General features: G+C 40.6%; 8 protein-coding genes across 12 annotated transcripts; 6 read left to right on the top strand and 2 right to left on the bottom strand.

Moving 5' to 3' along the window:
- The first annotated feature begins 13,369 nt into the window (after positions 1–13,369).
- On the top strand, positions 13,370–46,985 carry col2a1a (collagen, type II, alpha 1a). Its single transcript, XM_060932078.1, is given in 55 exon segments — positions 13,370–13,712; positions 17,121–17,330; positions 19,225–19,241; positions 19,441–19,473; positions 19,881–19,913; positions 20,217–20,270; positions 20,417–20,524; positions 20,737–20,814; positions 21,766–21,810; positions 22,709–22,762; positions 22,962–23,015; positions 23,120–23,173; positions 23,336–23,389; positions 23,529–23,554; positions 23,556–23,577; positions 24,408–24,452; positions 24,570–24,623; positions 24,827–24,871; positions 24,983–25,036; positions 25,181–25,279; positions 25,795–25,839; positions 26,165–26,263; positions 26,361–26,414; positions 26,616–26,723; positions 26,851–26,904; positions 27,030–27,128; positions 27,296–27,349; positions 27,697–27,795; positions 27,905–27,958; positions 28,049–28,102; positions 28,999–29,052; positions 29,226–29,279; positions 29,396–29,440; positions 29,589–29,687; positions 30,681–30,788; positions 30,905–30,958; positions 31,060–31,113; positions 31,227–31,280; positions 31,401–31,454; positions 32,713–32,820; positions 33,749–33,802; positions 33,972–34,025; positions 34,783–34,944; positions 35,070–35,177; positions 35,554–35,661; positions 39,010–39,063; positions 39,206–39,313; positions 41,185–41,238; positions 41,356–41,463; positions 41,575–41,628; positions 41,747–41,854; positions 42,004–42,292; positions 42,559–42,746; positions 43,669–43,911; positions 45,543–46,985. Coding segments are annotated over 55 exon segments (4,476 nt in total). The 5' UTR covers positions 13,370–13,618; the 3' UTR covers positions 45,690–46,985.
- A 5,357-nt stretch (positions 46,986–52,342) lies between these two features.
- cry3a (cryptochrome circadian regulator 3a) lies at positions 52,343–84,509 on the top strand. Of its 2 annotated transcripts, none has more exons than XM_060932076.1 (13): positions 52,343–52,483; positions 56,634–56,805; positions 65,637–65,745; positions 65,891–66,033; positions 66,883–67,067; positions 69,115–69,203; positions 69,345–69,485; positions 70,084–70,395; positions 72,551–72,702; positions 74,741–74,943; positions 75,696–75,788; positions 79,624–79,743; positions 82,497–84,509. In XM_060932076.1, exons 2-13 carry the CDS (start codon positions 56,648–56,650, stop codon positions 82,664–82,666), a joined length of 1,875 nt encoding a protein of 624 aa, XP_060788059.1. In that variant the 5' UTR covers positions 52,343–52,483; positions 56,634–56,647; the 3' UTR covers positions 82,667–84,509. The 2 variants fall into 2 exon arrangements, with proteins under 2 accessions (XP_060788059.1, XP_060788060.1); XM_060932077.1 differs by having other exon boundaries at positions 56,592–56,805.
- Positions 84,510–93,094: 8,585 nt separating this feature from the next.
- Positions 93,095–94,917, bottom strand: gpr37l1b (G protein-coupled receptor 37 like 1b). The gene is made up of 2 exons (XM_060932075.1): positions 94,234–94,917; positions 93,095–93,928 (listed from the first exon to the last, which is right to left on the bottom strand). Exons 1-2 carry the CDS (start codon positions 94,915–94,917, stop codon positions 93,095–93,097), a joined length of 1,518 nt encoding a protein of 505 aa, XP_060788058.1.
- Positions 94,918–105,296: 10,379 nt separating this feature from the next.
- itpr3 (inositol 1,4,5-trisphosphate receptor, type 3) lies at positions 105,297–190,715 on the top strand. The gene is made up of 58 exons (XM_060932074.1): positions 105,297–105,721; positions 110,573–110,643; positions 112,467–112,588; positions 112,739–112,825; positions 115,014–115,172; positions 115,380–115,478; positions 115,754–115,837; positions 116,050–116,196; positions 116,463–116,558; positions 116,652–116,696; positions 126,630–126,769; positions 126,900–126,999; positions 127,162–127,322; positions 128,769–128,910; positions 130,077–130,238; positions 130,482–130,654; positions 146,066–146,185; positions 146,355–146,537; positions 146,730–146,981; positions 148,819–148,963; positions 149,100–149,244; positions 151,459–151,655; positions 151,734–151,854; positions 154,014–154,068; positions 154,179–154,344; positions 154,479–154,787; positions 154,912–154,992; positions 155,071–155,190; positions 159,505–159,627; positions 159,776–159,976; positions 163,202–163,453; positions 165,326–165,451; positions 165,603–165,728; positions 169,182–169,302; positions 169,479–169,660; positions 169,759–169,907; positions 170,127–170,235; positions 171,401–171,488; positions 172,117–172,292; positions 172,396–172,558; positions 173,803–173,987; positions 174,115–174,315; positions 174,449–174,559; positions 174,789–174,884; positions 174,974–175,075; positions 175,162–175,248; positions 175,330–175,440; positions 175,578–175,770; positions 177,801–177,920; positions 179,548–179,720; positions 181,721–181,885; positions 182,034–182,223; positions 186,386–186,457; positions 186,570–186,688; positions 186,808–186,973; positions 187,184–187,344; positions 187,510–187,671; positions 188,355–190,715. Exons 1-58 carry the CDS (start codon positions 105,630–105,632, stop codon positions 188,451–188,453), a joined length of 8,103 nt encoding a protein of 2,700 aa, XP_060788057.1. The 5' UTR covers positions 105,297–105,629; the 3' UTR covers positions 188,454–190,715.
- Positions 190,716–194,508: 3,793 nt separating this feature from the next.
- alas2 (aminolevulinate, delta-, synthase 2) lies at positions 194,509–208,408 on the top strand. 4 transcript variants are annotated; one of them, XM_060932071.1, is made up of 12 exons: positions 195,219–195,300; positions 196,311–196,462; positions 200,198–200,374; positions 202,265–202,450; positions 202,633–202,710; positions 202,817–203,039; positions 203,209–203,393; positions 203,807–203,986; positions 204,500–204,664; positions 204,759–205,027; positions 207,648–207,810; positions 207,994–208,408. In XM_060932071.1, exons 3-12 carry the CDS (start codon positions 200,209–200,211, stop codon positions 208,155–208,157), a joined length of 1,779 nt encoding a protein of 592 aa, XP_060788054.1. In that variant the 5' UTR covers positions 195,219–195,300; positions 196,311–196,462; positions 200,198–200,208; the 3' UTR covers positions 208,158–208,408. The 4 variants fall into 4 exon arrangements, with proteins under 4 accessions (XP_060788053.1, XP_060788052.1, XP_060788054.1 ...); XM_060932073.1 differs by having other exon boundaries at positions 196,311–196,488; XM_060932070.1 differs by lacking the exon at positions 196,311–196,462 and having other exon boundaries at positions 194,509–195,300; positions 200,198–200,359.
- A 2,833-nt stretch (positions 208,409–211,241) lies between these two features.
- Positions 211,242–214,822, bottom strand: LOC132892565 (chymotrypsin-like elastase family member 2A). The gene is made up of 8 exons (XM_060930847.1): positions 214,783–214,822; positions 214,546–214,634; positions 214,339–214,436; positions 212,463–212,585; positions 212,039–212,175; positions 211,706–211,851; positions 211,400–211,552; positions 211,242–211,288 (listed from the first exon to the last, which is right to left on the bottom strand). Exons 1-8 carry the CDS (start codon positions 214,820–214,822, stop codon positions 211,271–211,273), a joined length of 804 nt encoding a protein of 267 aa, XP_060786830.1. The 3' UTR covers positions 211,242–211,270.
- Positions 214,823–215,386: 564 nt separating this feature from the next.
- Positions 215,387–223,795, top strand: LOC132893542 (chymotrypsin-like elastase family member 2A). Its single transcript, XM_060932733.1, has 8 exons — positions 215,387–215,423; positions 216,521–216,609; positions 216,754–216,851; positions 217,026–217,151; positions 217,287–217,423; positions 219,755–219,900; positions 222,499–222,651; positions 223,778–223,795. Exons 1-8 carry the CDS (start codon positions 215,387–215,389, stop codon positions 223,793–223,795), a joined length of 804 nt encoding a protein of 267 aa, XP_060788716.1.
- Positions 223,796–247,535: 23,740 nt separating this feature from the next.
- On the top strand, positions 247,536–285,628 carry fhad1 (forkhead-associated (FHA) phosphopeptide binding domain 1). Its single transcript, XM_060932732.1, has 29 exons — positions 247,536–247,631; positions 249,933–250,139; positions 250,425–250,599; positions 250,765–250,859; positions 253,027–253,254; positions 253,441–253,564; positions 254,057–254,187; positions 254,284–254,361; positions 254,443–254,547; positions 255,879–255,986; positions 256,083–256,151; positions 256,225–256,377; positions 257,838–258,033; positions 258,131–258,201; positions 258,290–258,382; positions 263,776–263,865; positions 268,153–268,407; positions 268,528–268,639; positions 271,090–271,183; positions 273,166–273,272; positions 274,282–274,441; positions 274,563–274,638; positions 278,502–278,652; positions 279,296–279,408; positions 279,604–279,699; positions 280,495–280,721; positions 280,879–281,032; positions 283,983–284,063; positions 285,226–285,628. The coding sequence occupies exons 1-29, from the start codon at positions 247,536–247,538 to the stop codon at positions 285,391–285,393; spliced, it is 3,813 nt and encodes a 1,270-aa protein (XP_060788715.1). The 3' UTR covers positions 285,394–285,628.
- The last annotated feature ends 2,730 nt before the right edge of the window (positions 285,629–288,358 follow it).

Raw genomic sequence — 288,358 nt, 5'->3', positions numbered from 1 at the left:
GTGCACGTGGCACCAGGACACCTTAGGTCGGAGGTCAATGATAGACTTTGTAGTCGTTTCATCTGATCTCCGGCCCTATGTCTTGGACACTCGGGTGAAGAGAGGGGCTGAGCTGTCAACTGATCACCACCTGGTGGTGAGTTGGATCCGCTGGCGGAGGAGGAAGCTGGACAGACCTGGCAGGCCCAAACGTATGGTGAGGGTCTGCTGGGAACGTCTGGCCGAGCACTCTGTCGGGGAGGTCTTTAACTCCCACCTCCGGGAGAGCTTTTCCCAGCTTCCGAGGGAGGCGGGGGACATTGAGTCTGAGTGGACCATGTTCTCTACCTCCATTGTGGACGCAGCTGTTCAGAGCTGTGGCCGCAAGGTCTCCGGTGCCTGTCGTGGCGGCAATCCCCGAACCCGGTGGTGGACACCAGAAGTAAGGGATGCCGTCAAGCTGAAGAAGGAGTCCTATCGGGCCATGTTAACCTCCAGGACTCCCGAGGCAGCTGACGGGTATCGGCAGGCCAGGCGTGCTGCAGCTCGGGCAGTTGCGGAGGCAAAAACTCGGAACTGGGAGGAGTTCGGGGAGGCCATGGAGAAGGACTATTGGTCGGCCTCGAAGAAATTCTGGCAAACCGTCCGGCGCCTCAGGAGGGGGAAGCAGTACTCTGCCAACACTGTTTACAGTGCGGGTGGGGAGCTGTTGACCTCGACTGGGGACATTGTCGGGCGGTGGAAGGAATACTTTGAGGATCTCCTCAATCCCACCGTCATGTCTTCCACTGAGGAGACTGAGGCTGATGACTCAGAGGTGGACTCGTCCATTACCCAAGCCGAAGTCACTGAGGTGGTTTGCAAGCTCCTCGGTGGCAAGGCACCGGGGGTGGATGAGATCCGCCCTGAGTATCTCAAGTCTCTGGATGTTGTGGGGCTGTCTTGGTTGACACGCCTCTGCAACATCGCGTGGCGGTCAGGGACAGTGCCTCTGGAGTGGCAGACTGGGGTGGTGGTCCCTCTTTTTAAGAAAGGGGACCGGAGAGTGTGCCCCAATTATAGGGGAATCACACTTCTCAGCCTCCCAGGGAAGGTTTACTCCAGGGTACTGGAGAGGAGAATTCGACCAATAGTCGAACCTCGGATCCAGGAGGAACAATGCGGTTTTCGTCCTGGTCGCGGAACACTGGACCAGCTCTATACCCTTCATAGGGTGCTTGAGGGTTCATGGGAGTTTGCCCAACCAGTCCACATGTGCTTTGTGGATCTGGAGAAGGCATTCGACCGTGTCCCCCGTAGTATTCTGTGGGGGGTGCTTCGGGAGTATGGGGTTCGGGGCTCTTTGCTAAGGGCTGTCCGGTCCCTGTACGAACGGAGCAGGAGTCTGGTTCGCATTGCCGGCAGTAAGTCAGACCTGTTCCCAGTGCATGTTGGACTCCGGCAGGGCTGCCCTTTGTCACCGGTTCTGTTCATAATTTTTATGGACAGAATTTCTAGGCGCAGCCAGGGGCCAGAAGGAATCCTGTTTGGGAACCACAGGATTTCATCTCTGCTTTTTGCGGATGATGTTGTCCTGTTGGCTTCTTCAAACCAGGACCTTCAGCATGCACTGGGGCGGTTTGCAGTCGAGTGTGAAGCGGCTGGGATGAGAATCAGCACCTCCAAGTCCGAGGCCATGGTTCTCGACCGGAAAAGGGTGGCTTGCCCTCTCCAGGTTGGTGGAGAAGTTCTGCCTCAAGTGGAGGAGTTTAAGTATCTCGGGATCTTGTTCACGAGTGAGGGAAGGATGGAGCGTGAGATCGACAGGCGGATCGGTGCAGCCTCCGCAGTGATGCGGTCGCTTTACCGGTCCGTTGTGGTGAAGAAGGAGCTGAGCCAAAAGGCGAAGCTCTCAATTTACCGGTCGATCTACGTTCCGACTCTCACCTATGGTCATGAGCTTTGGGTAATGACCGAAAGGACAAGATCGCGGATACAAGCGGCCGAAATGAGTTTCCTTCGCAGGGTGGCTGGGCGCTCCCTTAGAGATAGGGTGAGAAGCACAGTCACTCGGGAGGAGCTCGGAGTAGAGCCGCTGCTGCTCCACATCGAGAGGAATCAGCTGAGGTGGCTCGGGCATCTTTTTCGGATGCCTCCTGGACGCCTCCCTGGGGAGGTGTTCCAGGCATGTCCCCCCGGGAGGAGGCCCCGGGGAAGACCCAGGACACGCTGGAGGGACTATGTCTCTCGGCTGGCCTGGGAACGCCTCGGTGTTCTTCCCGAGGAGCTGGCCGAGGTGTCTGGGGAAAGGGAAGTTTGGGCTTCCCTGCTTAGACTGCTGCCTCCGCGACCCGGTCCCGGATAAAGCGGAAGAAGACGAGGTTTCACAAGCAAATACATGACTGATATCACACCGACTTTATGATTACATTTATAATTATCATGAATGTGTACTCTATGATGTGTACTCTATGAGCGCTCTGGAGCGAGTCACTTCCAAGATGGCCGCGCAGACCGCATGGTTACTATTTTTAGCATCATGTCGGAGCACTCTATAGCTCTACGTACCTTTATCTTATGTCGTTTCTCAACACATGTTCTGACAGTTGGACTGTCTTTGGAGGAGTCGCCTTGTCCCAGGCGACTGCTGGATCCGGCATAGCTACTAGTAGACCCCCTCCGGAATACTGTAGGCACTGCTGATGGTAGCAACACACGTTTGTGCTGAACTGAACACCCAAGAGATTCTTTTAAGCTGGGAAGGGTGTCAAAACAATCCAAATCGAAGTGTTCAGAGCACAGGACGGATGTTGGTGAGGGCTCCCACTTGTCACGAGTGCGCCTGACTTGCTTCACCCACTTCGCATGCAGCTTGGGATCTCTGGGAAACTTGAATAAACTTACCCCATCCTTGTGGGTTTTGGAGCAAAAGCCGGCAACACAACGCGAAGGCATAATAACTATATATATATATATATTATAATAATGTATAATAATAATACTAATAATGATAAACTGAACACCTCTCACATCAACAACAAACTGGTAAGTTAGGAGGAAGATTCTTTCGCTGACGTCATATAGCCCCTCCTCCTCTTTCGTCTCCTGGGTACTGCAGCTCCGTCAAATTTGCCCAAATAGCCGCATTTTTTATCATAACTTGTAAAATAGGCACCTTCGTGAATTAATATATGGATCATCGGGAATTACTTTTTATGTTATAAAACATCGCCAAAAATGTCAAAAACGTGTCATCAGCCCTTTAACAGGTGCCATAACTATCACAGTAAACAATCAATGATATTTTAGCTTAGTATATACTCAGAATCTTTCTGCTATATTGAACTAAAATACATAAAGTTTGCACTCAGAAATTCAGGTGCCAGAGTGTTTTCCTTGTCAGGGCGGCACGGTGGTGCAGTGGTTAGCACTGTCGCCTCACAGCAAGAAGGTTCTAGGTTTGAGCCCAGTGGCCGGCAGGGGCCTTACTGTATGGAGTTTGCATGTTCTCCCCGTGTCTGCATGGAGGACCAGGGGCTTCGGTTTCCCCGACAGTCCAAAGACATGCAGTACGGTAACTGGCTACTTTGAATTGTCCATATGTGTGTGTGTGTGTGTGTGTGTGTGTGTGTGTGTGTGTGTGTGTGTGTGTGTGTGTGTGTGTGTGTGTGAGACTGGTTGTTTTCCAAGCCTGGAAATGGGAGAGTTGCAGCAGGAAGGGCATCCAGCATAAAACTATGCTCCAATTAAAATGTCACATGGATCAATAGAGTCCACATGGCAGTACCCTGACCTGGCAACGGTGCTGGACAAGAGAGAAGAAGAAGAAGAAGAATATATACTCAGAATCTTTCTGCTATATTGAACTAAAATACACAAAGTTTGCACTCAGAAATTCAGGTGCCAGAATGTTTGCCTTGTCAGGGTGGGACGGTGGTGCAGTGGTTAGCACTGTCGCCTCACAGCAAGAAGGTTCTGGGCTTGAGCCCAGTGGCCAGGAAAATGGGAGGGTTGTGGCAGGAAGGGCATCTGGTGTAAAACTATGCTCCAATTAATATGACGTGGATCAATAGGGTCCACATGGCAGTGACCCCACGTACATAAGTGGGACAAACTGGGAGAAGTAAGTGTTTTCCTTGTCACAGGTTCATTCCATCATGACTGCCTCATTTGTACCTTTAGTATGTATCACTCCAGGATTTTTTTAAACTGAGCCCTATTTTCCCATCTCTTTGGGTACAAATATTTACTCGGGACAAAAATGATTGAAATCGATAACCAGCAACTATAAAACAGCTATACAATGTAATTCTACTGACAGGCTCATAATGTTATTATAAGTGTCTGACAACATAGAAAAGATGCCTACAGAGATACACCTGGGCCTGTTTACCTCAATACCTGTAAAGAAACTGTAGAAAATGACTGTTTCTACAGTCATTGCTTTACCTTTCACTTCTTCCAGTCTCTGATACAGTGCCCCATTCAGTGCCTGTAGTCGATTACTGTAGGGGGCTGTTTTCTGATGTTTACAAAAGGAGAAGCCACACAGAATTTGTGAAGAAGTCTATTTCCAAAGTAATGCCTGAACATTTAGCTGAATTTGACAAAATGAATGAGTGTCTGACAACATGGAAAGGATCCCTTTTGTAAAGGGTGTCAGAGACCAGAAATAGCGAAAGGTAAAGCGATGACTGTAGAAACAGTCATTTTCTAGTTTCTTTACAGGTATTGAGGTAAACAGACACCGATGTATCTCTAGGGATCCTTTCCATGTTGTCAGACACTTTATGAGTTAACATTATCAGCCTGTCAGTGGCCAAAACAAGTGATTTACATGGTTTCCCTGAAGAATTACATTGTATTGCCATTTTGTGGTTGCCGGTTATAGTGCTTCAACTCAATACTGGAACAATTTCAACCCTAGTAAATATTTGCACCCAAAGAGATAGAACAATAGGACACAGGTTTAAAAATCCCAAGGTTTTCCTTTAAATCTCTCTTCATGTAAAGCTTTGGTACATCAGTGGTCTGTAATGTCCTATTCATGTTTTCAGGTGAAAGATACACAATATGGCCAAAAGTATGTGGGCACCTGACCATCACACTCAGATGTGGGCCTTCACCAAACTGTTGCTACAAAATTGGAAGCATGCAATTTTACAAGCTATCTTTGGATGCTGGAACTCTGGGTCCTAACCTAAACCTTTGAACCTAAAGAGTTCAAAAAATCACTGAAAGCCCAATATTGCCATGACAGCATAAGTGAACTCCATAAAGACATGGCTTACCACGGTTGGTGTAGAAGAACTTGAATGTTGTGAACAGACCACTGACCTCAACCCCACTGAACACCTTTGAGATGAATTGATACACCGTCTACATACCGTACCAGGCCTCCTCACTCGACAACACTGCCTGATCTTACTAATGAGTGAGCAGAACAGGGCCCTGACCTCAACACCACTGAAGACTTTTGCGATGGATTGCAATGCTGGCTGTGCACCAGACCTCCTCACCTGACACCAGTGCCTGACTTGTCGAATGCTTAATGCTTGAATGGGCACAAATCCTCACAGCCACATTCCAGAATCAAGGGGGAAAACTTCCCAGAAGAGTGGAGGTTATTTATAACAGCAAACAGGGGACTATCTCTGGAATGGGATGTTCAACAAGCACATATGGTTGTGATGATAAGGCATCCACAAATCTTTAGCTATATAATGACTATATTTAAGGTACAAAAGTTGTTGATATTAATGATATCTCCCTAACAACAAGGAAAATACAGTTTGATACCTTTATTTCTGAGAATGTACAATCAGACAGCACTTGGACACACTTGGTCACAGCACACACATCGATCACACTGGGCTCAGCTGTGTTTGTTTTGCCACATTGATGGCATAGCTGAGACTATTTGTAATGATGCAAGAACATCCATAGTCATCTGTGGAAATGTTGAGTGTTGTGACTACAAATTTGAGTACTGATGACACTGTGACCTATTAGACGATGTATGGGGCAAAGTGGACGATAACACTGTTCCAGCACATTCACAGTTGTCTGTGTTTGGGATAAACAATTTTCAGCTTCATGAGAAGAGCAGCTGATGAAGCTGTTTTTCCTAGGCTTGGAGCTCCAGGTTTAGCTTATCAGGTTTGCCTTCACCCATTCAGCCATACTACATTATAAATATTGCTCGCAGAGAATGATATGTTTCAGAAACGCACATCAGGTTACCCGAGGAGCTCAAATCCCTAGGAACTCAGCCATGGAGGAGGCACAGGGGATTGCCCTTATTGAGCTCTACTGAATTCTCAGTTCAAAGACAGTATATCATAAAGCTGTGGATCAAAATTGGATTACTCATATATGTTGGTATGCTTCAAGTTCATATTGAATTATCCATCTGTTTTTTTAATCGTGAATCAAGGGAATAGGTGCTGCTACCCATGCTATAACTGACCCGATTCTTTTTCATACAATAGTGAGTACTCTTTATATTTTTATGCTGTGAGCGCCCCCTGGTGGACATGAATGTAACTGCAAGGTGTAGCTGCTTGATGTATTGGGTAATCTGCCAAGTTTTCATGAAGTACTTATTGACCGTTTTGATCAGAGGTCACTTGCTTATTATGCTTCATTAGGAAACGAGCAGATGAATGATGAAAAGTTGATATGCATTTAGAATGATTAGTTATATACCTGTAATATGAAAGCCTAATATGAGAATAATAATTTTCATATAGCAAGGTGCCTGAATCTCTTTGTCTGTTGTCAAAGCCCAAGTCAGATATGATCTTACACTCTATGAAACCTAAAGGGGGCGCACTGCACCCACTGACATCCATAGACACAGCAGTAGATTCACAGTAACACAGTGTGGGTAGGGCAAGTCATGCGGATAAACCTCACCTCTCTAAAGTCAAATACCAGTGAAGACCTTTCAGTACCATTCAGTATAATGTCAGTGTCCTCATATAAAGCCACAGTTGGTCTGGTTACTTAAGCAGAAGAGAAGGATCTTGCCTTCGGACAAGAACTAGTTGGAATCTCTGAGAGCTCCTGTGTTAGCAAAGGCACCAAGACTGGTGCACAACCCCCTACACAGGATTAGTTAAAAGCATGTTGGTTCTTCACACCCTGAAGTTATTCCTCTCATCTCTTCACTCTAGCTGGTAGTTACTGAGTGGTATTGGGTGGAGAGTATCTTTCCACCAAATCCCTTGGTCACAATATACCTCCTTATTATCAGATCAAACACAGGGTTCTTCCTTGTCATGTCCGCTACTGGTGGCACACACAGACACTCTCACACACACTCATGCACACATCCTGACCCATACCCTACCAATACATCTTGAGAACTAAAATGTTTTTCATTCCTTCTCTATGCCCATGAATGCTGGCTTTGTCTTGCTACACCATCTTAAACCCCCTTCTCTGACTCCATCTTCCTTACCATTGCCTCACCCTGCTCGTTATGATCTCTCCCAGAACCCAGGCTTTTGGGGGTTTTTACAGTCATTTTTTACAAAGTCTACTGAAAGGTTAAATCATTAAAAACAATCTCAAATGCAATATTAATACTGTATCTTACAGGTAAACGTGTAATTGAGCAACTTAATTACAGGTGACACTAATAATGCTGCATGTATTTCACAGCTAAATGACTGACACAGTGGTACTTGAAAGTTCGTGAACCCTTTAGAATGTTCTATATTTCTGCATAAATATGACCTAAAACGTCATCAGATTTTCACACAAGTCCTAAAAGTAAATAAAGAGAAGCCAGTTAAACAAATGAGACAAAAATATTATACTTGGTCATTTATTTATTGAGGAAAATTATCCAATATTATATATCTGTGAGTGGCAAAAGTATGTGAACCTTTGCTTTCAGTATCTGGTGTGACCCCCTTGTGCAGCAATAACTGCAACTAAACGTTTCCGGTAACTGTTGATTAGTCCTGCACACCGGCTTGGAGGAATTTTAGCCCATTCCTCTGTACAGAACAGCTTCAACTCTGGGATGTTGGTGGGTTTCCTCACATGAACTGCTCACTTCAGGTCCTTCCACAACATTTCAATTGGATTAAGGTCAGGACTTTGACTTGGCCATTCCAAAACATTAACTTTATTCTTCCTTAACCATTCTTTGGTAGAACGACTTGTGTGCTTAGGGTCATTGTCTTGCTGTATGACCCACCTTCTCTTGAGATTCAGTTCATGGACAGGTGTCCTGACATTTTCCTTTAGAATTGGCTGGTATAATTCAGAATTCATTGTTCCATCAACAATGGCAAGCCGTCCTGGCCCAGATGCAGCAAAACAGGCCCAAACCATGATACTACCACCACCACCATGTTTCACAGATGGGATAAGGTTTTTATGCTGGAATGCAGTGTTTTCCTTTCTCCAAACATAATGCTTCTCATTTAAACCAAAAAGTTCTATTTTGGTCTCATCCGTCCACAAAACATTTCTCCAATAGCCTTCTGGCTTGTCCATGTGATCTTTAGTAAACTGCAGACAAGCAGCAACGTTCTTTTTGGAGAGCAGTGGCTTTCTCCTTGCAACCCTGCCATGCACAGCATTGTTGTTCAGTGTTCTCCTGATGATGGACTCATGAACATTAACATTAGCCAATGTGAGAGAGGCCTTCAGTTGCTTAGAAGTTACCCTGGGGTCCTTTGTGACCTCGCTGACTGTTACACGCCTTGCTCTTGGAGTGATCTTTGTTGGAGGGTAACAATGGTCTTGAATTTCCTCCATTTGTACACAATCTGTCTGACTGTGGATTGGTGGTCCAAACTCTTTAGAGATGGTTTTGTAACTTTTTCCAGCCTGATGAGCATCAACAACACTTTTTCTGAGGTCCTCAGCAATCTCCTTTGCTCATGCCATGATACATTTCCACAACATGTGTTGTGAAGATCAGACTTTGATAGATCCCTGTTCTTTAAATAAAACAGGGTGCCCACTCACACCTGATTGTCATCCCATTGATTGAAAACACCTGACTCTAGTTTCACCTTCAAATTAACTGCTAATCCTAGAGGTTCACATACTTTTGCCACTCACAGATATGTAATATTGGATCATTTTCCTCAATAAATAAATGACCAAGTATAATATTTTTGTCTCATTTGTTTAACTGGGTTCTCTTTATCTACTTTTAGGACTTGTATGAAAATCTGATGATGTTTTAGGTCATATTTATGCAGAAATATAGAAAATTCTAAAGGGTTCACAAACTTTCAAGCACCACTGTATAATGAATATACATGCATGAAGCAAATTTATATTGACTGCATTCTGACAAGACTACAGCTTTGTGGTTTTCTGGATTCTTAAATTATTTTAATCACTAAGTGGGGGTCAGTTTCTCATGGGAGGTCACAGGGCTTACCCTCACTCTCAAATGCCTGCCAAAGAGCTGCTAAGAATGCATGGTCCTAGTGAACTGTTTGCTTTGTTTTGTCTAAGTAATCATTACGTGTTTGTGTGTGAGTGAGACCGTGAATATGTGAATTTGTGTGGGCTTGACATTCCAAAGTATCTCTTTCTAGCGCAGTACTTTGTTTATTTTTATTTTCTATTTCAGACATTCTGTATCCTAAGAAATCTAGTATTTTACGCAGTTCATGTTTTGTCAAAGCAAAAATAGAAATGTTGTTGGACACGTAAAATCTCTCCCCCACAACCCTACATTAGTGCAATGGCTTTTATAAGTCAGATGAGAAAGATCAGGATTGAGGAAATCTCTGTTTTCATACTAGCAAATGAATATCAAAACCTAGTGCTTATTACAACCTAATCAACTTCAAAAGAACAACATTCACCTTGTCTTCCACATGAAAACACACCAAAAGCAATGTCAACAAACGTTATTCTCATTTCTTTCTATCATATAAAATATGGCTTTGCACAACATACAGCTAAATACAATTAGATTGTCAATAAAGGTATTCAGTTGAATAGTCCAGATAGATGTCCTGCTGTGATGGGAAATGTCTCTTGGAAAATCTGTTCAATTGTGTCAATATCCCGAGTCTAGTCCTGAAGGATAGTGTTTGTACAGAGTGGTATGTCAGTATGCTTTTAGACTTGAATCATCCATTTAAAATTGTTTATATAAAGCCTTAATTACGAACCATATTGCACAAACCATGTTGCCCATCTCATTATAGACAATAGATTTTCATGATCTAGTGTCTATTTCTAATTTCACAGACCTTTACAGATGTACTTTTGAAAAAAGCTAATTAACCTTTGAGTGTGGGTACCAGGTATGGGGAGGCCTTTTCTTAGCACCACTCTGGTCAGTGGGTTGGTGCTGAGCCGAGCCCTCATGCCAACTTCGTCCCCTACTGAAACCCAGTCACCCTACACACCCCTGGAGCCTCGCCGTGGTCTTGCAGCCATCATCTCCTCCTTCTATCCTTCTACCTTTACTCCTTTCCTCACCCGCCCTCCACCTACACCCGTGGCTCCGTGCTCCCCCACTGCCCAGCTCACTCTCACATTCCTCAGGCCTTCACACAGAGCCGCATTGTGTGTGTGTAGGACAGAGTACACAGTCAGTACTCACTACACACACACACACACACACACACACACACACACACACACACACACACACACACACATCTAGATATATCAACACACACACACACACACACACGTTCTTGTAGGACTGTATATAAAGACACACATTAATGGGTTCAACCAAACACAGACACACAAGCAAACACAAACACACACTTTAGATGCTCATCTACAGCCACAGGATGTCTCATACAGAGGCCGGAATTCCAACAGCCTTGTTCCTGGTCTTTTCATCCTCGGCCCGCTTTTGCTGTCTTTATTTTGATCCCCTGATCCCTTGAGCACCACAGTTCTCTATGTCTTTCCCACAGAATGATAAATGATATGGCTGTGTTTTATTGTTACTGGACCGAGAAAAGGGACTCTCAGAAGAACAGAGCAAATTTGCACGTGTTTATGAAATATTCATTGATTATAAATACCCTACAAATATCAGCTGGAAAAACCTAGACATAAGTAGTTCATTCATGAAGCGGAGGGTCCAGACCTACAGTCCCACTTACATTCACTGTACTTACTGAATAATATGCCTTTAGATGAATAACTGAGTTATATGCCAAGAGTTAAATATATTTTCAAGTGTTAAGAACAGATATGGAATCAAACGTTACCCTGAATCAAATCTGTGTTCAGTAGCTGCAGTATTTGTTAACCAACCAGCGAAAGCAAAACTCTTTAAATGTTCTGTGGAACCTGTTGGATTCTATAATTACACCAGTGGTCAGGCTGTAAACATGCTGACCTATCTGAGGGTCCGTTGGCTTTTGACCTCATATATATATATATATATATATATATATATATATATATATATATATATATATAAAATTGTGTGCCAGTAAAGAAATGCTGTAGACCAAAAATGGCTTAAAAATAACGAAATGAAACGTTTCAACATAAAAAAAAATACTATAAACAGCAGTAAGCCATCATACATGAAACAAAGTCAATATTTGGTATGAGACAACCCTTTGCTTAAAAAAAAATAGTCGTCTCAGGTACAATTACAGTTTTATAAGGAAATGAGCTGTAGGTTTTACTGAGCATCTTGCAGAAGCAGCCACAGTTCTTCTGGACACTTTGATTGTCACACTTGCTTCTTAATTTTGCACCAAAACCCAGTAGCCTTCATTATGTTTTCTTTTTTAATCTGAAAAGTCATCTCTTGTGTAACATGCTGCTCAGATACAAACTTTTCCCCCCTGTAACATTTAATTTTGTGCTGGAAAACGAATGTTTGGAACTCTAAAATATTTTTCTACTGACTTGATAATGTAGAAGTCATAAAATAGTAATCTATAACAAAGTTTGTATGAAAAAAATATAGGGTGCCGAAGATTTTTTCACTGTACTGTTTACTTGCAGTCTGTCTGTCTCTGAACGTACAAAAATCTTTGAAAGAAGGTTTTTATAATAAAGTTAATAACCTGCGCCTGCATAATGCACCCTATGAGCTGGAATTGTGGGTCTGTGTCCCACCTGGGTGGCTTCTTTGTAGAACCTTCTTGAGCCCGGGCTAGAAAAGTATTTAACTGAGCTGGCAGCAAAGCTAATGTTTTGTGTGTGTAAACAAGATTAAGACTTCACACTCCATTTAGCTGTCACAGGACAAAATCCACCTGTCTGCAAGGATTCTCAAAATATAGTGCTGTTAACAAAGTTACTAAAGAGCTCTCTAATCCCCAAAGGGCAAATCTTTATGGCTTATTTTTTTTTGGATGCATGAATACATGACTAATTCAAAGGCCAAAAAGAGTACAGTGAAAGACTGCAATCCTTATTACATGCCACAACTTTTGGAGTCCTTTAAATGTAATTCTCCTCTTTGTTTCCATGGTACTTCAGACTGTAAAGAACCTGAAGAAACAAACCATTCAGAATGAAATGAAGCCTTTCACTGTTAGTGCTGTAACATTTTATGGCAAGGACTGAGGCATTCTTACGATTAATGAAACTGGACAGGGCACAAACATCATTTCCAAATCCAAATAATTCATTCATTTTGGATGTAAATCTTTTGTACTAAAATGTAAGGTCCATGCAGAGATGCAGGATACAGAGGTCAATGAAAATGTCAGATTAGGATGCCTCATGGTGTGCTACAGTAGTATAGTGACCAAAAGTGTTCATTAGTGACTTTGCTCTGTGACTTCCATCCATCCTCTGTAGCCGCTTATCCTGTTCTGCAGGCAAGCTGGAGCCTATCCCAGCTGACTATGGGCGAGATAGGTTATCGCAGGGCTGACACAGAGACAAACAACCAGTCACAGTCACGGTCAATTTAGAGCCACCAATTAGCCTGACCTTTGGACTGTAGGGGAAACCGGAGCACCCGGAGGAAACCCACGCCACGCAGACAGCATGCAAACTCCACAGAGAAAGGCCTTTGCCGGCCACTGGGCTCGAACCCAGGACCTTCTTGCTGTGAGGTGACAGTGCTAACCACTACACCACCTGCTCTGTAGTATAGGGGTCATACATATACTGTAGCTAGTCATACAGTGATCGCTTCACATTCTGCCCTGGAAGTGTCTGAGAGAGAAAACGGACAGCTTGAAGTAGTTTTTAGATCAAGTTCAATAATTATTAGAATCCAATAAACGTGGTGTTAAAGGCTGAAGAGTATGTCAGTGTGCTTGAAGGAACGGGAACGGATGGAGGGATGAAGGAAGGGAGGGAGGATGGCTGACGGTGAAAATGTGCTGGGACAGAGGTGGCCGGATTTTTTTTTTTTTTTTTGGGATGGGGTGTGTTTTGGGGCGGTCGATCAGGCTCGTGTTTCAGCGGCCGTGGGGGGTCGGGGCTGGCCCGGATTTTTGGAGTATACTGAGATTCATAACTGCACCGGTGGACATAAAACCGCGGAGCTCGGGCTGACGCGGTGGGTGCTGTCTGCGCACAGGGGCCTGGCGTCGGATCCCCCAAAATACACACACTCACCATTCATCAAAAAGCCAACACACTCCCTGCGATCCACTGCAGCTGCAGCTTCGCCGATCTCGGCGAAATCTTTCACCCTGAGGAGCTGCATGTCTAACTTTTAGACATGTTCAGATTTGTGGACTCACGGACTGTCCTGCTACTTGTAGCGACACAATGTATTTTGCTAGCCGTTGTCAGATGTCAACAGGAGGATGACCGTAAGTTGGACCTTTTTTGTTTTGTTTTCACTGAAACCCTCATTTTCCCTGGTAGTAAATGCCTTTGGTGTTACCGTGGCGATAGGAGGGGGCAAGTTTGTGCAGGTTCAAAGATATCTGACTCGCTCTCTCTTTTTTTTCCTCACACGGATTGCGGATTTGTGTCCTTTTCTATGCAATTTGAACCGATTTGACCGCTCTGAGATGTTATAGCAGTTGTTTATGTGGTCAAAAACAAAAGTTAAAATACGAATTCCATCGGCTTGAGATGCAAATTGTAGCCGTGCGCTTTGTAATTGAAAACCTTGAGTGGGATTCAGGCTCGCGGATATCGCGAGAACTCGGCAAAGCACAGCAACTCTCACGTAAATTCCTAAATACCAAACAGTCCTCCTCTCTATTGGACATATAGTGCGCTATATAAGGGACCAGTCTGGCAAACCCTATGTGGTGCACAGAGTATTTGAGAATCACACAACTGTATTTCTACCTTAAAGAGATTCTCACCTCACCTTACCTTGCCTGGAGCTGACCAGCAAGTCAATGAAAGTTTTTCCAGACGAATACCATAGACTGCAGCCATAGCCAACGAGTTATATAATAGTGTGACTTTAAACATTAAAAGGTTTGGTTTTGGTATGCATGGTACTTTTATTATACCACATGGAGAGACTGTTGTGCCACTTGTCTATTATGTGAATGTTATTGTTCAGTGCAGTTGTGTGATTTGTAGGCTAGTGCTGCTCTACAGGGAAGAACTTTTCTTCAAAGAAAGGTTCGAGTAACCTACAGGATTCTGCCTTTTGTTCCTCTAGAGGGATCCATTAGTTTCACAAAAATTCCTATTTAAAAAATCCCCCCAATCCTTTTCTAAATAAGAGTATAGGTAAAAGAATAATTTCTTGAATTGTGTTATTATAACTACAGAATTCCTGACATATCAAATAACTAGGTAGGAGCAGAGAGTGTATTCATGCTGTGCTTTTATCCATCCATCCATCCATCCATCCATCCATTATCTGTAGCCGCTTATCCTGTCCAACAGGGTCGCAGGCAAGCTGGAGCCTACCCAGCTGACTATGGGTGAGAGGCGGGGTACACCCTGGACAAGTCGCCAGGTCATCGCAGGGCTGACACATAGACACAGGCAACCATTCACATTCACACCTACGGTCAATTTAGAGCCACCAATTAGCCTAACCTTTGGACTGTGGGGGAAACCGGAGCACCCGGAGGAAACCCACGTGGACAGCATGCAAACTCCACACAGAAAGGCCCTCATCGGCCGCTGGGCTCGAACCCAGGACCTTCTTGCTGTGAGGCGACAGTACTAACCACTACACCACCGTGCTGCCCTGTGCTCTTATATCATAGCATATTGGAGAATCCTATAGGCTACTCTGATAACGATTACCACACATTACAATTATACCGTGCCCTAGAGATACTGTGCAGCACCACTTGCCACTGGTGTCAAAATTAAAACTAAGTATTTTCTCAGTTGACGCTAACTCAGCATGCAAGGATGCACACCTGTGTGTGTATCAGCATGTGAAAGACAGAATAAGACCGGCAGTGCATCCCAGGAAAGCTCAAATAGTGCTCTATCAGCAAATGTTCAAAAGGGTTTGGTTTATTTGTTCAGTGTTGGGGCATAGTTCACAGGGTCTGAGATTGATGGGTTTGGCAAAAGGTGACCAGTGGAATGTTGTCCAAGGGGACCAAAGCCATGAAGGACACCATCAGACTACCACCAGGGTAGGAATCCGACAGGACCAGGGAAGGATTCAGACTGGCAGGTTCAAAGGGCCATGAAAACCACCTGAAGTGAGACTGAAAGATGGACAAGTTTAAAGGGTATGATGTAGACTGTGTTGTGTATATCTTCTGTGCTTTTCCTTTCAGGGATAAGGATTGATGGGCAGAACTGCTGAGGGTTTTCCTCTGCCTCATCTTCACTCTGCCTTGTGTTCAGTTACTTACTGTCGCCCTAAGCAAATCAGACAAGAATGTTAATTACAGAAGCAGGTTGAGTTGAACACATGTAAGCTATACAGACAAATGTAGGCGCACCTAAAGAATTTTATCGAGTGACATGTTGATTTTGTGGTTTAGACAACTACACTTGGTCCATTCACTTCTATGTTTCTCTGGGAGTTTCAAACACCCCTACTGCACAAATAGATCAAGCACAAACGCCCATGTGTATGTATATGTGTGTACATTTGTTTGAGGCCTGCCCTGTCTGACCCACTGAGGTGTGTTTGCACTACACTGGTGAGACCATTAGATCCAGATGGAGATTGTGAGTATGATGTGTTTGCTTAAGGCACCAGTCTGTCAATGCAGCCCTGTGTGTGAGAAAGGCCCATTCATGCCAGGTTTGGTGGATGCAGGATTTGGTTTCACTCAGAATCAGTTTACAAAAGCCCATATTTTACATACACACACACACATATATATATATATATATATATATATATATATATATATATATATATATATATATATGAGAGAGAGAGACAGACAGACAGACAAGAGTGTTTTACTGGTAAATACACCACTCGTATTTTTCATACGAACTACATCTGGGACATTGAGTAATATATTCTCCATATCTCCCCTACAAGGAAATCGATGAATGGTTTTGATTAAATTGCACAGTTTTTGTTTGTGAATGTCTGTATAATAAAAAGAAAAATACTTGAAGATATGAAGTTTATCTTCTCTTGTTAAAAAACTCGTATTTATCATATGAAATACATCCTGGACCAGAGTGACATATTTTCCAACATCTTCACTTGTGAGGATATCGATGATGTCACTTCCAATGCTTTCTTGCTGACGACGCACATTATCAAAGTAGTGAACCGGTTCAAAATGAAAATTATTTTGATTAATTTGCATTTTTTTTTTGGTGGATGCGTCTATATAATTTAAAGAACATTACATGGTGACGTGAAGATATGAAGGTTATCTTCTCATGTTGAAAAGTATTTCACTCTTTCACTTCACTTACTCGTGAAATGTACATTCACCACTGGAAGATAAAGTTAATATCTTTGTGCCACCTTGTAATATCATTATTTATAAATAAATAATACACATATACACACACCTTTTAGTTTTACAGTAACTATATATTTTCTGCAATGTTTTCAGTCATGAGCCATAATTTTCAGAAGTTTCATGGATCTGAAGTGCATTGTTTAATGGCTGTGGTATGACTGACACATTATAATGAGGATTCATAAGCATTGTGATCAGATGATATTTATTTGCATGAGACACTGGAAGAAAAGTATTGATACTACAGCTTGTAGTTTCTATGAGGGCATGTGTCCTGTGTTCACCTGTATCTTACCCCCACACCTCTCCTCTTTGTTGGCCCCCTGGCGGTGGCCGCAGAGGAGGACTTAGGCGGCTGCATCCAAGATGGCCAGCATTTCGAGGATCGCGCAGTGTGGAAGCCAGAAGCGTGTCGAGTCTGTGTGTGTGACTCGGGGTCAGTGCTGTGTGATGAGGTCATCTGCGAGGAGCTGAGGGATTGCAGCAATCCCATCATTCCACCCGGAGAGTGCTGCCCCATCTGCCCTGCTGACCAAGGCCTGACTAGCGGTCTGCTTTCTCACACACCTTTCCCTGCTCACTACACCTGTTTCACACACTCCCTGCTGTTTGTTTTGTGTTCTGATATTGTCACATGGAACCATGCTCCACCCAGACTCTTAAGTGGGAGGGGTTAAGGTTAGATGACAATTGAGTTTGGAATTCAAAACTTAACAGTCCTAGGGCGAAAAAAAATAAAAGAAGCACTTCTGAGTTTTATGTTTTATACATTAAAACATTAAGTCAAGAGCGATAATGAATGTTTTTCAGCTTTATTCACTTAGTTAACTGTACACTTATTAATAGTGTTTCTTTGCCATTTGTTTTTGCTGTCCTGATAATCTCAGAGTGAAGCTGGTTTGCATTTGGGTTTATTCTGAAATCAAAACTGCCAATTATGTTTTTTTTTTTTTTGGCCTGCTAATCCAGTACATATATAAATGTAGGATTACAATTTTAGGCACCAGAAACAGCCAGACCACATGTATTATCCATCCATCCATTATCTGTTGCCACTTATCCTGTTCTACAGGGTCGCAGGCAAGCTGGAGCTTATCCCAGCTGACTATGGGTGAGACGCGGGGTACACCCTGGACAAGTCGCCAGGTTATCGTAGGGCTGACACCACATGTATTAGTTGTAGTATTTTTATATTTCCCAGTATGCTACTTCGTTTAAAGTGGTTTTATTGCATTTTGACCACAGAACCCCATCAGGCACAAATGCTGCCTCTAGCAGTTGTTTGAACAACTAAAATGTTGCATGAAATAAATTTTCTAAGATATATTTGAAATGAAGTCTCATTTTGTATTTTATAAATGTAGACAAGCCAGAAATTGGATTCTATGGTCATGGACTATGCTGAGAAAATAGCAGAAAAAAAATAATTTGAACAGTAAATATAAAATGTTTGCTTAGGCCTTATCCTGATATTTGCCTTGGTCACTTGCTCTTCTGGCTGTTTAAAGGAAAGGGTCTGGAAAACCCTTTTCATCAGACAGTTGAAATCAGAGGCCAGTGTTACTGTATCAGATCAATTATTTATCAGACGAGAAAACAAGAAGTCACTTCAGTTGATTGCAATACTAAGTGCAATACTTAGTGACGAATACTAACCAAATGCAATAGTAAGTGATTCAGTCAAGCAGATTGAGATGTTCTTTATTATTACTTAAAAAAAACCCACTTCACAATGTTGACATAAAACTGAGAAGTGTTATTCTGCACAACTAGTTGTGCTTTTGAATTTCTTAACATTAATTAAAGTGGTGCATGAAAAGGCTTTGGAATTTTCATATGATAAAATATGAAACTTCCATTTACACTTAGATCAACACATTTTGTGTGAAACACAATGCATTTTGATTAACCATTCCAGCAAACACTCATTCTTTATTGATCTGCTATTATTGCCAAAGTGGTTCAAGACATGTTTAATTGCTGTTGCTAGACATGTATGTTAACTGAACCACTGCTGCTGCTTCCTCCCTTCCTTTAAAACACTAACTCAGCAGTATGGGTTCAGAGCATGATGTGGTGGTGGTGCACTAATTAGCGGTGTTGTCCAGTTTTAAGCCCCTGTTTAGTTTCATCCAGGAACTACTGTTGATTGGTTTTGTCAGTGAGCGGAGGTCATTAAGAGCTGGGGTTTTCTAATCACTCCTATTTTTAAGAGGTGTTCTTTTGAGTTCTCCACTGTTCTTATAATTTTAACTAATTACGCTGTCACATTATTTTTGTGACCCTTGGATGAACTATGAAAGGTGTCATTTTTCAAACTTTAGTATCCAGAATACAGTAGATGTTCATATTAATATTGTTGTTAATGTCCATAAATGCTGTGTTAATTTTTTTTAATGTTATCTCTCCCACCCCAATCTCTCATTCTGTCACTGCACTATAGAGACCTTTGGTGTAAAGGTGAGTGCAATGGTTATTTTTCCAGATCATAAAATCACATGATAAAGTGTTAGAAATAAATCAGACAGTCATTTGATATACATCATGATGAATAAATTTATTGCACACTTTAATATGAACTTCATACATCACACTGCTCTGGTTGTACTTTTGTATTTTTATCATTCAAACTCTGATCTAAACCTCTCATTCATTAAAGGGACAAAAAGGAGAACCTGGCGATATTGCAAATGTAAGTTAATTTATTAAATTTGGCATATATACCTGCTATTATTGTAAAATGTTGTGTCTTTATTTTGAGGTTCACTTGAATTTTATGAACACTGATAAAGGGATAAAATTTCCTTGGACTGACATGAAATTTGTATTTAGAAATGTGCACCGTTTTATCAGTGATTTTCTCATGCAGAATTGTAATATAATGTAATATATTGTCAGTATGTTGCTGAATAATTATTATAGAATAAGCTTTACCTTCCATATATTACATTTTCCATTGAGTATTGTAGCACAAGTCGAAAGAATAATAATAATAATAATAATAATAATAATAATAATAATAATAATAATAATAATGTCATTAGCATTTAATTGTATCAAGATGGGCTTTAATGATTTTTATTGTTTGTGTTTCTTTAGGTTCTAGGACCAAGAGGACCGGCTGGCCCCATGGTGAGACATTTCAAAGGATTTTAATTCAGCTATTTATGTAATGAATGCTGCCAGTGTTAATGTGCAGTCGAAATATCACCACCAGGGGGCTCTGCAAACTACAATGTGTTTGCCTAGAATAACAGGGTTTTGTTGTTGTTGTTGTTGTTGTTGTTTGTTCCTGTGACTCTTTTTTTGTTACTGTGACTCTTAGTATAGACATATTTAGTTTCTTTCACATCTCTAAATAAAATTAAATAAAAGATTTTGGTGTAACTGAAGTTTTTTTTTTAATGTTTAACCTTATCTTCTCTACTATTTCAGGGCCCGCCTGGAGAGCAGGGACCACGTGGAGAAAGAGGCCCTAAGGGTGAGAAGGTAAGGCAGCTTACATTTTTGACATTTTTTTTCTTCTACACCTGAGAGGCAAAGTAATGAATCAGGCATAACACTCAGTGGGATCTTGTCATGTGGAAGGGATTGTGCTAATCGTTTGTCTTTTCTTTTCTTCCTTTTCTCATCAGGGAAGTCCAGGCCCCAGAGGAAGAGATGGCGAGCCCGGTACTCCAGGCAACCCTGGACCTCCCGGACCTCCCGGACCACCAGGCCCAAACCCACCTGGACTTGGAGGAGTGAGTTTTTCTCTCCTCTCCTCTCCTCTCCTCTCCTCTCCTCTCCTCTCCTCTCCTCTCCTCTTATCCTATCCTCTGTGTTATTGTAATAGAAATAAATTGTTATTCTTGCATTTCATCTTAACTTTGTGTTCTTCTCTCTCTCTCTCTTTTTCTGTCTGTGTGTGTGTGTGTGTGTGTGTGTGTGTGCACGCGCGCGCGTGCGTGTGCAGAACTTTGCAGCTCAGATGACTGGAGGTTTTGATGAGAAAGCAGGAGCAGTTAACTTGGGTGTAATGCAAGGCCCAATGGTGAGAGACAAGGCTTAACATAAATATAAACACATCTAATATTATCAGCTTTCACTGTTTTATGAGATGCTGCCAATAAGACAAACTATGTGAATGTCGTAGACTAAAGATTCAATAAGACCCTCTTGGCAGATTTTTCAAAGACAAATACGCTTCTGATTAATTGACTTAATTAATTGGGATGGAATTAACTGAAATGACTTTGCACCATTTTCTGTTAGACCATTTTGATTAGATCTTATTTCCTAACATAGCATTGTACACTGTACAATGCATAAAAAACTTTTAAAACCATATTCAATATACAGGACTAAGTCTGGCCCAGCTGCACCCTCTACCGTTGAGCAAAGAGTTTCCACAATTCACCTGCCACTAGTTAAGCAAGCTCTTTTGGACATGAACTCATCTCATCTCATCTCATTATCTCTAGCCGCTTTATCCTTCTACAGGGTCGCAGGCAAGCTGGAGCCTATCCCAGCTGACTACGGGCGAAAGGCGGGGTACACCCTGGACAAGTCGCCAGGTCATCACAGGGCTGACACATAGACACAGACAACCATTCACACTCACATTCACACCTACGGTCAATTTAGAGTCACCAGTTAACCTAACCTGCATGTCTTTGGACTGTGGGGGAAACCGGAGCACCCGGAGGAAACCCACGCAGACACAGGGAGAACATGCAAACTCCACACAGAAAGGCCCTCGCCGGCCCCGGGGCTCGAACCCAGGACCTTCTTGCTGTGAGGCGACAGCGCTAACCACTACACCACCGTGCCGCCCGGACATGAACTCAAAACCAACAAATTATTATCGTAGTACTGGCTGCAAATTCCAAATGATCGGGCAATAACAGTGCATTTTAAATGGTATTTTCTTTCAAAATCCTTTAACATTATATTAATTGTATTTATGAAATTATACACTGATTAAAATGTGTATATTTTGTAGGGCCCCATGGGTCCCCGTGGTCCTCCTGGCCCCACCGGAGCACCTGTAAGTATACAGATACATTAACTCACTATAATTTCCACACTTATTTATAACATGGAATGGTTACAGTGTTTGAATAAGTAAACAGCAACAGATGTTACATACTAATAATGGCACAGATCTTAAACAGTGCAAATACTGGGGATAATATTGAGATATTTAACAGTTATTCCACAAAATTGAGTTGTACATGAGCTGATAGTCGAAGAGGCGTGTAGCACCGAGTTGGCTATAAGCCACGTATGACGAGATTGAGTGGAATAACTGTTTTATTCTATCCTCATTCACTGGATTTTGAGAAACAGAACATTTTTATTTTTATTTTTTGCAAATTCGATAAATAAAAACTTTATACAAAACGTCAGACAAAATCATTTCCGCTTAGAATGTAAACAAACCAGCAAAATGACAGTAGCAATTTGTGAAAAATGCTATAATAATAATTCTTGGAAAAGAAACGTTCTTACCATCAAATACTTTCATTCCATATTTTGTTGCTTTTTTTGTATTTTAGGGGGTTTTGTTTTCGTGTAGAGTTTTTATTTCGTCCTCGGTTGGTTCAGCAACATGCTCCGCCATTTTGTTTTTCTCTACTCACGGTATATGGGCTGATAGCATAGTAGTAGAGTAGCCAATCAGAGCACATGATTGCTCATATCCAGTGAATGTGGACAGAATAAATAAATATAAAACAGTGAAGGATTACATAAAACATTAAAGTTCACTTGGAAAGAGAATAAGTAGGTTAGGAAGCCTGATGGTGGGGGGGAAACTGTCCTTTAGGGAACTGAGATACATGTATGTGTGTGTGTGTGTGTGTGTGTGTGTGTGTGTGTGTGTGTGTGTGTATGACTCATAATGTGCATCTCATAATGACACACTCTGATCTGTTCAAATCTAGGGTCCACAAGGTTTCCAAGGCAGCCCAGGAGAAGCTGGCGAACCCGGACCTGCTGTGAGTATCACGAATGACCTCCTTTCATCTGACAATGCCAGACTGCACACATTAAGCTGAGACACACACACACACACACACACACACACACACACACACACACACACACACACACACACACACACATCCAACATTGTATTTTCCTTCTTGTCCTTTTATTTTTTTTAATGTAAGTTCCCATTATTGTTTATTCCATCAGGGCCCTATGGGACCTCGTGGCCCACCTGGATCACCTGGAAAATCAGGAAGTGATGTGAGTAATCTATTCGTAATCTCATGAATGACATTTAAGCAGCTGATACTCATTCCTGGTGTGAAGGTGAGTGTCTCACCATGCTTGCACCTGTTCTTCTCTAGGGTGAGAATGGCAAACCTGGTAAGCCTGGTGACCGTGGACCCCCTGGACCTCAGGTAAAAACCATCCTACAACATTTGTCCCATGTATCATGTTGTTCGCATGTATTTTTTGACATCTCTATTCTGTGAAGTAGGATTTGTAAAGGACAAGTTGTTGTTGTTGTTGTTGTTTTTAGTTTAAATCTATGTATGTGTGTGTGTTTGTTTGTTAAACAGGGAGCTCGTGGATTCCCTGGAACCCCTGGACTTCCTGGCCTCAAGGGACACAGAGTATGTTGTAAAAAATTTTTTGTCAGATTTGCTATATATTTACGGTTTTGCAATCTGAGTGTCTTAATTGTAACTCAGTGTTTGTGCCTATGTTGTATATAAAACAGTATGTTAAACTGATATCTATTTGTATTTGTAGGGACACCCAGGTCTTGATGGCACCAAAGACTGGAGCTGCTGGAGCTAAGGTACAAAATCACAGTGTCCTTCAGATCACTCTGTACAAATCACATCCTGCCAGGACAAAGCAAAGTGCTTTACCATATACATTAAATGTGTGTATTGACAGATGGTCTGTCTGTCAGGGTTTGTCATACTTTTTGTAGCCAGGGATCCCATTAATTATAAAATAAATTTCACACACCCCGCCAGTACAGATTTACTTCATAAACATTATTTGAATGTGTACAATAATATTTGGTCTATTTATTAGCGCCATGGAGCTTTCCATTCTGGAAATGTCCACAGACAGAACACATTAGTCCCAAGTTAATGTCATTTTATAGGCCTACTTGTTTTTGAGTTATTGAGGTTTGGATTAAACCCGTTTAATTAAAAAGGACCAATATGACATGCTAATAACGACAAGAACTCAATAATAAGCATAATAAAATTGAAAAATGTGGGTTGTGATTTCCACAGATGTAACAAAAATAATTGAATAAAAAAAATCACAGACTCCTGTGGATCTTCAGACGTCCACATTAGGAACCACTGTTGTAGATGACCTTAAAAGGAACACACATATAGACTGCACATGTTCTTACACACATTCTCTAATATAGTGATGCACATATTTCCAGATATGTAACAACTTTTTCATACCCTTAAATGAAACCTAGCCAACAGTGCAGACTAAATGTACTTACTCATATTTACACTCTATCTCTTCCATTAATGCAACCTTTTCTACATATCAGTATATGTATATGAAACACAAATATTCTCATTCTATTTTTCTAGATATATAAAGCAAAACGGTCTTAAGCACTTATCTTTCTACACTCCTTTCCCACAGGGTGAGTCAGGTGCACCTGGTGAGAATGGCGCCCCTGGGCCAATGGTGAGTTGGTTATGTTGTATTATGTTATAAACCTGTCCTAGTGACCTAGTACTTAATATAACACAGTATAGTCTATACAGCTAATGTTTACGTCTGGACCCTGTTTTTCTGTCTTAGGGCCCTCGTGGTCTTCCTGGTGAGAGAGGACGCCCTGGACCTTCTGGAGCTGCTGTGAGTGATTGGTTACATTAATTTTATGGTGATCCATACCATGTAAATAAAATAAATGGCTGCTAGAAAAATGCCTTGTCACAGGTGTATTATAAGAATTGTTTGAGTAGTTGAATGATTGCGCAAGTGTGGTTCATTAAATGGGATTTTGGTCTAAATGTTGTTAGTCCTGCTTGACTTACTCTCATTCCATGTCTCTGCAGGGTGCGCGTGGTAATGATGGTCTTCCTGGGCCTGCTGGTCCTCCTGTAAGTACTGCCTCTCTCACTGACAAGCCTTAACATCATTTGAGCTGAGCAATAAGCTTTGCTTTTTCATATTATATTAACTCTGAGTGCTTTGATGACTTTGTTACACAGGGTCCTGTTGGTCCTGCTGGTGCCCCAGGTTTCCCAGGAGCCCCTGGTTCCAAGGTAGGTCATACCTGTCAGTCACATGACTGAAATTAGCTCTGCTTTAAAAAAAAATATTTATGCTTAATAGGTTGGCAGTTCTTACACAATGTAGTTTAGAAAGAGCCTAACAATAATTTATGTCTACTAAACTTCATTTTACAGGGTGAGGCCGGACCTACTGGCGCTCGTGGAGCTGAGGGAGCCCAAGGACCCCGTGGAGAGGCTGGCACTCCAGGTTCTCCTGGACCTGCTGGAGCCGCTGTACGAAAAATATATGATTCCAATACTCATGCAATATCTAAAACTAATTTTCTTCTCCTGGCCCAAACCTGTACATGCAGTGTTCTACAGTTCAAAATTTGTGGATATACATCACATTCGGTTTGATTTAGGAAACGTTCAGTGGATCTGCACATATTTAATAAGGATAACAGTTGTACGCAAGCTTTGCTGAAGTTTGACAACACAGAGATCAGCCACAAGCACATGAATTCTATACTAAAAACAAAGTAATGTCCTGTTATTCAAACCTTTTCAACTGATTCCATAACACAAGCTACAAAAATGCATCCAAAATAGAGCTTACCTGTCTACTTTAACATCACTCACTCAAGCATATTGCTGTATGTTCATTGCTACAGACAGATTTGTGCAGCATTACAGACAAACTTTGTAAACATTTACTGAATAATCAGAGCTATAAATGGTACACTTCAATTTTTCAAAATCTCAGTAGTTTGATTATGAACACTAAGCATCATTTTTGTGCTTTTTAGGGTAACCCTGGTACTGATGGTATTCCTGGAGCCAAAGGATCTGCTGTGAGTTTTTTTTCTTTCTTTCTTTTTCTTTTTTCTTCTGCCATGTCTTCACTACATGTTATGTAATTTCAATAAAAATAGCTACAGTTAAAGTAAATCCTTTTACTGTGCACTTAAGTGAAGTAGACACCAACAGGGTACACTATAATGAATTAGACTCAGTAGGCAGTGTAAGAATTCATTTGATTTTTGAGTTTCATCAACATTTCACATTAGCAAGGCTGATTATAACTGAAAATAACATGCTGATTTCAGATTAAACATAACAGAATGTTGTTGACTGTTCAAGAAAAGACTCCACTCTTAATTATGTGTTCCTCTGCAGGGTGCCCCTGGTATTGCTGGTGCCCCAGGTTTCCCAGGACCTCGTGGCCCACCTGGACCTCAGGGAGCCACTGGACCTCTTGGGCCCAAGGGCCAGAGTGTAATTATTCATAATTTTAATCTAGATGTCTTTTGGACCTTTCATTTGTATCAGTTTTGTGTATTAATGGATCAGTGCATCTTGTGTATTTTAACAGGGAGACCCTGGTATCCCAGGATTTAAGGGAGAGGCTGGACCAAAAGGAGAGAGGGTAAGCCATATGCCATGATTATTAGAATTATCATATTTGCCATCTCTACTGTCATCATCATTATTACAGTAGAACCATTATTTTAGTGTAATAATTAAATATAAGTTTTGTAAATGTTTAGGAGTCTGTTAATGTCCATTGAATACTTTTTATGATCAGGACAGTTATATTTTACTTAACAATCTTGGTGTATATTCACAGGGTGTTTCAGGACCTCAGGGTGCCCCAGGCCCAATTGGTGAGGAGGGTAAGAGAGGACCTAGAGGAGAGCCCGGTGCTGCTGGCCCTCTTGGACCTCCAGGAGAGAGAGTGAGTCTGATAATCTTTCTTAACAGTGCATTGCTGCTCATGCATGTGGCCATGTCTTAGAAAAGGTTTAAATTTCTTCAAATCCACATAAATAAGAATGTAAAATACCTCTATTTCTCCTCACTAGGGAGCTCCAGGTAACCGTGGATTCCCTGGTCAGGATGGTCTTCCAGGCGCTAAAGTGGGTGAAAATAACACATCCACTTTTCACACCAGAAGTCACCAGCATTAGTATCACTGCTGGTAACTTTATATACTTTATTCTCAGACACTTGGATGCTAATCAGTTCTCTGGGGTTTTAACAGGGTGCTCCTGGTGATCGTGGTGTTCCTGGATCGTCTGGACCAAAAGGTGCTACTGGAGATCCTGGTCGTCCTGGCGAGTCTGGTCTTCCTGGAGCAAGAGTAAGTACTGTAGCTCAATCCAAAATGTGTTTAGTGAATCTTTCTTAACAAAGCAGACTGCTTTGGTAATGTTATCTTGAGTGTATCCTTGCTTAATCATTTGCCTTTGGCATACATATTAAATGATTGTATTCTTGGTCTTCCCCCCACTTTCTTGCATATCATAGGGTCTCACTGGTCGTCCAGGAGATGCTGGACCTCAAGGAAAAGTTGGCCCATCCGTGAGTATCCCACCATTTCAATGCAACAGCATCTTTCCTTATTTACCCATTATACCCATGATATTGACTTGTACAATCAGTACTCTGATGCAAAGGAAATCCTCTTTGGTGGGAACATTTCATGCATAAATAACAAACAACCCGATTACACCAGGATTTTAATTTCATAAATCTGCCTTTTTGGCAACATTCTTAAAACCACACAAATAAACTGACTTGAATTAAATTATATAGCTTAAGACTTGCACAAATATTATTTCTGCTAAAATGATATTATTTGGATACATGAAAGGAATAAGTGGTATGTGGGAATTTATTTATTTATTTATTTATTTTATCTCATATAGGGTGCTCCTGGTGAGGACGGTCGTCCTGGTCCCCCTGGGCCTCAGGGAACTCGTGGACAGCCTGGTGTGATGGGATTCCCAGGACCCAAGGGAGCCAATGTAAGAGAACCATAAACCCTCAAAACAGTTATCTCTGTGATTAGATCATCTTTCTGGAGATCAATCTGTATCCTGTCTCATGGCATGCATATGTGTCTTCCTCATTTAGGGTGAGCCTGGCAAACCTGGAGAGAAAGGACTTGTTGGCAGCCCTGGTCTCCGAGTAAGTCATCTTTATTTAAATACAGTGACATATTGCGCTTAATTAAAGAATATCCCGTAATAAATGGACCCTGTTTCTGTCTGTCTTCAGGGTTTGCCTGGTAAAGATGGTGAGACTGGAGCTGCTGGTCCTCCTGGCCCTGCTGTGAGTTCTGTTTTATATGATGGATTATGATTGATTATTAAATTTTTTCGATTAAACCTGTGTTTATACAGAAAAAAAATCCACCTGACCTTATTTTCTATAATTGCTATATTTTACAGTGCATCTTTAAATATGTTTTAAAATTCAGATGCTGAAGATAAAATAAGCTTATATTAACTGAGCTAATTTCCTTGAGAAAATGTGACCCTTTAATAAAGTAGTAAAGAGTTCGCTATGACCAGCATCATCCATGGACTGGGACAAATATTATTGTAATACTGTATTTTTAATTAGCTTGGAAATGACAAGGCATTAGTACTATTAATTAACAGTTATTCCACTCAATCTCGTTGTACATGAGCTGATAGCTGACGAGGCACATAGCGCCAAGTTGGCTAAAAGCCATGTACGACGAGATTGAGTGGAATAACTGTTTTATTCTATCTACATTCACTAGATTTTGAGAAACAGAGCATTTTTATTTTTACCTTTTGCAAATTCAATAAATAAAAACTTTATACAAAACGTCCGACAAAATAATTTCCGCTTAGAATGTAAACAAACCAGCAAAATGACAGTAGTGATTTGTGAAAAATGCTACAATAATAATTCTTGAAAAATAAAAAAAAGATACATTCTTACAATCAAATACTTTTATTCCATATTTTGTTGCTTTTTTGTATTTTGGTTTTTTTTGTTTGAGTAGAGCTTTTATTTCATCCTCGGTTGGTTCAGCAACATGCTCTGCCATTTTGTTTTTCTCTACTCACGGTGTATGGGCTGATAGCCTAGTAGTTGAGTAGCTAATCAGAGCGCACGATTGCTCGTATCCAGTGAATGTGGATAGAATAATAAAATATATACTATATAATAACCCTGGTAAATTGTCATTTCAGGGACCTGCTGGAGAGAGAGGTGAACAAGGACAGCTTGGCCCTCCTGGCTTCCAGGTACAATAACCGCATTTTACAGAGAAACTCATAATGAAATGTACTGATCATAATGCACTAGATGAACCACCTCTTGTGGTGCATTTATTCTTATTTACATGTTTGAAAAAATATGAAAAAGTGACTGCTTCTAGTTACTGTTTTGCAATTGCTCAAATTTAACTCTTTTGTAGGGTCTTCCTGGACCTGCTGGACCACCAGGAGAGGGTGGCAAACCAGGTGACCAGGTGAGAAGGACTTTAGACTCTGATCATCCTCCCTCAATTGCTCCACCCTGATGATAGCAATACTCATTTTGAGTATTATAACCCCAGCATTTCTTTCTCTTTTTGGCTTTTTACAGGGTGTTCCTGGAGAGGGTGGTGCCCCTGGTGCAGTTGGACCAAGAGTGAGTTTCTCTCAGCACCAATATTTAAAGTCCTACATTACATAGACTGTCAGCAAATATAATAAAAGTGGATCAGTACAGTAAAATCCATATTTGTATCAGTTTTACCTTTTAGGGAGATAACGCTTTCTGTCTATGTCTTTGTCAGGGTGAGCGTGGTTTCCCTGGTGAGAGAGGAAGTGCTGGACCCCAGGGGCTTCAGGGACCCAGAGGACTTCCTGGAACTCCTGGAACTGATGGACCCAAGGTGAGATCTTTGATATCGCATTTGAATTTATCTGCAACTCAGCATCTTGCTGATGATATAATTTAAACTTTAATGTCTCCTACAATATTTCCTGTCAAGATTGCTGTACCTACTGATAGTACAACGTATTTATGCTTAGGTTCTATGGCTCAATAGACATACCAGTATAAAAGTACTGTTTTAGGGTAGATTTAATTTGCTTATCTCGTATTCTGAACAGTAAACTCTTCTGTAAAATGAGTTAATTCAGCACCAACGCATTTATAGATCATGTCATATGCATTCCTACTTTGATTTAAAAATTATTTGTATATATGGCTCCTCAACTCTTCTTTGGATGATTATCAGGTTAACAGTTCTAGTCAGTTCCAAAGGAATTCTATTTGGTATTTTATTATAAGAGGGAAATCCTATGTTGTGGCAGCACGGTGGTGTAGTGGTTAGCGCTGTCGCCTCACAGCAAGAAGGTCCTGGGTTCGAGCCCCGGGGCCGGCGAGGGCCTTTCTGTGTGGAGTTTGCATGTTCTCCCCGTGTCCGCGTGGGTTTCCTCCGGGTGCTCCGGTTTCCCCCACAGTCCAAAGACATGCAGGTTAGGTTAACTGGTGACTCTAAATTGACCGTAGGTGTGAGTGTGAATGGTTGTCTGTGTCTATGTGTCAGCCCTGTGATGACCTGGCGACTTGTCCAGGGTGTACCCCGCCTTTCGCCCGTAGTCAGCTGGGATAAGCTCCAGCTTGCCTGCGACCCTGTAGAAGGATAAAGCGGCTAGAGGAGATGAGATGAGATCCTATGTTGTAGGCTTCATCTAGGGGTTCCCCCACATGGACTAACCAAGGAACCCTTTAAAGTTTTAGATGGAACTTTTTTGTGTTATATTCCAGGACAAAATTGTTGATATGAAGTCATATAAAATTTTTCCCCTAACATGGTCATTCTATTTGTCTATTAGTTCTGGTCAGTAGTTTTTCCTCATGTTGTATTATTGTATTGTAGGGTGCAATAGGTCCGGCTGGTGCTGCTGGTGCCCTGGGTCCTCCTGGTCTGCAGGGTATGCCTGGTGAGAGAGGTCCTGCTGGTATTTCTGGACCTAAGGGTGACAGAGTAAGTACACCTAACCTTAATTGTAGAACTCTTTGAATGTCATTTTACTTCACTATAAGCCATAGTTCCTTTGGAGTAGTTATGTTGCCTGACATGAACAATCTCGCCTTTTTCAGGGTGACTCTGGAGAGAAAGGACCTGAGGGAGCTTCTGGCAAAGATGGTGCAAGAGTGAGTGCTAAAATATATCACATATTGATGCCTTTCATCTTATCATCAAGTTCATTTTCAAATTATATTCTCAAATATGTTATTCTTGCATCTGTCTATAGGGTTTGACTGGCCCTATTGGTCCACCTGGTCCTTCTGGTCCCAATGGAGCTAAGGTGAGAATCTGAGAGTCGTTCTCAGCCATTGATGCTTTCTATATGTTTTTTATTTGCTTATAAAAATTGTGTTTAATCTTATATAATATCTATGATCTGTCTTTTGTTCAAAGGGTGAAACTGGTGCTATTGGCCCAACTGGAGCTGCTGGAGCTCGTGGCGCTCCTGTAAGTCGTTCTGTGTTATTTTTTTCTGAGATCTGTGCAAGTCTCAAGTACAGGTTTCTGTTGTCTCCTTACAATCAATTCTATTTCTTCTCTTCATAAACTTTTTTCTTTTCTCTCAAGGGTGACCGTGGTGAGGTTGGACCTCCTGGCCCTGCTGGTTTTGCTGGACCCCCTGTGAGTAGGGCTACAGTTGTCAGCAGCATGAATAAATATGGGTGCTGAATCATTGCAGCTTCATTAGAAAATGGATTTCCTCCAATAAGCAGTGATAATTGATTCATTATACATCACAACTTAGTAAATCAGTCTTACGTAATTGGACACAGATCAGTGTTACATAACTGAAAGGAAATGATGAAAATTGTAAATGAATATTACTCACTGAAGTTCATTGAGCACAAATAATTACAAAGTGGATTTCTACCAATAAGCAATGATAACTAATCCGTAATCATCATAGTTCAAATATCATGAATGTTTTGGCAGTATACTGTAGTGAATTGTGGAGAGGTTGTCAAGAGATTGGGAACTAGATATAAATGGCTATGTGAGGGAGGGTCCATGTTCTCAGTGTCATTTTGAAGTGCAGTATATATTAATAGCTGCACTAGTTTTAGATAGACCTAAATCTGAATTGCTCTGAAAAAAATCAATAGCAGGCCCAAAACACATTGTACAGATTTTTGTAAAAAAAAATACAGCTTGGGGCGGCACGGTGGTGTAGTGGTTAGCGCTGTCGCCTCACAGCAAGAAGGTCCTGGGTTCGAGCCCCGTGGCCGGCAAGGGCCTTTCTGTGTGGAGTTTGCATGTTCTCCCCGTGTCCGCGTGGGTTTCCTCCGGGTGCTCCGGTTTCCCCCACAGTCCAAAGACATGCAGGTTAGGTTAACTGGTGACTCTAAATTGACCGTAGGTGTGAATGTGAGTGTGAATGGTTGTCTGTGTCTATGTGTCAGCCCTGTGATGACCTGGCGACTTGTCCAGGGTGTACCCTGCCTTTCACCCATAGTCAGCTGGGATAGGCTCCAGCTTGCCTGTGACCCTGTAGAAGGATAAAGCGGCTAGAGATAATGAGATGAGATGAGATGAGAAATACAGCTTGAGTTTGTGTCATTTTACAACACCACCTTCAGTAATAGTGACAACAGTATTGCTAGTTTGAGCAGGATGAACAACCTTAGTTACTGGTACAGTTATCACAATAGCCATTTCCGATATAACCGTGCACTGCATTATGACCAACCAACATGTTGACTCCATCAATCACTTTAATGGCCAAATTATGAGTCTAAATACAGCTTCATATTTAGCCTTAAATTTTGAAATCAGTAGTGACATTATCTTAATGACTAAACTTTCATTTGATTTAGCATAATTAAATATGACTGTAATTCTGAATCAGCACATTTACTGTAAATATCCTGTTCGTTACCAGGGTGCTGATGGCCAGCCTGGAGTTAAAGGAGAGCAGGGAGAGGCAGGCCAGAAAGGAGACGCTGGATCCGCTGGACCTCAAGGACCCTCTGGAGCACCTGGTCCAGTTGTAAGTAATGTTTTACCAAACATCCACTTAGATATTATTAGATCTTTGCTTGATTTCAAGGGGAACTGAAGGCAAATTTTTTATTACCAAAATTATATTTATCTCATTTTAGTAAATATAGGAATGCATTTTGATAGCTATATTGTCACTGCTATAGCAAGTTATGAGTGTTTGAAATATGCTATGTAATATATCAGTCCATATGTCAAAGCAATGGCCGCAAAAGAGATTCGTTGAGACCTGTGCGAGACATCATAGGACAGAAGTAAAACATACAGTGGAAATCAAAGTGACCAACATCTGCCCACGTTGTCAAAAGACGCGCGCGCCCTCTTTCGAATACTGATGTAATCAGATGGAAGTTTTGTTTGTTTTGATAGCAGTCAGGAAAGTTTGAAAAAAGTAGACAGTAATCATTATTTAAACTCGTTTTTGTGCAATATTTCATTTGGAAAACAGTTTTCAAAATGGCGGCACTGACACCTGGCTGACTCTTCACGTTTTGAAGTCTCGCACAAGTCTTGTGAAGATCGCGCGGATAAGCGACACCTGCCATGGACCAAACGAACTAAATTCAACATGGCTAAAAACCGAATAGGCCGATAAGTATAATATTTAATTGTCATTAGTTGCCAATACAAGTCACGATATAAGGTTACTAAAACCAAAAACGTAATTGAATAACACATTAACTAAGAAATAAAGCAAGTTTAAAAATGACTTCAGTTCCCCTTTAATAAGCAATGCTCTACCTAGCTCCATTCATGTTTTCAACAGAATGTGATTCACTTAGGGTGGTAATATAATATAATAGGGTGATAATCAGTACATTAATGCACACTTACTTGATTTCAGGGCCCAACTGGTGTGGTAATATAATATAATAGGGTGATAATCAGTACATTAATGCACACTTACTTGATTTCAGGGCCCAACTGGTGTCTCTGGACCTAAAGGAGCTCGTGGAGCACAGGGAGCCCCGGTGAGTCATTGTTTTAATTATTCAGATCAATGTATTATACAAATCTTGTGGCTGTGTTCATTTAGCTGTTTTCTAGCCTTGACAATGATCACGTTCTATAGAAGAATGAATCTGAAGTGGTAGATTAATTGTGTATGTTTTAGAGTTAACATGAAGTTCTTTATTCCAGGGTGCTACTGGTTTCCCAGGCGCTGCTGGAAGAGTTGGACCACCTGGTCCGAATGTAAGGCACTGATTAATACACACAAATTTTGGTTTACCAGTGATGACGTAATTGGATAGTGAGAATGTTTAAAAGTCTGTGATGGTACTCATGCCATGAAAGATCACGCGTTATGTATTGTTTAATGCAACGTTGTAATTTAGGAATTATTTGCCATAAAACCTTTGTTGCAAAGACCCATTACTTAAAGGGGAAAAAATTCAATTCCATTTGTAGCAGTACAAAATCACATTTGGGTTATTTTGTTTGGATTATAAACCAACACTCCTTAAAGGTTTTTGTATTTTTATTTGTTTCCTCTTCAGTTTTCAAGTTAGTTGCATTATAAACAGCATGTTCAATTTTGACCAATCATACATATTTTTAAAATCCTATACCGTTTATAAATCTGGTCATTTAGCACCAGTTTGAGTATATCATTAAGAGTTGTAACCCATATGGATGCGTCTCAGTAGCAGTAATGATTAGTGCTTGTTGAGCTTCATTTTGAGGTCCATTTAACACTCCCAATGCTAAAAAATGATATAAAACACCACATATCTATTTGAAATTAGGGTATTTTTTATTAACTGTTAAACTTGGGTCTCAAAATGGACCAAAATAGGCACAAACCTCTGGGGGTGAATAAAAATCATATATGGACATGATCTTTGAAACACTATAGTTCATAGTAGGCTGATACTTTTTAGGCATTTTGCTCTCCTTACTATACTCTACTTTTTTAAACTCTTCTTGTCTTTGACTATTCCTCTTTTAGGGTAACCCTGGTCCTGCTGGCCCTGCTGGTCCTGCTGGTAAAGATGGTCCTAAGGGAGTGCGTGGTGATGCTGGTCCCTCAGGAAGACCAGGAGATGTTGGACTGCGTGGACCTCCTGGACCCCCTGGAGAGAAGGGAGAGGCTGGAGAGGATGGCCGTTCTGTAAGGCTCCAACTTCCATCATTCCAGTGTTCCACTAACAGATCATCTGTCACTACAGATAACTCATCAGAATGCATAATTAATTATTCCCTTGTGTTTTTCTTTTTCTCTTGATCCATAATTAGGGTCTTGTTGGTCCTCCTGGTCCTGCAGGTTTAGCTGGTCAGCGTGGTATTGTTGGTCTGCCTGGTCAGCGTGGTGAGAGAGGTTTCCCTGGCCTTCCAGGACCTGCTGTGAGTATAAAATCACTATATCACCTTGTCTTGATCAGAACATACAGAGAAACAGACATACAAAGAGCTAGAGCTTTTCATTGAAATAGAAATTTCAAGAGTATCAAAAGCACTGCCATTTTAATTTGCCTGACCAGATTTTGATTTATATATTGGTCATTATTCATCCACAATCTGATGCGGATCATTAGCATATATCAAACCTTAAGTCTGTTTTTAACACTGTTTATTATAAATAATTGCAGGGTTGGTTTTTTTAAATGGTTCGATTTCCATTCGTAAAGAACTACAAAGATAAACAAATAGGATGAAATCCTGATGAATTGGTATATTATGTGTTTAAAGTCTACATGCTTTACTTTTTTATCTATTACAGGGTGAGCCTGGCAAACAAGGTGGTCCTGGTTCTGGTGGTGAACGTGGCCCCCCTGGCCCTGTTGGACCCCCTGGGTTGACTGGACCTGCTGGAGAAACTGGGCGCGAGGTAAAGTTATGACTAAAGTACACAACACTGAACTTGATTTAAGCAAAATTTCCCTAGAATAATGTGCTTCACATCTCTAATACCAAAGGATCACAATTGGTGTAAACAGAGCAACTAGAATGACCAGTATTAGGATTACAGATAATAGAGTTGATCCTAAAGCAATAATTTGGTCAAAATATTACATTTAAATCAATTTCCCCTCACCCCAAATGTAAATGATCATATTTTCGCTGATCTAACTTGGTGCTTTGGTCTTCTACTGGAGCTACAAGGCTAGTATGTAGCCAACAAATAAAGACATCAAGTTTCGCGTTTAGTTTAAGCATCATGAATACCTAAATTATCACACATTTTCTCCAGAGAATGTCTAAATGATAAAATTGCTGCATAAAACATTAAAATAGCAGAATTTCTGTACATCTAAAATAAATAAATAAATAAATGAAACTATATTATCATCCAAATCATTTTGTATATCTGGATAATTGTAAAGGCGGTACGATGGTGTAGTGGTTAGCACTGTCGCCTCACAGCAAGAAGGTCCTGGGTTCGAGCCCAGCGGCCGACAAGGGCCTTTCTGCATGGAGTTTGCATGTTCTCCCCGTGTCTGCATGGGTTTCCTCCGGGAAGTTCAAAGACATGCAGATTAGGCTAATTGGTGGCTCTAAATTGACCGTAGGTGTGAGTGTGAATGGATGTTTGTCTCTATGTGTCAGCCCTGCGATGATCTGGCGACTTGTCCAGGGTGTACCCCACCTCTCACCCATAGTTAGCTGGGATAGGCTCCAGCTTGCCTGCGACCCTGTACAGGATAAGTGGCTACAGATAATGGATGGATGGATAATTGTAAAATTCTTCCTTCAAACATTAGGTCACACATCTTACCTGCGTCTACTCAGTTATGCTCAATTGTTATTCCAGCTAAGATGGCTGCTGCTACTATTGATTTTAGGTATCCTGCGTAGTTTTGTCACAAGTCTTTGTGAGTTTACTAAATGACACAGTTTGGGGGTATTACAGAAAGTTCGATAAAATCCAAGCTTATGTGAAATATTCACACGAGTGACTCCAGATTCAGTCTGTTTCAGTAACAAATTCCAGCTGCAACCAACTGATTCAAGTCTGCCTGTGGTAATAAAGATTCTTTGTGAATGCACAAAATATAAAGCCCTGCCAATCAGCTGCAGAAGCAGCAAAATGTCAGGTAAAGCCCACATAGAGCAAGCATTTTTTTCATCACTGATGAGCTGAAATTCCTCACTAAACCCATTCAACACAAACTAAACCATTTACAAAACTAATAAAAACTACTTAAACACAAGACACCCTACTTTTATGAGCAGACAATAACCGAGTGACCCAAGAGAGGTAAATGATTTGTAATTAGATCAAATTAAGTTTCTATTTTTGCACAAGTTTTCACTGAAATTATGAATAGAGAAGCAGTGTGCACAGAAAGAAGCACACAGAGGCCATTGTTAAATATAACTATATATTTCAGAATGACAAGTGCAAGACAACATGAATACTTTTATGAAAATGAAAATGCAGAACCCAAGTGCATTGCATTCTTAAGGAACCACAAGGTATGCTTCAGGAAAAGTGATTAAGGGCATACTTGAGTGCAAGGCAAAGCTTCCCAATTTCATTAAAGCAAAGTTACTAACCCTGATCCTGGAGTACCCCGATTCTTGCGCATTTTACTCATTCCCCCCATTGGATGGTTGATCATGAAATAACCTTTCTGGTACGATGCTTTATTTAACTGACATTGAACCCATTTAAAGGAACAGTCCACCGTATTTCCATAATGAAATATGCTCTTATCTGAATTGAGACGAGCTGCTCCGTACCTATCCGAGCTTTGCGCGACCTCCCAGTCAGTCAGACGCAGTCAGACGCGCTGTCACTCCTGTTAGCAATGTAGCTAGGCTCAGTATGGCCAACAGTATTTTTTGGGGCTGTAGTTAGATGCGACCAAACTCTTCCGCGTTTTTCCTGTTTACATAGGTTTATATGACCAGTGATATGAAACAAGTTCAGTTACACAAATTGAAATGTAGCGATTTTCTATGCTATGGAAAGTCCGCACTATAATGACAGGCGTACTAACACCTTCTGCGCGCTTCGGCAGCGCATTGATATCTGAGCTCCGTATCAATGCGCTGCCGAAGCGCGCAGAAGGTGTTAGTACGCCTGTCATTATAGTGCGGACTTTCCATAGCATAGAAAATCGCTACGTTTCAATTTGTGTAACTGAACTTGTTTCATATCACTGGTCATATAAACCTATGTAAACAGGAAAAACGCGGAAGAGTTTGGTCGCATCTAACTACAGCCCCAAAAAATACCGTTGGCCATACTGAGCCTAGCTACATTGCTAACAGGAGTGACAGCGCGTCTGACTGCGTCTGACTGACTGGGAGGTCGCGCAAAGCTCGGATAGGTACGGAGCAGCTCGTCTCAATTCAGATAAGAGCATATTTCATTATGGAAATACGGTGGACTGTTCCTTTAAATCACCTGAATGAAATTAAGTTTCTGGCCTAGTGGTTTTTATATCTTATCAGTATCCTAATTTATTAAATAAGTTTATTCCTAATATCTTGTTAGGCTGCACAATGCATAATGTAATATGATATGCCAGCTAGCAGCTGTCTATTGGACAGGACAGTGGCAGAACATTGGAGCTATGATGTCAAGCGACCAATAGATTTGATCAAACTAAGCTAAGCTTCAGCAGTAACCTGACATGGAACTGGTTGATTCAAAAGCATATGTTGCCAAATTAACTGAGCTGCGCTTAAGATTAGCTTTAGTTGTGGAAAAGCTGAATGGCTCATGAAAATTATCCAGCCTTATTAAAATAAGAGTTAGTGCACACTTATAATATGCTCCTGATTTGAAATAAATGGTTAATGACTTAGAGAGGCTGCATTTGAAACAGAAGGTTGCTGCCTTGTTGCCTTGCTGCTGTAATAGACAGGTGTCTCATAAGCCAGGACTTTTAACTGAAGGCATCTTCTAAGGACGTTCATTTGGAACAATATTTTAGGATAGCATTTACAGTAATGTGTGGTATCAGTACGCTGTGTAACTAAACCTAAACTATAGAGTTAGCTAGTTGGCTAAGAGATGCCTCACAAATCACATCAAACAAATTTATTTGGTTACGGGAGTTATAAGATAGTTCAAAGTTTATTTCTTGGTAACGTTTAAAAATCTAAGTGAAAAAAGCCCCAAAACATATATTTGTATACGAGACACTTTTCTGAACTTGATGCTGTTTGGGTGACTCCTGAGGAAGACAATACTGAATGTATTTTTGTATCTCTTTGTCTTTAGGGTAATCCTGGATCTGATGGTCCTCCTGGCAGAGATGGTGCTCCTGGTGTGAAAGTAAGGACACAAACAAATACATCGACCTACCTATTGTACATATTGCAAGCTTTTTTGAGTCAGAGAAATAGATCATAATTTTATAGTTGTACTATAAACTTAGACAATCAGCAAGCTAAAAGCAAGTGTGTATCTCCTGCAGGGTGAACGTGGTAACACTGGTCCTATTGGTGCTCCTGGTGCTCCTGGTGCCACTGGTTCTCCTGGTCCCGTTGGTCCTGTCGGCAAACAGGGAGACAGAGGAGAAGCTGTGAGTACTGCAGCCACAAGAATAAGAGATACCTTATTTATCAGGCGGTCATGATACCACAGCTTAAAATGAACTTTGAACTCAAAAGCCAATCAACATTTTCACGAACCGAAACATTTCCAGGAACCTATGTATAGCTTACATTTATAAAAATGAATGAGCAAAACAAATTAATTTACAAAATGGAATTATGAGTGGGGTGGCACGGTGGTGTAGTGGTTAGCACTGTCGCCTCACAGCAAGAAGGTCCGGGTTCGAGCCCTGTGGCCGATGAGGGCCTTTCTGTGAGGAGTTTGCATGTTCTCCCCGTGTCCGCGTGGGTTTCCTCCGGATGCTCTGGTTTCCCCCACAGTCCAAAGACATGCAGGTTAGGTTAACTGGTGACTCTAAATTGACCGTAGGTGTGAATGTGAGTGTGAATGGTTGTCTGTGTCTATGTGTCGGCCCTGTGATGATCTGGTGACTTGTCCAGGGTGTACCCCGCCTTTCGCCCGTAGTCAGCTGGGATAGGCTCCAGCTCGCCTGCGACCCTGTAGAACAGGATAAAGCAGCTAGAGATAATGAGATGAGATGAGAAATGGAATTATCAATCCTTCTAATCGGGATGATAAACAACCTCAAGTGTGCGAACTTCATAATTCAGGTGACAGAATAATGATAAACATTATCTTGTTAGCTGGGTCTGCTAGAAGTGTATGATGATTTTACTTTACTTTTCTTCATGATTTTCTTCTTTGCGCTCTTTTAGATTATTTGTATTTTCTGTTCGGTTTGCCCTGATCTTTCCACATCATCCAATAGCAGTATAGAAATTACAGTTTAAATGAGTGTCAATTTTTAAGCCCTAGATAACACCATTATTTTCCTAACACAAAGAGACAAACTGAATGGCCCTTAAGGGTTCTAGATTTAAACTCTTTTCTAAGAGCATGCTGGTAATGCTATAATATGGGAATTAAGCTAGACTTCAAAACAGCAAAAAATCTGTGCAAGCCCCTTTGGGATCTTTGACAGAACTATTGTACAGAGCTTTTAATAAGAAACACAAAGAGCTATACTTGGCATAAAGTGGTTGTAATGCACTGTTGCATGCATGCTACCAGTCAAAAGTTAGGACACCCTTACTCATTCATAGGTTTTTCTGTATTTTGACTATTTTCTACGTGGTAGAACAATACTGAAGACATCAAAATTATGAAATAACATATGGTACATATATGAAATTATGTGGTAAACAAAAAAGTGTTGAAAAAACAAGAAATGTTTCATAATTTAAATTCTTCAAACTACCCAGCTTGATGACGCTTTGCACACTGTTGGCATTATCTTAACTAGCTTCATGAGGTAGTCACCTGGAATACTTTGCAATTAACAGGTGCCTCGTCAAAAGTTAATTAGTGGAACTTCTTGTTTTCTTAATGCGTTTGAGATCAAACAGTAAATAGTAAATTATAATAATACAGTAAATAGCCCTATTCCACAACTGTAGTAATCCATATTATGTCAAGAATTGCTCAACTAAGTAAAGACAAACGACATCCATCATTACTTTAAGACATTAAGCACCTTTTAATTAATAAAAATAAAGAAAAGACATTTAATTAGAAGGTGTCCAAACTTTTGACTGGTACTGCACAAATGTTAATGCTTACACAATTTTCATAATATGGTAAGGACTTTTAGCCGTCAGTGGTATGATGCTAAGGTTCTTCACCTACAAACCAAATTTTTTTCTAATGTTTTAATATTTCCATCCAAAAAGTCCTTTGTAAAAGAGAGCAACACTGGTTTTTTTTGTTAAATGTTTGACAAACATTTTATGCCATGGCCTGTACTCATAATATTAATGGTAATCCATTTCCTTTCTATAGGGATCACAAGGACCTGCTGGACCTCCTGGACCTGCTGGAGCAAGAGGCATGGCTGTAAGTTGAGTGTTGTCATGATTATAAATGATATTTGTTAGATCTGGCAGGCAGTGTTTCCATAGTAATTCTCTATGTCAATTTATATTGAGCATCTTCATATTCTTTCTGCTCTAGGGACCCCAAGGTCCCCGTGGAGACAAAGGAGAGGCTGGTGAGGCTGGAGAAAGAGGACAGAAGGGACACAGAGGATTCACCGGTCTTCAGGGTCTTCCTGGACCTCCTGTGAGTTCATTCATTCATTTTTCTTGTCTACAGTGGGTCCCTCTCAACACTGATAAAACAAAGTTTGACATGGTGTCTTAACTAATGTTTGTGTTTGCGTTTGTCATACAGGGTGCTCCTGGTGACCAGGGTGCTCCTGGTCCTGCTGGACCTAGTGGAGCTAAGGTGAGAATCTCAAATTAGTATTCTCAGCTGTCAAGATGCTTCTGAACATATTACTAGTGTGTTATTGTTATGAGACCTGGAAAGTTGAATGTTGAAGTTGTTAATTTCTCCTATGTAGGGACCCCCTGGACCTCTTGGTCCAGCTGGAAAGGATGGTGCAAATGGTATCCCTGGACCCATTGGACCCCCTGGCCCTCGTGGACGCTCTGGAGAAACTGGCCCAGCTGTGAGTATAAACTTAATAACCCTTAAAAATTTGTCTTAAAAGGTGGTGTCCAGAGAGGAAGTATCTACCGGATCTCCTTTACTGTGTCCTGACCAGGTACATGTACATATTTGATTATGTTCTACTTCCTTTATGGCTTCTGTCTTTAGGGTCCTCCTGGTAATCCTGGACCCCCTGGTCCTCCTGGTCCTCCAGGCCCTGGCATCGATATGTCTGCCTTTGCTGGGCTGGGTCAGACTGAGAAGGGCCCTGATCCCCTGCGTTACATGCGTGCTGACGAGGCCTCCAACAATCTGAGACAGCATGATGTAGAGGTTGATGCCACGCTGAAATCCATTAACAGCCAGATTGAGGATATCCGCAGCCCTGACGGATCTCGCAAGAACCCTGCTCGCTCCTGCCGTGACCTGAAACTCTGCCACCCTGAATGGAAGAGCGGTAAGAATAAAATAAGAACCAAAGAAAAGGGATTGAAAGAGTAAAGATGGTGGTGGACAATGATGGATAACATACAAATTACAACTCAAGTGTACAGTGAGGTTAATATAGAGATAATATGAAGCATCCACTTTGAGATACACCAAAAGGCCATAGCCCAGACAAACATTCAGTTAAAATTTCTCAGACCAGGCTTATACATGTGAGGACATAACTGACTGCTGCACTAGCAAATTTATCACGATTATTTTGACTTTTGTCCATAGGTGAATACTGGGTGGATCCTAACCTTGGCTGCACTGCTGATGCCATCAAGGTCTTCTGCAACATGGAGACTGGAGAAACATGTGTGAAGCCCACTACAAGCAGTATCCCACGCAAGAACTGGTGGAGCGCCAAGAGCAAAGCGCAGAAGCACATATGGTTCGGCGAGAACATGGGTGGTGGCTTCCATGTGAGTAACACATTTGAGTCCACAAAAATATTAATGCAGCTTTTTGTTCAAAAAGTTATATGCCATAGCAGAATGGATATAACTGATCAATTCATTTCCTGTCAAAATGGCCAGAAGTTTCCTGTGCTGCAGTGAAGTTTGAGTGAAATCTTTAAATGCAATTTTCTCCCTTTTTACCTTCAAGAATAATCAGGATAGAACTTTGCTAGTGATTTTGTATGCAAACATGATGATGATGATGATGCCCTTTATTGTCACTAGTCACATGTACCATCGAAATTAGCCGTCAACTTGTCCGTACATATACAACATACAATTGACATAGGGTAGACAGGACAGGAAGACAGGGATAAAGATAAAAAGGAAACACAACATGAGGAGAGATAAGGAAAAAAAAGAACACCCCCCCACTATGCTCCTGTCAGGAGTACAGTGTGGGAACATTTAAAAAAACATAAAAATAGAAACATAGTTCAGTTCAGAAAAGTCCCTCCACTTCCCTCTACAAGGCTATCGACTAATCAAGGACACAATAACCATCAAGCTTTCCACACCTAACAATTGAGGTGGTGCAGATTTTTTTTGTTAAAATACTGTGGAAGTTGACCATAAGTTGATATTTACTATTTAGGACTCATTCTCATCCTATGTGGGCATGAATGACAAAAGCTTCTGAGCTTTTGTGTAAATGCCAAACTGGAACACAGCGTTTCTTCCTGTGACTCTTTATGGTTCTGAATTTTCTTTGCTGCAAGTGCTGAAACAGCTTCCAGTTTAGTAAGCACTGACAGAGGCAGGAAATGTTGAAGAGAAAAAAAGACAGGGTGGCATTAGTCGCATACTTTTCTGCCTTTTTTCAAAATATGATCTTTCTAGAAGTAACGATAACAACACACTTTCATTCTCTCTGTCTCTGATACAGTTCAGCTATGGTCAGAAGGTCCCGACTCCAAATGTGGCCAGCATTCAGATGAACTTCCTGAGATTGCTATCTAGCGAGGCCTCTCAGAGTATCACCTACTACTGCAAGAACAGCGTGGCCTACATGGATGAGGCCACCGGCAACCTGAAGAAGGCTCTTCTGCTGCAGGGCTCCAACGATGTGGAAATCAGAGCAGAGGGTAACAGCCGATTCACATACAGCGTGTTGGAGGATGGCTGCAAGGTGAGATTCATCACCCTCATACATAAGCAGATAATGCATCACAAACTGATTTCAGTATCATATATTTAACAGTTATTCCACAAAATTGAGTTGTACATGAGCTGATAGCCGAGTTGGCTATAAGCCATGTACGACGAGATTGAGTGGAATAACTGTTTTATTCTATCCACATTCACTGGATTTTGAGAAACAGAGCATTTTTATTTTTATTTTTTGTAAAGTCGATAAATAAAAAACTTTATACAAAACGTCTGACAAAATCATTTATAATAATAATAATAATAATAATAATAATAATAATAATAATAATAATAATAATTTCAATTTATATAGCGCCTTTCACAAACCCAAGGACGCTTTACAAAAGAGTTACCACCAAAAAAAAAAATTAGGAAGAATAGTGTGAGGTAAAGAGAAAAGTTTTCAAGTTGGCTTTGAAGGACGAGAGTGTGGAACAGTCACGAAGCGATTGTGGTAACGAATTCCAAGTTTAGGAGCAGCAACACTAAATGATCTGCCACCCATAGATGCCAATTTAAAACAAGGAACAGTCAGAAGTCCACAGACAGAAGATCTGAGGGAGTGGGAGGGACAGTACAAATGAATTAACTCACAGAGATAGGAAGGAGCGAAACCATGAAGAGCTTTATAGGTTAACAGCAAAATTTTGTATTTGATCCGGGAGATAACTGGCAACCAATGCAGTTGCTGTAAAACAGGAGTGATGTGAGCAGTGCGCTTGGTGAGTGTGAGGATTCTTGCTGCTGAGTTTTGAATGTACTGCAGGCGATTGAGCAATGTGGCAGGGAGACCATAAAAGAGAGAATTGCAATAGTCAAGACGAGAAAAAATAAATGCATTGACCAACATATTGGCATCAGTTTCCAAAAGAAAAGGGCGGAGACAAGCAATATTGCGGAGGTGAAAGAAAGCATTCTTAGTAATTAGTTTAAAATGGGGTTCAGACGTAAGGGTGGAGTCAAAGATAACTCCAAGGTTTTTTATAACTTGGGAAGGATAAATAGACACACCATCAACATCAATAGTAAAACTGGAGAAGTTCAGAACCTGTCTTTTGGTACCTACTAATAGAACCTCCGTTTTGCCAGCATTAAGTTTAAGGCAGTTCTTATGCAGCCATTGCTTAAGGTCAGTGATGCAAGACCTTAGCAGCTGAACAGAGGCTATGGAAGGAGTGATAGTGATGTAGATTTGAATATCATCAGCATAACAATGAAAGTTAAGGCCACGGTTACGAATAATTTCCACTTCGAATGTTAACAAACCGGTGAAATGACAGTAGCAACTATAATAATAATTCTTGAAAAATAAAAAAAGATGTGTTCTTACCATTAAATACTTTTATTCCATATTTTGTTGCTTTTTTTTGGTATTTTTTGGGGTTTTGTTTTTGAGTTTTTATTTCATCCTCGGTTGGTTCAGCAACATGTTTCGCCATTTTGTTTTTCTCTCCTCATGGTATATGAGCTGATATCCTAATAGTAGAGTAGCCAATCAGAGCGTGCGATTGCTCATATCCAGTGAATGTGGACAGAATAATACTGATTATGATTCATAGTAACTTTGTAGCAGTGACTAAAATGACTTGACCTGACTACTCTGTTTTACAGAAACACACAGGCCAGTGGGGTAAGACTGTGATTGAGTACAAAACTCAGAAGACATCTAGACTGCCCATCGTGGACATTGCTCCTTTGGACATCGGTGGAGCTAATCAGGAGTTTGGAGTGGACATTGGATCAGTCTGTTTCTTGTAAAACAAAACAAATGTGGGACACAATATAAGACATGGAAAGATATAAATGATAAGCAATAGCTCCATGAAGAAGCATTACACTCTCCAAATAAAGAAATATGGAAGTAAAGGAAAAGGAAACCAAATTGAAAATTGATGAATGGTTTTGTCTCTAACACACAAAAGTTGTGCATTTAGTGCCCTGGAGACCAGCACTAAGCAGCACTGCCCCATGAGTCTCTCCCTCTGAAATCCAGCCATGTTTCCCCTCAAAGCGTCTTTCTTTCTGATGGGAGCTGAGACGAGGAAGTAACGAGCAAGCAAGACTAAATGAGTAAAGATGGAAAGTACAGAAACATGGCTAGATGTCATCACATTCGGCAGGTGGGAGTGGTGATTTAGAGCTGGGTGCATTTTGGCTGTATACAACAGAAGCCCCTCCCACTAAGACCATCTTGAACCACACCCAGTTCCACTCAGCCCCTCCCACTGCTTTCTGACCGTGACTCAGTAAAAACATCACATTCTGCTAGGTATTGTGAAATGTTAAAACTGGGGAGGGTGGGAGTTCATATTTACTGTGTATAATAAAGTAAAATCCTGGTTCAGTTGTTGTAAAAATCTGTTCTGCAACAGCTAGATCTATATATTTTCACAATTATATGTGTTTGCGCGAGAGAGAGTGTGTACCCGTGCACACCAAAAAAATTTGGGGGGGAAGTGCAGTTTTTAGTTTTCCTTTCTTTTTTTATAGTGTACTTCAGTATTTTCCCCTTGACTGCCCATTTAGGAAGTGCTGTCCCTTTACCAAAAAAGCAAAAGTAAAATAAATTTGGACGATATTTCTGGTTTTGTTCATTTGTATTATCTTTTTTTTTTTAAAGCTACCTCACAATAATAAAAAAAAAAAAAACTAAGTAATAATCTTGATGTGAAGTCATCATAAGTAGCTCTGGAGGATCTAAGACAAGGGTTCATGCTTGATCCAATCCATCTTCAGAAGGTGCTATTAGTTTAAATCTGTCCGTAATTATTCCCTAAATTGCCACATCCTCTCTCTACTAGCCTCACCCGACACATACAGCCTGCTCTGACACTGCAGAATGATCAGAATGTTGAACAGGAAGGAGGGGCTCCTCTGAGAGTAACAGAGTATCCCGAGCAGGATGTGTGTATTTGTGTGAGGGTGTGTATATTTTTGTTATAATTAATATTATTATGATCACTCTTGTTTGTTTTCTTTTTTTTTCATCCTGGTTTTGTTACGATTTTAATTAATGTAAATTGGAAATAAAGGAAAAAACAAGGAACGGTGAAATCAGATTTTAATTGAGTTTTTATTCAATTAAGAATTTAACACTGAGCAAATTTTATATAAATTGTAATAGGAGTATGTGTTTTAAAGAAGCATTTGTGTGTGTGTGTGTGTGTGTGTGTGTGTGTGTGTGTGTGTGTGTGTGTGTGTGTGTGTGTGTGTGTGTAGTGTTTTTTGTTGTCTGTGTGGACAGAGATGGGAATATCTTTTGACCTTTGACTGATCCTCACATGAGAATTTTTTTTTTTGCATTTATTATTATTATTACAAAATTTTTCATTTAAAATACTAAAATAGCCAAAGGATTTCCTCTTGGGTTAGATTTAGGCACAGACAAATCATTAATTAACTGTGTTAATAACAGTGTGTGTGTGTGTGTGTGTGTGTGTGTGTGTGTGTGTGTGTGTGTGTGTGTGTGTTTTAAGATGCAAAAACATTAACATTTAAAAATATATATATATTATAGTTGGCTACAACAGGTTACACTGTAATTTTTTCTTCACTGTGCAAGAAAATTTTAATTTCCAAGTCTGATACCACACATTCACTTCATAAGGAAGATGACTAATCCACACGGAATCTAGTGGGCTGTATCCACCTCTGCCTGCCTCTTACATCAACCCTGTAGGTGGTTGTGTCATCCTATAATCTGTAATAAATACTGTGGGTGTCGAACATGCATAACAGCCTGGACTCCCACATGGGATCACTGACCGACCTCAGTCTGACAATGAAGGCAGAAGTCCAGTATCCTCCCCAGAAGACTGTCTGTTTCTACTTCTGTCTGTTTCTAGTAACCCACTTCACTTGCCCTGTGAATTTACTGCACTAGTCTGTGTCACTGCCTTGTCAAAATTAAAGGCAATCTAAGGCATTCAAAACTAAAGTACATTGATTTGAACTGACAAATGTTCAAGATCGAGAGCAGTTTCCTGCTTCCTGACATCTAACATGTAACTTGGCCTCTTCCACAGCAATGATTGCACCTGTCCATGTCATCCTACAAGGTGTTGATATGTTCTGAAGGTCATTTATTAAAACAAGAAGAGACATACAGCTATTTAGGAAGCCATTTACAGTATGCACACTTTTTAATCCAGACAAATACAGGCAGCTAAACATAAATTGATTAGCACTTTATTATAAATGTCTTTATGTGAATAAATGTGTGTGTGTGTGTGTGTGTGTGTGTGTGTGTGTGTGTGTGTGTGTTGAGTTCTCCGTGCCAAAACTGAACATGACCATACAGTTTGTTATCAGAGAAAGGTGCAAAAGCCAGCATCTGTGATGGTATGGGGCCATCAGTGCCCATGGCATTGGTGAGTTGTATGTGTGAACGTACCATTAACGCATTGGCATATATTGGGATTTTAGAGAGACACCTGCTGCCGTCAAGGTGACTTCTCTTCCTAGGAAGTCCATGCTTATTTGAGCAGGACAATGCCAGGCCTCATTCTGCACGGACTACAACAGCGTGGCTTCATAGACACAGAATGTTTGTGCTTGACTGGCCTGCTGCCAGTCAAGACCTGTCTCCTATTGAGAATATATGGCACATTCTGAAGAGGAGAATAATATATAAGGTAGGGTTGTAGTACTTGAGTCCGACTCGTGCCCTAATTTTAAGGACTTGTGACTTGACTTGGACTTGAGCACTGATGACTTGGACTCGGACTCAGACTCATGCCTTAATTGCATTCAGACTCATAAATTGGAGACAAGGATTCAGATTTTTTCTTTATTTTTTGCAACATGCCATAATAATTTGGCATAATATATATTATATCTACATTAATTTTTATACTAATTTTGTGCAAGAGAATGCACATTCACCTGTTCATACATCATGTTCAGGAACAAACTAACATTAATAGCACTAAAATGCCTGGAGAAAATGCCCCTGGGATTGCTTGCTTTGTTTACACAGACTTCTCGTGGAGTGGGAAGAAATGCACTGTGATGTGTTCCATATGTAGAAGAACGATTGAGTAGACAACGGGGACTCAAAATGTTCTTTAATAACTTGGATTTGACTCGGACTTAAATACTGGGGACTCAAGACTGAACTCGGACTCGAGGTTTAGTGACTCGACTACAACACTCACATATGGACAAATAAATATATATATGGACAAAAATTCCAACTGCAAAACTGCAACAGTTCATATCCTCAGATCCCATACGATTAAAAAGTGTTATTAAAAGGAAAGGTGATGTCATACAATAGTAATAATGCCCCGTCCCAACTTTTTTTTGAGTGTGCTGCAGGCATTAAATTCTAACTTCGTTTATATTTACAAAATACAATTAAGTTGGTCAGTAAAACTATTGAAAAGCTTTTCTTTGAACTTTTGTCAGTTAAATAAAGGTTGACATGAATTAACAAAACAGATTTTTGTTTTTACTGCATTTTGGAAAATATCCCAACTTTTCTGGAAATGGGGTTTGTATATAATACTCCAACTCATGGTCCAGAAGGGACCAGCTCCAGAGAAAAACACATTTCTGAAAAGGTATGCTGTAGGTAATAATCTCTCTCTCTATATATATATATATACATTTTCAGTAACCATGTTCACCCTCAAGATGGTAGCAATAGTAGCTAATTCACCGACTGGGATGTATTTGGTGCATGGTCAATCAGGAGAACCCACAGGAACAATGGGAGAATATACAGAGTGTAACCTGAGCTCAGGACCAAACCAGGGACTCTGGAGCTGTAAGACACTGCGATCTGCTGCACCACCTGTTTGGCCAAGACAGACCCCTTGTTCTGTGGGGCTGCAATTGGATGCATTTGGCTTCCTCAGCCTCCAGCTCAGCACCATCCAAACAGTAAAAATGCAGGTACTGTTGTATTGACCATTGGTAATCAGGAAACATATCTGCACATCTATCTATCTATCTATCTATCTATCTATCTATCTATCTATCTATCTATCTATCTACAGTGGTGCTAGAAAGTTTGTGAACCCTTTATGATTTTCTATATTTCTGCATAAATATGACCGAAAACATCATCAGATTTTCACACAAAAGTCCTAAAAGTAGATAAAGAGAACCCAGTTAAACAAATAAGACAAAAATATTATACTTGGTCATTTATTTATTGAGAAAAATGATCCAATATTACATATCTGTGAGTTGCAAAAGTATGTGAACCTCCAGGATTAGCAGTTAATTTGAAGGTGAAATTAGATTCAGGTGTTTTCAATCAATGGGATGACAATCAGGTGTGAGTGGGCACCCTGTTTTATTTAAAGAACAGGGATCTATCAAAGTCTGATCTTCACAACACATGTTTGTGGAAGTGTATTATGGCACGAACAAAGGAGATTTCTGAGGACCTCAGAAAAAGCGTTGTTGATGCTCATCAGGCTGGAAAAGGTTACAAAATCATCTCTAAAGAGTTTGGACTCCACCAATCCACAGTCAGACAGATTGTGTACAGAAGGATGAAATTCAAGACCATTGTTACCCTCCCCAGGAGTGGTCAGCCAACAAAGATTACTGCAAGAGCAAGGCGTGTGATAGTCGGCAAGGTCACAAAGGACCCCAGAGTATCTTCTATGCAACTGAAGGCCTTTCTCACATTGGCTAATGTTAATGTTCATGAATCCACCGTCAGGAGAACACTGAACAACAATGGTGTGCATGGCAGGGTTGCAAGGAGAAAGCCACTGCTCTCCAGAAAGAACATTGCTGCTCATCTGCATTTTGCTCAAGATCATGTGGACAAGCCAGAAGGCTATTGGAAAAATATTTTGTGGACAGATGAGACAAAAATATAACTTTTTGGTTTAAATGAGAAGCGTTATGTTTGGAGAAAGGAAAACACTGCATTCCAGCATAAGAACCTTATCTCATCTGTGAAACATGGTGGTGGTAGTATCATGGTTTGGGCCTGTTTTGCGGCATCTGGGCCAGGACGGCTTGCCATCATTGATGGAACAATGACTTCTGAATTATACCAGCCAATTCTAAAGGAAAATGTCAGGACATCTGTCCATGAACTGAATCTCAAGAGAAGGTGGGTCATGCAGCAAGACAATGACCCTAAACACACAAGTCGTTCTACCAAAGAATGGTTAAAGAAGAATAAAGTTAATGTTTTGGAATGGCCAAGTCAAAGTCTTGACCTTAATCCAATCGAAATGTTGTGGAAAGACCTGAAGTGAGCAGTTCATGTGAGGAAACCCACCAACATCCCAGAGTTGAAGCTGTTCTGTACGGAGGAATGGACTCAGGACTGATCAACAGTTACCGGAAACGTTTAGTTGCAGTTTTTGCTGCACAAGGGGGTCACACCAGATACTGAAAGCAAAGGTTCACATACTTTTGCCACTCACAGATATGTAATATTGGATCATTTTCCTCAGTAAATAAATGACCAAGTATAATATTTTTGTCTCATTTGTTTAACTGGGTTCTCTTTATTTACATAGGACTTGTGTGAAAATCTGATGATGTTTTAGGTCCTATTTATGCAGAAATATAGAACATTCTGAAGGGTTCACGAACTTTCAACCACCACTGTGTCTATCTAAACCTCATTAGGAAACTTTTCACAAACTGAGCCTATATTTAACTCAGAGATTTTCTCGTTAGTCAGACTATCCCTCAACTCTCAACCTAGCTTGTAGCTTAGCAGTGGCTTGTTGTTGTTGTTTAACTTCAGTAAATATTGATCATGATGCAGGACCATCACCAGAGCTCATAGTTTACAGTGAAAACCTGTTTTAAATCTCATTGTTTTCCCAGAGTATTACACTCTCATCATCGAGACAGAATACAGAAATTAATAGGGCTAAATACAAAGATTAACAAAAAGAAAAAGAAAACAAATCAATAAATAAGTTTGTTATTGTATTTGTTATTTATTGCATTGTTTAATTTTATTTTTGTATTCATATGTCTCTGTGTGTCTTTATACCACCAAATACGCTAGGTCAAATGAAAAAAAAAATACATAGATGAATGAATGAATGAATGAATGAATGAATGAATGAATTTTGCTATTACTGACAGCACAATCCTAGCAACCTTAACTATTATTAATCATGCTTTATTCTGTAGCAGAGCTTTATATACAATAGTCCAGAATAGACCTAGGTTGTACTTCATATAGGCTCTGGAATGTTCTACACAATCCAGACCTTAGTTTACTGACATCGAAAATAACAAGCTACTGTTTTTGTCTCAGCTGCCATATCAGTCAGTTCTATCGATTCATAAGACTCCACGCTTCCTAAACGTGAGGCTGACTTTGTCACGTGACTTTGTTTCGGCCAATCACAAGGGCCGCTGCTTTCACAGGGAACTCGACACACACACACAGACTCTGTGCTGCTGAGCTCGAGACGGAGCAGAACGCGTATCTGTGTGTCTGGTTTGGTTGGTGCGCAGCGGCAAGGGCACGACCGGCGACGTTTCGAGCAGAGCGTCCGAAAATATCGTGAAAAGAGATGGTCTTTTCTTCAGGACCGACATAACATTTAAAGGTAACGTGTCTGCTGCAGTCGTTTCTTTTCCATTATGTGCTAAAATGCTATAAATGAAAAGTGCGCTGTCGGAGTTACATAACTCGCGCGGCGGTGACCCAATTTCATTCCTGTTTCTGTCTCAAAGTTTTCTAGTAATAGCTTCCGAATATGTCCATACGTTTCATTAAGGAATAGTCGAGTAACAGTGTCGAGGTTTTGTTATATTTGGATGACTCGTACGCGTGTGAATCAGTGTTTACTGACGGAGTGTGTTCAGTTTCTCCCAGTTTGCATTGACCTCATTTCCACTCTGTAAGATGTTCAGGACCCTGGCTCTGAGTCTTCATCATCTCACACATCATTTTACTTTCCTCACACTAGCTCTCAAAAGGACCGAAAATGATTACCAGGAGCCAAACGGTTCTCGAACGTTTTTCACTTTTTTTTATTAATTAATTAATTTATTTATAACCTGGTGTTGTGTAAGACGTTGGCTAAGCTGCATCATGTTATTTAGGGATAGTGGTGACTCAATGGGCTTTGGGTTACTGATCAGCCCCAGCACCACCTAACTGCTGCCCATGGGCAAGACCCTTAACCCTATCCTATAGCTCTGCTTACCCACATAGAAGTGGGATTAAGGTGTAGAAGACTGAGGCCAATAGAATAATAATAGAAGACTTTTAACAATAGACATTGTTGCAAAACAGCTTTACAGAATTTCCATCCATCCATCCATTATCTCTAGCCGCTTATACTGTCCAACAGGGTCGCAAGCGGGCGGCACGGTGGTGTAGTGGTTAGCGCTGTCGCCTCACAGCAAGAAGGTCCAGGTTCGAGCCCCGTGGCCGGCGAGGGCCTTTCTGTGCGGAGTTTGCATGTTCTCCCCGTGTCCGCGTGGGTTTCCTCCGGGTGCTCCGGTTTCCCCCACAGTCCAAAGACATGCAGGTTAGGTTAACTGGTGACTCTAAATTGACCGTAGGTGTGAATGTGAGTGTGAATGGTTGTCTGTGTCTATGTGTCGGCCCTGTGATGACCTGGCGACTTGTCCAGGGTGTACCCCGCCTTTCGCCCGTAGTCAGCTGGGATAGGCTCCAGCTTGCCTGCGACCCTGTAGAACAGGATAAAGCGGCTAGAGATAATGAGATGAGATGAGATTATTTATTATACTGCTGTGGCTGTTTTCTCCAGCTTGCCTGCGACCCTCATCTCATTATCTCTAGCCGCTTTATCCTTCTGCAAGGTCGCAGGCAAGCTGGAGCCTATCCCAGCTGACTACAGGCGAAAGGCGGGGTACACCCTGGACAAGTCGCCAGGTTATCGCAGAGCTGACACATAGACACAGACAACCATTCACATTCACACCTACGGTCAATTTAGAGTCACCAATTAGCCTAACCTTTGGACTGTGGGGGAAACTGGAGTACCTGGAGGAAACCCACACAGACACGGGGAGAGCATGCAAACTCCACACAGAAAGGCCCTCGTCGGCCGCTCGGCTCGAACCCAGGACCTTCTTGCTGGGCACGGTGGTGTAGTGGTTAGCACGGTTGCCTCACAGTAAGAAGGTTACGGGTTCGAGCCGAGCGGCCGACGAGGGCCTTTCTGTGTGGAGTTTGCATGTTCTCCCTGTGTCTGCGTGGGTTTCCTCCGGGTGCTCCGGTTTCCCCCAGAGTCCAAAGACATGCAGTTAGGTTGACGTGGGGTGGCCTTGGGCTGAGGTGCCCTTGAGCAAGGTACCGAACCCCTGACTGCTCCCTGGGCGCTCTAGGCTGCCCACTGCTCTGGGTGTGTGTGCATGTGTTCACTGCTTCAGATGGGTTAAATGCAGAGGATGAATTTCACTGTGCTTGAAGTGTGCATGTGACGAATAAAGGTTTCTTCTTGCTGTGAGGTGACAGTGCTAACCACTACACCACCATGCCGCCCCTTTACGGAATTTGAATGACTTAAAGCATGAGCTAATTTTATCCCTAATCTATCCCCAATGAGCAAGCCTGTGGCAATGATGGCAAGGAAAAACTCCCTCAGATGACATGAGGAAGAAACCTTGAGAGGAACCAGACTCAAAAGGGAACCCATTCTCATTTGGGCAACAACAGACAACATGACCATAACATTAACAGTTTTAACATGAAGTCAGTTTCGTTGATGTTATAACTCTTCATTGATGGAAACTTCAGTGCAAAACTGTTCCTGACAACTGCAGTCCTAAAGTTAGCAAGTCAACTGTAGTCCTCAGCCATAAAAGCATTACTGTAAGTGTCCAGAGCATCTTCCAAGTGTGACTTTCAACTGTCCATATGGGGCCATCCTCCACACGAGCGATGTGATGAGACTCCAGCCAGACGTAGGGCATCAGGATGGATCAGGCAGGTTCCGAGGAGTAGAAGAGGTCAGCATCTCGATCTCAGGATTGACATGTAACTCAGATTTGGGGGGGAGAAGAGAGAGAGAGAAAACAGTTGTCTGTTTTCCTGGACTTTTTAAAACTTCTCTTAGCTACTTCATTGTATAAATCAGTCTTATGCTGAACAGTAAATACTGTTTGAAGAGCAGGCTGAAGGAGAGACGGGGTAGGAAATGGTGTTTATGTTTCATGCTAAAATCAGGCATTAAGGTGAATGATGAATTACAGATGTTGGCACGCAGAGACTATAGAATAACGAGTTCTTGTAACTTTTTAACAAATACGTCCTTTCATTAAGAATAGTAACATGTTTCTGCATCTGTGAAGACTTGTCCTTGCTTTTAATTATAATAATGCTGCATGCACTCTCTTCTCAGACAAGTTTTTTTTCTCTACCAGGCGATTGCACATCGCTTAAAATCATAAAATCTGAGCTTTGTTGCAGTGTAACAGAGTGTTTAAGCACATGTTCACAACCTTGGTTCTGGAGCACTCACTGTTCTGCATATTTTAATGTTTAGCCTACTCTAACACACCCATTTCAAGTAAGGAATGGCTGATAATTACCTGAGTAAGTGGAACAGGTTTGTTAGAGGAGGGAAAATACTGAAAAAAGCAGGACAGAGAGTACTCTGAGACCACGGTTGGGAACCTGTGTGTTCGAGTTTGAATGGTGATGAACAGTAAATTGTGACAAAATAGCTTTTGGAATCCCGCTTGAAGTTCATGCCAGCATTTACATCACTAATGCGTCAGCACTCTGAATCAGATGCAGCCAAGAAAACTGAACGTCACTGATGGAGAATTCTTGCAGATAGCACAGATGGACAGGATGTACTGTATGCCAGAATCTGAGCAGTCAGTCCCCAGTCATGAAGGAAAAGAGTATTTTGGAAAGCAGATAACTATTCTAGGCTCAGTGGTCATAGGCAGATATTTATGGTAGTAAAAACTTAATAAGCGTACATTTTGTTGTTGTTGAAAACCTCTCATCTAACTGGTTATAAATAGAGAAACTGATGCTCATTGGTATTGGTTGTGTACTGTTTAGCATGATTTATCCTGAAATCTGTGATATTTTTGTATAATGATGTACATTATGCATAATACGTATAACGTACATGTTATAAGAAGCATTATATATTTTATACATAATGTATAATGATGTATTTTTAAACCTGTGATCATAGTGATTTGATCAAATTGCAATGCAAATAATTTATTTATTTAATGTTTTCTTAAAGGTGTTGTGGTGTGGGTTTTATTTTATTTTATTTTTTTACATATTTGAATTTGGGGGCGGCACGGTGGTGTAGTGGTTAGCGCTGTCGCCTCACAGAAAGAAGGTCCGGGTTCGAGCCCCGTGGCCGGTGAGGGCCTTTCTGTGCGGAGTTTGCATGTTCTCCTCGTGTCCGCGTGGGTTTCCTCCGGGTGCTCCGGTTTCCCCCACAGTCCAAAGACATGCAGGTTAGGTTAACTGGTGACTCTAAATTGACCGTAGGTGTGAATGTGAGTGTGAATGGTTGTCTGTGTCTATGTGTCAGCCCTGTGATGACCTGGCGACTTGTCCAGGGTGTACCCCGCCTTTCGCCCGTAGTCAGCTGGGATAGGCTCCAGCTTGCCTGCGACCCTGTAGAACAGGATAAAGCGGCTAGAGATAATGAGATGAGATATTTGAATTTGGCCTATGAGTAATGAGCCGATCCTCTTTCATAGGTTTGCTAACAGACTGTTTTCCTGTTTCTTCATCATGTAAAGCTGACATACTGAACATGGCCCCAAATTCCATCCACTGGTTTCGGAAGGGCCTGCGTCTGCATGACAACCCTGCACTTCAGGAGGCAGTGCGGGGTGCAGGCACCATCCGCTGTGTTTACTTCCTGGACCCCTGGTTTGCTGGGTCCTCCAACCTTGGGGTCAACAGGTGGAGGTGAGTGGGTTTTTGGGTTTTGTTATGTACTACTGATGGTTAAGTTAGCAGTGAATCTGAAGTATTATGCATGCTCCCTGTAGCATAAATTTATGTTTCTAAATCTTGCAAAATAAACCACATAGTTGTAGTTGTCCATGTCTGTGAAGTACTTGCTGAGTCTGTCTATCTATCTATCTATCTATCTATCTATCTATCTATCTATCTATCTATCTATCTATCTATCTATCTATCTATCTATCTATCTATCTATCTATCTATTATTATTATTATTATTATTATAAAAATAAGTAATTGTATTCTATATGATCATTTATGTGCTTGGTTCACAAAAACAGGGAAATGTTATCACTAAAGTATCACTTAACAAATAATCTTGAATAACAAAGGGTTCTCATTATTACCTTAACCTGAAATGTGAGTAACCATTGACCTAATACAAACTATACTTGGAATATAAGTACTTTTTGTATGAGACCATGGCATGCTAATTGCACACATTAGTTGTATTGTCACCTGAGGAATTCTACCATACTGACCAGTTTTTAATTAACTACCTACATTACTAAGTTGTACAAGGTGTGCTTCATGCAGTATACAGATAGCAGTAGTATACTACTATAGCATTATTATATATGCTCATACATATTAAATGAATACATTCAAGGCAACACAGTGCTTTGTTTAAGTCAGTGCACTAATTACTCTTCGGTTTCACTTAACTGCATTCTGACTTTATTTATTTATTTTCATAGTAAAGCGAAATGAACATTGATCTAAAACAAGATACCTTCTCCCAGACCTGATGCTGTCACACTGATCATTTCTATATTGTGTCATTTTAAATATAGCAGCACATAGCAGTTCAACCACACTGGGGATCGTTGCTTTGTTAGCATGATTGCTGATTCTCATGAGAAAGTAGGCCAACTAAGAGATTAACAGATGCTGAAAGTGGAGTCAGCCCAAATTGGAAGCAGTCTGTCACAGATCATGTCATTAATCTTCGCTAATTTACTGAATGGAAAATGTTAGTCTGCTTTAAACAGCAGTTCACCAGATTATCACATTAAAAGTAATGTACACGTGAGTGCACCTGTTCTCATTAGCTGCATGTGTATTTATAATATCCCCAGTCCTGGTTGAATATTTGTTGCATGAAGGCAAGTATTATGTCTATTCAATCTAATGTGCTGCAACCTAAACATGAACAGTCTATGAACCTGTTAACACTGAAGCCTTCAGTATAAACTAATAATTAAGGTGTTTGTCATAATATGCAGGTAAGTCAAATGAGAACATTATTTTCTTTTTTTAATTTGCATTGTTTACTGCAAATAGGTGTCGCAAAATTGTATCCGGCTTAAAGTAGCAGTAGAAGGGGCCTTTGAAAACAATGGCCCGATAGTACTTTTAACTTTTTCACTACAATTTAATGCATCGTTTTTCTAATGTATGCACTTATACGGTTTTCTTTTGACTCCTGCTTATGTAACTGTTCCTGTAATGCATGATGTACACAGTAAATGCTTAAACCTCAGAAGTCTCATGGGCAGATTTAATTTATGGAGTGTTTCAAATAAGAGTGCCACTTTTTTAATGAATAAAATGACTGCAGTATATCCTGTCTAATGGACTATGATTCTTCAGTGAGTCTACCGTGTCAGTAGGTCTTAGTGATGAATACGGTTTGACCCGTTTTCATCATGTTTAATGTGTATAAGCAACAGGCTTCACATAAAATCACTTCTGAAAACAGTGAAAAAAAAGAATATATAGATGTCACCCTTTATATAGTTATCATGCCTGTTGAATAGCAAGAAGTGTGACGGTGTGATGCCTTAGTATCACCTGCAGGAATATGAGACCAGTCAGACAAGAATGACTTTTAGTGTCAGAACGTTGCGATTATTCTGTCCCCCCCCCTTTTTTTTTTTTAAAACTTCAGTGCCCATGAGTTTGTCATTGTAACTTTAAAAAAATATCCTGCTGCACACCCTATGTAGTGGTAGACTATCACATGACCCAGAGAAATCGATGCCGGAAACGAGATATTTTCTTTCTTTTGGAAGGTATAGGAAGCGCTATTGTAGTTGAAAGCAGGTCACTAGGCTAATTTCATGCCCTCCAGTGGCTGCATGCTTACGTGTTCATATGTAGGGCAGGGCAGTTATATAAGTGATGTATGACTGAGCAAAGCGTCGAAAAATGGGAGTTTTCAGCAACCCATTCAGAGGACACACACTGTAGGTCAAACAAATTAATGAGTTTATATAATGTATTTATTAGTAATATTTAAGCAGTTGACTGATTCATGCTATTTTCTAATACTCATTGATTTTGTAAATCAGTGCATGCTTTTGTGAATGAAGCTCAGAAAATAAGTGTGGGCTTTTTTTTTCTTTTTTTCCCTTTCTTTTTAAGCAGTCTATCAGGGAGTTGTATAATGGAAACATGGCAGGGCGGGGGGAGTTTTCTATGTGGAGCATGGGCAGCTTTGCTGTCTGGCCCCTAATCACGGCTTTGCCGGCGGTCCATCTGACTTTGGGCTCAGTCTGAACACTTTAGCCAGAGCACAGACACATGTGGGAGATTAACCAGGCCATGTCTTGACACCAACCAAATGAATTGGAGCACGTGTTTACTTAAACTTAGTTAAATGTAAAAAAAAAACCTTATTGTTTGGTTGCTGATTCTGGCCTTTTATTTGTTTTGTTGGTTTCACAATTACAATCACGCCCCCCCAACACACCTACAGTTTGGTCCAAAAGTCTGAGACTTTATTGAATATATAGATTTATTTTTTTTATTTAAAAGTGGAAATAAACAGAAGGCTTTATAATTTTATGTATGGAGTAATTGAATTATACACTCACCGGCCACTTTAATAGGAACTTGTTCTTGGTTCTAAAATTCCTGTTCTTGGCTAGCAGGAGTGGGAACCCAGTGTGGTCTTCTGCTGTTGCACGCTGAGATGCTTTTCTGCTCACCATGGTTGTAAAGAATTGCTATGAGTTGCTGTATACTTCCTGGCAGCTTGAACCAATCTGGCCATTTTCTTCTGACCTCTCTTATCAACAAGACGTTTCCACACAGAACTGTCACTCACTTAATTTTTTTTTCACCATTCTGTGTAAACCTGAGAGACTGTTGTGTGTGAAAACCCCAGATCAGCAGTTTCTGAAATACTCAAACCAGTCCATCTGGCACCAACACCCATGCCACAGTGAAAGTCACAGAGATCACGATTTTTCCCATTCTGATGTTTGAAGTGAACATTACCTGAAGCTCTTGATTTATATCTGCATGATTTTATGCATTGTCGTGCTGTTAAAGGATTGGCTGTTTGATAACTGCATAAAAAAGCAGATGTATGGGTGTTCCTAATAAAGTGGCTGGCGAGTGTATTTTTATAATTGAAAGCGACAAAAGTAAATGTTCAATATCATGAACATTTAATATCCACGATTGTGCCCAATTTTAGGCCTTTATTTAAATGTAAGCAAATTTGCGATATCTTTGACCCTTTTAACTGCTTTGTACAAAAGGTCAGATTTTCTTCATGCCTAATCTCTTCTACTCAATCATGTGTTCAGACAGCACTCCGATGAATTTGATCTGAAATGGATCATCAGGCTTGTGGAGTCCATCCCAGTTTGAATGGATCATTAATGCAAAAAAAAAAAGGGGGGGGATGTATGAAATAATAAGAAACCCTGAAATTCATGTACAGTTGTGGTCAGAAGTTTACATACACTTCTCATTGACATGAATGTCACGGCAATATTGAGCTTTCAGTGATTTCTTTGAACTTTTTTTTTTTTACCCTGGGGGAGAATGATTGTACAACAAACATCTGTAATAGAATAAAAAGATTTTGCTGCGCATGTTTTATTTTGGATTTTCTGAAATCTGTCTATCTAAATAGTGTTGAGGGTGATGGGATCACACACTTCACAGGTGGAAGCTGTCACCTAATGATGTTAAGATCTTTTACATGAGCTTCAGAGTCGGTGTACACAAACAGTTGTTTGAACCATAAATATCTTTAAACCTGTTCACGTCCAGATGGGCAGTTTGTGAAGAAAGCTGTGAATAGCTATAAGATAAGACCATAGCTTACTTAGGAATGGGAGCTGTTTATAGAAAAGCTTTAGGATTTAAATCCTGCAGAAGTACAGTGTTGCACGTGCAGTCAGGTTTAGAAATGCCCTGAATAGTCTGCTGGTCAATCTTTCTCAACTTTTTCCTGATTTATGCAGGCAGTACATGTATTTGACGCTAGAGGGTAGTGTGGTTACATGATCAATGCATTTCTACTACTAGGCCTATAACTGTGGCTTAACAAGGACTGCTAAAGTGCGACTGCATAGTCGGAAGGCGTAGTTGTGCAGGATACAGGGCCAGATTAGCCTGGCTTGTTTGGGGGGGGGAGCAGTAAAAATGTCTGGGTGGATGGGTGTCCTTTGTAATCATGCTTGCTGCTAATATTATTTTTGGAGAATTTTTTTGGAACACACACTCCCTGCCATGTGTTTTGTTTAAAATTTCTCCATAGCCATCCATAAGGACAGTGGGATAGTGTTCCTCTAGTTCAGTGGTTCTCAACCGGGGGGGGGGGGGGGGCGCGCCCCCCTGGTGGGGCACGGAGGTACTCCAGGGGGGTCGCGAGTAGGCTTCATGTATGGAGGAAAAAAAAAATCTGGGGCTAACAGGCTATAGTAGCTAAGCAGATGCAACACATTTACCCATGTCAAAATGCAGGACATTGGACTATTACATACAAATCAATACTATTATAAAATCTATCATCAATCTATCATAAAATCTTGTGTGTAGGTTATTTTAAGCCCGTGACGCGAACATGATGCAACGTCACGTGAGTGAGTCTGCATACCGTGGCCACCGTGTGAGTGCTTGCCACACACACACTAGTCTGGTTTCTTGCCGAGTTAACTCGTGCCGACTCTCGCTAGTCTACTATCATCAATCCATCGATACAGCGCAAAACCCAAACAGTCTTTTTAAAGACTACTACCCCACACTGTATTTTTGCTTTCCCCATTTCAGCTCTACCCAAATAATTTGTTGTTTTTGTTGTTTTCTTACTGCTAGTCTACTATGGATAATGCTACTACTGCTGCTACTGCTACTACTACTACTACTACTAATAATAATAATAATAATCTAGCCCAGGGCTAGCTATCTATCTATCTATCTATCTATCTATCTATCTATCTATCTATCTATCTATCTATCTATCTATCTATCTATCTATCTATCTATCTATCTATCTATCTATCGGTCGATATAAGGTGCTGTAGGTCGGGTGGCATCACTGCGGGTGAGTGTGTTGGGGGGGGGCAGGGCGAGAAGAGGGGCCCCCAACTGCAATGAACCAGCTTTGGTGGGGCCCAGGTTGCAAAAGGTTGAGAACCCCTGCTCTAGTTCAATACTATTTGGTAGACATGTAAATATAATTAATTAATTGGATGGCTGGATACTTTATTCATCCTGAAGGAAATTTAGACATCCAGGAGCTTGGTATGACATACACAATAAAAACAACAAAACGCAAAACCCACAATGAAAATGAACCTATCGAAGGTAATTGGACTATGCAAAAACTTAGTATACTGAGACTTGAACTACAGTGGTGCTTGAAAGTTTGTGAGCCTTTTAGAATGTTCTATATTTCAGCATAAATACGACCTAAAACATCATCAGATTTTCACACAAGTCCTAAAAGTAGATAAAGAGAAGCCAGTTAAACAAATGAGACAAAAATATTATACTTGGTCATTTATTTATTGAGGAAAATGATCCAAGATTACATATCTGTGAGTGGCAAAAGTATGTGAACCTTTGCTTTCAGTATCTTGTGTGACCCCCTTGTGCAGCAATAACTGCAACTAAACGTTTCCGGTAACTGTTGATCAGTCCTGAGTCCATTCCTCCGATCAGGACTTTGACTTGGCCATTCCAAAACATTAACTTTATTCTTCTTTAACCATTCTTTGGTAGAACGACTTGTGTGCTTAGGGTCGTTGTCTTGCTGCATGACCCACCTTCTCTTGAGATTCAGTTCATGGACAGGTGTCCTGACATTGTCCTTTAGAATTCGCTGGTATAATTCAGAATTCATTGTTCCATCAACAATGGCAAGCCGTCCTGGCCCAGATGCAGCAAAACAGGCCCAAACCATGATACTACCACCACCGTGTTTCACAGATGAGATAAGGTTCTTATGCTGGAATGCAGTGTTTTCCTTTCTCCAAACATAATGCTTCTCATTTAAATCAAAAAGTTCTATTTTGGTCTCATCTGTCCACAAAATATTTTTCCAGTAGCCTTCTGGCTTGTCCACGTGATCTTTAGCAAACTGCAGATGAGCAGCAATGTTCTTTTTGGAGAGCAGTGGCTTTCTCTGCAACCCTGCCATGCACAGCATTGTTGTTCAGTGTTCTCCTGATGGTGGATTCATGAACATTAACATTAGCCAATGTGAGAAAGGCCTTCAGTTGCTTAGAAGTTACCCTGGGGTCCTTTTGTGACCTTGCCGACTATCACACGCCTTGCTCTTGGGGTGATCTTTGTTGGTCGACCACTCCTGGGGAGGGTAACAATGGTCTTGAATTTCCTCCATTTGTATATTTGTACTCCATTTCAATCTGTCTGACTGTGGATTGGTGGAGTCCAAACTCTTTAGAGATGGTTTTGTAACCTTTTCCAGCCTGATGAGCCTCAACAACGCTTTTTCTGAGGTCCTCAGAAATCTCCTTTGTTCGTGCCATGATACACTTCCACAAACGTGTTGTGAAGATCAGACTTTGATAGATCCCTGTTCTTTAAATAAAACAGGGTGCCCACTCACACCTGATTGTCATCCCACTGATTGAAAACACCTGACTCTAATTTCACCTTCAAATTAACTGCTAATCCTAGAGGTTCACATACTTTTGCGACTCACAGATATGTAATATTGGATCATTTTTCTCAATAAATAAATGACCAAGTATAATATTTTTGTCTTATTTGTTTAACTGGGTTCTCTTTATCTACTTTTAGGACTTTTGTGTGAAAATCTGATGATGTTTTCGGTCATATTTATACAGAAATATATAGAAAATTCTAAAGGGTTCGCAAACTTTTCAAGCACCACTGTATAAGATCCTGTACTTATGGAGGTTGTGGATTCTGTAGATAAATAATTCAACAGTGCAAGACAATTGTGCATTGACAGTAAATGACTATACACTCAATTAGAAATAAGCTGTAGGAAGTAACTGCACTATACATAAATATAGCGTATTAAGGACATGAACTACATGGTCCAGTGCATATTGAGGTTGTTTATGTTGTAGCTAAATAATTTGACAGTGCAAAATGTTTGTGTAATAGTAATTACTTGTGTGACTTGGGTACAAAGTAAGTGGGACTAATGTAGGCAGTGAAATGGAGTAAAAGCAGAGCATCAGGCACAGTACCGAATTTCCCGCTAGTTAGTTGGGAAGAGTGGAAGAGCCTAATTGCTCTAGGGACAAAAGACCTTCGAAGTCTGTCCATTGAGCAGCTCTGTAACAGCAGTCTCCCACTGAACATACGCCTCTGTTTCATTATGGTGCTGTACAGTGGGTGACTGTCATTGTTCATGACGGTAGTTTTCACAGGGTCCTTCTCTCTGTCACCGCCACCAGGCAGTCCATGTCCATGCAGAGCACAGAGCCAGCTCGCCTGACCAGCTTGTCTAGCCACATAGCGTCTCTTTTCTTCATATTGCCTCCCCAGCATGCTACATAAGAATGTATATAAAAGTGCACTGGCAACCACAGACTGATTTGACATCTGCAGGAGCTTTCTACAGATATTAAAGAAACCTAGCAGGGACTCCTCAAGAAACAGAGCCGGTTCTTCCCCATACTATATACCAAGAAGACACCCACAGCAACTTGTGCATCAATAATGCAGTAGCTCAGATTTTAGCAAGAAAACAGCCACAGCAGTATAATAAATAATCTCATCTCATCTCATTATCTCTAGCCGCTTTATCCTGTTCTACAGGGTCGCAGGCAAGCTGGAGCCTATCCCAGCTGACTACGGGCGAAAGGCGGGGTACACCCTGGACAAGTCGCCAGGTCATCACAGGGCCGACACATAGACACAGACAACCATTCACACTCACATTCACACCTACCGTCAATTTAGAGTCACCAGTTAACCTAACCTGCATGTCTTTGGACTGTAGGGGAAACCGGAGCACCCGGAGGAAACCCACACGGACACGGGGAGAACATGCAAACTCCGCACAGAAAGGCCCTCGCCGGCCATGGGGCTCGAACCCGGACCTTCTTGCTGTGAGGCGACAGCGCTAACCACTACACCACCGTGCCACCCCATAATAAATAATAATAAGTTTAATTTTTACAATGTCTTTCTCACACCCAAGGTCACTTAAAGGTGATAGGAAATGACATGATTTATCATGGTTTATTATTATTTTTTTAACTTTGCACACAACTGCTAAGTCTACACATCCCTACTAAAATTATAGGTTTCTGTTAAGTAAAAAAAAGAAAAGAAAGAAACCAAAATAAATTTGTTTAACATAGTGTCTGAATACTTTTTTCCCCTCTGTTTATTTTTTTAGATGTATCTTTTCATACACTTATGAATACATACTTCAGATTTATAAGTGCATTATAATTATATAATATATAAAATGTTATTATAAAATGCATTAACATTTGTGGTTTATAAAATTGCCAATATTTATTCAGAATGGAAGATAATTTGTTCCAGACCAAACTCTGTGATATTTTTTTTTCCTCTAGATTTCTCCTTCAGTGCCTAGATGATCTTGACTCCAGTCTCCGGAAGCTTAATTCACGCCTTTTTGTTATCCGAGGTCAACCAGCCAATGTTTTCCCACGATTATTTAAGGTGAAATTCATTCAATTTACCAGCCTCTCATATTAAGACACTACTCTAGGAACTAGAACTAGGGAATTTTCTTAAAGTTAAAAACAGGTGGAAAGCTCTTTGAATTTTCTTTTGAGGCCTTCCTTTTTGTTTTTTATCCCTTCAGGAGTGGGAAATATCCAGGTTGACTTTTGAGTATGACTCAGAACCTTTTGGGAAGGAGCGAGATGCTGCCATTAAGAAGCTTGCAATGGAGGCTGGGGTGGAAGTCATTGTCAAGATCTCACATACCCTTTACAATCTGGACAAGTATGAACTGCTTTAATCTCTTGTGTTTTATATATAGAGAGGATATTATATGATTGTGCAAAGATATGAAGTTTATTTTCGAGTGGTGAATGTATATTTCATGAGTGAAATACGTTTCAACACGAGAAGATAAACTTCATATATTTGTGCCACCGTGTTATGTTCTTTATATCATATGGACACATCCACAAAAAATATGCAAGTTAACCAAAATAATTTTAATTTTGAATTGGTTCGCCATTTTGACAGCGCACGTTGCGGGGAAAACACTGGGAGTGATGTCATCAGAGTTAAATATCGGAAAATATGTTCCTCAGATCCGCGATGTATTTCATATGAAAAATGTGAATTTTTCAACACGAGAAGATAAACTTCATATCTTCAAGCCAACATGTGATTTTTCTTTTTATTATATAGACACGCTCACAAATAAAAAGCACCCGAATTTATCAAAATAATTCATCGATATCCTCATGAGTGACATACAGAGATTTGTCATGGTTGCCATTCTCGATGTCCCGGGTGTAGCTTGTATGAAAAATACAAGTGGCATATTTCCCAGCAAAACACTTGTATACGTATAATGTAATGTAAAATAAGATGCCTCAAAGTAAATATACAGTTGCAATATTGTCCCTTAATTCAGCAGTATTTCAGTAAAATTCAGAATTTTAAAGGTCTTTTTAGTGGTACTGTGGCATATGGCAGCGCTTTCATGCTGATTACCAGAAGTTTGATTAATTTAGTTAATTATTTGCTTACTGAAAATTTTGAACATTCCCACTTTACAAACTGCCACTAAGGTGTAAGCAAAAATTTATTTGCTTTTTCACTCTTTGTTCCTACCAGAATAATTGAGTTGAATGGCAGTCAGCCACCCCTCACCTACAAGCGTTTCCAGACTCTGATCAGTCGTATGGACCCACCAGAGATGCCTGTGGAAACCCTGTCTAGCACCCTTATGGGCTGTTGTGTCACGCCTGTATCGGAAGACCATGGGGACAAGTATGGTGTGCCTTCTCTTGAAGAACTAGGTGAGACGCCTGTGGTTTGTTTGTTTGTTTGTTTGTTTGTTTGTTTGTTTTAGATTTTAAAAATTTTTCACATTTCTTTGTGAAATTAACAGCAGGCCTAAAATTCTCCTTTGCAATGGTGTTAATTATTTTTCCCAAGTGTAATAAGAAATTCTATTTTGTATTATGGAAAAAACTGGACATTAAATGGATCTGAAACAAGATGGGCCAAGCCTAGAAGCCCATCATCGACTGCATACAGAAAACAAAACTCAAAAACACCAGAAAAAAGATCAAGAATGTATTAAATACATGGTCATATTCAGAATCGTTTTTTAACAAGATTTAGTGTTTAAAAATTTCAAGAACAAAAAAAAAGGGTTCACCCTAGAACTGCACTGAGACGATTGCCTCTCACAGTGATATCAGTGTGACAGTATTAACCTTGTAAAATCTGGTGAAGGTGCATGATAACTTCCAAGTAGCAACAGAGCAGACTTTCTGATGTGGCACATCTCTAAATAAGACCCATGATGGAATGATGCTCCTCATACGGTGACATTACAGTAGGGCATAAGGTCCACTTCTGACTAAAGTGATGTTCACCAGCCAAAAGGATAACTTCTGCTTAGAAATGTCTTACCCCCATAGCAAATAAACAGCTGGTGCAGGGATTAAATAACACTGCAAGATCTCATCTCATCTCATTATCTCTAGCCGCTTTATCCTTCTACAGGGTCGCAGGCAAGCTGGAGCCTATCCCAGCTGACTACAGGCGAAAGGCGGGGTACACCCTGGACAAGTTGCCAGGTCATCACAGGGCTGACACATAGACACAGACAACCATTCACACTCACATTCACACCTACGGTCAATTTAGAGTCACCAGTTAACCTAACCTGCATGTCTTTGGACTGTGGGGGAAACCGGAGCACCTGGAGGAAACCCACGCGGACACGGGGAGAACATGCAAACTCCACACAGAAAGGCCCTCACCGGCCCCGGGGCTCGAACCCAGGACCTTCTTGCTGTGAGGCGACAGCGCTAACCACTACACCACCGTGCCGCCACACTGCAAGATGTGCAGGAAAACATTTCTGCATTCCTAGCCTCATTAAAGGGTTAATACACTGACTCCCAAAATTAGGTGATATGATCTTAGGTCATATGAACGTCAGTGGACACAAGGCAAGCTTATTGCCAAACCAAGCAACTGACACTAACAATCTGACATGAAGTGATTGCTAGCAGTAAGGCAGTTACTAAAGTTGACTTCAAGTCAACTTAACAGGCTTAGGCTTATACGGTAAGGTTGAACATAAAACGGCAATCTCGCAAGGGACTTCTAGGGAACATGGCAGATTCCTTTAGAAAAGTAGTTAATAAGATTTTGGACAAACAAACAAACCTCAGGGAGATGCCATCCATGGTACTGTTGTGTGCTGTTAAAACTGCCACATGCATTCAGAATAGGTGGAGACTTTCTGATTTTCAGCAATGCCTGAAGAAAGGTCAAAGTCCTAGGAACTGGAAAATGCATATGGTCCAGCTGATGAGGTGAACGCCATTCAGGAACAGTTGCCACCTGAGGGTATACATGGCCCATGTGCTAGAGAATCTTGCATTCGGAAGCATTTCCAGAACTGTTAAATTACAGACCAGTGTTGTCAGGAGCCAACCGCACAAACGTGGACATCCTGGTAACAAATAACAGCTCTCACCCTCTATCTGGAATAGCACGTCCACTCAAGGAGTAAGTGGACAGAATGTTCTGATAACCAGTGAAGGCAGCAGCAGGAATCAGAATCTTGCCAACCATCTCGAGGGCACAAGTCATGTATCTGTGCTCTAGTTGCTGAATCCAGCACTGAGTGTAAAGAATCAACTGTAGAGCTCTCACTGTTGTATAGACACCATTCCCCTAAGTTAATGTGCAGTGCTTTTAACAAAAAAAAAGTTATAAATTTTACATCATTTGCATCAGTCAGTGGTCAGATAACACCAGGTATTATTGCCCCTATTGTCTTATATCTGTATGTAGGTTCTAATTATTTCATGTTTGCTATAGGGTTTGACACAGAAGGACTACCCTCTGCTGTGTGGCCAGGCGGGGAGACGGAAGCACTAACGAGGATTGAGAGACACTTAGAGAGAAAGGTACAAGCCTACGTTTAGAGTGGGAAGCCTTGACTTAAGCAGTTGAATACGAGTTGAAATTTAGAAGAACATTTACTACTATATTGGTTAAATATATTACCTTCATGTCACTGTTAGATTTATTTCTTCCCTCTATTCCAGGCTTGGGTGGCTAACTTTGAGAGGCCAAGGATGAATGCCAACTCCCTACTGGCCAGCCCCACAGGCCTGAGCCCTTATCTTCGCTTTGGCTGCCTATCCTGCCGCCTTTTCTATTTCAAACTCACAGATCTCTACAGAAAGGTTACCACCCCACACCTTTTCTATGTTTAGAAACAAACAGGATGGAAGTTTTGTATATTAAACACTAGTATCATCCATCCATCCATCCATCCATCCATCCGTCCATTATCTGTAGCCACTTATCCTGTTCTACAGGGTCGCAGGCAAGCTGGAGCCTATCCCAGCTGACTATGGGTCAGAGGCAGAGGCAATGTGGACAGGTCACCAGGTCATCGCAGGGCTGACACAGAGATACTCACATTCACACCTACAGTCAATTTAGAGCCACCAATTAGCCTAACCTGCATGTCTTTGGACTGTGGGGGAAACCGGAGCACCCGGAGGAAACCCATGCAGACACGGGGAGAACATGCAAACTCCACACAGAAAGGCCCTCACCGGCCGCTGGGCTCGAACCCAGAACCTTTTTGCTGTGAGGCGACAGTGCTAACCACTACACCACTAGTATCATTTATTTTGTTATTTGGTATAGGCATGAATTATGAAGTTTGTTTGGCGTTTTTAACCGTACATTACACTCAACCTTGCCTATTAATAGAAACATGGAATACAGTTATGTTTAGGATTCAAATATATCAATTACTTCTTTTTCCTCTAGGTAAAGAAGACCAATACCCCTCCTCTCTCCCTCTATGGCCAGTTGCTGTGGCGAGAATTTTTTTACACTGCTGCCACCACCAACCCACGTTTTGACAAGATGGAGGGCAACCCCATCTGTGTGCGCATTCCGTGGGATAAGAACCCAGAGGCACTGGCCAAATGGGCTGAGGCTAAGACTGGTTTCCCATGGATTGATGCCATCATGACTCAGCTGAGGCAGGAGGGCTGGATCCATCACTTGGCTCGTCATGCTGTGGCTTGCTTCCTCACCCGAGGAGACCTGTGGATCAGTTGGGAGGAGGGCATGAAGGTGCTTTGCGTATTCATGGAACTATACTCACTGACCACTTTAATAGGAATGCCTGTACATCTGCTCATTTATGCAGTTATCCAATCGGTTAATTATGTGTCTGTGGCACAATGCATAAAATCTTGCAAATACAGGTCAAGTTAATGTTAAGCTTTAGTTAATATTCACATCAAACATCAGAATGGAGGAAAAACTGTAAGCTCTGTGACTTTAACCATGGCATGGTTGTTGGTACCACAAGGGCTGGTTTGAGTATTTCATAAATGTTTGATCTCCTGGGATTTTCACATACAAGATTCTCAAGAGTTTCCACAGAATGGTGTGAAAAACAAAACAACATTGAGTGAGCAGAGGGTCTACAGACCAAAACAGCAAGTTGATGAGAGAGATCAGAGGAGAATGACCAGACTGATTTGAGCAGATAGGAAGTCTATAGAAACTCAAATAAGCACTCTTTACAGTCGTGGTGAGCAGAAAAACATTTCAGAATGCACAACATATCAAATTTTGAGGTAGATGGGAACCAACAGCAGAGGACCACAACAGATTCCACTCCTATCAGTCAAGAACACGAATTTGAGACTAGCATGGGCACAGACTCACTGAAACTGGACAGTTGAAGACTGAAAAAATACCAGGTGGTAAGGTTATTTATATTTTTTAACAGTGCAGTATTGGTGGGCCTGTGCCTGTGATGGCATCACATTATTGTTCTTGGCTGGCAGGAGTGGAACCCAGTGTGATGGTGTGTCATGTCCCCCCCCCCAAAACCAGCCCATCTGGTACCAACATCAATACCATAATCAGAGTTCACACTTTTTCTTCATTTTGATGTTTGATGTGAACATTACCTGAAGCTCTTGACCTGTATCTGCATAATATTTTTTGCATTGTGCTGCTTCCACATGATTGACTGATTAGATAACTGCAAGAATGTGCGGGTGTACATTTGTTCCTAATAAAGTGGCTGGTGAGTGTATGCTTCAATAAATGGAATAAGGGGAAATTTGTTGAATGTATAGAACTAAATTTCTGGTATCTGAATGTCTGATGTTCACCCAAAAAGACAATATTGTCCAAAAGTCTGAGTTTACTGCCAAGACGGTAAAATTTTCCATGAATATGTTAATATATGATGAAATAAAAGATGTTAGTAATTCTAATTCAGTTTATTATTTAAAACCAAAAATTTTTTTAGCTGTTTTATGAAAGTCATCGTATGAACCATATGGAAACTTTTTAAATAGTAACTTTGTAGACTACTATGGCAGTACAGCAGGTAGAGCTGCCATTTTACAGGTTTGGGATCCAGGGTTTGATACTGAGCTTAGGTTATTTTCTGTGCAGATTTCTTCATGGTTGCATGGGTTTCTTCTGGTTACTCTGATTTATTTTTTTAATAATCACTGGTGTAATTATACTAAAACAGTTATCTACCTAGGGGCGGCACGGTGGTGTAGTGGTTAGTGCTGTTGCCTCACAGCAAGAAGGTCCGGGTTCGAGCCCCGTGGCTGGCGAGGGCCTTTCTGTGCGGAGTTTGCATGTTCTCCCCGTGTCCACGTGGGTTTCCTCCGGGTGCTCCGGTTTCCCCCACAGTCCAAAGACATGCAGGTTAGGTTAACTGGTGACTCTAAATTGACCGTAGGTGTGAATGTGAGTGTGAATGGTTGTCTGTGTCTATGTGTCAGCCCTGTGATGACCTGGTGACTTGTCCAGGGTGTACCCCGCCTTTCGCCCGTAGTCAGCTGGGATAGGCTCCAGCTTGCCTGCGACCCTGTAGAAGGATAAAGCGGCTAGAGATAATGAGATGAGATGAGATGAGATGAGATGAGATGAGATGAGATGAGATGAGATGAGATGAGTTATCTACCTCAGGCTCAGTGCATATCATTGAATAATAACTGAGATGTTGTCTTGGTTATTATTCACCAATGTTCACCTTGTCTTCGGTGAATCATTGTTAAATATTGAGATGGGCAGATACTGAATTACAAATAGTACTTGGTGGTGGGCACAGACTTGTACCCTGCTGTAAGTGTAACATATTAGTGCAGTACTGTCACTGTCATTATTCTCTGAAGTGTTTGGTTGTTAGATATATACATGAGTTTCTTGCTGCATTTAGCTATTCTATAATGATAGCTGTGATCAACAGGTTTTTGAGGAACTTCTATTGGATGCAGACTGGAGTGTGAATGCAGGCAGCTGGATGTGGCTCTCCTGCAGTTCATTCTTTCAGCAGTTCTTCCACTGCTACTGTCCAGTAGGGTTTGGTCGGCGCACTGACCCTAATGGGGACTTCATTAGGTTGGTACTCTTACCCATACACTGCTAGGTAGTAAGTAACATTAACAGCTTCAAGTGAACAGTTTTAAATCCAGACTTACCATTAGTATTGTGTCTCATGAGAAGTGTGTTACTGCAGTTGAAAAATCCTTATTTAGAGATAAAGAAAAGGAAATAAGTAGGCTTGAGGTCAGCAGTTTTCAGAAGCAGAGGTAAGTGAGTTTATTTAAGGAGTTAAAAATAGTTAGTTATAGGGCATATAGAGCTCTGAGCTTTTTATATAGCCTGTAGCTTTTTCTCTTATTCTGTTAGTTTTAGGTAAGAGAGTTTAAATTATGGATATACTTCTCTACTGTCTGTGACTTTACTCTCCTGTTTTCTTACTTTTGCTAACATAATTATTTTTATTTTAATTTCTTCAGCAAATACATTGTGTCATTAACATAATAGCTTGGTCTATTTGTGATGTGTTTATTTGTTGTCTTCTCGGGGACTGGGTGAAAGGTTCAGTTATTCCTTTCCCCTTTTTAAATTGTGGTTGATTGCTTTTAAGACAAAAGCCATTCTTAGCCTAAGCATTCGGAATCCTGTTAGCTGTGATTCTGGTTGAAGCTTGATGCTTTTTCTCTGGGCAATACAGTAGCCTGTTCTTTAGCTCGGTAGCATCTCGTTTCATCAAAAGGGATTTTAACCACTTGGTAAGGAAATACTAAGCCCAACCTGTATTTAATGCATAAAGAGCTCCAATGCATTTCCCAGAGGGCATGATGGGAGGTGGGGTCCAAAGCCAGGGATAACAACACTCCTATCTAGCTTTGGGCAACTCCTCTTTAACAGACTCTTTATGAAATGGTTAGTGGTGCTCTTGGTGTTAAATGCAGCCCTGCTTGTGCAAGAGAACAATAACAATGCAGTGTTTTTTTGTTTTGTTTTGTTTTTTCTTGGCCTAAACGCCAAGTGAACTTGCTGATGGTATAGTTTATGCTCACATGCTGTTTGAACAGCCAGCTCCTATAAATTCTTAGTTCAGGTGCATGTAGTGGCCTTCCCCAAAACACTCACTGCCCAGTGTAAATATTTATGGTTCTGTTCATTTTGATCACTTGACCAGGCAGGATATAAATGTTCCTGGCGAAAGGGTTATGGTCCCTTTTGGCAAAACGAGGGGGCCACCCAGCAGCTGAGGACAGTATACTGTGTTGCTCGTTTGACAGCTAGCAAGTTTCTCTGCCTTGGCTTGGGATCACTGTCGTCTCAAAAGCGATCAGTAGCAGTGTGAGGGGCAGGGAGTGAACCTGAACCTCTTACTCAACCCTGAGTTTCAGTTGGGCAGAGTGGGTGGGTTAGGAGCGGGGAGGTGCTTGCTTGGATGGATCTGGCGGAAACTAAGAGGGTGGGAAGGGTTGGTCACTGCCTCTGCTTTCTAACGCGTGTTATAGTAGGAATCTCCGTAGTGTCTCAGCACAGGCAGAAACTGTTGGTTTAGACTGCGTCCACCTGTCCGCAAGTGTTGTGGTGACCTCGACCACCTTCTGTCCAGACTCTGGTAAGGTGGAACTTGTAGGTAGGTGGCCTTTCTCTGTCCTGGGACCAGAAGAAAAACTTCCACACGTTTTGAATTCAAATGAGGCTCTATTGATGTCCTTTGTACTCTTGGCTGGTTCCTTATAGTGGCGTGGTGACATGTGAATTAATATTATAACATGACAATGATCATCTGTAACTCAGCCACACTGTGTGCACAAAATGTACTTAAAGCAACAGTGTTTGCCTTAATTGTCCAAAATCAGCACTTTATTTATTTTTTCAGTACTGCAAACGTATTTATTTCTAGTTTTAAAAGACCGTTGTGTGTTGAATTTAGTCCATTTTCTGCATCTGTTCCTGTGTAGGAATGAATGCTCTGGTATTTGAAGTCCATGATTTGAGAAGCCCTTGCAATATTGCATATTAATACTAAATCCATCTTTTCTGTAATGGGAACCTGATAACCACCACACACAGCCTCTCCTGTATATATGATGAGACTCTGCGGTTTAATCTCTCCTTGTCCTTCCAGACGCTATTTACCTGTTCTTCGAGGTTTTCCGGCCAAGTATATCTACGATCCATGGAATGCCCCAGATTCAGTGCAGACTGCAGCAAAGTGCATCATTGGAGTTCATTACCCAAAGCCGATGGTGAACCATGCGGAGGCCAGTCGCCTTAACATCGAGAGGATGAAACAGATCTACCAGCAACTCTCCCGCTATAGAGGATTAGGTAAGATCTTGGTTGTTGGTGTCAGTAACTTATATTCAGTGACAGATGAAGCGTTTTGCAAAAAACTCAGAATGTCTAATAAAATTAAATGTAGGTTTTTCTGCATTGTTCAGGTTGTAAACATATTTAGTGTGATGCAAGCAAACTATTCAGTTAATCACTAGCCAAAGTTTAAGTACACAGCTTCAGGTTGTATGCACAAAAGACCTTAGTCACTGACTTGGCCAAGCACACTGGTACAAATAGTTGCTACAACAGCTGTAATTACTGCTGCTTTTTTAAATTTACGCAAAAGTATGCAAGTTGCGCTTCTGCTAGACCTGTTTGACTTCACAACGTTGCATAATGATTTATTCCACAAAGTCTAGTTCATGATTTGACAAACTTGATTTCTGTGTGTATGCAGTAACCTACCTAGACTTTTATTTTAAATTTTATACAAATTTAATTTGCTTTCACTGTACTACTGCAGATTAAACATTTTAATATATTTGTATTGAACAACACTTTTTGACTAATCAACACCATATGGCATACTGTATCACAGAACTGATGGTGGCCTTTGCCATTTAAAAGTATTCCCTGTGTGAGAGAGAGGCTTATAAACCTAAAAGATTTGTCAGATTTGGCCTGGACAGTATTGTTTGGATAAGTTGGCAAAAATTGGAAATCAACATTTAATGTTTATTATTGTTATTATTATCGTTCAGTTTAATAATGGACAGCTTGACATCTGTTCTTCATTTATGCAGGACTTCTAGCTTCAGTGCCATCTACGCACAATGGGAACGGGAATGGGATGGTCTACTCTCCAGGAGAACAGCAGTTTGGGACCAACACACCAGGTGATGATCAATGTTTTTTATATTCCTTGAAGTTCCCTCTACATAATGTGCTGATTGGTTGCATGGTGATTCCTATTTACTCATGAATATTTTTACTACCAGTGAGATACAGTTGTATACAATTGTAAGATTGGGCAGTCCTGGCCAAATTGCATATTTTTTATTTTTGAAGTGAAAAGAAATAAACACAACCTCTGAAGCAGGCTATTTTAAATATTAATGCACAGTTACTTTAAATCTATGATGAACTTAAAAAAAAAAGTAATTGTGGTGTGTGTAAACATTTGGACACCCTACCAAGGCAGTACTTGTAACACCAGCACTGGCAGATATCACAGCTTGCAGATGCTTTTTGTAGCTGGCTAGCAGTCTTTCTATTCTTGGTGAACAAATTTTCACCCACCCTTCCTTGCAGAAGGTTTCTAGTTCTGAGACATTCTTGGGCCATCTTGCATGCACAACATGTTGATGATCTGTGTATATATTTTAAATGATGTTCAAGTCAGGGGACTGTGAGTTCCTTTCCAAAAACTTCAGCTTGTGATTTGCAAATCTGATAGCTGGGTTTGCCATATGCTTTTCAAGCGGAATAATTACATTTGTGGGTAAATTCAGAAGAAGCCTTTATTTTTATCACGTGCACTTAAGCATAGCAAAATTCCTCCTCTGCATTTAACTCAACTGAAGCGGTGAAAAAACACGCGCACACACACACACACACACACACACACACACACACACACACACACACACACACAGAGCAGTGTGCAGAATAAATAAATACATTTGTGTGTAAATTTATATGGATCTGTGATGCCTGCATGTTTCAGTTTTTGGATGTAATATGATCTGTTGGTATAATATATAAAATTTTAATCGTTTCAGAGAGATTGTACTGACTGCAGTTGTCTCGATTTTCATTATTAACTGTCACAGCTGTTTCTTTCCCCAGAAATATTGGCGGCCACTGCGTGGAAAAAAAAAATCTCTGACATTAGTGAAAGACCTCTATAGACCCTTTTCAGTCACGTGACCTTTGTAAACGCGACCACCATTTTGGACATGTAGCGGACTTCGGCTCGAATTGGTTTGAATGCGAGGAAGGCGACAAACGGAGAACATACAAGAAAAAGGAGCGAGATGCAGAAAACACCTTCGCTATCCAGCGACGTAGGGCATTTACAGGGCGAGCAGAGGGAGAAATAACAACAGTAACGACACATTAGCAACGCCGTACAGAAATAACGGTTTATGGCACAGACCCTTTCGGTTCTTGCTCATCTAGCTGCTACAATGACTGCTTAGACTGCAATAATAATACCTAACACACATTTAAGTATCCGTCGTAAAGACGTGAAACTCATTGAGTGACGAGTGTGTTCATTGATAAGCTAACACAATCTAAAAGTAGACATACCATCACACTGCCCTGGCGCTGTTTCCCTTCTATGGTTTGTGCACTCACTATTTGCCATTACTTTCTCCAACCGTTGTTACAGATTACAGGGAACGGCCTGGATTTAAGAGACAAATACATGTTCCTCTTATTTTGAACACTTATTTGTAGGCAGTGCTTAATTTGTAAAGTGGGAGGTCCCGGAGCGCAGAGGATGAGCGGCTCCGGTGCGGAAAAAAAGAGGGGGGCGCAGCGCTGCGCTTCTGGGCATGTTTTGTAATAACACTGCAAATTAAGTTCATCTGCAGATATTTTGTGGATGTCGTTTCATAAGAGAAATCACCAACAAGACAGATATTAAAATCAGACATTAACACTAAATAAACTTGCATTTTTTTTATTTAATTATTTGTTTTTGTTTTTTTTTGTTACATAGTCAAAAGAGGTGTCGGATCACCGGATCCAGTGTAAATAGCTGCCGGAGCCAACGCCCGAGGTTCCGGAGCGCGCTCCGGCTTGCTCCCCCTCAAATTAAGCGCTGTTTGTAGGACACTGCCTCTGATCTGTCCTACAGTCTACCAACAGCAAAGGAACACAACGCTAGCTAATGTCGTTAGCTAATAGCTACTACAGAAGAACAAAGAGGTTACAATGGGTTATTTTAGCCTATTTGGTTACACACTCGCCGCCACAGAATGTTAACAGCAATGTAATGCCTTTTCTGGCTAATTTTATTCGTCTTACCTCCAACAAAGTGGTCACTACACAAGCGTTGGTATGCCGCTATCCATCTTCTCCGTCGGTCAGCATCTACCGGGATCCGATAAAATGATAACCCTTGCCTTGTTTGTTGATGGTTACTACATCCAGGTACACAACAATATAGTGGCATGATGGAAGTCTTGCTGAAAATAAACACTTTCTTTGCTGCCGTTCCTCAATGTTGGCTGTGGTAAACTACTGGTAGTACATGTCCAAAATGGCGGCCGCGTTTGTCGTGACGTCACGTGAAAAGGGTCTATATCAAAATTTCAGTAGAACCAATATGCGTAATACTGTATAGCAGCGGCTTCCACCAGTGTTTTTATTTCTTTTAGAGCTTTTGTTGAAATGTAGGACTTTAAGTGGTTCTGGTCAAACTAGGGAGCTTACCATGGTTTTCTAAATGCAGTCATTTGAGGGTTTACTGCATATCACAAAGAAATAGATGCTTTGTGGGATATGCATACTGAATCTTATCTTGTAAAGAGAAAACATTTTCCCAGTTGGGTGTATGCAGTTCTTAATTAGCTAATTATCTAAGAAGCTGTTTTAGCCAGTTAGTAACTATTACATAACCTCAAAATTAATAAGGCCTAATGGACATACACTGTTAATAAACTGTTGATTGATCCAATGCTTAATGGAGTTATAAAATATTTGAAGAAGCACCGCACACACCATAGACATTCCGCCTACTTTCACAGGTCTAGTTATTGTGATGGGAAAGCCACACATGTACTTGGGCAGGATATAGATAATGCAGAGTTCACATTTGTTGCTGATGCATGGCTAGCCGTGCTGTTTGGTAGAGAAGTACAGTTAGATAATCTCATTCCTGCTTTCAAGTCTTATGAGGAACACACCTCAGAGCTTTACCACCTTGAGCATAGCCTACATAAATTTCAACACTATCTCCATCGTCTTATCTGACAGGCAAGAGAGAAAATTGTACATAACAGTCATTCCTTGCACTCATTTTATAATCCAGATCAATTTGGAAATACGTCTCACATCTAATTCTGTCCTCTTCAGAAAACATCACTACCACTTCTTCCAAGTAACTTAAGTAACATGGAAGGGCGAAAGCCAAGGCCATCTGACTGACCCTGAGTTAACTTACTTTTAAAGCTCCCCACCGGATCCCTTTATACCTCGCACTGTCAAATGGTCTTGAGACCCTATTGTTCAAAGAATAACACCGTTACTGTAGATAGACATGCAGGTTCTGGATATCAGAAAGACTCACAAGATACAGCTTAACTTTTTTTTGTCTAAAAAAAAAAAAGAAGCATATAGAACCTACTCAGAACTCCAGCCCACGCTAAGAGTTTTCCTCATTTATAGTTTGTCACCACCTGTAATATTCTGAAGAAGAGGTCTCACAAAATGTTTATGAAATAACTGAAATTTAGGAGAAAGGTAATTCCTGAATTCCCACCTACTTCCTGTTCCTAATTTCCAAAGAAAATTTTATCTTTCTTCTCTTTACAGCACCACAATCACTATCACTGCCCTTCATTATTATCTTGATCACTCTAATTATCAATTTAAGGTCTGATCTGCGTATATGTATATGAATTTGAGAAAAGAAGTCTACAGATACAAGAGAAGAAATACTTATCAGTTCTTTTCTTTCAATTCTAAGTACTTACCTTTTTGGAATTTGCACTGTGACAGCACCAGCAATGTCAGGCAGCTCGGTTGCCAGTGGTAACCGCAGTGGAAGTATTCTGCTGAACTTTGACAGTGAGGAGCACCAGGGACCAAGCAGAATGCAGCAGCAGCAACAAAAGCTAGGTGAGACTGAAAGTTCTTCACTTTGAAATGTCTTGTTATAGTAATGATACATTCCAAACTAAATGGTATCATAATGGGACAATACACTCACTGAGCACTTTATTAGGAACACTAGGTAGGGCCTCCACACGCTCTCAAAACAGCCTCAATTCTTTGTGGCATGGATTCCACAAGATATTGGAAACATTCCTTTGAGATTTTGGTCCATATGGACATGATTACATCACGCAGTTAAACAGATTTTTCAGGTGCGCTTTCATGCAGTGAATCTCCCGTTCTGCCACATCCCAAAGGTGTTTTATTGGATTAAGATCCAGTGACCGAGAAGGCCAGTAAAGTCAAGCTATGCCACTGAAGAACTTTGAAGACATTGTCATATTCTTGACATCAGTTTGAGATGACTTTTGCTTTGTGACATGGTGCATTATCATGCTAGAAGTAGCTATTAAGAGGTAAATTGTGGCTGTGAAGGGATGCACACAGTCACCAACAATACTCAATTAGTCTGTGGCATTCAAGCTATGATCGATACCAGTCCAGAGTGCTCCAAGAAAACATTCCCCACACCACGAGCCTTGACTGTTGACACAAGGCAGGTTGGATCCATGGATTCATGCTGCTCGCGTAAAATTCTGACCCTCCCATCTGTGTGCCTCAGCAGAAAATGAGATTCATCAAACCAGGCTACGTTTTTTCCAGTCTTCAACTGTCTGGTATTAGTGAAGGTGTAAAGTGACTTTTTTTGTTCCTTGTTCTTTTATTGGGATATCCTCAAATACTCAACTCTGTGTATGCTATTGCCAATGGCAATCAAGTCTACTGTTCCAAAATCTTTTATGACATAAAGGCTGATTGATCAGCTGCTATTTATCACACATATATTCAAGCACGGGCGGCACGGTGGTGTAGTGGTTAGTGCTGTCGCCTCACAGCAAGAAGGTCCTGGGTTCGAGCCCCGGGGCCGGCGAGGGCCTTTCTGTGTGGAGTTTGCATGTTCTCCCCGTGTCCGCGTGGGTTTCCTCCAGGTGCTCCGGTTTCCCCCACAGTCCAAAGACATGCAGGTTAGGTTAACTGGTGACTCTAAATTGACCGTAGGTGTGAATGTGAGTGTGAATGGTTGTCTGTGTCTATGTGTCGGCCCTGTGATGATCTGGTGACTTGTCCAGGGTGTACCCCGCCTTTCGCCTGTAGTCAGCTGGGATAGGCTCCAGCTCGCCTGCGACCCTGTAGAAGGATAAAGCGGCTAGAGATAATGAGATGAGATGAGATGAGAATATTCAAGCACAGACTTCAGCACACAGTGAAATTCCTCCTCTGCATTTAACCAATATGAAGCAGTGAACACACAAATGAGCAATGAGCACACACACACATACCCGGAGCAGTGGGCAGCTATGCCACAGTGCCTGGGGAGTAGTTGTGGGTTAGGTGCCTTGCTCAAGGGCACTTCAGCCCAACCTCAGGCCATGGCTGCCCCATGTTAACCTAACCTCATGTCTTTGAACTGTGGGGGAAACCAGAGCTCTCAGAAGAAACCCACGCAGACACAGGGAGAACATGCAAACTCCACACAAAAAGGCTGCTGTTGGCCACTGGGCTCAAACCCAGAACCTTCTTGCTGTGAGGCAACAGTGCTAACCACTACACCACCGTGCTGACTTGGAGTGTAGAAAAGTTTGATTATCATCTGAAGCAAGAAAAAAAAAAGTACTTTGACCAATATCAAAAGTCAAATCAATATTTTAATGCTATCCCATCCATATATTTGTATACTTTTTTTTTTCAGTGGAATAAAATTTCATTCTACGGGCTCATGATGCATGAACAAAAGCATGCTCACAAGGATTACATGAAGTGCAAATACAGTGAAGTACAATACATACTGTACACAGGAAAGTACAATATAATAGATGCACTGGATAGTGCACTACACAGTACACACTACCCAGGTAAAAGGTCCAGAATATACTGGGTAAAGATTACAAAAACTATGAAACTTAACTATCAAACAATAAATAACAACAAAATGGGAAGAAAATAGTAACCTCTAAAATAAAATAAGAAGCCATGAGAAGGCATGTGTTTACAATGATTTTATCATGAGTAAGGACATTTTATATGGATGTTTATTATTGTTTTAGAACTACAGTTTTAAACTTTTAAAAAATCAGTTATTGAGATGGGGGCGGCACGGTGGTGTAGTGGTTAGCGCTGTCGCCTCACAGCAAGAAGGTCCTGGGTTCAAGCCCCGGGGCCGGCGAGGGCCTTTCTGTGCGGAGTTTGCATGTTCTCCCCGTGTCCGCGTGGGTTTCCTCCGGGTGCTCCGGTTTCCCCCACAGTCCAAAGACATGCAGGTTAGGTTAACTGGTGACTCTAAATTGACTGTAGGTGTGAATGTGAGTGTGAATGGTTGTCTGTGTCTATGTGTCAGCCCTGTGATGACCTGGCGACTTGTCCAGGGTGTACCCCGCCTTTCGCCCATAGTCAGCTGGGATAGGCTCCAGCTTGCCTGCGACCCTGTAGAAGGATAAAGCGGCTAGAGATAATGAGATGAGATGAGTTATTGAGATGATTAAAGGTCTGTAAATAATGAGAATTTTACAGCTTCCAACACAGGTCAGCCAATCAGATTTTAGAACCAAAACTGTTCCTGTTTTAGAACACAGCACTGTAACTTATTTTGTTCTTAGTACACACCTACTTTTCTGTTTACTCTGTTTTCATCAGTGACCACCTTCTCTTTTCTGTTTCAGGATGTGTGCTTCACATAGCAGGACGTGTCACATGTAAGAGGGAACGAGAATCGGAACGAGACGCTGAAGGAGACGACATGCTCTCCACTTCTCCCAAACTACAGCGACAAATAGCAGCAATCACTTCTGTTCATGGCACCGATGGCAACCAACGTGGTACACTAAACTGAACATAACATGAGCTAATAAGAATTTAACATCAGAGTTTCTCATAATGAGCCACACCCATATGACATGTCTGTACCAACTGTATTCTTTGCCATTTGTTTCTCAGAAGAGCTAGATGGACATATCAAACTGAAGTGAACATAGAAGGAAGCACTGGTTTTAATATGAATACTTTTTCTTTGTTTGTTGTTGCAGTAATAGGGAATTGGATTACTGGGCCATATGGGTTAGAATTAATATCCTGAATGGTCAGATATAAAGAAGGTGAATAGAGGTGAAACTGAAAACTGGTCCTTTCCTTTTCAAAACAGTTACTGTATATATTTATTTTTTTTGTTGTTGGCAACAGTTTTGTCATTTAATGCCGGTAAATGCTACTTTTTTCCAGGAAAAAAGCTGCTACTGGCACTGTAGTATTTTGTAAATTTGGAAACCTTTTATATCAAGAAGAATATAAAAGACATCGGATCTTTGCAGCAGCCAGTGTATGAGTATTTATATGCATTAGAGTCTTACTAACACATGGTAACTACAATTGATTGCAAAAGTTTGCATACCCCGACTTCTAAATGATGAAACCAATAATATGATTTTTTTGCATTGCTATTAATAGTGAAGTATTTCAGAATGTAATGTAAATGTGGTATTCTTATTTGTTATTGTTATTTCTGTTCTTCCGTTTGCCACTAAGAACTTTTTCAGGATGTTTGAATCACTCACAAAAAAAGTATTTTTTAAAAGAATATTTTTCCAGTCTTTGGACATGTTTTTGTGTTTCTAATTTTTACTACTAATAACGGTGTCACTCAACACTCTGACTTTTTTTACACAGTTCACCAGCTCTGTAAAAGTTAGTATTTTCAGTTTTAGGTCTTTTTTGTTTGATTGTTTGTTTGTTTTTCCTTTCTGACTCTTGACTACTTGAGAACTTTAGAGCCTGACTGAACTCTTCTTGGCATAAATAAGACCTGAACAAAGGCACATAAAAATAAATCAAAGCATGTCACTGGGGATACAGACCTTTGAACTTGCTAATAAAGATAACAGAAACTTGATTGCTATAATGCCATGTTATAAAAGGCATTCAGTTGGACAGCATGAAAAAGCAGGAAGTCATGTTCTGTAAACAGAGGTAAAGTTTATGTTTCACCCACAAAACAAGAGGGATGCTAACTTTTGCATTCAAATGTATATTGAACAATGTTTTCACATTTTTAAAGCCACATTATGCTTTTTTTTTGTTTTTTTGTTGCTTTTTTTTTGTAAGAGAGTCAGTACTTAGTAATGCTGTTTTATTTTATGTCAGGTTCTATTGAAGGCAAGGAAAAGTCCTTGACACTAGTATGGTAAATAATGTAAATTTGTTTATAGATTCTCATGGTGACATTATTTAAATTAGAAAAATAGTTTGTTAGGAATGTTTTTGGAATATCAATGTCTTTTTATTTAGGATTAACTGAACATCAAAAGATTATAGAGTGCTTCGTAGTACAGTGTTTTTTTTTTTTTATGAATAGAACTCCTGGTCCGACCTCAGCCAGCAAATGCCTAAAACACAACAAACGACAGTTAAAGAATGGCAGTAACTGGAGTTGATGTTCATACCAGCTATTCATCATAATACAGATGCATAAAATGTGCTTTTAATGCCATATGTACTTCTAGTTTTATAGTTGTGCATGAACACCCCCTCCCCTTTTTTATACTAAGAAAATTCATTACTGTAAATCAGCTCCAAGTGAAAATATGTGGAGGCATTCAAAAGGTGAACATGTTTATTTTCCTCCTGCTGATAATTTGTTTAGTTCTCAAAAGTACTCGAGGTTTGAGCCAGAATTGGGGGGGGGGGGGGGGGGGGGTTGTTTTTTTATTTTCCTTTTTCTTGTTCTCATTAATCAATTGACTGGATCTCAAAAGCCAAGCTTTTTTTTTTTTTTTCGCTTTTACACTAAGTTGTGATCCATTAAATCACAAACGTGAAGCATCATATATTCAGTAGCAGTATTTTTGTCAGGGAGGTGATGAGATTTTTTTTCCTCTTTATATTTTAATATCACAGAAGGTGTAAAACCCAATATTATGTTACAGCTGTTTCCAAAAGTTTTTTTTTTTTGCACATACCAAAATAATTGAGTAGGAATCACAAAAATGTCTTTGTAAAAAATAATAATTAAAAAAAAACAGAACAAAACTTTCAGTGAGAGCAAATGATTTTATGATTAAAGTATACTTTTTTTAAAATACTCTGTGCATAATTTGGCATTGTGCTTAAGTGATCCATGTATCTAACTGCTACTGTTTTTTGTTGTTGTTTTGCTGGTCACATGACCAACATCAGTCTGTTATATCTGCATAAATGTTTACAGCATCACCAGTCCAGATGCCCAGTAAGATTTCTTTCTCTGTAACATGTAAATATCGGCCATAAACTTTATTCCTATGTGTGCAGTGATTAATCAATGGTAATTGATGCATAATTTGTGTTTGTGATGTTCTTTTGAATGTTGAGAGTGCTTTTTAACTCTGATTCCTGTGTTCTGTTGTTATCTGTATTTGTTACTGCAAAATGTCTTTTCCCTCGACATGGATTTGTTTTGTTCATTTTATTTCCTTTCTGTGAAATGTTTCATTTGACACTTTCTACCTATCCTCCAGTCTTTAAAAAGTCCTTGTGCAAAATGAGATTGAAGACTGAAGTAAAGTGTCGAACCATTTTGTTGTGGTTGTTGTGTATTCTGTTGAATCTTTCTGGTTTATCTTCAGTAACCACTTTATCCTGGTCAGTCAGAGTGAATCTGGCTCCTATCCTGGAATGCTGGGCGCACAGCAGGAATACACCCTGGATGAGATGCCAGTCAGCTGCAAAGCTCTATAAACACACATCCACACACCCGTTCAGGTTTGAATCAGTTTAATATACACTACCGTTCAAAAGTTTGGGGTCACTTTGAAATTTCCTTATTTTTGAAAGAAAAGCACTGTTCTTTTCAATGAAGATCACTTTAAACTAATCAGAAATACACTCTATACATTGCTAATGTGGTAAATGACTATTCTAGCTAAATTCTACTAAATGTCTGGTTTTTGGTGCAATATCTACATAGGTGGGCGGCACGGTGGTGTAGTGGTTAGCGCTGTCGCCTCACAGCAAGAAGGTCCGGGTTCGAGCCCTGTGGCCGGCGAGGGCCTTTCTGTGTGGAGTTTGCATGTTCTCCCCGTGTCCGCATGGGTTTCCTCCGGGTGCTCCGGTTTTCCCCACAGTCCAAAGACATGCAGGTTAGGTTAACTGGTGACTCTAAATTGACCATAGGTGTGAATGTGGGTGTGAATGGTTGTCTGTATCTATGTGTCAGCCCTGTGATGACCTGGTGACTTGTCCAGGGTGTACCCCGCCTTTCGCCCGTAGTCAGCTGGGATAGGCTCCAGTTTGCCTGCGACCCTGTAGAAGGATAAAGCGGCTAGAGATAATGAGATGAGATCTACATAGATGTATAGAGGCCCATTTCCAGCAACTCTCACTCCAGTGTTCTAATGGTACAATGTGTTTGCTCATTGCCTCAGAAGGCTAATGGATGATTAGAAAACCCTTGTACAATCACGTTAGCACAGCTGAAAACAGTTGAGCTCTTTAGAGAAGCTATAAAACTGACCTTCCTTTGAGCAGATTGAGTTTCTGGAGCATCACATTTGTGGGGTCGATTAAATGCTCAAAATGGCCGGAAAAATGTCTTGACTATATTTTCTATTCATTTTACAACTTATGGTGGTAAATAAAAGTGTGACTTTTCATGGAAAACACAAAATTGTCTGGGTGACCCCAAACTTTTGAACGGTAGTGTACTCCATCGATCCACACAGAACACCATGTGAAACTTCACACAGAGAGTAACCTGAGCTCAGATTTAAACGGGCTCCTGGAACTGTGAGGTGTCAATGCCCCTTACAAATTTTAGAATGAATTAAAAAAAATCTTAAAGGATGAATGCAGCAGTTTTCAGAAGGTAATGAAAGTCTATTAGGGTCATAAATTTTAGTTCACTTCGCTTCCAGTCTGAGAAAAATGGTGTCAACGTGCTGCAACAAAGATTAGTGCACCAGCTAAAGCTCCTCTCTAGTAAATGTTTGCTGCTTTGTTAAATACCCTTTTTCATATTCAATGAAAATGTTGCATTAAATAACTGATGACGCTTGGGGGCGCTGTTGATGTTTAAAAAAATTAACATTTATTTTACAAGGGCAGCACCAAGCAGGTTTCCTGCAGAGAAGATTTTATGTATTTTAGATCGTTACTGAGATCAATTGATGTAGAAATATTAAACAAAAGAAATGGTGTTAGAATAGTGCAATATAGGCAACTGCTAAAGAGTGGATTAAAAGAATACAAACCAAACTTTGGAAATGGCAACATGGCAATGCATATATTAAGTATGTAAATCTTTCTTGACGAGATTTTAGAACTATTTTTGTGTTCTCCTCTGTACCAGTATACAGCATACTATGGTAACCTGACAAAGTGAATATGAGCGCAAGGCGAGTGAGAAATCTACATCCACAGCTCTTCTCTGTTCTCTCTTGCTGGCTTGGCAAGGATATTGTGAGTGGGCTGAGTTTTTAGACCCTCAAAAAGGATAGAAATGGGGCCGCCTGTACTTTTTCCCTGACCTCGCCTCCCCAACCCTTGTTTCAGTCACTACAGGCCTTGAATACAAAATTTTGCCAACAAGTGCAATGGAAAAAACCCCACCTTTTTTCCTACTCTTGCTGGCATCACCAATCTGTGAATCAGAATGAAACTCACTTGAGTTTCCTGTCTTCTGAATAAACAGTGGTCCAGGACCCTGATTTGTATGTTAACATACTTCTGAGGGGCCAAATCCGGTTGCCATAGCGTCGCTCTCATCCGTCTCCCCCTCTCACAACCTCTACTCTTCAAACTTGGTGAAACAAAACAAACATTGTCCTCTTAACAAGGCGAGGGGAGACAGTGCTTTATGTGAAACTGAAGGACATTCAGGTCATATTAGCGCTCATTCACTGAGCCTAGCCTGAAGATGAGATTGAGCACATTCACACAAACACACAACACTTCCTATGATTTTGAAGACTTCTAAGCTTAAAATTCAGCCCAACAAGAGGTCATCTTGCTCAAATGCACTTTACTGAACATAGTGATGAATGAACGAACCCAATGAGTGAAAATATTTTCAACACGAGAAAATAAACTTCATATCTTCATGCCACCATGTAATGTTCTTTATATTATATGGACACATCCACAAAAAATATGCAAGCTAATCAAAAGAATTTAAATTTTGAACCAGTTCACCATTTTGACAACATGCGTCAAGTCAGCCAAAAAACCCTAAAGAAGAAGAAAAAGAACACCCTAAAAAAAAAATATGGAATAAAAATATTTGATGGTAAGAACATATCTTTTTTTTTCAAGAATTATTATTATAGCATTTTTCACAAATTGCTACTGTCATTTCACCGATTTGTTTACATTCGAAGCGGAAATTATTTTGTCAGATGTTTTGTGTAAAGTTTTTATTTATCGACTTTGCAAAAAATAAAAATGCTCTGTTTCTCAAAATCCAGTGAATGTGGATAGAATAACAGTTATTCCACTCAATCTCATCGCACGTGGCTTATAGCCAACTTGCCGCTACGCGCCTTATCAGCTAATCTAGCCTACGACTCGATTTCATAGAATAACTGTTTATATATATATATATATATATATATATATATATATATATACACACACACATACACACACACACACACACATTATATATACACACACAGGGTGTCCCAAAAGTCTCCATACATAGAGGAAATTAACAATTTTTAGCTAAATGTAAATATATTTCCAAAACATCCTGTATACGATTTCCATTTTTTGTAAACACACAGAGGCTTTTCTCCCACTCACGATGAATTTGTGTTAACATCTGGCATTATTCATATAGTTGCACATTGAATGCATTCCATTAAATGACCTTTGTGCTGTAGCCATGAGAATGATTTCAATACATTCTTCTTTCATTAAAGGCCTTCTTAACGGCTGTCTGTGTGTATGTATGTATGCACACACACACACACACACACACACACACACACACATATATATATATATATATATATATATATATATATATATACAGCACAAAGGTCATTTAATGGAATGCATTCAATGTGCAACTATATGAATAATGCCAGATGTTAACACGAATTCATCGTGAGTGGGAGAAAAGCCTCTGTGTGTTTACAAAAAATGGAAATCGTATACAGAATGTTTTGGAAATATATATATATATATATATATATATATATATATATATATATATATATATATATATATATATATAGCTACAACCCCGATTCCAAAAAAGTTGGGACAAAGTACAAATTGTAAATAAAAACGGAATGCAATAATTTACAAATCTCAAAAACTGATATTGTATTCACAATAGAACACAGACAACATATCAAATGTCAAAAGTGAGACATTTTGAAATTTCATGCCAAATATTGGCTCATTTGAAATTTCATGACAGCAACACATCTCAAAAAAGTTGGGACAGGGGCAATAAGAGGCTGGAAAAGTTAAAGGTACAAAAAAGGAACAACTGGAGGACCAAATTGCAACTCATTAGGTCAATTGGCAATAGGTCATTAACATGACTGGGTATAAAAAGAGCATCTTGGAGTGGCAGCGGCTCTCAGAAGTAAAGATGGGAAGAGGATCACCAATCCCCCTAATTCTGCGCCGACAAATAGTGGAGCAATATCAGAAAGGAGTTTGACAGTGTAAAATTGCAAAGAGTTTGAACATATCATCATCTACAGTGCATATCATCATCAAAAGATTCAGAGAATCTGGAAGAATCTCTGTGCGTAAGGGTCAAGGCCGGAAAACCATACTGGGTGCCCGTGATCTTCGGGCCCTTAGACGGCACTGCCTCACATACAGGCATGCTTCTGTATTGGAAATCACAAAATGGGCTCAGGAATATTTCCAGAGAACATTATCTGTGAACACAATTCACCGTGCCATCCGCCGTTGCCAGCTAAAACTCTATAGTTCAAAGAAGAAGCCGTATCTAAACGTGATCCAGAAGTGCAGACGTCTTCTCTGCCCCAAGGCTCATTTAAAATGGACTGTGGCAAAGTGGAAAACTGTTCTGTGGTCAGACGAATCAAAATTTGAAGTTCTTTATGGAAATCAGGGACACCGTGTCATTCGGACTAAAGAGGAGAAGGACGACCCAAGTTGTTATCAGCGCTCAGTTCAGAAGCCTGCATCTCTGATGGTACGGGGTTGCATTAGTGCGTGTGGCATGGGCAGCTTACACATCTGGAAAGACACCATCAATGCTGAAAGGTATATCCAGGTTCTAGAGCAACATATGCTCCCATCCAGACGACGTCTCTTTCAGGGAAGACCTTGCATTTTCCAACATGACAATGCCAAACCACATACTGCATCAATTACAGCATCATGGCTGCGTAGAAGAAGGGTCCGGGTACTGAACTGGCCAGGCTGCAGTCCAGATCTTTCACCCATAGAAAACATTTGGTGCATCATAAAATGGAAGATACGACAAAAAAGACCTAAGACAGTTGAGCAACTAGAATCCTACATTAGACAAGAATGGGTTAACATTCCTATCCCTAAACTTGAGCAACTTGTCTCCTCAGTCCCCAGACGTTTACAGACTGTTGTAAAGAGAAAAGGGGATGTCTCACAGTGGTAAACATGGCCTTGTCCCAACTTTTTTGAGATGTGGTGTTGTCATGAAATTTAAAATCACCTAATTTTTCTCTTTAAATGATACATTTCCTCAGTTTAAACATTTGATATGTCATCTATGTTCTATTCTGAATAAAATATGGAATTTTGAAACTTCCACATCATTGCATTCCATTTTTATTTACAATTTGTACTTTGTCCCAACTTTTTTGGAATCGGGGTTGTAAAAGTGTTAATTTCCTTTGACTTTTGAGACACCCTTTATATACTGAGTGTGTGCGTGTGTGTGTGTTTGTTTATATGTATACAAACACACACACACAGTGTACATAAACTGTGCATATATACACACGCAATGTAATTTCATGTATACAATATATTTAAAATATAAGATCTACACTTTACTTCAAAAAGGGGTTGGTTGTTGATGGTGAATGGTTTTACCTTTCTAAAATAATTCTAATTGAAACCCTTGTGTGAACAGGAACCCTTCTTTTCTAATGGTGTAATTTTAATTGGTTCGCCTTTTTTGGGACATGATATTTTAAGGGTTCCCAGAGAAAGAGAGAGAAAAAAAAACTTGAATTTTTTTCTAAGGGTTAGTTTTCATTCATTCATGCACTTTAGTACCTGGGATATACCTTAGATGGGATGCCAGTCCATTGTAGGGAACCTATACACATACAAACTCATTCATAGGCTCATTCATACCTCGGGGAAATTCATACCTCATATAGCCAATCCACATCCGAGCTTGTTTTTGAAATGAAAGTCTTTTGTTGTAATGTTTTTTCATAAGATCATGACAGATTCTGTGTAATTTCATAGTTTTGACCATATCTTGTTTACTATTCCAAAATTTCTAGATTTAACCTTTAAAAAAGTGCATCTGTGCCAAAGTTTTGACGAGTACTGTAATCAGTCACATATCATCATTCTCATCATCATTATGATTATTCATTTATTCAGAACGTTAGAAACGCTTTTCTGATTTGGGCTCAAGTTTCATTATAGGGAACAGAGATTAGTCTGTTCCTTCTCAGTCATTAGTGCCAATAGAGCTCCATCTGTAAAGCTCCAACTCTCTAATGAGGCTGCTCATTCTCTTTTTCATCTTTCCAATCCCTGACAGCTACTGAACACAGGCCAAGGCTAGGAGTCTAAGGAGGTCAACCTGTACAAAACCTCTTTACAGGGACAGGCATGTCTCTCTCTGTAACAAATAATTCTTTCTGCTGGATAATTAGACAATTTTTTATTTTATTACACATGTAGAATAATCTATAGTCCTGTCTTGTGGTTAATGTGCTGGTTTGTAGTGAGATAGTCTATAAAACTAATTGTTCAAAGTAATTTGCACACTTGATTTAACAGTCAAACATGAAAGCATACAAACATCATGCTATTAACAGATCAGCTCTGGTTCCTGTGACAACCAAGAAAGGTGGGAAAATCCAAGGGTTTTGTGTTCACTATTAGCCAGTCTGAAATGCATGTGAATTTTTGGTGGTCTCTTGGCAACTCGGCTGTAGTCTGGACATTGATATTCAGTGGAAGCCTCCATCTTCTTTTCAGAACAATGAAAACCTTATGGGAAAGAAGAAACCAACCAAGCCTGTGTAGACAAAACTCGTCGCTTCAACAGACATACGAAGATTCAAAACAAACTCCTGCTAGTTACACATTCTGCTGCACACTTGCTTAGGTTCTGATTACATTTCATACACTGAAAAAAAAAAGAACCTCACAGATCATGGTTGAATCTGTGTAGGTAAAGCACTTGTTCATTCAACAACTTTGTTCAATTAAAATTTAGTAATTAACTCTGAAAGGCATTTTCAGTTGCTTTTTGTGCTAATTGAAACTTCACATTAAAAAAAACAAAATGGTACCATCAACACTTTCAGTGTCTGTGTTTCTTAAGTTTATTTACAGTCTAATAAAACAATACAGTGCTTGTACAATATTTTATAATAATTAAGAGTATGCAAACTAGTCAAGCTGTTACATAAAAATAAAACTATGGCATTAATTATTAACCAGCACTATTTGTTACGTAAACAACCCCACGTCTCAAAAAAAAGAGCATCTTGAAAATATATACCTATCTGAACAAATAATTTGTATATGAATTATTTAGTGCTTGTCAGGTATCTAAAATGTTGAAACCCATCACTAAATATGGACCTACTCATAAAAGTCACAAGTTTTTATACAAATCTGACAGTGTGACAGAGCCATATGTGCTAACATTCTATAGAGACTTGACATGATCCCCTGATGACAGAAGGTGTTAATGAATTAAATTACAAAACCTAAATCTATCTTGAGAGAATATTACAGTAACTTTACATTTATGACAAAATGGTGCAATATGTTTTGATTAGTCGAGCTAAGAATTTAAATTTGTGCATGAAGTGGGTTCTGCCTGTAATTGACCACTTATACTGATTGTTTAAACATGTTGAATGCTTCCTCCTTTTAAAAGAAGCTTCAGAGCCGCAAAGGGACAACTTCTAGCACCACCTAAGAACTCAGTGAATTTTCCCATCAGACAGTGAGCCTGGGGGGAAAAAATGTCATGGTCACTAATACGAGATGCAATGAAAGTGGACGTGAGAAATAATTCAGGGTCATCTTGTGACCTTATTACTTCAAAGCAAAGTCTGATGACTCAGCTGCCAATAGACAAAATGGTTGTGCTGTCCTTGGCTTTGTCAAAGAAAATAGATGAGGACATCTCATGCTTGCTTTCAGCAATGTTTTGGGAGGAAGAGGAGGTGCTGGGTTGGCATTCCTCACAACAGCAGCAGCAGCAGTCCATAAACGCCTGGCCCAGAGTCTTACACAGACACAGCAAGAGCACTGGCGTCACAGATGACTTAAAGAATAGGAAAAACTGATTTATCAGAGTGAGGAGAGCCAAGACATCCTTGGATGGCTGTATAGAAGCATATGTCAGAGTAAGGTTGCATACGTTCTCAGGCAGCGCACACACCCCATAAACCACGGCCAGTGCCATGACGGTGCAGTTCAGTTGCCGTTCAATCTGCTGTGCATGTTGAAGTTTCTGCTTTGTGGATGGAGAACGGTCTTCGGTCCGCTTGCCAGAGCTTCCACTATCGTTGGAGACATGGCAGGTGGCCAGCTGACAGAGCAAAGTGAAGACCACAGGCAGGCAGAAGTAACAGCCAAAGTACCACCAGATGCGAGTGTCATGGTAGTTGATGATCAGAGAGTAAATGGACTCTGGGAGGTTTGGGTATGGGCTCATGATGCACACATCCATCTGGACACCCAGAGAAGGGGATTTGACTTGTTGCAGCTGCCAGATGAGTAGCTCTGGGGCTGCCAAAACCATGGAACCAATCCACACCACTGCCAATTTGGTCAGGACGGACTGGCAACGCTCCACTCGCCGGGCCTTTGGGAGGGAGCTGGTGGCTGCATGAAAACGGTCGATACCAAGTGCACACAGACTGAAGGATGTCACACCTAGAGATGTTACCTGCATATGTACATAAAAAAGTTAAAAGATGTCAATATATTACCTCAATAATGTATTCTCTTATGTCTTATTTTTTTTTGGGGGGGGATAAAGCAGTGATTATAAAGTAAACCAACCAATTATTAATGACCAATAATTTTGTCCTATTTTCTATATTTGTTCATATATATTTCTCTCAAATCGCAGAGAGACTTGCTTTAAACATTACATGGTAAAGATACTATATAAACACTGTATTTTCATCTTATTTCTTACAGTTTAGAAATTAAACTTGTCATTATTTCTAATCTGGGACTCAGACCCACCTCCACGTAGGGTATAACCCTGCAAGAAAAATCCCCCAGTAGCCGTTTGTGGGTGAGTTCATTAAACACCACCACAGGCAGGCAGAAACACAGGACCAGGAAGTCCCAGAAAGCCAGGCTGGCCAGGATGTAGTTCCATGCACTCCTCATGAAGTAGTTATGCCACACGATGCACATGACTGCCAGATTACCCACAATCCCTACAGCAAACACTACAAGGGCCAGAAACAGGATCCCATAGGCACTGTAGGAGCTGGTTGTTACTGGGAACAGAGGGTTGTAGATCCTTGTGATGTCTTGTTCTGTGGTATTGTTTTTAGTGGGGATTCCACCAGTGCTGCCATCTTTGTTGACACTAGATGCCAGACTCAAACTGGGTAGGTCTGACTGAGATGTTGGAGTTGGGTGAGTTCCAGAAAACTCTTCAGATGGTGTGTGCACAGAACCGCCATCTGCATCCTCCATATATTCTGCTTTTGACATCTCCATATGGAATTCATCTTGATCAAAGTCACTAACTCCAACATCCCCAAAGATCTTTTTTTGAGCAAAAAGCTCTTGAGCTTCTTGCTGGTTCCATGGAGATGTTCCACTCTTCCCCTCGGTTTTTGATCCGGAAGCACAGACACCCAAAAACATGACTAGGGTCAGTACATAAATCAATCTCAAACTGCCCTTCTCCATCTTCAAAAAAAAAAAGGGTTCAACTAGTTTCCAAACTGGGTGATTGCAGTTCACACTGAAGCTGTAGAGTACGAAATAAAGGGCAGAATGTAGACCCAATGTAACCAAAGCCTGAGATCCCTCATGCCAAAGACCATTTAGGTTCTGCAGTCTTGTCTGCCAGAACTCAGCTCTCTTTGCACATCCATGGAAGGCTGGTCTTTTTCATTACTGTTTGGCAGAGGAACGCCTCCACGCCTCCTTTCTGTTGCAAAGAATCAGTAGAATAAGGCCCTCTGCTGGTAAAAGTAATACATCTGAACTTAACTTTTTGTATGTACCACAAAATAGTAGTAACCAAATTGGTTATTTAATATTGACACTTCATTGGTCATTTGAAGGCAACAGCAGGGGGCAGAGCTTTGCCTTACAAGCCCCTACAGTTGTGGAACAGCCCTACAAAGTAGTGTTCGGGACTCAGACACGGTCTCAGTGTTTAAGTTTAAGCTGAAAACATATTTGTTTAGTCAAGCATTTTGTAATTTTTTTCCTTAGGAAAAGGCACAGATCTGGAGGGTTCATGGGTGTAGATTGTTTTGGTAAACTGGGATGCCCCTTCTCTCCCCTCTCATGTGTTGACTCAGGTTTGTTGATGGTGCCCTCATGTCTGTTACCTTCTGTCTCTCCCTTTTAGTTATGCTGTCATAGCTAGTATTGCCGGAGTCCCTGCTTGCACTCTGCGCACAATGTACATTTTCTCTAACCAGTAACATGACAAGAGCATACCTAATAACCTGTTCTTGTTCTCTTTCTGCTCCCTTTCTCAGGCCCCCCAACCCCTTGCTCATATGCTACTCCTGAAATACCAGTGAATTACTCCTTCTGCTTTCTGGACCTGCCTGATCCATCCTGGTGCCCTACTTCTGTTTGGAGTTCTCATCACATGAAACCTACTCGCTGCTGCTGAGAATAGCTCCACAAGGACAGCCAAAAGATCACCATAAGATTACTGTGGATGGTACCACATAGAAACCATAAAGATAGTTGTGGATGTTCTTCCTTGGATAGCCTAAGGATTGCAGTTGCTAAATTTTACACTGAAGTCTCCATCATTGAACAGTTAATAACTTCAACTCAGTAGACTTTATGTTAAAACTATAATGAATTTCAAACTGACTCTGATGCTCACACTCATAATTTGCTCATAAGATCCTAAGTTCCTGTGTATACAATTGTACTTTCTGACTATATTGTATACAGTAATAGAAGGTACTAATAACTTACCATGACAATATACCATTTCATACATCAGATTTTAGCAGAACATTTGCAATGTATTACATGTTTTTAGTATTATGTGTGATTTCACAGTACACCATTAGTGATAGGCTGGAACTAGTTATAGGAGTGGGGTCCTTCAATGTAGTTACTGTGGTTTGTCAGAAGAGGGCAGTGTCTTCATCTTAATAAATGAACTAATTTACACAAAGACGTGGGCAATACTATTAATTAATCCACTGACTGGCCAGTTTGTGCTCCATTCAAAATGTTCTAGCTTTTGGCAGAAAGTGAAAGTAATGGCATACTGCACTACTGATTTTTGAATCATTTTTTTGTGAACAATTTTTACATTTTAATTAATTTTTAATGTTCTGGTCCAGGGATTTGTCCTACTTTTACATTCCTACATTTAACTAGCATTTATGACTATACACACTTTATGTAAATTGATTACAACAAAATTGCTTTAGTTTAGACAAAATATTCACAGTGGTCTGTAACAATGAAACATATTAAACATTAAAGATGGCTAATACGGTGGCATGGTGGCTGTCACCTCACAGCAAGAAGGTCCTGGGTTCGAGCCAGGCGGTTGGCGAGGGCCTTTCCATGTGGAGTTTGCATGTTCTCCCCGTGTCTGCGTGGGTTTCCTCCAGGTGCTCCGGTTTCCCCCACAGTCCAAAGACATGCAGGTTAGGTTAACTGGTGACTCTAAATTGACTGTAGGGTGTGAATGGTTGTCTGTGTCTATGTGTCAGCCCTGTGATGACCTGGCGACTTGTCCAGGGTGTACCCTGCCTTTCGCCCGTAGTCAGCTGGGATAGGCTCCAGCTTGCCTGCGACCCTGTAGAACAGGATAAAACGGCTACAGATAATGAGATGAGATGAGATGAGATGGGAATACGGTGGCACGGTGGCTGTCGCCTCACAGCAAGAAGGTCCTGGGTTTGAGCCCAGCGGTTGGCGAGGGCCTTTCTGTGTGGAGTTTGCATGTTCTCTCCGTGTCTGCGTGGGTTTCCTCCGGGTGCTCCGGTTTCTCCCACAGTCCAAAGACATGCAGGTTAGGCTAATTGGTGGCTCTAAATTGACTGTAGGTGTGAATGTGAGTGTGAATTATTGTTTGTCTCTATGTGTCAGCCCTGCAATGACTTGGTGATTTGTCCAGGGTGTACCCCGCCTCTCGCCCATAGTCAGCTGGGATAGGCTCCAGCTTGCCTGCGACCCTGTAGAACAGGATAAGTGGCTACAGATAATGGATGGATGGATGGATGGATGGATGGATGGATGGATAATACACATAGGTTTACGTAAATGTCTTTCTGCAGTGGTGTGTTTGCCAAGAAAGTGTGTCAACACTATCTACCAACACTATATATCCTGCTCTTAGATTTTTTTAGTATACAGTCCAAGGGCTATTTACTGTATGATGATCCCAAACACATTAAGAAGGCAATAAATTCTACTAATTAACTTTTGACAAGGCACACTGATTAAATTGACAAGCATTCCTGGTGACTATTTCATGAAGCAAGAATTACAAAAAGAGAGAGAGAGAGAGAGAGAGAGAGAGAGAGAGAGAGAGAGAGAGAGAGATTCAGCTTCAAGTACATTAAAATTTTACTTTCAGAATTTTGCCATTCTGAAGATCTTGTTTTTAATGACATCTTAGGGGTTAGGAACAATATTTGTTACACCATTACATAAAATTTACAACCAGTACAGTTTTTGAAAAGGTAGTCTAACCAGGGCACACCTTTAGTAAGAGACTATTTAATTGGTCAAAGACTTGTTAGAAGAATTAAAGTACTCATTAGGCTTATTTCCAGTCAACAAACCGATAAGTAAATAATAGTTTAATCCACCTACTAGATGCTTAAAAGAATATTGCTGACTTTTTGACTAAAACCAAGGCAACCTGCCAAGACTACTGTTTATGAAGAAGGCTGGGCCCTCTTTGACGCCTGGCTGTGTCAATAAGGATACTTTACTCTGTGTGTAAAACTAAAAGCTGTAGGATCTTTAGATCCTGCACACATACTGGTACACCAAATACACATACACACATGTGCACACGTGCTCACACACACACACACACACACACACACACACACACACTTAGCACTGTATTACTCATAAAAAAAGAGCCTTCTCCAACTAATTGCTCTTATCATAATTTTAGACAGTCTTTCTTTCTTTCTTTCTTTCTTTCTTTCTTTCTTTCTTTCTTTCTTTCTTTGTCATAAATATATCTGCTCTATATATCTGCTTAATCTAGCATTTTATCACAGTTAAATTTAATGAACATAGTGTGAAAAGTTGTACATAATTCAAGTGAGTCCGTGAATAGGAAATGAGCTGCAGGTTTTAATACTCAGGGCTGACAGAGTACGAGGAGTGCATTGGCGGGATTTTTTTTTTGCTAAACACAAGCCTCACTCCTAGGAGTTACTTCTGATGTGACAGAATTGAGCATTGAATGTCACCGTTGGAGCTTGGTTATCAGGGTATCGTTGAGTGAACTCATCTTCAGAAGATGGCTTGGAACATTCTCAGTAGGGACCTATGAGTGTCCTTTAGATTGTAATCTTCTCAGTCCACCAGATACCGGAGTTCATGTAGGCTCTTGCATCATAAGCCAGGGATACATCAACCATGATTGCAGGTGGTGGCATTTCTTAGGGGACAGTATGTTGCAGGGGTTGATATGGACACATATATTGGGCCCTTCTAATGTACTCCAGGTTATGATGGGCCAGCTTGATGGCTAGGAGATCCTGGTTATCCACATCGTAATTCCTCTCAGCCCTAGAAAGCTGATTAGAGAAATAAGTGAAGGGGTTTACCTTGGTCAGGACTCCTTAACTTTGCAAGATTCAGGTGTACAAGAAAAAGGTCAGTAACGGATCCAGCTGCCAGAGAACATTTGATCCAGACATTGTCTCCGTGTGGCCCTTGTGACCTACAGTATGTATGAGCTCATCCAGACTGTAGGAATACACCAAGATATCTCATCTCATTATCTCTAGCCACTTTATCCTGTTCTACAGGGTCGCAGGCAAGCTGGAGCCTGGAATACACCAAGATATAATCAATGAAATCCACTACAAACCTGTGGAGCATGTCATTGAGTACCTCACTAATAAATGACTGGAAAAAAGTAGGGGCATTGCCCGACCATGTGGCATCAGATCATATTTATAGTTCCCTAGTGGCTGTCCCTTCATTGTACACACTCCCCAGTGGTCTACCACCCAGTGCCTGAATGTGGCAGAGTGAAGAGCATGGCCTCCAAGGGATCTTACTGACTTGGACCAAATGTGAGTACTAGAAAAATATATAACAACCTCATCCAAGCTCATCTGAATTTTGATTAGATAAGTTAGTTATATCATTTGTGAAGATACTTCCCAATTGATTGTAAGGACCAGGTATCTAGAACCCCCACAGTAAAGACACAAGCGCTCACATACATAGTTCGAATTACGGGGGGTACTGGGGGGTACTATACCCCCCAATGAAGACCCAGTACCCCCCAAAGAGACAAAAATATAGTTTTTTTTTTTTTTTTTTTTGGGGGGGGGGGGGGGGGGGGGGGTCCCGATATTTTTTCTGATTTTGTGAAAAGGAATATATAATTCAAACCAACTCCCATTCGGCATTCTTATTGTAGGAACATTTTAATGTAAATTGATTTCAGACAGGCACCCCTATTGTGGACCGTACCATTTTTAGTCACCGCAGCGCTAGAACGCGCTAGAGCAGGGGTTCTCAAAGTGTGGGAGAGTCAGCCCCCCCGTAGAGAGCAAATAAACAACAGCGCCCCCCCTCCCCCCAATGTTTGTTGTTGCTATACTTAATGTTCCATTCGTATTTAAAAAAAAAAGGTTGTTGTACACATTTTTTTTCTTTTACACATTTTAAACATCTGTGCTTTTTGAAAACATCTTTTTTTACACATTTAAAACATATGAGCTTTATTAAAACATCTTTTTTTTTTTTTACACATTTTAAGCATCTGTGCTTTTTGAAAACCTCTTTTTTACACATTTTAAACATCTGTGCTTTTAGAAAACCTCTTTTTTTTTTTTTTTTTACACATTTTAAACATCTGTGCTTTTTTTAAACATCTTGTTTTACACATTTTAAACATCTCATAGCATCATTAGCTAGCACCTCTTGGCAGACAACACACTGTGGCAGTGGAGCATCTTCAGATCCAGTCCATGAAAATCAAAACTTTAAATAATCATGGTCATACTTCCTTCTTTGTTTGCTTGGCCCAGACTCTGTCTCCTCACTCACTGTAGCTTTAGGTGCCAAAAATCGATCCATTTTGTCTCTGGCAAAGGCTAGCTGAAGTTCGCTAAATGTCCGCAATAGTAACTTATTCTGGTTTATTTTTCCTCATGTTGCGCCCCCCTGAAGAACTCTGGCGCCCCCTAGGGGAGACACGCCCCACACTTTGAAAAGCCCTGCGCCAGAAGCAACAGCTTCTAGTCCACACTGTATTCAGTTGATTCATCAGATACAGTCCATGGGTTTGCAGCAGTTTATACAGTCTATGGTTTGCAGCAGAAGACGTGCATTGGTAATGTTAGTTGCTAACCAACTTTTAGCCTGTTGAAAATGTGTTATTTTACAACTTTCATTTATTAAAGTGATTTGTTCTTTCAGCTCATGTCACATCTTTATACGTTGAATTACTTACCCACTGAGGCCAGAAGGCTACAGTGGACGGACGTTAACGTTAGTTACCAACGTTAGTTAGCAAGATAAGCTAAGTCTCTATTTAAATCAAGCTTATTACAGTGTGGTATAGAAACGATTCTCATTTCAAAGGAGAAGAACTCCATATGTTTCCATTCTCATTTTATCATGAATAAATTGTGCCCTTCTGAAATTCATTTGGCACATAGGCCCATCCTGTGTGTGTGATTAGGCACAAGAAGTTCTGGTGTAGGCCTAGCTAAGCCTATGTAAAATTACAATCAGAACCTCTGGGGACTGGGGGCAACATAAAAAGAGCAAGGTAGTAGGCTAGCCTAGGCAAAATAGTACATGGATGTTTTCTATTGTTTTTACTTACATTCCTTTTGTATTATTTTTAAGATAGTCATAGTTTCATCTGAGTACCCTGTTTGAGTTTATTCACAGAGACAGTAGGCCAAACATGAGGAAAAGAAAAGGGCCAGACATCAGGCATTTTTTTGGTGCTAAAAGAGTAAGTAGTAAATATTAGCACTAAGATCTACAGACAATTACAGTACAAGTGTAGGTGCAGTTAGGTTTTATACACTGTTCATGTGAATAAAGAAAATGGGTTCCCAGCAGACAGGAGAGGCACAGCAGGACGAAAGAGAGCAAGACATTCAGCAGGACTGTTCTGCATGTGTGTATATACTGTATGTGACTCATTTGTAGTGTTGATACCCAGTTTGTTCTGACAAAGAAGGTTATCAGGTTGTACTGCTGTTTTTCTTCTGTGGTACAGTAGTACTGTATGGTTTGTCATGCTTCTTAATGACATTAAAAATTATTGTTCAGAGTTATTGTGTTGAGTTACTGACACCGACTTCCATAGATGAGACGGGACAGGACCGGGGGGCGATTGATATGATAGTGGACCATGATGGCAGTGGACCCCCCAATTATGGTGGGGTAATTCGCACTCTGCTCACATATCCTTCTGGCATGTTCAGGATTCAGAAGTTATTCATTCTGATAAAAAATAAATGGTTTAGGGATAGGGGATCAACAGATAAGCTCTGTTTGGACCTCTTCCTAGAGGCAATGTTCAGAACTGATTTATTCAGTCCACTCTGGCTCATCAAGGTGGTGGTCAGGAAAAAAATTGTTGAGGCATGTTGGGACATGGTGTTACAATTACTTTCAAGTTCTATTCAATTACATGACTTAACCATCCATCCATCCGGGGGCACCGCTAGAAATTTTGGGCCCTATGAAACCCGACTTCTACATGATGATGTCAATCTATTGACGGTTCACCATCAATTCTGCTTCTACTGTGCGCAGCTAACATTAGTGCTGGATTAGAAAGCAACAAACCTAACACAGTGTCATGCTCTGGCTCTGCCTACACAAGAGTGTACCATGTAATGAATAGGGAGGGGGTGAAATATAAAGACTTTTATATTTTATCTCATCTCTCATTATCTCTAGCCGCTTTATCCTGTTCTACAGGGTCGCAGGCAAGCTGGATCCTATCCCAGCTGATACGGGTGAAAGGTGGGGTACACCCTGGACAAGTCGCCAGGTCATCACAGGGCTGACACATAGACACAGACAACCATTCACACTCACATTCACACCTACGGTCAATTTAGAGTCACCAGTTAACCTAACCTGCATGTCTTTGGACTGTGGGGGAAACCGGAGCAAAGCCACGCAGACACGGGGAGAACATGCAAACTCCGCACAGAAAGGCCCTCGCCGGCCACGGGGCTCGAACCCAGACCTTCTTGCTGTGAGGCGACAGCGCTAACCACTACACCACCATGCCGCCCCTAACTTACACATGATAATAATATTAATATTGTCCTCTGAGGGCCCTCTGTCAATGCTGAGCCCTTAGAATCATTCTAACTCCCCCCAACGGTGCCCCTGCATCCATCCATCCATTAATTATACTGCTTATCCATCAGGGGTTGCAGCAGAAGCTGGAGCCAATCCCAAATGACTTCAGGCAAGAGGCAGGGTACACCCTGGGCAAGTCGCCAGTTTATTGCAGGACAAACAACCATTCACACTCACAACTAGCCAGTATAAATATAGCCAGTTGACCTAATCTGCATGCCTTTGGACTATGGGAGGAAACCGGATCACGTGGAGAAAGCCCACACAGGCAGAGGGAGAACATGCAAACTCCACACAGAAAGGCCCCGGTCACCATTCGAACTCAGAACCTTCTTGCTGTGAGGCAACAGTGCAAACCACTGCACCACTGTGCTGCCACGTGAGTGAACCAATTAAACTCTATTCAGAGAAACAAGGATGGATTTCCTTTTTAAGATCCTGTTGGATGTAAACACTACAATGCTGAACTCATTCAATGCCTCTCATTTATAAAATGAAGCACAGAGGATCGCGAGAAGTAAAAGGATTGAGATAATATAATCTCAGGCAGGAACTCTACATAAACTTGCTTTTAAATCACTACACTCTTAGGCTTGGTGACTTGTTTTGACTATGAATTTGCTTGTCAACTGATTTGAATATATTTAAACTCAGGTGGGTTTTAGGGCAGGCCTCTCACACAGGTGTCATTTTGCATTTCACCCTCACTTTTCTTGACTATGTAGAACATAGAGATTGGATGATTTTTAATTGAAAATATGGTGCTTTCTCAGGATATTAACAGTAGCACAGCAATCTCCTTAAGAAATAACAACAAACTGCATTGAAAACTTTATTTAAAAAAAAAACCCGAGTAATTTGCAGAAATTATTCAGTGACATGAGGAAAGAGATTAAGTGACACCAAATAACTGCATTATATGTTGCAGCTGACCTTGTTTTCAAGCATACAGTATATACAGCAGTTTGAGAGTCTATGCCACCACACACTTAGCTGTGAACCAAAGGAGCTTTTTGTGAATAACCACAACTTCAGTTGACCCAGCCTGCACAGGAACTTTAAATTCTCTGCAGTGTGCTGTGCAGAAAGCATACTATGTCACTATAAATGACATTTTAAGATCAGGAGAAAGCCCCCAGTTGCCCTAATTCAGTATGAGCGGTTCTATAATTGGACTTTCCATTGTATTGCACTTTATAGTCCTGTGAGTTTTAACAGGAAGTCTAGAATAATAGAACATGGGTTCCTTCTGTGACTTTATGGTGCACTCTGATGAAATGGACTTCATGAATTTATGCAAAATCATGTAAAAACTGTGCATCTCAGCACCCAGCATTCAGTTAGAAATGGACCATCATTTTCAGCCTATGTGACAGCATAGTGTAGGAGCACTAGTAGGGTGCATTGTGTATTCTTGTTTAACTTTGCTGGTGTACTGTGCAGGTATGCAGTTAGAAACAACAGCTATCCTCTACACATGTTAATTTATTTGAGTTAATAAATATGCTGTTGGCGGCACGGTGGTGTAGTGGTTAGTGCTGTCGCCTCACAGCAAGAAGGTCCAGGTTCGAGCCCTGTGGCCGGCGAAGGCCTTTCTGTGTGGAGTTTGCATGTTCTCCCCATGTCTGCGTGGGTTTCCTCCGGGTGCTCTGGTTTCCCCCACAGTCCAAAGACATGCAGGTTAGGTTAACTGGTGACTCTAAATTGACTGTAGGTGTGAGTGTGAATGGTTGTCTGTGTCTATGTGTCAGCCCTGTGATGACCTGGCGACTTGTCCAGGGTGTACCCCGCCTTTCGCCCGTAGTAAGCTGGGATAGGCTCCAGCTTGCCTGCGACCCTGTAGAACAGGATAAAGTGGCTAGAGATAATGAGATGAGATGAGAAATATGCTGTTGGCGGCACGGTGGTGTAGTGGTTAGCGCTGTCACCTCACAGCAAGAAGGTCCGGGTTCGAGCCCCGTGACCAGCGAAGGCCTTTCTGTGTGGAGTTTGCATGTTCTCCCCGTGTCCGCGTGGGTTTCCTCCGGGTGCTCCGGTTTCCCCCACAGTCCAAAGACATGCAGGTTAGGTTAACTGGTGACTCTAAATTGACCGTAGGTGTGAATGTGAGTGTGAATGGTTGTCTGTGTCTATGTGTCAGCCTTGTGATGACCTGGCGACTTGTCCAGGGTGTACCCCGCCTTTCGCCCGTAGTCAGCTGGGATAGGCTCCAGCTTGCCTGCGACCCTGTAGAAGGATAAAGCGGCTAGAGATAATGAGATGAGATGAGATGAGATGAGATGAGAATTGCTGTTGGAGGGTTATTTTTATTTGGTGGCCTGTTTGAGGATCCATCAGTATGGAGGATGAGAGCAGGATATTACATTACAAACTCATAATTATGCATAGCTGAGTGGATTTTTTTTTCTGCACACGTCTAATTTTTGCGAAGACTCTGCGGTCACATCCATTTTCTTGTCCCTCGAACCCCCACCCATCATGTGTGCATTGAGCGTGTTTTGACTTGCACTTGCTTCCTGGTTGAGATCAATAAGGCGGAGTAGCACTAAAGCACAGACTTTCTCTGAGTCCTTTAAGCCGCTTTTGTTAGGACGGTTTTTGTTTGTTTGTTTTTTCCTCAACATTTGCATGGACCTCACTTTACAATGTTTGTTCGATAAACTTTGAGCAATGGATTTGACAGACCGCGCGCGGGGATCTACAGTGCTATCAGGAAGAGTTTTAAAGACCTAAGGAGTGTGTGAAGCGACTCAAGAAATTACTGCAGCTCGCGCACACTTCATTCTTCTTCTTATTTTTTTTTTAAATTCTTCTTCTTATTTCTACTCAGTGCATCGCTCTTTTAACACCAATACAATATGTCGGATTCTATGTCAAGTTTCTTGCACATAGGAGACATCGTGTCTCTCTATGCAGAAGGTACTGTTAATGGCTTTATAAGCACCTTGGGGTAAGTGGCTTCAACTTTTTCCTACCTTGTTTCATTCAAATTCTATGAAAAATTCAAAATAAAGTCTAGTTGATTGTGATGATCTCTAATCAGCTGTATTTGATATAAACTAGTAGCTATTGCTGCTCAGATGTGTGAGCTACCTGTTGTGAGAAGTAACTTTCTTGAACTTAAACATTGCTCTGTTTCCACACTGCCTCTCAGAATGGCAATCATGTTCGACCATTATTGAAAAAGAAACCCTCTGTTTTAGAGTCCTAGACTGAATTTCCTTTCGAAGAACCCTGTAGGATTTATTCAGGCTGCTGCTTGTGATAAAGTAGGCTACTATTGTTTCCATTTGGGTCTGTCAAAAGCTTGGATTTTTAGTTGACATCTTCGTTTTGGACAGAGCAGCCTGTGATTAGTTTGCGACTAGATGTGCCTGTCATTGTTGTCGAAAAAATACAGAAGAGAAAGTTGGTTTTAGGAAAAGTCCTGACGGGAACGCCTCTCGTATCTTCATCCGTCCATCCATCATCTATACTGCTTATCTGTCAGGGTTGTGGGTGAAGGGTGGAGCCAATCCCAGATGATTTTGGGCAAGAGGTGGGGTATACCCTGGGCAGGTCACCAGTCTATTGCAGGGCTAATATAGAGGCGAACAACCATTCATACTCACACCCACACGTATCGGCAATTTCGATTAGTCAGTTTACCAAATCCACATGCCTTTTGGACTGCAGAAGGAAACCAGAGCACCTGGAGGAAACCCTGCAGGCACAGGGAGAACATGCAAATTCCACAGAGAAAGGCCCCAGCCAGCCACCAGTTTCGAACTCAGACCTTTGTTGCTGTGAGGCGGCAGTGCTAACCACTGTGCTGCCCCATGACCAAACCAGTTAGGCTCAATGCACCACCATGCCGTCCTCTCATATCTTCAGAAACTAGCCCTAACCCCAGATTCCGCCATCACTTTGAGGGAAGCTTTGAAGATTCTATGTAGAAACCAACAACAGAGACTTTTCAGGGCTCTATGTTAACTTTGAGACATGATTGCCCATTCGGGCAACCATTTGTAGAAATCTGGTTGCCCGAACTCAGAACATGGTTGCCCAAATATTACATACTTTTTTCCTTTGAATATGCCACAAACACATATGCTTACAAGACAATGTTCACTCGCATGCTCTACTAATGCCTCTTAAAAGCTTATTTTGTTGATTTTCTTATCCTTCTTTGTGTTCTCTTGGTTTCTGGGTTCAATTATATCGTTGTTGTTGTACCTGGTATGTGTAACTGACTGCCAGTGTTTCTTTAAGGAATCCTTCCTAAATGTGGAACAGCCTTTCACTAGGGATGAGCCACTATCAGCCAGGGCAGGGTACTTCAGGCATATGGAGCAAATCAGTTTCCCTTGGGCAGCAGTGTCATTATTATTATTCCTATCAGCATGATCAGTATCAGTTGAATGGCTGGTACTAGCTCTGGGCTCATCTGATTCAACATCCAAATTGGGATCATCTTTGGAGAGTTTGCTGGGTGGCCCAGGTTCATTCTCAGGTTTGACCAACTTCAATCCAGGAAACTCTGAATACCAGCTGGGAATAACAGTTCTTTGCCTTTTCACCTCATGCAGTTTCTTTGAATCCACTGATGAGCTTGATTGAGTTTTCTTTTTCTTCTCTTCCTTGTCTTTGTTTATTTTAAAACCAAATTTCTCCAAACCAGACATAATGCCAAAGTTTGTGACTTTAATGTTTATTTTATTTTTTTATTTATTATTCAACCTTCTCAGGCGCTGTCTGTATCAACAAGCATTGACACTAACGCCCTGTGCGAGTAATGCGGTAATTAGTCATGTAGTGAAGGACATACTGTACCAATAGAACACTGAATATGCACTACGCACTAATTATTAGCAATGGGAAACTGCATTGCGAGCCCGCGATGTGCAACTGTGAATTCCGCTAGTTGTTGAACATCCCGTAATGATAACATGGACGCGGCCTTTCCGAGTCAAACAATCCCAAATCATGATGGAATTTCATCATAATATGAATGAATAAACATTGTTTTTCACGCAAGTTGACATATTTGGGTAGTTGCCCGATCGGGCAAGCATTTGTGAGAGTCTGGTTGTCCGAATCTATTGAATGGTTGCCCTGGGCAATCGGGCTACTGTTAATGTCAAGCCCTGCTTTTCTTGGGGGGAAAAAATGCTTGTACACAGCCATTGTCCAGAAGGAAACAAGTTGGAATTTAAGCCTTAGATGATTATTTGTACATTAATCCATTATTAGCTGATACAATAGAGACTTAACCAGTTTCATATGGATAGTAATAACAGGTTATTAACAACAATACTCAATTAATTTGTTATTCAAATGCTTTTAAAGCCCCCAAGTGACTTGAGGGCTGAAAAGCACATCGTTGGCTATAATCCACTGCCTTTCCCTTCTTCATGTTCAGACTTCTGTTGTCCTGTGCTCAAAGGGAAAGACCTTTGTTGATTTTTGACCCAGCCTTGTTATTGAGCAGCTGAAAACTAGCCCAAAGGGAAAACTGATAATCAGCTAATAATGCCATAAATAGTGAGTCATTTCCTTGCAGAGACTGAGCTTTGAGCAACCACTCATCATGCATGTCAGTATTAGAATTTATAGATTCTAACAGACATTGATTTTTTTCTTATTCTGAGAGTTACTTCACTGCATATTGTTAAGTGTAACAGCGAGTTTCACAAGTACAGACATGGACAAATTTGTTGGTACCCTTCCATGAAAAAAAGAACCCACAACTATCACTGAAATAACTTGAAAGTGGCAAAAGTTAATGACGTCCGTCATTTTTTATTCCATGTTTAACACACATCAGACTTTGCTTTTGATATTTGATTCAACTGAATATTTTACATAACAAAACAAATGAAAATGGCATGGACAAGAATGATCGTACCCTTAACTTAATGTTTTGTTGCACAACCTGTAGCAGCAAGCACTGCTAACAAGCGATCTCTGTAGCTCTGCATGTGCCAACAGATAGTTTGGCCTCTTCTTCTTGAGCAAACTGCCGTAGCTGTCTCAGGTTTGGAGGGCGCCTTCTCCACACTGCATGTTTCAGCTCTTTCCAGAGATGTTCGAAAGGATTCAGCTCAGGGCTCATAGAAGGCCACTTCAGAATAGTCCAATGTTTTGTTCTTCGCCATTCTTGGGTGCTTTTAGCTGTGTGTTTTGGGTCTTTATCCTGCTGGAGAACCCATGACCTGTGACTGAGCTGGAGCTTTCTGACATTGGGTAGTATGTTTTGCTCCAGAATGCTTTGATAGTGTTGAGATTTCATTGTGCCCTGCACAGATTCAAGGCACCTCGTACCAGACATAGCAAAGCAGCCCAAAATCATAACCAAGCCTCCTCTGTGTTTCACAGAAGGTATGGTGTTTGTTTCTTTGAAAGCTTCATTTTTTCTTCTGTGGACATAGAGCTGATGTGACTTGAAAATAAGCTTGAGTTTTGTCTCGTCCGTCCAAAGGACATGCTCCCAGAAGCATTGTGGCTTGTCAGTATGCATTTTAGCAAATTCTAGTCTGGCATTTTAAAAGTTTTTCTTTCAACAATGGAGTCCTCCTGGGTCTTCTTCCATTGAGCCCACAGTCATTCAAAAAGTGATGGATGTACCTTGACCTTGGAGTTCAACGCTTATCTCTTTGGAAGTTGTCTTTGGCTCTTTGTCTATCGTTGGCACTATCCTTCTGTTCAGTGTGTGATGGATTTGCCTCTTGCAGTCACATTCAGGAAGGTTGGTTACAGTCCCATGGAACATAAACTTCTTAATAATATTTACAACTGTAGTCACAGGATCATCAAGCTACTTGGAGATGGTCTTATAGCCTTTGCCTTTAACATGCTTGTCAATAATTTTCTTTTTGATCTCCTCCAACAAATCTCTCCTTTTCTTTCTCTGGTCCATGTTCAATGTGGTGCACACGATGATACCAAATAGCAGAGTGATGACCTTTCTCCATTTAAATAAACTGAATGACTGAGTACAAGATTGAAGACACGTGTGATACTAATCAAGGTTAAACAATTAGTTTTAAATATCACTATAATCAGTTCATCCATTATCCATAATCTCTTATCCTGTGCAGGGTTGTGGGCAAGCTGGAGCCTGTCCCAGCTGACTATGGGCGAGAAGCAGGGTACACCCTTGACAAGTTGCCAAATCATCGCAGGGCTGACACATAGAGACAAACAATCATTCACACTCACATTCACACCTACGGTTAACTTAGAGCCACCAATTAGCCTAACCTGCATGTCTTTGGACTGTGGGGGAAACCGGAGCACCCGGAGGAAACCCACACAGACACAGGGAGAACATGCAAACCCACTGGGCTTGAACCCAGAACCGTCTTGCTGTGAGGCGACAGCGCTAACCACTACACCACCGTGCCGCCATCACTATAATCTAGTTATTTATAATCTTTTCTAGGTGTACCAACAAATCTGTCCAGGCTATTTTAGAATATCTTTGTACAATAAACAATAAATCGCTTCTTTTTACACTTTTTTTTTTTTTTTTGCTTTACTTTATGACATACCAAAGGCATGCAAGTATACCTGAGAAAATTGCTTTTAATTTAATTAATTTCCAGGAGGGATACAGCATTGTTTCAGTGATCTGTAAAAGTACCAACAAATTTGTCCACATCTGTACATTTGGCATTTTTATGCATATATGGATCATATATTAAAACCACAACAGGCCAAAAGAGAAGTGTTTTTGGAAAGAGATAACAATAATCTTGAAGTAATTGAAATGGGTATTCCCTTGGAAAAGTCAGATGATTCTTGTACTTTGCATGCACAGGTTGGTAGATGACCGCTGTGTTGTGGAACCCCTAGGTGGAGACCTGGATAACCCTCCCAAGAAGTTTAGAGGTATTGTAGGATTTTTTCTTCACTGTTGCTGCATAATAATTTTTATTCATATTTTACAACTGTGTAAAGCTAAATGTTAAATAAAGCACTTACTGAAGTGTGGTCATGTGCTCAGACAGCCTACATTTCCTTTACTGCTAGTTGTTAGGTGCTAAAAGGATAAGCAATGCAGCGGTCTAAACCCAACGCATATAACCTCTAACCACAGTTTTGCCAGTGTCTCAGTACAGTATGTACAGAAACCCTGAAACATGTCTGCTTTAGTCAGTCACATTGCAACAAGACCCTTACAGCAATAAAGACTTCATCTGAAAATACAGAATTCTCATGCTTGTGCATATTAATTATCCTATTTATTGCAGGTTAGTTTACACCCATATCTATTTCTTATACTTCATTTGCTTTTTCATACATAGTCTAACTTTGCCTGTGAAGTATTTTATACGTGCACTTACCAAGACAAATTCTTTGTGTGTAATATAGTCTTGGTAAATAAAATTAGCCATGATTTTTTTTTTCTTAATCAGTGCATTGTTTTTACTCAGGACAGCAGATGATGCCTGATTGAAAGACCTTAAACCCTTTCCGCCACTTTTTTAGAATTATGTTTATTGCTTTACTTTTCTCTTTCAATTAAGGGAATAAATACAAGATGACGGTACATCAGAGATTAATAAAAAGGGTGACTGAGAACACCACATTATATAGCGCACAAGTAAGAGACAACACAAAACTTCAGTTATCGTATCTGATTAACTTCATCATCCACAATTTCTAGATCTTCCATGTATTCAATGAATTCTTAGTTAAATTAAACCTGTGTATTCTCAGGTTGTACGTAGGACAGTGTGACTCTGTTTTAAAACCATGTGTCACCTGTGGAGGTTCAGCTGATTTCAGTAGTACAGATAGATGTTTCTTGGCTGCCGTCAAGATTATCTTTTTAAGCAGATTTACCCCACGTGTAGATTGCAATACTGAGTCAAACATAATTCCTACTCAAACGTAACATGATTACCATATTACTGAGGTCCATAAACTTTATTTGATATTTCTATAGTTTGATCAGAATAAAGTTAAATTCTCTTACATTTTATTGGCCCTAGGTGTGTTATTTCCTATTGTAATCTTTTAATATTAATGTCAATACCATCACGTTATTGTAAATATCTAATAAATACACATGTGTTCGGTGTTTCCCCTACGTTTATTGGTGGTGGTGGGGGTGCACTGTATGAGGATGGTCACCTGCAGGACCCCTCCCTGCGGCTCCTATTACAGAGCATTTGGACCTGAACAAACAGTTGAATGAATATTTAAGTCTTCACATTTATTTTAGAACAATAATTAGAACAATTTTTACAATAGAACTGCAGGAAATATAATCCTAAGGGAAATACTGATGTTATTGTTTGGCAGAAATATTCCATTCATGTCTCTTTTGTAATTAATATCAAAACAATCATAAGGGTCACCAGCTTACTTTCTGTACATCCCACCTTGTCTGGTATAATGGTTCATTCTGCATTTATTTCCTTTTGTTATTCCTCCAACTTATTTATTTTTACTGATTAAACATTGATCTTAAATTTCTAGCAGTAAAGGCTGTCGTCCACAGTTACACAATGTTAGTATTCTTTCACAATCTCGGCAGTGAATCATGCAATACCTGGAAAAAAAATTTGTGAGATGCTTATCAGAATAGGGCATTTTGATGAAAGATCACAAGCAGTTAAAATGCACATACCTCAGGTAATGATTGATGCCCAGGGAACATGTTCAAGTAAAAACTAAAATGTCCATTAATAATTCCTTTTTGGCAGACTGCTTGTTCAAGGTTTATCCAATGAATCGCTATTCTGCCCAGAAGCAATACTGGAAAACAAAGCAGGCTAAACATGAGAAAGACAAGATCGGGGACCTTGTACTTCTTCAAAAACTGCAGGTGAGACTAAGATGAACAGTATTAAATCTGCATGTTATTTGAACGTCATATCCACAATGTTCCAAGCTTTAACACAGACAGAATGCAACTAAGAGTAAATGTTATCCAGCATTTCAATCCACACATACACACACATTTTTTTTCTTTCAGCATGCATCCAATCTGGAACAAAAGCAGAACGAAGCAGAGAATAAAAAGGTCCATGGTGATGTAGTTAAGTATGGCAGCATTATTCAGGTAGGGGCTATTGTGATTTCTTAAAACTGTGATAGGAAATGACAAGGTTGTTATTTCAGTACACAGTAATATTAATGTTATAATATTAATATGCTTTTTTCATGGCTACATACAGTTTTGTGTTCCCTCACTGGGAGTTTGTGGTGCCAGGTATCTCGATTCCAGTAAGATAGTTGATGAACTGTAATACCTGAAAAGAAAAACTATTTGAGAAAACCACACCCTTGCATTACCGTAACACATTAAAGTGCCGTTTATTAACATGATTTAATTTTTTCGCGGTTCGATTTCCATCAAATCCTGCACTCTGATTGGCTGGTGAACGGGTCCGTATCCTACGGTACGGACCCCGGTTACGGACCTCTGGTGACTCGCTCGTTCACAACAACAACAAACATAGTAGCAATTTTTGTCAACATTTATTTTCGCATTTCTCAGGAGAATAGCATTAATTTTACAGCATGGATAGCGATAAAGATAGTCTTCACAGCGAAAGCGAGTTTTACTACCCCGAGGAAGACAAAATAAAAGAAAACATTTCAGGAGAAAGCTAAAAACCTGTAACTGTTGCTAACGCCGAGCAAAAACATGGCTGAATCCTGAATGACTCAATTTTGTATAAATAGGGGACTACATAGGTGGCAAAATGTATTTTTTTCCTGCCATGGAAGTGCACTTGTATACCAAGGAGGAAGCCATTTTCATTACAGCCGTGAATGAGGATTCAAAATAGCATTAATTTTACATCATGGAGAGTGATAACGACAGTGTTCACAGCGAAAGCAAGTTTTACTACATTGAGGAAGACAAAATAAAAGAAAACATTTCAGGAGAAAGCTAAAAACCTGTAACTTGCTAACGCCGAGCAAAAACATGGCTGAATCCTGAATGACTCAATTTTGTATAAATAGGGGACTACATAGGCAGCAAAATGTAGTTTTTTTTTCCTGCCATGGAAGTGCACTTGTATACTGAGGAGGAAGCAATTTGCATTACAGCTGTGAATGAGGATTCAAAATGGCGGCTCGGCTCGGTTTTCCCTTTTGGGCGCTGTTGTTTTCTGTTAGAATTTGGTAAAGAAAAAAAAAATTATTTACCAGCTTAAGGTCGGTCCATATGGTGAAATACTGTGACCTCGGCCTTGAGTACTGACCTCGGCCCAGCGGGCCTCAGTCAGTACTTTCAAGACCTCGGTCACGGTATTTCACGATACGGACCTCCCAGCTGATAAATAACATATATGTACTTTCAATTCAGAACTCGAATTTATTTATTTATTTATTTATTTATTTATTTTTTGCCTTTGTATATTTAAGCAAACAATGTCAGCTTCAAACGCCCAGTGCTTAAAAGACTTGGGTGGGAAGCATGTCTTGTAGTTTGCCAGGACTTGACAATGGGAATGTGGAAAGTGAATGAGATAATGTTTTATGCCACGTTATGAAACACACAACCAAAGTGTTTAAACTTTAGAGAGCAGTAAAATGGAGGGACATTTCCTTAGTGTTAGTCAAGACAGTTACTGATATGAGTGGCTATGCGTACAGTATAGGAAACGGGACTTTTCCCTGATATAGCAGTGTTGCTTAAAATAAGTTCCTACAGAGTTTAAAGAAAAATTGCCACTCGGGTTATTATAAAAATAGTTTTGAAAATGCATTTCATGTGCTTGCAACAGTTTGGAGAAGCATAGAATTTCATAATACTGATTTTGGAAGAAGTATAACTGTTTAGGGGGAAAAATATGGCTATTCATTTATCATAGTAAGACTCATAACATGAAGGTTCTGTATGAGGAATTTCCTGTAAACACTTTCGGAATGCACATCATATTTCAGTTAATTAACATTATTAGTAAAAATATAATAAGAAAATAAAGTTTTCATAGACAGTCTGAAAAGTTTTTTAAAAAATATCAGCATGTCACCAGTTTATCTGTTGACTCAAATTCTCTAACTGCAGAGACAGTACCACTGAAGGTTGGTACCACAAAGGTGTTAGTAAGTTGTCTTATTATGCACTCCCACCACACCGTAACGTTTCGCAATAAAATTCTGTCCCTTTTAGATTATGTCCCTGATATTGGTGATTTGCGATTTAGAGAAATATTTACGAATATCTTAAGTTTTTACTCAGTACTGTCCCACACTGCTTCTGTACTATTGTCATTTTGTGTGTTTTCTGTTAGCTATTACACATGAAGAGCAATAAATATCTGACGGTTAACAAGCGCCTGCCGGCTCTGCTGGAGAAAAATGCCATGCGAGTCACTCTGGATGGTACGGGTAACGAAGGATCCTGGCTGTTTATTCAGCCTTTCTGGAAGCTCAGGGCTGACGGAGACAATGTAATTTACTTTAACACACACACACACACACACACACACACACACACACACACACACACACACACACACACATAAATAAATAAATACTACCATTTAAAAATGTTTTGGGTGTAGATGTATGAATCCATTTGTATTTGGCTACTTGTGTGGCTAGTGATAAAGAAATCCTGCGTTGTTTTTATAAATGTATGAATTTGAAATCCTCAGGTGGTGGTCGGCGACAAAGTCATTCTGAACTCCGTTAATGCAGGACAGCCTCTCCACGCCAGCAACTATGAGCTCGCCGACCACCCTGGATGCAAAGAGGTGTTGTTTTTATTTAAACCCTTTTGGAAGTGATATTCATTTTAAAGCATAATAGTCCATATATAAAATGTATGTATTTATAAGAGTGAGGGATGTGTGTCTGCATTTGTCAATGGGCCTTGCGAGTTGTAGGAGTTAACTAATGATTTTGAAGAACATAAACTGCTCACATTTTGAATTCAAATGTAATAATAGGAGAATATGCTTTAAGGATCTAACAGAAAAGTTGATGAGTCACCCAAATGCCTACATCACTGTGAGTCTGCCCCTTTTAGATCAACTCTGTAAATGGCAACACTAGCTGGAAGATCAGCCTGTTCATGATGTACAATGATCACAGAGATGAAGTTCTTAAAGGAGTAAGTTTACTCAGCTTTCCGTCACATCTATACAGATATCTTTCACTCCTTGCTCTGTTGCTTCATTTGAATGATTGTAGTGAAGTACATGATCTGAGCTTTTGTTTTATCCTCTGTGTACACATTATTGTATTCTCCCATGAGTTTACTTCTAGTGTGTCTGCCAGTGTAGCGTAATGCACAATCGGAGGTTTTCTTCTTTTCTCTTGTAGGGTGATGTAGTCCGACTTTTCCATGCTGAACAAGAGAAGTTTTTGACCTGCGATGACTACAAGTCCAAGCTGTACGTCTTCCTGCGTACAACACTGCGTCAGTCTGCTACATCAGCCACCAGTTCTAATGCATTATGGGAAGTGGAGGTACAGTAAGAGATTATACAAATAAGATGCAGTAAATTAGTGTAAAAGTTGCTCATAATGGTTGCTAACAAAATAAGTACAGGTTCAATGGTTTTAGCACAATTCTTGCAAAGACTGTATGTACTTAGTCTGACGTGTGTTAAACGATCTGGTATACGTAGAGGTGTGTTTTACTTTTCTTCCACAGTTTAATTCCGAATTTATTTTATGATCATATTCACATAAATTTTTGTTAATGTCTGTTAATTCCTGGGTACTCTTGGTAGGTGGTACATCATGACCCGTGTCGAGGAGGAGCAGGTCACTGGAACAGTCTGTACCGTTTCAAACATCTGGCCACAGGCCAGTACCTTGCAGCAGAGGTAAAGTAACTCATTTAAAATGTGAAGTCCATTTTTAAAGGTCAATGGTGTTTATAAATGGCTTCTTAAATTGTTTTCTTTTTTCTCTAACAGGAAAACCCAGGCTACAAAGGGGACATACCTGAAGTACAGCCAGCGGTACGTAGGTTGGAGTTATACGGTAATGCACTTACCGTGCTTAATGCTTGCTTCAAGTTTATGCTCCTTTTCTGTGTGCTCTAGGGTCATAGGCAAGCATAATTTAGTGGTATAGCACTGGTATGTTATGAATTTGGTTGAGGATAAGCCAAATTTTTGTCTTGCTATTTTTCATTATCAGAAATGAAAGCACCTTCTCAGATATGAATGAAGCCTTGTAACAGTGGGTGTGACATTCAAAATCAGTTGGTGGAATGCCATTTGCCTCTTTTTACGTGCAAGTTTTTTTTGTCGGCTTAAAAGTGCTGTACATTTCTTACACCTGGTTTTATGGCTATACATTATTTTTGTCATCCTGCTCTAATATATGGGGCAGCACAGTGGTGCAGTGGTTTGCACTGTCGCCTCACAGCAAGAAGGTTCTGGGTTCGAGTGCAGTAGCCAATGAGGGCCTTTCTGTGTGGAGTTTGCATGTTCTCCCCATGTCTGCATGGGTTTCCTCCGGGTGTTCTGGTTTCCCCTACAGGGAAATGCAGTTAGGTTAACTGGCTACTCTAAATTGCCCATAAGTGTGAATGTGTGTGAGTGCGCAGAAAGGAACTGGCCACCCTACTGGTGCAATTCTGGCCAAGTCAACCAAACATGGTTTGCCTCAATCCCGGATCAGGTTCAGCAGTGACTACGACGATGGCGACTTTAATATTCAGTCCCCTCTGAAAGTATTGGAACGGCAAGGCCAGTTCTTTTCTTTTGTTGAATACACTGAAGATGTTTGTGTTTGAGAACACAAGATGAATATGAGATGATGGAATAGAATTTAATTTCATTTTCACCTTTCATTTCCTGATATTTAACTCTTCAGGAGGTGAAATTGACTTGGCCGGTCTAAAACCTTTTACCTTTATGCCCTGATGAAGTCCTTTGTTGTGTTGGCAGTGTGTTTTGGGTCATCGTCTTGCTGCATGATGAAGTTCCTCCCAATTAGATTGGATGTATTTCTCTGTAAATTGGCAGACAGAATGTTTCTGTAGACTTCTATATGTATAAAAGTCTACTGGACTTCTATACGTTCTGTTGCTACCATTATGAGTTACATCATCAATAAAGAATAGTGAGCCTGTTCCAAAAGGAGCCATGCATGCCCAAGCCATGCCACTACCTCCACCATGCTTGCAAGAGCTTGTATGTTTTGGGGTCATGAGCAGATCCTTTCTTTTTTCACACTTTGGCCTTTCCATCACTTTAGTAGAGGTTTATGTTGGCTGTACAACTTTTGTGGCTCACCTCTGCATTTGTTTGCAAATTGCAGTCTGCCCTTCCGAATCTTACTGCTGATGAGAGGATTGCATCTTTTGTTACGGCCTCTATATTTCTGCTCTCAAAGTCCTCTTTGAACAGTATACCGTGCTACCTTTACCCCTGCTCTGTGGAGGTTGTTAATGTTACTTATTGTTATTTTTGGGTTTTTCTTCACACCTCTCACCCTCTCATTTTGTCATCAGCTGATGTTGTTTTCCTTGCCTGACCTGTTTGATGTTTTGGTTCTTTTTCAGGACATTCCAAATTGTTGTATTGGCTATGCCCAATGCATGTATAATGGCTCTAATCGATTTTCCCTCTTTTCTCAGCTTCAGAATGGCTTATTTTTCTCCCATAGACAGCTCTCTGGTCTTCATGTTGGTTTATCTTTTTTAACAACAGATTAAGTCTTCATAGGTGAATCAAAAGTAAACATTCAGAGCTATTCTAACTAATGGGGCATACCTGGGCGACAAGAAATACCTGTCAATCACGTTCCATTTTTTTATCACTTGAAAAATTGGTGGGTTGTTGATCACATCTAGGACCAGATTTACTAAGCAAGGCAGATTAGCGTGAGGCTGAAAAAAAAAAAAAAGCAGTGATATGATTGGGCAATTCTGCATATGATCCAACAAACAATTCACAAATTAATGAACACCGATGCAGTGAGTTAATTTTAATAATGACCAAGGCAATCTACCAAGAGCAACGGTAATTAGTGTAGGGTTGCAAACAGGTACAGAATAACATGCTTTGGCAGTCTTCCTCTGGCATTACAAACAAGAGTCATCAGGAGATGACATATCCTCCCCGGCCCCCAGATGAAACCCCACTCCAAATTTTCCTAAGTTGAATTGGTTGCCATGGAAATACGGAAAAAATAAAAATCAGAGAAATCCCAAAATGTCAAAAGTCACATCTCCTTGAGGCACTTAACATAACTGTCAGGTTTCATGAAAAAAATTCCTAATAGTTTTTGAGTCATGCTCCGGAAACTAAAATGTTTACAGGTGGACAGACAGACAGACGGACGGACAAATAGATAGATCGATAGCTACAGTGGTGCTTGAAAGTTTGTGAACGCTTTAGAATTTTCTATATTTCTGCATAAATATGACATAAAACATCATCAGATTTTCACACAAGTCCTAAAAGTAGATAAAGAGAACCCAGTTAAATAAATGAGACAAAAATATTATACTTGGTCATTTATTTATTGAGGAAAATGATCCAATATTACATATCTGTGAGTGGCAAAAGTATGTGAACCTTTGCTTTCAGTATCTGGTGTGACCCCCTTGTGCAGCAATAACTGCAACTAAACATTTCCGGTAACTGTTGATCAGTCCTGCACACCGGCTTGGAGGAATTTTAACCCATTCCTCCGTACAGAACAGCTTCAATTCTGGGATGTTGGTGGGTTTCCTCACATGAACTGCTCGCTTCAGGTCCTTCCACAACATTTCGATTGGATTAAGGTCAGGACTTTGACTTGGCCATTCCAAAACATTAACTTTATTCTTCTTTAACCATTCTTTGGTAGAACGACTTGTGTGCTTAGGGTCATTGTCTTGCTGCATGACCCACCTTCTCTTGAGATTCAGTTCATGGACAGATGTCCTGACATTTTCCTTAAGAATTCGCTGGTATAATTCAGAATAAATTCTTCCTTCAATGATGGCAAGCTGTCCTGGCCCAGATGCAGCAAAACAGGCCCAAACCATGATACTACCACCACCATGTTTCACAGATGGGATAAGGTTCTTATGCTGGAATGCAGTGTTTTTATTTCTCTAAACATAGCACTTTTCATTTGAACCAAAAAGTTCTATTTTGGTCTCATCCGTCCACAAAACATTTTTCCAATAACCTTCTGGCTTGTTCACATGATCTTTAGCAAACTGCCGACGAGCAGCAATGTTCTTTTTGGAGAGCAGTGGCTTTCTCCTTGCAACCCTGCCATGCACATCATTGTTGTTCAGTGTTCTCCTGATTGTGGATTCATGAACATTAACATTAGCCAATGTGAGAGAGGCCTTCAGTTGCTTAGAAGTTACCCTGGGGTCCTTTGTGACCTCGCCGACTATTACACACCTTGCTCTTGGAGTGATCTTTGTTGGTCGACCACTCCTGGGGAGGGTAACAATGGTCTTGAATTTCCTCAATTTGTACACAATCTGTCTGACTGTGGATTGGTGGAGTCCAAACTCTTTAGAGATGGTTTTGTAACCTTTTCCAGCCTCATGAGCATCAACAATGCTTTTTCTGAGGTCCTCAGAAATCTCCTTTGTTCGTGCCATGATGCACTTCCACAAACATGTGTTGTGAAGATCAGACTTTGATAGATCCCTGTTCTTTAAATAAAACAGGGTGCCCACTCACACCTGACTGTCATCCCATTGATTGAAAACACCTGACTCTAATTTCACCTTCAAATTAACTGCTAATCCTAGAGGTTCACATACTTTTGCCACTCACAGATATGTAATATTGGATCATTTTCCTCAATAAATAAATGACCAAGTATAAGATTTTTGTCTCATTTGTTTAACTGGGTTCTCTTTATCTACTTTTAGGACTTGTGTGAAAATCTGATGATGTTTTATGTCATATTTATGCAGAAATATAGAAAATTCTAAAGGGTTCACAAACTTTCAAGCACCACTGTATATCCCCTCACATTATATGCCGGAGGAATAATAAATTAACATGAGTGGAGAAAATTCCTTCCCTTCTATCATACACTCTCTCTTTTTTTTTTTTTTTTGTGCCTCATTCCTGAGTGTGCAGTGTGGGACATTCCTGAGCATGCAAAGTATGGCACAATTATGCTGTGTTCACACTTATACCGGTACGAAAATGGTATAACTGTATCGATACAAAGTATACCAGTACAGTTTAGTGCATCTGTCCACACTAGCGAGAAATGTTTGCGGTTTTCTTTCACCGTAGTTGAAATGCGCGTGCGCGAAGTGTTTCCGTGGTTACCGAGTAACTTCCTTCCGAGAATATATGGCATCCGTTATTTCGAGATCTCGAGAAAACAAAACAATTATTCCATGATCTTGAGAAAACAAAACAATTATTTCATGATCTCAGCTGGATCACTGTATCTCCGTCGGTAGAGACGAAGCCAGGCCAGTCTTCTGCGGAGGTGCCGCGGACTAATTTTGAAATTATCCCTTATTAAAAGACTTAATGCAATCTCTCCCTGTGTCAACCCCTGATCAAAATATTGCCTTATTAGGTGATCGATTATTCCAGACATTCTAATGACCAAAGTTGCGTCTATACAGAATGAGAAATAGCCCCAAAGTCAGCATATCACAAGTCTCTTGGTGCACCTGAATGAACCATTTCTCAGCTGTTTACTCGAGATCATGAAATAATTGTTTTGTTTTCTCGAGATCTCGAAATAACGGTTTTGTTTTCTCGAGATCTCAAATTAGTTGTGTTGTTTTATCGAGATCCTGAATTAATTATGTCGTTATCTCGGGATAACAAGGTGAATTAAAAAAAGGATTATATGAAGGGCCTCTCTCGGCTTCTGTACGGATGAAACTGTGTGTGTGCTTTTTGTTGTCAATGTACAGTCTGTATTTCTGGTGGTCATTTATTCAGTCAAATCGTATAAAACGCGCGAGGCAGTTGAGAAAGAAACAAATGAATCTCCGTTCTTCACTATTTTATTCAGCGAAGACATCGATTGAGGTGTGTGACTTTGCGCATGCGCATTATATTTGTATCGATACAGAGCCACTTCATCTGTCCACACTACGCGAAGCGCTACAGTACCGATACTGTACCGGTACGAAACCTATACATTTGTGGGTTTCGTACCGATACAGTTATACCGCTACAGTACCGGTATAGTTGCTAGTGTGGACAGGTGTTGCGGTACGAAAGTAGTTTCGTATCGGTACAAAATCCCTAGTGTGGACAGGGTATTAGCAATAAATTGACTGCCGCAAGCCCTAGAACATCATGTTGCAGGACTCATTTAGATACTCTTCTCCCTCAGATTTTGCAGTTTCACTGCACATCTTTAGTAAATCCTGACAGTAGTTTTTTAATGGCAAAAAAATTAGTAAGTCTGGCCCCTGGGTGTAAATATCAGGAAATGAAAGATCTTTTGTCTGATTCATCTTTTGATCTCAAACCCAGATAGTGTGTTTTTTTTTTCTTTTCAGTCATTTAGGTGTGTCCGAATCTTTGTGACCTCCGTGAATTTTAGCACACCAGTTCCTTCTGTTGAGCAATGCGTCTCTGAGACCTTTCAGATTCATGTGCATTGCTCCAGTAAAGCTGTCCATCCATCTCAGCCTCTGTCTTCCTCTTCTCCTCTTGCCTTCAGTTTTCCCCATCATGAGATCCTTCTCCAGTAATTCATCTCTTCCTACTGTACATGATGTACAAAATATTTCAACTTCTGTCTCATCATTCATCCTTCCAAGGAGTAATCTGGTTGTATTTTCTCAATTAGTTTGTTCTTTTCTCTATCTATGGACTCTCAGCAGTTCAAATGCTTTGATCCTTGTGTGTTCAGTCTTAATAATAGTCCAGCTCTCACATCAATATGTCACTACTGGAAACACCATGGCTTTGACAATGCACACCTTCATGGACAGTGTGATGTCTCTGTTCTTCAGTGTGTTGTTTTGGCTTGCCACTGTTACCATTCCAAGAAGCAGGCGTTGCTTGTTTTCTGGACTACAGTCTCCATCGGCAGTAATTTTCAAGCCAAGGAAGATGAATTCTGTGACTATCTCTGCTTCTTCCTGATCTATTAGCCATAACCTGATGGGTCTAGTTGACAGAATTTTTTTTTTTTTGATGTTGTGCATCAGACCAGTTTTTTTCTGCTTTGGCTATCAGAGTAGTATCATTCACGTATCTGAGATTCGTCTGATTCATCCAGGCTTGTGTTCGGCATCAGCTTCATAATGAAAGGAACATCATATAATTAACAGAATCAATATCAGACTTCCCGACATCCCATTGGCTCAATCAGTAATGTTGCAACCTCACCGCTCCAGAGTCGCTGGTTCGGTCCTGAGATGTCTGTGTGGAGTTTCTGTGCATATTCTCCCTGTGTCTGCATGGGTTTCCTCCAGGTTCTCTGGTTTCTTCCCATCTCCCAAAAGTACTCCACTAGGTGAATCAGCTATACTAAATTGCTCCTAGGAATGAATGAGTGTGTGAATGTGTATGCATAGCAGGTATAGGCTGACCATTGGAAAGTTCAGGAATTTCCCCAGTGGGCCAATCTTATGAGGGCCGGCCTCTCCCCTCTCCCCCCAACCTCAGCATAGAGCCTATATACAGATATTCAATGTCATCTTAGCTGCAGCTACATGGCTGGTGTAATTCGTAATAGCAGGAAGCAGTTGTTATCACAACTGAAAGTATCTAACACTCGAGTAGTTGGTATCTAGCACTCATTAAAAGTAATCTAGCACCTGTGACTGGCGGTGCAAAGAAGGTGCACCAGAAAAAAAAGAAAAGAAAAGGAAAAGGCTTTGCTGGCTCATGCCACATAGTGTGCTAAAATAAGGGATTTATTTAAGCAGTCAGCAGGTGGTGATGAGGACAGTGACGAAGAGGCAGAAACATTCAAAGAGGAGTGAGCATGGAGCAGGTGCTTTGTCATGATTACACGCGGTGTGCTGTGAACTAGATAAATGAACTGAAAAACAATGTTTTTGTTAACCTTGGGGTTTCAATGCCAGAGAGCTGCTGCAGGTTGGATCATTTCCAAGGTTTAACTATTCAGTCATTGCACAAACATTTAGAGAAGTTTATGCTAAATTTCTCTAAAGTGTTTAAAAAATGGTTAGCATCCTTGACTGTAAATGGGTAAAATAAACATGTAAATTTGATCATTTTCTTCTTGACTACTCATCAATTCTTTTTCACATTATAACCTGCAAGCCCTATAATTAACATTTATTACACGAAATCGAGTCGTACATGAGCTGATAGCTGACAAGGCGTGTAGCACCGACTTGGCTATTAGCCATGTACGACGAGATTGAGTGGAATAATTATTTTATTATATCCACATTCACTGGATTTTGAGAAATGGAGCATTTTAATTTTTATTTATTGCAAATTCGAGAAATAAAAACTTTATACAAAACGTCTGACAAAATCATTTCCGCTTAGGTGGACTTCTTAAAAACCTATCGATGGCTGCACAAATTGACTTCAGTGTTTTTTTTTTGTTGTTTTTTGTAGTAGATAGTGCCATCTTGCTGTCGTGCTGAGGTATAGAAAGACTTTAGACATTTATTTAATTCTCCCTTGGACATTTCAGTTATGTAATTTTCAAACTTCTTTGAGCTTTTGAACCAGTCTAAAAAAAATTAAACAAATTTTAATGCTTAAAGATGAAGAATGTCAACAAACTGGTGAAATGACAGTAGCAATTTGTGAAAAATGCTATAATAATAATTCTTGAAAATAAAAGAAAGATATGTTCTTACCATCAAATATTTTTATTCCATCTTTTGTTGCTTTTTTGTATTTTTGGGGGGTTTTCTTTTCATTTAGAGCAACATGCGCCGCCATTTTGTTTTTCTCTACTCACGGTACATGAGGAGTAGTAGAGTAGCCAATCAGAGCGTGTGATTGCTCATATCCAGTGAATGTGGATAGAATAATATTTGATAGGTAGCCCAGCAATGAAATTATTTGTTAGATAGGCCTACTTACTCTATAGTCTAAACAAACATGGCTCTGAACATGAAAGGGAGACAGTGGAGGAGGAGGAAGCGGGAACCAGTATACTGTATATCCAGTTAGGTGTGACTATGAAGTAAATTAGAACACAATACATCATTCAGGTTAGACTAGGTTAGACTACCTAATTCAAGTTATTTCTTGTTCCAGTACAAGAAATAGAATGGATGGCAAGTATGTTGCATAATACACCACACATATTTGCCTATATCAATGTTAGTTTATTCATCATGAATTTACTGAATACAACAATATTTGATGCTGATATCAGACAGTCCAAATGATGTCTGTTAAAAATGTATAAAACAAACAGATGGACAAATTAAAAATTTTGTTGATGGACAAACATGTTTTTTCAGCTCACATTTGGTGTATCGAATTGGGGCCACTTGACAGCAAATTCCTGGGCTGCTTTTTTGTTGCCTGTCCACCATTAATGCATGGTGCCCTATGATGGACTGGCATTACATCCAAAGTGGATTCCCACCAGTGTTCCCAGGATAGCCACCCGATCTACCACAACCCTGACATTTACTGAAGATGGAGGAATGATAAATGAATACCAAACTTCAAAAAATAATTGTAGAGCCAATACAGATGCTCTGTCCAAGAGCTCACAGAAAGTGACCACTTTGAAAATACATGATATGACTGGTTATTTCTACCTGTCACAGTCTCAGTGTCTATTACTGAGCCTTGGTTTCTGTTATTTTCTTGTTTTGTTATCTTGGGCGGCACGCTGGTATAGTCTCTGTCTCTTCACAGCAAGAAGGTTCTGAGTTTGAGCCCAGTGGTCAACGGGGGCCTTGCTGTGTGGAGTTTGCATGTTCTCTCCGTGTCTGCATGGGTTTCCTCCGGGTGCTCCGGTTTCCCCTCACAGTTCAAAGACATGCAGTTAGGTTAACATGGGGTGGCCTTAGGCTGAGGTGCCCTTGAGCGAGGCACCTAACCCCCAACTACTCCCCAGGTGCTGTAGCATGGCTAATCACTGTTCTGGGTATGTGTGCGTGTGCTCATTGCTCATGTGTGTGTGCATGTGTGTGTTCACTGCTTCAGATGGGTTAAATGCAGAGAGGAATTTCACAAGTGTACGTGTGACGAATAAACTTCTTCTTCTTGTTTTTGCCTGTGTTAGTCTTATATTGGTATTTGCTTGACTTGACAACAGTTGTTAATTTTGGATTGTTGGTTTTCAAAATAAAACTGATCACACAAGTGTTCACCACTAAAATATTGAATAAAATCTGTAAAGGACAGAGAAGGAGGAGGAGGATTCCAGGAGGCTTGGTGTGCAGTTTGTGTTTCAGTTCATCCCAAAAGTATTGAGAGAGTGTGAGGTCAGGGCTTTGAGCAGGCCACTAGAGTTTTTCCTATCCAACCTTGGCAAACTGTCTCTTTATAGACCTTGTTTTCTGCAGAGAAGTGCTGTCATGCTGGAATGTGTTTGGGCCCCTTAGTTCCAGTTAAAGGAAATCATAGTCTTAAAGCATACAAATGCATTCTTGAAAACTTTGTGCCTCTAACGTTTTGCCAACAGTACGGGGAAGATCCACACATGGGTGTGATGGTCACGTTTCCATGGCCATTCTTTTGGAATTGTTGGTGCACACTCTGTTTTAAAGGGAATGAGAGAACAAAGTTTGATGGGATATAACAGTATCCCATTCACAGATATGTGAATTCTTGTATCAAGAACACGTTTGATAATGTATGAATTCTAACTGAACCCCTTTTCCAATTGATCCAACCTTTTCCAGGTTACTGCATGCACCACTGGTCGTAAAAACAACCAGGCTAAAAGATACCATGACCCTAGGACTTTTTTGCATTTGTGCCATTATCATAAAAATAAGCACCTGTGTCTCTATGAATTTTTCTGTGCATCCTTAGGACACCGGTCGCAACATCAAGAAGAACCTGGGGGAATGGATAAAATATAGACTAGTTGCAGTTCCTCATGGAAATGACATTGCCTCTCTGTTTGAACTGGACCCCACGACATTGCAGAAGACTGACTCATATGTGCCAAGGTGCTGTTCTGTTGCTGTCTGGACAAATAACAATCATGTCGATAGTCTATGACTGTGTAGACTAAAATGAAAATCTCTTCATTTTTAAACAGTAGTTTTGTGTGCAAATGTTTTGTTCTCCTCCAAACAGAAACTCTTATGTACGTTTTCGACATCTGTGCACAAACACATGGATCCATGGCACCAATGTGCCTATTGACATTGATGAAGAAAGGCCCATTCGCTTGATGGTGAGAAATTCTAAATTTTACTTATCCTTTCCTGGTAGACATTATAATTCATTATATATGAAAATGAATTTGTAGGAAATAATCTTGCTGTCAACACATCATTTCTATGTTTCTAAACTTGACTGTGACATGGTGATAGCACTTTTTTTTCTGTCCTTATAGCTGGGAACTTGTGCCACTAAAGAGGACAAAGAGGCGTTTGCCATTGTCTCTGTGCCCACCATGGAGATTCGAGATCTAGATTTTGCTAATGATGCCAGCGCCATGTTGAGCACAGTGGTGGAGAAATTTAATGCTGGATATCTCTCTCCAAATGATCGGAGGTCAAGTAAACACATAAGAGCTAAAATACTAAAGCAAAAATGCTGAAAATACTGAAACCTAAAACAAAACCACTCTGACTGTTATAGTGTAGTTGGAGACATGCACTTACTTGAACTCTAAATGTCGCTTGAGTTACAGTGGACAGAAAATGAATAGACTCACTTTAGCTATTTACACATGTAGTTGACCTATAAACTGGAGTTAAAATAGAATAAATCTATTTTTAGCTCATCTGGCAACAGGCGATGACCTTATGCCATCATGTGTTGTCCGTCGGCTGTCTGTCGTCATCCACATTGCATGAAAATCGTTTCTTCTCTCTCAATTCTTTACTGATTTTTATTCTTTTTGGCAGGATGGTAGGTCTGCCTGGGGTGCATATAGCTTCTACCCAAATTTGCATAATTGCAATTAATAATGAAGATATGGTGTAATTAAGCCCTAACGAGCAGTTTCCACACAAATCAATTCTTTCCCTCAATTCTTCAATGATTTTGATTCTTTCTGGTATGAAGGTAGGGGTACCAAGGGTGCATATAACTTCTACCCAGATTTGCTTAATTACAATTATTAATGAAGTTATGGACTAATTAAACCTTAATGAGTAGTTCAACAAAAAAAAATCTCTTCTTCTCGGTCAATTCCTCACCATTTTGGATTCTTTCTGGCAAATGGGTAAGTATTCCTAGGGTGTATATAGCTTCTATATATAGCTTGTATATAGTGTATATAGCTTGCACCATTTATTGCGCAAGGTGGCCCACTTTAGATCATTCCTTCTGGACTAGACGGGGCCAGAGTGAGCTACGCTGTCTTTGACAGTCTCGTTTAATCTACACTTAAAAATGCCAAAGTGAAATGTTAACAATGAAAAATGCTCTAACCTAATTTATAAATGAACAATTACAATAACTTTCAAACCAGGGGATTGAAAATGGTTTGTAATTCATATTCTAACAATGCAGTGACCCCAAGCAAAAAGCCAAAGCTACCATGGATTGGCTTGTTAGGAACAAGATGGAAGTTCTGGCATGGCCTAGTTAAAGCCCTGACCTAAATCCAATTGGAAACCTATGGAAAACCGAATATCCATTAGCAAAAACCAAATAACCTCTTCCAGCTTAAACAGTTCTGCAAAGTAGAGTGGGGAAAGATCTCCAAGTCCAGGTGTATCAATCTTGTGGAAAGCTACCCAGAAAGATTGGCAGCTGTAGTTACTGCCAAAGGTGCCTTTTGTCAAGTATTAACTCTCAGACGAGTATACTTAGGAAATGAGGAAATTTAAGTTCTGTCAAGTTTACAGAACCTGATACAAACAAAATGTAAAAATTCTGAAAGGGGATGTGTTCATTTTCTATCCACTGTACACTGATAAATACACAAACACCAGCAAGTTTTTTTTTTTTTCGGTCATTTTCCTGAATGTCCGTTATATTATTGTGTAGATATGCTATTAAGTTGCTGGAGGACCTTGTGTTTTTTGTGGTGGACCAGTCAAACACTGGGCAGCCTGTGCTGGATGTGGTGATGACCAAGCCCAACCGTGAGAGGCAGAAACTAATGCGGGAGCAGCATATTATCAAACAGGTGTTATGTCTCTGCAGCATTTCACTCTAAATACTGATGACTGAAAGCACTGATCTTGTAGAATTCATTTTTAAATGACCACAAGTTGAACAGCACACATCCAAGCATGGATAAATCACTAGCCCAGGTGACTAGACTAGCAGATTTTGTGTGAAAAAGAGGGGAAAAAAACCACTACTTCATATTATTAACTTTAGCAAAACAAAGTCTTTTACTTGGTTTGTATGTTTAAATGCACTTCATATTTAACAGGACATACCTTGATGCTATAACTATAGGGTGCACTACTTGCTCTGAAACCCCATGATGTGCTACTTAAAAACCTCCAAAGAATAGGATAACAATAATATGCATGTTTATTTATCTTAATGGGCGGCACGGTGGTGTAGTGGTTAGCGCTGTCACCTCACAGCAAGAAGGTCCAGGTTCGAGCCCCATGGCCGGCGAGGGCCTTTCTGTGCGGAGTTTGCATGTTCTCCCCGTGTCCACGTGGGTTTCCTCCGGGTGCTCCGGTTTCCCCCACAGTCCAAAGACATGCAGGTTAGGTTAACTGGTGACTCTAAATTGACCGTAGGTGTGAATGTGAGTGTGAATGGTTGTCTGTGTCTATGTGTCGGCCCTGTGATGACCTGGCAACATGTCCAGGGTGTACCCCGCCTTTCGCCCGTAGTCAGCTGGGATAGGCTCCAGCTTGCCTGCGACTCTGTAGAACAGGATAAAGCGGCTAGAGATAATGAGATGAGATGAGATTTATCTTAGTCAGTATTATTGTACTTAACTAACTAACTAACTAACTAACTAACTAACTAACTAACTAACTAACTAACTAACTAACTAACTAGGTAACAATGCATTATTACATTGCATTAACTGCCACTTTTTAGCCTCGCCAATTAGGTTTCTGGGCAACCAAAACATGAGACTGGACATGTTAATAAACTGATGAGTTGTCTACCTCAGTAAGAAACTGTAGTCAGACCACAGTTAGAAGTTACTTACTAATTACTAGTAATTGCTGACTAATTAGTAGTCATGACAAATTAGAAATCAGATTTTTTTTAAAAAAGAAACAATCATATTGACATTGTTTTGGTTCTAGTCATATGCCTGCTGTTCATCATTAGGTCACATGTTGTATAGTAACTATTTAATTCATGTCATTTTAGATATTTGGGATTATTAAGACTCCTTTTAAAGAAAGAGGAGAGGAACCCCCTTTGTTGAAGTTGGAGGAACTGGCTGATCAGAAGAATACTCCATATCAGTACATGCTGCGTCTGTGCTACCGAATCCTCCGCCACTCCCAAGAGGATTACCGCAAAAACCAGGTATAAATACACAAAACAGTACTGTGCATTTAACGTTTTGTAAATGCCCTTGCAGTGATGATAAAATAATTAACACATATACAGTATGTACTATTTTCAACCAAACATGGAAATATACTGTAAGGAGTTAAAAGTCTAATTATACAACATAGCTTTTGGTGACTACCAGCCATAGTAGGGGACATCAAGTGTCATGGATTAACATCAAGTCAAAACCTCATTCTTTTTTTCCCCTGTTCTTAGGAGGACATCGCCAAACAGTTTGGGTTGATGCAGTCTCAGATTGGCTATGACATTCTGGCTGAGGACACAATCACAGCCTTGCTGCATAACAACCGCAAGCTATTGGAAAAACACATCACTAAAACTGAGGTTGAGACCTTTGTCAGCCTGGTGCGCAAGAACAAGGAGCCCAGGTTAGTTATTTTAATCATCTTTTTAAATCATCTTCCTATATGGATTCAAAATGTCTTTCTGTTTTACAATTTATTAGCATGTAATTAAAAATGAGTTGTGGCTGTTTTGAAGAGGTTAAATCAGGGTTGTCAAATTCATTTCAGGTAACTGGCCACATTACACTTTAGGCAAAAAAAAAAATCCATTTAGTGACCATACAGCTGTTCATTCTGGTCTGCTAATTTGATAAGAGAAGCAGTGTTCCAGTGGAAGAAAGAAGAAGAAACCTTTATTTGTTACATGCACACTCAAACACAGTGAGATTCATCCTCTGCATTTCACCCATCTGAAGCAGTGAACACACACCCAGAGCAGTGGGCAGCCATACTACAGCGCCCGAGGAGCAGTTAGGGGTTAGGTACCTTGCTCAAGGGCACTTCAGCCCAAGGCCGCCCCATGTTAACCTAACTGCATGTCTTTGGACTGTGGGGGAAACCGGAGCACCCGGAGAACATGCAAACTCCACACAGAAAGGCCCCCCGTTGGCCACTGGGCTTGAACCCAGAACCTTCTTGCTGTGAGGTGACAGTGCTAACCACTACATCATTGATATTTAGTATAAGTTGTAGATCTTTGTCAGTCTATTTTACATCTATTTTCCCAGATATAATGAAAATAAGGGGCGGCACAGTGGTGTAGTGGTTAGCGCTGTCGCCTCACAGCAAGAAGGTCCAGGTTCGAGCCCCGTGGCCGGCGAGGGTCTTTCTGTGCGGAGTTTGCATGTTCTCCCCGTGTCCCCATGTCTGCGTGGGTTTCCTCTGGGTGCTCCAGTTTCCCCCACAGTCCAAAGACATGCAGGTTAGGTTAACTGGTGACTCTAAATTGACCGTAGGTGTGAATGTGAGTGTGAATGGTTGTCTGTGTCTATGTGTCAGCCCTGTGATGACCTGGCGACTTGTCCAGGGTGTACCCCGCCTTTCGCCCGTAGTCAGCTGGGATAGGCTCCAGCTTGCCTGCGACCCTGTAGAACAAGATAAAGCGGCTAGAGATAATGAGATGAGATGAGATAACGAAAATAAAAATGTCCATATTGTGTCTGAAATGGCAGTTACTCTATGTTCATTTCTTGTTTAGAGATCGATTGTATAAAAGCAGTATCACACTCGCAATCATACTCCGTCAAAACCGTGCTGATATCTACTACAACAACAAGAAGTTTAATTTATGTAGCACCTTTCACCAACCCAAGGGCACTTTACAAAGTAATGGGACCACACAAAGAGAAGCAAATCAACCAAAAGAAAACATGACTGATAAGAGACACAGAAAACAAAATGACAATTTACATGAGCATAATAATAATAGACTAGCTCAAAGCACTGAAAAAGATAGAACAGTCAGTGATCAGGAGAAAGAATAGCAGAGAGATAAGATCTGAGATGATTTTTATTCCCTGCTGGCCGAAAGGCCCAAGGGGGGATTATGTTGTGGCGATGTCCGTCTGTCCTGGGAAGCTTCTGAAATCAACTCCTCACAATTTTTGGAGGAATTTCATGAAACTTGGCAGGATTCTTTGTTATGTCGGTAATACGCATATTACAATTTTGTTCAATTCAGTCGCATTTCTTTGTTATGTGTCGGTAATACGCATATTACAATTTTGTTCAATTCAGTCGCATTTTACCTGAGTTATGGCATAGTTGCCAGCGGGGGATATTGTGCTCTCAGAGCACTCTTGTTGAATTTGGGAAGAGATGTACAATCCCAAAGACACTGAGGGAGAGAAGTCCACAGCTTGGGAACTGCAACCCTAAATACCCTGGATCCCATGGTGGATAGCTTAAATTTGGGGACAGACAGCAGACCAGAAGATGAAGCTCTGAGACTGCGAATGGGAGAGTAGAGTTGAAGTAAGTCAGTTAGATATTGAGGAGTGTGGCCATGGAGAGCTTTAAATGTGAACAGAATAATTATACCTCCCACAAACAAAGTTTGCGGGGGGTATATAGGAATCACCCTGTCCATCCGTCTGTCCATGTGTCTTGTAAGCACAACTCCTCCTCAACAGTTTGATGGATTTTGATGAAACCTTACACAGTTGCAGTATACCACCTGAAGATGGGGCATGAAGGAAAATAATCCCAGTCTGATGTTTCAAAGGGGAGATAAATACAGTATGTTTTATTTACCAGCTGGGAGGTCCGTATCATGAAATACCGTGACCGAGGTTTTGAAAGTACTGACCGAGGCCCTCTGGACCGAGGTCAGTATTCAAGGCCAAGGTCACGGTATTTCACCATACGGACCGACCTTAAGCTGGTAAATAATATATTTATATTTTTCTTTACCAAATGCTAACAGAAAATGAGAGCGCCCGAAAGGGAAAACCGAGCCGAGCTGAGCTGCCATTTTGAATCCTCATTCACGGCTGTAATGCAAATTGCTTCCTCCTCAGTATACAAGTGCACTTCCATGGCAGGAAAAAAACTACATTTTGCCGCCTATATAGTCCCCTATTTATACAAAATTGAGTCATTCAGGATTCAGCCATGTTTTTGCTCGGCGTTAGCAAGTTACAGGTTTTTAGCTTTCTCCTGAAATGTTTTCTTTTATTTTGTCTTCCTCAGGGTAGTAAAACTCGCTTTCGCTGTGAACACTGTTGTTATTGCTATCCATGCTGTAAAATTAATGCTATTCTCCTGAGAAATGCGAAAATGAATGTTGACAAAAATTGCTACTATGTTTGTTGTTGTTGTGAATGAGCGAGTCGCCAGAGGTCCATAACCAGGGTCTGTAACCGGGGTCCGTACCGTAGGATACGGACCCGCTCACCAGCCAATCAGAGCGTGGGATTTGATGGAAACCGGACCGCAAAAAAAAATAATTCAACTTATTCCCTTACATATGGCAATATATGATGGCAGGTAGAGCCCTGCACTCCCGCGGGAGTCCTGCGGGACCCGCCGCAAAGCAGTGCGGCGCGGGACAAATTTTGAAAGCTCATTGCAGGCGCGGGCGGGACCGGAAGTGCACATATGCGCACGCGGGCGGGAGCGGGAGTGCACATATGCGGCGCGGGTGGGAGTGGTGATAAGCTGCAGTCCCGCTAACTAAAAACGTGTTTGAAATAAAATTTATAAATTATTAATTTATGTCTATCATATATAATTTGTGCTGGATATTTTATTTGGCATTAATAAAAACATTTTAAGATGCCTAAATTTGCAGAGAGAGTCAGATTGCCAGATTGAGGCCCTGTCCACACGGCAACGGATTCAGGTGACTCCGATACAATTGCTTATCGTTTAGGCCTGGCGTCCACACGGCGCCGGCGTTTTGGGTGCCCAAAACGCAATCTTTTTGAGAACGGGTTCCAGAGTGGAAAGATCTGGCAACGTTGCCGTTGTGAAGTCGTCTGGATGAGTAAAACGGATTTGTTTACGATGACGTCACAACCACATGACTGTGAATGCTTCACGCCGGGTAGAAGTGTAACGAATATCACCAGGAAAAAGCCTTACAGAGCACTAGTGAGAGTGAAACACGAGCTTGGATATTATTATTATTATTATTATTATTATGTTCAGTGTTAGTTCACAGTAGTAATGCAAGAAGCAGAATAGTGACAGTAATAGTGAAGCAAAAACATGCAATTGTACAAACACTGCAGCTCTACAGCAAAATATTCATTTATAAAATGGTCTGATTCTTAACACCAGTAGTGCCAATGATCTCATTGCGATGCGATGCGAGTTGTCAAGAAATCCTATAACTTGGTTCATGAAACGCGCTTACAAAATATTTTCACTGTGAATATTTATTGTGTAATGCCTGGTGCAAAGTGAGAGAGAGAGAATAGCCCTTAGGGCAGAGTCAATCCCGCCAGCAAAAATAAGGGGAAAAAAGGAGCGATCTCACCTCTTCAGATGATGGTTTAAGTCCTACAATACATTCCTCAAAAAAGGGCGTAGAAAAGCAAATTAATCCATCAACGTGTATCATTCAATTTATTCCGGACAATTAAAGACGCCGCCTTCCGCGTACGTCATCCTCGTCGCCATTTTGGAAAGGTCAAAGCGGAGAATAAAGATTAGCTGCGTTTAACTGTACCAACAGGTTTACCGTCCAAAGGAGATCACATGGGATTACCTTTCACAGGTGAGAAACAGCAAATTAATCCATCAACGTGTAGTATTCAATTTATTCCGGACCATTAAAGACGCCGCCTTCCGCGTACGTCATCCTCGCCGCCATATTGGAAAGGTCAAAGCGGAGAATAAAGATTAGCTGCGTTTAACTGTACCAACAGGTTTACCGTCCAAACGAGATCACATGGGATTACCTTTCACAGGTGAGACTGGAAAAATACTTTTCATTGTATTTGGTCATTATAATGTAATTTTACGAACAGATTTTCCTGACTTTGTGGCTAATATGAAGTCTCGCGCATAATAGTTTATGCGCATGCGTCCTTACTTCTATTCCCATACGAAAAAGAACAGTAAAGAACTTATAAGAGTTTACCACTGTCTTAGTAGTAAATCCTTATAAATATAAGGATAAATCCTTATAAGGATTTATAAATAAATATATATGCCATGTATGATTTACTCCTGAAAGTGGCCCATTTTGCATTTTCCTCATACAAATTTTTTATGAAAATCTAGTATGTATGAAGTGAACATTGTGCATGTTTTTTACAGATAATGTGTATGATGAATTACACCGTCTTTGTATGCTTCATGTAATGTTTGTAGTTTTAAATTATATTTTACAGTTTAAAATGTATATGCCTTTTATATGTAAATCCACATATGTTTGTGTTGGATTTACATATAAAAGGCATGTACATTTTAAACTGTAAAATATAATTTAAAACTACAAACATTACATGAAGCATACAAAGACAGTGTAATTCATCATACACATTATCTGTAAAAACCATGCACAATGTTCACTTCATACATACTAGATTTTCATAAATTTGTATGAGGAAAATGCAAAATGGGCCACTTTCAGGAGTAAATCATACATGGCATATATATTTATTTATATTTATAAGGATTTACTACTAAGACAGTGGTAAACTCTTATAAGTTCTTTACTGTTCTTTTTCGTATGGGTTGTTCTGGTGTGTCCGAAGGGACCGTCTTACAGCGCCCCTAGAGGTGTGGCATGTGTATTGCATCGTTTTCAGCAAGCGTTGCGTTGCCATATGGACCTGATTTCTACTGATCGTTGCCCATTTGGAGGCGATATTTTTTTTAAATAACATCACGTTGCCGTTGTCGTGTGGATGTGGCCTGAGTGAGGAATGGCATCTTAAATTTGCCATTGATCACCCTAACGGGAAATCCTTTGATCACTCTAATGACTCGCCGTTCACACCCAGCCTCCAGTGACCCACACTAACATGATGCCTCAGTGACACCTTAGATGAGCTGGTCATCAGAATTATGATTCTGATTCAGGAGAGGATAAATATCTCTCGTTCGTTTCTCGATTCTTTTCCTCTTCCGTGTTTGAGATCTCCGATCATGGCAGAAGAGACAATATTCGTGCTTTATTATTTCAGAATTTAAGAGCCTTCGGAATCGATTGTTCAGTCTTGGGGAAAAAGATTGTGTTTGTGACTGGCTCATTTGGCTCTTTTTAAATATTTATTCAGTTTTAAGAAGACAGCGTCTGTAAACTCAATGCTATCCCAGAAATCCTTCCTGTAATATGCAAATTTGGCCGCCTCTGATTGGACAGCGTGACGCATCAACAGGCAGAAAAAGTGTAAAAGTACGAAATGTGTTGAGATGAAACAGTAAAGATCAGATTCAATGCAATATTTATCAACGAACAACTTAAAGTTAATATAATAGTGTACTTTATATTATAATCAAGCATGTCAAGCCTACCGTCACTGTGTAACCTGTCTCTCTGATTAGAGCTGTAGACTAACTCAAGCAGTAAATCACTTCACTGAGTGAAGTGGAAGAAGAGTGAAGTTCACTCCTCTTGCTAGCTCTGCTTTGCAAAAAAAAAAAAAAAGCCCATTCACTTTTTTATGCTGATCAGAGAATTACAATGGTTTCTCATGTGATAAAAATGTGCGATTCGCGATTAAATATTTTAATCGCTTGACAGCACTAATTATTATTATTATTAGAGACACTACATGCTGAATTTAGAAACAAGGTAAATAATAACAAACGTGAACGTGAGCTGTAGATATTTATGCTCAAATCCACTCAAAGTAGGGGGCGGGGCACCATCACGCTGTGTCAAGACGAACTTTCCTGAGAAATAACGCGAACGTCTGCATCATGCGGGATTTGCGGGCGGGAGCGGGACAAAATATGGCGGGCGGGAGCGGGACTGAAAATCATAATTTTTTTGTGGGCGCAGGTGGGAGCAGGACTGAAAATCATAATTCTTTGCGGGCGCGGGCGGGAGCCTGACTGCACAATGCGGGCGGGAGCGGGACTGAAAAATCCGACCCGCGCAGACCTCTAATGGCAGGCTCGTAAGTGGGGGGGCTATTCTATACTGATTTTACTCACAGTTCTAGTTTTATACTGAATGTGATATACAACAGGGAGCCAGTGGAGGTTCTGGAGGATTGGGGTGATGTGTGCTGAGCGTTTAGTGTGGGTGAGGACTCTGGCTGCAGCGTTTTGAATATATTGGTTGGAAGACTAATGAACAAAACAGAATAATCTAATTTTGACCAACGTTTCTGTTTTCTTTTGACTGAATGTGAGTCCATACCTTCTGTAGACCCTTTCTATTATCTCCAGATCTCACTGTAAGGCCTCCTTACTTTGGGAAAACCATATCGTCAGCATAGAGGATGTGATAACATGCCGATGTTCCAGATGCTGGATGTTTTGCTCACTATCTTTGGTCAGTTGCCTTCATTGGAATATGGTATTGGAAATGTATACCGAACTCGTCTCCCAGCTGTAACATCAGTTCATGACTTAGTACTTGGCATACTGTAACAAAGTAGATGTTGAATATTATCAGAGATTCAATGCTGCCTTGTCTGCAGCCAGTCTCTATAGGGAATTCTTGCCAGAAGCCCTTTATTTTGGCAGTCATTTGATGGTATATAGATTTCACCAATGCCACCAAGTGATGCGCTCCTAGTCTGATGTCTAGCACTTTGAACAAAAACTGACGTGAAAGGGTATCATAAGCTGCTGTCTATTAAAACTACTACTGGAAGAAGTGATTGGTTCCAAATCAATCCGAAGAAGGTCCGTTTTACCAGTATTAAGTTTTAAAAAGTTCGCATTTATCCACAGCTTTAGGTCGTGGATGCATTCAGAGAGGGAAGAGGCGGAGCAGATGTAGAAGGCTTCTAGCTGATATAAATCTACATATCATCTGCATAGCAATGAAAATTCAAACCATGATGGCAGATGAGTTGGCCGAAGGGTAGCATGTAGATAATGAACAGAAGAGGACCCCGTGGGATGCCAAAATAGAAGGAGGCCATAAAAGACATGTACTTGGTGATTGAAATTAAATACTGTTGATCTGTGAGAGAGGATGTTAACCAGTAAAGGCAGAACCAGAAATACCGATGGCCGAGAGACGGCAGAGAGCTAGTTCATGACAGTGTCAAAAGCACAGCTAAGGGCCAAAAGAAGGAGTATATTAACAGCATCAGCAGAGGAAAGGTCATTAACTAGCCTAAGAAGCAGATGAGTGAAAACTAGATTGAAATACTCAAGTCAAGTTTATTTTTATAGCGCTTTTAACAATAGACATTGTCGCAAAGCAGCTTTACAGAATTTGAATGACTTTAAACATGAACTAATTTTATCCCTAAACTATCCTCAATGAGCAAGCCTGTAGTGACAGTGGCAAGGAAAAACTCCCTCAGATGACATGAGAAATACTTGGTCATTTATTTATTGAGGAAAATGATCCAATATTACATATCTGTGAGTGGCAAAAGTATGTGAACCTCCAGGATTAGCAATTAATTTGAAGGTGAAATTAGATTCAGGTGTTTTCAATCAATGGGATGACAATCAGGTGTGAGTGGGCACCTTGTTTTATTTAAAGAACAGGGATCTATCAAAGTCTGATCTTCACAACACATGTTTGTGGAAGTGTATCTTGACATGAACAAAGGAGATTTCTGAGGACCTCAGAAAAAGCGTTGTTGATACTCTTCAGGCTGGAAAAGTTTATAAAACCATCTCTAAAGAGTTTGGACTCCACCAATCCACAGTCAAACAGATTGTGTTCAAATGGAGGAAATTCAGGACCATTGTTACCCTCCCCAGGAGTGGTCGACCAACAAAGATCACTCCAACAGCAAGGCGTGTAATAGTCGGCGAGGTCACAAAGGACCCCAGGGTAACTTCTAAGCAACTGAAGGCCTCTCTCACATTGGCTAATGTTCCTCAGTCCACCATCAGGAGAACACTGAACAACAATGCTGTGCATGGCAGGGTTGCAAGGAGAAACCCACTGCTCTCCAGAAAGAACATTGCTGCTCGTCTGCAGTTTGCTAAAGATCACGTGGACAAACCAGAAGGCTATTGGAAAAATGTTTTGTGGATGGATGAGACCAAAATAGAACTTTTTGGTTTGAATGAGAAGCGTTATGTTTGGAGAAAGGAAAACACTGCATTCCAGCATAAGAACCTTATCGCATCTGTGAAACATGGTGGTGGTAGTATCATGGTTTGGGCCTGTTTTGCTGCATCTGGGCGAGGATGGCTTGCCATCATTGATGGAACAATGAATTCTGAATTATACCAGCGAATTCTAAAAGAAAATGTCAGGACATCTGTCCATGAACTGAATCTCAAGAGAAGGTGGGTCATGCAGCAAGACAACGACCCTAAGCACACAAGTTGTTCTACCAAAGAATGGTTAAAGAAGAATAAAGTTAATGTTTTGGAATGGCCAAGTCAAAGTCCTGATCTTAATCCAATTGAAATGTTGTGGAAGGACCTGAAGCGAGCAGTTCATGTGAGGAAACTCACCAACATCCCAGAGTTGAAGCCGTTCTGTACGGAGGAATGGGCTAAAATTCCTCCAAGCCGGTGTGCAGGACTGATCAACAGTTACTGGAAATGTTTAGTTGCAGTTATTGCTGCACAAGGGGGTCACACCAGATACTGAAAGCAAAGATTCACATACTTTTGCCACTCACAGATATGTAATATTGGATCATTTTCCTCAATAAATAAATGACCAAGTATAATATTTTTGTCTCATTTGTTTAACTGGTTTCTCTTTATCTACTTTTCGGACTTGTGTGAAAATCTGATGATAGGTCATATTTATGCAGAAATATAGAAAATTCTAAAGGGTTCACAAACTTTTAAGCACCACTGTATGGCAGATTAGAGATCGGTCTACTATTACTAAAAATAAATAGATTGAGACCATTTTTATTTCATTTTATTTTATTTTTTAGTATTTGAGTGACTGCCACAGTTTTTAAATCAGTTGTGACAATAGCAGAGAGAAGGGATCTGTTAATCAGATGAAAGATGAGCTCAGCAGTAATGAAGGTCGTTTTTTTATGGGGGGGTGGGAGCAGGGTCTAACTGACAGTAAGAAGAGTTTGGGTTTTTAATGAACTCAGCAACAGATGGAGGAGCAGTGAGAGTAAAAGTCAAGTCAAATCAAGTCAAGTTTATTTCTATAGCACTTTTAACAATAGACATTGTCGCAAAGCAGCTTTGCAGAATTTGAATGACTTTAAACATAAGCTAATTTTATCCCCAATCCCTAAAAGAAAATAGCAAGAGTAGGGAGCGCGTTATAGAAACTTCAGAAGAGGAAGAGATAGTGATAGAGAAACAGTTGCAAATATAAATGATTTTATGAGGGAAAAACTGTAGGAAAGAATCTCACAGTTCTGCAGAACCACCCAGACCAGTAACAAATGGCTGAATAATCTTGTTACTTATAGAAAAAAGCGATCTAGGCCTACTGGTGGCATTACTAATAGAGACAGAAGAGTTGTACACACTGTGAATCTCAGAGGGAAAGATAAGTCAAGCACTGAGGGGGGAGAGAGAGAGGAGGCAGAGAGGGCAGACAAGAAGGTATTTGGATCAACAGACTTGAGATTTTGATGAGTGATTTTTAGTTTTATCTTGTCTATGTATGGTGACTGATGAAAAACAGATCTGAATGAGATGAGATACCAGATCAGAGATGATCATCAGATCAGGGGTAGGTTTCCCGATAACGTTACCTCAGGGGTTCTCAACCTTTTGCAACCTGGGCCCCACCAAAGCTGGTTCATTGCAGTTGGGGGCCCCTCTTCTCGCCCCGCCCCCATCCCCCCCCCCAAACACACTCACCCGCAGTGATGCCACCCGACCTACAGCACCTTATATCGACCGATAGATAGATAGATAGATAGATAGATAGATAGATAGATAGATAGATAGCCCTGGGCTAGATTATTATTATTATTATCATTATTATTATTAGTAGTAGTAGTAGTAGTAGCAGTAGCAGCAGTAGTAGCATTATCCATAGTAGACTAGCAGTAAGAAAACAACAAAAACAACAAATTATTTGGGTAGAGCTGAAATGGGGAAAGCAAAAATACAGTGTGGGGTAGTAGTCTTTAAAAAGACTGTTTGGGTTTTGCGCTGTATCGATGGATTGATGATAGTAGACTAGCGAGAGTCGGCACGAGTTAACTCGGCAAGAAACCAGACTAGTGTGTGTGTGGCAAGCACTCACACGGTGGCCACGGTATGCAGACTCACTCACGTGACGTTGCGTCATGTTCGCGTCACGGGCTTAAAATAACCTACACACAAGATTTTATGATAGATTGATGATAGATTTTATAATAGTATTGATTTGTATGTAATAGTCCAATGTCCTGCATTTTGACATGGGTAAATGTGTTGCATCTGCTTAGCTACTATAGCCTGTTAGCCCCAGATTTTTTTTTTCCTCCATACATGAAGCCTACTCGCGACCCCCCTGGAGTACCTCCGCGCCCCACCAGGGGGGCGCGCCTCCCCGGTTGAGAACCACTGCGTTACCTTTTAGGGCTAAAGAGAGAGTTGAGAGACTGTCTTCACCAATGAACATTGTCTCTGTACTTGGTTTTCCCAAACTCACTCGTAAGAAGGAGCTTCTTTGCAATGCCCGTCCCTGATACAAGCATTAGTGGTTGCGAAATCCAGTTGATGAGGTCACATGGTGTTTGTATTTTACCAAAAAACAATGAAATATAAAGTGTTTAAAATATGTTAAAATATTGTATTGTCATTAAGCATTACATATATAATGTGGTAATTAATAATTGAAACTATTTTACATTTTTGGGCAATATATATATTTTTTATTCCAAGCTTGTTTTTTTTATTAAACAAATAAATGTTCACTTGAAAGAATAAGCAAATAATAAACTAAATAATTAAGTAAATGTGTTCCTGTGTCCCCTTGCCTGCTCGTTTCAGTGTTACCCAAACATGCAGTCAGGTTTATTTCAACTGTTATCCACAATGTCAAGTTGGCGATGTTCTCCCTTATATGTGTGCGAGAGAGAGAGAGAGAGAAGTTTTGACCTGTGTGTACATAACAAGGTTGAATGGAACTCTTTATTTATATAAGGTCAATTATATGTACAGTATAAGATCAGTTCAACTTCCGTAGGTACACACAGATCAAAATATCTCTCTCTCGAGTACATGTGCACGCGCGCGCGCGCACACACACACACACACACACACACACACACACACACAAACGCACGCACGCTAGGGTGGTCCCCCAATTTTTTTTTTTAGGATTTTGTTACAGCCACCTTACCTTTTTTTACATTACCTAAAAGAAGTTATTGTGCGAAATTTGGTTAAGATTGAACAATGTTTAGAGGTGCCACAAAGCCATTAAAGTTTTCACTCAAAACACAATATAAAATAATGTGGCTTATTAACTGTTTCATATTAATACAAACAATACAGTAATATAACTTCCTGTGTTCAAAGTAACAATAGCTATTACTTGTCTGTGATTTTCTAAACCCTTCGGTATTATGGTATCTTGTGGAGATAAAAGAACACACTAAGGACTTCCCTAGCAGAAGGAAGCTTTCTCCCAGACAGTTCCTTGGAAGTGGGACCAATTAACCAAACATGATTGTCCTTTCTGGTTTTGTGCTTTGCACCACCAGTAGTACTTGTATTACTGTTGCTAGCCATCTGAAAAACATAGAAAGAAAAACATTCACAACTTCATCAGCATATTACGATCAGTGCTCATTGTTTAAGAAGCCCTTAGTGCATGAAAGTTAACCTTCTATCAGTCTATAAACTCTTCCTGCCTCTTCTTTTTCATAGAAGTGGCATATTCCCTCTAGAACTATGACTTTTTGGGGGTTTGAGATCTTCTCTGCAACAGTCTACGCACCAACTAATGTTAATGGCTTAACCCGATTTGCAACCTCGTGTGGCACCTCTAAATATTAACCTGTTTTTCTGAAATTTTGCTTGTTGCCTTCTTTTAGCCTATGTAAAAAAATGGTAGGGTGGTCAGAATGTTTTGGTAAAAAAAAAATTTTTCCCATACATTTCGGGACCACCCTAACGCATGCACGCACGCACGTTAGAGGTGCAGAAATTTGTCTCATTTATGACACTAAATGAGATAATCACTTGCCTAATGGAGTTAAATCTGATTAAAATGTGGCAATATCAATGTGACATTACAATATCCATACGCGATTCCATAACATATTGAAATATATTCATAATGTTTTTGTATATTTGTTTAATAATTAACTCTATGTACTTGCAATGTACAAGAAAAGTAACTGAATATGGCAGCAGATTCAACACCAGTTTCCCCCGTTGACTGTGAGAGTCCCTCAGAGGCGCATGCACATTCTGTGTATTCGGCTGTGAGCGAGTCGCTCTTTATTTTGAACGAGTGGTCCAGGTCCCTCGTAAATTCAGAGCAAACTAAAGGACTACCTGGGTTACGATGTTGTTCAGGAAAACCACGTTAGCTTGACGATGGATCTTAGGAGGTAATTAAAGACACTCTTAGCCTTAAGAGGCTTTCAGGAAATTCACCCCAGATCAGTGATCAGAGATGCCAGACAAAGACCCAGACACAGACATCAGCCACGCGCTTGTTTGTGTGATAATGATTAAGTAACATATCAAGTCCTGCTAAGTGTGTTTTATTTATCTGCATCTGTCTACAAGGTATAAATAAAAGTTGTGATCGCATAAGTAACTCTATGTACTTGCAACGTACAAGAAAAATAACTGAACACGGCATCAGATTCAACACCAGTTTCCCCCGTTGACTGTGAGAGTCCCTCGGAGGCGCATGCGCATTCTGTGTATTTGGCTGTGAGCAAGTCGCTCTTGGTTTTGAACAAGTGGTCCAGGTCATCCAGTGCGGTGAAATGCAAACTTGTAAAGTGGTGTAATTTTTTAATTTGGCCAGGTTTTTTTAATTTTATTTAAATAATGAAGGTGCAAGATAAAAATTATTTGTTGTTTTAACTTAGTGAGTACCCTGGTCACCTTAACATTTGAGTTCATTGAAACCCATCTAGGAAGTTAACACAAGAAGGCATGTCACTCGCATTGTGCTAACTATGATTTTCAATGAACTTAAAATCATTAACCAGAGGTGGACAAAGTACCCGACTTTATTACTTAAGTCAAAGTACAGATCCCACTGAGAAATGTTACTCCGACACAAGTGAAAGCTGTACAGTCAAATTTTTACTTAAGTTAAAGAAAAGCACAACTTTATTCATCACACACTTGTGAAATTTCCTGTCTGTATTTAACCCATCTGAAGCAGTGAACACGCATATGCACACACGTGAGCAATGAGGGCACACGCATACCCAGAGCAGTGGGCAGCCATGCTAACAGCGCCCAGGGAGCAGTTGGGAGTTAGGTGCCTTGCTCAAGGGCACCTCAGCCCAAGGCCGTCCAATATTAACCTAACCTGCATGTCTTTGGACTGTGGGGGAAACCGGAGCACCCGGAGGAAACCCACGCAGGCACGGGGAGAACATGCAAACTCCACACAGAAAGGCCCTTGCCGGCTGCTGGGTTCGAACCCAGAACCTTCTTGCTGTGAGGCGACCGTGCTAACCACTACACCACTGTGCCGCCCAAGTACTGAAGTACTTGCTTTTAAAAATACTTAAGTATTAAAAGTACATTTTGTGTCAAGGCATTGTTGTATTATTGCCACAACGCTTACAATACCTAATGCCTCTGAAGCAACCTACTGGATTTACCGACTAGCTTGTAGAACCTGTAGTGCTGAAGCTCCACCTGACATGCTAGCAAACTCTTTTCAAACTCGAAATTATATTGGGTAGCTAACACTACTAGAAAAGAAAGATTTCTATATTTTGTTTATTTGGCAAGATTATGCTAAAATATATTTCTGAAAGGACTTTAGATAAGTAAACATTATTAATGTTAACGTAACTCAATTTTTACATGCTAAATAACAGTGTCCAAGTTAACTATGTGTTAACGTTAGCCGTGGACAAGGCTATGGCAACTTGATGGGCAAATCCATAGAAAGTCATGTGACTAACCATACTGCATAGCTATTGCAATGTTATCGCTAGCTCTAAAAGCAGAGACAACTTCGTTGCAAGCTTTCTCTTGGAATAAAACGTTTACATAGCTCAATATGCTTCCGCAGGTTGGATGACGAGTTTTTTGTATGATAAAGTTCGTTTTAGGCAAACAATTAAAACGAAACAAGTCTTTAATCTGAACAGAAAATTGAAACATGGGTTCAAGGTATGGCCATGGGTGCGTGCATTCCCCAGAAGAACTGCTTCCTTCCATTCTGCCATCAACTGATCACGTTCAAATAATGCTGCTGAGAAACCACTGAACTTGATTTTATACAGTCTGTGGACATGACATGACCCTAGTGATTACTGATAGGCTGTCTCAGTGTCACCTGTGAAAAAAGCAATCACATTTTAGAAAAGAAAAGGAAAAAACATCCACTTTCAAAGCTGCTTCATAGTAACGAGTAACGAGGACCTTGGTAGAAATGTAGTGGAGTGAAAAGTACGATATTTGTCTTTCAAATGTTGTGAAGTTAAAGTCATAATTTTCCAAAAAAATAATACTCAAGTAGAGTACAGATACTCAGAAAGTGTACTTAAGTACAGTACTCAAGTAACTGCACTTCATTACTGTCCACCTCTGTCATTAACTCAAAAATTTTTTAACTCAAATAATTTTTTACAGTGTAGAAGCTAGAATTAAAATTCTCTTGTCTTTATTATTTTGTCCAAAGGGTATGTGAAACTTTGCAGTAAACTGTAACAATATGTTTCAGTGAATGGGGAAAAATGTGGCATATTTAAAGTAATGGCTTATATTTTACAACACAGTGGACGTCTTTCTAACAATGCAGTTTTGCTCTAGGTTTCTGGATTACTTGTCAGACCTGTGTGTATCAAATTATGTTGCCATCCCAGTGACACAGGAGCTGATCTGCAAATGTGTGCTTGACCCCAAAAACCAGGATATACTTATCAAAACAGAGTAAGTTCCATAAAAGCTGTAAACGATCTTTGAAAAGTTGTGAAAAATTATGAACAGGCTCTAGATTTAAAAAAAAAAAGTGTTTGACAGATCATACAAAAACTTATATCAGTCAGTAGATTGTTGTCTGATTTGAATAACTCATATATTTATGCGCATATGTGTGCAGACGACGTCCTGTTAAGGTGACTCATCACACGTCTGGATATATAGAGGACTATGCAGAGGAGAATGAGGTATGGTTGGTCTGGACTGATAAATCCAACGAGACTCATGCAAAAAGCATTCGTCAGCTTGCACATGAGGCGAGACAAGGAAATACCCATGATGAGAGTGTGCTGACGTACTACAGGTATTCCTTTCTAAAGGAGAAAGGGAGAAAGACTGTTGTAGAAATAATGTTCCTGCTTTGCAATGACAATCTAAGTAATCTGCAGATTTATAATATTTTGGACACTGACTTACAATTTTCTTTTAAAAACTGTTTTATCCATTTTATTTCATGGCTCACAATATTGTATGACTAGATCTTTTTCTTCTCTAGGTATCAGCTGAAGCTGTATGCTCAGATGTGTTCAGACCGTCAGTATCTGGCAATCGATGAGATCTCAAAGTATCTGGACGTGGAGCTGATTTTCCTCTGCATGATGGATGAGACTCTTCCATATGACCTGCGGGCTTCTTTCTGTAGGCTCATGCTGCACGCCCATGTAGACCGTGACCCTCAGGAGCTTGTGACACCCGTTAAGTTCGCACGGCTCTGGACTGAGATCCCCACCTCCATCAGCATCAAGGAGTATGATCACATGCACATCATTTCCACATCATTTGTTAGATTGTTGTCAGATGAGTATTGTACTTTAATGTGGACACCACATAGTTTTGCACATTCCATGTACATTTATACTTAACAGTTATTCCACGAAATCCAGTCGTACGTGAGCTGATAGCCGACGAGGCGTGTAGCGCCGAGTTGACTATAAGCCATGTATGACAAGATTTCGTGGATTTTGAGAAACGGAGCATTTTTATTTTTTTGCAATTTCGATAAATAAAAACACTTTCCAAAACGTCCGACAAAATCACTTCCGCTTAGAATGTAAACAAACTGGCGAAATGACAGTAGCAATTTGTGAAAAATGCTATAATAATAATAATTCTTGAAAAATTAACAAAAAGATACGTTCTTACCATCAAATACTTTTATTCCATATTTTGTTGCTTTTTTTTTGTATTTTTGGGGGGTTTTGTTTTCGAGTAGTTTTTATTTCATCCTCAGTTGGTTCAGCAATATGCGCTGCCATTTTGTTTTTCTCTACTCATGATATTATGTACTGATAGCCTAGTAGTAGAGTAGCCAATCAGAGCACTCGATTGCTCATATCCAGTGAATGTGGATAGAATAATTGCATTTAGGCCCACTTTACACGGGGACGGTATAAAACAAAAACGCAAAAGTCCGTTTTCGTTCTCACTTTTTTCCGCGTCTACACGACCGTTTTCAAGGAGGAAATCTGCGTCTATACGGTGACGCATAAATGTCTCCGCTATGTCTGCACGCATGCGCAACATCTTCCGTCTTGTCTGATCTGCACATCTGCGCCGCTGTTCTGTCAAGTTATCCTACCAAGCCTACTACACATGCGCGAAATCCAGGAGGGTAGGAAAATTTAACAGTAGTTTTGTCCCACCGATCAGCTGGGCTGATAGAAAATCGGTGAGAATTTCACTCATTTGCCGATTTTTATGTTTTGTGCGTATTGGTCGAGTCTTTGGCCGAGTCAAATAATTTGTAATGACTTGTTTTAAATAATAAAACGGTCTGTATGAGAACTTGCTAGGATAACTTTACAGAACACCGGTCCGGCTGAGGTACTGTAGTGCTCGAGGGAGGAGCAGGAGCAAACCGAAACTCTTTTAATCTGCCTTTATTAAGTAACACTCACTCTTGTTTCGGTGAAGAAGAGAAAAGGCAGTGTCCATCTCAGCAAAATAAATCCGTTCGGCTGCTAGTTTTGTTTTCAGTCTCGGGTTTATGGTTTCACGAGCGGCTTGAATAGGCGGCGCGTGCGTGCGTGTGTGTGTAACTTGGCGACACCAAACTGAGGAGCTTCAGCTGGGCGAGTGAGCAGGAAAACACATCTACTGCATTAAAACACAGAGCAGCTTGAAGGTCCGTTGGATCGATGTAATCAGACATGCTCTTACTTTTTTACTTACTTTCTTACTTCCCGGGCTGGCATGTGCAGTATATGACATATGTATGACGTAAACGCGTACCCGACGTGAGCAGATCCGAGCAGAGTTTCGCGTATTGGGTAGTTTAGACGGATATGCAACGGGGGCCGTTTTTAACTTATCCACTTTGGAAGGCGTTTTCAATTTTATCCGTTTTTCAGCCTCGGAAACGCCGTCCCCGTGTAAACGAAAGGCACTTCTGATAAAATATTTAGTCGTTTTTACCCGACAGCGTCCTCGTGTAAACGGGCCCTTAGTCATCATAAGCAAGAGTGACTTACAAAAAATAAAATAGTCTCATGAAAGTACATAACCAAGAGAACATAGGCATTTTCTAGAATTTGTTTATTGTTCAGATGTTGCTGGCCCTAAATAAAAATCACCTATTTTATTAGTTATGATTCTCATATGGACTACGCGAGAGATAACAAGAAGAACAAGTTTGCCAACACCATGGCTTTTATGGAAGAGTATCTCAACAACGTTCTTAATGATGTCTTGCCTTTTGCTGATGGAGAGAAAAATAAATTAACATATGAGGTACAACTTTGATCTTCTTTATTAATATAATACCTTTAATATAGTGCTTCCACAGTGTTTCATTTGGATAAAGTGGCACTAAATGTCGATGATAATATCATTGTTTTCCATGTTGTCACACTGTACCCTTTCTCAGGTGGTGAGTCTTGCCAGACATCTGATCTACTTTGGCTTCTACAGCTTCTTTGAGCTGTTACGACTGACGCGCACACTTCTGGGGATTATTGACTGCATTCCCAACTCTGCTGTGGCCAGTCCTACATTTAATGATGATGGCACCAGTAAGTACTAAAAATACTTACAGCTTCAATTGTTAGTAAGTTTGAAAAGGTTAGGCTTGATGTTCCTTTACCTGGAGTGGTCCACTTTTAATGCCTTTTTTTATTTATTACACTGTAACAAAACGTTCCTTATTAATGTTTTAAAACAGTTCTCGTAATTGACCAACAACTAATACTGCTGATAGCACTGATGTTTTACTGCAGTTAAGATGTCATTCATTTAGTAATAGCTATTTCAGAGCACTGCACACTGGTAAACACTCAAACATAACCTACATCCCCAGTTACATACATTTGGGACACTGTGTAAAATGTAAATAAAAAACAGAATATGACGATTTGCAAATCTTAGAAACTCTATATTTCATTAGAAATAGTACAAAGACAACATATCAAATGTTGAAACTGAGAAATGTTATTGTTTTTTGAAAAATATATGCTCATTTTGAATTTGATGTCAGAAACATGTCTCAAAAAAGTTGGGACAGGGGCATGTTTAGCACTGTGTTGCATCACCTCTACTTTTAACAACACTGTAAATGTTTTGGAACTGAGGAGACCAATTGCTGTAGTTTTGAAAGAGAAATGTTGTCCTATTCTTGCCTGATATGCAATTTCAGTTGCTCAACAGTTCAGGGTCTCCTTTGTTGTATTTTGCGCTTCATAATGCACCAAATGTTTTAAATGGGAGACAGGTCTGGACTGTGGGCAGGTCAGTTTAGCACCCGGACTCTTTTACTTTGGAGCCATGCAGTTTTAATATGTTCAGAAAGCAGTGTGGAATTGTCTTGCTGAAAGAAGGAAGGCCTTCCCTGTAAAAGAGTTTGTCTGGATGGCAGCAAATTGCTCTGAAACGTGTATATATCATTTGGCATCATTAATGCTGAATGAACGCATCATTAACGCAGTCTTTCACAGAGCAGTGAACCCCTCCCCATCTTTACTTCTGAGAGACTCAGCCTCTCTGGGATGCTCTTTTTATACCCAATCATGTTACTGACCTGTTGCCAATTAACCACATTAATTTTTTTTTAGCATTACACAACTTTTTCAGTCTTGTTTTGACGGAATAAGCAGGGTGAGGTATTGTAATCAGTGAGGTTTGTTTGTGTGTCTGTCTGTTAACAATCTAGCGTCTAGACGGTTGCACCGATTGACTTCAAATTTTCAGAGTAGGTGGGCAATGGTCTGTATTTTGGGGGTAATCAGGTCAAGGTGAAGGTCAAGGTCATCGGAAAGGGCGGGCGAGGTTTGTTTTGCCTGGCAACACTTGTTTATTTCATTAATCATTACATTAATGCGCTTTATTGTGAATACTTGCACTTTCATGTAAAAGCAGTGTGAGACTTTGGACAGAAAATAAAGTGTGGGAGAGGAAATAAGAATGAATGAAGATCTGTAAGTTTTTCCTGTGGATTAATTGACAGTGCTGCAGTTAAACAGGCTGACTTCACGGTACCCTCTGCACCAAGTAGTGAGATTTACACAAATTTTTCAAACAGTGCAATATCAATTTGTAACAATGTGGTGATGTCCTAAGCCATAAATCATAAGTTGTAACATGAAGTCGAAGATATTTTATCCAAGTAATTATATTTTAAATATCTTGACTGATCTATTCCGTTGTCATATGGTTATTGTGTTGTCATGGATCAGAACCGGCCGCTATCGTCTCGAGGGCAGCCACAAAGAAAATAAAATATCAGGATTATTCTGTTCAAAACTTTCATGTATGACACGTACATGAAGAAAAAGTTGGAGAGGGTTTTCAAAGGGATCACTGCCAGTGAATTTACAGAGATTTTGCTGCACAGAGAGCTGGCAGAGTAGCGGTCATGCGATTTCAAAACAAAAACAATGAACTGAATTCTACGAAGGGTGAGCCAGCTTCTTTAAGGTCATAGTGCTGTAGTCTTGTGCATAAGGTGGAGAATGCTTGCTGCCAAACTAGTGACATTAGTGTATCAAGGTCAAATGTAGACAGTTTCAACTCTCACTCATGTAGACAAGAACTGAATTTACCAGGATATCAGCTGGAAAGATGTGTAATAAACATGTTAAATGAAAGGATTTTTAATTTGTTGGGATAACAGAGAAAAGATACACATGATTGCCAAGAACTTTATACAGTGCTCTGTAACACCCCTTAAGATCAGGCTATTCCCATAAGATATGTGTTTTTTTTTTTCTTCTTCTTTTTTTAATTCATCTCAGCTAAGAATATCCGGCGCTCCATCCATGGAATGGGCCAGATGATGTCCACCATGGTGCTGAGCAGAAAGCAGTCCATGATGCTTACCGGTGGCCGTAACTTGATGGGTATGGATGGTCAGACACGCACTAAAGACAGCATTGACAACCAGGACATCACGGTCATGGACACCAAACTGAAGATCCTAGAAATTTTACAGGTGTGATTTTCCATCCACATTGTTTAAAGCCAAAATAATCAGCACCTCTAATCTCTAATTGATTCTCTTGATATGCAGTTCATCCTGAATGTGCGCTTGGACTACAGACTGTCCTTCTTGCTCTCCGTCTTTAAGAAGGAGTTTGTGGAGGTGTATCCCATGGCAGATGCAGATGCAACATCGGCAGTTGAGAATGCAGGTAAATGATATGCAAAAAGCAACAACTGTTTGTATAATTAGGGCTGCAGTTGTCATGAACAGTTTTGCACTCAAGTCTCCATCAGTGAACAGTTGATGACTTCAACAAAATAGGCTTCATGTTAAAACTACAATCAATTTCCTGGTTACACAGTTGTACTTTGTGACTATATAGGACACAGTTATAGAAGCAAGTTATTGATAATCACACTATCTGTTATCACCCAGATGAGGATGGGTTCCCTTTGAGTCTGGTTCTTCTCAAGGTTTTTTCCTCGTGTCGTCTGAGGGAGTTTTTCCTTGCACACCGTCGCCACAGGCTTGCTCATCAGGGATAAATACAGTGGTGCTTAAAAGTTTGTGAACCCTTTAGAATTTTCTATATTTCTGCATAAATATGACCTAAAACATCATCAGATTTTCACATAAGTCCTAAAAGTAGATAAAGAGAAGCCAGTTAAACAAATAAGACAAAAATATTATACTTGGTCATTTATTTATTGAGGAAAATGATCCAATATTACATATCTGTGAGTGGCAAAAGTATGTGAACCTTTGCTTTCAGTATCTGGTGTGACCCCCTTGTGCAGCAATAACTGCAACTAAACGTTTCTGGTAACTGTTGATCAGTCCTGCACACTGGCTTGGAGGAATTTTAGCCCATTCCTCCATACAGAACAGCTTCAACTCTGGGACGTTGGTGGGTTTCCTCACATGAACTGCTCGCTTCAGGTCCTTCCACAACATTTCCATTGGATTAAGGTCAGGACATTGACTTGGCCATTCCAAAACATTAACTTTATTCTTCTTTAACCATTCTTTGGTAGAACGACTTGTGTGCTTAGGGTCATTGTCTTGCTGCATGACCCACCTTCTCTTGAGATTCAGTTGATGGACAGATGTCCTGACATTTTCCTTTAGAATTGGCTGGTATAATTCAGAATTCATTGTTCCATCAATGATGGCAAGCCATCCTGGCCCAGATGCAGCAAAACAGGCCCAAACCATGATACTACCACCACCATGTTTCACAGATGCGATAAGGTTCTTATGCTGGAATGCAGTGTTTTCCTTTCTCCAAACATAACACTTCTCATTTAAACCAAAAAGTTCTATTTTGGTCTCATCCATCCACAAAACATGTTTCCAATAGCCTTGTGGTTTGTCCACGTTATCTTTAGCAAACTGCAGACGAGCAGCAATGTTCTTTTTGGAGAGCAGTGGCTTTCTCCTTGCAACCCTGCCATGCACAGCATTGTTGTTCAGTGTTCTCCTGATGGTGGACTGAGGAACACTAACGTTAGCCAATGTGAGAGAGGCCTTCAGTTGCTTAGAAGTTACCCTGGGGTCCTTTGTGACCTCGCCGACTATTACACGCCTTGCTGTTGGAGTGATCTTTGTTGGTCGACCACTCCTGGGGAGGGTAACAATGGTCTTGAATTTCCTCCATTTGAACACAATCTGTTTGACTGTGGATTGGTGGAGTCCAAACTCTTTAGAGATGGTTTTATAACCTTTTCCAGCCTGATGAGCATCAGCAACGCTTTTTCTGAGGTCCTCAGAAATCTCCTTTGTTCGTGCCATGATACACTTCCACAAACATGTGTTGTGAAGCTCAGACTTTGATAGATCCCTGTTCTTTAAATAAAACAGGGTGCCCACTCACACCTGATTGTCATCCCATTGATTGAAAACACCTGACTATAATTTCACCTTCAAATTAACTGCTAATCCTGGAGGTTCACATACTTTTGCGACTCACAGATATGTAATATTGGATCATTTTTCTCAATAAATAAATGACCAAGTATAATAGTTTTGTCTCATTTGTTTAACTGGCTTCTCTTTATCTACTTTTAGGACTTGTGTGAAAATCTGATGATGTTTTCGGTCATATTTATGCAGAAATATAGAAAATTTTAAAGGGTTCACAAACTTTCAAGCACCACTGTACATTTATTAGGGATAAAATTAGCTCATATGTTTAAAGTCTTTATTTTTCTGTAAAGCTGCTTTGCGACAATGTCTGTTGTTAAAAGCGCTATACAAATAAACTGACTTGACTTGACTATAATTATACAATTATGTATTCACTGGCGGTTTGCATTTGGTTCTTGATTTTATTTCATTTGATGATTTTTTATTTTATTTTTCTAACAGCCACCATCAACCTGCAGTACATCGGGGAGCAGGCAGAAGCCATGTTTGGAGTTGGGTATGTGGTGAATAGTCTTCATTTTTTTCCACATTACTGCTGATCAGTGTTCATTATGCCAGGTGAATTATTTTTCTCTGATTTGCATGTTTGAACTTGCTACCCATTAGGAAAGCGAACAGCATATTAGAGGTGGATGATGAGGGTGGACGGATGTTTCTGCGTGTGCTGATTCATCTCATCATGCATGATTACCCTCCGCTCGTCTCTGGGGCACTGCAGCTCCTCTTCAAGCACTTTAGCCAGAGGCAGGAAGTCCTACACACCTTTAAACACGTAAGCTACACCACATGTGGCCACACCACTAATGGCGCACCACACCTTCAGAGAAACACAAAGGCATCGTTTGGCTGACAGTTCACTATTATTTGACTTGATATACTGATTAGTGTTTTATGTCCTTCCTTTAGGTCCAGCTCCTAATTTCTGAGCAGGATGTGGACAACTACAAGCTCATTAAAAGTGATTTGGACCGTTTGCGCACAATAGTGGAGAAGTCTGAGCTTTGGGTGGTCAAGAAAAGCGGTTCAGATAAGAAGAAAGATAAGAAGAAAGATAAAAAGGACAAGGATGATAAAAAGGACAAGGAAGAGAAAAAGGACAAGGATGATAAAGGCAAAGAAGAGAAAAAAGACAAGGAGGGAAAGATGGACAAGGAAGAGAAAAAAGACAAGGAGGGAAAGAAGGACAAGGAAGAGAAAAAGGATAAAAAAGATAAGGTGAGCTTAGCATGACTACTGGTTTTCCAGATTTAATGACATTAGAAAGATAGACATTTTATCACAATAGTCCTCTAAGGAAAGTCTATTGTTTTTGTACATTGAAAGTAAATTTTATTCCTAGGCCTCCACTGAAAGCGCTGAACCTGGCCCTTCCAAAGAAAAACTTGAGAAGAGCAATGAAAGCTATCAAAATGTCAAGGAGGTTTGTTGAATTGCTAATTGAAATTAACTTATGAAATGCTGCATATTAAAATAAAAATAACATTTTTTTCTTATCTAGATCTTGGAGCGCTTAAATAAGATGTGCAATTCTGGGGTGTTTAAGAAGCAGCAGAGGCTTCTAAAAAACATGGGTGCACATAAAGTCATGTTGGACCTGCTGCAGGTTCCTTATGATCGGGTAGGTAGTTGTATGTTGTACTGTGTGTGTGTGTGTGTGTGTGTGTGTGTGTCTTACTGGAAATTACGCCACTTGTATTTTTCATACGAACTACATCCAGGACCTGAGTAACATATTTTCTAATATCTTCACTACTGAAGATGTTGATGAATTGTTTTGATTCACTTGCATAGTTTTTGGTTGTGCATGTGTGTATATATAATTAAAAGAAAATTACACATCAGCTCAAAGATATGAAGTTTATCTTCTTGTGTTGAAAAATATTTCACTCATTTGTTATGCTCACTTGTGAAATATTTTCACCACTCAAAGATAAACTTCATATCTTTGTTCCATCGTGTAATATTTTATATATATATATATATATAAGATTAAAAAAAAGTTTGGACCCCCCCAATTCAATGTTTTTTCTTTATTGTTTTTGAATTGAAAGATGCTTCATGTCTTAAAGTAATGATGAATGTCGTTTCTCTTTACTCAGTTGAGCGGATCTTGACATAATATGGATTACTACAGTTGTGGAATAGGACTATTTACTGTATTTTTATTAATGACTATTTACTGTTTGATCTCAAGCACATTAAGAAGGAAAGAAGTTGCAATAATTAATTAACTTTTGATAAGGCACAGTTGTTAATTGAAAAGCATTCCAGGTGACTACCTCACAAAGCTGGTTAAGATAATGCCAATAGTATACAAAGTGTCATCAAGGTAAACAGTGGCTACTTTGAAGAATCTAAAATATGAAACATTTTTGGGGGTTTTAAACACTTTTTTTGTTTACTACATAATTCCTTTTATGTTCCATATGTTATTTCATAGTTTTGATGTCTTCAGTATTGTTCTACAATGTACAACCCTGATTCCAAAAAAGTTGGGACAAAGTACAAATTGTAAATAAAAATGGAATGCAACGATGTGGAAGTTTCAAAATTCCATATTTTATTCAGAATAGAACATAGATGACATATCAAATGTTTAAACTGAGAAAATGTATCATTTAAAGAGAAAAATTAGGTGATTTTAAATTTCATGACAACAACACATCTCAAAAAAGTTGGGACGAGGCCATGTTTACCACTGTGAGACATCCCCTTTTCTCTTTACAACAGTTTGTAAACGTCTGGGGACTGAGGAGACAAGTTGCCCAAGTTTAGGGATAGGAATGTTAACCCATTCTTGTCTAATGTAGGATTCTAGTTGCTCAACTGTCTCAGGTCTTTTTTGTCGTATCTTCCGTTTTATGATGCGCCAAATGTTTTCTATGGGTGAAAGATCTGGACTCCAGGCTGGCCAGTTCAGTACCCAGACCCTTCTTCTACGCAGCCATGATGCTGTAATTGATGCAGTATGTGGTTTGGCATTGTCATGTTGGAAAATGCAAGGTCTTCCCTGAAAGAGACGTCGTTGTTGCTCTAGAACCTGGATATACCTTTCAGCATTGATGGTGTCTTTCCAGATGTGTAAGCTGCCCATGCCACACGCACTAATGGAACCCCATACCATCAGAGATGCAGGCTTCTGAACTGAGCGCTGATAACAACTTGGGTCGTCCTTCTCCTCTTTAGTCCGAATGACACAGCGTCCCTGATTTCCATAAGGAACTTCAAATTTTGATTCGTCTGACCACAGAACAGTTTTCCACTTTGCCACAGTCCATTTTAAATGAGCCTTGGCCCAGAGAAGGCGTCTGTGCTTCTGGATCGTGTTTAGATACAGCTTCTTCTTTGAACTATAGAGTTTTAGCTGGCAACGGCGGATGGCACAGTGAATTGTGTTCACAGATAATGTTCTCTGGAAATATTCCTGAGCCCATTTTGTGATTTCCAATACAGAAGCATGCCTGTATGTGATGCAGTGCCGTCTAAGGGCCCGAAGATCACGGGCACCCAGTATGGTTTTCCGGCCTTGACCCTTACGCACAGAGATTCTTCCAGATTCTCTGAATCTTTTGATGATATTATGCACTGTAGATGATGATATGTTCAAACTCTTTGCAATTTTACACTGTCGAACTCCTTTCTGATATTGCTCCACTATTTGTCAGCGCAGAATTAGGGGGATTGGTGATCCTCTTCCCATCTTTACTTCTGAGAGCCGCTGCCACTCCAAGATGCTCTTTTTATACCCAGTCATGTTAATAACCTATTGCCAATTGACCTAATGAGTTGCAGTTTGGTCCTTCAGCTGTTCCTTTTTTGTACCTTTAACTTTTCCAGCCTCTTATTGCCCCTGTCCCAACTTTTTTGAGATGTGTTGCTGTCATGAAATTTCAAATGAGCCAATATTTGGCATGAAATTTCAAAATGTCTCACTTTTGACATTTGATATGTTGTCTATGTTCTATTGTGAATACAATATCAGTTTTTGAGATTTGTAAATTATTGCATTCCGTTTTTATTTACAATTTGTACTTTGTCCCAACTTTTTTGGAATCGGGGTTGTAGAAAGTAGTCAAAATACAGAAAGTGCGAGCAGGTGTGTCCAAACTTTTGACTGGTAATAAATATTTTTTCCACAGTTTGTTTCTCAGTCTTACAGATTGTATTGTAATGCCACATAACTTTAATGTGTTAATTAAAGAAATACAAGTTATTGAACGAATACAGTGGGGCAAAAAAGTATTTAGTCAGCCACCAATTGTGCAAGTTCTCCCACTTAAAAAGATGAGAGAGGCCTGTAATTTTCATCATTGGTACACTTCAACTATGAGAGACAGAATGGGGGGAAAGAATCCAGGAAATCACATTGTAGGATTTTTAATGAATTAATTGGTAAATTCCTCGGTAAAATAAGTATTTGGTCACCGACAAACAAGCAAGACCTTGTAACTTCACCTGTAACAACTTCTTTAAGAGGCTCCTCTGTCCTCCACTCGTTACCTGTATTAATGGCACCTGTTTGAACTCGTTATCAGTATAAAAGACACCTGTCCACAACCTCAAACAGTCACACTCCAAACTCCACTATGGCCAAGCCCAAAGAGCGGTCAAAGGACACCAGAAACAAAATTGTAGACCTGCGCCAGGCTGGGAAGACTGAATCTGCAATAGGTAAGCAGCTTGGTGTGAAGAAATCAACTGTGGGAGCAATTATTAGAAAATGGAAGACATACAAGACCACTGATAATCTCCCTCGATCTGGGGCTCCATGCAAGATCTCACCCCGTGGGGTCAAAATGATCACAAGAACGGTGAGCAAAAATCCCAGAACCACACGGGGGGACCTAGTGAATGACCTGCAGAGAGCTGGGACCAAAGTAACAAAGGCTACCATCAGTAACACACTACGCCGCCAGGGACTCAAATCCTGCAGTGCCAGACGTGTCCCCCTGCTTAAGCCAGTACATGTCCAGGCCCGTCTGAAGTTTGCTAGAGAGCATTTGGATGATCCAGAAGAGGATTGGGAGAATGTCATATGGTCAGATGAAACCAAAATAGAACTTTTTGGTAAAAACTCAACTTGTCGTGTTTGGAGGAGAAAGAATGCTGAGTTGCATCCAAAGAACACCATACCTACTGTGAAGCATGGGGGTGGAAACATCATGCTTTGGGGCTGTTTTTCTGCAAAGGGACCAGGACGACTGATCCGTGTAAAGGAAAGAATGAATGGGGCCATGTATCGTGAGATTTTGAGTGAAAACCTCCTTCCATCAGCAAGGGCATTGAAGATGAAACGTGGCTGGGTCTTTCAGCATGTCAGTGATCCCAAACACACCGCCCGGGCAATGGAGTGGCTTCGTAAGAAGCATTTCAAGGTCCTGGAGTGGCCTAGCCAGTCTCCAGATCTCAACCCCATAGAAAATCTTTGGAGGGAGTTGAAAGTCCGTGTTGCCCAGCAACAGCCCCAAAACATCACTGCTCTAGAGGAGATCTGCATGGAGGAATGGGCCAAAATACCAGCAACAGTGTGTGAAAACCTTGTGAAGACTTACAGAAAACGTTTGACCTCTGTCATTGCCAACAAAGGGTATATAACAAAGTATTGAGATGAACTTTTGTTATTGACCAAATACTTATTTTCCACCATAATTTGCAAATAAATTCTTTAAAAATCAGACAATGTGATTTTCTGGATTTTTCTCATTTTGCCTCTCATAGTTGAAGTGTACCGATGATGAAAATTACAGGCCTCTCTCATCTTTTTAAGTGGGAGAACTTGCACAATTGGTGACTGACTAAATACTTTTTTGCCCCACTGTATATAGTGTTCTACTTTTATGTATGATTGGAGAATTTTGTCCAAAATGTACTGCTACTTTCTTCTATACTTATTGTTCTCTCTATTTATGCCTCTGGTTCTCTCTGTTGACAGAGTGACAAGAAAATGCAAGAGCTCATTAAGTTCACCCACCTTTTCCTGCAGAAGTTTTGCATTGGAAACCAAGAAAATCAAACCCTCCTCCACCAACACCTTAATCTCTTTCTTATCCCTGGAGTAAGCGCAATTATGGGGTCTATTTTAATTATTTTATTTTAAGGGTCACATTATTTGCATGCTGTGTGTGTATATATAATAAGCCAGTTTTATATGTAAATAACGAATAGAGAACTAATGATACTGAAATTCTGTTGTTTTTCATCAGGTTCTGGAAGCAGAGACAGTGCAACATATCTTCAGTAATAACTACCAGCTCTGCTTCGAGATCGGTGAGAATGTCCTCCATCACTTCATGAAATGCCTGGCCACACATGGGCGCCATGTGCAGTACCTCAACTTCCTGCACACCATCATCAAGGCTGAGGGGAAGTATGTGAAGAAATGCCAAGATATGATCATGACAGAGGTATGGGTTCATGAGTGAAATATGGTATTGTCTTATAAACATTGTTCATATTAGGAGTCTCAAATAAGAGTCCCTTACTGTCCAGCTTCTGTATTTTATGTATTGTCAACTGCCAGTTTATTAGGTACACCTCCCTTGTAAATACCCTTATTAACCATCTTATGAGGTACATCTACCATATACAGCTGAAGTCAGAAGTTTACATACACTCCTCATGGAAATGAATATCATGACAATATTGGTCTTTCAGTGATTTCTTTGAACTGTTCTTTTTCTGTGGCAGAATAATTGTACAACATACATTTCTAATAGAAAAAAACATGAATTTGGTGCACGAGTTTTAATTCATTTTGGATTTTCAGAAATCAACACAGTGTCAAAATTATATATACAGTACACCTAATATTTGGTTAAATGTCCCTTAGCAAGTTTCAAGATTCTCTCTGGGGTTCAGGTTGGGCGAGTTGGCTGGCCAGTCAAGCACAGTAATATCATGGTCAGTTTTGGCACTGTGGCCAGGTGCTAAGTCCTGCTAGAAAAGAAATCGGTATCTCCATAAAGCTTGTCAGCAGATGGAAGCATGAAGTGCTCTAAAATCTCCTGGTAGACGACTGTGTTGACTTTGGACTTGATACAACACAGTGGACCAACACCAGCAGATGACATGGCACCCCAAATCATCACAGACTGTGGAAACTTCACACTGGGCTTCAAACACCTTGGATTCTGTGCCTCTCCACTCTTCCTCCAGACTCTAGAACGTGATTTCCAAATTAAATGCAAAATGTACTTTCATCTGAAAAGAGAACTTTGGACCACTGAGCAACAGTCCAGTTCTTTCTCTCCTTAGCCCAGGTCAGACGTGTCTGACGTTGTCTCTGGTTCAGGAGTGGCTTGATATTAGGAATGCGAAAGTTGTAGCCCCTTTCCTGAAAACATCTGTGCGTGGTGGCTCTTGATGCACTGACACCAGCCTCAGTCCACTCCTTGTGAAGCTCTCCTAGGTTTTTGAATCGACTTTTCTTGACAATCCTCTCAAGGCTGCCGTTATCCCTGTTGCTTGTGCACCTTTTCCAGCCGCCCTTTTCAGCAATGACCTTCTGTGGCTTCCCCTCCTTGTGGAGGGTGTCGATGATCGTCTTCTGCACAACTGTCAAGTCAGCAGTCTTCTCCATGAGTGTGGTTGCATGAACTGAACTAGACTGAGAGATGCACGGTACTTATACTGTTTTACTCAAACTTGAAATAAAATACTTGAATATTTAGAGGGGGTTTTTTTGTACTGTAGGCCATAATGATCAAAATTAAAATAGAAAAATGCTTGAAACGTTTTAGTTTACATGTAATGAGTCTAGAATATATTGCATTTTAACTTTCTTAAATAACTGATGGAAAATATTGAACTTTTTCACAATATTCTAAGTTTTTGAGATGCACTAGTGTGTGTGTGTGTGTGTGTGTGTGTGTGTGTGTGTATACTCTATATGCCTAAGTGTGACCCAATCTTGATTTCAGAAAACTCAAAAATAAATTAAAACCTGTGTACTAAATTCTTTTTTTTTTCTTAAATTATTTAAGAAAAAAAAAAGAATTTAGTACACAGGTTTTAATTTATTTTTGAGTTTAACCAAAAAATTTAAAATTGAAAATGCATGTTGTACAATCATTCTGCCACAACAGGTCAAAGAAATCACTGAAAGCCCAATATTAAGAAGAAGAAGAACAACAACTTTATTCATCGCATGCTTGTGAAATTCCTCTCTGCATTTAACCCATCTGAAGCAGTGAACACGCACATGCACACACACATGAGCAATGAGCACACACACATCCCCAGAGCAGTGGGCAGCCATGCTAACAGTGCCCGGGGAGCAGTTGGGAGTTAAGTGCCTCGCTCAAGGGCACCTCAGCCCAAGGCCATCCCATATTAACCTAACTGCATGTCTTTGAACTGTGGGGGAAACCAGAGCACCCAGAGGAAACCCACGCAGACACAGGGAGAACATGCAAACTCCATTCAGAAAGGACCTCGCCGGCTGCTGGGCTCGAACCCAGAACCTTCTTGCTGTGAGGTGACCGTGCTAACCACTTACACCACTGTGCCACCCAAATTATTACCATAACATTCATGTCCATGATGAGTGTATGTAAACCTCTGACTTCAACAGTAGGTGCACCTTGTAGCTGTAAAATTACTGAATGTTCCCCATCTGTTGCTTATGCACAAGTTGCCAGCCCTCATCTACGTTCTCCACTAATGGAAAGAGACCACCATATGATCACCACTGACTTCTGTCACAATAGTAAATCACTCCAAGAGCTAAATGCTGCAAATGGTACGGTATTGATACAATAGTGTTGATAAGAACTGTGTATCGTTAAAGTCTATTTTATTAGACATATTACCTTATTAGTCCACCTTTACATGTAGAGACTATCATTTTTCCATGCACAATTTCTGTTAATGCCTTTTTAGTTTCTGACGACAGGATGCTGTTGGCTAGATATTAATGGCTGGGGGATTATTTTCACATCATCCCATGACTTTCAGGTCCAGCAACATTGCTGCACCTGATACACTCAAACCAGCACCACACACACACCAACATGTCTTTACCTGTTGTACTGAGAATGGTTCACTATCTAATTATTATCCTGGTCAGCAGTGGTCAGAATTTTGCACAGTAGCAGAAGAGGATACAGTGATTGTATACCAAGAAAGTGGGTTATCATGATGGGTATATATGGGTTATGATGGGTTATCCTGATAAAAGGGACAATAAATGTTGGTGTAAGGAAGGTGCACCTAATTAACCAGCAAATGAGTTTAATATTTTTTTTCCATGATGTTTTATTTGTTTAAAATATATTCCAACATTTAACACTGACTATCCAATTATCTACTGTGTGTTACTGCTTCAAAACAATCTCCGTCAGGACAGAGACTGGAACAACAAATTGAACTCATTTAAATCATTGTTACACCATATTATAACTAATAAAATCTCAGTCACTTAATGCAGATATCATAGTTAGGTATTCAAAAAATGTGAAGTTGCCTCTACTGTACTTTTAACTCATGATACTGTAAATGCAGCTTTGGACATTGACAGCAACTCAGAGCATGTTATTGAGATCCTGCTCCCTCAGTGAGAAATCCATTGAATGTAATTAAACACACTGAATGACGTTCATATTTGATTTCAACTCCTGCTCTTATTCCAGTTATCAAATTCAGGTGATGATGTTGTGGTCTTCTACAATGATAAAGAGTCTTTTGCCAAAATGCTGGAACTCATGATTGAGTCTAGAGAGGGGGTGCAGGAGAACAGCCCACTATGCTACCATATTTCTCTGGTGGAGCTGCTGGCTGCATGTGCTGAGGGCAAAAATGTCTACACTGAGATCAAATGCACCTCACTACTGCCTCTGGAGGATATTGTTCGAGTCGTCACACATGATGACTGCATCACAGAGGTATCACATGCGTGTCACATGGTTCAATTAGGATCCCATCTCATCTCATTATCTCTAGCTTCTTTATCCTGTTCTACAGGGTCGCAGGCAAGCTGGAGCCTATCCCAGCTGACTACGGGTGAAAGGCGGGGTACACCCTGGACAAGTCACCAGGTCATCACAGGGCTGACACATAGACACAGACAACCATTCACACTCACATTCACACTCACATTTACACCTATGGTCAATTTAGAGTCACCAGTTAACCTAACCTGCATGTCTTTGGACTGTGGGGGAAACCGGAGCACCCGGAGGAAACCCACGCGGACACAGGGAGAACATGCAAACTCCTCAATTAGGATGTAACTCCTAATAATGTTACTTTGACTTAAGGGTATAACAAAGATACTTTTTAAGCCATGTTACAAATATACGACAAATATTTGATTAAATGAGGCTTTCTGTAGAAAACATTCAACCTGTGAACACAGATGTTAACTGTCCTCCTGCTTCTATTTTAGAAGGTATGATCGATGGCTGGCGGCTGATATGTTGCAATTTTCCCTTTCACATGACAGTGCCAGCAGACTGTGTTAACACAGTTAGCTAAAATGCAGGAGCCTTTTTCACATTTGAATACACCTGCAAATTTGCAGAATAATATTTTAGTCTGCACTTTGCTATATATTATTTAACTTCAACTCCTGGAAGACATATTTATGACTGTATAACTAACATAACTATAAATTAAATTGTCATTGTTGATACTTGATTGCAAATCCACTTTAGTTAAGAACTCCAAGAGTTTATATACACACACACACACACACACACACACACACACACACACACACACACACACAGAGTGTATATACAGTATATAATATATATATGTGTGTGTGTGTGTGTGTGTGTATATATATATATATATATATATATATATATATATATATATATATACACACAGACACACACACAAACAGTTATTCCACAAATTCAAGTCATACATGAGCTCTGATAGCCGACGAAGCACTCAGTGCCGAGTTGGCTATAAGCCATGTACGACGAGATTGAGTGGAATAACTGTTTTATTCTACACTGTAAACCCGAATAAGTTGAGTTTACTTAAAAAAATTGAGGAAAGTGGTTGCCTTAAAAAAAATAAGTAATTATTAATGATTGAATTGAGTACCTTAAACTTACAATCTTCTGGTAAGTTTAAGGTACTCAATTCAATCATTAATAATTACTTATTTTTTTAAGGCAATCACTTTCCTCAATTTTTTTAAGTAAACTCAACTTATTCGGGTTTACAGTGTATCCACATTCACTGGATTTTGAGAAACAAAGCATTTTTATTTTTTGCAAATTCGATAAATAAAAACTTTATACAAAACGTCCGACAAAATCATTTCTGCTTAGAATGTAAACAAACCAGCGAAATGACAGTAGCAATTTGTGAAAAATGCGATAATAATAATTCTTGAAAAATAAAAAAAGATATGTTCTTATCTTTTCAATAAGATCAAATGTTTCTATTCCATATTTTGTTGCTTTTTTTTTTTGTATTTTTTGCGGGTTTTGGTTTTGAGTAGTTTTTATTTTGTCCTTGGTTGGTTCAGCAACATCCTCCGCCATTATGTTTTTCTCTACTCACAGTATTTGAGCTGATAGCCTAGTCGTAGACTACGGTAGCTAATCAGAGTGCACAACTGCTCATATCCAGTGGATGTGGATAGAAATATATATATATATATATATATATATATATAATTTTTTTTTTTTTTTCCTATCCACATATATAGACATACAAGGGTACAAACAGCAGTAATTAGCCAAGGATAGACCCTGCAAGTGCTCACTGTTACCTATTGCTTTCTTGTGTCTCAGGTGAAAATTGCCTATGTAAATTTTGTGAACCACTGCTATGTGGATACAGAGGTGGAAATGAAGGAGATCTACACCAGCAACCACATATGGAACCTGTTTGACAATTTTCTCATAGACATGGCTCGGGTAAGACGAGTCTACAGTCAATGCTCTAATAACTTACATTAGCTGTTGTCATTCCTGATCAGTTTATTATTTTGTTATATTAAATGGTGGCATATTTGAACTGCTATTGAAGGATTTCATTGAGACCTCAGATCATATCTGTTGTCATTAGATGTGTATTAACCGTGAGAAGCGCCTACAAGACCCAGTGCTGGAGAAGTATGTCTTCCTAGTTGTGCTTGATACTATAAATGCCTTCTTCAGCTCACCTTTCTCTGAAAACAGCACCTCTCTGCAGGTGAGCAATTGCAACAGCCAGTGCTTTTTTTTTTTTACCCTCATGATTTATACGTTTTGCATAATTTGTTGTTTGTATTCACATTTCTAAAGCAAGAACTAATAGCAATAAAAAGGAATACAAGACATGCACGATGGGTGGTATGAAGAACATTGAAGAACATTTTTTTATTTATTTGTCACACATACACTCAAACACAGACTTAAGCACAGAGTGAAATTTAACCTCTGCATTCAACCCATCTGAAGTGGTGAACACACACATGCACACACAAGTGAGCAATGAGCGCACACACACATACCCAGAGCAGTGGGCAGCTATGCTACAGCACCCAGGGAGCAGTTGGGGGTTAGGTGCCCTTGCAAGGGCACTTCAGCCCAACCTCAGGCCATGGTCGCTTCATGTTAACCTAACCACATGTGTTTGGACTGTGGGGGAAACCGGAGCACCCAGAGGAAACCCATGCAGACACAGGGAGAACATACAAACTCCACACAGAAAGGCCCCTGTTGGCCGCTGGGCTTGGACCCAGAACCTTCTTGCTGTGAGGCGACCGTGCTAACCACTACACCACCATGCCGCCCGATACTTTTACCCCAGAGTTATTTTCCCATGACGGCATATCATGCAATGTTTTATTCCTATCATACCACAGTAATTTATCAGTAGTAACAACTGTTTATTAATGAATGACATGTCGTACTTTTCTTGAGTTTATAGTTTACATTTAATGTTGTGGAACACCCTCAAAAGAGATGTGTTAAAAACAACACATATTTAACACATCAGCGTGTTTATATAAGGACAACACAGTTTGTGTTAATAAATGTGTTGAACTCTATAACACAGTAACTGTGTTGAACTATTTAACACACTAGTGTGTAACACAGTTTGTGTTTTATTTATTTATTTAAATAAATAAAACACAAACTGTGTTGTTTTAACACACTAGTGTGTTAAATAGTTCAACACAGTTACTGTGTTATAGAGTTCAACACATTTATTAACACAAACTGTGTTGTCCTTATATAAACACGCTGATGTGTTAAATATGTGTTGTTTTTAACACATCTCTTTTGAGAGTGAACATCTGGCAATCCTGGTAGAGGTCTTGCAGCTATAAACATTTGTCTCTTTTTCACTCTCTTGAAGTTGATAAATCCAAAAACTGCTGATTTTCATTTTACAAAGTGCAAAGCCCTCTGTCCTGAATACAGTCCCTGTGCCCGATATCACTCCCTACTCACTATATAGTGGACTATATAGTGAGGTCGCCATTTTGTAGTGCTGTCCGAATGTATAGTGAGAATTATTATACCCTATATAGTGCACTCAAAGTATCCCACAATGCATCATGAAAAGTAGTGTACAACCAGTGGTCACTAACCAAGCAATGTATACCATCATGCATTGTGGTCACGCTGTAAAAAAAATATATATATATATATATATATATATATATATATATATATATATGACAGAGAGGAGCAACAAGAATAATGTAGTGTGTTGGGGTGAATGGATGGAGGAAGAAACACATTATAAATGGACATTCAAGTACAATTAAAATAGTAAGAGAATAGAAAATAAGCTAAAATAAAATAAGACAGATAAAATACAGTACAAGAATAAAAATTACAGTGCAGAGGGAGAAATTAATCAAAAGTCTCAAATTTGATTTAATAAAAGGCAAAGAAGAAAGTATTCAGCCTTGATTTGAAAGAACTGAAAGATGCAGCTGACACAAAAAGTATTTTGTATTTATTAATGTGGGAAATACGCTTAGTATAATATGTATTTATCACAAAAATACATGCAGGTATTTACCAGCCGACTGATCTGGCACGTTTTAATTGTGCGAGAGTAATGACGCAAATAAAGGTGCAGCGAAGTAATGTCCGAAAGTGTTTTTTCATGAGTCCTCTATATAGTAATCCCCTATTATGGAGCACTTGCATGTGACGTCACAGCCGATCCAGATTGTGACAGACGCCATCTTGTCGGTCAAACGCCATTTTCCGCCTTCTACTTCGACTTCTGCTTCTACCTTTTCTTCTGGAAAACCCTACCATATACAATTCTACTACAACGGCTGCGGCTACAAGCTCTCCCTACCTGTGCACGTTTTTTATGTTTTTTGTGTGTATTTTTGCGTGTTGTTTGTCTGTACCGGACTTCAATATCCACTACAACCATATGGACTTACTGGACATTGGTTTCCAGCAGAAAATGACGGTTTGTAGTGATTTCCATCGCATGCACAACATTCCGGACGAGATAGCGAGACCAGCAGGGTCTCCGTGGATTGTTATCGGAAGCAAAGCGAAGGAGGCGGCGTCGGGAGCGGAAGCAAAAGCGAGGCTGCAGAGCCGGCCTGTTGACTAAGCTCAGAAAACAGCCACTCAAATCTCCACTGCTAAGCCTCTATCTCTCCAACGCCAGATCCATGGTAAACAAGACGGACGATTTGGAATTACAGCTGGAATTACCTTATTCTATTCTATAATCGGCTGGTCAGTGCTATACTCAATACTTAAGTGACTTACCCGTCCAATGAGGATTATTTTCTTGTTTACAAGATGCCGCGGCTGACAAATCCTGAATTTCTGTAAAGATAACTGTGCAGAGATTTATAAGCACGCAGTGCTTCACCACTGAACAGCGAGGGAAAGTTAATGAGGTAATTATACACGTCTGGGTATTCCGCTGGCAGTTCAATATCCACTGACACGGTCGTGAAAACTACGTCCGGTAAGCCATAAGGGTCACTAATCTGTAGATCATTTATTTTAGACACATATCTAGTTATCTGTTCATTAGAAAAATGAGCCGTGTAGTCCGTCGGTTGAAATTGATCCATTCTGTACACGAGTGCAGTAGTATTCAGCTGTGTTTTTTACCGACAAGATGGCGGCTGTGTACTTTCCGGTCATGTGACTGCAAGATCTCTATAGTGAGTAGTGAACGAGTGAGTGATTTCGGACACAGGGAGTGTCACCTTACAGAAACTATACCATATTAACTACTAATTACACACAGTTCTTTATTCTCTATATGTGAAATGTCTACCCTACAAGCCCCTATGTACATTATAAGAAACTGTAACCTAGTTGAATCAGCACATTAATGTAAACCTGTGATTTGCCTTGTAGTTACAGAAAATTAATCAACAGCTTCTGACAAATCAGAACTGAGAATTCTGAGGTATAATAATGATTAATAATAAGGTCTTCATTCTTGCCACTTCAGCAAAAAATACTGGCCCACATTCTAAAGCACTGAGGGACAAATTCTAGTTTATGGTCATTATTTATGGTTTATGGTCTGTAATTTCATCTGTCTGTAATTTCATCTGTGCTGTATGTCGAGCATGTATAGCATATTTGACAATAAAGTTGACTTGACTTGACTTATTTTTGACTTAATGCCTTTGCTGATCTGTCTATTTTCCAGGCTCATCAAGATATGTTCATAAAGTTGCTGCAGTCTACCATGCGTCTGATGGACTGTCCCTGGCTTCAGGCCCAACAAAAGGGACTCGTGGACAGCTGCATTCGAACTCTGTCCATTGCTGGTATAGGACAGCTATTTGTTTTGTCACAAAAAGGCTTAGCCGCAGTTAAATGCCGACTCTCTGAATAAATCATCTAACAGTAGATAAAGCATGGTGTTCTGTTGATAAAAAAAATAAAATATGTTTTTTGTCATTTTTAAATAAAATAAAATAAATTGTCCTGACTCTCTCTATAGCTAAAACCCGATCAATCTGTCTGCCGGTGGATTTAGAAGCCCTTGTTAACATGATGCTTAACAACAATTCAATGAATGCTCTGGCCCGTGCCACCCTCAACTATAAGAGTAGTTCGCGATCTACGCGACCCACCGGCCCCAACAACCCATGGGACTATAAGAACATCATTGAGAAGCTGCAGGTTTGTGTGTAGGATTTGTATGAAATGAATAAAATAAATTTCTAGTTAGAGTAGGATGTTTTAAGAAAGTTTTGGTGGCTGACTTTGTGCACTCTTAGGATGTCATTAACACACTTGAGGAACGATTAATGCCGCTGGTTAATGCAGAGTTGTCTGTATTGGTGGATGTCCTGCACCAGCCTGAGCTGCTCTTTCTAGAGGGCTCTGACGCTCGCAACCGCTGTGAATCTGGAGGCTTCATTTCCAAGTGAGACATCTCTTCATCAACATGCTGCTGCTTGATTAATGACATGAAAAATTGACAGACTTCTAAATTAATAAAAGCCATGTTTTAACATGTTTGCCCATGCTACAGTGCTGGTGGGTATAGTGTCTTTTAAAAAACAATGCTGCAGTAAAGTTTGCAACATTATTTCTATGCTGTATTTCTGCATGAATGTATTTACTTACTCTCTCTGTCCTCCAGACTAATTCAGCACACTAAACTCCTGATGAACTCTGATGAAAACCTCTGCATCAAGGTGCTCAAGACTCTACAGGAGATGTTAATCCGTAACCTGGAATTTGATGAGAAGGTTGGATGTTTAGGCGTGATGTACAGTCCCAAAAGCTTTTGAACATGGCTGTTTTTTTTTTTTTAATTATGTGTAATTACAGTTTATCAGTGTTTAGCAATTAAAGGTAGACTGCCTTTCAGATTTTTCAAATGTAGGTCATAAAAAGAATTTTCGCTGATACCCAGTTATTTTTGTTTAGTGGACCGAAAGCTACTGAATTTGAATCACAGACTTCCAATTTTATTAGTTTTTTAAAAAATAGAACAATTAATGAATTTAGAGCCACGTGGCCCTAAAATCTCCGCTATTTTTTCTTGCTTCACCATGACCCAATTCAAGATGCTACGTTATACATCACATGGTGGGCTTTCCCCGTTCGTGCAAGGTATTGTGGGATACAAATTTGAAACAGGAGAGAAAAATGGAGGATGTGAGTGTGCAAATGAAATGTGAAAGACTGACTACAGTAACGGAAAGCGAGAAGAAAAGACTTCATGTTGCGAAGGAAAGGAAACGCAGGACCAAACTAATAAATATCGACAGTCAGCGAGCACCTTGGTGTGATCAGCTGTTTGTTTAGTGACAGAATGCTATAACTGTCAGTGCACGGTCAAAGTAAACCTGTAGATGGCAATAATGCAACACTGGATGCCAGCTGCCGTAAAACCCAAAAGAAGAAGAAGAAGGTGAAGCTGCGCATGCGCACAAGGACTTCCTCTGTCTGCTTGACTGCGCGAAGCGAGTGATTTCATGCATATTATTTGCTCAGGAATCCCCTCAAATTAAATCACTTCCCAGCCACAGAATGGCCTGCTATTTTGAGATATTACATAAATAAACAGTATCACAATGACCAAATTTCAGAGAGAACTAAATTTCACCGATTTTATGAACTTGAAAGGCCGTTTAGCTTTAACTAACTAATGTTTCATTAAATAACTACATCTTTCATCTAAACACTTATTCTCAGGTTCTAATGAGACTCTAAATTATTGTTTAATTAAAGGCAAAGCGTGCACTTGTTTGGTAAACTATTTACTGCAAGACCATTTTAGTGTAAACGTATTTGTCCTGCCATTGATTCCTACAGTGTTACTTTCAACTTGTGTTTCTTGCTACAATCTTATGTTTGTCGGACTTTCTTGCCCACTATTTATTCACTAATGAGTGTTTCTTTTTGAAGGGGATTGCCTTGAGAAAGGTGTTGTTGCAAAATTACCTCTTTAACAAAAAGAGCATGAAAGCTGACCTTGCTGAACTTGGAGCTGGAGGTTTGTTGCAGTTAAAATATTGTTGCTATGATTAATGCATACTATAATAGAGAAAGAAGTAATTTCTTGAAATGGCTACATACTGGATTTATTGCTACTAAGAGACTTGTACCAAGACCCTATTTTATTCACCCTGGAATCTGAATTGCTGTTATGATGGCTGTGTACCACTATCCAACCAGACAAGTCAGAAAATGGACACTAATTATACTAGCTCTGGAATGCCCTTTAAGGGAATTTGAAGACACACCACAGAAAGAAGAAGAAAAAAACAACAACAATAAACCAGTAGTGATGTTTGATGATTGGACAATCTTTTGTTGGTGTTGGTGAGCTAATATCAGTGCAGTCATTGCCTTTATCTTCTGTTGTGTCATACTTGTTTTGTGCAATGATATGTGATCGAAAAATTACAAATTTGGTGCAACCCATTGAAAAGAAAGCTACTGGGTCTAGAATTCTCACACTATCAAGGAGAAAAATGAGGATTATTAAGCGTGGACTGGGGCATAGTTATGTTGGACATGTGGAAAGTTATTTGTGGGTGTCTGGATGGGCTTGAAACTACATTTTTTTTTTTTGTATGTCTGGTTTGAGTGAGCAGCGTATGTGTGTGTACTTACGCTAGGTGGAGAGGGAGAGCGAGACTGGGCAGCTGTGGCTGCAGTACAGTGTCGTCTGGATAGAGAAGGTGGCACAAAACTGTTTACAGACATCATTACAAGCACCAAAAATGAGAAAATCTTCCAAGCGAGCATCCAACTAGCCATCTGTCTGTTAGAGGGAGGCAACACTGAAATACAGGTGTTTGTATCCACATAGTCACTGGTCATGTGATTTGTAGTTTGTTTTTAGTTTCTGTGACACCTTTTTTTAAGCTTAAGACTTTGTTGGTGTCTTCCTCTAGAAGTCCTTCTACAAACTGATGATGGGGGACAATAAGTCTGAGAAGTTCTTTAAAGTCCTCAATGATCGTATGAAAACTGCACAGTTGGATGTCAAAGCCACCACTTCAGTCAACGTGGGTGAAATGACCCACAAAGCCAAAGACGAAAAAGGTCTTGAACCAGGTGAATAAACACAGAAGCAAGGTTTTATGGAGAGGTCTTTATTACAGATCCACCTACTATGCTGTTACCTGACATATACTGTGAAAATTGGATTAGTGTGGTTTGTTTACTCTAGTGGTCAATAGGATCTTCCATATTTTAAATGATGCTCAAAAACAGAGATTGTATCTACATTGCATGAGAGATGAATTTTGCATTCTTAGCCTAATTGACCCATGACTGTAATCAGTATATAGTGCAGTTGAGAGCAAGACTATGCCCAAACATTATTGTTGAATCTCCTCAAATTTTGAAAAAAAATTGTTCATATTTGTGTCACACATGCTGATTTTTAAATTTATCCAACATCAGGGAGTTAAGCAAAAACAGACCATGGGATGAAGAGACAGTAAAATGCATTGTACAGCAATTTATTAAAATTAAATAAGCAAGCGTTTCAGAGTTAAAATGACCAGAAATGTGTTACATAGACACAAAGAAATTATACCAAAAATTACTGAAAATTAAACAAATAAATAATATTGGCTGGTGTTGACTGTTATATCAGATATATTTCATTCAGCTAGCATGATATTGAACAAGTCGAAGACGAGTTCAGTATCATGCTAGCTGAATGGAACATATCTGATATACCACAAAAAAAGCCATTATTATTATTATTATTATTATTATTATACATGCACATTCAATGGAACAAACGTGGGGGCCATATTTGTTTACAAATTGTCACAGTCGCTCACTAGCGCGGATGTTTTACGTGTAATATGGATCTTATGGCATTTTCAATTCACTGTGACAGTCAACTGCGGGCGCCGGCGGCAAACAAAGACATGCTTCTGCGCATGCGCAGCAGAAAACTTTCTCACTGGATATCCATATCAGCTCTGACGTGTGACGTCATGTTGCCTTGACAGCCATGCAATATCATAAACCATATTCAACACTCGTTCTCCATTGGGTAGAGTGACGAAATACATGTAGGTTAAGCGATATGCAAACAATATTGCATGCTATCAAGCCAAATGAATGAAGCCCGCTAGAAGGGAATAGAATACATGTTTTTATTGCATTAAAAAAGTGTCCTGTATGTATAATAATCCATGATATAGCATTTTTAAACAAATAGGCAAGATGAAAGTAAAAGGCCATGGATGTCTATTTGTTTATTACCACAGGTGAAATGTGCTCTAAAGTAGGAGAATGAAAATGTAAGGCTTTGATTAACACTTTATCTCCTGTTATAGGGGCGCACACAATGTATCCGCCAGGGGAAATGGCCCAGTATGGCCAAAACCCCATGGCCCTGGCTCCTGCTAACCAGGCTGAGCAGCAGGAAGTGGACACTGAGATGGGCCCCTCAGTCATTATCATGAAGCCTATTCTACGCTTCCTTCAGCTGCTCTGTGAAAACCACAACCTTGATCTCCAGGTCAGCCACTGCTTTATCTGTTTTTATAGTAGATCGTTATTTAATGTCTTGCCCACAGGTTTTGTAATTTTGTTTAACACTTTTGGCAGAATATAACTCTGTACTAATTGCACTAATATTGCCTCAGAATTTCCTTCGCTGTCAGAACAACAAGACAAATTATAACCTGGTCTGTGAGACACTTCAGTTCTTGGACATCATGTGTGGGAGCACTACAGGGGGCCTGGGTCTGCTGGGTCTCTACATCAATGAGAACAATGTGGAGCTGATCACACAGAGCTTGGAAACTCTCACAGAGTACTGCCAGGGACCATGCCAGGAGAACCAGGTCAGAAAATTAATCGCAGAATGCCTGACTACATTTTATATCAGATGCTATGGCAGGTTAATTTTTTTTTGTATGAATGAACACAAACATACAATCCATGCTAATTTTATTTCTCTATTCTATCTATTTGAAGACTTGCATCGTAACTCATGAGTGCAATGGAATTGACATCATCACTGCCTTGATTTTGAATGACATTAGCCCTCTGTGTCGCTACCGGATGGAGTTGGTGCTCCAGCTCAAGGTATTAACTTGCTGCAATATCACTGCACCTACAATAAGTTAGTAATAGTCAGTTCTGCTAATCATTTCTAACAATTTGGCTCCTCATATTATACATTTTAGCATACAGTATGTGCAAACTTCTCTTTTGTACATCTTTCAAGCAAAGATCATACAGGGTCTCTTCATTTTTAATACACAAGAGGAAGGTTATGGGGTTAGTGCTTTTATTATAATGTGATTCTTGACAGGATAATGCCTCCAAGCTTTTACTTGCCCTAATGGAGAGCCGTCATGACAGTGAGAACGCAGAAAGGATTCTGATTAACCTCCGACCCCGTGAACTGGTCAGTCCACTTAGCTGTGCACCAAAGAGTCAAAGATGTGCAACTTAAAATATGCAGTACACTCATTATATGACTTCACTGGCCAACAGATTGAAGTGATAAAGAAGGCTTATCTACAGGAGAGTGACTGTGAGGATGCAGAGGTGTCACCGAGGGAAGTCGGCCACAACATCTACATCCTGGCACTACAGGTACACTATTGATCAATTATGTACCTTAAATCAGTTTCTTGAATGCTCTTCAGACTGTTAACCCTCAGTATTGACATTCTGTATAGTTGGCACGGCACAATAAGACTCTCCTTCACCTGTTGAAACCACAAAAAAAGTCAAAAGAAGAGCTTGAAGAGGGCATCTCTTCTATGGTAAGTGTTTCAAATGACAGCTGTCTTTTGGCTTTCTCACTCAAATGGTGTTCATGACGACATTCGTGCTTTTTTCTGTAGCTCAGTCTGAACAACACGGGATTCTCCCAGATGCTGAAATCCTCAGCTCCAGCACAGGTTCAACAGGAAGATCCACTGGAGTACTACGCTAAACAAACTTCTCAGATCGAGGTTAGCTTTTTGAAACAATATCGTTCCTCTGTGCCTTAACATTAAACTCTAATACTAAAGTTCTCTGAATTCCATAAGTCATTTTTCACTTACATTTACAGTTTGGTTAATTGAGTATGACTATTGCATTATATCAGATAGTTCGTGAGGATCGCAGCATGGAACAAATTGTGTTCCCTGTCCACCCCATCTGTGAGTTCCTGACAGAAGAGTCCAAGTTCCGTGTCTTCACCACCACGGAGCTTGATGAGCAGGGCAGCAAGGTCACAAACTTTTTTGAGCAGTCCATCTTCCTGCATAATGAGATGGAGTGGCAGAAGAAGTTACGCAGTATGTGCTGAGTTCTTGTTTCTTGTTTCATCTGAGCAGTTCTGAAACACTTACTTCACTAGAAAAGTTCTTCACTAGCGTCTGGGCAAACATGTAATTGATGTTGCTCAGGCTGACTTCTGGTAGATCGCCAAAAATCAAAGAATAATTGGGTTTTCACCAAAATGAGTTTTTTTTCTGCCAATAATATTCTTCAACAACTCATAAATATAATCATAAAAATAATTCAGCAAAATGTTGTGGAAATGTTTTATTGACTAGTCTTGCCTGATGAATGATGTGGTAATATCAGCCAATCTGCTTAAAGATGTGTAAAAACTAGCTAGCTAAGTGTGATATCCTCACACAGTGAACATTTTGGATCAAGTCGTTTCCCAGGTTGAAACACATTTAATTTAATCATACTGAATTTGTTTGTTTTCACATAATAGCTTGCAGGTTGGTTAGCAGACATATCTATTAAACCTGCAGCTGCAATACAACATATTCACACAATAGAAGAGCAGACAGACTGATGTAGCTGTTTCATAGCAGAGCTATGAAAGTTATGTTTGACTAAATTGTATTGTTAGTAGGCATATCAGGTGAAAATTCAAATTCAATCCAAATTGCTTGAATCTGCTCACATTTGAATTCAGAACTGAATGCAGAACAACATACTTTTTACAGAATTAAAATGGTTATCCATTCTTGAAATATTACAAATCAAAGATTGAAAAAAAAAAACCGCTTAATTTTTAGAAAACTGGCATAATGTATTAGGCTCACATGGTACAAAATGGGCCTCACTAACGAATGAGATCAAATGTTTTTTCTTCATAACTTTGTTTTTCAAGGTATTTATATGGAAATTGGCAGGCACATAGATGGTTGTATACTGAATACAAAGTTTGAAAAATTAGTAAAAAACAATTATGCAAAATTGTATTTAATTAGTATTAATTATGCTAATTAGGTAAAAACGTTAAATCGGTACACTCTCTTCTTCAAAGATTCACCAAATGGCTTTATTTGTGCAATATAAAGCTGATCTTAACTCTCATTTATACATCACAAAGAAGGAGAAATCACTGTTAATTATAAAATATGCATAAATAAGCATTGAATGTCATTCGCATCTACCATTCTCTATCAGAATAAAAGAGTAATAAAAGATTATTTATAATACCCTCTTTGTGCTCTGTAGGCCTTTGTATTTCTAAGTAGGGCCTACTAGTGTTTATATGAAAGAATATAAATGATTATTTCAATTAATATTCACAGCTTTCAAGGCGAACCTTGAAAAAACTGTGTGATCCACATCCAATAAACAATTCCATTTAATTGAATGGAAATTTGACACTCATGTTTCTGACTTCTGTTTTTTTAAAATATCATTCCGACCACTAAGATCTCAATATTTTTCATCAAAACAACTCCAGTTATATTCTAAAATAGTTATTTATTTACATGAATCAGTTTGATTAAAAAAAATAAGTCGGTAAAGCTATGAAAACTCACTTCAAAGTCTCCCATGAATCATAACATCAAAACTAGCAGATGGAAAATTATGCCGAATACTTCATCAGAAACAGTGAGAAATAGAGACCATCCCTATAAAAGTTATCTGATTGATGTTCATGACTAATCCAGTCGGAAACCCATCAGAAGAGAGAGAGAGCCTGACCGCTTTCCTGTGACTCAAAAAGCACTGGCAGTTTCCCGACGTCACGCGAGTCAAGAGTGGACTCTGTTGTACCAACTTCAACCTGCCATTACTCCCAAAGTACTGAACAGATCTTAATGAGAGAAATTTTCTTGGAAAGCAGAAATTATAAGCTTTTTAATGATAGTATTCGCGATAGAAAATATTAAAGAGTTAAGCAATGACAGATTTGGAAACTCAGATGAGCGTCTGCATGCACAGTTCTCACAGCACGGCCAGCGAGTGTCTGATATGCCTATTGTTAGTAAAGATATTCTATTGGATGACTTATTTTCAATGTAGAACTGGTTTGCAGTGAGTGCTTATTGGTCTCTGTTTTTCCAAGGTATGCCAGTGCTGTACTGGTTCTCTGGGCGAATGTCACTGTGGGGCACCATCTCATTCAACCTGGCTGTCTTCATCAACCTCATCATTGCCTTATTCTACCCATTTGACTCTGGCCAAAGTACACCATCACAATATCTACTGCACATTATATGTTTATATGTACATTGTCAGTTTATTAGGTGCGCCTACCTTGTACCTACACTTGCTGGGTATCTCATAAGGTACATCTACCAGACATATGCACTTTACCAAATGAGTAAATGTAAATTTATAGTTACATTCAGTGGCGGCTCCTGAATTTTTTTTCAGGGGGGGCAATTTTCCCTCGTTATGTCTACACGGACCATAAATGTCCACAGGACTGAAGTAGATTGACCTAGGTAGCAAGTCAATAGTCAACCAAACCCAGAAAAACACCACGGTGACTGGAGCCCTCAGTTTCGTCTTTGCCTCGTAGAGCTAACTCGAACACTCCACAAAATTTCACGCATTGGGTGAGCCGGTTTAATATGTGCCTGTTCTTGCTCACCTCATCGTTGTGGCGGTGAACTGCTAGCCTGTAGCCCTCATCCGGTTGTGTAGCGATGTTCACTCTCCCAAAAGCTGAAAATTTCAAGCAGCTGCCCATGTGAATCTTTGATGACTCATGTTTTTTTATTTTCTCCGACAAATGATGTATGTCCGAAACTCCAGTGACAGTCCAAGCAGTGTTGTCCGTGGAGCCACCTCCAGGGTGGAAAAGTAAGCAGGGGGAGCAGAAAACCGCTGAGGCGTCCTCGCAGCCAGCTCGCCAGGATTTGCGCTGGGACCATGTTGAAGTAAACCTCGAGTATATGATTTCCCCCCCTTGTCGAAATTTGTTTTATGTTTAGATTTGGTTGACGGGGTTCCAGCTTGTTTTGTTGCCAATTTAGCTCGATTTGATCGCTGACTAAATGGAACTTCTTTTAAGGACCGCACTGAATTGTTTTCCGCATCCATCTCACCTCAGAAATTGAGCGGATCGAACGCAACTTTGCCACGCTTCGCAGTGACGTAAGCACGTTAGGGCAAGCCCCCCCGGAACCCATAGAGATTGCATTGGAGTGTCAGTCAGGAGAAAAAAAATATATTAACATGGGACTCTATCAGTGAACTCTTGGGCGATTTCAGCGTGACTGAAATCGCCCCAAAAGGGGCGGTACTCTAGAAGCAAGACCACCCTGATTGGACAATGATACTCAGAGACAGATTAAAACGGCCTCGAGCAGCGCTGGTGAAAGTTTGTTTTAAAAAAAGAAAAAAAACTTTTTCGTTTTGGCAGTGCGTCGCCCAATCGCCCTTATGCACCAGCCACCCTTGGTTACATTTACTCCTTGTAGGTAGACTGTGACCTATCTGTAGCTATACATAATGTATCAACACTCCCATACCATATATCCTGTACCTTGAAAAGGGGCCACAATTAAGCCAGCACTGACCACATATTATTTGGATCATTCTCAGTATGGCGTTGACAGTGCAGTGTCTTGCTGGTACAAGTGTAACAGGTGAATTGGTGTTGTGCATTTGTAGACACCTCAATATCACTATTATATCGAATTAATAATGCAACATACAGTCAGTAATTGTATACCTACAGAGTGCAGCTGCTTGAAGGTTTCCCTGAAAAAATGTCAGTACAATGTAGGTGCAAGGTAGGTGTACTTAATATTGTTGCCATATCAGTATCAGCATCCTAATGCTTGACTCTTGACTCCTTTCAGGTTCCATTGATTCTTCATTGTTGTACATGATGTTTTGGGTCTTTTCTGGCCTGTCAGTTTTGGGTCTGTTTGCTCAACGCTATGGCCTGCAGCTTGTCACCGTAGCTGTCATCCTGCGCTTCATTTACCATTTTGGCATTGGCCCTACTCTCTTCATGCTTGGAACTATCAATGTAAGTCTGAAAATCAGCAAGGTGTGTGACCAAGTGGACCTTTACAGTCATTTTGAGAAAACATGAAGGGCTTTAACAAACAACAAGGCATCAACAAACAGTTAAAAAAAGGGTATTGTTTTCACTATATTCCAGTGACTTGGGTAATCTCTTCTGAATGTAGCGTAGTACAAAACAATTAAATACCTATTCTGTTTACTGTAGCAATATAATACATTTTTATTAATTCCTCAGTATTAAATTCAATATAATCAAAGGTGGCATGGTGGTGCAGTGGTTAGCACGGTCACCTCATAGCAAGAAAGTTCCGGGTTCAAACCTCACAGGTGATGGGGACCTTCCTGTATGGAGTTTGCATGTTTTCCCCATGTCTACAAGTGCTCCAGTTTCCCCCACAGTTCAAAGACGTGCAGGTTAGGTAAATACCCAGCTACTGGGGTTGCACAAGACAGTGCATACTTGGTGCTGGTCCCAAGCCTGGGTAGATTGGGGAGGGTTGTGTCAGGAAGGGCATCCAGTGTAAAACCTATGCCAAATCAAATATGCAGAACAGATCTGCTCTGGTGACCCCTAACAGGAGCAGCCAAAAGAAGAATAATCAATATAATCAAAGACGTGTTCTTTTTTTTTAACACAAATATTTCTCAAGGTCATGATCTGTATGAATCTTTTATCAGCTTTTAATGGGTTGTTTGCATATGTCACTGTGCTGTATGGCCAAAAGTATCTGCCCGCCTAAACATCACACTCGTGTGCTTGTTGAGCGTCCCATTCCAAAACCAAGGGAATTAATATGGAATACATCACCCCTACACCCCCCATTTCTGCCATAGCAGCTTCCACTCTTCTGGGAAGGCTTTCTATTGGATTTTGGAATATTGCGATGAAGATTTGTGGCAGTTCAGTGACACAAGCGACAATAGTGAAGTTGGGCACTGGTGGCAGGTGAGAAAGCATGGGGTTGAGGTCAGGGCTCTGTGCAAGCCACTTAAGTTCTTCCACTCCAACCTTGGCAAACCATGTCTTTTATGGACCTTGCTTTGTACACATGGGCATTGTCATGCTGGAACAGGTTTGGGCTGGGCTGTTTGCTTCCAGTGAAGAGAAATCTTAAAGGTAGACTGCCTTTCAGATTTTTCAAGTGTAGGTCATAAAAAGAATTTTCCATGACACCCAATTATTTTGTTTGTTTTGTTTAGACCAAAAGCTACTGAATTTGAATCACAGACTACCAATTTTATTAGGTTTTTTTAAAATAGAACAATTAATGCCAGTGCCCAACTCCACTATTTTTGCCTGCTTCACTGTGACCCAATTCAAGATAGTATGTCATGCACCATGTGGTGGGCTTTCCCTGTTCGCACAAGGCATTGTAGGATACAAATTTGAAGCAGGAAAGAAAAATGGAGGATGCGAATGAAACGTGAAAGACCGACTACAGTAACAGAAAGCACGAAGAAAAGACGTTATGTTGCGAAGGAAAGGAAACGCAGGACCAAACTAATAAATATCGGCGGTCAGCGAGCACTTCGGTGTGATCAGCTGTTCATTTAGTGACAGAATGATGTAACTGTCAGTGCACAGTCAAGGTAAACCTGCGCATGCGCACACGGACTTCCTCTGTCTGTTTGACTGTGCAAAGCGAGTGATTTCAAGCACATTATTTGCTAGGGAATCCCCTCAAATAACTTCCCAGCCCCAGAATGACCTGATATTTTGTAAGATATTACAGAAATAAACATATATCACAATGACCAAATTTCAGAGGGAACTAAATTTCACCGATTTTTATGAAATCAAAAGGCTGTCTTGCTTTAAAGCTATAGCATAAAAAGACATTCTAGCCAACTATGTGCTTCCAAATTTGTTGCAACAGTTTGGAGAAGATCCACATATGGGTGTGATGGTCAAGTATCCACATGCTTATGGATCTATATTATGACTGATGTCTGTTAACCTTGTGCTTCATTTTCTGTCTCCATTCCTGTTGCTCTTAACAGCTCATCAATAAGATTGTGTACGTTGTGAGCTTTGTGGGTAATAATGGTACATTTATCAATGGTTACAAAGCCATGGTGATGGATGTAGAGTTCCTGTACCATCTGGGCTACGTGTTCACCTGCACACTAGGGCTTTTTGTCCATGAGCTCTTCTACAGTCTAATGGTAAATATATCATTTAATTTCTGACAGCATTTCATGTGCCATATATTCTGCTTTCTGCACTGACCTTGCATACTTGTAAAATGATTTGAAAATCATTAAAATGATTTGAAAGGCTACATTGTCATTCACATACATTCAACCTTTCCAGTTATTTGATCTGATCTACCGTGAGGAAACCCTTTTCAATGTCATCAAGAGTGTGACACGTAACGGACGCTCCATTCTCCTGACTGCAGTGTTGGCCATTATCCTGGTCTACCTCTTCTCCATCGTGGGCTTTCTTTGCCTCAGGGATGACTTCATCATGGAAGTGGATCATTTACCTTCCATTGGTGGAGGTATGTTTGATTTTGAAATATAGTAAGTTGATAGTAGGAGCTAGTGAAAGTTGTCACTGAGCACAAGAAACTCTCAGGGGGATATGTAATTGATCCTTATTTGCCAGCAGATCTTTTAAAAAATGAAAAATGCTGCTTGCATAAGTATTCAACTCCTTCAACTTCAGAAAGGTAGAAGCATCTTTTGCTGATATACCAAATTTAAGTTTGGAGTAGGTTCAGACCAGCTTTGCACCCAGTTTGGGATATATTTTTGCCCATTCTTCCTGGCAGATTTGCCCCAGTTTCTTCTGGTTCGTTGGATGTTTTTTGTTGAGTGCAATTTTCAAATAGTGCCACTGATTCTGGGATTCAGCTGTAGACTTGTCTTGGCCATTTTAGAACATTCGCTTTTTTAAACACTCCTGCTGAAAGCTGAAGTTTTTTCCCAAGCAGACCAAAGCAACTTCTCTTTGTGAAACTTTTATGGGTTGGACCAGAAATGAGGAGATGGGAGGCAAGTTTGGGACAACTCAGAAGGGGATCATTATTTTTCTTTCACTATTTTCTTTGATTTTCAGCGATTGTGTGTGTAAACACACACACACACACACACACACACACACAGAGAGCTCTGTGCTGCTCAGCCCTCTCTCTCTCTCTCTCTCTCTCCTGCAGCTTTGACTGAATCTTTTTGAACGTTCCACAATTATCGACACCCAGATGATTATTTATTTTAAAAAATCGTTGGTATGTGGTATTAAGTTAACAAAACAGTTTTTATTTAAAACGTGTTTTACATAGACTTATATTTATACAAAATATCTTTTATATAAATATACCGATGTCATTGCTTATGTAAATGAGGAAGTAATTCTAATGTTTGTAAACAACTGAACTGATAATGTTAACCTGTGTCAGAAAATCTTTCTATTCCACTTTCTACCCACTTTCTAAGTATTTTCATAGATCACATTTTGTTAATCATTTGTTGTTGTTTGTATTAATTTCTAGTTTTGTAGTTTACCAATAAATGTCAACAGGAAATTAGCATTTTAACCACATGAAAATCCAGGTCAAAGGTCACATGTCATTCCTTGAATCAAAACTGTAGGTACCTTGTTGTCAATCTAGGTCATCCTAAACTTGTTCTGTTATACTTTGGTACATTTTTATAGTGTTAAAATAGATCTATTAAATCTGAATATTTCAAGCATGTAATTTTTTATATGTTAGGAATTTAATTCTGGTCTGATTCTATTTATTGCAATCAGATTCCAAATACTCTATAAACATTCCGTTCTGTTATGAATCAGAAAAAAAATGATTATAAATCACAAGACTTTTATTTTTTTAAAGTACTTCATTTACTTCAACAATGTTACACAAAGATTGATCCATAACAGTTGTAAATGTCACTTAATTCCACAGGGTGTCAATAATGGTGGACACCGGTGAAAGTGGTCACTATTATCGACACTTTACTTGACTTCTCAAACATGCGTTTAGATACAAAATGGCGACTGTCAAATGAAAGAGTAAGAAACAAAGTAGGTTTTGACAAGGAGATCATGAAATATTGGTGAATTTGATAAGTAAAAATATGTCCATGATCTTTCCACCATGCTTACCTGCAATGATAACATCCGGGTTTTCCTCAAACTGCTGATCGTGCTGAAAAAAATTCCATCTCAGGTAACAAGCTGTGTCATCAGACGACAAGATCAAAGGGTGAAGGGGGGTCTTATGGTTGGTTAATTAACTAAAAATAACTGTTGGAACTGAAACTCACCTTTTGTAAAATAGTTTTTTATTGGTAAATCTGAAAAGGTGTCGATAATTATGGACTGTCGATAATTGTAGCCGCTGCGCTAGCCTATTATTGTTGTGGTCACTGTACTGTTCCACTTAGGCATAAAATGGGTTTCAACAAAAAATGTTATCAACATTTTTTATTGTTTAAACATTTTCTAAACCAAAGATCTTCATCTCATTATCTCTAGCCGCTTTATCCTGTTCTACAGGGTCGCAGGCAAGCTGGAGCCTATCCCAGCTGACTACGGGCGAAAGGCGGGGTACACCCTGGACAAGTCGCCAGGTCATCACAGGGCTGACACAGACACCCATTCACACTCACATTCACACCTACGGTCAATTTAGAGTCACCAGTTAACCTAACCTGCATGTCTTTGGACTGTGGGGGAAACCGGAGCACCCGGAGGAAACCCACGCGGACACGGGGAGAACATGCAAACACCAGACAGAAAGGCTCTCGCCAGCCACGGGGCTCGAATCCGGACCTTCTTGCTGTGAGGTGACAGTGCTAACCACTACACCACCGTGCCGCCCCTAAAGATCTTTCTTTTTTAAAAAAAATATTTTCAACAGGGCGGCATGGTGGTGTAGTGGTTAGCGCTGTCGCATCACAGCAAGAAGGTCCGGGTTCGAGCCCCGTGGCTGGCGAGAGCCTTTCTGTCTGGTGTTTGCATGCTCTCTCTGTGTCCGCGTGGGTTTCCTCCGGGTGCTCCGGTTTCCCCCACAGTCCAAAGACATGCAGGTTAGGTTAACTGGTGACTCTAAATTGACCGTAGGTGTGAATGTGAGTGTGAATGGTTGTCTGTGTCTATGTGTCAGCCCTGTGATGACCTGGCAACTTGTCCAGGGTGTACCCTGCCTTTTGCCCGTAGTCAGCTGGGATAGGCTCCAGCTTGCCTGCGACCCTGTAGAACAGGATAAAGTGGCTAGAGATAATGAGATGAGATGAGATATTTTCAACAAATTTAATCTTTATCTTTTTAAACATTTTAAAGCTTTTTTAGAACATTGAAGGCAATTTCATTCTGAAGGCCTTAACATAGGTTAAACATTTTACATTTAGCCAAATGTATGCTTAAATTGTGGGTCACCCTTACCTAAAAATATTTCATCCAATTGCAATATAATTGGCCTAGAGTTCAGTAACTAAATTGAAAGCAGACTGCATTAATGACTTGCATTAATACATCACCCTTGTACCACCATCAGTACATATTCCACAAGAGCAGCAGCCCCAATCAATATGACTCTCCTGAACCAAATCATTCAAAGACCTGAAGATTTCTTCTGCTGTAGTGTGAGCTGGTAGAGAATGACAAAACAAAAACTCCTCCTGGACACTGAGCTCTTTAACATAGTGCATGTACACCATTAGTTGAGCACAGTTAGCAACGTCTGTCGATTTGTCCAGCTGAATGGAGAAGAAAGGGAAACTTTACTTCCTTCTGTGAACAAAGTTCCTTTAGCTTTCCATCAAAAAACTCCTGTGCCTTGGACTCCAAACTTGGGTGCTTGGTTTCAACGTGATGCCAGAGTTTACATGGTCTCATACTGTCATTAGCTAGCACTTCTTTGCAAATAACACACTGAGGCAGTAGAGCATCATCTGGACCAATACATGAAAATCCAAACTTTAAATAATCATTGTCATACTTCCTCCGTTTTCTGTTTGCACCAGACTCTCTTTCCTCTCTCACTTTAGATATTAAAAATTTATCCATATCTCTATCCACGGGGCGGCACGGTGGTGTAGTGGTTAGCGCTGTCGCCTCACAGCAAGAAGGTCCTGGGTTCGAGCCCCGGGGCCGGCGAGGGCCTTTCTGTGCGGAGTTTGCATGTTCTCCCCGTGTCCGCGTGGGTTTCCTCCGGGTGCTCCGGTTTCCCCCCACAGTCCAAAGACATGCAGGTTAGGTTAACTGGTGACTCGAAATTGACCGTAGGTGTGAATGTGAGTGTGAATGGTTGTCTGTGTCTATGTGTCAGCCCTGTGATGACCTGGCGACTTGTCCAGGGTGTACCCCGCCTTTCGCCCATAGTCAGCTGGGATAGGCTCCAGCTTGCCTGCGACCCTGTAGAAGGATAAAGCGGCTAGAGATGATGATGATGATCTCTATCCACACATAGCTTGAGTTAGCTAACCAGATGTTTACTATTTTTTTTTCTATTTTTTTCTCACACTGCGCCTCCCCTGAAGTTCTTTAGCGCCCCCCAGGGGAGGCGCGCCACACCTTTGAAAACTGCTGTATTAGCCCAAATTATGATAGTAAGTGACGTTTTCGAGGAATATATATAAACAGTTAATGAAGAGTGGTTTTGAAATCTTGTGATAATCTTTGACTTGATTCCTGACGAACTGTGCTTAATTTAGATTCGGAGCCGAGCTGTATTGCAGATGGAGTGGACTGCAATGAAGAGACTGGACTTATAGCAACATCAGAAGGTTAGTTTTTTACTTACTGCACTCAGTCAAACGTTTATAGTGACATAAGCTTAAAATATCTGACCCAAAGGTTCCAGTAAACTCCACCCTCTGACTTAAAATTATCTTGCAGAAGAAGATAACACAGAGCGAGCGTGTGACACATTATTAATGTGTATAGTCACTGTGCTGAATCATGGCCTACGAAATGGGGGAGGTGTAGGAGATGTTCTACGCAAGCCCTCAAAAAATGTGAGAAGACAAATGCATGCCCTCACATACAACAAGAAGGAATATACTATACAGAAGAATTAATTTGGCATTAGCTTGTGCAAAAAGCAACTCAAGATGTTTTTACATTTATTGTACAGGAGGTGCTGTTTCCTGCACGTGTGGTATATGATCTTCTCTTCTACTTTATTGTCATCATCATTGTACTGAACTTGATCTTTGGTGTGATCATTGACACCTTTGCTGACCTGCGTAGTGAGAAGCAGAAGAAAGAGGAGATCTTGAAGACTACCTGCTTTATCTGTGGTAAGAGCTTAATGATGAGAGAACAGCATTTCCTACATCTGCAGTCTGTTATGGCCGGGAAGCACAGGACCATGTTTCCTGTAAGAAGTCTGTAAGCCAGTGTAAGACTACTGATAAAACTTCTTCACTGGAAGTCCTCTGAAAAAGAGCTACATCCAGTTGCTTTAGCTTTAGGACTTTTTCAGTGTTGTTTCATTTTTCTGCCAAAAGGTCTTGAGAGGGACAAGTTCGACAATAAGACAGTGTCATTTGAGGAGCACATTAAATTCGAGCACAACATCTGGAACTACCTTTACTTCATTGTACTGGTGCGAGAGAAGAACAAAACCGATTACACTGGTCCAGAGAGCTATGTGGCCCATATGATAAAGGTGAATTATTCACTGTTGCTTGAATATCAGATGACCAAATTTAGCAAAGATACCATTAGTTAAATTCAAGTAAGCTAAAAGGGTTTTATTAAACATGTGGAAGAAATGACAGTCATAATCGAATATAGGATTAAAGTAATAAATGTCATGTCCATTTGTCTGTAGAACAAGAATCTGGATTGGTTCCCACGCATGCAGGCCATGTCTCTGGTCGTGACTGAAGCGGAAGGGGAGCAGAACGAGATGCGGATCCTACAGGACAAACTATCAACCACCATGAAAGTGGTTACACACCTCACTGGCCAGTTAACAGAACTAAAAGAACAGGTGAGGCAAATGAGTGCTTACTAGTGGCGCGACACTAAAAATATTCACCATGCATACAGAAGAGGGCATTAAAAGCTCTCCTCTAAGCGTGTTTAGCTGCTCCTGTAAAGTTGCACATGCAGCAGTTTGAAAAGATATGGTGGCTAGATTCATGGGTCATGGAGAAGCATGTGTTAGCCTTCACCCTCACAGATTGGCAGCTGTCATGAAATGAACAGGAATCGGAGGCTTAAAAATTGGGAGGAAACAGATGCTTTTTGTAGGGTTTGTTTCCTGATGTTGTGGTGCACACACTCATAATGTATAGGTCATGAAGCAGTTTGTTTGCGCAGCTAAAGAAGGCCTTTTCTTTTTTAAACAGAACTAAAATTAGGTTGTATCTCATCATGCTTTTATTTAATGAAGAATAATTCATCCAATGATGATGAGTGTTAGGAACACTCTCTTATGTATTACAGTATATTTTCTACTTTTATACTTTTTCCCGACCAGTAGGACTGTTGTCTATAATATTATCAGTGTTTACTGCAGAGTTTACTTTTGAGCCCTCGTTCATTTCCCTTGTAGCTTAATTGACGCTATTGTAATTATAACCATGTTGCAAAATATTTAAATTAGCGGATAATATTCTGTGAAAGACCCAAATCAGTGTTTGCTATTAGCAGTGGTATGTTTTTGTGCAGATGACGGAGCAGAGGAAACGGAGGCAGAGGATGGGCTTTGTGGATGCCTCTAATCCTGCAATTCCCCCTAGTGCTGCTGGAGGAAGCTACAAAGCTTAAAGGGGAACTGAAGGCAAATTTTTTTTTATAAAATGTAGAATGCATTTCTGACAGCTATTTTGTCACTGCTATAGCAAGTTATGAGTGTTTGAAATATGCTATGTAATATATCAGTCCATATGTCAAAGCAATGGCCGTAAATGAGATTCACTGAGACCTGTGCAAGACTTCGTAGGACGGAAGTAAAACGTATAGTGGAAATCAAAATGACCAACATCTGCCAACATTGTCAAAAGATGCGCGTGCCCTCCTTCGAATGCTGACATAATCAAGCCGGAAGTTTTCCCTCTGTCCAATATCACTCCCTACTCACTATATAGGGCACTATATAGTGGGGACGCCATTTTGTAGTGCTGTTCGAAACCTTAGTGAGGATTATGTGGGAAATGCGCTCAGTATAATATGTATTTATCACAAAAATACATGCATGCATTTATTATTTTGAAAACCCACCAGCCACCTGATCTAGTGCGTTTTACTTGTGCGACAGTAATGACATAAATACCAGCGTGACGGACTCGTCCTTATCCTGTCGACTTTCCAACTCTTCTCTACTCCACGTTGGTTCGAAGTCGTATTGAATAATCTCCATGTCACGTACGCGAGGGAGGCGGATGTATGTGCAGAAGTATACAGTTTAATAAAGTGCAGAATATATATACAGTGAGACAATATATACACAGGCAAACAATCCAGAATGGCAGGCTAGATCAAAAATGAGAATACAGTCAAAAGGGTCGGTCGAGGCGCAAACAGTACATCAAAGGCTAAGCGAGGACAAGAACGAGAAACAGGCACAAGGATCGTGAAACAGGATATCAAGATAAAGGGCAGAAAGGCTTAGTAATGCGTACATGCGTATCGTAATAATTTGCGATGCAAATGCATCAGCACGGTCCTTAAATAGGCAAACACATAGTTCCTTAATTGAGCTCAGGTGTGCCTTGTTCTCGGCGCACGTGCTGAAATCCACTTGGCATGTGCGCAGCCCGAGGCGCGCCTTCAGGTGCACGCGCCATGGCGCGCAGGACTGACACTCCATCACTGATGAAGCTGGCAAATCTCGAAATTGATCTAAATTGGAATGATATGGTGATCTGGACGCTGTGTAAACAGTTTTTAAAATGGCGGCGCTGACACTTCACGTTTGAAGTCTCACACAAGTCTCGTGAAGATTGCGCGGATAAGCAACACCTGCCGTGGACCATACGAACTACATTCAACATGGCTAAAAACCGAAAAGGCTGATAAGTGTAACATAATATGCAAATACGAGTCACGATATAAGGTTAATAAAACCGAAAACGTAATTGAATAACACGTTAAGCAAGTTTAAAAATGACTTCAGTTCCCCTTTAATGCTGTGCACTGTTCTCAACCAGCTCAACAAAGTTGAGATCTGAGTTGGGATTTTACTGACCTTGATAATGTTTTTGAATGTATGTATTAATGCAGTCATTAGATACTAGCCCTGAATGCAACAGGATGCTACAGTTATGACTAGTTTTATGATAAAAAATAATTTAGCATCTTTGTATGATATTTTATTATATTTTAAAGGGAAAATGTATCATTTGTAATATATTTTAGTGTAATTTTATTAATTAACTTATACAGAAGTGCTAACTCTACCAGTTGTGAAAAGTGCCTAATCCTTCAGTGATGTGTCTATTTAACCATATATTTTTTAGCCAAAAATAGTTTAAGGCCAATAATATAGGCCTTAAACTATTTTTATGCATACTTATATTTATATATTATATTTATATATAAATATTATTTATGTATATATGTGTGTATATATACAGAGTCTACCTGTAATATGCCATTTTTCCGAGCCTTTCAATAAGGCAATTTTTTTTTCTATACTTTTTCACGGTAGATGATGCAAATAGCCCTCTGTATTTAATCCTTCGTTTGTCTAATTTTTATTTCAGTTTTATTTGTTATCTATTTGACTTTTTCTTGCTACTGTAACACGTGAATTTCCCCGATGTAGGATGAATAAAGTGAATCTAATCTAATCTAATAGAAGTCATGAGAGAGGGTAGTGGTACAAATTATGTGATGTATATAGCTATTTAATGATGTATATGCAATTAGGATGTGTTTTCTCTTTTCTTTTTGTTTCTACAGAAATATGTGCTCCTGTACTGAGCTTTAAAAACAAAACTATTTACATGAAGTCCATTTTTAAATGGCTGATGGTAGAAGCAGTGTATAAACATGAATACAATAAAACCAAGTGTCAGCTGTGTGAAATGTCTGAATCTTGTTCGGCTATACTTCAGAAATTAAATTTATTTCGGATACATTAAATTTCAGTGTAAGCCTCACAACCCGCATAAGTTAGACTACTGTAAGCATGAATTGTGGTTGTGGTTGATTTTCTATAAATACTCGAAGCAGGACTGATCAGTAAATCCTGGGCAGGAACCTAAGTAGGGCCCCTCTAACCATCCCCACCCTGCAACCCAAGACATGCAAAATAAAATGCATACATTACAACATGTACATACATTATGAATATTTAACCTCAGAGCGATGCAGAAGGCTGGCTTACCTTAGGGAACTGGCTTCTTTCTTGCTTTTCACCTCAAACTTTTACAAAATTAATATTCACTGGCTTCTCTTTCCAAGTTTTCTTTTCATCAACACACTTAGTGTGAGTTTAGAGTTATCTGTTTTGTTTTGTTGTTTTTTTCATCTGATGATCTAATACCAGGAAAAAAACATTTAGGACCTAAAAGACTGCTAGTTGGTTACAACTTCAAACCTACTCACCAATAACATTTTTCAATTTATTTCAAATTTTGTAGTTCATATTCATTGCCTTGTGTTCTGTGTATTGTTCTATGCTAGTTGAGGGCCGTCTAGTGGCCAGGGCCCTTGGGCATATGCCCAGTAAGGAATCTGTCCCTAAGGTGCATTCAGCATTTGAATTGACATAGTGATTGAAGTAAAGGTAAGGGTTAGAGATAAAGCATGAGGTAAAATTAAAGGCTAGAGGCAAAGCATGAGGCAAAGGTGAGGGGTAGAGGGAAGGCATGAGGCAAGGGTGGAGGTAGAATGAAGCCATGCAGCAAAGGTTAGGGGTAGAAGGAAGGTATAAGGCAAAGGTGAGGGGTAGAGGGAAGGCGTGAGCCAACGGTGAGGGGTACAGGGAAGGCGTGAGCCAAAGTTGAGTGGTAGAGGGAAGGTGTGAGCCAAAGGTGAGGGGAAGAGAGAAGACATGACGCAAAGGTGAAGGTAGAATGAAGTTGTGCAGCAAAGGTGAGGGGTAGAGGGAAAGCATGAGCCAAAGGTGAAAGGTAGAGGGGAGGCGTGAGCCAAAGTTGAGGGGTACAAGGAAGGCGTGAGCCAAAGTTGAGGGTTAGAGGGAAGGCATGAGCCAAAGTTGAAGGGTACAGGGAAGGCGTGAGCCAAAGTTGAAGGGTACAGGGAAGGTGTGAGCAAAAGTTGAGGGGTACAGGGAAGGCGTGAGCCAAAGTTGAAGGGTACAGGGAAGGTGTGAGCAAAAGTTGAGGGGTACAGGGAAGGTGTGAGCAAAAGTTGAGGGGTACAGAGAAAGCAAGAGCCAAAGATGAGGGGTAGAGGGAAGGCATGAGGCAAGGGTGGAGGTAGAATGAAGCCATGCAGCAAAGGTTAGGGGTAGAAGGAAGGTATGAGGCAAAGGTGAGGGGTAGAGGGAAGGCGTGAGCCAACAGTGAAGGGTACAGGGAAGGCGTGAGCCAAAGTTGAGTGGTAGAGGGAAGGCGTGAGCCAAAGGTGAGGGGAAGAGGGAAGACATGAGGCAAAGGTGAAAGTAGAATGAAGTTGTGCAGCAAAGGTGAGGGGTAGAGGGAAAGCATTAGCCAAAGGTGAAAGGTAGAGGGAAGGCGTGAGCCAAAGTTGAGGGGTACAAGGAAGGTGTGAGCCAAAGTTGAGGGGTACAAGGAAGGTATGAGTCAAAGGTGAGGGTTAAAGGGAAGGCATGAGCCAAAGTTGAAGGGTACAGGGAAGGCGTGAGCCAAAGTTGAAGGGTACAGGGAAGGTGTGAGCCAAAGTTGAAGGGTACAGGGAAGGCGTGAGCCAAAATTGAAGGGTACAAGGAAGGTGTGAGCCAAAATTGAAGGGTACAAGGAAGGCGTGAGCCAAAGGTGAGGGGTAGAGCGTGAGCCAAAGTTGAAGGACACAGGGAAGGCATGTGCCAAAGCTGAAGGGTACAGGGAAGGCGTGAGCCAAAGGTGAGGGGTAGAGTGTGAGCCAAAGTTGAAGGATACAGGGAAGGCGTGAGCCAAAGGTGAGGGGTAGAGCGTGAGCCAAAGTTGAAGGGTACAGGGAAGGTGTGAGCAAAAGTTGAGGGGTACAGGGAAGGTGTGAGCAAAAGTTGAGGGGTACAGAGAAAGCAAGAGCCAAAGATGAGAGGTAGAGGGAAGGTGTGAGCCAAAATTGAAGGGTACAAGGAAGGCGTCAGCCAAAGGTGGGGGGTAGAGCGTGAGCCAAAGTTGAAGGATACAGGAAGGCATGAGCCAAAGCTGAAGGGTACAGGGAAGGCATGAGCCAAAGGTGAGGGGTAGAGTGTGAGCCAAAGTTGAAGGATACAGGGAAGGCGTGAGCCAAAGCTGAAGGGTACAGGGAAGGCGTGAGCCAAAGGTGAGGGGTAGAGCATGAGCCAAAGTTGAAGGGTACAGGGAAGGTGTGAGCAAAAGTTGAGGGGTACAGGGAAAGCATGAGCCAAAGGTGAGGGGTAGAGGGAAGGCGTGAGCCAAAGTTGAAGGGTACAAGGAAGGCGTGAGCCAAAGTTGAAGGGTACAAGGAAGGTGTGAGCCAAAGGTAAGGGGGTAGAGCATGAGTCAAAGTTGAAGGGTACAGGGAAGGCGTGAGCCAAAGTTGAAGGGTACAGGGAAGGTGTGAGCCAAAGTTGAAGGGTACAGGGAAGGCGTGAGCTAAAAGTTGAGGGTTTCCTCCAAGTGTCTAAAAAAATATGGGTAGGTGGGTTGGCTGGCTCTAAATTACCCATAGATCTGAATGTTTGCGTGTTCATGGTGCCCTGCAATGGCCCACCTGGGTGAATTTGCCTATTTCACCCAGGAAAAATTTCCATTTCCGGTTGAGAGTACATCGTGCGAATTCTGGCTACCGCTTCTCACCACGGCTTTTTATTTTATTTTCTCTCCTTTTGTCAAATTTTTTTTGTGTTTGTGTAGTTGATGTTTGTTTTTGTTTGAGTGTTTTTGTCTGCCAGTTGTGGTGTAGCTCTGGACCCAGTTTTGGGGGTCAGTTCCCTCCAGGCCTTGGTTCGTCGTGGGTGATGCCTGTGCTCCTAGCTATGGACTGCATGAGCTCATTGCTCATTTTAGCATCGTGGTTGTCCAGCGCTCTGTGCAGCAGTGCTTTAGTGCTTGGCGTGATGTTCTGAGCGATGTTGCTCGGTGGTGTCGCGGCGGCTGTGCGGGCGGTTTGAGACATACCAGCGCTCTGCGTGGCAGTGCATCTGTGCTTGCTTTGTGGATCCATGGCGTGGTGTTCCGAGTGATGTTGCCCGGCGGCTGTGCTGGCGGTGTGGGACTTGTTTTCGTGCGCCTTTTGGTGGGACTGTGGCTGCTACGCCATTGGAATGACATCCTGACCTCTATTTGGTTCTATTTATTCTTTTTTTCCTCCCTATAATTGTAAAGCTACCTTGAGTTTTGAGAAAGGTGCTATATAAATTGAAATTATTATTATTATTATTATTATTATTTGTGGCGGCACGGTGGTGTAGTGGTTAGTGCTGTCACCTCACGGCAAGAAGGTCCGGGTTCGAGCCCCGTGGCCGGCGAGGGCCTTTCTGTGTGGAGTTTGCATGTTCTCCCCGTGTCCGCGTGGGTTTCCTCCGGGTGCTCTGGTTTCCCCCACAGTCCAAAGACATGCAGGTTAGGTTAACTGGTGACTAAATGGACCGTAGGTGTGAATGTGAGTGTGAATGGTTGTCTGTGTCTATGTGTCAGCCCTGTGATGACCTGGCGACTTGTCCAGGGTGTACCCCGCCTTTCGCCCGTAGTCAGCTGGGATAGGCTCCAGCTTGCCTGCGACCCTGTAGAACAGGATAAAGTGGCTAGAGATAATGAGATGAGATTATTATTTGTACCTATGTTCTGCCTATAGGCTCTGGACCCTCAGTGACCCTGACCAAGATACTGAAAATGAATTAATGAATGAACTGTCACCCAATCTTGCCAACTTCAGTAGCCAAAGCCGTGGGGAATAATATACCTTTTTTACAGATCCACTGAAAATCATTAAATTAACATGCAATAATGGGAAATGATACTTTATAAAACCAGATGTACCTTTTTCTTTCACCTCCTGTGTAAAAACAGCTGCCCCCTTTCCACCCCTATGTTCAGAGGATAGTTGGGTTACCAGTAGCTTTCAAATAGAAACGGGAAAATCCCAAACGTGATTAAACACTTTTAAAGGAGGAATCATAATGATGAGTTTTGACTGTTAACCTCTTATAGACATCAATGTAGCGCAATTACTGCATAAAGCATCCTCTTTGACATGTATATAATCAGCTGCTCTCTCTCTCTCTCTCTCTCTCTCTCTCTCTCTCTCTCTCTCTCTCTGTGTTAACCATTGGAATAAACATTTGTAATGGTCATTAAACTGCCTTTAAGTCTCTCTTTTGTACAGGGCCCCAAACACCTCCCCAGCACTGGTACGCCTCTGGGCAGTGAAGTGTATCAGTGGGTTGACGGTATGATGCTGAGAGGGCGGACCCAGAAACTGCACTTATTGAGCTCAATCCCCTTCACACTCGGTCTAGTGAACTGTCGCATTTGCTCATGTTCAGAAGTTCGTCCTCAGTGCAGGTCAACAGGTAGGAGACTATTCGTTGTCTTATATATCAAGATATAGTGCACAGTAGACACATTTTCTGTAATAATATTTCTTGTTAATTTTTGAGTACCTAAAGTCTCTTTTAAAAATAAAATAAATTTAGGGTTTTAAAACGTTTAAAACGCCCCTTCTACAGGTCAATATTTTACTACCTCTATATATAGAGCTACATATAGAGTAAATATATCGGCTAATACAAATAACTATTGTATGCATATTGAATTGAATGTCACAACAGTAGCCTCTGCCTATAAATATATGCAATACTCATACAACAAATATATCATTTTGGCCTTTTATTCTTTTATGTGTAATGCGATTTTAGATGTTGAAAATGAAAAATGCCATTTTAAAAGGTATTATTATTATTATTATTATTAGTAGTAGTAGTAGTAGTAGTAGTAGTAGTATTGTTGCTGCTGCTGTTGATATTGATATTAGTACAAGTATTAATAAATATACAGGCAAGTATATAAGCTCAGTGTTCTCGTTATGTTTATGTTTCTTATCTGATTTGGCAGATTGATAAGTGATGACTTAAACCCACAACAGTAAAACACAGTAGCACAAGACTGATCTTTTACCACCAAGACTGTAAAGAGCTGCTGCCAAGTACAAGATATTTAAGCACTGAATATATTTAAGCACTTGGTGTCGGTATTAAATTAGGAGGATATCAAAATTCGCAGGCAAAGCAGCATATGTAAAAGCTATGCTATATTTTATTTGGTTTTTTTGTTTTGTTTTTTTACTGAATAATGTTTAAGTATCTACATTCACACATTCACATATGACACATTCATTTCTATTCAGTTTTTAATTTAGAGACTTGTGTGCCCCTAAATTGTAACTAAGGTATCTAGTTGAAATTAAGAAGGAAAAGTCTATCAATATAAATTCGTCTGCGTCAGGTGTACAAATAAATTATTAGCTGCAGTGTTTATTGCAAATTCCTAGTATTATTGAGATAATAAATCCTTCTTTATTCAGGGATGATGATAAAGAATGTGACGTGCTGGTTATCGGTGCTGTGACGGCTATCTGACGCTGTTCAGCACAGGGAGTGAAGAAGAGCGTGAGCGTGTGCGAGGCTGATAAATGGGCGCTTCCACACCACACCCACAGCCTCAGGCGCAGTCAGAGTGAGCCCAGCTTTAGGATACACCATGTAGGCCAACAGCTTTGCATGGAAAGCGTGCCACTTTTTTTTTTTAAGGCCATGGAAGGGTGGTGGGCATTAATGTGTTTGCTTAACACAGATATGCACTCTCAGTTGTGTGTATTGCATATAATAGCTAGTGCTTTTTATTACAAGGTTAGTCAAAATTATGTTAACACTTAAATGGCAGAGGTGGACAAAGTACAACCCCGATTCCAAAAAAGTTGGGACAAAGTACAAATTGTAAATAAAAACGGAATACAATAATTTACAAATCTCAAAAACTGATATTGTATTCACAATAGAACATAGACAACATATCAAATGTCGAAAGTGAGACATTTTGAAATTTCATGCCAAATATTGGCTCATTTGAAATTTCATGACAGCAACACATCTCAAAAAAGTTGGGACAGGGGCAATAAGAGGCTGGAAAAGTTAAAGGTACAAAAAAGGAACAGCTGGAGGATCAAATTGCAACTCATTAGGTCAATTGGCAATAGGTCATTAACATGACTGGGTATAAAAAGAGCATCTTGGAGTGGCAGCGGCTCTCAGAAGTAAAGATGGGAAGAGGATCACCAATCCCCTTAATTCTATGGCAACAAATAGTGGAGCAATATCAGAAAGGAGTTCGACAGTGTAAAATTGCAAAGAGTTTGAACATATCATCATCTACAGTGCATAATATCATCAAAAGATTCAGAGAATCTGGAAGAATCTCTGTGCGTAAGGGTCAAGGCCGGAAAACCATACTGGGTGCCCGTGATCTTCGGGCCCTTAGACGACACTGCATCACATACAGGCATGCTTCTATATTGGAAATCACAAAATGGGCTCAGGAATATTTCCAGAGAACATTATCTGTGAACACAATTCACCGTGCCATCTGCCGTTGCCAGCTAAAACTCTATAGTTCAAAGAAGAAGCCGTATCTAAACACGATCCAGAAGCGCAGACGTCTTCTCCGGGCCAAGGCTCATTTAAAATGGACTGTGGCAAAGTGTTGTTCTGTGGTCAGACAAATCAAAATTTGAAGTTCTTTATGGAAATCAGGGACGCCGTGTCATTCGGACTAAAGAGGAGAAGGACGACCCAAGTTGTTATCAGCGCTCAGTTCAGAAACCTGCATCTCTGATGGTATGGGGTTGCATTAGTGCGTGTGGCATGGGCAGCTTACACATCTGGAAAGACACCATCAATGCTGAAAGGTATATCCAGGTTCTAGAGCAACATATGCTCCCATCCAGACGACGTCTCTTTCAGGGAAGACCTTGCATTTTCCAACATGACAATGCCAAACCACATACTGCATCAATTACAGCATCATGGCTGCGTAGAAGAAGGGTCCGGGTACTGAACTGGCCAGCCTGCAGTCCAGATCTTTCACCCATAGAAAACATTTGGCGCATCATAAAACGGAAGATACGACAAAAAAGACCTGAGACAGTCGAGCAACTAGAATCCTACATTAGACAAGAATGGGTTAACATTCCTATCCCTAAACTTGAGTAACTTGTCTCCTCAGTCCCCAGACGTTTACAGACTGTTGTAATGAGAAAAGGGGATGTCTCACAGTGGTAAACATGGCCTTGTCCCAACTTTTTTGAGATGTGTTATTGTCATGAAATTTAAAATCACCTAATTTTTCTCTTTAAATGATACATTTTCTCAGTTTAAACATTTGATATGTCATCTATGTTCTATTCTGAATAAAATATGGAATTTTGAAACTTCCACATCAGTGCATTCCATTTTTATTTATCATTTGTACTTTGTCCCAACTTTTTTGGAATTGGGGTTGTACCCAACTTCATTACTTAAGTCAAAGTACAGATCCCACTGGTCAAATGTTACTCTGATACAAGTGAAAGTTGTACAGTCAAATTTTTTACTTAAGTCAAAGTACTGAAGTACTTGCTTTTAAAAATACTTAAGTATTAAAAGTGCATTTTCTGTCAGTGCATCGTTGTATTATTGACACAATGCTTACAAAACCTAATGCCATTACCAAAGACAGAAATGTGAATTCACAAAATGAACGCATGCTGTGCCATCATGGTGATTTACCGTTAAGCTAGCTGGTCAGGGAAACTCCACCTGACTAGCAAACTCTCTTCAAACTTGAAATCATATTGGATAGCTAACGCTAATAGAAAATAAAGATTTCTACATTTTGTTTATTTGGCAAGATTATGCTAAAACCTATTTTTGAAAGGACCAGATAAGTTAACGTTATTCATGTTAGCGTAACTCCATTTTTACATGCTAACTAACAGTGTCCAAGTTAATTAACTATGTGTTAACGTTAGCCGTGGACAAGGCTACGGCATCTTGGCGGGCAAATCCATAGAAAGTCATTTGACTAACCAGACTGCATAGCTATTGCAACATTATCGCTAGCTCTAAAAGCACAGACAACTTTGTTGCAAGCTTTCTCTTGGAATAAAACTTTTATATACCTCAAGATGCTTCCACAGGTTGGACGGCGAGTTTTTGTAGGCCGTGATGTGGTTCATTTTCAGCAAACAAAGCAAACATTTAAAACAAAACGAATCTTTAATCCTTTCAGAAAACTGAAACATGGGTTCTAGGTATGGCCGTAGGTGTGTGCATTCCCCAGAAGAACTGCTTCCTTCCATTCTGCCATCAACTGATCGTGTTCAAATAATGCTGCTGAGAAGTCATTGAACTTGATTTTATACAGTGTATGGGCATGACCCTAGTGATTACTGATAGGCTGTCTCAGTGTCACCTGCGAAAAAAACCAATCATGTTTTAGAAAAGGAAAAACATCCACTTTCAAAGCTGTTTCATAGTAATGAGTAACGAGGACCTTGATAGAAATGTAGTGGAGTGAAAAGTACAATATTTGCCTTTCAAAAGTAGTGAAGTTAAAGTCATAAATTAAAAAAAAAATACTCAAGTACAGTACAGATACTCAAAAAGTGAACTTAAGTACAGTACTCAAGTAAATGTACTTCGTTACTGTCCACCTGTGTTAAATGGTAGAAACCAACTGGATCTGTAGTGGAAGTTCATCAATGGCGTACTGCTGCACCATCTGTAAGTAGACGTCTGATGTCACTGTTGGGGTGTCAAAAAAGTAGGGCCCAATTACACCAGCAGCGGTCACGGCGCACCACACATTCAGGAGAAAAAATAATCTATTAGTGTTAACATCATTTTGACTAACCCTGTATTGTTGTGTTTTTTGCTACAAGCTAAAAGAAAATACCAGAATTAAAGTACTAGGTCATCTGGAACTATTTGGATCAAGAAAAAAGATACGAATTTATTGAGTCGTAAATTGTATCCTTCAACAAGATAAAACTTTAATTTTTTTTCATATTTTTAATGAGTATGTTCATGTAAAACATAGCTAATACTGTATGTTCAGTGGATTTTAAATAATATATTTATAGCATTTACGTCTTTTTAGCCAAACAAATAAACAATAACAAAAATTATTTTAAATTAAAAATGAAAATTGCTTCTAAAAATATTCTAAGGTCTTGAAAAGGTAGCAAGACCTACATACCTTGAAATGAAGTTGCCCAATATGATCCCTCAGTGATATCATAGAAGAAGCATGTTATTGGTGCTACAAAGAATTAAAATGAATTCCAATTTTTTTTCTTTTTTTTCTGTCAGGTGTTTTGTTGTATCTCTCACTGTGGCTAAATATAACTGACTCTTCTCATTCCTCTCCCATCAGCTGGTGAAGTCATGTCTGCCTTTCTGCATCACTGTCCATTCCTCAAGTCTGCTCCGGGCCCAGCGCTCAGACATATGGGGGGATTTTTGGGGATGGCTGACCGATGCCCTGTCATTGCCCGCCGCATCACCGTACAGTCCACTCAGAGTCAGGATGAAAAAGGTAGAATGCAAAAAGGTGATTGTAGGACCTACAAGAGAATGAAGTAAGACACTTCCAGTCATGGTGCTATTTACTTGGGCGTGCGCAACAGCAAACAGCACGAGAAAACGCCACAGTGGTCGCACGCACGGTGTTATAGTAAATCCCCGGATCCTGATGTCTCGTTTAGAGAAACATTCTGTCGTAGCCTATTACTTACTTTTTTGGTAGCTAACATTAGAAAACCTATTGATTATTTGTAATAAAATGTTTTATACCACAGAAAATACTGCTTTTTCCATAGACTATTGTTCAGTTGACTAAATGTTGTCTGTTTAGCTATATAGGCTACATCTAATCTAAAACTAACAACTATAACAGCTAATTATTCTATCCACATTCACTGGATATGAGCAATAGCGCGCTCTGATTGACTACTCTACTATTAGGCTATCAGCTCATATACCGTGAGTAGAGAAAAACAAAATGGCAGAGCGTGTTGCTAAACCAACCGAGGATGAAATAAAAGCTACTCAAAAACAAAACCCCCAAAATTATCAAGTATTTAAAAGAAACAGAAATAGCTAAAAGAATATAGCCCCACCACCACCACACACACACACACACACACACTCCAGCCCAGTCAGTGGTGGTAATATACCTTTGCCAACCACCAAAAAACCCAAAAGAAGACAAAGAAGAAAACCTCCAAAATACAAAAAAAAGCAACAAAATATGGAATAAAAGTATTTGATGGTAAGAACGTATCATTTTCATTTTTCAAGAATTATTTATATTGCATTTTTCACAAATTACTGTCACTTCGCCAGTTTATTTGTATTCGAAACAGAAATGATTTTGTCAGCCATTTTGTATAAAGTATTTATTTATCAACTTTGTAAAAACTAAAAATAAAAATGCTCTGTTTCTCAAAATCCAGTGGATGTGGATAGAATAAAACAGTTATTCTACTCAATCTTGTCATACATGGCTTATAGCCAACTCAGCTATCAGTTCATGTATGACTCAATTTCATGGAATAACTGTTAATTATTGTACTTTTAGGGGCACAATGGCTTGTCACTGGGCCAGTACCCTCTAAGGTATTTATTCGTACCCTTTATATACTGCTTGGGAACATATAAAGTATGTACCTTTTTGACCCTACAAAGGTACACATAGCTACCTTGAAGTCCAATAATGATCCCTTGAGGGTACATTAGTGTAGACTGTACCCTGGGAGACAGAAATGGACTCCTCCTGTACCCCTATTTCTGACAATGTACTACTACTACTACTACTACTAATAATAATAATAATAATAATGAATTTTAATATTCTCATGGGCGGCACGGTGGTGTAGTGGTTAGCGCTGTTGCCTCACAGCAAGAAGGTCCGGGTTCGAGCCCTGTGGCCGGCGAGGGCCTTTCTGTGCGGAGTTTGCATGTTCTCCCCGTGTCTGCGTGGGTTTCCTCCGGGTGCTCCGGTTTCCCCCACAGTCCAAAGACATGCAGGTTAGGTTAACTGGTGACTCTAAATTGACCGTAGGTGTGAATGTGAGTGTGAATGGTTGTCTGTGTCTATGTGTCAGCCCTGTGATGACCTGGCGACTTGTCCAGGGTGTACCCCGCCTTTCGCCCATAGTCAGCTGGGATAGGCTCCAGCTTGCCTGCGACCCTGTAGAACAGGATAAAGCGGCTAGAGATAATGAGATGAGATGAATATTCTCATAAAAATGGTTAAAAGGGTTTAAGTTTAGAGAATTACTTTGGCTTTTTTATTTTACTTTGAAACTAAAGACTTCTAACCCCACTGTTTTTAAAAATTATTTTTAGATGTACTTTACATATTTTACATCCAGTCAATTCTGTTTATTTTGTGCAAAGCTATACATAACTCATGTCTGAAGTATTTTTTCCTGTGTAGACCTGCTGCCACATAAGGAAGCCAAACGTTCCTTGGCTATATCTGCTGCTCAGGTTGCTGTGTCCAAGACCAAGACCTGTCCCTTTGTATCCACTAAGATTGGACTAGTTAAAGCCAGCCCTCAAGTTCAGGAGGACATCCACTCAGAGCTGCCTCCTATTTCAAAGGAGGAGGAGGTCACTTCAGGTGAAACTGCCGCTTTTACACTGCAATGATTTCAGTCTGCACTTTATTGAATATGATATATTGAAACACAAAGGAGGTGTAATGTAATAATAGCATACTTGAATTACAGTACATCAACAGCTATATTGTAATTAATTTTAGCATACATATTTATCATCCTTGCTCTTCTCCTATCTCTGTAGGAACAGTGAGTTCTGTGTTTAGTGGCTTACAGGGCTTTCAATCATCTCACCCATCCCACCTTCTCAAGGACAACATTGGTTTGTGTATATCATGGTTTCTTCAAACAACAAATATAATGCCATATGTCAAAATGTGCTGTTGTTAAATTGTGATGATATTCACTTCCTTTTCCTTCACACTCAGTTGGATCCAGTTTTGATTATGATGACTTCTTCACCCAAAAGATCATTGAGAAGAGGAATGACCACACCTACCGTGTCTTTAAGACAGTGAATCGGTTTGCAGAAGTTTTTCCCTTTGCTGAGGATTATTCTGTTCCAGGACGCCTTGGCTCACAGGTGTCTGTGTGGTGCAGCAATGACTACTTGGGCATGAGTCGCCATCCACGCGTCATTAAAGCAATATGGTCAGCTCCTAATGGTTCTTGATAAGAATCTAAACTATGCTTTTAGATTCACAGTAATGAACTCAAAGAGCATGTTTTTCATGTAGCTGCTCAGTTTATCACAGGTATATAGCTAATTTATTGTGCAAATATACATGCAAACAATGTGCATATATAACCTGCATCCCAGGGACGTTTTGGAAAAACATGGTGCAGGAGCAGGTGGCACCAGGAATATTTCTGGGACAAGTTACTACCATGTGGCTCTTGAAAAAGAACTGGCTCTTCTTCACCAAAAAGATGCAGCCCTTGTCTTCTCGTCATGCTTTGTCGCCAATGATTCCACCCTCTTCACTTTGGCAAAACTGCTTCCAGGTAATCACTGATACACCACATACAGTTCCATTTTCACTGGCTTAAAGGAACACTTAAAAATTTTTTTTGGTCTCTGCTGCAAATGCAATTAAAGCACAGAAGAGCCATCTCATCCCTTATTCCCAACCAACCTCATCTCTTGTTTTCAATCTATGTGTCTGTCATGATTTGCCAAGTAAATTAGGCAAAGCTGATCAACTCTGTTCTGTCCCAGGGAAATCATTTTTGGATCAGAAACTCTATTTTTCTAATGTATCTTTAACATGATACAATTATTACAGGCATAGAAATTAACTGTACCTTAAAGCAATTTCTTTTTTTAACAGTGCTGACTACATATTAAAGGTATCTGTTGAGTTTTATTTCATCATCTTATAAATAACATATAATTGCTCTCTAACACATCTGTTTAGGCTGTGAGATCTATTCAGACATGGGGAACCATGCCTCCATGATTCAGGGCATCAGGAACAGTGGAGCCAAACGTTTCATCTTCCGGCACAATGATGCAAGACATCTAGAAGAGCTGCTCAGTCGCTCTGATCCAAGGACACCTAAGATTGTGGCATTTGAGACAGTGCACTCCATGGATGGTGAGTGAACATTTTATACTGTAAAAAAAATTACAAGCAACTGTAGTAAGAAATATATCTGTTAGGGCTGTTAGTCAAGGGCACCACTGTCAAGTCCAAAACAAATCCAGGACCAGGAGTGGCTAAAAACAAGTCAGGACCTAGACTTAATGGAACGAAGACAAATCAAGGTCGAGTGAGACTGAAAAATAAACGTGAGAATTAAGAGTCAAAATGAAGACTGAAAATGATCAAATCCTTTCTGAGGGCAAACTTTTACTTTAATATCATTCTGGACAAATAGATTTGGGTAAATAATTTGATTACTACTAGAAGACAATACAAACTTTATTTTTACAAACTGTTGGTCAAGACAAAGACCATATTTTCCAAGATAAAAGGTTAAGAACAAATGCCCATATGTCAATACGGAAAATTCCTCAAGACCAGGTTTGTAAATGAACACCTACTTCATTCATTCAGTTGAACACATTTGTTTGTTTGTTTGTTTGTTTGTTTGTTTGTTAATCTTAGGAGCTATCTGCCCCCTGGAGGAGTTGTGTGATGTTGCACACAAATATGGTGCTCTCACCTTTGTGGATGAGGTTCATGCAGTAGGCCTGTATGGATCACATGGAGCAGGGGTTGGTGAGAGAGATGGCGTCATGCACAAGATTGATATAGTCTCTGGTACACTGGGTAAGAAAGACTTAATATTTACATTTCAATTTTGTTTTTACTTTGAAAAATAAATTCCATTTCATTTTCTTTTTGAATTCTTGTATGTGTGCAGGTAAGGCATTTGGCTGCATCGGGGGCTACATAGCTAGCACTGCTGCACTGGTGGACACAGTGCGATCCTATGCAGCAGGCTTCATCTTCACCACTTCACTGCCTCCCATGGTGCTGGCTGGAGCTCTGGAGTCTGTACGAGTTCTGATGAGCTCAGAGGGTCAGGCTCTGCGCCGAGCTCACCAGAGAAATGTCAAACACATGAGGCAGCTTTTGTTGGATGCAGGTCTGCCTGTCATCAATTGCCCAAGTCACATTATCCCCATACGGGTTAGTGCCAATGTATCTGAACTACAAAGACTATAATCATTACCACCACATTTACAGTAAGTTAGGACAGAACTGTATCTGTCTATTGTTGTTTTTAGTATGGAGATTCTCAGATCCGCAATTCTGCCCACATTTTTCATTTTTTTAGAACACACCTATTGTAAGTTATAACAGGCTTGATGAATAGCAAATAAGATGAAATAGGTTTGTTGCGAGCAAAGAAAACCTAAAATAAACCTCATGTAGAATAGGCCTATTGATTAAAAATGTATGGTTTGCCCCAGACCTGTGCATTATGCATAGCAGGCTTGCTCTGATGTAAAGGCCCGGTCCCACTGGCCGATGGACACAAAACGTATGCAAAAAGGACACAGCAGACGAGCAAAATTTCAGGGGTGGCGCTATCCATTTTCATCCGCTCCAGAAATGGACAAAATTGGCGAAAATTTGCGAAAACAGAACAGAAAAGAACGGACGTGGGTAGTATATAGCGGGGATGTTAAACGCATGTTCATAGGAAGCCTAGTGGATGAAAGCGGATGGAAGTGGATGACAGCTCCGAAGGGGTTACCGGTGATAACTGAGAAGCGGATGCATAGCAGAAAGAGCGGATGCCTAGCGGATGAAGGGGATGCATCACGTACGCCTAACGGAAACAAAGGGGATGTTGCGCGGATGTATATCGGATGCAGACCGTTCACTGCGCATGCGGGGGGTATGAATTGCGTCTGCTCCGCGGATATAAAGGGATGCAGCACGCACGCCGTCAGCATAAAGCGGAAAGACGTGCTGGCGGCTACATCGATACATCTCTACTACTAGATGATTTTCTCCCCCTTTTTATACAAAATATCGATTGTCCGCTAGGTGTCCTTCTACATACTCTAGACATACTCCAGACATCCTAAATATACGAGATACATTCCAGATATAAACGCTTTGTCCGTTTTGAATACTTTATATACGAGATGCATACGCTTACATCCTTTCTATTTCCGTGCTACTAACGATGAATAGACGTTTCATGTACCTTATCTTTCCTCCCTCTTTCCGTTTTCAGCTGCAGCGGATGTGAGTTGTGAGGATGCCCAGAGGATGCAGAGAGGATACAGCAGACGTTTAACGGATGATAACGGACATAGAACGTTTGTTGCTCGTATATGTCGCGGATTTACATCGTACATGACGGAAAGTTCATCCGTTCTAAAAGTTTTGTGCAGCTCAAAACTTTTTGCGCGGATGAAATCACAGTGGACGGATGCTCGATGGATAAAGCGTATGAAGCACGTATGCAATGAGTACACAACGGATGCATAGCGTTTTCCAACGGATGGCAAAGATTTTTTTACGTTTTACATCCTCTTTGCATCCGTAAGTGCAGTGGGACCGGGCCTTAATACTGTATGTATACCATCATTCAGCCTTTCATTCATCTTCAGTTACTGGTCTTGGTCAGGGCTAGGTTGGCTCTATCCCAGGAACACTGGGTATAAGGAAGGAAAACACCTTGGGCACATGGGGCAAATTATTGCAACCAGTCCACCTACCCTTTTTGGGAGTGGACATATTGAGAATATGTGAAACTCTACATGGATGAGCTTAGGATTGAACCAGAGAGGCAGCAACACTAAATTGCACATACATGTGTGTGCATGGTGCCCTGCAAACGTAATACTTCTTCTGTCTGCTGTTTCCTGGAAGTGGATGAGTTGCATTTTGAGTCTGTTTCCCCTCAAGGTTTCTTCATGTTGTCTCAGGGAGTTTTTTCTTACCACTGCTTCCTCTAGCTTATTCATTCGGGATCTAAATCTCCATTCACATTTCTGTAAAGCTGCTTTGCGATAATAGGTGTTTTCATTGATTAAAGGTAGACTGCCTTTCAGATTTTTTAAGTTTAGGTCATAAAAAGAATTTTCCCTGACACCCAATTATTTTGCTGGGGAATTTTCCCTGACACCCATGCTATTTGCTAGGGAATCCCCTCAAATTAAATAACTTCCCAGCCACAGAATGGCCTTTATTTGAGATATTGCAGAAATAAATGTAGGCGGCACGGTGGTGTAGTGGTTAGCACTGTTGCCTCACAGCAAGAAGGTCCTGGGTTCGAGCCCCATGGCCGGCGAGGGCCTTTCTGTGCGGAGTTTGCATGTTCTCCCCGTGTCCGCGTGGGTTTCCTCCGGGTGCTCCGGTTTCCCCCACAGTCCAAAGACATGCAGGTTAGGTTAACTGGTGACTCTAAATTGACCGTAGGTGTGAATGTGAGTGTGAATGGTTGTCTGTGTCTATGTGTCAGCCCTGTGATGACCTGGCGACTTGTCCAGGGTGTACCCCGCCTTTCGCCCATAGTCAGCTGGGATAGGCTCCAGCTTGCCTGCGACCCTGTAGAAGGATAAAGCGGCTAGAGATAATGAGAGAGAGAGAGAGAAATAAATGTATATCACAATGGCCAAATTTCAGAGGGAACTAAATTTCACCAATATCTTGAAATCGAAAGGCTGTATAACTTTAAAAGTGCTTTCAAAAAAAGAGCATTCTAGCTGAACCAAATGAAAATTATCAATGATATAGACATGGGAATGAAATTATGCTTAAAATAAATCTGTTTGAATTAATATCACAGGTTGGAAATGCAGAGAAAAACTCCAAAGTGTGTGACATTCTGCTGGAGAGACACAACATCTATGTACAGGCGATAAACTATCCGACTGTGCCACGTGGAGAAGAGCTACTGCGTTTGGCACCATCCCCTTTCCACAACCCCATCATGATGGACTACTTCATGAGTGAGTGAGACAGTTATTATATCAGTCAGTTGGCTTCTTATAATTATAGATAAGGATCTAAAGGGACAGATTTCAATGGCGATGATTCACACCAGATTTAAAAAATATGAGTTTGTGATTTGTCTTGACTTAAATGATTTACATATTTAATGGTTATGTGCACTCCATTTTTTTTTTCGACAGAGAAACTGGTGGATGTTTGGCAGGAAGTTGGACTGCCACTCAATACCCCTGCAACAGCCTCCTGCACTTTCTGTGACCGGCCCTACCACTTTGACCTTATGAGCGAGTGGGAGAAAAGTTACTTTGGCAGCATGGAACCAAGATATATTACAGTTGCAGCATAATAAGAAAAATGAAAGGGAAAAGAGATGGAAAGCAACATTCAGTATAACCAGCTGACATCATTATTAAAGAAAAAAATTATAACTGCTGAGATATCTTCTTTACATTGTCATACATATTGCTGCCTCCTGCAGTTACATCATTAGTAGCCTACTGGCTTTGGTGCTTTTGGATTGTATACCGTATTATGGAATATTAATTCTGTGTCCCCTCTGCATATTAAAAACCTGCACATGGGCACTTTTAATGGAAATTATTTTTATTGAAATATTTTATTTGGTATTATTTATATTAGATTTTTATTCATAATCCTTTCATCAGGTACAGATCATGCATAGTCCTGTACTAAATGTGTCTGTATAAAGTGCCATCTATGTCTCTTCTACACTTGACTTGAATTTGAATGTAACAGTCTTGGTTACAGCCTAAATATAGGCAACAGCAAACATTATCTTTCACTTGCTAATATCACGACAACACATGTCAAAATAAAATGAAGCGAGAGAGAGAAAGAGAGAGACTGTGAATGACTAGAAATATGTTCAAGGAAGACGAGGCCCCTCCCAACAGCATTTTTGTAGGTGGTCATGCAGCCGTCACGCATAGATTTTTCTATGATTTTTTTCTGGTAGTTTAATCACATTTTCTGTCAAAAAACTTATGGCGTTCAAAGAAAAAAAAATCAGTCTGCTGACCTGTCGTAGTTCTTTGTCATTTTCACCGTAGAAAGCATGGAAGCAACAGAGGAGGCCAAAGACAGGAGGCCAATCTATACTGTCAATTTATTGGACAACATATGCTATTAGCCTTATAATTACACATGGTGTCAATGAGATCCAGAGCATTACATTATGATGCAGAGCATGCACAATGTAAGAAGAATATCAAGTGTTTCATATTTCAAGTTTTTTCAAGGCATTTTTGGCATTTCAGCAGAAATAATCCCCAACATGTTAAACGAGAACACGAATGGAATCCATTCTCAGAGAAATCCAGCCTGTTCAGCCACTGCCATGATGGCTGGATAGATGCCCAGTTCATTAAATAAAAGTCACTTTTCTCGTAGGAAATTGTGACAGATTGTATCCAAACTGTAGCCAGGTCAAGAAAAGGGCATCCCCAATATATTTCCGCCCATTAATGCTTGCCCCATGCTTTAGTATTTCCTGGAGTTTGGTGACAAGAATGGTCACGAATTCATGCAAGTGAATCACTATATAAATGTGTGGTGACGAAGACCGATTGACAGAATAAAAGTCAGTTTTTTGATATTAGATGTTGACAGTTTGTCTCCAAACTCTTGCCAGGTCGAGAAAAGGGCATTCTGAATATATTTGCACCCATTAATGTGCGTCCCACACCTTAGTATTTCCTGGAGTTTGGTGACAAGCATTTTTGAAAGTGAATATGTATAGTGCCCCCATGGGGGCCTCTAAATAAAATATTACATGGTTGTATGAAGATATGAACTTTACCTTTGAGTGGTGAACATACTTATGAGTGAGCGAAGCAAATGAGTGAAAATATCTTCAACACGACAAGATAAACTTCATATTTTGTGCAACTGTATAACATTCTTTATAATATTTGAACACATTCACAAAAAACAAAATACACAAGTTAATCAAAAGAATTTTCATTTTGAACTGGTTCGCCATTTTGACAAGTCAGCGTCCCGCATCAGTGACACTGGGAGTGACATTATCAGAGTGAAATATTGGGAAATATGTCACTCACATCCACGATGTGTTTTGTATGAAAAATGTAAGTTTTTCAACATAAGATAAACTTCATATCTTCAAGCCAACATGTGATTTTCTTTTTATTATATAGACACATTCACAAACGAAAAGTACCCAAATTTATCAAAACAATTCATCGATTCCCTTGTGAGTGACAGAGATTTATGTCACTAATTTGGTTCTCCACATCCCAGATGTAGCTTGTATGAAAAATACAAGTGGTGTATTTCCCGATAAAACATTCACATCCATAATATACTCTCCATTTAGTTAATTTTTAAACTGATTACTGTATGCCTTGTATGTTACCATTTATAAGAAACATCAACCACTTTTTTTTTGACTGATCAGACAATATTCAAATCATTCTTGTTTTACATTATTTTATTACATATTGGTAATACTATAAGACTAGATTGATATTTCCAGAATATCTTGAGGTTACATTATCATATACTTTTGATAGATCACAAAATTTATATGTTAGCCTGTGAGCTCTGTCATCTCCCTCTTTCTCTGCTATTTTCACCCCCTGTTTGAAAAGTGTAAAACTGTCTGTGAGGTGCTATGCTGTCTCCTACCAGATTGCCATCTGCCAAAAAAAGTACATTTGAATCTAGCCAAAATTACTCCAACACCAAACCTTCCTAAAACCATGCTTTATTTCTTTGCCAGTATTTTCTATTCGTAAGATCTATACTTATTATTTATGATGTATTTAAAACCAGCCTTGCATAATTTGTAGGTTTTAAAGAAAGAGGGTGGATTTTAAATGCATCACACTTCTATTTTACAAATATAAATGTTTTCTGGCAGCATTTTCAAATTGCAAGGCATGGACATTAAATATAGATATATACATAATAGAGCAGAATCTGTTTATTTCTTAGAGTTTGACACTAAATTAGCTTCACAGCTAAGGGCTCATGGCAACTAAAACTGCATGAACTATAGTTTATGTAAAAGGTAAGCAACTGTACGTATTCCTGCCTTGTAGAAATACCACAACAGAGACTGGGGAGAGATGGGATGTAGGAGCTAGTTTTATTTTCAAAGTTATGCTAACCTGTGAGGAGTAGAAATATGTTATTAATAAAATGATTATTGATTTAATTATTTTTAAGCTCTGACTATATCTTCGGCTTTTATTTGCTTTCAAAGTGAGCTTGAGTACCCTTTTGGAGGTGATCCCATGTAATTCAAACACTGGTTGAGATCCACCATACAGGTGTGTATATTAAGCTAGAAATTGACTAGACATTTCTAAGGTATCCTTTTGGATATAAAATAAATACGCAACCAGAAAATCACTTTCAAACAGATGTTTTATTGTTTGCAATGTAGAGAAAGGTTTCATGTTGTCGAAGCTGTCCTTAATTGCTGGCCATGGCCTGTAAACAGAGAGAGAGAGAGAGAGAGAGAGAGAGAAACCTTGGTCAGTCACAGTACTGTTTAGAACTTTCTAACAGTAGTGTTCATCAGCAGGACATTACTGAACTTACAGTGCTGATCCAGCTTATGTAGGAGCTAACTTGGGTGAAGACTGTGGGCTTCTTGGGATAATTGCAACTAAGGCCAGAGCCAAAACTCACAATACCATGGACTTCCCAGGCACCATCAATATTCTGGCAGTTCAAGGGGCCACCAGAATCACCCTAAATCACATAACACAAAGATAGATTAAAAACTAAACCAACACATATGGAATCACTTTCCAATGAGCACCAGAATCTAATAACAAATGAATATAAGCACAAATGTGTCCTATAGGTTTAGCTTTTCTACAGCATTTCACAGACAGTACTTACATTGCAGCCAGACACAATGCCGTCTCCTCCAGCACAGACCATGGTGTCCTTAACTTGAGATCCCCACCAGTCAGGTTTAGTGCAGGTAGCATAGTCAACCACAGGGAGCAGAGCCTGCTGCAGGATATCTGCAATGGGACCTCCAGCTAGAGAAAGAGGAAAAGAGAAAGGATATAATCAAATTTCTAAATGTGTGTAGATACGGAGTACTATTATATTGGCTCCAGTCAAAACAGACCTCGCTAGAACAGGAACAGATTGTTTTACAATGAAGTCCTTTCAAATGTAACAGAATTTAGCCTAATGGGAAGAGCTACTGTGAAGGAAGCTCACTCTTCATGCGTCCCCAGCCAGTGACATAACAGGGAGCGTCATGGGGCAAAATGTAACCTTCCTCAGGAAGACATGCAGGTGTGATGGATTCAGTTAAAGTCACAGGAGTCTCCAGCTTCACCAAGGCGATATCATTACTGTTGCACACATGAAATAAGACAGGTGTCAATTCAGAACAGGTGTTAATACAATTCCAGTATTTCTCAAATTAAACTGCTAGTTTTGCACCACTGTGTTAAAATATTCCAGAGAATATCCTGGTAACTAATGCCATTCCATCAGTTTTTATAATAAATACAATATCAGCAATAAAGTAAATATATATTGCAGGTTTACATTTGAGAAATATTTCTTGGAAAAGCCCTCATATGTCAGCATTACTGATGATTTACACATTTTCTGTTATGTGTTTCATTTCCATTACCGGATAAAGAAAGGATTCCACTTCTCATGGACAATGATCTTGCCAGCTGGGACTGCCACAGAACCATCCTCGACCAACTTCAGGTTGTGTTTGCCAAGGTAAACTCTGTAAGTTCTGGTGCTGCTGCAGGACCACAAAAGAAACTGCTGAGTCATGAAATTCAAAACTGTGCGTGTTAAAACTATTTTACAACCTCACAGGTTATTAAAAAAAAAAAAAACATATTTCCCCCTTTAGCACTGTCGCCTCACAGCAAAAAGGTACTGGGTTCGAGCCCAGTGGCAGACGGGGGCCTTTCTGTGTGGAGTTTGCATGTTCTCCCCATGTCTGCATGGGTTTCCTCCGGGTGCTCTGGTTTCCCCCACAGTCCAAAGACATGCAGGTTAGGCTAATTGGTGGCTCTAAATGGACTGTAGGTGTGAATGTGAGTGTGAATGGTTGTTTGTCTCTATGTGTCAGCCCTGGTGACTTGTCCAGGGTGTACCCCACCTCTCACCCATGATCAGCTGGGACAGGCTCCAGCTTGCCCGCGACCCTGCATAGGATAAGCAGTTATGGATAATGGATGGATGGATGGATGGATGGATGGATGGATATCCATCAGTCTCAGTATCAGTCCAACTCAGTGCCAATTCCTACACACCGGTGAACTCTCCCCTATTATACAATAGCTACCAACCAGGGAAAGTGAAGGCTAACACATGCTTCCTCAGAGACATGTTAGAGCAGCCAGTTGTGTAGTCAGTTGCTGTATACAGAACTTTTCAAACTGTTGCTCATGCTGTGTCACAGGGCAGCATAACACACACTGAGGAAACTACTATCTATGTAGAGTTTGCATGTTCTCCCCGTGTCTGTGTGGGTTTCCTCCGGGTGCTCTGGTTTCCCCCACAATCCAAAGACATGCGGTTAGGTTAATATGGGACGGCCTTGGGCTGAGGTGCCCTTGAGCGAGGCACCTAACTCCCAACTGCTCCCCGGGCGCTGTTAGCATGGCTGCCCACTGCTCTGGGTATGTGTGTGTGCTCACTGGTCACGTGTGTGTGCATGTGTGTGTTCACTGCTTCAGATGGGTTAAATGCAGAGAGGAAATTTCACAAGTGTGTTATGAATAAAGTTGTGCTTTCTTCTTTTTATCTACCCTCATCTTCATACCTGAGCCCACAGGTGCCTATAATTAACTTGTGTCTCTGTGATTGACAGGGGAGAGTATGTAGGCCATTCCTCCTACAAATTTTGCTGCCATGAATGGATGTGGCATTGTCTTGACTCAATCTCGCCATCTCCAATCGACATGAGAGTGAACAGTTTTCTGATGAACCATTCAGAAACCCCTAACTCCACATATTTGCATCGTAGTGTTTCTTATTACCAGAATCTCAATGGAAAATTTTAACAGGGAATAATTCCATATTTAAGTTTCCAGTCGGCGGCACGGTGGTGTAGTGGTTAGCGCTGTCGCCTCACAGCAAGAAGGTCCGGGTTCGAGCCCCGTGGCCGGCGAGGGCCTTTCTGTGTGGAGTTTGCATGTTCTCCCCGTGTCCGCGTGGGTTTCCTCCGGGTGCTCCGGTTTCCCCCACAGTCCAAAGACATGCAGGTTAGGTTAACTGGTGACTCTAAATTGACCGTAGGTGTGAATGTGAGTGTGAATGGTTGTCTGTGTCTATGTGTCAGCCCTGTGATGACCTGGCGACTTGTCCAGGGTGTACCCCGCCTTTTGCCCGTAGTCAGCTGGGATAGGCTCCAGCTTGCCTGCGACCCTGTAGAACAGGATAAAGTGGCTAGAGATAATGAGATGAGATGAGTTTCCAGTCCAACATCAGGTTTATTAGGGTAGTGTAAAGTGGTATTCCTTGAAACTTGACGCAATGTTTACCTGATGCAGTGAGCAGCAGTCAGAACCCACTGGTCAGAGATCAGAGTTCCTCCACAGGTGTGGTACCAGTTACCACTGCTGGTATATTGGAGGGAGATCTGTGGAATTACCAATGAAAAATAGTTACAGAATATAAACTATATTTACCATCTGAAGCAGTGTAGCCTGTATTATTAAAAGTGTCAGCAATATAAATATGTGGTTTACCTGCCAGGGCCAGCTGTGGGCACGGACATCCTCACCACCCACAACCCTCTTTACAAGAGGAGCAAAGGTGGGCAGACCACACCCATAAGCTAAGGAACCACATTGAAAATCACATTTTACAAAAGAGCACTGAAACATATTATATTGCCGATTGGAGAAGTACAATATACAGTATAAGAGAATGTCTAAGGACACATGGGTCTGTGCACAGCTCAGAAGTAACAGAAGGATTCTTACCTCCAACAACCAGAATAGCTAGCACCACAAACTTCATCATGTTTGCGTCTTCGACTCTTTTCACCTTCTAGCTGGGATTTATATACTTTGGGACAGCAAGGAAGCTTGACTGCTGGGAAAGTTGTCTGGAAAATCAAACAAACCCAACTTGAGAGGATTCACCTTGATCTGACATATATCTAATGAGAAAATAGCTCCCAGCTAACATCTGTTAGGGGTGCAGATTTTTCACATCTTTGGGTGTCCAGCAAATCCACCTCACTGATGCATTTAACTCATGCGTATAAACCTACATTAAGTAAAACAATGCATATATGTATGTATTTTAATGCATATGCAGGCATATCTTTTTTAATTGGGGAAATGTTATTGTATTCAAAGGTTTTGAGCTTATGTCTAAGTCATGTAAGGTTTCCTGATGCCAGCTGCGAAATTCACAGGACAAGTGTACAAATAAAGATAATGTAAGTATTTTAAGACAGTTATCTATGAAACTAAACAGTATTCATGGGCAAAAGCAACAATGTAGGCGGAATTAAAATTCTAAGGATTGTGTAATTAAGTATATAAAGTGCAACTTTGCAGCAGCTATTGTACATTCATCATGAAACTCTTGATCTTGGCTTTGTTCATTGTTGGCGGTAAGAGGAACATTGCTTTCTAGCTAATTACGTTATTGACCTTTATTATTGATTATAATAATAATAATAATAATAGGGCGGCACGGTGGTGTAGTGGTTAGCGCTGTCACCTCACAGCAAGAAGGTCCGGGTTCGAGCCCTGTGGCCGGTGAGGGCCTTTCTGTGCGGAGTTTATCCTGTTCTACAGGGTCGCAGGCAAGCTGGAGCCTATCCCAGCTGACTACGGGCGAAAGGCGGGGTACACCCTGGACAAGTCGCCAGGTCATCACAGGGCTGACACATAGACACAGACAACCATTCACACTCACATTCACATCTACGGTCAATTTAGAGTCACCAGTTAACCTAACCTGCATGTCTTTGGACTGTGGGGGAAACCGGAGCACCCGGAGGAAACCCACATGGACATGGGGAGAACATGCAAACTCCGCACAGAAAGGCCCTCGTCAGCCACGGGGCTCGAACCTGGACCTTCTTGCTGTGAGGCGACAGTGCTAACCACTACACCACCGTGCCGCCTAGTACAAAAATTAATGTAGATATAAATATCTTATGCCAAATTATTATGGCATGTGACAAAAAAAATAAAGAAAAAAAATCAAAGTCCTCGTCTCCAGTTTATGAGTCCTAATGCAGTTAATGCACGAGTCCTTAAAATTAGGGCACGAGTCGGACTCGAAAACTACAAGCCTGTCTTTCATCATTTCTAATTCTTCCTCACTTACGGTGACAAAGCGATTGGCCGTCATTTTGCCAAGTTGCTCGACGTAATTATCGAGAAATAATCCAAATTTTTCGACCAATCAGCGTGCACGATTTCCTATAATCACCTGTGTATTTATACTAAAGACAATTAATCAACACCATCTGATCAATCATATTCGAGAATTCAGCAGCATTGCTACAATATAAACTATAACATGAATCAGTACATTAATAAATTTTCCACCACCCTGATTGTAGTTAAATGATTTCTGACAAACTCTTTAAGTAATTATTAAGAAGAAAGCATGAAAGCACTTCACGCTCTTTTTATGAGCATGTACATCAGTGTGATGCATTACATATACTGTACATTGTGTGTGTGTTTTAAACAGCCTATGGATGTGGGCGGCCCACCTTCCCACCCATTGTCAACAGGGTGGTTGGAGGTGACAATGTTAGAGCTAACAGCTGGCCCTGGCAGGTACTGTGCACATTTTCATCTGCGTTTTATTACATTTGCATCTGTATCGTATGTTTTGGAACTGATAGACTCTTACATTTTTATGTACTGACCTGGATAGCCAGTCAATTTCTCATAGTCACTAATTCCTTCTATATTTTGCAGATCTCTCTCCAGTACTTGAGCGGCTCCAACTACTACCACACCTGTGGAGGAACCCTGGTCGCTGACCAGTGGGTTCTTACTGCAGCTCACTGCGTCGGGTAAGAGACCTCATTTCTTTACTTTTATTTCAATGGAGAACCAATAACAAACAGAGCTGATATAATGTCTCAAAATGCATGATACTAATTGATAGATATATTGATAGATGATAAATGAATTCAATACAAAAGCAGATCTACTAAACCCTACTAAACTTGAGGCATGTGGTCCAGCAGCAGTCGAACCTACAAAGTGTATCTGGGCAAGCACAGGCTGAGCACTACTAATGAGCCGGGCTCCATTGCAATGGGTGTTGAGAGGATCATTGTTCATAATCAGTGGGACCCCCAGAGAATCAGGTTAGTGTCTTAAATATAGTTTCAGTCATGAACAGAGTAACACCACTAACGCTGTTTAATAGCAGTAAGTCTGTGTGAAGATATCTTTATCTTGACTTCTTTTTTTATGGTAGTTTTTGTCTCCTCATATTTCAGGAATGACATTGCCTTGATCAAACTGCAGAACCGTGTGCAGTTTTCTAACACAATCATGCCTGCCTGTTTGCCTGATGATGGACTGGTGCTGCCCGGCGGCACCGGCTGCTATGTCACTGGTTGGGGACGTCTTTGGAGTGAGTATAACTATACAATAACTATTCATCAGTAAACAATTTCATGTGTACAGTACTGTGCAAAAGTCTTAGGCACCTTATTTTTTTTAATACAAACTTTGTTATAGATTCCTATTTTATGACTTCTACAGTATCGAGTCAGTAACATTTTAGAGTTCCAAACGTTCGTTTTCCAGCACAAAATTAAATGTTATAGAAAAAAAGTTTGTATCTGAGCAGCATGTTACATAAGAGACCACTTTTCAGATGAAAAAAGAAAACATAATGAAGGCTACTGGGTTTTGCTGCAAAATTAAGAAACAATTGTGACAAAGTGTCCAGAAGAACTGTGGCTGGTACTGCAAGATGCTCAGTAAAACCGACAGCTCATTTCCTTATAAAACTGCACTCGCTGTACTTGAGACTACTATTTTTTTTGAAAGCAAAGGGTCGTCTCACACCAAATATTGACTTTGTTTTATTTATTATGGCTGACTGTGGTTTATAGTATTTTTTTTTAAATATTGAAACGTTTCAGGTCATTGTTTTTAAGCCATGTTTGGTCTACAGCATTTCTTTACATGTGCCGAAGACTTGTGCACAGTACTGTATATATTTACCTTGGAAAATTCTTAGTTCTTTCAGTAGTCAATGATAAACCCAGATAATTACATGTTCTTACCATATACAGTGGTGTTTGGAAGTTTGTGAACTTTACAATGTTCTATATTTCTGTGTAAATATGACCTAAAACAACATCAGATTTTCACACAAGTCCTAAAAGTAGATAAAGAGAACCCAGTTGAACAAAGGAGACAAAAATATTATACTTGGTCATTTATTTATTGAGGAAAATGAGCCAATATTACATATCTGTGAGTGGTAAAAGTATGTGAACCTTTGCTTTCAGTATCTGGTGTGACCCCTTTGTGCAGCAATAACTGCAACTAAACATTTCCGGTAACTGTTGATCAGTCCTGCACACCGGCTTGGAGGAATTTTAGCCCATTCCTCTGTACAGAACAGCTTCAACTCTGGGATGTTGGTGGGTTTCCTCACATGAACTGCTCGCTTCAGGTCCTTCCACAACATTTCAATTGGATTAAGGTCAAGACTTTGACTTGGCCATTCCAAAACATTAACTTCATTCTCTTTAACCATTCTTTGGTAGAACTACTTGTGTGCTTGGGGTCATTGTCTTGCTGCATGACCCACCTTCTCTTGAGATTCAGTTCATGGACAGGTGTCCTGACATTTTCCTTTAGAATTCGCTGGTATAACTCAGAATTCATTGTTCCACCAATGATGGCAAGCTGTCCTGGCCCAGATGCAGCAAAACAGGCCCAAACCATGATACTATTACCACCATGTTTCACAGATGGGATAAGGTTCTTATACTAGAATGCAGTGTTTTCCTTTCTCCAAACAGAACGCTTCTAATTTAAACCAAAAAGTTCTATTTTGGTCTCATCCATCCACAAAACATTTTTCCAATAGCCTTCTGGCTTGTCCACATGATCTTTAGCAAACTGCAGATGAGCAGCAATGTTCTTTTTGGAGAGCAATGGCTTTCTCCTTGCAACCCTGCCATGCACACCATTGCTGTTCTCCTCACAGTGTTCTCCTGATGGTGGACTGGTGAACATTAACATTAGCCAATGTGAGAGAGGCCTTCAGTTGCTTAGAAGTTACTCTGGGGTCCTTTGTGACCTCACCAACTATTACACACCTTGCTCTTGGAGTGATCTTTGTTGGTCGACCACTCCTGGGGAGGGTAACAATGGTCTTGAATTTCCTCCATTTGTACACAATCTGTCTGACTGTGGATTGGTGGAGTCCAAACTCTTTAGAGATGGTTTTATAACCTTTTCCAGCCTGATGAGCATCAACAACACTTTTTCTGAGGTCCTCAGAAATCTCCTTTGCTCATGCCATGATACACTTCCACAGACATATGTTGTGAAGATCAGACTTTGATAGATCCCTGTTCTTTAAATAAAACACAGTGCCCACTCACACCTGATTGTCATCCCGTTGATTGAAAACACCTAGCTCTAATTTCACGTTCAAATTAACTGCTAATCCAAGAGGTTCACATACTTTTGCCAGTCACAGATATGTAATATTGGATAATTTTCCTCAATAAATAAATGACCAAGTATAATATTTTTGTCTCTTTTGTTTAACTGGCTTCTCTTTATATACTTTTAGGACTTGTGTGAAAATCTGATGTTTTAGGTCATATTTATGCAGAAATATAGAAGATTCTCAAGGGTTCACAAACTTTCAAGCACCACTGTATAATCTCAAGTAATATGTTTGTCTGTTCCTCATTCGCTCTCTTGTTTCCAGCTGGAGGTCCTATTGCAGAAATTCTGCAGCAGGCTCTGCTCCCTATAGTCAGCCACTCTATCTGCAGTCAGCCTGACTGGTGGAGCAATCTGGTTACCGAGAAAATGGTGTGTGCTGGAGGGGATGGCCAGCTGGCCAGCTGCAATGTAAGTGCATTGTTTTATGTTCCCTTCCTGCAATGCTGCATTATACCTTTCACATTCCTATACACAAACAGGGACACCACCTTGTCTTCAAGCATGGCTTGACCCATTATCCATCAAGATATAAAAGAGATAGGCATCAAGATGACAAAGCACTTCTAAGTCCCTCTGGATAATGCCAAATTCTGCAAACAATATAAACATGTAATCTGTTTAAACATATTGATTTGGCATACACATTAATGCTGTGAATACAATTACTGTGCTGATAGATGCTCTTCTCTGGTTCATCAGCTATATGCAGGTCAATTCTACACTTTTAGATTTATTAGCATATGCTTTGTTTCAAAGTAGCTCAGATTTAAACCCAGATGTGCTGAAAGAACTGACAGTGATGAGCTTGCTGCATGAGCAAGTTGCTAGATAGAAACATGTGAAGTGTAAGATATTTGTTGGAATAATAGAGAAAGTGTAAAGCAAATAACTTGTACCATACATTTAAAAAAAGGTCTGTAAGTACAACCCTGATTCCAAAAAAGTTGAGACAAAGTACAAATTGTAAATAAAAACGGAATGCAATAATTTACAAATCTCAAAAACTGATATTGTATTCACAATAGAACATAGACAACATATCAAATGTCAAAAGTGAGACATTTTGAAATTTCATGCCAAATATCGGCTCATTTGAAATTTCATGACAGCAACACATTTCAAAAAAGTTGGGACAGGGGCAATAAGAGGCTGGAAAAGTTAAAGGTACAAAAAAGGAACAGCTGGAGGACCAAATTGCAACTCATTAGGTCAATTGGCAATAGGTCATTAACATGACTGGGTATAAAAAGAGCATCTTGGAGTGGCAGCGGCTCTCAGAAGTAAAGATGGGAAGAGGATCACCAATCCCCCTAATTATGCGCCGACAAACAGTGGAGCAATATCAGAAAGGAGTTCGACAGTGTAAAATTGCAAAGAGTTTGAACATATCATCATCTACAGTGCATAATATCATCAAAAGATTCAGAGAATCTGGAAGAATCTCTGTGCGTAAGGGTCAAGGCCGGAAAACCATACTGGGTGCCCGTGATCTTCGGGCCCTTAGACGGCACTGCATCACATACGGGCATGCTTCAGTATTGGAAATCACAAAATGGGCTCAGGAATATTTCCAGAGAACATTATCTGTGAACACAATTCACCATGCCAGCCGCCGTTGCCAGCTAAAACTCTATAGTTCAAAGAAGAAGCCGTATCTAAACATGATCGAGAAGCGCAGACGTCTTCTCTGGGCCAAGGCTCATTTAAAATGGACTGTGGCAAAGTGGAAAACTGTTCTGTGGTCAGACAAATCAAAATTTGAAGTTCTTTATGGAAATCAGGGACGCCGTGTCATTCGGACTAAAGAGGAGAAGGACGACCCAAGTTGTTATCAGTGCTCAGTTCAGAAGCCTGCATCTCTAATGGTATGGGGTTGCATTAGTGCGTGTGGCATGGGCAGCTTACACATCTGGAAAAACACCATCAATGCTGAAAGGTATATCCAGGTTCTAGAGCAATATATGCTCCCATCCAGACGACGTCTCTTTCAGGGAGGACCTTGCATTTTCCATCATGACAGTGCCAAACCACATACTGCATCAATTACAGCATCATGGCTGCGTAGAAGAAGGGTCCGGGTACTGAACTGGCCAGCCTGAAGTCCAGATCTTTCACCCATAGAAAACATTTGGCGCATCATAAAATGGAAGATACGACAAAAAAGACCTAAGACAGTTGAGCAACTAGAATCCTACATTGGACAAGAATGGGTTAACATTCCTATCCCTAAACTTGAGCAACTTGTCTCCTCAGTCCCCAGACGTTTACAGACTGTTGTAAAGGGAAAAGGGGATGTCTCACAGTGGTAAACATGGCCTTGTCCCAACTTTTTTTGAGATGTGTTGTTGTCATGAAATTTAAAATTACCTAATTTTTCTCTTTAAATGATACATTTTCTCAGTTTAAACATTTGATATGTCATCTATGTTCTATTCTGAATAAAATATGGAATTTTGAAACTTCCACATCATTGCATTCCATTTTTATTTACAATTTGTACTTTGTCCCAACTTTTTTGGAATCGGGGTTGTATGCTTTGATGTCTCTGAGGGAACCCTTAAAATGTATATGTATAACCCTACAACAGAGTGTTTACATATTAGAAATTATTCAAAACCAGAACCTTTTGAAATAGTTAAACCTTTATTTATACAGAAAAACTTTTGAAGAAGCCTTTTTAAGGGCACAATGCCAAAGTATAACTAACCACAATGTATAATCATCTCAGCAGGTCACAGTACAGAAAATGGGAACACACCTACACATGCCCATTTTGATTACTTTATTTGGGAGGACCAATACCTATTTAAAAAAGCAACACAGCACCCAAATATTTACAAGGAGCATCTTGTGACTCTCACATCAATACAAATACTGTACTGATGTACAACCACATATAGATGTTAAGTATATCAGTCACACCTACACATGCCCCCCCCCCACACACACACACACGTGTGATTCGATAACTGCATCTACAGACATGCTTGTAATTCTTTTGTACAGGGTGACTCTGGTGGCCCTCTGAACTGTCAGAGATCTGATGGCGCCTGGATGGTTTATGGTATAGTAAGCTTCGGCTCCAGTCTGGGCTGCAACTACTACAAGAAGCCTTCGGTTTTCACCCGTGTTTCTGCCTACATCCCCTGGATCAACCAGGTGGGTGCACTGTTATCTTACACATTAATATCTTATACATCAGTTTTCTATACACTTACTAACACTGTGTACACAGTTAGATGTGTGTTTAATCAGTCCCCCAGGATTTCGCGGGCCTTTTTTATGATTGTTGCGGGCTAAAATGTCTGATGTTGCGGGGGGGTGTTTCCAAAAAATTGCGATGAAAGTTGCGGTGTTTTTTAGGTTTTTGTTGCGATTACATTGCGGGAGGAAGTGAAAGTTGCGAGACATTGTTGCGATTTTCTCTTTTTGTGATTTAAAATTGAGTGATATTTTAAATATTAAGTTATTACTGAAAAACTATTGATTAAAAAAACAAAGACACTGAGAAATGGTCCTATAAACATCTTTACCAATATAAAAGATTACCAGGACTACAAAAATGCAGAAAAATAGGCTTTACTTATCCAAATGCACCTGTTGGTTCAAAAGTTAAAGTGCAGAGAACCTCACAGCACAACATGAAGTTACCTTAAAATATAATATAAATGCCTCAGCTTTCATGTAAGAAAAAAAAACTATTAATACTAGTACTGTGTGCAGGCAGTCTCTCCTGAAGACTAAATTAAACAATAATTATAAACTAATAAAATAAATGGCTCAGGCTTCATAGAAGAAAAAAAAAACAATTTGAACAGAATCTCACAGTATGATGCTGAAGCTGCCTAAACAATGGAAAATAAAATACCATTTTGGCAAAAATGTTGTCATCCATTAATTTCTTGTATTAAGTAAAAAAAAATGTAAAGTGCACACAGTCCTTCACTGTAAACATAACACACTTTCAGTAACAGAATTTAAGCCTACATAAACACTAACTCGCACATGCTGCTTCTCTTGAACGGAAACACGGAAGTAAGTAAGGCGGAAGGTAGTTTGTCGACGTCACCTCAAGACGAGGCCAACGATTGGTCAAATTTGCGGGAAAGTTGCGGTGATTGGATATAATTGCAACACCACCCTGAATTCGCGGGGATTGGTTGAATTTGCAAATCGCAACATCGCGAAATCCTGGAGGGTCTGTGTAGTTTCTGCAGAGTATCTGATGCTTATCTTAGTGCTTAATGTCCCACAGTTATTTATTCTTTTTCCTTTCCCTTTCTAGGTAATGACTGCATATTAAACCGAAGTGTGCTTCATGAGCAAATAAAAATATCTAATCAATAAAACAGATTAGTTGTATTGTTTGTCTCCTTTCTTCAGTTTTTTCCCCAGATCCTAATGACTATTTTTACAATAGCATCAAAAATCTATCAATACAATATGGACTTCCATTAAATGGTTAGTGAGTCAGTAGAAAGGCAATCTTGGCTACATGTAAATGAAACACATTTTCTTTAGCTCAATATTTTCTTTCTTTCTTTCTTTCTTTCTTTCTTTCTTTCAGATCAGCCCATAAAGCCAAGTTTGTCTCAGAATATAAATGTCTTAAGTTTTATGCGAACAAATCTTACAATATTGAACAGATTATCTGGTCTAGTATCAAACACCCCCTTGGGGCGGCATGATGGTGTAGTGGTTAGCGCTGTCGCCTCACAGCAAGAAGGTCCAGGTTCGAGCCCCGTGGCCGGCGAGGGCCTTTCTGTGTGTAGTTTGCATGTTCTCCCCGTGTCCGTGTGGGTTTCCTCCGGGTGCTCCGGTTTCCCCCACAGTCCAAAGACATGCAGGTTAGGTTAACTGGTGACTCTAAATTGACCGTAGGTGTGAATGTGAGTGTGAATGGTTGTCTGTGTCTATGTGTCAGCCCTGTGATGACCTGGCGACTTGTCCAGGGTGTACCCCGCCTTTCGCCCGTAGTCAGCTGGGATAGGCTCCAGCTTGCCTGTGACCCTGTAGAACAGGATAAAGCGGCTACAGATAATGAGATGAGATGAGTATCAAACACTGCAATAATTTGAGATTTTATAAACTAGATTTTACATTTTACAAACACCAACTAAATATTTCTGAAAAATAAACCTTCTAGAATGATTTAGAATGATTTATTAAAATGTTCCTTTAAAAAATGTAAAAATATTAAAAAAACGTTCTCTTATGACTTTTCTATAATTAAAATATCTTGACACATTGTACAAATATTACACAAACAATTAGCTTTATAATAATTTAAGGTTAAGAAATTATATATATATTTTGTGTGTGTATATATATATATATATATATATATATTTCTATCCACATTCACTGGATATGAGCAATCACGTGCTCTGATTGGCTACTCTATTACTAGGCTCATATAACATGAGTAGAGAAAAACAAAATGGCGGAGCATGTTACTGAACCACCTGAGGATGAAATAAAAATTCTATTCAAAAACAAAAAACCCCACAAAAGCAAAAAAATATGGAACAAAAGAATGTATCTTTTTAAAAATTTTATCGTATTTTTCACAAATTGCTACTGGCATATTGCTAGTTTGTTTACATTCGAAGTGGAAATTATTTTGGCGGATGTTTAGCATAAAGTTTTTTTATTTATCGAATTTGCAAAACATAAAAATGCTCTGTTGCTCAAAATCCAGTGAATGTGGATAGAATGAAACAATTATTCCACTCAATCTCGTCGTACATGGCTTATAGCCACTCATGTACGACTCGATTTCATGGAATAACTGTTAACATACACATTCGTTCGCTCACTCACTGGCCACTTTAATAGGAACTTGTTCTTGATTCTAAGATTCCTGTTCTTGGCTGGCAGGAGTGGAACCCAATGTGGTCTTCTGCTATTGCATGCTGAGATACTTTTCAGTTGTACCACACCACAGTTGTAAAGAGTTGCTATGTGTTACTATATCCTTCCTGGCAGCTCAAACCAATCTGGTCATTTTGATCTGACCTCTCTTATCAACAAACATTTCCACCCACAGAACTGTTAATGAACTGCTCACTCAATGTTTTTTGTTTTCGTACCATTCTGTGTAAACTCTAGAGACTGTTGTGTGTGAAAACCCCAGGAGATCTGCAGTTTATGAAATACTCAAACCTGGCACCAACACCCATGCCACAGTGAACGTCACAGAGACCACAATGTTTCCCATTCTGATGTTTGAAGTGAACATTAACTGAAGTTTTTGATTTGTATCTGCATGATTTTATGCATTGTGCTGCTGTCAAAGGATTGGCTGATTAGATAACTGCATAAAACAGCAGGTGGATGGGTGTTCCTAATAAAGTGGTTGGGGTGTGTGTATATGTGTATATATATGTGTGTGTGTGATGTATATATATCTACACACACACACACACACGTGTAGATACAGTATATTTTATATTAGTGCTGTCAAGCGATTAAAATATTTAATCGCGATTAATGTCGCAACTGTCATAGTTAACTCGCGATTAATCGCAATTTAATCGCACATTTTTGTCACATGAAAAACCATTGTAATTCTCTTATCAGCATAAAAAAGTGAATGGGCTTGCTTTGTACCAATGTTTTTTTAATTGCAAAGCATAACACGTCTTGACACAGCCACTGCAAAGTGAAACCAAAGCAGAGCACCGGGGCTAGCAAAAGAACCATGAGTGAAGTGATCTACTGCTTGAGTTAGTCTACAACTCTAATCAGAGAGACAGGTTACACAGTGACGGTAGGCTTGACATGCTTGATTATAATATAAAGTACACTATTATATTAACTTTAAGTTGTTCGTTGATAAATATTGCATTGAATCTGATCTTTACTGTTTCAGCTCACTTAACACATTTTGTACTTTTACACTTTCTGCCTGTTGATGCGTCGCGCTATCCAGTCAGAGGCGGCCAAATTTGCATATTACAGGAAGGATTTCTGGGATAGATAGCATTGAGTTTACAGTTCAGAGGGATCTGGCTTCTTTAGACACTGTCTTCTTAAAACTGAATAAATATTTAAAAAGAGCCAAATGAGCCAGTCTTTTGAACGGCTCTTTTCAAAGAACAGATCACAAAAATGCGGATCCCATCAAAGAGCCATAAATCCCATCTCTACTAGTGCGCCCTGCCCGCGCTGGTTCTTTGAGGGGGAGGGCAGAGGACTCTGGCTGTGCGGGGCGTGGCATTACAGTCTAGCTGCTATCGTTTTTCTAAGCAAAGTCTCTGTTCCAAGTTCCTGGCAGTTTCAAAAGCTTATGAAAAACCTACATCATGTCACAGAGCGTTAATCTCATCTCATCTCATTATCTCTAGCCGCTTTATCCTTCTACAGGGTCGCAGGCAAGCTGGAGCCTATCCCAGCTGACTACGGGCGAAAGGCGGGGTACACCCTGGACAAGTCGCCAGGTCATCACAGGGCCGACACATAGACACAGATAACCATTCACACTCACATTCACACCTATGGTCAATTTAGAGTCACCAGTTAACCTAACCTGCATGTCTTTGGACTGTGGGGGAAACCGGAGCACCCGGAGGAAACCCACGCGGACACGGGGAGAACATGCAAACTCCACACAGAAAGGCCCTCGCCGGCCCCGGGGCTCGAACCCAGGACCTTCTTGCTGTGAGGCAACAGCGCTAACCACTACACCACCGTGCCGCCAGCGTTAATCTCGCGATAAAAAAATTATCGCCGTTAAAATTGAGTCAAGTTAACGCGTTAATAACGCGACATTTTTGACAGCACTATTTTTTATATATATATATATATATATATATATATATATATATATATATATATATATATATATATATACACAGTGGTGCTTGAAAGTTTGTGAACCCTTTAGAATTTTCTGTATTTCTACATAAATATGACCTAAAACATCATCAGATTTTCACACTAGTCCTAAAAGTAGATAAAGAGAACCCAGTTAAACAAATGAGACAAAAATATTATACTTGGTCATTTATTTATTGAGGAAAATGATCCAATATTACATATCTGTGAGTGGCAAAAGTAGGTGAACCTTTGCTTTCAGTATCTGGTGTGACCCCCTTGTGCAGCAATAACTGCAACTAAACGTTTCCGGTAACTGTTGATCAGTCCTGCACACCGGCTTGGAGGAATTTTAGCCCGTTCCTCCATACAGAACAGCTTGAACTCTGGGATGTTGGTGGGTTTCCTCACATGAACTGCTCGCTTCAGGTCCTTCCACAACATTTCCATTGGATTAAGGTCAAGACTTTGACTTGGCCATTCCAAAACATTAACTTTATTCTTCTTTAACCATTCTTTGGTAGAACGACTTGTGTGCTTAGGGTCGTTGTCTTACTGCATGACCCACCTTCTCTTGACATTCAGTTCATGGACAGATGTCTTGACAGTTTCCTTTAGAATTCGCTGGTATAATTCAGAATTCATTGTTCCATCAATGATGGCAAGTCATCCTGGCCCAGATGCAGCAAAACAGGCCCAAACCATGATACTACCACCACCATGTTTCACAGATGGGATAAGGTTCTTATGCTAGAATGTAATGTTTTCCTTTCTCCAAACATAACGCTTCTTATTTAAAGCAAAAAGTTCTATTTTGGTCTCATCTGTCCACAAAACATTTTTCCAATAACCTTCTGGCTTGTCCACGTGATCTTTAGCAAACTGCAGACAAGCAGCAATGTTCTTTTTGGAGAGCAGTGGCTTTCTCCTTGCAACCCTGCCATGCACACCATTGTTGTTCTGTGTTCTCCTGATGGTGGACTCATGAACATTAACTTTAGCCAATGTGAGAGAGGCCTTCAGTTGCTTAGAAGTTACCCTGGGGTTCTTTGTGACCTCACCGACTATTACACGCTTTGCTCTTGGAGTGATCTTTGTTGGTCGACCACTCCTGGGCAGGGTAACAATGGTCTTGAATTTCCTCCATTTGTACACAATCTGTCTGACTGTGGATTGGTGGAGTCCAAACTCTTTAGAGATGGGTTTGTGACCTTTTCCAGCCTGATGAGCATCAACAATGCTTTTTCTGAGGTCCTCAGAAATCTCCTTTGTTCGTGCCATGATACACTTTCACAAACGTGTTGTGAAGATAAGACTTTGATAGATCCCTGTTCTTTAAATAAAACAGGGATCTATCAAAGTCTTATCAATCACACCTGGAGGGGTGTGATTGGGAGGAACGGCCTCCCCGATCTGAACCCGAGTGGTGTTTTGTTATTGGACTTCTGTGCTAGTCACGGTTTGTCCATAACAAACATCATGTTCGAGCATAAGGGTGTCCATAAGTGCACGTGGCACCAGGACACCTTAGGTCGGAGGTCGATGATCGACTTTGTTGTCGTTTCATCGGATCTCCGGTCCTATGTCTTGGACACTTGGGTGAAGAGAGGGGCTGAGCTGTCAACTGATCACCACCTGGTGGTAAGTTGGATCCGCTGGCGGAGGAGGAAGCCAGACAGACCTGGCAGGCCCAAACGTATGGTGACGGTCTGCTGGGAACGTCTGGCCGAGCACTCTGTCAAGGAGGTCTTTAACTCCCACCTCCGGGAGAGCTTCTCCCAGCTTCCGAGGGAGGCGGGGGACATTGAGTTTGAGTGGACCATGTTCTCTGCCTCCATTGTCGAGGCGGCTGTTCGGAGCTGTGGCACCGGGGGTGGATGAGATCTGCCCCGAGTAACTCAAGTCTCTGGATGTTGTGGGGCTGTCTTGGCTGACACGCCTCTGCAACATCGCGTGGCGGTCGGGGACAGTGCCTCTGGAGTGGCAGACTGGGGTGGTGGCAGGGCTCTACAGTGCGCACGTTTCACTCGCATTTGCGAGCGAATTTTTCAGCATGCGAACGACAAAAAAAAAAAAACACACGCATTCGTGCGAGGGCTTCTTGTGGCCGACAATTTAGGAAAGCACTGAGCACAGACACGACGAGTTTAACATTCTAAAATGTACCAAACGTTAAACTGCAAAGTATGTAAATCCAGCGCTGGATAGCCTACCTAATATAGTGTAACGAGTAACGGCCTGTATTGTTGTAAGTGTGTGTGTTCAGTGTTTTGTGTGTGTGTGTTCTGCCTGCGCCTTGCTCCCTGTCTGTAGTTGCGTGCATTGCCCCTGTCTTGCACCTGCGGTGGTTCCCATGGCAGCTGGGGGGGGAGTGAAAAAGTTACATTTTTTTTGCTGTTCTGCCACATCTTTCTTTGATTGCCCCTCTTTCCCACGGTTGTATGTTGTGGGTGTGGCATTAGGTGGGAAAAGTGCTTTTTAGGGATTCATCAGATCATTCAACTGAGAGATAACTGAGAGCTTGTTCGGACTGAGCTGAGAAATATATTCGCTATGCAGAGAATAACGGCGTTTTTTAAAAGCAATGATGGTGGAAACAAGAATAAAAGAACGGACGAGGAAGAAAGTGTAGTGAAGAAAGCTAGAATGACGGGAGAAGGTGCGGGAAAATTATATAATGAGATGGAAAGCACACACCCCAGTGCAAACATTTAGATGGGAACATACAACACAGCAGAAAAACAAATAATATACAGTATATACAAATGGTGCATGTCACAACACAGCAGAAAAACAAAGAATATACAACTGGGCATGTTGAGTTGCAGATGTTAATTGCACATTAGTTATAGAAACTCAGTTCAGCTACAAAACTCAGGATATTGCACTGTATTTGGTATTGCATTGTATTGGGTATGGATGTAAAAGTGTAGAAATATAAATATAAAATATACAAAAACTACTGAGGTATTTCACCTGACGTCACAGGGTCACGTGACGCCCCGGTGTCCACCATTTTGGACGGCAAGCTAGCTAATGTCAACAACAGTAGCTGGTATGTTACTGTAGCAATATTTACGTTCAGTCATTTGGATGACTGTTAAAACCTTTCAGTCTCAAGTTTTTCCTTTACTGGATTTACTAGTTTACTGAGCTAGCGCGCGCTGGCTCCCGGCTTGGCCGGCGAGCGCGCGATGGCTCCCGGCCTGGCCGGCGAGCGCGCGCTGGCTCCCGGCTTGGCCGGCAAGCGCGCGATGGCTCCCGGCTTGGCCGGCTAGCGCGCGATGGCTCCCGGCCTGGCCGGCGAGCGCGCCATGGCTCCCGGCCTGGCCGGCGAGCGCGCGATGGCTCCCGGCCTGGCCGGCGAGCGCGCGATGGCTCCCGGCCTGGCCGGCGAGCGCGCGATGGCTCCCGGCCTGGCCGGCGAGCGCGCGATGGCTCCCGGCCTGGCCGGCGAGCGCGCGATGGCTCCCGGCCTGGCCGGCGAGCGCGCGATGGCTCCCGGCCTGGCCGGCGAGCGCGCGATGGCTCCCGGCCTGGCCGGCGAGCGCGCGATGGCTCCCGGCCTGGCCGGCGAGCGCGCGATGGCTCCCGGCCTGGCCGGCTAGCGCGCGATGGCTCCCGGCCTGGCCGGCGAGCGCGCGATGGCTCCCGGCCTGGCCGGCGAGCGCGCGATGGCTCCCGGCTTGGCCGGCGAGCGCGCGATGGCTCCCGGCTTGGCCGGCGAGCGCGCGATGGCTCCCGGCTTGGCCGGCTAGCGCGCGATGGCTCCCGGCTTGGCCGAGCGCGCTAGCTCAGTAAACTAGTAAATCCAGTCAAGGAAAAACTTGAGACTGAAAGGTTTTAACAGTCATCCAAATGACTGAACGTAAATATTGCTACAGTAACATACCAGCTACGATGTTGTTGACATTAGCTAGTGCTAACAGCTAGTTGCTAATACACTGCTACAACTACACCGACCCTAATAATACAGTTCTTAGTCATTGCCTGGTAACAGCAAATTTATAACGGGCCATGTCTCAACAGACTAAGAAGTTATTTCAATGACATTTAATAACATTTTGTTTATCCTGAGGACCGAAAGTAAATGAAAATGTGAACAAACCTTAGCTGTAATCAGATGGCGACCACCGGCTCCAGGGACGACCCGCTGATGTAGGCATGTTACCCAGCCTGACACAAAATATTTGTAGGCATCCAAACTCGTATATGCTTTCAGATCAATACCTGTGTATGGCGATGGGTTTTTAACGACATAGGTATACAGATCATGTGGGCCGAAGTCAGGTAAAGACGAGGGCTTCGTGTACTTCCGTACGTCAGTGAACAATCCTGGTGGAAGCAGGTAAACGTCGTTCTCTAAGCCTGCTAACCTCAATTTTTGCAAACACCTCTCTCTCTGCTCGCCCTGTAAATGCCCTACGTCGCTGGATAGTGAAGGTGTTTTCTGCATCTCGCTCTTTTTTCTTTTATGTTTTTCGTTTGTCGCCTTCCTCGCATTCAAACTGATTCGAGCCGTGCCGTCCAAAATGGCAGCATCACATGACTTGGTCACGTGAGTGAAATACCTCAATAAAAACTAAAAAGTTGCTCTGGAGGGGCGCACGTGGACATAGAACATGTAGGACGTGTGCTTCAGTGCTCTGAGGCTATGTGACCTATTTGTAACTTATTTCGGCGGAATATTCGACTGTACAGCTATTTCTATCGTATTATTAACAAGTTTAGAGATCACTCGACTGAGTTATGGCTACTTCACGACAGAAAGATTCGGGGAAATCCAAAAGTGCCCTTCACAAGTCGGCGAGGCGGATACTAGCTCACTACAGGAGATGATGAATGCTATCAGGGACGACATATGTGGTAAAATCGACTCGCTGTCCACTGAACTGAGATCGGAGATTGCAACAGTAAGAACCGAACTGAGAAGTGTGATAACACCATTGCAACAAAAAGTGGACATACACGAGGGCACTATCAGGGAGTTGGAACATGCTGCTTCAGACCAGGGTGATCGCTTAAGCGAGTTGGAGAATGTCGTGCAAACTCTGAAAACGCAAGTGTCGCAGCTGACTGCTAAATGCGAGGATCTGGAGGGGCGTTCGAGAAGAAATAATGTTAGACTGGTTGGAATACCGGAGAATGTGGAGGGCCCAAACCCGACCGAATTTGTCTCTGGACTGTTGCAGGATATTTTCAAACTCGACCATAAACCTATCGTGGACAGAGCGCACCGCAGTTTACGCCAGAAGCCCAAGAAAGATGATCCTCCCAGACCGTTCATCATTCGCCTACACTACTATCAAGATCGGGACCGGATTCTACGCAGGGCCGGAGAGCTTTCCCCAGTCGTCTACCAAGACAGGAGAGTGTTGCTTTTCCCTGACTATACAGCTGCTGTGGCCAGCAAACGCGGAGAGTTCAGGGAGGCAAAACGCCTGCTTCGTTCCATCAAGGAGGTGAAATTCAGGCTGGTGTTTCCAGCCCTGCTGAAAATAACGCTGCCTGATGGAACTTTGCACAAATTCGACGACCCCTCGGCCGCGGAGGAGTTTATCAAGTCCATTAAACCCCTTGGACTACCCGACACAGATAATACTGCCGATGGTGAGGAAATAACCGAGTGAACTATTTTTTTCTTCCAATATATGCGACAGGTTAATTTATTTAAGTTATCTGGTTTATGTCATAACTCAGTCTATATACTGAAATGCTGTTATGGTTCTTATTTGCCACTTGTTTGAATTGCCCATTTAAGTGAAGTCACTGGCCTCTACGGCACGTAGGCGGCCCTGGAGTGAGCATGAGCAATTGTGCTACTTCAGTGTGTTCGTCGAGTTTAGGGGGGGGTAAGCGCGCGTCATGTTCAGTTGACGCTTTAGCAAGGGAGGGGTGTATTTTAACATTTTTTGTTTGTGTTTTCCTTTATTCTTTAATCTTGTGTGTTTTTGTTTTTCTTTATGCCTGCTTAAATATTTTTTCACTTGTGTTGACAACCTGCAGTAGCCTACTTTTCAATGCCTTATCAAACATGTCATATGCAACAGTTCAATAGGAATGAGCTTAATTTTGTCAGCTGGAATTGCAGGGGTCTAAATGCACCAATGAAACGTAACAAAGTTCTGGGTCATCTTCGTAAATTAGGGGCACATGTAGTTTATTTACAAGAGACACATCTAAAAGTGGTGGACCATATTAGATTGAGGAAAAAAATGGATAGGTCAAATATATCACTCAAAATTTCAGGCCAAGGCGAGGGGTACAGCTATTCTCATACACAAGTCAGTCCCTTTTATCTGTTCTAATGTTCTAGCAGATCCAAATGGGAGGTATGTTATTGTCACTGGCAATATACATAATACTCCACTTATCCTTGCAAATATTTATGGGCCTAATTGGGACGATCATAATTTTTTCAAAACTTTTTTCTCTAAGCTCACAGATGTTGCAACACATTCTCTCATTCTTGGAGGGGACTTTAACTGCTGGATCAACCCAGCCCTTGATAGATCCTCAGCCAAAACACACTCCTCATCCAGATTTGCACAATTAATTAAATCCATTATGGAGGAACTTCACATATCTGATCCATGGCGCTTTCTGTATCCAAATAGTAAACAATATTCATTTTTCTCTCCTGTCCACCGGACATTTACACGTATTGACTACTTTTTAATACAAAATAATTTACTGCCCTCTGTCAAATCTGTAACCTACAATCCCATAGTAATATCAGACCATGCACCAATTTCTTTAACAATAGCCTTTCAGGGACTTAACTCTACTCGTCCTCCTTGGCGATTAAACACACGCTTGTTATCTAGTGAAAAATTTCTCCAGTTTATATCTGCACAGATTAAAATGTTTGTAGAAATTAATAAAACTCCTGATATCTCTGCATCCACTCTTTGGGAGACACTGAAAGCATATCTCAGAGGGAATATTATTTCATATACTGCATTTGAGAGGAGAACAAGAGAGGATGAACTGTCTAAGCTGATAGCGAAAATTGGGGTAATTGACAGGCTATATGCAGCCAATCCTTCCCCTGATTTATATAAAGAACGCCTTACCTTACAAGCAAACTTTGACATTTGTTCTACACCAGGGGTGTCAAACCTGATCCATAAAGGGCCGTCTGGCTGCAGGTTTTCATTCCAGCCATGCAGCAGCACCCTGATTTGGCTTATTCAATCAACTGACACACCCACCCTTTAATCAAGGGTGGGTGTGGCTGCAAGTATTTGACTGTGTGAAGACAGTTCAGTTGATTGAATGAGCCAAGTCAGGTGTGCTGCTGCATGGCTGGAATGAAAACCTGCAGCCACAAGGCCCTTTATGGATCAGGTTTGACACCCCTGTTCTACACAGAGGGAGGAAGAAATGCTATTTAGGTCTAAATGTAAGTATTATGAACAGGGTGATAAGGCGGGACGGCTGCTTGCGCACCAACTCAAAAAAGAAGCATCTTCCCACCAAATACTCCAAATTAGGACCCCTATAGGGCCAACAACGGACCCAAAAGAAATTAATGATTGCTTTAAGGATTACTACAGCTTGCTATATACTCCAGAGCACACACCAGATTCTTCTGAATTTGATCTCTTTTTTGATTCCTTGGACATTCCAAAGGTGGATGAGGAGGCGGCCAGTAGTTTGGACCAACCTCTATCTGTGGAAGAACTTAAGATTGCAATGGCTTCAATGCAGGGCAGTAAATGTCCAGGGCCTGACGGCTACCCAGTAGAATTTTATAGAGCATTTTTTCCATTACTGGCCCCTTTGCTTCTCGATATGTACAATGAATCTTTTGAAAACCATACTCTCCCACCCACTCTCAATCATGCCACTATATCTTTGATTCTTAAAAAAAAACAAAGACCCACTGGACTGTGCCTCATATCGGCCCATCAGCTTGTTGAATGTGGACCTAAAGCTACTTTCTAAACTGTTAGCACTTCGCTTAGACCCTATACTGCCGACCATCATATCCCCAGATCAGACAGGGTTCATTAGACATAGGCATTCATTTTACAATCTGAGGCGCCTTTATAATATTATTTATAGTCAACCCTCATCCACCACCACCGAAGCCCTGATTTCTCTTGATGCTCTGAAAGCATTCGACAGAGTGGGCTGGCCGTACCTGTTTCACACTTTGCAACAATTTGGTCTTGGACAAAAATTTACCACTTGGGTTCAGTTGTTATACTCTGCTCCAAAGGCCTCTGTCAGGACTAATAATAACTTCTCTGAATACTTCCGCCTACACCGTTCCACTCGACAAGGATGCCCTTTAAGCCCACTTTTGTTCGCTATAGCAATTGAACCTCTGGCTATCCTCCTTAGATCCAACCAAGATATTGCGGGCGTGTCTAGATCAGGTATAGAACATAAGGTGTCACTTTATGCTGACGATCTTCTGCTTTATGTGTCAAACATCTCCACATCCATACCTGCTGCACTTCAGTCCCTCACAGCATTCGGCTCTATATCAGGCTACAAATTAAATCTTAGTAAGAGTGAGTTTTTCCCTATAAATGCTGCAGCTCGAGCATATCCTACTCACACTTTTCCATTTAAGATAGCAAATCACAGATTTACTTATCTGGGAGTGCAGGTCACAGAAAAGTTTCAGGACTTGTTTAAGTTTAATTTTGCAAGTTTGCTATCCCATGTACAAAATGACTTTGAAAGGTGGTCAATTTTACCCCATCACTGCCAGCTAGAATTAATTCTGTTAAAATGAACACCCTACCTAAGTTCTCCTATCTTTTCCAGACCATCCCCATATTCCTCCCGCAAACATTTTTTCGTAAGATTGAGAACGTAATAATTTATCTGGAACGGAAAAACACCCAGAATTCGTAAAGCGCTCCTCCAAAGGCCTAAGAGACTTGGAGGCATGGCATTGCCTAATTTACAGTACTATTATTGGGCTGCCAATATTAGAACCTTGCACTTCTGGTTGCATTTAGACACTCTCAGTCCACAGCCTACCTGGCTTCAGATGGAAGCTTTATCATGTAAACCCACTTCTTTGAAGGCCTTATTGTACTCCCCTCTCAGATTTTCTCTGTCTCCATACACTAAAAATATTTGTGTTAAAACCTCAATGAGAATTTGGAACCAGTTCAGAAAGCATTTCAATCTGTGTGATATTTCCATCCTCTCTCCTCTCACTTCAAATTTAGTTTTTCCACCTTCACTGATTGATGGAGCATGGTCCTTATGGTCTAGGTTAAGTATCAAATCTTTAAAGGATCTGTATATAGATGGGGTATTTGCATCATTTCAACAATTGTCTGAAAAATATTCCTTACCTGCATCACATTTCTTTAGATATTTACAGATGCGCAGCTTTGTGAAATCCTTATATCCCAATTTCCCTAATGTGCCATCTGCTAACCCCATTGACTCCCTTGTAATACCTCTTCCTAATGTGAGGGGAATGATATCCTCTATTTATAATAGAATGTATGCCTTACGACCTGTCACTCTCAATCCAATTAAGACTCAATGGGAGGAGGATCTTGGAGAGGAGATCCCAGATGTCGAATGGGAATTAATCTTGCAACGAGTACATTCATCATCAATATGTGCTAAACATGGCGTCATTCAATGTAAGATTGTCCACCGGGTTCACTGGACTAGGGTTAAATTGAACCGTTTTTTTCCTGACATTGACCCCACATGTGAGCGGTGTCACTCAGCACCTGCGACACTGGCACATACACTCTGGTTCTGTCCCAAACTATTTGAATACTGGTCCAAGGTATTTGATATCCTGTCATACGTATTCGAACAAACAATTCCTCCTTCTCCATTTACTGCGTTGTTTGGTGTTCTTCCCTCTACAATCTCCCTATCCTCATATAAAGCTGATTTTGTTGCATTTATCACTCTAGTAGCAAGGCGTCTAATTCTGCTGAGGTGGAAGTCTCCTAACACCCCTTCATTCAGTTCCCTGATTAAAGATATCCTTTATTTTATGAAAATAGAAAAAATAAGATGGAGCATGAAGGGCTCTACCCGCAAGTTCACTAAAACGTGGGGATATTTGTCTGACTACATTGACGAGTTGAACCTCCCCTCTGTGACAGACTAGAACTGTGAGTACACTTTACAGACAATAGACTACTGTGGTAATATATTTTCAAGGTTGCAGGCTTTGTGTATGTACTTGTTATTGCTGTTTTTTGTTTTGTTTTGTGTTCTTTTTTATTATTTATTTTATCTAGGTTTTATTATAGATTTATTATTATTAATTTATTTATTCATGTCATGTTTTGGTTATTTTGTGTTAAACTGTGTACCATATATGGTTGGTGGGGGGGGGGGGGGGGGGCAAGGTAGAGTTTGTTCTTTTATCGTTGATCTGCTGCTTTATAATCAAGGTGTGGTATCATTCCTAATGTCAGCTCCACAAATTGCATCACTTATTGTGCTTTGGACATATCTTATACCTTTTGTATTTACTCTTGGAAAAATCAATAAAGAAACCTTGGAAAAAAAAAAAGTTGCTCTGTGAGGTTGCACTGTAATAAGTATTGCACTGTATCAGGTAAGTGTGAGAATATTGTCCTTTTAGGTCCTTGTTGGTGCATTGTTGCACCTGCCAGAAGTGGCATCAGTCAGTGCATGTAATTAGCCTTTTTCACATTACGTCACTTGCAGAAGAACCTCACATCCGTTTTCAGCCTTTTGAATGGAAGAAGAGGCGGCATGCTAATCTGCTGGCTAACAAGTAGCAACCATAGAAAGTCAGTAAACTTCCTTTCCAAAACAAGGCAGATAGGTGACTGGAATGGTCACTAACAATACGTAATGATAAACAACAATGCACAATATTATTATCAGTCTTATCTGTGAATGACACAGTTTTGTTAACATATGTTGCCACTGTATACCTCTTCTTCCATTCAAAAGGCTGAAAACGGATACGAGTTCCCCTGCAAGTGATGTAATGTGAAAAAGGCTAATTGTTCAAGGTGGTTATGGCCTGTGGGAAAAAAACTGTTTTTGAGTCTGTTGGTCCTTGCTTTGATGCACCTGTAATGCCTGCCTGAGGGCAGCAAGTCAAAGAACTCAGAGCCAGGGTGGGAGCTGTCCTTGATGTTGCTGCTGAGCTCTGCTCTCTGTTTAGCTACTGTTTGTTCATTCATTCAGTTGTTCGTTATTCATTTGTTTGTTCATTCATTCATTCTCAATTGAATTTTGCGTTTTATGTGTTGGTGTGTCTAAGGTTTGCGCTGCAATAAACCTTTAAAATGAAAACCTACTTGTGCTTGTGTCCCCATTTTTTTTTTCCCTGAGCTCCTAAAATGTTTAACTTAGAAGCACGTGTGCTCCTGAAAAAAAAAAAGTTAGTGTAGAGCCCTGGGTGGTGGTCCCTCTTTTTAAGAAAGGGGACCGGAGCATGTGCTCCAATTATAGGGGAATCATACTTCTCAGCCTCCCAGGAAAGGTTTACTCCAGGGTACTGGAGAGGAGAATTCGGCCAATAGTCGAACCTCGGATCCAGGAGGAACAATGCGGTTTTCGTCCTGGTCGTGGAACACTGGACCAGCTCTATACCCTTCATAGGGTGCTCAAGGGTTCATGGGAGTTTGCCCAACCAGTCCACATGTGCTTTGTGGATTTGGAGAAGGCATTCGACCATGTCCCTCATAGTATTCTGTGGGGGGTGCTTCAGGAGTATGGGGTTCGGGGCTCTTTGTTAAGGGCTGTCCGGTCCCTGTACGAACGGAACAGGAGTCTGGTTCGCATTGCTGGCAGTAAGTCAGACCTGTTCCCAGTGCATGTTGGACTCCGGCAGGGCTGCCCTTTGTCACTGGTTCTGTTCATAATCTTTGTAGAGGCTCGTTCGTAGTGAGACCTTGAGAAAAGTGCTATAGCTTACGCTGACGAAGTCTCTGTCCCAAAGTAACTGTTTCCACTCTCCGTGTCCGTGTGCCTTGCAATAAATCCACTGGAAACGTCTTGAAAGTTGAACTTTAATCCTCATTTAACTATTACAAAGGTTCTAAGATGCAGAAAGTCGGTGAGTAAATATCAGAGTGTCAGAGTGTCAGGTAAGAAAAACTGTTCGCTTCCACGGCTTCTCGAGATCTGCCCTGAGAAGCGCGAGACCGTTCTTATATAGCTGAATGACTTCTAATTCTAATTCTTGAGAATTGTGAGACAGTTCTAATTCTTGTTCTAATTCTTCACATATGAATTCTTAAGAAGCGTGAGACAGTTCTAATTCTTAACATACGAATTCTGATTCTAATTCTTTTAACCTTGTCACATATTATTCATCATCTTAATCATGACATAAACTACTTATATGAAATTACACACTCAAATGAAATTATATATACCATGTAACATAAATTGTAATTCACATCTATATGAACTCCACCTTGGCCGTTACATACCCGGCCCCTAATTGCTTTCTATCCTAGAAACAATTACAACATTGAATGTACTTAACAGTCCTTTTCATTCTGCTTCTTGAAGCAGGCAGAGTTTGGTGATCGGCCGCTCAAGTTCATTCATCTTCGTCTTGACTCGAACCTTGCGGACGACTCCATGTTCGTCCTCCACAGTCTTCACGATTCTTCCCATTAGCCATGATCCTCTAGGGGCTGATTCGTCGACGATCAAGACTATATCTCCCGGGATGAAGTTGCGCGCTGGACTGTTCCATTTCTGTCTTTTCTGGAGTTGAGGCAGATATTCTTTGGTCCAGCGTTTCCAGAACAGATCACTCATGTATTGGACTTGCCTCCATCTCTTGCGTGCGTAAGTATCATCCTTATCAAAGACACCCGGTGGTAGGTTGGGGTTAGTCTTGAGCAAGAGTAAGTGCTGTGGGGTAAGGGCTTCCAAGTCATTAATGTCATTAGAAGGCGTAGTGATAGGCCTACTATTCAAGATGGCTTCACATTCACAGAAGAACGTTTGAAGACCTTCCTCGTCCAAGCTTTGTTCTCTCAAAGTGGCATCCATGATCTTCCTGATGGAGCGGATGATTCTTTCCCACACCCCTCCGTGGTGGGATCCAGATGGCGGATTGAATAACCAAGTGATGTCACGTTGGAGCAAGCTGTTCTCGATTTGTGAAGTATTCCATGCCTTTATTGCCTTTCTCAGCTCGTGGTCGGCTCCAACGAAGTTGGTCCCTTTGTCGGATCTCATTTCCTTCACTTGACCCCTTCTCGCAATGAAGCGCCGCAGAGCTTGAATAAAGGAGTCGGTTTCCAATGATGTTGCCATTTCTATGTGGACCGCACGACATGCAAGGCAGGTGAATATCACCCCATATCTTTTTACAGACACTCTTCCCCGCTTGACGCTGAATGGCCCGAATAGATCCACGCCAGTTCTGGTAAAGGGTGGTTCATTTGGTAGAACTCTGTTTCTTGGTAGGTCTGCCATCATTTGTGTGCCTGATGCACCATGTTGTTTTCGACAGGTAATACACCGAGACAGCATTCTTCTGATTGATGAGGGAGCGTCAATGATCCAGTACCTTTGGTGTGTGTGAGACAAGACATGATTACGTCCACTGTGTCCTAAACACTCGTGCGCATCCTGGAGAATCAAGTCTGCCACGTGATGGTTCTTAGGGATGATCATTGGATGCTTGGCTTCTGCTGGCATGGATGCTCGACTGAGCCTCCCTCCAACGCGAAGGATTCCCTCTTCTAGTTGCGGATTGAGTCTGAAGATTCGACTACTCTTCTTAATGGAGTCCTTTCTCCGAAGAGCAGATATCTCCTCTTGGAAGTTATCGTTTTGACAATGGCTAATAATAGCGATCTCTGCTTTTTGCAGGTCATCAAGTACGTATGTTTGAGACCCTTTTTGTAGCTCAACATCTCTTTGTTCAGCTGTTGTTCGTCCCTGTACAATCCTTTCAACTCTTTTCTCTTCCTAGACAGGTTCACCAGGGTTCGCTTGAGTTGCGTAAACCACGCCACAGCCTTCTTGAGACGTACCCATGAAGAGTAGTATTGGATTAGCTGCTGCATTGCATCAGTGCTTTCTACTGTGGTAGCGTTAACCAGCACGCCTTTCTTCACCTCAGGGTCCTCAGCCGTGAGCTCTTCTAGGTGATTGGGTTCGTCTGGCCACTCCCTTTCTGGTTTACTGAGGAAGCTGGGACCAGCAATCCAGACGTCATTCCTCATGAAGGCGTTCACCCTTTGACCCCTCGAGGCATAATCGGCAGGATTCAACTGAGTGTTGACATAGCTCCATTGATGCACTTTTGATGCTTGCAGAATTGTGGCGATCCTGTTTGCCACAAATGTTTTAAATCTGATGTTCTCATTGGCTATGTACTTGAGTACGGCAGTACTGTCTGTCCAAAACTTGGAATCTGATAGCGGCAACTGAAGCTCTTTCTTCAGCATGACATCCACCTTCACAGCTAAGGCAGCCGCCGTCAGCTCCAACCGCGGGATGGTAGTTGGTTTCAGAGGGGCGACCCTCGCCTTCCCCAAGACGAATGAACAGTGTACTTGGTTGCTGCTATTCTTCTGGACTAAGTACGTGACAGTACCATAGCCTATTTCACATGCGTCACAAAAATGATGCAGTTGAGCTTGCACAGTTTTGCCAAATCCAGGTGGCTTAAAGCATCGTGTTACTCGAAAGTCAGTGAGCTGTTGGAGTTCTTCAGTCCACTTGGTCCATTGTTGTGCGAGGTGTTCTGGCACAGTGTCATCCCAGGCTGTTCTTAGTCTACACAATTCTTGCAAGATGTTTCTAGCAGGTAGTATGACTGGTGACAACATTCCTAGTGGATCATAGACAGAGCTCATTGTAGACAGGATTCCTCTCCTGGTAAAAGGCTTCTGCTCGATGTTCACCTGAAACTTGAAATGATCTGACTGGATGCACCATTGTACTCCCAAGGCTCTCTTGATGGCGAGTGAGTCCTGGTCGAGATCAAGATCTTTGACTTCTGTTGCTCGGTCCTCAAGCGGAATGGTTAACAGCACGTTTCGACTGTTGGTCGTCCATTTTGTCAGTCTAAAGCCTCCTGTTTGACAAATGGCCGTCAAGTCGTGGAGTAGCTTGATTGCTTCCTGTTCTGAGTTAACTGATTTTAGACAATCGTCGACGTAAAAATTGTTCAACACTGTCTCCACAGCTGCTGCATCAAAAGTACTCCTGTTGTCCTCGGCACATCTTCTCAGCGCATAGTTCGCACAGCTGGGTGAAGAGGTGGCTCCGAACAAGTGTACCTCCATTCTGTACTCCTGCAGCTCCTTTGAGATATCCCCGTCAGGCCACCATAAAAACCTGAGAAGGTCTGCGTCTTCAGATGGGACCTTGACCTGATGGAACATGGCCTCCACATCTGCCATAACTGCGATTGGCTCCTGACGAAATCGTGTTAAGACTCCAACCAGACTGCTTGTCATGTCAGGCCCTTGCAGTAGTTGCTCGTTAAGTGTGGTTCCCTGATATGAAGCACCGCAGTCGAATACCACTCGAAGTTTATGCTTCTTGGGGTGGTAGACAGCATGATGTGGAATAAACCACACCTTTCCATCACTCCTGTTAAGCTCTTCGTCTGGGACCTTGACGGCGTATCCCTTGGTTATGACCTGGTTCATGAAGCTGACGTATTCCTCTCGGAACGTCTGGTTTCTCTGAAGCTTCTTTTTCATGTTGAGCGCTCGTTGCTCTGTCATTGCTCTATTGTTAGGCATTTTCACATCTTTGTTCTTCAATGGCAATCCGATAGAGTAGTGACCGTCAACCAGTTTTGTGGATGTGGTGACTCTGTCCATAAACAGTTGATCTTCCTTTGACATCTCAAGCTGCTCTCCTTGAGCATTCTCGGGAAAATCATATTTGAATTGCTGGGTCCACAATTCTTCAAGTCGAGCCACCGATATCCGATTAATTTGGATCTGTGGGTATCCGTCTTTTGACCAGCTTCCGATGTTCTCACGCAGCGGCCCGTTCACTGTCCATCCCAAGACTGTACGTACTGCATACGGTCCATCTTTCACGCTGCGGATTACCTCTTCTGGCTCTAAAGCCTTTGCGACATCAGTCCCAATAAGAAGATCGATATCTGCCTTGATCAATGGAATTTGTACACCTCGTAAGTGTGGCCACCTATCCACGTCCTCTTGGGTTGGGATATTCTCCTGACTAGCAGGTATGGCCCTTTGTGTAAACACACCAGTGAGCCCGACAAAGTCATCCCCCTCCAGACTGCTGACTTCTAGGTCTGGCAACACCTTGCACGAGACAGTCTTTTGGTCTCCCATAGTAGTAAGTAGGATGTTCACATTTTTTCCTTGCAGGTTAAGGTTGTTGGCTAGCTTGTTAGTGCAAAAGGAGGCATTGCTCCCTGGATCAGTTGATCAGAAACAGAGCATATGCTTCAAGTGCCTTAGCGTCGTCCGACTTGATAGTAGGCCAATTTAAAGCCTTGTCCAGGTATGCCATCGAGATCTTATATTTGTCACCAAAGCGCTCCTTTAATAATTTCTTGGCTTGAGGGTAGCCCCGTTCAGGATCCATATGAAGACAGCTGCGCACTAAGTCATTAGGCTGACCACATGTGTGCTGTTCCAAATAATAAAGCCGATCTTTGCTGTTTTCAGTCTTGCTTTCTATGCGATGCTCGAAAGCTCTCATGAATAGATGGTATTCCATTGGATCTCCTTTAAAAACTGGAATATTCGGCGAAGGCAATGTAGATAGCTTTTGTTGCTTTATTAGACTCTCAGTTATCTCATTTTGGCGTTGCATGACAGAAGCCAGGTTGTCTGTGTTTGCAGAATTGCCCTTTGAAGTAACAGGCTCTTGTCGCACAACAGGCGTTGCATCGGCAGCTATTCCACTACTATGGCTATGCTGAGATACATTACTAGCCCCACTGCTCCTATTGCAGCTGACATGTTGTCTCCGAGTAGCCCTCAGTGAATCCACCCTACTGCCTTTAGAGCCGCTTGACACATCTGAGCCTCCATATTTTCTTAACACAGCTAATCTTGCATTCGATGCAGCGAGCTTTGCTTGTAACTCCAACTCTTCCTTTTCAGCTTTGAGCCGTAGCTCCTGCTCTTCCTTTTCAGCTTTGAGCCGTAGCTCCTGCTCTTCCTTTTCAGCTTTGAGCCGTAGCTCCTGCTCTTCCTTTTCAGCTTTGAGCCGTAGCTCCTGCTCTTCCTTTTCAGCTTTGAGCCGTAGCTCCTGCTTTTCCAAAGCCCTTTTCTGTTTCAACACAGCTGTCTCGGTTAACAAAGCGGCTTTCTCCATTTCAACTTTTACGCGCTCAGAGCGAACCGATGATGCTACAGAAGCAGAAGAGACAGACTTGGTCTTTTTACTCTTTCTGGATGTAACTGAAATGCTATCTTCAGGATTTACCTCATTGTTCACTCTTTCAGACTCTTCTATGCGATGCGTTGCATCCTGTATCCATGATCTAACCTCTTGCACAAAATTGCATTGCTTATCATATCTTGGCTGAAACCAATCACTTTGATCTGTATTCATATTCTCTATGTATCCAAGTTGACTGTACAGGTCTTTGACATCAGCATTTATCTTACTGAATTCTTCTATCAGCTCTTCATACTCGGTTAACAATTCCTTTGTTATATTTTCCACATTTGCATCATCATACATTAACTCACGCAATTCATTTTTTTTTCTCAGTCAGTTTCTTTAGCTTTGCTCTTCTGGAGTCAATTCTTGTCTGCAGACTATTTTCCAATGACCGTTGTGTTGGTTTACGCTGACGTTTTTCCCTCGGAAGGCTTACCGTCTTTTCTTCTTCATCTGTCATGGTTGCTTTGAACGTCGGTCCGGTTTTTCGTTCCGATTCCACTTGCGACAGTCACGTTGCAGCCACGTCCACTTGTCAATCACCAGCCACGAGTGTAGCGCACGATCGCGAAAGTTCAGAAGTCCCTCGGTAAATCCCTCGATGAATCTTCTTTCCAGTTTCAGCGAACCTCTCCAGCGTTTTGTAATCCGATGTCAAGCGAGTTTTTCTTACTAATGTAGAGGCTCGTTCGTAGTGAGACCTTGAGAAAAGTGCTATAGCTTACGCTGACGAAGTCTCTGTCCCAAAGTAACTGTTTCCACTCTCCGTGTCCGTGTGCCTTGCAATAAATCCACTGGAAACGTCTTGAAAGTTGAACTTTAATCCTCATTTAACTATTACAAAGGTTCTAAGATGCAGAAAGTCGGTGAGTAAATATCAGAGAGTCAGAGTGTCAGAGTGTCAGGTAAGAAAAACTGTTCGCTTCCACGGCTTCTCGAGATCTGCCCTGAGAAGCGCGAGACCGTTCTTATATAGCTGAATGACTTCTAATTCTAATTCTTGAGAATTGTGAGACAGTTCTAATTCTTGTTCTAATTCTTCACATATGAATTCTTAAGAAGCGTGAGACAGTTCTAATTCTTAACATACGAATTCTGATTCTAATTCTTTTAACCTTGTCACATATTATTCATCATCTTAATCATGACATAAACTACTTATATGAAATTACACACTCAAATGAAATTATATATACCATGTAACATAAATTGTAATTCACATCTATATGAACTCCACCTTGGCCGTTACAATCTTTATGGACAGAATTTCTAGGCGCAGCCAGGGGCCGGAAGGAATCCTGTTTGGGAACCACAGGATTTCATCTCTGCTTTTCGCAGATGATGTTGTCCTGTTGGCTTCTTCAAACCAGGACCTTCAGCATACACTGGGGCGGTTTGCAGTCGAGTGTGAAGTGGCTGGGATGAGAATCAGCACCTCCAAGTCAGAGGCCATGGTTCTTGACCGGAAAAGGGTGGCTTGCCCTCTCCAGGTTGGTGGAGAAGTCCTGCCTCAAGTGGAGGAGTTTAAGTACCTCGAGATCTTGTTCACGAGCGAGGGAAGGATGGAGCGTGAGATCGACAGGCGGATTGGTGCGGCCTCCGCAGTGATGCGGTCGCTTTACCGGTCCGTCGTGGTGAAGAAGGAGCTGAGCCAAAAGGCGAAGCTCTCAATTTACCGGTTGATCTACGTTCCGACTCTCACCTATGGTCATGAGCTTTGGGTAATGACCGAAAGAACAAGATTGTGGATACAAGCGGCCGAAATGAGTTTCGTTCGCAGGGTGGCTGGGCACTCCCTTAGGGTGAGAAGCACAGTCACTCGGGAGGAGCTCGGAGTAGAGCCGCTGCTCCTCCACATCGAGAGGAATCAGCTGAGGTGGCTCGGGCATCTCCTCCTGGACGCCTCCCTGGGGAGGTGTTCCAGGCATGTCCCCCCCGGGAGGAGGCCCCGGGGAAGACCCAGGACACGCTGGAGGGACTATGTCTCTCGGCTGGCCTGGGAACGCCTCGGTGTTCTTCCCGAGGAGCTGGCCGAGGTGTCTGGGGAAAGGGAAGTTTGGGCTTCCATGCTCAGACTGCTGCCTCCCCGACCCGGATAAGCGGAAGAAAATGAGATGAGACGAGACGAGATAGTCAAGGACAACAGCAATATATTCAAATGTTAAGAAAACTTTTATCATAAAATTTATGGAAATATGATGCGCACATATACTGATTATATGAAATGAATAAATCTGTTTGCAATTCAAAAAAGTTCTCTGTGTATTAAAACAGCTTATTCTCACCGATTAATGGATAAATTACCACAATATAGACGACGTCGGACTGCATGGTTCGGTCCGAAACTACACACTTCTATACTAAAGAGTATGTAAAATAATTTTTATGCTTCAGTCCCATTCCAAAGTCTTCATACTTCAGGACTAGATTGTTGTTGAGACGCGCATCACTGTGTTGTATTCGGTTCCGTCTCAAACAGCACTTTGGCATACAAAGTAGTGAGCCACGCCCCTAATGGCATCTAATTACAAGCATGCTCTGTGTGCGATTTGGACGTAGACACACTTTTGTGGGCGGGGTTTCCCTAACAGTGTTGCCATGACGCCCGTATACACTTCGGCTCGTGACTTCACTTCAATTCCCTGAGGTTTCAGACGGTCGAGAAATGTAAACAATGGAACTTTTCATCGAGGGAATTTCATTCTGCTAAATGACACGAGGGGGAAATAGTTTAAGAGTAAATTCATGATGTGTGTAAATCAAGAGGAACTATATCCTGTACATGCGATGTGTAAAATTACCTAAATCCTTATTAGCTAAAGTTTATTTGTGTGTTCTCTGTTTTTTTCTGGAAAAAAATTGAGCAGTTTAAAATGAGAGGTTATCTTAAAACCTTAAACTGGATATTTAAGCTCCAACCCAAGCGCACTACGGTGGGAAAACACAGGGATTCAGATCTCTGCCTCCAGGTAACGGGAATATCCTGATACTTCATATCTTTGAACAGACACTGGTTTTGTTTCTGGATGCCATATCAATCAACCCAGTATAACTCACTATACCATAAAATACAAGCAGGCTATGTACCAGCATGTCACTGCTATCACTATCTTGTGAGTTTTACCTTTAAGGACTTGTATAAGGATGCCACAAATGACAAGACTACTAACCATCAGCAACATAAAAATACTTTTTTAAAAATAATGATATGCAGTCAGCTTCAGAATTATGACACCCTTAAAGAGAAGAGGCAAATGGAGAGATAATATAAGCACTGCACACAACTATGTCAAGTCAAGTTTATTTCTGTAGCGCTTTTAACAATAGACATTGTCGCAAAGCAGCTTTACAGAATTTGAATGACTTTAAACATGAGCTAATTTTATCCCTAATCTATCCCCAATGAGCAAGCCTGCGGCGACGGTAGCAAGGAAAAACTCCCTCAGACGACATGAGGAAGAAACCTCGAGAGGAACCAGACTCAAAAGGGAACCCATCCTCATTTGGGTGACAACAGACAACATGATTATAACATTAACAGTTTTAACATGAAGTCAGTTTCGTTGATGTTATAACTCTTCATTGATGGAAACGAGTGCAAAACTGTTCATGACAACTGCAGTCCTAAAGTTAGCAAGTCAACTGTAGTCCTCAGCCATAAAAGCATTACTGTAAGTGTCCAGAGCGTCTTCCAAGTGTGACTTTCAACTGTCCATATGGGGCCGTCTTCCACAGGAGCGATGTGATGAGACTCCAGCCAGACATAGGGCATCAGGATGGATCAGGCAGGTCCGAGGAGCAGGAGAGGTCAGCATCTCAAACTCAGGATTGACATGTAACTCAGAAGGACAGACGGGGGGGGGGACACACAGGTTGTTAGGTATGCCCAATGTCACCTGAATAAGTAGAAACAGTATACATTTTGTGCTGAGTGCAAGCAGGGACTCCGGCAAAACTAACTATGGCAGCATAACTAAAAGGGGAGAGCTAGAAGGTAACACAGGCGTCAAGGAGCCCCGGGACATAAAGCAGCAACCACTACACCGTCAACAAGCTCGAGTGAGCAAGCGAGTGGGGGACTGACAGCATCCATACATCCCAGTTTACCAAAACATTCTATGTCTGAGGACCCTCCAGATCTACACCTTTACCTCATAAACACTATTAACAAAAGGCTTGACTAAACAGATGTTTTCAGCCTAGACTTAAATGCTGAGACTGTGTCTGATTTCTGAACACTACTTGGAAGGCTGTTCCATAACTGTGGGGCTTTGTAAGAAAAGGCTCTGCCCCCTGATGTAGCCTTCACTATATGAGGTACCAGTAGATAGCCTGCCCCTTTTGATCTAAGTAGGTGTGGCGGGTCATAAAGGACCAGAAGCTATTTACAGGTTCCACGTATACAATATGAAAATCAACTTCATTCATTCATTCGTCTTCAGTTTATCCTGGTGGAGGTTGTGGTGAATCTGGAGCATATCCTGGGAATACTGGATGTGACACAAGTCTAACACACACACACACACTGTGTGTCTCACTGTTGTGAGGGAGCAAAAGAAAACCAGCTTGGCTTGTAAAAAATATGTGGCAAAATTTGCACCAATAATATTTAAAATGAATACAAATAAATTGTCATTATTTTGGGAGAAAAAAAGGAGAAAATGCTCTGATTAGGAATTCTCACAGAGGGCGAGATATTTAAGCCCCAAATCTGAGATTGCCTCTTCCAGAAAATTGAGATTTGGTTGTACATTGAGCCTAAACAGACATTTAAATGAATGCAGTAATTGTTGTGGAAACATAGAGCCTGACATGTTGTGCATGGAGGAGTGGTTCATGAGTCGTCTACAAATGACTCCAACCTGCTGAGGCATTACAGGAAAAGGCTTAGTGCTGTTATTCTCTCCAGTAGGTGCTGATCATTTTAAAAGTATTTCAGAAAATGATTCACATTTCATTAAAAAAATTTTGTGTTAAAAATAATGTCACTGTATGTTTATCACTAATTGCAGGTGCTTCTCATTTTATATTTTGGTTTCTGTTCATTTTTATGAATGGTGCTAATAATTATGGAGTTGGCTTTACAATCGGTAATAAAAAAGGCATAGAGATCGTATGCTTATGACATTGTTAAGACTCAACTCAAAGACTGAAAAGATTTCATTCTCAAGCAAAATATGGCCACATTTCATGAAGGAAGGGGGAATTTAACTGGTCCATAAAGAGATGGGTAGGATCTCTGACTTTGTCCTTTACTTTAACTCCTATAGAATGGTGGTGTGGATGAGCACCATGCTACTATTGAATGGAATGAGATGGAGCACTTCTATGTTCTTCATGACCTGAACTCTGCCCATGGCACTTATGTCAATGACTGTCACATACACAACGCAGCAGTGCGTCTTACACCAGGGGATGAGATTCACTTTGGCTATGGAGGCTCAGCCTACAAGCTTTTAGTGGATCCACCAGACCCAGTAAGACATGTTTATATAGACCATGGAGAATGTTTTGTATCGATATGTCCCCAATGAGATTATTTCTTAATTTTCTTAATATTTCTTGATTAATTCTGTTAAGTCTGAACTGTAACAGCTATCAGTAACATTTGAACTATATGATCATGTGACTCAGCAAAGTGTCTTGAAGCAAGTTAAAGACTGTATTTCCTGCTTTTTTGACATTTGCTGAAACTGTTCCATTTCTTATATTGTTAGTATTTCATCATTATGGTGTTCCATTTCTTTTCCATATTCACTCAGCTACCTGTTCTGCCTATCCAGTTGGCCACTTCTCCAGCTAGAGTAAGGAGTCGTGCTCTGTCCTCTTCTGTTACTCCTCATCCCCCTCGCAGGACTCGACCTGTGAGTGCAGGAGCTAAACGCAGCGGTTTGGGTACAAATGTTCCAGAATACAGTTCCTCCTCTCACAGACCAGGTAGTGGTTCTGTTCTAATTCATTATTAAAACGTTCTTTTTCATTCCTAAAATTTGGTGACAGTGAGAGTTGAGTAAAAGCCATCATTTATCTGGGATAGTAAATGGAGAGAGGAATTGTTCCAGTAATACGTATTAATATAGTTAATGATCTATATTGCCATAGGAAGCTGGGCCAGCAGCAGAGGACCAGGACACATTTTTAGAAATGCAAGCCTGTTCCAGAGCTGTCAAAGCATGCAGGAATTATTACAGGACAAGGTGGGTACAACTCCAGTGATTTTCAACTTAATCTTTGTCTAACACATCTATAGCATATGTACAATCACTATGAGCAATAAGTTCAACACATTTCCCTGTACTGAGAAAAGAATGGAAAAACCCTGCTTTTTCAAAACTTACACTATATGGCCAAAGGTTTGTGGACACCCTACAGTCACACCCATCTGAAGTCCTTCAGATTTCCAGATTTAGTCCTCCCCCCCCTTTTGCTGCTATGGGAAGGCTTTTCATTAGATTTTTTAACATGGCTATGGGGAGGTGCACATTCAGACACCAGAGCATTAGTGAGCTCAGGCACTGATGTAACGTGAGGAGGCCTGGAGTGCAGTCAGCGTTCCAGTTTATCCCAGAGGTGTTCAGTGGGGTTGAGGTCAGGGCTCTGTGCAGGCCACTCAAGTTCTCCCACTCCAACATTGGCAAACCATGTCTTCATGGACTTTGCTTTTTGCACAGGAGTATTGGCCTGCTATAACAGGTATGGGGCTCTTAGTTTCAGTGAAGGGGAAATTATACTGCTAAAGCATACAAAGACATCCTATACAATTGTGTGATTCCAACTTTGTGGCAACAGTTTGGGGAAGACCGGTATATGGGTGCGATGGTTTTATGTAGTTATCTAATCAGCCAATCCCTTGGCAGAAGCACAATGCATAAAATCATGCAGATACAAATCAAGAGCTTCACTTAATGTTCACTTCAAACATCAGAATGGGAAAAATTGTGATCTCTGTAACTTTCACTGTGGCATGGGTGTTGGTGCCAGATGGACTGGTTTGAATATTTCAGAAACTGCAGATTTGCTGGGGTTTTCACACACAACAATGTCTAGAGGTTACACAGAATGGTGCAAAAAAACAAAAAAACATTGAACGAGCGACAGTTCTGTGTGTGGAAATGCCTTATTGATAAGAGAGGTCAGAGGAAAATGGACAGATTGGTTTGAGCTGCCAGGAAGGATATAGCAACTCTTTACAACCATGGTGAGCAGAAAAGCATCTCAGCATGCAACAGCAGAAGACCACACTGGGTTCCACTCCTGCCAGCCAAGAACGGGAATCTTTAGACTCAAGAACAAGTTCCTATTAAAGTGGCTGGTGAGTGTAGTGTATAATGGAAGTCTAAGTGGCATTTGTTGAATTCTGAAGACAGATAATGCTTGCATCATTAGGGCTTTGGATTAACACAGGGCACAGTTTGCACTGGATGGGAGGATTTGGGGTTGAGGCATGGTAATTGCTAAAGACTGATTGGTAGCTATCACAGAGCATAACAGATTCAGGGGAACATTACAACAAGCTTTCACTTAGCTCACCTACAGAGGGTATCCTAAAGATTTGCACTTCCCAAAAAGATTATGCCCAAAGCTCACCCTTGCTTCAATGGGTAATCTCACCTGCATTCTGCAGACTTATACCTTCTAGAAACTGCTGCTGTCATCATCAAGACTGTCTTATGGTTATTACCAAGCACCGATGGTCTTTATTCTTCTATAACTGCATACTGTAACGATTTACCCAGATTAATCACCCAGAACAGGATGGATTTCCCTCTGAGTCTGGTTCCTCTCAGAACCTTGAGAGGAACCAGACTCAGAGGGAAATCCATCCTGTTCTGGGTGACTCATCTAGGTAAATCGTTACAGTATGCAGTTTCAAGGTTTCAAGAACCTTGAGAGGAACCAGACTCAGAGGGAAATCCATCCTGTTCTTGGTGATTCATCTGGGTAAATTGTTACAGTATGCAGTTATAGAAGAATAAAGACCATCGGTGCTTGGTAATAACCATAGGACAGTCTTGATGATGACAGCAGCAGTTCCTAGAAGGTATAAGTCTGCAGGATGTGCATGAGATTATCCACTGAAGCAAGGGTGAGCTTTGGGCATAAACTTTTTGGGAAATGCAAATCTTTAGGATACCCTCTGTAGGTGAACTAAGTGAAAGCTTGTTGTAATGTCCCCCAAAGTCTGTTATGTTCTGTGATACCCGTCAGTCTTCAGCAATTACCACTCCTCAACCCCAAATCCTCCCATCAAACATGAGGACATGTTGTCTCAGGGAGTTTTTCCTATGCCACTGTCATCTCTGGCTTGCCAAATAGGGATTTAAATCTACATATGAATTTCTGTAAAGCTCTTGTTGTCTATAGGAAGAAAGCTGGGTAAGGTGTAGGGAGGAACAGAGTGGTGTGTTGTCGTCTCAGAGTGAAGCTCAAAGGAAAGATTGTATGATCTCAGCTCTGAAGGAGGAGGTGTCAGCACTCCAGTTGCAGCTCTCTCAGAGCAACCAGAATGGCCCAGACATCAGACACAAGCTGCACAACCTGACCAGAGACATCCAGGAGAAAAAAGAGGAGATCCAACAGCTAAAGGAGCAGGTGGAGCCTTGTGTGTTAAGGTTGCTCTTTGTGTTTTTTTTGTTTTTTTTTCCCTTACTTGATGACTTACTCTGTCTTTCCATTTTTTGGTGTAAACATATAGAACAAAACCTGCTAGTTAAATACTGATCTCTTTTTTTTTCTTCAGCTAAAATTGTGAGTGTAACATCTGAAATATGTGTGTAGATGCTGGAGATGCGGACGAAATCTGCTGAGCTCAATAGCCAGGCTGTAGAAGAGAGAGATCAGAGGATCAGCAAGCTTAAAAAACAGCTGGATAAGCTGAAGAATGAAAACAGCAAGTCAGCAGGTAGAAGTTATGAGCATATACCTTTTCTTCATTGTTACTCTGACCAAATACATGACACATAACCTGATGTCTGATCACGGGATGACTCCGAAAATCGGACCATCCTCAGACAACATTGGAGTCATTTTTAGTAATTTTTTAGAGCATATTTTATAATAATCAGTGTTAGACCATTGTTCATTTTGTAGATGTGCTACTTTGATCGTGTGTTGTTTAATTTAGCTGTTATCAATACACCAAGTTGAATTTGAGTCCAAGTCACTCTCCAAAGATTATACTCAAGTCAGACTGAAGTCCTAAATGGGTAGTACAGTTCGATATTTTATAAACCAAAATTAGATTTAGCCCCAAAGATTTAGCCTCAAAATCACACCAGGTCATTTTAAGTATAAACACAAGTGAAGGAACAAGTAATTAAAATTTATACAAGTTATCAAAATATATCAGACTTAAGTCCAAGTGAAGAAATCGAGTGCTACTTCATTTTTCCAGCACTGATCAACAGCATGCAGACGGATCTGTTGGCTCAGGAGAAAAAGGCATTAAAACTGGCTGCTGAAGTTGACAATCTCAGAAAAGATGCGAGATACAAGGAGGCTCAGCTTAGTAACATGGCTAATAAGGTTCAACTTTGTTCTCTCTTCTCCTCCTCTTCTGGTATTTAGTTCCAAAGTATTCAAAAATATCATTGTTTTTAAAAGTGGCTCCTTCTCTCCTAGCTGTCAAAGCTGAAAGAGATTGAAATGAATCAGGAGGAGTTTCTTGCCAGGGGAAAAGAGGTAGAATCCCTCAAAAAGGTGAACATTCTTGTTTTTATGTGACATTCGGACCATAATCGTATCCTTTAGTTTTGAAAGTAAATCTGTATTTTCATGCAGACTGTGGAGCAGATGGAAATGACTCTGAGAGAGAAACAGAGGGAGGTGAAGCAGCAGATAACAGAGATAGACTTACTCAAACACAGACTGGACCAGAAGACACAGGTCAGACCAAACAGTTCAATTTTGATTCATGTATTTATAATAGAGCCGCATTGTGGCACACAGCTCCAGGGTCTCCGGTTTGATCCTGAGCTTGTATTACTGTCTGTATGGAGTTTTTACATGTTCTCTCTGTGTTTGCATGGGTTTCCTTCTTGCTCCTCCAACTGTCCATAAACATTCCAGATTGTCTCTACTAACACTGTGCAAAATACAGTACCTCAGAATCTGAAGATGGTGTTTCCTGGATATTTAAAATTACAATCACACGTTCTGATTGGCTACTCTGCTACTGGGCTGTCAGCTCATATACCATGAGTAGAGAAAAACAAAATGGCAGAGCGTGTTGCTGAACCAACCAAGGACGAAATAAAAACTCTACTCGTAAACAAAACTACCCAAAAATACAAAAAAAGCAACAAAATATAGAATAAAAGTATTTGATGATAAGGACGTATCTTTGTTTATTTTTCAAGAATTATTATTATTATTATAGTGTTTTTAACAAATAGCTACTGTCATTTCACTGGTTTGTTAAGCAGAAATGATTTTGTCGGATGTTTTGTATAAAGGTTTTATTTATCGGATTTGCAAAAAATAAAAATAAAAATGCCCTGTTTCTCAAAATCCAGTGAATGTGGATAGAATAAAACAGTTATTCCGCTCAATCTTGTCGTACATGGCATATAGGCAGCTCAGCGTTACGTGCCTCGTCAGCTATCAGCTCATGTACGACTTGATTTCATGGAATAACTATTAATTATTACCCATATATGATGAAATCCATACTGGGTATTCTCCAGTCATGGCATTGTCAAAAAGAATCTCCAGATATGCTCCAGATTTTTGCAAGAATTTAAAAACAATATCTCCATATTTTGGGGTTATGGCGCAGTATAATTTGCCCCTAGGGTTTTGTGTGTGTGTGTGTGTGTGTGTGTGTGTGTGTGTGTGTGTGTGTGTGTGTGTGTGTGTGTGGTGCCCTGTGATGGACTGATGCCCCATCCATGGTGTATTCCCATCTCATGCCCAGCGTTCCTGGGATAGTATCAATAACTGAAGACACGTGGATGGATGAGATTCATGACAAAAGAGTACTATTCTTGTCATATCTGTACATAATGTAGTACTGTGTTGGTACTAAATGTTTGTTAAAATATATAATACACATTACTTATCCAGACATAACTGATGGGTCTTTCAGTGTACAGTATTTTGATATATTTAATACAAAAGCCTCCATATCAAATGAACATTTATTATATGTCTTTAGTATGTACACATTGCATTCTCTTCTTATGGTTTTACTGCTGTGTTTGTATGTTGTGGTGTAGGAGCAAAGCTCTCTGCAGTCTGAGATGAGCAAACTGAAGTTACTCCAGCAGCAAACACTCCAGAGAGAACAGAAAGCGCAATCAGAATTAAGACACACACAGACAAGGGTGAGGGACCGATAATTTAATAAGAAAGCTTTGTAATCAGGAAATGTAATGTGCATTTACTAGTAGCAAATAATAACCTCTTAATCTCCTTTTCAGCTTGAGCACATTTGCAGTCAAATCATGAAACATGTCCTTGTCACATCAGAAACAGTGTCAGAACAAGAGGTAATGAAAAGTAATTATATTTGCATTCAGATTCATCAGATTATAGTGAATAAATATGGTCGTCTTTGTGTAGATATTGGATCGTTTGTCAAAGCTAAGGAAACAGAATGAAGTGATTAACACCAGCGTGCAGGAATTAGAGCAACAACTGCAACAACACAATGAGAACCAAAGGGTGGTGGAAGAAGACACTGAGAAACTCAAGGCCAGACTTACAGAATTTCAGGTATTGCGAAATACACTATTGGAAAGACACAAAAACTATCATCGATTTCATGCTGAATATGACACGATGATGATAACAATATTATTATTCTTTCGGCTGCTCCCAATCGGGGTTGCCACATGCAGATCTGTTCCGCATATTTGATTTGGCATTGGTTTTACACCGGATGCCCTTCCTGACGCAACCCTCCCCGATCTATCCGGGCTTGGGACCAACACTAAGTATGCACTGTCTTGTACAAACCCAGTGGCTGGGTATTTTACCTAATCTGCATGTCTTTGGGGGAAACCAGGGCACTCAGAGGAAACCCACGCAGACACAGGGAGAATGTGCATACTCCACACAGAAAGGCCCCTGCTGGCCGTGAGGTTTGAACCTGGAACCTTCTTGCTGTGAGGGGACAGTGCTAACCACTACCCACCGTGTCACCCATTATTATTATTATTATTATTGAAACAAGCTCCTTAAAAAATTAATAATATTATTCATTCATTCATTCGTTTGTTTGTTTGTATTTTAAAGGTGCTTGTTTCCAGACTCCAGAAGCTGATATATCACTTAAGCTCAAATCAACGACATGATTCAATGTTCTATGACATCAAACCCAGATTTGAGCACATGCTATTCCAAGCATTCAAATCTGCTCTTGTTTCTATATAACTCTGATGAATAAGAGCCATTAGACTAAATTATTTTATCTATAACACTTTATCTATAGCATTTTTTTTTGATAATTTTATTTATATTTATCTATTAGAGCAAAAACCCAGCTGTGGTTATTAAATATGAATAAAGTAACGTAACAGCTAATTAACAGCAATAGAATATCTAACAAACTTAAATACTAGATTCACCAAATATATTACCATAACCAATAGCCACAATCTTGTTCTTTATTTTTGCATTTGATGTATGATAACCCTTATGGGTCCTTAATGATATTCATTCATTCATTCATTCATTTTCTATACCTCTTATCCATTGCGGGTGAGCTGGAGCCAGCTACAGGTGGCACTGGGTGAGAGGCAGGGTACACTCTGGACAGGTCGCTAATCACAGGTCACTGGCCTAACATGATGTGAATAGCTGTCTCTTTCTCTATCATTCACACCTATGGGCAATTTAGAGTAGCCAGTTGACATAATCCATGTCTTTGGACTATGGGAGGAAACTCACACAATCACAAGGAGAACATGCAAACTCCACACAGAAAGGCACTGATCAACTGTCAGGTTCAATCCCAGAACCCTGCTTGCTGCAAGGCAACAGTGCTAACCACCGTAACGTCCTGCTATCCTAATAATTATATTTGCTTTTTTTTTAAAGCAAATATAATATTATATGAAAAATATTGCAATAAAGTAGTTCTAAAAATACTGAATTGATGTACAAATTGTAATGGAACAGAGATAGTAATCCAGAGTGTAATGGATATATTTCACTCTTTCCACTGTCCATAGAGTAATGTACAAACGGTATATTTGCTGGATGCCATGCAGAGCCAGATATCTGCTCTACAGGATGAGAATGTGTGTCCTGCAATCAGCTGGGTTCAGACTCACACACTCTCTATCCTGACCAATCTACACACACTGCTACAGGACACAGCAGACACACTGCTGGCAACAGGGGTTGAGGTGTCCGAGAACACTGGAGGTAAGAGATCAGGAGAATGTGAGCCACAAATAAATAATACAATTTGAGTTGACGATAAAGCATTTCCAACAGTGTCTGTGTTCACTTGCTGCCGTAGGCGTCTCAGGTGCTGTAAAAACTTTGTGCCAGCAGCACGAGGAGACCCAGTCACAGCTCAGGAGGCTACAGGTTTGAATGTATACTTTTAGAGTGAAAACTAAGAAAGACTTTATTCGTGTAAAACATCAGCACACAACTAATTTAATGTGTATGACAGGCAGAGAAGAAACAGCTTGACGAGAACGAGGACCGAGCTGATGATATGCAGATCAAACAGGAGACTATGGAACAGACGCATCAGAAAGTTCAGGTGAAGCTACTGACACATAGTGACATCACATCATGGCCAATACGGTATCAGTGGCCTGGAACACAGATAAGTTTATTCCAGTTCAGCAAACCGGGGACTTAAAATCATATGATTTTAAGGATAGTACTGATAGAACTGGGAAAATCTTTGGAATCAGGGGGATCATCACATGTAACACAAAGAATATTATCTATATGTTAACATGTCCATGTGATAAAATTTACATAGGTAAAACCATCCGCCCTCTGAAACAAAGAATTAGTGAACATAAGAGTTCTATTAGGAGGAAAGATGTAAACTATCCTGTTGCCTGTCATTTTAATGATCAGTCACATCCTGTTTCCTCACTTAGATTTAGAGGTATAGAACAAGTCACCTTACACAGAGGGGGTGACGTTGACAAGAAGTTATGCCAATGGGAACTTTTTTGGATATATACATTAGAAGCACTACAACCATCAGGTCTAAACAAGGTTTTGACATGAGTGTATTTATTTAATTTTGAATTGTTTATTGAATGTTGAACTGTTTATGCTTTGTTTTATGATGGCGGGAGCCTGATGTGTACACAGCATGGACTTGTTCTTTTTTCTTTTTTGTATATGTTTCATGACTATTTTTTACTACATTTCCCATGATGCTCTACTGACACAGAGTGGCTGCAGCACTGACTACAGGTGCTCCTAATTAAGATGTATTAATTCAGCACTGTTTGTTGGACTATGCACTCTGCCTGATGAAGGTCTAGCGACCAAAAGCTTGCTATCTCAGTAAAGAAATCATTGCACAGACTTCAAGTGTGCGGATTTGTATTCTATTTACTCAAAGTTTTCACTTAATCCTGCACCTTGCCACAGATGAGCGGTGATCTTTGATTCTTTTATCTAAGGATAGTACTGTTAAAAGCAAATTTGAATTTCCCTCCGGGGATTAATAAAGTGATTCTGATTCTGAAAAACAAAACCATATTGTATCACAGTGGATCTGACTAATTTCTTCATTTCAGGCTTCTGTTTTACATTTTCTGGACCTGATGTTAGTTTGACTCTCAGCTGAAATAAAGATGCATATTTCTATTGTTCATTTTTATCTCCCACCCAAACAAAGTTTGGAGGGGGATATAGAAACTGGTTCCATCTGTCTGCCTGGTTGTCCGTCTGTCTGGTCACATTTTTGTTTCCGGGCCATATCTTTAAAACTACTGAAGATATCTTCATGAAATTTTGTATACATATCAGGTAACATGTGAATTGGTGCCTTTTGCTATTTTGGATTTTTGGAAAAAAATATTTTTCAAATTTTTACAGAAAAAATAGATTTTGACTTAGTTTCTAAAAGCAATGTTTGTTTCCGGAGCATATATCCAAAACTATTCATAATACGGATTTGAAACTTGGTATACATGTTAAGAAGGTGATGTAGATGTGCTTTTTCATACTAAGAAATTTGAGAAATTAAAATTTTTCATGTTTCCATGCAAACAATTTCAGACTTAGTCTTGGGGTAGGTTTTGTTTCCAGAGCAGAACTTGAAAGCTACAAGCAGTATGGTCTTGAAAGTTGGTATATGTGTTGATTAAGTAATGTACAGTATACTAGTGCATCTCAAAAAATTTGAATATTGTGAAAAAGTTCAATATTTTCCATCAGTTATTTAAGAAAGTGAAAATGTTATATATTATAGACTCATTACACATAAACTAAAATGTTTCAAGCATTTTTCCATTTTAATTTTAATCAGTATGGCATACAGTACAAAAACATAAAAAAAACCCCATCTCAAAATATTAGAATATTTCATTTCGAGTTTGAGTAAAACAGTATGAACACAGTGTATCTCTTGGTCTAGTTCAGTACACACAACCACAATCATGGGGAAAACTGCTGACTTGACTGTTGTCCAGAAGATGATCACTGATGCCCTCCACAAGGAGGGTAAGCCACAAAAGGTCATTGCTGAAAAGGGTGGCTGGAAAAGGTGCACAAGCAACAGGGATGGCCGCAGTCTTGAGAGGATTGTCAAGAAAAGTTGATTCAAGAACTTGGGAGAGCTTCACAAGGAGTGGACTGAGGCTGGTGTCAGTGTATCAAGACCCATCACAAACAGACATCTTCAAGAAAGGGGATACAACTTTCGCATTCCTAATATCAAGCTACTCCTGAGCCAGAGACAATGTCAGAAGTGTCTTATCTGGGCTAAGGAGAGAAGGAAATGGACTGTTGCTCAGTGGTCCAAAGTCCTCTTTTCAGATGAAAGTACATTTTGCATTTAATTTGGAAATCACGGTTCTAGAGTCTGGAGGAAGAGTGGAGAGGCACAGAATCCAAGGTGTTTGAAGCCCAGTGTGAAGTTTCCACAGTCTGTGATGATTTGGGGTGCCATGTCATCTGCTGGTGTTGGTCCACTGTATTTTATCAAGTCCAAAATCAACACAGCCATCTACCAGGAGATTTTAGAGCACTTCATACTTCCATCTGCTGACGAGCTTTTTGGAGATGCTGATTTCCTTTTCCAGCAGGACTTAGCACCTACCCACAGTGCCAAAACTACTACCAAATGGTTTGCTGACCATGATATTACTGTGTTTGATTGGCCAGCCAACTTGCCTGACCTGAACCCCATAGAGAATCTATGGGGTATTGTCAAGAGGAAGATGAGAAACACCCGACCCAAAAATACAGATACGCTGAAGGCCACTATCAAAGCAACCTGGGCTTCAGTAACACCTCAGCAGTGCCACAGACTGATCACCTCCATGCCACACTGCATTGATACAGTAATTCATGGTAAAGGAGCCCCAACCAAGTATTGAGTGTATATACTTTTCAGAAGTTGGACATTTCTGTATTGTAAATCCCTTTTTTGATTGATCTTAGGGAATATTCTAATAATTTGAGATACTGGATTTCTGATTTTCATGAGCTATAAGCCATAATCTTCAAAATTAAAACAAAAAAGGCTTTAAATATTTCACTTTACATGTAATGAATATAGAATATATGAAAGTTTACCTTTTTGAATTAAATTATGAAAAAAAGGAACTTTTTCATGGTATTCTAATTTTTTGAGATGCACTAGTATGTGCCTTTTGATGCTAAGAAATGTGAGAAATTTAAATTTTTTAGCTCACCTGGACCAAAGGTCCGGTGGGCTTATGCAATGGGCTGCTGAGGTCAGTGTAAAGAGGTAGGGTTGGTTTCCTGCAGCAGAACTTGAAAAATGTGACAAATAATATCTTGAAACTTGGTATATACTGCAGTTGGTATATAGGGCGGGGGATATAGATGACTCTGTCTTCTTGTCAAACTTGGTGTGTGGAATATAATAGACAGAGTGGGATTGGCTAGAGGGAAGAGGAATGCTTCATAATCTTGTTGGATTTGATTAAGATAAGATAAAATAAACTTTATTCATCCCTCAGTGGGGAAATTATGTTCCAGCAACTCACAGATAGAAAGAGTCAGGAATAGACAGTAACAAAAGAGTGCAATAAATGTATTAAAAAAATTAAAAAAATAAAATTAAAAAAAAGGAAAAAAAAAAGGAAAAACATGGGCCATGTATGTAATGTGCACAACAAAATAAGAATGTAACTTAAGTAAGAGTAGTACTTCACCTGAAGTAGCAATATTGCACTAATTAAATACTGGCAACTGAAATACAAATAGAAAAATATTGCACCCAGTAGTGAATATTATTGCACAGCATAATATAACTAACAAGGATGGAATATGTGTGTACAGTAACCAATAAATGACAAAAAAAAAAAACACAGGCTATAAACATAATTGTACACAACAATTATGAGAGTGAGACATGAATAAGAAAATCCTTGCAAATGAAAAGGATATTGTACCAAATAGTAATATTGTTGCACAGCAGGCTTGTAGTACTCGAGTCTGACTCGTGCCCTAATTTTAAGGACTTGTGACTTGACTTGGACTTGGACTCGTGCATTAACTGCATTCGGACTCATAAATTGGAGACGAGGACTTGGATTTTTTCTTTATTTTTTGTAGCATCCCATAATAATTTGGCATAAGATATTTATATCTACATTAATTTTTGTACTGGCGGCACGGTGGTGTAGTGGTTAGCGCTGTCGCCTCACAGCAAGAAGGTCCTGGGTTTGAGCCCCGGGGCCGGCGAGGGCCTTTCTGTGTGGAGTTTGCATGTTCTCCCCGTGTCCGCGTGGGTTTCCTCCGGGTGCTCCGGTTTCCCCCACAGTCCAAAGACATGCAGGTTAGGTTAACTGGTGACTCTAAATTGACCGTAGGTGTGAATGTGAGTGTGAATGGTTGTCTGTGTCTATGTGTCAGCCCTGTGATGACCTGGCGACTTGTCCAGGGTGTACCCCGCCTTTCGCCCGTAGTCAGCTGGGATAGGCTCCAGCTTGCCTGCGACCCTGTAGAAGGATAAAGCGGCTAGAGATAATGAATGAATGAATGAATTTTTGTACTAATTTTGTGCAAGAACATCACACCTGCACACCTTGGTGCGTGCATCAGATAGACTCTCGGGAGCACTCCGGACAGCGCGAGCGCCAAGTGGACTCTCGCACGCGCCGTAAATGACTTGCACCTGCACAGGATTAAGGTGCAATCAGCACACCTATATAAAAACTGTGCAAACACACTTACTTTGCGAAGTATTGAGTTGCGTTGCTGACACATTACTGAGCCTTATTTCCTTGTTTGGTTTCCTGATCCCTGATTTCCTGTTTCTCGTCTTTGATTCTGCCTCGTCTACGATAGCCTGTTTGTGCCTCGCTTGACCTACTGCCTGTTTCACCGTTTTATGATTTTGCCTGCCGTTCTGGATTGTTTACCTGTCTTCACTTGTATTAATAAAACACCTTCTGCACTTACATCCGTCTCCCAACCATCTCTGACAGAATACTTCGCACTCCCTGACAAACAGAATGCACATTCACCTGTTCATACGTCAAGTTCAGGAACAAACTAACGTTAATGGCGCTAAAACAGCCACTGTCAAATGGTGCAGTTGGAGTCTTGTTCTCAGACTCGACTCGAAAAATTTTTTAATGACTTGGACTTGAACACTGGGGACTCGAGACTGGACTCAGACTCGAGGTTTAGTGACTTGACTACAATACTGTTCCACAGCATAAGTAGATGATGGTGATGAGATGCGAATAAAGTGACAAAGTGACAAAAAGGTGATGGTGACATTGAGGAACAGTGCTACATTACGCCGGGCTGTCATTGAAAAGTCTGGCAGCAGTTGGGATGAAAGATGGATGCATGTGTTTTTATTTAGATTGCAATTTACCTCAAAGGCAGATGACCTTAGCAATTGCAATATGCTCCTTAAACTGAATTTCAAACCGTGTAATCCTTTTCACATTTCTCTGGTTGTGTTTAATGGTGCAGATTGAGGAAACACAGGCAAAGATGGAGGACACTGTGAAACTGCAGCTGGAGAAAATGAGCACTGATCTGGAGGCAGCCAGAAAAGCTGAAGTGAGTCAAAACTTTGTACTCTGTGATAAGTGAGCAGGTAAACTACGTAAGTGATTTTGCACCCAAATAAAAACACATGCATCTGTTGTAAAATAAACATTCCAGTTTCTGGACTGATTCGCAACTGAAGTGTATGTCAGATTATTTTTGTTGTTTTGATTTGTTGTTGTTTTTTTATAGATTTTTAATTATGTTATATGCAGCACTTTATATTAATTAATTAATGTTCCCTTAACTAGCATTATTTAACACCATTAGTTCATATTAGGGGCAGCACGGTGGTGTAGTGGTTAGCACTGTTGCCTCACAGCAAGAAGGTTCCGGGTTTGAGCCCAGTGGCTGACAGGGGCCTTTCTTTGTGAAGTTTGTATGTTCTCCCTGTGTCTGTGTGGGTTTCTTCCGGGTGCTCCGGTTTCGCCCACAGTCCAAAGACATGCAGTTAGATTAACTGGCTACTCTAAATTGCCCATAGGGGTGTGTGTGTCCATAGGGGTGTGTGTGTGTGTGTGTGTGTGTGTGTGTGTGTGTGTGTGTGTGTGTGTGTGTGAGAGAGAGAGAGAGTGTGTGCAGAAAGAAACTGGCCACCCAACTGCAATTCTAGCCAAGTCAACCAAACATGGTTTGCCTCAAGCCTGGATCGGCTTCAGCAGTGACGATGATGACAAGTTAGCATTAGTTAACAACCCCTGAACTTAAGTAATATATAGATTTAGGCACTGCCTAAAAGCGGAGCTCCCATCTGTTTCTGGGTTGTAGAATTTTCTTATATCATAGCCAGTCTCTTTTGTTTTATTTCTTTACTGGCTAGCACTGGCCACTAGGCGGTGTGTATGACTGGTAATTACTAACACTGACCACTAGGCAGTGTGTATGACTGGTAATTACTAACACTGGCCACTAGGCGGTGTGTATGACTGGTAATTACTAACACTGGCCACTAGGCGGTGTGTATGACTGGTAATTACTAACACTGACCACTAGGCGGTGTGTATGACTGGTAATTACTAACACTGACCACTAGGCGGTGTGTATGACTGGTAATTACTAACACTGGCCACTAGGCGGTGTGTATAACTGGTAATTACTAACACTGGCCACTAGGCGGTGTGTATGACTGGTAATTACTAACACTGGCCATTAGGCGGTGTGTATGACTGGTAATTACTAACACTGACCACTAGGCGGTGTGTATGACTGGTGGTACACGTACACACCACAAAAAAATCGACTTGATGGGTTTACCGTTTTTTCTTAGGTACGGTATGGTGCTCCGCTGGAGCTCCGCTATTAATCAACCTTAAAAGGATAGTTCGGGATTTTTGACATGAATCTGTATGGCATCCCCATCAATAGTGTCGTGCAAACACACTGACTTACCCCTGACAGCATCCTGTGAGTCCAGTTCTTGTCCAGTTTTGGTCCAGACGAAAGTAGTCCGGCAAGTTTGTTGGGGTCACGAAAGTAAAACGTTTTTCGTCTCAAAACAGTATGTGTTCAAAAGAGTGATAAATTTGCATCACAAAACCGTTGCCAAATAAAAAGTCAGACCTCAAAATCGCTTGGCACTATTTCCTCTCCCTTCTTATCACTGCGCGCTGCCGCCAGGTGACAGCCATGGCTGTTTCATTCATTGTTTACTAGTGATGGGAATTTCAGCTCTTTTTCGGGAGCCGGCTCTTTTGGCTCTTCTTACTATAAGGAGCCGGCTCTTTCGGCTCCCAAACGGCTCCTGAGATTTTATTTTTGATTTAAAGGAATACGCCACCCCCAGATGAAATTGAGTCAGTCCCTGCAGTCCCTAGAGTTGGATGAGTGAGCCAAAGCGTTTTGTAGCCGACCCAGCCATTGTCCTGATCTATAAACGTCCCGGTTAGCGTAGTCGCTGTAATCCGGCGTGTCCAGCTAGCATTGTCGTTGCAAAAGTGAATTAAATAACTCAAGATTTTTTATAATTATTTCTCATGACTTGTACATTCACATCGAGTACACATATCAATGCAAATTAACACGAAGGGATTTACTAGACCAATTTATATCTGGAACTATTTTCAGCCACAGCACAGGCAAAGCACCGCTGCAGGTGCAAAGACACCGTGCAGCGCCTGAAAACGGGTGCGCAGCGCCTGAAAACCCGTTTTCAGGCGCTGCGCGGTGTCTTTGCGCTTTCCTTTTCCTACCTATTCCTTTAATTGCTGCGATTAACTAGTTAATTCTGATTCTATTTCTCCTCTCAGTTATAATCTGTCCTGCTTTTGAAAAGATCCTCTCTGGGGGGACAGATGCTGCCACTATACACATCCTCCATGCCATCACGTGTGTAAGCCGTGGATAGAGTGCAGCCTTGGTCTCCCACCAGCTTAGTGGGTCTGCGTTTCGCTGTCACCTGGCGGCAGCGCGCAGTGATACCGAGGGAGAGAAAATAGTGCCAAGCAATTTCGAGGTCTGACTTTTTATTTGACAACGGTTTTGTGATGCAAATATATCACTCTTTTGAACACATACTGTTTTGAGACGAAAAACGTTTTACTTTCGTGACCCCAACAAACTTGCCGGACTACTTTCGTCTGGACCAAAACTGGACAAGAACTGGACTCACAGGATGCTGTCAGGGGTAAGTCAGTGTGTTTGCACGACACTATTGATGGGGATGCCATAGAGATTCATGTCAAAAATCCCGAACTATCCCTTTAACAGAACAACTAATACTCTTATTTAATGATGTTTATTTTAATAATTAACTAAATAACACAAATAACCAAAACACCTACACAAACAAATGTTTATATTTTGTAAAACAAATGTTTAAATTTGTAAAATTAAGCCCAAAATGACTAATATGATCGAACACCTTATTAACATGCTTGTGGTTGATAACTGTCAAAATTCAGAAGTGAGGCTGAAAAGCAAGCTTCAGTAAGTACACCTGAAGATCAGAATTCAGTAAATTATAAACATTTTGGAATATGCTAGAATGTATTTTTTGTTAATTTATGTGGACTTATTTTTAGTCATGGATCAAAGATTAGACAGCAAAGGTGTATTTCATTAACATTTTATTAACAAACATCAATTTATACATATTAACTCTTATTTGGTTAACATTCATTATTAATGCTGATGGTTTTGTTTTTAGCCCCCACCCAAACGTAGTTTGGCAGGGGATATAGAAACGGGTTCCGTCCGTCCGTCTATCCATCTGTCTGTCCGGTCACGTTTTTGCTTCCGGCCATATCTTTAAAACTACTAAAGATATCTTCATGAAACGTTGTATACATATCAAGCAACATGTGAACTGGTGCCTTTTGCTATTTTGGATTTTTTGAAAAAATTTTTTTCAAATTTTTACATAAAAAATAGATTTTAACTTAGTTTCTAAGAGCAATGTTTGTTTCCGGCGCATATATCCAAAACTATTCATGATACGGATTTGAAACCTGGTTAATACGGTGATGTAGATGTGCCTTTTCATACTAAGAAATTTAAATTTTTCATGTTTCCATGGAAACAATTTCAGACTTAGTCTCTCAGGTTAGTCTTAGGGGTAGGTTTTGTTTCTGAAGCAGAACTTGAAAACTATGAGTGGTATGGTCTTGAAAGTTGGTTTATGTGTTGATTAAGTAATGTATATGTACCTTTTGATAATAAGAAATGTGAGAAATTTTTATTTTTAGCTCACCTGGACCAAAGGTCTGGTAGGCTTATGCCATGGGCTGCTGAGGTCAGTGTAAAGAGGTAGGGTTGGTTTCCTGCAGCAGAACTTGAAAAATTTGACAAATAATATCTTGAAACTTGGTATATAGTTGGTATATAGGGCGGGGGATATAGATGACTCGGTCTTCTTATTTTAAAATGTTAAGTAGAAGAAGCCTTTATTTGTCACATGTACACTCAAACACAGTGAAATTCCTCCTCTGCATTTAACCCATCTGAAGCAGTGAACACACACGTGAACAATGAGCACACACACATACATACCCAGAGCTATGCTACAGCACCCAGGGAGCAGTTGGGGGTTAGGTGCCTTGTTCAAGGGCACTTCAGCCATGATACAGAGGGAGGGGAAAGTGCCTCACATTTTTTCTTGCTGGTCCCAGGAATCAAACCAGCAACCCTCTGGGCCCAAGGCTGCTTGTCTAACCTTCAGGCCATAGCTACTTTACTGTATGTGAAGTACTGTAGTAAATAATGTTAGTTAAGGGAATCTTAACGTAAAGCATGAACATTTTATGTTGTTCTGGAAATCCTCTAGTGCTATCATCTAACATCTGTAGAACATCTATCTTTCAGGCTGTTTTACATTCTGAGATGGAGATGCAGGAGCTGAAGTGGAGTACCAAACTGGAGGAAGCAGAGAAAAGAGAAATTGAACTGAGGGAAAAGGTTAAAAAAGTAGAGCTGCAAGAAGAGAAGTGGAGAAAAAAAATGCAGGAGGAGGAGGTAAGAGAGGATGAGTGGAGGAGAAGAATAGAGGAGGCCTTGCAGAGAGGAGCAGAGCAAGAGAGAGAGAGATCCAGAGTGGAGATTGAGGAGTACAGGGTGCAGGTACAGTGTTTCACTTTTGTTGCAGATTTGGAATACTGAAAATCCCTTTGGTGTACAATATGCATGTGTTTATACATGTGTGGAAAGTAGTTTAAACCAACTTCATGAATTGAAATGAAGGTACGGCAATATGCTCACACCATTGTTGCCTTGGAGGAGCAAATGAGCTCAGCACTGCAGAAAGCGCGACAGATGCAGGAAGAGAGAGACTCACTAACACAGCAGCTTACAGGTGAGGAGTGCTCACGATAAAGTGTGCACAGCGATTGAGCTCTGCATGTGAAAATTACTACACTTTTGTCAAATGACATGTATTATAAAGAATATAAATTATATATGAGGTTTACAATTCCAGTATTAGGGAGTCAGTGCCTCACATAGGTTTCATGATATCTAGTCTTGTTACTTCTTGCACTTGATACTATTTCATTACAGAAAACTAGTGAATGCTCAAAGTAGCATGCATTTGACTGACATTCCAAATAACAAACCAAATCTTTTCCTGTAGCCTCTCTGTAAACATTTGTGGGCATCTTTGTTTTCCCATCACTGATGGTTTAAAAAAAAAATACAGTCAGCAGACAGAAGCTGGAGTTCACCTAATAACTGAAAGACAAAATCCTGTGAACTTCTCTAGAGACTATACAGTGGTGCTTAAAAGTTTGTGAATCCTTTAGAATTTTTTTTATATTTCTGCATAAATATGACCTAAAACATCATCAGATTTTCACACAAGTCCTAAAAGTAGATAAAGAGAACCCAGTTCAACAAATGAGACAAAAATATTATACTTAGTCATTTATTTATTGAGGAAAATGATCCAATATTACATATCTATGAGTGGCAAAAGTGTGTGAACCTTTGCTTTCAGTATCTGGTGTGACCCCCTTGTGCAGCAATAACTGCAACTAAACATTTCCGGTAACTGTTGATCAGTCCTGCACACCGGCTTGGAGGAATTTTAGCCCATTCCTCCGTACAGAACAGCTTCAACTCTGGGACGTTGGTGGGTTTCCTCACATGAACTGCTTGCTTCAGGTCCTTCCACAACATTTCGATTGGATTAAGATCAGGACTTTGACTTGGCCATTCCAAAACATTAACTTTATTCTTCTTTAACGATTCTTTGGTAGAATGACTTGTGTGCTTAGGGTCGTTGTCTTGCTGCATGACCCACTTTCTCTTGAGATTCAGTTCATGGACAGATGCCCTGACATTTTCCTTTAGAATTCGCTGGTATAATTCAGAATTCATTGTTCCACCAATGATGGCAAGCCGTCTTGGCCCAGATGCAGCAAAACAGGCCCAAACCATGATATTACCACCACCATGTTTCACAGATGGGATAAGGTTCTTATGCTGGAATGCACTGTTTTCCTTTCTCCAAACATAACGCTTCTCATTTAAACCAAAAAATTATATTTTGGTCTCATCCATCCACAAAACATTTTTCCAATAGCCTTCTGGCTTGTCCACATTATCTTTAGCAAACTGCAGACGAGCAGCAATGTTCTTTTTGGAGAGCAGTGGCTTTCTCCTTGCAACCCTGCCATGCACACCATTGTTGTTCAGTGTTCTCCTGATGGTGGACTCATGAACCTTAACATTAGCCAATGTGAGAGATGCCTTCAGTTGCTTAGAAGTTAACTTGGGGTCCTTTGTGACCTTGCTGACTATTACACGCCTTGCTCTTGTAGTGATCTTTGTTGGTCGACCACTCCTGGGGAGGGTAACAATGGTCTTGAATTTCTTCCATTTGTACACAATCTGTTTGACTGTGGATTGGTGGAGTCCAAACTCTTTAGAGATGGTTTTGCAACCTTTTCCAGCCTGATGAGCATCAACAACGCTTTTTCTGAGGTCCTCAGAAATCTCCTTTGTTTGTGTCATGATACACTTCCACAAACGTGTGTTGTGAAGATCAGACTTTGATAGATCCCTGTTCTTTAAATAAAACAGGGTGCCCACTCACACCTGATTGTCATCCCATTGATTGAAAACACCTGACACAATTTCACCTTCAAATTAACTGCTAATCCTAGAGGTTCACATACTTTTGCCACTCACAGATATGTAATATTGGATAATTTTTCTCAATAAATAAATGACCAAGTGTAATATTTTTTGTTTCATTTGTTTAACTGGGTTCTCTTTATCTACTTTTAGGACTTGTGTGAAAATCTGATGATGTTTTAGGTCATATTTATGCAGAAATATAGAAAATTCTAAAGGGTTCACAAACTTAAAAGCACCACTGTATCTTGCTCATAAAATCTCGTTATCTTGCAATCTTCAAAAGCTTGTTTTCACACTGGAAAATGGTACGCAGAAGTGCATATGCATGGATCTGTCAAGAACCTGAATCAGATTTGCAACTTTCAAAATCCTGAAGCTTGTAGTAAAGAAAAGTGTGGAAAAGATAGCAGACACTCCATGACCTATCTAAGGCTGTGACTACCATCGACCCAATACACCAGGTCTGATTTATGAAATACTTCATGGTTGATCATTTTTCCTCATTGTGTTGTGGAAATTGTGCAAGGTAGTAGGTTCACAGGACTGACGCTAAGACCCCAGAGTTATATTGGGTCTAAACGTGATGTTGCATTAATTGTCCTATTAACCTCATGGTTTAAGTCTCATGTGTATAATAAAATCTGTCTTAATTTAAATGTCCCATAGAGGCACTTAACAAGACGGAGGATGTCAAACCCAGTGTTTCGTTAGAGCAAGCAAATGAGCAAGAGCAACTGAAGCAGGCAGTGACATCCCTCAGGTAAAATGGAACTGGAAATACAATGGACTATTTCAATCAGAAATTCACATCACAATGCCATTTTTTTCATCTTGGTGTTGGCATTTTTATGTTTGAACCTAGTGCCAGTGGGACCTAAAAAATAGCTACTTTAATTTATTGTAGCTTTAATTTAAATTTTCGCTCATTTAAATTAAATTTAAATTTAAAGCTTTAATTTAAATGAGCTTTAATATAAAATAGCTTAATTGGCCATTTAAAGTATAGCTGAAATTTATTTTTCTTTAGCATGGTATCACTCAACTCAAGAAAGTTAAAGTAAATATTTGAACAGTGACACAATTTTTGTAATTTTGCTTCTGTACACCTGATCTCAAGCCAATTGAGCATGCTTTTCACTAGTGAAGGCAAAACTGAAAGCAGAAAGACCCGCAAACAAGTAGGAAATGAAGGTGGCTGCAGTTAAAGGTCTGGGAAAGCATGTCATGGGAGGAAACTCAGCATTTGGTGTTGTGTATGGGTTCTAGACTTCAGGTGGTCATTGACTGGAAACGATTTGCATCCAAGTATTAAAAATAATCCTTATATTTAGAATAATGTTAGTTTGTTCAACTACTTTCGGGCCTGTGAAAATAGGACTATGTGAAAAAATGCCTGTAATTCCTCAATAGTTAATAGGCACTTCAGAGTAAAGCTGGATAATGACACACTGCAAAAGCAACTCAAGAGGGTTTTTTTTTTTTTTTTAATGGCAAAGAAATAAAATATTCCTAAATGGCTGAGTCAGTCCAGCCAATTGAGCATGCTTTTCACTTAGGGAAGACAAAACAGAAAGACCCACAAACAAGTAGGAAATGAAGGTGGCTGCAGTAAAGGCCTGGGAAAGCACATCATAGGAGGAAACTCAGCATTTGGTGTTGTCTAAGGGTTCCAGACTTCAGGCGGTCACTGACTGCAAAAGCTTTATATCCAAATACTTAATGATAAATATAAGTATCATTTTATGTAAGTTCGTCCAATTACTTTTGATCTTATGAAATATATGACAAAAAATGGCTGTACATTACAGGTATTTAGTAGACACTCTTATCCAGAGCAACATACAACATACCCAGAGCAGCCTGGGGAGCAGGTGCCTTGCTCAAGGGCACTTCAGCTACTCCTGTTGATCCAGGGAATCGAACCAGCAACTTTTTGGTCCCAAAGCTGCTTCTCTAACCACTAAGCCATGATATTCCTGTAATTCCTAAACAATTAATGCGACATTTTTATTAAACCCCTTGAATTAAACCTGAATGTCTACACTTCAGTCACATCTTGATTGCTTCATTTCAAATCCATTGTGATGGTGTACAGCGGCAAATTCACTGTCCAAATACCTGAAGGCTATGCACTGTGTGAGAGGGCAACCATCTGTGCAGGTTCCTAGAGAACATCTGAGTGGTGAATCAGCACACAGAAACTAGAGTCCACTTAAAAACTGGGCCTAGATAATAACTACTTGTACATATTTTAAATTGAGGTGTGTTGATACTCTGACTTAGCAGAATACCCTTTGTATGTTTTGAATATGTTTCTATATTTTCACACTGAAGCCACACTTGAATGTTCTAGGTCTAGAATTATTTTCATTCATTCATTCTTTAGTAACCGCTTTATCCTGGTCAGGGTCACTGTGAATCTAGAGCCAATCCCAGGATCGAAGTGGGCATGAAGAAGCATGAATATACCTTGTATGAACTGCCAGTTCATTGGAGGGGACCATGTACACACAATTTCACACATTTGTTCACACCTATGAGCAATTTTGCATAGCCAATGAGAAGTAGGAGGAAACCATAGAACCCACAGAAAACAGACATGGCCATTGGAAAAACATTCATAGATAGTAACCTATTCTTAGGTTCAAACTGGGCAACCTGGAGCTGTAAGACAGCAATGCTGCCTCCTGAAATTAGTTCTCATTTTTTTCTGATGACTCACTGCATGACTTACTCTTTCAGGGCATCACTTGGAGTGTCCCAGCAGGAAGTGGTCAGGCAGGGTGAGGTCATTTCATCTCTCAGTCGTGACCTGGCCCACGCCCATGCTCGCCTCTCTGATCTCACAGGTACTTTACACTACGGCATAACTTGCTGTTAGGTAAAGGCTTAAAGTGAGACGGCCTTTCGATTTCATAAAATCGGTGAAATTTAGTTCCCTCTGAAATTTGGTCATTGTGATATATGTTTATATTTGTAATGTCTCACAAAATATCAGGCCATTCTGGGGTTGGGAAGTTATTTAATTTGAGGGGATTCCCAAGCAAATAATGTACATGAAATCACTCATTTCGTGCAGTCAAGCATATGCATGCACAGGTTTACCTTTGACCGTGCACTGACAGTTACATCATTCTGTCGCTAAACGAACAGCTGATCACACCGAGGTGCTCGCTTACCGCTGATTATTTATTAGTTTGGTTCTGCGATTCCTTTCCTTTGCAACATAACATCTTTTCTTCTCACTTTATGTTACTGTAGTTGAGTTTCCATGTTTCATTTGCATGCTCACGTCCTCCATTTTCCTCTCTTGTTTCAAATTTGTATCCCACAATGCCTTGCATGAACGGGGAAAGCCCACCACATGATGCCTGACATAGTATCTTGAATTGGGTCATGGTGAAGCAAGAAGAAATAGTGGAGAATTTAGGGCCACATGGCCCTAAAGTCATTAATTGTTCTATTTTTTTTTTTTTTAATTGGAAGTCTGTGATTCGAATTCAGTAACTTTCAGTCCATTAAACAAAAATAATTGGGTGTCGGGGAAAATTCTTTTTATGACCCAAACTTGAAAAATCTGAAAGGCAGTCTACCTTTAAATGAATAAAGTGGAGCAGAGCACAAATAAAAAGTAAAAAAAAGGATGGTTGCTAGACTAGAACTTGTTATCCTGGTATTTTTAAATTGATTGTAAAAAAATTCAATTCAATCAGACTCCCAATTAATTGAGAGTCATACAACAGACTCTTCATTAATTATATTAGAAACACCACTTTTCAGTCATCTAAGACAAATAGAAATTCATTGTGTCAGTCAGTACTGCATTTTATTAATGTACAGAGCACTTATTGTGTATAGGAGAACTGAGTGAACAGCAGAAATTGGAGCTGGAGACACACAAAGCTTTAGTAGTGGACCAGAGAATGCAACTGAGCATGCTCACGCAGAAGTTATCAGTGACCACTGAGCTTCTTGAACAGAAAGAAGAGGAACTGAGGACACTGAGAGAGAAATTGGCGTATGATGTCGACAAAATCTCCATACACCTGCACATATACATTATTAATTGCATTCATCATATCTAATCATCCATATTCTTTTAAAGTAAGTTATTAATTCTCTTTCATTCCTGCTTTTAGACAAACAGAGAGAGATTTAAAGAAAGAGAGGATAGAGCATGCAGATCTTCTTCCTTTAACAATCCCACGCACTAAGGTGAGACATTCAGTATACATGCAGAACAATTTATCCCACTATTTATTGCTGTGGATACATTTAAGCTTAATATAAACTATGACTCTTGTCAGGCAGTGACCATGTTGTAACCCTAACATTAAAGGCAGGGTAAGCGTTTTTTTTTTCTTTCAGAAACAGTTTGTTATATTTCTTGAAATTCTCTTTACATCCCAATAGCAGTGAATACATCAAATGCTCTGACAATCAAAAAGATAAAAATCTGCCATCTGTGGCAGTCACAAGAATGTAAAAAGCACGACCAATCATTTCATTCAATCCAAATGAAATGATTGGATGGCCTACCTGCCTGTCTACCTACCTACCTGTGGACACTCTGCCCATGCACTCGTTGCAACTGATCAAGGTCTTCCTCAAGGCTAGGTAGATGTCCATTGATTATCCGTAACTACTTATCCTGTGCAGGGTTGCAGGCAAGCTGGAGCCTAATCATCACAGGGCTGACACACAGAGACAAACAACCATTCACACTCATGCCCAGGCCAGATGGCAAAAAGACGCATGCTGCAACCTGCGATCGGTTGGGTGGCGAGAGGACGCAGGCGTTTTGCACCAAATCTTTCTTTGTGGTCAGACGTTGTAACAGTCAAAATTGTGAAATGTGCCTTTAAGACACGCTGTGTTACCTAGAGAGGTGGCATCATCAGCTCACGCTTGTGTTTTCTGTTAGTTGAACTGTGCACCTTGCTAGAAATGAGTGTCTGTTAATGAGTTCCTTTTCTTTTCGTTCCCCAACTCAAGAGTAACGTTTAGGGAATGTATGACCTCTATTTTGTTCATGTATGATAAGATAGAGCCGTTCAACCGGGCATATTAAGGTTGAAGTGTACACAGCAAATTTTATAGTGTTAAATCAACTCTGAGAGAGTCGATTTTAACACTATGCTGGTGTTTATTTTGTCCCAATCTCTGCAGTGTTAATTTAACACTTCCTAAAGTTAAATCAACTTTTTACAGTGTCATTTCAACACTATATTTTAACACTTTTGCTTAACACTGGGAAATTAACTCTGAGAATTTTACTGCAGTAAGTTAATAAACTATGAGTATTGTGGAAGTCCCAGAGTTTGTGTGAATGTGCATTTTTGCCTTCCTCTCTTCTTCTCCACACACTCCAAATTGCTTCAACCCCCGATTGGTTGCTCAAGCATTGCACGACCACCTGCCTCTACATGCGTCAACCTGCTATTTGCACCGATTGGAAGCGAATCGCAGCTGAAATGCGAACTGATCGTGATCCACTTGCGTCAACCTGCCTCTACTAAAGACCCTCTGCAACACTCTGCCATTATCTGTGTCGTCGTAAGACCAGTCTTGCGTCTACCTGCGATTTTGTTATCGCACGTAGACGCAAGTAGTTGAAAACTATTTGTAGCCTGCCGTCTGATCTGGGCATCACATTCACACCTATGGTCAATTTAGAGCCACCAATTAACCTAACCTGCATGTCTTTGGACTGTGGGGAAAACCGGAGGAAACCCATGCAGACGTGGGCAGAACGTACAAACTCCACACAGAAAGGCCCCCATCAGCCACTGGGCTTGAACACAGAACCTTCTTGCTGTGAGGCGACAGTGCTAACCACTACACCACCATGCTGCTCTACATAGGCATATTGCAGACATATATGATGTTGCTAAACCTAGCGAGCTAGTCACACAAGATTGGCATTGAAAGGGCATCCAAAATTTCTAGTTACACCCAACTATTATATCTACAACAGCTTTCACTGCTAAACAAAGCAAGGAAAGAAAGATTGAAGTAGAAAAGGCTACAATGAAAAGAGGTTGGATAAACATGCTTTCTAAATTTTGGTCAATATGAGTTGCCTAAATATGAGTTGGAAATTGCACATGAACGCCCCCTCAACTCGTAATTTCGAGTGGGAACTTCGGAAATAATTTTGATACCCGTATTCCAAAGTTGGGACGACATTCAGCCTTTCGACATGGTAGAGAAGAGGACGTTTTCGGTAGTGGATGATAAGAAATTGTTTATTTTTAGCAGTACAAATATCATTAGCTGTTGCTTGTGTGCATAAACTAATCTGCGTGATATAGAACAATGCTATTTAGCATGTGCGTTACGTAATTAAAATAGGATTTACCCAAGAAACAAATGAGAGAATCTTCCATTCACTATTTGTCCTTTCACTCCAACAACAAGGCACTTGAACATGGCATACTCATAATTCCAGCTTCACAAGTGGGAAGTAGGACCTTTCCAACAGCACATGATGGCAGCAAAAGCAAGAGGTCAAACCAGAGTGAACATTGGTATGAGTTTTCAACGATGGCGACAACTGAGGGAGTTACCTGGTTTATTTTGTTTTAGGGGAAATATTGTTACTTGGATATGACAACCATGTGCTGCGCTCCCCCAATGCGCTCTCTCATGGAATCTTTCTCCATCAATAAGCCACCATTGTTTGTTTGGATACTTTCAAAACCTAGCTTACGGTTGCTGGTTTCTCCAAAATCACCAAATATGCCTTGAAAGAAATACTCCAGTGTTTTTCAACCACATTTATAGCATGTGTTTGATTACCATGGACAAAGATTGGATAATTTGCTTACTCAAAACTCACATACAATAACTATCTAATGGTGGCTTGGGACAGACAGCAACCATATTTTTGTATATATTTTTGTAGATTTGCTTGAGGTCACCAGAATTTTCTCGAGTAGATGTGTTTAAGGCAGGGTTTTCAACAAGGACTTGTATGAAACATCTGAAAACATGATGTCCGCTACAATAATTTGTAACATATCAGCAAGAAGCCATTTAAAAATGGAAGAAAACAAACAAAAACAAATTCATATGATAATTATATGGATGAAAAAATTCAAAGCATTCAAAGAAACGTCTAATAGGAGTCTGTTAGGAGTCTCTTAGAATGTTGCTAATATATTGCTTCATGAATATTCCTAGTATCTTGATTGACAGCCTCCACGTTCATTTTTGTAAATGATCCACAATCTCCTTCATGGAGTTATTGGTGGGATCCCTGCTTTATTAGTGATATGCTTTGGTATCACTAAGTAGTGTAGTTACTTTGGCAGGCTAGTGCAGTGTGTTAGCCACTTATATTTAACTATTATTTATTCTTATACATACAGGACACTTTTTCAATGGAATAAAACATGTATTCTATTCCCTTCTAGCGGGTTTCATTCATTTGGTTTGATAGCATGCAATATTGTTAGCATATCGCTTATCCTATGTGTATTACATCACTCTACCCAATTGAGAATGAGCGTTGAATATGTTTTACGATATTGCATGGTTGTCAAGACAACATGATGTCACACGTCAGAGACATAAAACTTCTGCACTAGCGAGCGGCTGTGACAATTTGTAAACAAACATGACCGCCAGGTTTGCTTTGTTAAATACGAAAGATTTTGAGAGAATTTTGAAAGAGAAAGATGCGTTGAATACCCAAAAGGAATGTGTGTCATAATAATAATATTGGCTGGCTTTTTTTTTCTTGGTATATCAGATATAGTCCATTCAGTTAGCATGATATTGAATTCATCTTCAACTTGTTCAATACCATGCTAGCTGAATGGAATATATCTGATATACCACTCAACGCCAGCCAACATTATTTAAATATCCATTTACTTCAGCTCCCTTATTCATTATGCAACGTGGTAATGCTTAGCTTGTTAATAAGCGACGTTAAGGCTTTTCTCTCTTTGTAGTGGGGTGGAGTTCTTAGCATGATTTGTCAAACTTAAATCAATGATTCAAAGTCACCAATACTTACCACAAGAAGACATCTTATAGGTATTACAGTTTCTACTTTATTTGTTTTTCAGGATGTGGCTATTATGGTTTGTTCCAACCATCTGCCTAATCAGGTGTCCAAGTGCAAAGGTTGTCGTCAAGAAGAAATGATACGTCAGGGCAAAGAAACCCTCAGTGCGATGAAAGAGAGGATCAGTGCTGTAGAGAAGAAATGGCCCTGCAGTGAGTCACACTAGACCTTGTTGTTGACTTTGTATATATCTACTGTATGTAGCTGAAGTCACAGATGCCCCTTTTCCACCAAAGCAGTTCCAGGGCTGGTTCGGGGCCAGTGCTTAGTTTGGAACCGGGTTTTCTGTTTCCACTGACAAAGAACTGGCTCTGGGGCCAGAAAAAGCAGTTCCAGGCAAGCACCAACTCTTTGCTGGGCCAGAGGAAAGAACCGCTTACGTCAGCGGGGGGGGGGGGGGGGGGGGGGGGGGGGGGGGGCAGAGTTGTTAAGACCGACAACAATCGCAAGACCGCGAAAGGTCGCCATTTTTAAGCGACGAGAAGCAGCAGCTGTACAAACGCGAAGTCATCCATTATTGTTGTTGTTGTTGCTGCTGCTGCTTCTTCTCTGTGTTGTTGTTGCTTCGATATTCGCGCCAAGGTTTATGCAAACGCAGCGACGTCACTGACGTATACAGCGACGTAATGACGTGGCTCCCCTTAGCACCACGAGCTATGGAAAAGCAAACTGGTTCTCAGCTGGCTCGCAAGTTGAACGAGTTCTGAACCAGCACCAGCACTGGTCCCGAACCAGCTCTGGAACTGATTTGGTGGAAAAGGGGTATGTGCCACCTGTACTGTTGTGTGTTTGTAGAGATGTCAGCCCAGCAGAGGGAGCCAGTGAGACAGGATCAAAAGAAACAGGTTCAAATGAAAGCTCAAAGACTTAAGAGATCTGCAGCACAAAGCAACTCCTTCAGCTCTGTGGTATGACTGTAACTTTACATTTATATTAATAACAATGCCTCTGTTGGTGTGAGCCATTGTATGTGTCTTTTTAGATGTACACATACAAAGCTTATGGTGTGCGTGTGTGCATGTGTGTGCAGGTGCATGCACACACGTGTGTGCTGTCTGGGTTACATGCTAGAAGATTTATAAGTGTTGGTTTGCTTCATGCAGAGTGGCTTTGCCTTCCCTGAGGCTCTGAGTGAGGCAGCACTGGAACGCACAGCAAGACTGGACATGTCTGATGCTTTGGAACTCAGTGAGAGGACGGTGAGTGCACTCTGTGTGTGTGTGTGTGTGAGTGAGAGAGAGAGACACAGTACACGTCAAACTGTATGCCTGTTATGAAGAAAGGTCACTTATAACATACGGTGACCTTTTCTATAATCTTCTCCCTCTGTTTATGACCTGTTCACATTTCCACTTGTCTGTTTGTATTTCTTTTCTCATCATTGCGATAGGAAATAGTTTTTGAAGTAGCACTTATTTTATCACAGCATTTGTTCACCCCACACACTGGATTTCAGTGTTTGGGGTTAAACTAACTAATGTGCAGCTGTGGTGATTTCCTGTATATGGTTGGAATAAAAATGAGTGGCATATAGTTACTCTGAATATTTCAACAGCTGTAAGAGTTTAACAACACAGCCACTTCTTACTGAAAAACTTACAGCATAATGACGGCGCATCTTAATCAGCGTACCTCACATTGTCCCGATTCAACACACAAACTTTAACACATGCAATGATCTTTTTTTTTTTTAAACCAAGATTACCCAGTTTTCATCCACACCAGATGTAATCAATCAGCTAAGACATGTTTAGTGTCTGAAGTGTAAAAAAAAAAAATTGGACACAAATTATCTGCCACAGCTGTCCAGTTGTGATTAGTTGGATCTTAATGCCAAGTCTAAACAAGTTCTTCCACTGTAATATTGGGAAGAAGCCAATATTCATTATCCTAATCATGCCCATTCCAAAAATGTGATAAATGTACATCTATTTTACACTGTCCAACACACTCTGGAAGCTAATTACCCTTGTTTTCTGTATGCCTATGTTTAGTATGTGGATCTGGCACGTGCATTGTGTGAAGCTCTGGAGCTGAGTGAGAGGCAGCTTTCAGGATGTGTCCCACTGAAGCACCTCCTGCCAGGGGAGAGAGAGCACATGGCCTCGCTCAGACAGGAAGACCTGGAACTGTTACGAAGCCAAGTCACCGTGCAGAACAGCAGGAGCCAAAACAAAGACCTGCTACTGCAAGAGAGCCAGAGGGAAATACAAACACTCAGGTGCTCAAAAAGATTAGATTCATACTTCAGATTCGATTCAAATATGCACCCAATAATTTACCCAAAAGACACAAACTAAACAATTCAGTAGGAGTGTACTATTAAATAGTATAAAAACACATGCTTATTCACTCTAACTCCTTCCCATTTCCTCTAGGGACAGCCAGGCCATTGGGCAGCAACTGCAGATTGAGCTGGATAATGTGCGTTCAGAGCTGGCTACACTGAAACTGGAGAGCAGCACCCTACGCCAGACCCTCAAGGACACACAGACACAGCTACAGCAGTGCACTAACCACAAGACGGGCATGGTAGCTTACACACACACACACACACACACACACACACACAGAGAACAGGATAGTGTAGAATCAACTTCAAATACCTGCAGTATGTCCAAGCTTACAGACAATGACGAAGGAAGCAAAGACCAACAGATAGTAAAGACAGACAGCCCAGCAATATAGACAGACAGACACAGGTAGTAAAGATATGTATACAGACAGGTAGACAGTAAAGACAAACAGACATTAATATAGACACTAAAGACAAACATACATCCATCATCTGTAGCTGCTTATTCTGTATAGAGTCATGGGCAAGCTGGAGCCTATCCAAGCTGACTATAGGTGAGAGGCGGGGTACACCCTGGACAAGCCGCCAGGTCATCGCAGGGCTGACATATAGAGACAAACAACCGTTCACACTCACATTCACACCTATAGTCAATTTAGACCCACCAGTTAACCTAACCTGCATGTCTTTGGACTGTGGAGGAAACCAGAGCACCCGGAGGAAACCCACGTGGACACGGGGAGAACATGCAAACTCCACACAGAAAGGCTCTCATTGGCCGCTGGGCTTGAACCCAGGACCTTCTTGCTGTGAGGTGACAGTGCTAACCGCTGTGCCACCCCTAAAGACAAACAGTCAGAAATTGAAAGCAGACAGACAACAGACAGTCAAGACAGACGGAAAAGACAAAGAAACAAACAGAAATATGCTAAAGACAGGTTGGCAGATGAACACTAAAGCCAGACAGACAGTAAACACAGACAGAAAGACAGACAGGAAGGCAGTAAAGACAGACAGAAAAGACAAATGGATCCTGGTTGCATGAAGAACTAGCCAGAGATAAAAGTGTGCACAGAGCCATGAGCATGGTGCCTGCTCTCCAGACACACACTGCATTATTCAGTCCACCAGATCAAAACTCCCAGGTTCTGCTGAGGATCTCTATTTCACAGGCCCTGCTGAGATGAAGAAAGCCTTGAGGAACAGGAAGTGTGCTCTGGCTCTGTGCCCGCTGGATTTTAACAATGCTTTGCTCTTTTGCGCTCACAAAAGCGCTGTTTTAGTAAAGCCAGGAAAAAGACTTTGAATAATTCAAGAATGGTGGTCCTTCAAATTTTTCATTATGTTAGTCCTCATGAAAGCCATCAAATACTCTAGAATCAGCATCTAATGATTCAGCTCAGTGTTTTTATATAATACCATTTATCTTTAAACTATAGTGTAAAATCACACTACCTCTCGTAAGAGCAAGTGAGTGTCTGTATGCTCACTATAGGGATTTGTGGATAGAGGAAATAGGGAGAGAGATAAAATTACACAGGTGTTTTACTAGGATGAATTACCCTCCAGTAGGAACTGTAAAAAGAAGTGATGTCATCCACTAAAACGGCACTAAAGCTGTCAAAACTGTAACATTTCAGTGTTCTAGTAAAATGACACTGACACGGATTTCATTTTATCTCCAGGAAATGACAGCATGCTTTTATGATATATGCCATGCTTCAATGCATTTTTAAAAATAATATTGTGTGCCATTTATACACAGTTTGGAGTTACAGTTTATCAGGTGCAGCTACCAAACATGTACTTTTTAAGCATACAGTTACTGACTGTAGACTATATTGCTGTCAGAAACCAACACTGATGAAGGTCTAGAAAGTGACGAGTGCAAATTGTGTTAAAAAAGACGAGCTATGGTCTCTACATCTATAGCTACAAGGTTATCGGGAAGGTAGGATTGTCTGATAAAGTGCCCAGTAAGTCTGGTGTCATTATTTACCAAGTTATTGTAGTACATTTTTAAACTAAAGTCTCTTGGTTGCAGTGGCGAACCGTTACTATTAGGGCTGGGACTTGAGCTCAGCCAAAACTTAGACAGACACAACAAAAAAGCAACAGAGCAAAGGAATTTACAAGGGATTAGCGTCAGGCTGCCAGGTTGTTCCATTGTGTGTAGTTGTTGATTTTGATTTTAAAAGTAACTAAGTAAATTACAGAGGGAAACGAATACTTGAGTCTGAGTGAAAAATACTGTAGCGAGTGTGTGTGGAAGAAGAGTCCGGAGACAGAAATCTTAGTTTCTCGGTTGTTAGCCTGCGCTACTTGCTCTCAATAGCACTGGCTTGACCACTTTATTAGCATTCGCTAACACTACTGATGAACGCTATACCGGCTGGAAGGTGACTTCACTGCTGCACTGACAGTGCTGACTCATGGTTAAACTTGCGTTGGCCTTTGAGGAGGCCTAGGGTGATAAATTTTTGGTCCCTCCCACTATAAATCAAAATCTGATTGGTTAATTCATCTGTCACTTCCTAGATAAACATACACTGCCATGGCCTTCTGTCCCAGCAATGAATTCCTAACCAATGAGTGAGCCAACTCTAAATTCTTCTCAGCCTAGAGACAACAAACAAACAAATCTCATTGGATAACTCTATTTTAATGTTTTCAGGACAGTAACCCTTTCATTTCTGAAGCAAATTTGATAGAAAACGAGGCCGAATTAGAAGAGAGTGATTATAATTAAATTATGAAAGAAATGAAAGAAACTAAATATAGTATTTGAAATGCTGATATGTTTGGGCCTTCTCTGAAGGCCTAGAAGGCCTTGACAGGTCTCCTCTGCTTGTTTGTATGCAAAATGCATCTAATATGCAATTTTGGATATTAAATTTGGATATTACTTCGAGGATTAAATGAAATACATACAATATTGTGTATATCTTTAAAGTGAATGTTGATATAAGCATGCAGTTTCTACAGTGGTAAACTGGGGGTAATAGCTTCTCTTGTGTGTTAGAGCCAATAGTCTTATAGCCCCACTGCAAAACTAAAAACATTAACTTCAGACAGCAAACATGTTGTGGCTGCTTGACGAAATGTTGTTTATAGCAAACTGTTCTTTTTATTTCAACTATCCATTCTTTTCCCCTCCATCATTTTGTAATGTTGCTTCTTTTCCAGGCTCTGAATACAGACAAAATGGAAAGGAGGCATAGAAGAGTTGGTCATCATAACTGTATACCAGACAATAACTTCGGCAAGGTAAGTTCTTGGCTTGCGTGGTAACTTGGGCAGCACGGTGGTGTAAGTGGTTAGCACGGTCGCCTCACAGCAAGAAAGTTCTGGGTTCAAGCCCAGCAGCCGGCAGGGGCCTTTCTGTGTGGAGTTTGCATGTTCTCTGCGTGGGGGTGCTCCGGTTTCCGTCACAGTTCAAAGACGTTAGGTTAATATGGGATGGCCTTGGGCTGAAGTGCCCTTGAGTGAGGTACCTAACTCCCTGGGCGCTGTTAGCATGGCTGCCCGCTGCTCTGGGTATGTGTGTGTGCTCATTGCTCACATGTGTGTGTTCACTGCCTCAGATGGGTTAAATGCAGAGAGGAATTTCCCAAGTGTGTGATGAATAAAGTTGTGTTTCTTCTTCACTGGGGCTCTCTGGATTGTTCCTGACAAAGCTATATACGTAGCATAAATGATCTCATGCTTACGTTAATCATTTTTATTCTCTGCACTGGCAGATGTTGAGATCCACCCAACATCTGTGCTCAAAAACGATATAATGTATTTCCTTTATATTATAAACTGTAATTATATATTGGGAATGAACAAAGATTGTTTCAGTTCCTCCTCATTATGCTGCATGTGCCTATTGCTGTCACTGCCTACTACATCATCTTTTGAACCATGATACAGACACCAATAGAAAAACACATCTGAGTGCATTTCGAGGCTAAGATTATGGTAATGTGATTACCATTACAGATGCATAGTCTCATCTTGCCAGAAAAAAATCTATCGTAAATCTCTCAGCTTTATATAAATAATTCACCCTGTCTTTCCAGAGCTGTCTGGTACTCTGAGCTATACTCATAGCTGGGAATATGAAGTGTGTAGTGTAAGCGTGTGTTTGCATGAGAAATCTCATGTATACTCTTTGTTCTACGTTTCAGGCTGTGCTTGCTCAAGTTTTATTGTGTACCTCTGCTGTTTAATTAATAGTTTTTCTAACTGCAGCTACTAATTTGTGTTTTCCCTAATGTGATTTTTATGGCTCCATTTTCTCAGGCTTATAAACTCACTGACATTTTCCCATACCGTAATGTTTTATATGCTTGGCTACACTGTTCAATATAAAACTTTTGTGTGTGTGAGAGAGAGACATGTACAGTATATGTCTTTTTGTGCATGGATGGGGATGTTTTTACAGGTAGCAATCATAAAGAGGTCAAAGAAGCAGGAGAGGAGGAAGATGGCAGAGGATGAGAAGGATGTCCTGATGAATGAATGCAAAGAACAGGAGAGCTGCAAAATGGCTACTCGGATAGCTAGTGTGGCACAGCAGCAACAGAGTACTGAGCTCACTGAGGCTCACTGAAGCCCTCTGAGATAGACATTAGTTCAGGTTCAGTCCTCAAAATGAATCACTTGTGATATAAAAAAATGCACTTGAATCTACATAATATAAATTGTGTCTGCCAAGAGAAATGGCTGTACTTCTCACAGAAACCAAAGACATCATAAATACATGATTGGTAGGTTATAGTAAAATCATCAGTTACAGGTGGTTCAAAAACTGTTTTATTTTTCTTATACCAAAGCAATTTGACCACATTTGCTCAACTTTTGACTGGTATATTGTATATGTATATTATGGTTTATATCAATAATACATTGATAATGCAATGTACTGTATAACAGAGGTTACTGTATATTTTAATAAAGAGGCATTGCACACTTAAATGTGTTTTTGAGCTTTAAAATAGATGCTATGAATGTACTGTGATGAAACAATAAAAATCTGCATTTTATGTATTGAAAATGGCTCAAAACGCCATCTACTGGTTAAAATCATCCTGAAATTTCCAAGGCCGATGCTGACATAAAGTCAACCGTTTGGTACTTCTCTACGTCATTAAATTTTTATTTTCAAAAAATGTTAACACCCTGTAATCAGAGGTGGGCGGCACCTCCTCCACCCCCTGCCCTTAAGTGGGAGTACTTGAAACCTCACTCATTTTAAAATATGCCTCACACATCCATGCCCCCTTCCCTATACCACCTGTTTCTTCAGCCCCTCTAACCCTCCCTGTACTCCCAAAGCTCTTTGCCCATTTTTCAAAATTATGCAGTGGGTGGAGTTAGGCTGAGAGCTGGAGATGAAGTTCCACATTAAATATCCATCCATCCATTATCTGTAGCCACTTATCCTGTTCTACAGGATTGCAGGCAAGCGGGAGCCTATCCCAGCTGACTATGGGTGAGAGGTAGGATATACCCTGGACAAGTTGCCAGGTTATTGCCGGGCTGACACAGAGACAAACAACCACTCACACTCACACCTGCGGTCAATTAGCCTAACCTGCATGTCTTTAGATTGTGTGGGAAACCGGAGCACCCAGAGGAAACCCACACAGACACGGGGAGAACCTGCAAACTCCACACAGAAAGGCCCTCGCCAGCCGCTGGGCTCGAACCCAGAACCTTCTTGCTGTGAGGTGACAGAGCTACACCATCATGCCGCTCTCACATTAAATATGATAATGCACTATCTTACAACCCCGATTCCTAAAAAGTTGGGACAAAGTACAAATTGTAAATAAAAACGGAATGCAATAATTGACAAATCTCAATAACTGATATTGTATTCACAATAGAACATAGACAACATATCAAATGTCGAAAGTGAGATGTTTTGAAATTTCATACCAAATATTGGCTCATTTGAAATTTCATGACAGCAACACATCTCAAAAAAGTTGGGACAGGGGCAATAAGAGGCTGGAAAAGTTAAAGGTACAAAAAAGGAACAGCTGGAGGACCAAATTGCAACTCATTAGGTCAATTGGCAATAGGTCATTAACATGACTGGGTATAAAAAGAGCATCTTGGAGTGGCAGCAGCTCTCAGAAGTAAAGATGGGAAGAGGATCACCAATCCCCCTAATTCTACGCCAATAAATAGTGGAGCAATATCAGAAAGGAGTTCGACAGTGTAAAATTGCAAAGAGTTTGAACATATCATCATCTACAGTGCATAATATCATCAAAAGATTCAGAGAATCTGGAAGAATCTCTGTGCGTAAGGGTCAAGGCCGGAAAACCATACTGGGTGCCCGTGATCTTTGGGCCCTTAGATGGCACTGCCTCACATACAGGCATGCTTCTGTATTGGAAATCACAAAATGGGCTCAGGAATATTTCCAGAGAACATTATCTGTGAACACAGTTCACCGTGCCATCCGCTGTTGCCAGCTAAAACTCTATAGTTCAAATAGGAAGTCGTATCTAAACATGATCCAGAAGCGCAGACGTCTTCTCTGGGCCAAGCCTCATTTAAAATGGACTGTGGCAAAGTGGAAAACTGTTCTGTGGTCAGACGAATCAAAATTTGAAGTTCTTTATGGAAATCAGGGACGCCGTGTCATTCAGACTAAAGAGGAGAAGGACGACCCAAGTTGTTATCAGCGCTCAGTTCAGAAGCCTGCATTTCTGATGGTATGGGGTTGCATTAGTGCGTGTGGCATGGGCAACTTACACATCTGAAAAGACACCATCAATGCTGAAAGGTATATCCAGGTTCTAGAGCAACATATGCTCCCATCCAGACGACGTCTCTTTCAGGGAAGACCTTGCATTTTCCAACATGACAATGCCAAACCACATACTGCATCAATTACAGCATCATGGCTGCGTAGAAGAAGGGTCTGGGTACTGAACTGGCCAGCCTGCAGTCCAGATCTTTCAACCATAGAAAACATTTGGCGCATCATAAAACGGAAGATACAACAAAATAGACCTAAGACAGTTGAGCAACTAGAATCCTACATTAGACAAGAATGGGTTAACATTCCTATCCCTAAACTTGAGCAACTTGTCTCCTCAGTCCCCAGACGTTTACAGACTGTTGTAAAGAGAAAAGGGGATGTCTCACAGTGGTAAACATGGCCTTGTCCCAACTTTTTTGAGATGTGTGGTCATGAAATTTAAAATCACCTAATTTTTATCTTTAAATAATACATTTTCTCAGTTTAAACATTTGATATGTCATCTATGTTCTATTCTGAATAAAATATGGAATTTTGAAACTTCCACATCATTGCATTCCATTTTTATTTACAATTTGTACTTTGTCCCAACTTTTTTGGAATCGGGGTTGTAATTTAATTATACATATAGACTTTACATATAGAACTTCACCAAAAAAGCACAAACTTTATCATGCACATTATTAGGCATACAACAATAAATTTAAATGCCTATATTCAGTACTTTGCAATATTCTTAAGAACATTTGCAAAGACCTGAAGATGATTTTAAAGTAAGAAAATAAGAATGTTAAAC

Source organism: Neoarius graeffei, chromosome 10 (assembly GCF_027579695.1).
Source record: "Neoarius graeffei isolate fNeoGra1 chromosome 10, fNeoGra1.pri, whole genome shotgun sequence".
In the NCBI taxonomy this organism is placed as follows: Eukaryota; Metazoa; Chordata; class Actinopteri; order Siluriformes; family Ariidae; genus Neoarius; species Neoarius graeffei.
The sequence above is the reverse complement of the archived record's forward strand: the minus strand, read 5'-3'. Positions and strand labels throughout refer to the sequence as shown.

Excerpts from the sequence above, each read along its gene's own strand:
- cry3a (XM_060932076.1), top strand. The coding sequence starts at position 56,648 with ATGGCCCCAAATTCCATCCACTGGTTTCGGAAGGGCCTGCGTCTGCAT. Across the intron at positions 69,204-69,344 it reads AGAGACACTTAGAGAGAAAG|GCTTGGGTGGCTAACTTTGA; the intron begins GTACAAGCCTAC and ends CCTCTATTCCAG. Across the intron at positions 79,744-82,496 it reads GCAGCAGCAACAAAAGCTAG|GATGTGTGCTTCACATAGCA; the intron begins GTGAGACTGAAA and ends TTTCTGTTTCAG.
- gpr37l1b (XM_060932075.1), bottom strand. The coding sequence starts at position 94,917 with ATGGAGAAGGGCAGTTTGAGATTGATTTATGTACTGACCCTAGTCATG. Across the intron at positions 93,929-94,233 it reads GGGTTATACCCTACGTGGAG|GTAACATCTCTAGGTGTGAC; the intron begins GTGGGTCTGAGT and ends GTACATATGCAG.
- itpr3 (XM_060932074.1), top strand. The coding sequence starts at position 105,630 with ATGTCGGATTCTATGTCAAGTTTCTTGCACATAGGAGACATCGTGTCT. Across the intron at positions 159,628-159,775 it reads ATCTCTTTCTTATCCCTGGA|GTTCTGGAAGCAGAGACAGT; the intron begins GTAAGCGCAATT and ends GTTTTTCATCAG. Across the intron at positions 174,316-174,448 it reads GACCATGCCAGGAGAACCAG|ACTTGCATCGTAACTCATGA; the intron begins GTCAGAAAATTA and ends ATCTATTTGAAG.
- alas2 (XM_060932069.1), top strand. The coding sequence starts at position 195,075 with ATGGTCATTAAACTGCCTTTAAGTCTCTCTTTTGTACAGGGCCCCAAA. Across the intron at positions 202,451-202,632 it reads GGAGGAGGAGGTCACTTCAG|GAACAGTGAGTTCTGTGTTT; the intron begins GTGAAACTGCCG and ends CTATCTCTGTAG. Across the intron at positions 203,987-204,499 it reads GACAGTGCACTCCATGGATG|GAGCTATCTGCCCCCTGGAG; the intron begins GTGAGTGAACAT and ends TGTTAATCTTAG.
- LOC132892565 (XM_060930847.1), bottom strand. The coding sequence starts at position 214,822 with ATGATGAAGTTTGTGGTGCTAGCTATTCTGGTTGTTGGAG. Across the intron at positions 212,586-214,338 it reads ACTGCTGCTCACTGCATCAG|CAGCACCAGAACTTACAGAG; the intron begins GTAAACATTGCG and ends GTGGTCCTGCAG. Across the intron at positions 212,176-212,462 it reads TGGAATCCTTTCTTTATCCG|TAATGATATCGCCTTGGTGA; the intron begins GTAATGGAAATG and ends TGTGTGCAACAG.
- LOC132893542 (XM_060932733.1), top strand. The coding sequence starts at position 215,387 with ATGAAACTCTTGATCTTGGCTTTGTTCATTGTTGGCG. Across the intron at positions 215,424-216,520 it reads GGCTTTGTTCATTGTTGGCG|CCTATGGATGTGGGCGGCCC; the intron begins GTAAGAGGAACA and ends TGTTTTAAACAG. Across the intron at positions 217,424-219,754 it reads TGGTTGGGGACGTCTTTGGA|CTGGAGGTCCTATTGCAGAA; the intron begins GTGAGTATAACT and ends TCTTGTTTCCAG.
- fhad1 (XM_060932732.1), top strand. The coding sequence starts at position 247,536 with ATGAGAGGTTATCTTAAAACCTTAAACTGGATATTTAAGCTCCAACCC. Across the intron at positions 258,383-263,775 it reads AGACGCATCAGAAAGTTCAG|ATTGAGGAAACACAGGCAAA; the intron begins GTGAAGCTACTG and ends TTAATGGTGCAG. Across the intron at positions 278,653-279,295 it reads AGAGAAGAAATGGCCCTGCA|AGATGTCAGCCCAGCAGAGG; the intron begins GTGAGTCACACT and ends GTGTGTTTGTAG.